The sequence below is a fragment of the Amborella trichopoda genome, chromosome 9, assembly GCF_054954075.1.
Source record: "Amborella trichopoda isolate Santa Cruz 75 chromosome 9, AtrichopodaSantaCruz75HAP2 v2.0, whole genome shotgun sequence".
Lineage (NCBI taxonomy): Eukaryota > Viridiplantae > Streptophyta > Magnoliopsida > Amborellales > Amborellaceae > Amborella > Amborella trichopoda.
This window is the reverse complement of record NC_142344.1, coordinates 989,360-1,239,733: the sequence shown is the minus strand read 5'-3', so window position 1 is coordinate 1,239,733 and position 250,374 is coordinate 989,360. Positions and strand designations below refer to the sequence as shown.

The 250,374-nt window shown below is 35.2% G+C and overlaps 21 protein-coding genes, 2 long non-coding RNA genes and 2 other non-coding genes across 69 annotated transcripts; 14 read left to right on the top strand and 11 right to left on the bottom strand.

Moving 5' to 3' along the window:
* The first annotated feature begins 12,101 nt into the window (after window positions 1–12,101).
* On the top strand, window positions 12,102–16,628 carry LOC18437545 (TCP family transcription factor). 2 transcript variants are annotated; one of them, XM_088846876.1, is made up of 3 exons: window positions 12,102–13,545; window positions 14,332–14,431; window positions 16,017–16,628. In XM_088846876.1, exon 1 carries the CDS (start codon window positions 12,602–12,604, stop codon window positions 13,325–13,327), a length of 726 nt encoding a protein of 241 aa, XP_088703002.1. In that variant the 5' UTR covers window positions 12,102–12,601; the 3' UTR covers window positions 13,328–13,545; window positions 14,332–14,431; window positions 16,017–16,628. The 2 variants fall into 2 exon arrangements, with proteins under 2 accessions (XP_088703002.1, XP_088703001.1); XM_088846875.1 differs by lacking the exon at window positions 14,332–14,431.
* LOC148780288 (uncharacterized) lies at window positions 16,419–19,368 on the bottom strand. The gene is made up of 2 exons (XR_016040914.1): window positions 17,030–19,368; window positions 16,419–16,890 (listed from the first exon to the last, which is right to left on the bottom strand). It is a non-coding gene; the product is annotated as an uncharacterized LOC148780288 (long non-coding RNA).
* Window positions 19,369–28,010: 8,642 nt separating this feature from the next.
* On the bottom strand, window positions 28,011–28,472 carry LOC18437542 (mannose-specific lectin). The gene has a single exon (XM_006847750.3). It carries the CDS (start codon window positions 28,470–28,472, stop codon window positions 28,011–28,013), a length of 462 nt encoding a protein of 153 aa, XP_006847813.1.
* Window positions 28,473–32,812: 4,340 nt separating this feature from the next.
* TRNAF-GAA (transfer RNA phenylalanine (anticodon GAA)) lies at window positions 32,813–32,885 on the top strand. Its single transcript has one exon. It is a non-coding gene; the product is annotated as a tRNA-Phe (tRNA).
* Window positions 32,886–32,944: 59 nt separating this feature from the next.
* On the top strand, window positions 32,945–34,438 carry LOC18437540 (BolA-like family protein). Its single transcript, XM_020669311.2, has 2 exons — window positions 32,945–33,062; window positions 33,773–34,438. Exon 2 carries the CDS (start codon window positions 33,773–33,775, stop codon window positions 34,076–34,078), a length of 306 nt encoding a protein of 101 aa, XP_020524970.1. The 5' UTR covers window positions 32,945–33,062; the 3' UTR covers window positions 34,079–34,438.
* A 4,192-nt stretch (window positions 34,439–38,630) lies between these two features.
* PFD5 (prefoldin 5) lies at window positions 38,631–42,524 on the top strand. Its single transcript, XM_006847748.4, has 4 exons — window positions 38,631–39,006; window positions 39,645–39,748; window positions 40,242–40,319; window positions 42,173–42,524. The coding sequence occupies exons 1-4, from the start codon at window positions 38,823–38,825 to the stop codon at window positions 42,254–42,256; spliced, it is 450 nt and encodes a 149-aa protein (XP_006847811.1). The 5' UTR covers window positions 38,631–38,822; the 3' UTR covers window positions 42,257–42,524.
* Window positions 42,525–45,565: 3,041 nt separating this feature from the next.
* LOC148780287 (uncharacterized) lies at window positions 45,566–45,969 on the top strand. The gene is made up of 2 exons (XR_016040913.1): window positions 45,566–45,740; window positions 45,843–45,969. It is a non-coding gene; the product is annotated as an uncharacterized LOC148780287 (long non-coding RNA).
* A 620-nt stretch (window positions 45,970–46,589) lies between these two features.
* LOC18437537 (putative RNA helicase SDE3) lies at window positions 46,590–51,918 on the bottom strand. Its single transcript, XM_006847747.4, has 4 exons — window positions 51,341–51,918; window positions 50,189–50,410; window positions 49,127–49,419; window positions 46,590–47,771 (listed from the first exon to the last, which is right to left on the bottom strand). Exons 1-4 carry the CDS (start codon window positions 51,863–51,865, stop codon window positions 47,117–47,119), a joined length of 1,695 nt encoding a protein of 564 aa, XP_006847810.2. The 5' UTR covers window positions 51,866–51,918; the 3' UTR covers window positions 46,590–47,116.
* A 4,916-nt stretch (window positions 51,919–56,834) lies between these two features.
* On the bottom strand, window positions 56,835–63,404 carry LOC18437536 (uncharacterized). 2 transcript variants are annotated; one of them, XR_016040909.1, is made up of 4 exons: window positions 61,346–63,398; window positions 60,434–60,663; window positions 59,137–59,423; window positions 56,835–57,608 (listed from the first exon to the last, which is right to left on the bottom strand). XR_016040909.1 is itself a non-coding variant. In XM_011626317.3 (4 exons), the coding sequence occupies exons 1-4, from the start codon at window positions 63,029–63,031 to the stop codon at window positions 56,996–56,998; spliced, it is 2,811 nt and encodes a 936-aa protein (XP_011624619.2). In that variant the 5' UTR covers window positions 63,032–63,404; the 3' UTR covers window positions 56,835–56,995. The 2 variants fall into 2 exon arrangements, 1 of the variants encoding a protein (XP_011624619.2); XM_011626317.3 differs by having other exon boundaries at window positions 60,439–60,663; window positions 61,346–63,404.
* A 4,908-nt stretch (window positions 63,405–68,312) lies between these two features.
* On the bottom strand, window positions 68,313–71,732 carry LOC18437535 (uncharacterized). Its single transcript, XM_020669310.2, has 4 exons — window positions 71,635–71,732; window positions 70,118–70,270; window positions 69,529–69,629; window positions 68,313–68,943 (listed from the first exon to the last, which is right to left on the bottom strand). The coding sequence occupies exons 2-4, from the start codon at window positions 70,201–70,203 to the stop codon at window positions 68,594–68,596; spliced, it is 537 nt and encodes a 178-aa protein (XP_020524969.2). The 5' UTR covers window positions 70,204–70,270; window positions 71,635–71,732; the 3' UTR covers window positions 68,313–68,593.
* A 2,027-nt stretch (window positions 71,733–73,759) lies between these two features.
* LOC18437534 (pyrimidine d) lies at window positions 73,760–81,615 on the top strand. Its single transcript, XM_006847744.4, has 11 exons — window positions 73,760–73,995; window positions 75,372–75,454; window positions 77,289–77,612; window positions 77,844–78,096; window positions 78,802–78,882; window positions 79,132–79,239; window positions 79,336–79,365; window positions 79,983–80,120; window positions 80,563–80,600; window positions 80,706–80,805; window positions 81,263–81,615. The coding sequence occupies exons 1-11, from the start codon at window positions 73,849–73,851 to the stop codon at window positions 81,335–81,337; spliced, it is 1,377 nt and encodes a 458-aa protein (XP_006847807.3). The 5' UTR covers window positions 73,760–73,848; the 3' UTR covers window positions 81,338–81,615.
* Window positions 81,616–82,133: 518 nt separating this feature from the next.
* On the top strand, window positions 82,134–85,974 carry LOC18437533 (pentatricopeptide repeat-containing protein At3g09040, mitochondrial). Its single transcript, XM_011626478.3, has one exon. The coding sequence runs from the start codon at window positions 82,976–82,978 to the stop codon at window positions 85,436–85,438; it is 2,463 nt and encodes an 820-aa protein (XP_011624780.3). The 5' UTR covers window positions 82,134–82,975; the 3' UTR covers window positions 85,439–85,974.
* A 47-nt stretch (window positions 85,975–86,021) lies between these two features.
* LOC18437532 (uncharacterized) lies at window positions 86,022–87,685 on the bottom strand. The gene is made up of 2 exons (XM_006847742.4): window positions 87,035–87,685; window positions 86,022–86,387 (listed from the first exon to the last, which is right to left on the bottom strand). The coding sequence occupies exons 1-2, from the start codon at window positions 87,425–87,427 to the stop codon at window positions 86,259–86,261; spliced, it is 522 nt and encodes a 173-aa protein (XP_006847805.2). The 5' UTR covers window positions 87,428–87,685; the 3' UTR covers window positions 86,022–86,258.
* Window positions 87,686–100,935: 13,250 nt separating this feature from the next.
* LOC18437528 (Pentatricopeptide repeat (PPR) superfamily protein) lies at window positions 100,936–104,390 on the top strand. The gene is made up of 2 exons (XM_011626316.3): window positions 100,936–103,842; window positions 104,135–104,390. Exon 1 carries the CDS (start codon window positions 101,366–101,368, stop codon window positions 103,775–103,777), a length of 2,412 nt encoding a protein of 803 aa, XP_011624618.2. The 5' UTR covers window positions 100,936–101,365; the 3' UTR covers window positions 103,778–103,842; window positions 104,135–104,390.
* A 6,535-nt stretch (window positions 104,391–110,925) lies between these two features.
* On the top strand, window positions 110,926–118,654 carry LOC18437527 (ADP-ribosylation factor GTPase-activating protein AGD5). Of its 7 annotated transcripts, none has more exons than XR_016040911.1 (11): window positions 110,926–111,104; window positions 112,501–112,559; window positions 113,143–113,233; window positions 114,062–114,116; window positions 114,241–114,331; window positions 114,599–114,917; window positions 115,032–115,365; window positions 115,697–115,806; window positions 116,575–116,811; window positions 117,969–118,027; window positions 118,289–118,654. XR_016040911.1 is itself a non-coding variant. In XM_011626315.3 (11 exons), exons 1-11 carry the CDS (start codon window positions 111,054–111,056, stop codon window positions 118,446–118,448), a joined length of 1,572 nt encoding a protein of 523 aa, XP_011624617.2. In that variant the 5' UTR covers window positions 110,926–111,053; the 3' UTR covers window positions 118,449–118,654. The 7 variants fall into 7 exon arrangements, 4 of the variants coding, with proteins under 4 accessions (XP_011624617.2, XP_020524965.2, XP_088703000.1 ...); XR_016040910.1 differs by having other exon boundaries at window positions 115,029–115,365; XM_011626315.3 differs by having other exon boundaries at window positions 115,691–115,806.
* A 3,728-nt stretch (window positions 118,655–122,382) lies between these two features.
* On the top strand, window positions 122,383–122,591 carry LOC148780286 (small nucleolar RNA U3). The gene has a single exon (XR_016041819.1). It is a non-coding gene; the product is annotated as a small nucleolar RNA U3 (small nucleolar RNA).
* A 3,334-nt stretch (window positions 122,592–125,925) lies between these two features.
* LOC18437526 (uncharacterized) lies at window positions 125,926–127,722 on the top strand. Its single transcript, XM_006847738.4, has one exon. It carries the CDS (start codon window positions 125,973–125,975, stop codon window positions 126,726–126,728), a length of 756 nt encoding a protein of 251 aa, XP_006847801.2. The 5' UTR covers window positions 125,926–125,972; the 3' UTR covers window positions 126,729–127,722.
* A 13,062-nt stretch (window positions 127,723–140,784) lies between these two features.
* Window positions 140,785–146,778, bottom strand: LOC18437525 (peroxidase 31). Its single transcript, XM_006847737.4, has 3 exons — window positions 146,383–146,778; window positions 144,663–144,857; window positions 140,785–141,485 (listed from the first exon to the last, which is right to left on the bottom strand). The coding sequence occupies exons 1-3, from the start codon at window positions 146,593–146,595 to the stop codon at window positions 140,907–140,909; spliced, it is 987 nt and encodes a 328-aa protein (XP_006847800.2). The 5' UTR covers window positions 146,596–146,778; the 3' UTR covers window positions 140,785–140,906.
* A 3,397-nt stretch (window positions 146,779–150,175) lies between these two features.
* On the bottom strand, window positions 150,176–160,254 carry EMB1586 (P-loop containing nucleoside triphosphate hydrolases superfamily protein). 17 transcript variants are annotated; one of them, XM_088846871.1, is made up of 4 exons: window positions 158,347–158,386; window positions 152,541–153,430; window positions 151,670–152,452; window positions 150,176–150,394 (listed from the first exon to the last, which is right to left on the bottom strand). In XM_088846871.1, the coding sequence occupies exons 3-4, from the start codon at window positions 152,104–152,106 to the stop codon at window positions 150,259–150,261; spliced, it is 573 nt and encodes a 190-aa protein (XP_088702997.1). In that variant the 5' UTR covers window positions 152,107–152,452; window positions 152,541–153,430; window positions 158,347–158,386; the 3' UTR covers window positions 150,176–150,258. The 17 variants fall into 17 exon arrangements, 15 of the variants coding, with proteins under 15 accessions (XP_088702997.1, XP_088702998.1, XP_088702988.1 ...); XM_088846872.1 differs by having other exon boundaries at window positions 152,541–153,320; XR_016040908.1 differs by lacking the exons at window positions 150,176–150,394; window positions 151,670–152,452; window positions 152,541–153,430 and adding exons at window positions 155,359–155,634; window positions 158,234–158,245; window positions 159,900–160,254 and having other exon boundaries at window positions 158,347–158,433.
* Window positions 160,255–175,295: 15,041 nt separating this feature from the next.
* On the top strand, window positions 175,296–188,164 carry ATM1 (myosin 1). Of its 5 annotated transcripts, none has more exons than XM_088846860.1 (25): window positions 175,296–176,392; window positions 176,634–176,756; window positions 176,846–177,279; window positions 177,694–177,792; window positions 177,882–178,025; window positions 178,137–178,287; window positions 178,427–178,454; window positions 179,356–179,521; window positions 179,674–179,737; window positions 179,882–179,895; window positions 179,978–180,062; window positions 180,659–180,762; window positions 180,856–180,994; window positions 181,838–181,956; window positions 182,093–182,245; window positions 182,325–182,414; window positions 183,049–183,126; window positions 184,708–184,866; window positions 184,956–185,159; window positions 185,440–185,645; window positions 185,760–185,895; window positions 186,089–186,218; window positions 186,314–186,460; window positions 186,633–186,712; window positions 187,307–188,164. In XM_088846860.1, the coding sequence occupies exons 3-25, from the start codon at window positions 176,893–176,895 to the stop codon at window positions 187,931–187,933; spliced, it is 3,510 nt and encodes a 1,169-aa protein (XP_088702986.1). In that variant the 5' UTR covers window positions 175,296–176,392; window positions 176,634–176,756; window positions 176,846–176,892; the 3' UTR covers window positions 187,934–188,164. The 5 variants fall into 5 exon arrangements, with proteins under 5 accessions (XP_088702986.1, XP_088702985.1, XP_006847798.2 ...); XM_088846859.1 differs by having other exon boundaries at window positions 176,843–177,279; XM_020669338.2 differs by lacking the exon at window positions 176,634–176,756 and having other exon boundaries at window positions 175,328–176,392.
* Window positions 188,165–189,620: 1,456 nt separating this feature from the next.
* Window positions 189,621–193,106, bottom strand: NRPB12 (DNA directed RNA polymerase, 7 kDa subunit). 9 transcript variants are annotated; one of them, XM_020669257.2, is made up of 4 exons: window positions 192,922–193,106; window positions 192,528–192,585; window positions 192,151–192,243; window positions 189,621–189,841 (listed from the first exon to the last, which is right to left on the bottom strand). In XM_020669257.2, exons 2-4 carry the CDS (start codon window positions 192,568–192,570, stop codon window positions 189,819–189,821), a joined length of 159 nt encoding a protein of 52 aa, XP_020524916.1. In that variant the 5' UTR covers window positions 192,571–192,585; window positions 192,922–193,106; the 3' UTR covers window positions 189,621–189,818. The 9 variants fall into 9 exon arrangements, with proteins under 9 accessions (XP_020524916.1, XP_020524915.1, XP_088702982.1 ...); XM_020669256.2 differs by having other exon boundaries at window positions 192,528–192,582; XM_088846856.1 differs by having other exon boundaries at window positions 192,528–192,582; window positions 192,961–193,106.
* A 1,741-nt stretch (window positions 193,107–194,847) lies between these two features.
* LOC110007583 (hypothetical protein) lies at window positions 194,848–203,452 on the bottom strand. 4 transcript variants are annotated; one of them, XM_088846854.1, is made up of 9 exons: window positions 202,982–203,452; window positions 202,256–202,355; window positions 200,451–200,702; window positions 199,481–199,905; window positions 199,107–199,196; window positions 198,795–198,895; window positions 198,368–198,414; window positions 198,156–198,232; window positions 194,848–195,391 (listed from the first exon to the last, which is right to left on the bottom strand). In XM_088846854.1, the coding sequence occupies exons 3-9, from the start codon at window positions 200,647–200,649 to the stop codon at window positions 195,110–195,112; spliced, it is 1,221 nt and encodes a 406-aa protein (XP_088702980.1). In that variant the 5' UTR covers window positions 200,650–200,702; window positions 202,256–202,355; window positions 202,982–203,452; the 3' UTR covers window positions 194,848–195,109. The 4 variants fall into 4 exon arrangements, with proteins under 4 accessions (XP_088702980.1, XP_088702981.1, XP_020524950.1 ...); XM_088846855.1 differs by having other exon boundaries at window positions 198,795–198,892; window positions 202,982–203,449; XM_020669291.2 differs by having other exon boundaries at window positions 202,256–203,417.
* Window positions 203,453–216,716: 13,264 nt separating this feature from the next.
* On the top strand, window positions 216,717–230,210 carry LOC18437519 (alpha/beta-Hydrolases superfamily protein). The gene is made up of 5 exons (XM_006847733.4): window positions 216,717–217,020; window positions 225,506–226,375; window positions 229,106–229,211; window positions 229,298–229,512; window positions 229,716–230,210. Exons 2-5 carry the CDS (start codon window positions 225,609–225,611, stop codon window positions 229,981–229,983), a joined length of 1,356 nt encoding a protein of 451 aa, XP_006847796.1. The 5' UTR covers window positions 216,717–217,020; window positions 225,506–225,608; the 3' UTR covers window positions 229,984–230,210.
* A 7,629-nt stretch (window positions 230,211–237,839) lies between these two features.
* LOC18437530 (RNI-like superfamily protein) lies at window positions 237,840–242,849 on the top strand. Its single transcript, XM_088846851.1, has 3 exons — window positions 237,840–238,407; window positions 241,600–242,459; window positions 242,624–242,849. The coding sequence occupies exons 1-3, from the start codon at window positions 238,056–238,058 to the stop codon at window positions 242,636–242,638; spliced, it is 1,227 nt and encodes a 408-aa protein (XP_088702977.1). The 5' UTR covers window positions 237,840–238,055; the 3' UTR covers window positions 242,639–242,849.
* Window positions 242,850–244,011: 1,162 nt separating this feature from the next.
* On the bottom strand, window positions 244,012–247,277 carry LOC18437529 (GEM-like protein 7). 6 transcript variants are annotated; one of them, XR_016040904.1, is made up of 5 exons: window positions 246,617–247,277; window positions 246,444–246,524; window positions 245,398–245,672; window positions 244,520–244,600; window positions 244,012–244,327 (listed from the first exon to the last, which is right to left on the bottom strand). XR_016040904.1 is itself a non-coding variant. In XM_006847731.4 (4 exons), the coding sequence occupies exons 1-4, from the start codon at window positions 246,861–246,863 to the stop codon at window positions 244,130–244,132; spliced, it is 801 nt and encodes a 266-aa protein (XP_006847794.1). In that variant the 5' UTR covers window positions 246,864–247,277; the 3' UTR covers window positions 244,012–244,129. The 6 variants fall into 6 exon arrangements, 3 of the variants coding, with proteins under 3 accessions (XP_006847794.1, XP_011624613.1, XP_088702978.1); XR_016040905.1 differs by having other exon boundaries at window positions 246,659–247,212; XR_016040903.1 differs by having other exon boundaries at window positions 244,520–245,672.
* Between the last annotated feature and the right edge of the window lie 3,097 nt (window positions 247,278–250,374).

Here is a 250,374-nt window from a genome sequence, read left to right as displayed (position 1 = left end):
TTCCATTTTTAATTTCGGATAATGTTAGCTCCGTGGACGGTCTGGATTTTTTAAGGGAGATGTAACCTAATCTTTGCCGTCCATCTGGATCAAATTGTGAAAAGCGAAACAAAAATCATCATGTTTAGCTCATTATTAGAAAGGACGTAAACAACAAACTTTACTTAAATGGTGCCAACAGGGTCTCCAAAAATTTGAATGCTTCGTGAGAAAATTAATTATCAAATGTTTTTAGCATAAGAAAAGGATAAATATATATTAATATTATTTATTTTTATACATAAAGGCTACAATCATCTCTATAAGTAACGGTAAGATGTGAACCGGTCTTTGCATCTTATAAACTTTTTCTCAAATTTTCTACGGACATATTTAATATGTCTGATTTTACATATGACAACTTGGGTATTATTGACTTGTACATACAAAAAATAATTGTCTCAATCTCAATAGAAATATTCTATGAGCTTATCGGCCTTTAAAGCAGTATAAGCTGGATAGCTCATATTGTAGGAATGGGGATGACGTGGGTAGTCCAAAATGGCGGATGCGTTTTAATTCTCAGGTATGTATTTATTTTTTTTACTTTTTCTTTTTTTTCGGTTTTAGAAAGAGAGCCTAAGGCTATGTAGTTTATCTTACATCTACTCTTTTTTATAAAAGAAATATTTACATTCAAATTTGGCTATTTGCCTACACTGTGCTATATGCTCATTTGATTATTTAAAAAAAAAAGAGTAATCAATTATTTTCATTTTCATGTTCATATGCTGCTTAGATATCTGTTCGAATTTCAGGTTACAAAATTTAAGGGAAATCAAAGGAAATCATCTTTTATCCCACCCCAATTGCATTAATTTACTCAATTTGATAGTTGAAAAGATGAAAAAGTAAAGTTGAAAACTTGGAGATATTTTAGAGAATTAGGCGAAATCAAAGGCAATCATCTTACCAACCCCAATCCCATCAACTCATGTTGAGAATTATTTTCCCAAAAAAGGTAAAATGATAAGGTATAAAATTTGGAGATGTTTTTGGGAAACTTTGGTTGTGATGGTTGAATGTAATTTTCAATCCAAGCATTTAAGTTTTCAGCGAATTCTTGGTTTTGCCAAGGCGAGAATGGACATTGAGACCAGGGTTTTGATATTTGAGCTTAGATTGGTCGTTTATAGGGGGCACAACACATGTTCCTATGCGTTGGGAGCTATGGCAATATAGCAATTGTTCATCCCTCTCTCTCTCTCTCTCTAGGAAAATAACAAATGTTCATTCCTCTCTCTCTCTCTCTCTCTAGGAAAATAACAAATGTTCATTCCTCTCTCTCTCTCTAGGAAAATAACAAATGTTCATTCCTCTCTCCCTCTCACAAAATAATAAAATTTTCTCTCTCTTCAAGTGTGAAATGTTCATTTTGGTTTCTCACTCTCAACACAGTATTACATATTCATTTTAGCTCTCTCTCTCTCCTGAAAGTATCAAATGTCATTTTGGCCTCTCTCTCAACATGTTATAAAAAAATTCATTTGGTCTCTCTCTTCTCAACATAGTATTAGATGTTCATTTTGGTCTCTCCCTCCTCCCAAAGTATCAAATGGTCATTGTGCCCCCCTCTCTCACTCTCTCTCCAAAGTATCAAATGTTTATTTTACTCTCTCTCTCTCTCCTAAGTATCAAATGCTTGTTTTAGTCTCTCTCTACGGATCAAGTGTTCATTTTGTTGCTCACCAAAGTATCAAATCTTCACTTTGGTCTCTCTCCCCACATAAGTTAGGCCGGCAATGGGCCGGGTGGCCTAGCTCTAAAAAAGTAGGGTCTCGGCAGCAATGGCTCGGCAAAGGCCTGGCCACCACGGCCCAAGGATCAGGCCGGGCCTAGGCCAGGGCTAGGGCCACAATAAGGCCGTCCTAGCCCAGCCCAGCCCCGTCGAGCCCACCCCAAAGCCTGATCCATTATCTGCATTATGAAATAACCAAATGTTTGTTTTTGTCTCTCTCCTAGGGGTGGCATCGACTCGGGGTCCAGGTTTGGCCGGACCAAACCCGATCGGACCCGAATTCACCGGACCTAGACCCACAAAAATAGTGTGGGACCTAGATCTGACTCGGATCCAACCAGACCTGACTTAAAAATTAAAATATCTATATATTTAATATAAATTATATATTGAGACCCAAAAAATATTACTAGACCCACTCTTGGACCCGAGCCCAACCCACCGAATCGAATTTTTTGGACCCATACCATGACCCAGATCACGTCTACCGCTTGGGTCCCAGGTCTCGGGTCCTGGTCCATTGCCACCCCTACTCTCTCCAAAATAATGTCTCTCTCTCTCAAATCCATTACATATGTCGGCCCAACCAAGCACATGTGTTGTTTTCAGCAGGCCAACCGAAACTTGAATGTTAGTTTCCCATTTCCCCTTGGCCAACAACTAGACCCAAAAGCACCACATTAGGATTTCGACTAATTTAACAGTATGCTAACAAATTCATACACGTTTATGTGTCTATGCATGCTCCTTTTTTTTTAGATGCAAGTGGGCAAGACCAACTTTGGAGGTTAGAATGCACCACAAATAATAGGCAACGTTACGTTGTTCGAGAGACCCACCTAACCTTCTATGGGGAAATTAATGTAAATATCAGTTTTTTGTTTGTGGTTTTTTAAGGATATTTCATGTTTTCATATTTTATGATCTGTCTTCTTCGTTAAGGATATTTCATGTTTTCATATTTTATGATATGTCTTCTTCTTTTCTTTTTTTTTTTCATAAAATATCACAAATTAGGAAGTCCAAATTTTGGATTGGTATCTTTTTGTTTTGAGATCGGAAGTGACAATTTTCATAAATTAAGTAGATGAGAACTTGAGGTTGGGAGCAACTTATTCATGCAAAAATAAATAAGTATCCCAAAGTTGGAGCATGAAGTTTTGAACTCGAGACGCTTGTCTATTTTTTAAGTGAATAAGTGGTTCGTAACTTGGAGATCTGAATTAGGAATCAGATCTAAGGTTAATTGATTAGTAGTTAATGTTTGTTGAACCGACAATTATTGGTTATGTGGCTCACCTTTTTGCAAATAAACAAGTTCAAGTTTATCTCTTTGCTCTTTTATTTCCAACATATATTCTTTTGAAATATCTCTTTTTCTCAAAAGTGTTTCTTCCCTTTCCTTTCTTAAATTGAAAAAATTGTTGAGATTTTACCATATGCACAACATCCGTTAGGGTTTGCCTTGAATTCCGCAGTTCTTCTTCAGATTTGATGGTTGTGATGGGTTCCTCCAATTTTAGTGCATTTCTTCTAGCAGAGATGGAAGATATGAAAGTCTCCAATGAATTAAGAAGAAAATTCATTAAATGAATCACTTGAATAGATTCATTGGGCTTCATGCCTGTATCTTCCAAATCTCTGACTAGCGCATGAAACATGTTCACATGATCTGCAAACTTGATACCTTCTACCATTTTTAAATCATTGTACCTTCTCATAGCCATAGTTTGTTTCATGAGAGAGGGTTCAGCATACTCTCTTTCAAGTTTATCAAAAATCTCACTTGTAGTATAGATTGACTCGTACTCAAAAGCATACGAGTCAGTCATGGCACATAAAAGAATGTGCTTGCATATCAAGTTCCTCCTCTTCCAATTGGCGTATTCATCTTTGATTATTTGAGATGAGTCGTCAGTTGGACGACGATGTCAAGAGTACCGCATGCAAGTTTTCTTCATAGAGCACAAATTTGATTTTTCTTTTCCATGAAGCAAAGTTGGTCCCATCAAACCTTTCGGTTTTCAGGATCTCAGAGATGAAGGTACGAACAGCCATATATTTCTATTCTCAAGCAAAAATAAGAAAAAACTCATAATGGGAATCAAATAAAACTAACTCTGATACCAATGAAAAAAATACCTATGTGATCTTTTGTCGGAGAAATACAATTTTTTTTTTTTAATAATAATAACCCCTTATAACTTTCGCAACAAGATCATTCACAGATGGTCTTATTACAAACAATAGAAATTCTAAAATAAATAACACATCAATAAAATAAATCTCAACTACATCCATACAAACTAATATTGTGCTTGAGAATATAAAAAAAGAATAAGGAAATAAAAAAAAAGATGTCAGAGATTACCTAAATTAGGCTTTTTATACCATACCGAGTCACCACATCCAATGGCACGGGATCTGTGGTCTAGCTTTAATCTCAAACCGGGATAGCTGATTTCAGCCAAACTAGGTAACTACATCTTAAATGTCTACTAAAATTTTAACCCTCAAAATTAACTTAGGTCTAAAGAGCAGAGAGAGTACCACCTAAAACTTGGAGAGAGAAAATTAGGGAGTGAAAAAATGGAGGAGAGAGAGTGGGGCATGCCCCTCTAGGAGAGAGAGAGATGAGAGAGGTTATAGGAGAGAGAGAGGTTGTGTAGAGATTGGAGGAGAGTACCCCTATTTATAGTGAATATTTAGGTTTAGGGTTTCTTAAGGTTTTCTCATAGTTTGCCTCTTTAATGAGATTGAATCTAGACCGTTGATCAATGTGACTTGCGGGGTGAGAGATCTGAGCCATCCATTCCATAGATGGGCTATCAACATTATGAAAGGTGGTTGAACCATTATCCCCCTTTTCTCATCAATATATTTACATAAAATAAATATCATGCATTCCATAAAATTGCATGATCCATGTCACATATTCCACAAGGATATGTCAAATATTATCAAGTAAATAAATATTACCAAATATAAATAAAATAAGATCAATATCAATTCAAATTGACCATATCTCTTTAAAACAAACTTGCTATAAAACAGATAAAACCATGGTCAATATTTCCCTTCCAAGATTTGACCACATGCCACAAATCAAACTTACCTTATATTAAAAACTTGAACACAAAGCAAATAAGAGAATCCAAAGAGGGTGGGCCGTGCCACCCTTTTGTGGCACATGTGGGCCCCCACCCGCATGCCACATGGTGGGCCCATGTGCACTATGGGCTCCCATGGAATTTTTATAAAAATTATTATTTTAAAATTGAATAAAATAATTTTAAAAATATATATTTGAATTTTTTTAACTTTGTAAGAACAATAACTGTATTTTTATTAGTCCAAAAATCACAAATAAAATATTGAGAGATAAAAATTCAAATAATAAAACTAAAATCATTTCAATAATAAAATAAACACAATTAAATTAATATGATGGGAAAATGATCCATATGGTTTTAGGAATTCAATCTGTAATGATGCGGTACTTCACCTTCAAATGTGGACTACAGACCACACTAGCTTTATTGAACCGATCCAGTGTTTCTCATGACCCACAGTACAAGCAGGGGCTCATTAGCGGGTCACCAAAGTCAGGTCGATAAATCAAGGGGTCGTAATCTCAGTCTGTGGATTACAGGTCCTCCGCTAGAGACGAGTCAAGGTCACCACGACCTGATGCGACCACAACTCTATAGCGCATAGGGGTATCTCTCGCACATGCATACGCTTCACTCAAAGATGGATATCTGGCTTTCTCAAACGATCTATCAATATGCATGCCATATGATAGAACATGGATGAGGTTTTTGGCCCCCGTCTCAGTAGGCCTACCATCACACACAAGAGCTACACAGTCCCTCGGCTCTCTTATCCAGGCATAAGCTCCGACCTCATCAAGGGCTAACCAAAACCCTCATCGGTTAATTCTTTATGCCCAGGTACTTTGGGTTTTCCAATTATCTGACCTAGATCGATAAGCACAGTCCGATATAAGCAAACATCATTTGCTTAGTATGGTCTTCGAGGGACCACATTCCCACTAAGTTTATGTTTCACTATAATGAAAGTATTTCAATGCACACTCATAAGGCCTTTAAAGGCCACATAAACCCAACATGAATTAGATCTAGGGTTAATTGATTAGTAGTTAATGTTTGCAATGCTCCCTTAAGTTCTATTCGTATCCAAAAAGACTTCAAGCTTTGAATTTGGGATACTTTTTTTATGAACGAATAAGCAGTTCAAAACTCTGAGTTTTGTATTGCATAATTTTTAAAAAAGTTTTGGCACGTTAAGGACCAAATCAATATGCCACCCAATAAAGAAGGAGAAAAAAAAAAGACAAACTGCTGTTGTTTCGATTAAAAAACACTGAAAAAGAAAGGGCCACGGCATCCGATATAAAAACTTAGAGACATTATTCAAAGAGTAATGATCCTACGAGACTCTCCCACACCCATGTGTGTAGGACCTTAAGTGATCAACATTAAATTTGACACAGATCTTTATAAAAGTTAAGTCCCACACCCATGTGATAACTTTTTTAGAGATCTGTGCTAAATTTAATAGTGATCTTTTGGAATCCTACACACATGGGTGTGGGAGGGTCTCATAGGATCATTACTCTTATTCAAATACCACAAATAGTAAGAGACATTTACATTAACTTCCCATTTTCTTAAAATGATATATTCCCCTTGCTTTAGCAAGGGAAATGAGCCATAGGTGTACATAATTACTTATATCCCTTACTCTAGATATGACTTGGCTCACTTCAAATTTTAATGATAATTATCATTAGTGAAATATTATTGTGATTATCTCTTTACTGGGATTTATTAAATGATTACTGGCACTTTCATATATTAAATTAGTACACTATTTATTTTAAATTTAGTTTAAACCTAGATTAGTAAGTATGAATTCAAGTAATACACATGTTAAGTATTTCCACATAATTAATTTTTTATAAATTATAAAGTTGACAATAATTATTAATATACAACAACCCATAAAATATCAAAAACAATTATCCATCTTACTGGCTGCTGTAAGTTCCATATCCATCACGAACTTGGGCCTTTTCTCTCTCTTTTTTTTTTATTTTTTAACTAAGGATATTTCTTTTTCATATTCAAAATGCTAATTTTAATCTCTCTCTCTCTATATATATATATTTCACTCTCTCTCTCTCTCTGTATATTTCACTATCTCTCTTTGGCTTCAAATTCTCTCCCTCTCTTTATATATATATATTTCACTCTCTCTCTCTCTCTGTATATTTCACTATCTCTCTTTGGCTTCAAATTCTCTCTCTCTCTATATATATATTTCACTCTCTCTGTATGTATGCACACATGACAACCAGAGGGTGACAATGGTGGCTTCAAATTCATTCTCTCTCTGTCTATTTCTTTATCTCTTTATGGCCTAAATTCTCTCACTGTATATTTCTCTCTCTCTCTCTATATTTCACACACTCTCTATGTGTATGCACACATGCTTTGAATCCTGAGTGGATGCGGTTCCACCAACCACCTACCTCTCCTTTTCTGCCATCTTGGTAGTCTACTACTGTTAAATAGAGAGAGAGAGAGAGAGAGAGTACCCTTGAATCCTTTATATGCATTATGGATATAGCATACATATAGTTTAGGAACAGGGGTCACATGATATGCAGTAAATCAAGAAGTCATTATTGATATATAGTAAATCAAAAAGTTTACAAAAGATTGCAACTTTAAAATGTAGAATTAAAGTTGCACTTCAAAATCTATCGGAAAAGGCTATTTTAATGTTGAAAAACCCTTTAATTGATCATCTCAACATCGAGATGTATAAATATGAGAAAAAAAAAAAAAGATTTTTTGCCTAAAAAATAGTACATCTTGCAACAATTTATCTAGACCATTAATTTTTATAATTTTCATATGTTTATAAATATACTTGATTTTAACCATTTTAGGAGTTAACAAAATTATAATCGGATATGAAAATAGATTTTCAGATTATCCTAAAAAAATTTTACACCAAAATTACATGTTATGATAAAATTTGGAGGTGTACCTTAATTAGATTGTTTAAAGTTGAAACCTTATAGAAACCACGTCCTTTAAAAATTGCTCATCATTTTGGATAAGAATTGGTGGGTATTTGGCCTACTATTGTTCGAAGTTGAGAATTTGCCAAAATCAAGTGACTTTTTTGGTTTTGTGAGAGATCAAGGCGACTCACTCCGGGATCTAGGCTATTCTGTCAAACTGGTTCTCACTTGTTCTATTTTTTATTTTTAATTAAAAATTATTATCTTATTTTTTTAGATTAATTTCAAAACAAGATAATATATATGATTCTAAAAAGGGATTGTATACAATGCGACCATTTATCTTTGATACACGGTGGTTGCAATTCTTTATAACCATTTGATGTGAAATTTGATAGTTTGGATGTGTCACAAAGTTCAATAAAATTTCTTTTAAAATTTGAGTTTGACCAATGGAATAATGACAGCCACCCGATTTCACATCTAATAGTCAGGATTAATATGATTACCTCGTATCAAAGGTAAATAGTCTCATTCCATACTTTCCCTTCCAAAAACATAAAAAAATAGACGTAAAAATGGGCTAATAAAACAAAGTGCGCACATGTTTGGATATTGGCTTTTCAAACTCATTTTTTGTGTTTTTTTGGGTACATGGGAGTTGGATTTATTCTAAACTCATTATTTTTAAAAAAAAAATTATTTATGCAAGTAGTATGAGATAACTTTGGATTTTGGGTGTTTAAATATACTCTTTTTTTATTTTATTTTTGCTAATAATCTACTAAAAACTTTTATAAGTGGGAGATGGATTCGGATATTTGATGTCCAACCCATTCTCTTAAGATATTTCACAAGGAGGAGATGGATTCAAACATTGAGTGTCCGAGCTCACTCATTTTTATTTTTATGTAAATTGAAAAATGATTAAGAGATTGGGCATTTGACTTCACTCGAATTTTAAGAGTGAGGGACCATGTTAGACATTGGGTATGTCAATTATGAGTAGTTTGAGAATAAAAAATGAAGGAAAAATAGTGGGTATGTCAATTATGAGTAGTTTGAGAATAAAAAGTGAAGGAAAAATAGACTTTTACATGAAGGATGCAGTTTCTATAGGGTCTTAGTCCTTACGAAAATAAAATAAAACGTCATCTAGAATCCTCATCCAATAAGCACTTTGGGCATTGAAAATATTTATGATAGCTTTAAAATTAAGTTCCAATAGTGATTATAAAACGTGAAGATAAAAAACAATACATATCTTGTAGATCCGTAAATACTTATTTTTAGGGTGAAATGGATGATTTAGATAATATCTTTAATATACACTATTTTCAAAGCTTGAAATCTTAAAATTTTCACAACCCTAATGGTCAAGGCTGAGTTGATCCATTTGAAGGTTTTATGATTCTAAAATTGTAATTTTGGATGAGTTTTAAAGTGAGACTTTCCTTAGCCCTATAAAAATATTTTCCTTTTATAAAATACAAAATAAAAAAATTCCATCTTTAACATAGATTTGGAGATTTATTTGATATTTTATCTGAAAATTTTCAGTACTTTGGAAAACTTATTTTTTTAGGGATGCAAACTCATGGACAACTGACCACGATGCCAGTTTTCCAAAATAAATGGTAAAGATAGAGTCTCCACCCCTGCATCCTCTCTATTTAGCATGGCCCCGGCGCCACAACTCAGATGGGTTTTCCAAATCAAGCGCAGAGAGAGTGAGAACGACATAGAGGGAAGAGAGAGAAACATGGGGTTTATAGAGAGAGAAAGAGAGCTTGAGTCCATCCCTTTCTATATATATAGTATAGTCCAAACAAAGAGCATCTTATCATTATCCAAACTTTTAATATGTTTTAAGATAGCACTAACTAAGAATATTCAATACTACATGCTCTCCCTTTTCATAGATTCACAATGCTGGATCAATGAGCCATTCATATATGTGAAATGATTTATAGCATTGCAGGAGCACTTGCTCACTTAGTATAGGGTTGGCATTGGGTCGGGCCAGCCAGCCCTGGAGACATGGGCTGCCAAACGTGGAGGCCACCACAATCTGAGGGCCGGTAGGCTGGGGCTACAGGGCTGGCCCTAGGGCCAGAACGGGCTGTCCTAGCCCAACCTTTTTTCTTGGCATGACCAAATCTAGGTCAGGACCTGGGGTTGGGCCAGGCCCCTTCGGTCCAGTTTGGCTCGGGGTCAACGCTGGCTGGCCAAGTTTCGCTCATTGTCTTCTATAAAACCAGGCTAGAATATTTTGAGGATCCTAAATTTTCAGTACGTAATTTCTAGCCACCACCCTTTCGGGTCATAACATCTAACCGTCACCCTTATGAAAAAAAAAGAAAAAATGTCACCCTTATGAAAAATAAATAAAATAAAAAGACAAACAGATTATACACTCCATGTGTCAGAACAAGTCCCAAAATTGAACGTGGATTGATGTAATCCAAATTTCTATATCTAAGCGTTTAAGAAATAAAAAACAATCTTTTTTTTTTTAAAAAAAATCTTGATCCTTTAAGTATGGAAAATTGTTTCATGCGGGTTGGACCGTATTTCTACAACATGTAGTCCAAGAGGTATAAAGCATTTATCTTAAAGATGGATGCAAATAAGTGGTCTAACTAAAAACAATTGTAATAATTGTCCAAATGTTTTTTTAATATAATTACTATTTTTAATTCTTAAATTTGTTTTAGTTTTTCATATTCATGAAGAGTAAAAACATTATATTATCTAAAAATTAGGATCAAATTATAAAATTATATTAAAAAAATGTATTTATTGCCCAGCCTGCATTTCTACTGTATGCGAGCTGGAAGTATAGAAACCGTGCCCTCTATTGTATGTGGGCTGGAAGTATAGAAACCGTGCCCTCTACTGTATGCGGGCTGGAAGTATAGAAACCGTGCCCTCTACTGTATGCGGGCTGGAAGTATAGAAACCGTGCCCTCTACTATATGCGGGTTGGAAGTATAGAAACCGTGCCTTTTAAGTATTGGACCCGGTTTCTATGTGGCGAAGCGGGCATATATACAAATCCGGGCCTCTTAATAAATCTATTTTTGGGATGGATTTTAAGACTTAATTTTTAAAAACGCATAATACCGTGGAGATCATGAATACGGAAAAAAAAATATTTAAAAACTAAAAATAATAATTTTAGTAAGAAAACATTTGGACGGGTTATCTTCCATTGTTTTTGTTTTTAAATGAAACACCCTATTTGCGTCCATCTAAAAAAAAGATGGATGCTTTACATTTTCTGGACTGCACATGTAGAAATGCGATCCAGCCCGCGTGAAACAATTTTCCTTGAGTATTAGCTTGATCTCAAAATAAAAAACATTCCCCGGAAGCTCGTTTGCCTGAAGAAGGTAATAATACACAGTATGATCTTGCGAGGGCATGCAAACTAAACGCTCATGATATTCCGAGATATCAAGACGCGCACTATTGTAATCATACGGTCCCGATATCTCAAATGACCTTCGCCTCCCCTTGATCTCAGCCGTCCAAATCATCTTACGGTTGAAGCTAGGGTTTCGCAGGAGCTGCGTCGAGCCGACACGTGCTGAATATCGACTTTTAGAGAGAGAGAGAGAGAGAGAAATGGGTTTTAGAGATGAAAAGAAGAGAGAGAAATGGATTTTTAGAGGGTGAGATTGGGATTTAAAGAGAGAGAGAGTGGCTTTATCTGGAAGCAACCCACGCAGCGTTGCCTTGGCCTGAAGCGCACGGTCCCATGAGGCCCACGTGGCCTTGCCACGGTCTCCACCCGCCAAGCGCGCTCAATGATTAGCCTCCCTTCCTTAGAGGGAGAAAGTTAGAGAGAGAAAGTAAAAAGAAAAAGATAACGAGTTAGGTCTTAGAGAGAGAGAGAGAGAAAGAGAAACCCTAACGAGAGGATGGAAACCCGGAAAAGAGCGCGAGATGTGAACTACACATTTAGAGAGAGAAATTGGAGATAGCTTAGTGGGAGTTATCCTGAGAGAGAGAGAGAGAGTGAAGACCACAAAGCTTGAAACAGAGGTTGGAGAGGATGGAGAGTGATTAATTGAAATCCAGTAGGAGAGAGAACCCACCTCAACAACTGGAACCCCACAAGAGAGAGCCCGACCCCAACAACTGGAGAGAGTAAACCCCACAGATCAGAGCAAGAGAGAGAGAAATCTCAGGCTCAATAGGAGAGAGAACCAAGACAGAATAGGAAGCACCCAACGTAGTGTGAAACCCACAGGAAAAGAGAGAAAAACAGAGACCCACATGAGCGAAACATACTGAAACCCCAGAAGTGAGATCAAACACAGGAGAGGAGAGAGGAGAGAGGAATACACTGAAACCCCAGAAGTGAGATCAAACACAGGAGAGGAGAGAGGAGAGAGGAATACACTGAAACCCCAGAAGTGAGATCAAACACAGGAGAGGAGAGAGGAGAGAGGAATACACTGAAACCCCAAGAGACAGTAAGATATCAAGCAAAGGGGTGCGGAGAAGAGAGAATAAAGAGGCGACCCCAATCCCCAACCCATCAATCCAAAGGCCACCACCACCACCACCCCACCAAAAGAGAGAAGCAGTGTAGAGTGACGATAATTGTAGCCAGAGAAAATCAGCAGCAGTGTGGAGAGACTGGAGAGAGAAACTGTAGAGAGAGAAAGCCACCAAGAACCACCAAAGGAGAGAAGCAGTCTAGATAGAGAACTTAGAGAAATATCGTAGAGGGAGGAAATCAGCTGCGGCCAGCCATGTCTGCGGACGGCGCGGGCAACGGCTCCCTCTCCTCCTCCGACCAACAACAGCAACAGAGGCAGCACCATCACCATCAAAGCCAAGGGGCGCAGCATCATCACCATCAAAACCAGGGGGGCGCATCATCAAATGTTCTCTCTGTAAAGAAGGCCCCGTCCAAGGATCGCCACTCCAAAGTGGACGGACGGGGCCGCCGCATTCGCATGCCGATAATATGCGCTGCCCGTGTGTTCCAGCTAACCCGAGAGCTCGGCCACAAATCGGACGGCCAGACGATTGAGTGGCTTCTCCGCCAAGCCGAGCCGTCCATAATCGCGGCCACCGGCTCAGGGACGACTCCTGCAAACTTCTCCTCCGCCGCCTCCGCCACTGCCCCCAAGGACATAAATGTCTCTTTCAAGGACCACAATTCCCAGGCTACCCCCGCGTTCAAGGACCAAAATACCCCTTTCTTATTGGGCAAGAGACTGAGGCTCGACGACACAAAAGACCAAAATGCCCCTGTTGCACCCTCGGCGGGTGGCGCCGCCTTCTGGGCCTTGCCCTCGCGGCCGGAATCTGGGCAAGTTTGGAGCTTTGGGCCGCCTGAAATTTCGGCCAATCGCTTGGGCAATTATTTGCCCATAGGTCAGCCTTTAGTGGGGCAGGGGCATTTAAATTTACTTGCTGCCCTGTCATCTGAGCCGTCGGCTTCTGGCCGCCGGGACGACGATCACCGTTGATTTCGTTTGGGGTTTTTCCGGCAGGTTTAGGCCGTTTTCCGGTTGTGGCGGGGTAGAGAAGGGGGTTGGGTGGTTTTAGGCTTTTGGGTGGTCGTTATTTGTTTCTCTCTGTATCTCTTAGGTTTGATTAGAGAGAAAGGAGGGTTTGGTTTGTTGTTATCACCATATTCTTGTGTCTCGCGCTCTCTCTCTCTGGGTGTATGGATCGTGCCCGCTCTGTAAGTTTAATTTTCTCTGTATTTTTTGGGTTTTTTTTTGGGATTTGTTGTTATATTGCAAAATAATGTTTGGTTTTTTTGAAATTTTTTTGGTTTTATTTTTTAGTTGAGGTTGGAATGATTGTATGTATGGATTGTTTGGGTGTTCTAAGAGTGAGAAAATAAAAGTCTAGGTGTTCAGAGGATTGCTTCTCATCATTTTTTGTCTTTCTAAAAGGCTAATTCCCTGTAATTTTCTTCTTGTTTATTTGGCTTCTTGTTTATTGGGCATTTGTTGTTATATTCTTCCTTGTTCTATTGAATTGTGGTTTTTGTTGTTATATAGCGGAAAAAATGGCTGCTTTTTTCTTTTCCTTGTTTTTCTGTGTAATTTATGTTGGCGTGAAGGACTTATTTGTGTCATAGTAGAGAGAGAAATAAAACTCTGTATGGATGAAATCTGAATTGTTGGTTGGTCTCCTAGAGTGAGAAAATAGAACTCTATGAATTGTTTTTTTCCTAGAGTGAGAAAATAGAAAAGAAAAAAGAAAAAAAAGAAAAAAGAAAAAAAAGAAGAACTTTTCCCATGCTCACTTGGCCTCAAATACCTGAAATATGCTCTCTTCCCTGGATTTGGCATGACCCACTGTACCAGAATTGATTTTCTTTTTTGTACATTCTGAATTTTAAAACATTTGCTGGATTTACATGACCCACTTTGCTGGCATTGGTTTTCTGGTATCCATATCTACATTCTTAATTTCTTACAGTTGAGGCTTTATTTAATATTGCCATGTGTTATTGCAGTTCAAATAGTCTTATTGTATTTGCACAATATTCTCTGATCCAGCTGCCATACACAGAAGAGAGATGAGTGGTTCATTCTGTTTGGACAGGCCATGCTTAGGTGGTTGAATTATTGATATTTCTTTACTCTGACACCCATTCTCATATGACATTGCCTCCATGAAGTAGAGGCTTTTAAGATTTGAATACAGAAAATCCCATAGAATTCTCCAACCCTCATATGTATTTATTGTGTGTTAAGAAAAGGGGTGGAAATATCAGTGGTGCTTTCTTCTTTATTAGCTTTTCAGTGGCTTCTTTTCTTTACTATTTTTTGCTTTCCTTTTTTTTTGGAGAAGGGTAAGCTTAAGCATGTTTTGAACTAAGTCATGAGATTTGACTTAAATGGGTTCATGCCAGTAAGCTATGGGCTAGAACCCAATTGACATGGAATCTTTTGAAAGCCTCAGCCTTAGCCTAGCCATGGCTCTCCTTGTCTAGAGCCTTGGCAAAATCTTCTTTTACACTTCATTGACAGGGAAATATAACCTTGTTTTCTTTGTTAGATTTTGCGTCCAAGAAAAAAACTAAACTTCTAATTAGAAGACTCCTGATCTATTTAATTTCGTAAAATCCAAATATTGGAAAATGCTTCTACGCTGAAGAAAATCATAGCAAACTATCAAACCATGTGCATAAACCTCAGCACTTACTTATATAAGTATACTCTGTATGGTTTTGAGTTATTTTTTTGTCGAAATTTACTGCTACCATGGCTACTGGGGAAGTTCAACTTTTTTTTTTTTTTTTTTTTGGGGTCTTTTTTCTTTATTTGCCCCTCAAAATAGTTATTTTTCTTCTTTTTTTTTTCCTTTTTGTGTGTTATTTTTTTTCTTCCCATTCATTTTTTTTTTCCTTCCCTTCCCTTCTTTTCTTGTTTGGTTGGTGATAAGTGTTTTTTTCTAGTGTTTAGCCTTGAAAAAATCTTTATTTTAAAGTATATTTTAAGGGAAATATAAACTTGTTCTTCTCGGAGAAGAAACATTTCGTTTTTTCCTTCCTTCCATTCTTTTCTTTTTTCCTTGGAACATTATCAAGCCTTGAAAAAACCTTTATTTTGAAGTATATTTTAAAGGAAATATGACCTTGTTCTTCTTGATTAGGTTTTAGGTTGCAGAAGAAACATTTTGTTTTTTCCTTTCCTTCCTTTCTTTTCCCTTTTTCCTTCCCTTCCATTATTTTCTTGCTGTAACATTATTAGTGATAAGGTTTTGAAGTATATATTAAGGGAAATATAACTTTGTTCTTCTTGATTAGGTTTTATGTTGCAGAAGAAACATCCTTCTGATGTAATGGACTCCGAGAATAAACATTCTAATAAAGAGACTCCTAGTCCATTTGATCATTCTTTTCTTGTTTGGAACATTATGAAGCCTTGGAAAAATCTTTATTTTGAAGTATATTTTAAAGGTTAAAAGTTTGGAACATCCTCAGAAAAATCCTTATTTTGAAGTATATTTTAAAGGAAATATGACCTTGTTCTTCTTGATTAGGTTTTATGTTTCAGAATAAACATTTCGTTTTTTTCTTTCCTTCCATTCTTTTCTCTTTTTCTTTCCCTTCCATTATTTTGTTGTTGGAATATTATTAGTGATAAGGTTTGAAGTATATTTTAAAGGAAATATAACTTTGTTCTTCTTGATTAGGTTTTATGTTGCAGAAGTATGTTGCAGAAGAAACATCCTTTTGATGTAATGGACTCCGAGAATAAACATTCTCCTGGTCCTAATGATAATGGACTCCGAGAAGAGAAGAAACATTCTAATCAAGGGACTCCTAATCTATTTGATTTAGTTGAATCTAAACTTCTGGTAGTGATGATGTAATAGAGACTCTTAATCCATTTGATTTAGTTGAATCTAGACTCCTGATAGTGATGATGTAATGGATCTAGACTCCTGATAGTGATGATGTAATGGATCTAGACTCCTGATAGTGATGATGTAATGGATTTCGAGAAGAAACATTCTAATCAAGAGACCTCTAGTCCATGGAAAATGCTTCCAAAGCTAAAGAATATCACATTTATCATCAAACTATGTGGTGTAGCTAGAAATCAGCAAGCCACGATGAATCACTTAACAGAATTGTTACTACATATCATTGAAATTTTATTGATGTGGATATGTGAGCATTACTGAGGCATTAGTTGGAGAAAAGGCTTTAATCGGTCTTCAACCTTCGATTACACAATTCTTTGTGTTTGAGAACTTTGTTAACTATAGAAAAAGAAGTTTATAATATATATTTTTTGGAGAGAACGAGATTACTTGGTTCCTGGATATAGCTATTCTGATATAGTTAGTTTGGTGTGTTTGATTTTCTCTTATATTTTCAGTAAGAATTGAACTTCACTTCTCTTTTACACCAAAGCCTATCAAATCTGATTCTTCAGCCTTATTAACATACCGAGAACAGGTGAGAAACAAAGAAGTTATTGTCATAGCAAGAACACCTGAGAAATGAACACCTGTTTTCTCAGAAGTTATTGTCATACCGAGAATAACTGAGAATGAACACCTGATAAACACACAAGTCATTGTTAAATTGAGTAGTTTTACCTTGTTCACCCCAAACAAAAGGGGTGAGGGATTTTTTAGTGGTTATTGTGGTTTGCTTGATCTGAATACAGAAATTATAGTCAAATTAAGTAGTTTACCTTGTCTTTGAATTCATAGTGGTTATTATGGTTTGCTTGATGGGTTTAGATTTGAGCTGATGGAATTTTTAGTGATAGTTTGCTTGATGGGTTTAGATTGGTTTCTTGGTAGCTTCAAACTTGGTCAATTAGTAGCAGTCCCCACGCATTAACTTGTTTGACATGAACTTGTTTGACATGAACTGTCTAGTAATCGGTCACTGATGAGTAATTTCGGCCACTTCTATTGGCAGTTTACGTTGGCTAGCTTTCCTTGGCTATGAAAAAAATGTTATTGTCTATGAGAAAGGGGGGAGAGTGCTGTCACTGATGTGTGTTAGATCATGAAGTAGACACCAGTATTAGAAATACCTCTCAAAATTGGCCTTTGTGACATGATATATTTGTGTGCACAATTCAAAAAAATCCTAGGAATTTCTACAGAGAGTTCAAAAACATGGGACAAGAAAAAGTCTTTAACTTTGGAAAGTTTTTTGTTTTTGGGGTATTTTAGTGGGTTCGAGAACTCTTTCTCTTGACCTTTTAACTTTCTTAAGTGTTAGACATAAATTTTTTTAAGAACGGTGAGGATCGTAAATTTTACCTTAGCTTGTCCCATACCCAGGTAAAGGCGTTTGGTAACGTAAAAATTTGTCAAAAACTTATCATGAATCCTAGACGTACAAGCCAATCCCATTTACTTGAGAAAAGAAACGACGATGATGATGAATTCACTGGGGATTGGGGCCCTTACTGTGTGTAAGAATGGAGTTTGAGATCTCTTTCTTGGGCCATCGGAAGTAATATTACTACAATTTTTTAACTTTCTAAAGTGTTAGACATAAGTTCAACATTCTAAAGTACTAGCAAAGAGTACGTGCTTTGCACGTGTTTTGAGTTATCGATTGTGCCATGTTCTTATTTTTATATATGTTCAAGAAAATTTTAGGATTTGTTTTTTTGAAATTTTTACGTAAATTTAGGATTTTTTTTATTTAGAACGTCTGCTGCTAAACTGGCCAAAAAAATGTATATTGTTTTTATCTGCTTAAAAAATAATTATCATTAGTCATGGATCACAAAAAATTTAAAGTAGAAGAAATAAAATTCATGATTGCATTTTTTCTATAAAACTATTAATCATTAATCATAAATAAATATTTTATTAAGGGTATAGTTTGTATAGAGCCAAGGCTCTAAACAATCCAATTAGAGCCCACCTTTCAAAAAATAATATAGATCGAGTAGATCTATGAACACTTGAAAATATTGAAAATTGATGGTCCAAAAAATGCATGACAAGATGCATTATTTTCAAAACTTGAAATCCATTTTTTTTCTCATGTACATGCATCTTGACGTCGAGATAATCAAGTTGATGATATTCGAGCATCAAATTTGAGGTGAGCTCAAATTTGATTGTGTAGAGCCTGGGCTCTATATAAACTCTTCTCTTTTATTAATATAATTGCTATTTTTATTTTATTAATAAATAGACGTGCAAGATGACTAAATAATGAAATTCATTTTATCAAAACAAAATATATCACTCATCCTACTCCAAACCCGTGAAGATCTATTCTTTGGCCACTTAGTTATAAAGTTATGAAAGAAAGTGAGATATACTTCTTTAGTCTCCTCCAATACCCAAACATATTATGTGGTTTAATATAATCACCAGTTTTTCTCGCTAAACAAACTTATCTTCAATTTTTAGTTTTTGAATGTTAGTCTCACAAAATAGCTTCAAGTTATATAGAGAAATGAGTAAGACTTCAACAAAAAAAAAAAGAAAAAATAAAAACTTATCACAATAAAAGCATGTTATTCCAAAACCTATCATATCAAAAGTATATGATTCCAAATTAAAAGTCAAAAGCTCACCAAAGGAATGACAAGTTTATATGCCCCATACACTAAAATTTAAACTACAACTTAGTGAGATTGCTATCTTCATCACATTTTATTAAAGTAAAAAAATGTTAAATATAGAAATAAAAATAATGATCAAAATTAGCAATCCCCAATGTTATTTTTGGTGAACGATCTGCTCTACGATTAAAGTTTTGAACCACTAACTACTACCATTCATGTCATTATGAAACTCAAGATTTATTGCCACCATAATGTAGACATCTTTTCAAATTTAATCTTATCTATGAATACACATACCCTGGATCACACTATTCAAATACAATATAGGACACACTGAACTACAGTCAACCTTACCATAGTCCAACCCTAAACATTCTCAGAATATGCAAAAGATTCAGGATATCCTATTTTAGTAAGCTAAATATCCTTACAAATCCAAAATCCTGAGCATAGGAAAATAAATCACCCACAATACGCAGGTTCGAGTGAGAATTACAAGATTTGTTAAACCGATTTTTTTTAATCAAAATTGGCCCCCAAAAAATAAAAGATATCAAATTTTAGAAAAATCTACGAAAGGGTGCCTAGGTTTCTTCTTTTTTTATTGTTTTATTTTCTATATTTTATCTTGTTTGATTGCTTTATTTAATTTTATCACCATTTAATTTTATTATTTTGGTAGTCATGTTATTATTGTTTTCTTTTACTTTTGTTTCTTCCGAATTTTACACTACCTAAGCCAACTCGGTTGCCGATCTGAAAAGAATAGCTCTTTAAGGCTTATTTATCTGTAGATCTGATTTTGACGGAAACACCTCTCTCGGCTCTTTAAATATTAATGTTAGACATGATATCAGACATATCAGATTTTGATTAGTTTGGTCAGCTTCAAAATTGCATGAAAACACATATCTATCTTATACCTGGTGTAATCTACAAGTGTATTATATAACAAAACACCAAGATACATAGTATTCAACTTTTGCACTATTTTACATCAACCATCCGTGCATAAAAGTATTGCCTAATATGTTCCGTTAAAGAACACACTTTATTATTGATTCATAATAAAGTATATTATGTATTTAGAATTTAATATCTACTTTTAAGTAAGTAGATTAAAAGGAAAGAAATTGAAATATTTTAAATTATAAGAAACATTCTGATCAGATGGCCAATTTATGATTTGAAAAAAATACTTTGGACTGAAATTATATAATAGCATGATTTACAGACTTTTGTTCATGTGATTTTTGTTCACATGAATATTTAGGCATATCTGGCTTCAAAAGTATGGCTAGTAGGAATATAATCTATTGTAAATCCCAAAAAGAGAAAAGTAAGAATCAAACTTGAGATGTAGGCTTGCTAATATTAACTCGAGCCCAAGCTCTTCATGAAATAGGAATATCCTTGTTGTGCATGATATAATTCAAAATATACAATTCATTCGTCCATCTGCATGTTATTTTGTTATCCACGTAGCGCCAGACACCCAACAGCAGCAACAAGAAGAAGAAGACGATGATGATGACTGAATCATGGGTAAATTGAGTTATTTTAAAGAGTAATGATTCTATAAGACCATCTCCAACCCATGTGTGTAGGAATCCAAAGGATCACCATTAAAGTTGGCATGGATCTCTAGAAAAGTTAGCACATGGGTGTAGGACTTGACTTTTCTATAGATCTATGCCAAATTTAATGATGATCCTTCGAGGTTTTACATACATAGATGGGAGAAAGTCCTGTAGGATTATTTTTCTATTTTAAATTGAATATTATAACACTTTACAAAAGGTCATTTCTATTTCCTTTAGAGTGTTTTTCTATACGTAAATATTTGTTGTATGTAAGTGTTCACCCATTGGGCCTATAATAGTAAACTTATCACTAATAACTCTTTAAGTCTCATAGGCTCCGCTTGAATCAAGAGTTGAGCTTACATTTAGAGCTTCATACCGAATATGATATATACTGTGCGAGCTTCATATAAATTTTATGAAATTATTGCTGACAAATGGGCCGTATCCATGTTACATAGCTCTCACTTTCATAAAAGCTTGATATGTTGTTGGGGCTGAACTTTCTGGTTATGTTAGCATTGACTGCATCAGTTATATATGCTTGCCATTGTTTAGAAGGCAAGATGTCACATAAGTCCAGATCAAAAAAAAATATTTGTATAATTGATGATCCAGAATGGTGTTTTATTTATTATTTTTATTGGATCAGGTTGGAATTTGGACTATTTAATGCGTGACCTTCCACGGAATCATAATTCAACTACATTCTAGTTTATACTAATTTTTTTCAAAAAATTATATGACCAATGTTTCTATGACCAAAAAAAAAAAGAAAAAAAGAAGAAATGTAGTTCATTATATGACCAAAACGAAGGCTTTTTTTTTTGGTGAGTCATTGGGGAGAGGGCTCTAGCCTTTGGTAAGAATTGAGCCTAGGATGTTGCGTTGCAAATCATCAAGCGCTAACCAATTAAGCCCGAACTCTTTTCTTAAAACTTTCACGTGAGAGAGAGAGGGGATTTTCTTTGTCATTGTACACTTTTCAAGGTTCGGATTATCGCATTGAGTTTTGCACAATGTTTCAAAAACATGGCTCGGGGCTTGGGACTTGGCAAGGTTCGAGTTGGAGTCATTTATACAGAGTGTGGAGATACACTCATCCTAGTCCATGCACAAAATAATATTAAAATATAAGAAACGGCCGTTTTTCATGGTCTCGGCACCCTGTAAAGTCTGAGTAACTGGGGCTGGCCCGAGTGGACTCGGCCCGTTTAAGAACACCGGTCCTCACAAATGAAAAATAGACAAGTATCATCATCATGATGGCCTTTCTAAAATATAAACAAATAAAACAATTAAATTTAGAAAAGAAAATGCATCTTGAAGGCAAGGGAGGGCACACCGTAATCCATGGTTTATGGGGAAATCATACTCATCGTCGTCGTTCAATCAATGAATGAATGGTGAGGAGGGATAGTGGATCTTGCAGGCTATTGATTTGTGGGTTGTGTTAATTGCCATTGTTTTTGATCCATTGATTGGACAGTGATGACCCAACAAACTTGGTTGTTGTTTCCATTGATTCTGGGATGATAATTTACTTTCCATCCTTCTTGATCACTTCTTCTCTCCCTCTCTGTTTTGGTGGTTCTTATCTGAAATTAGAGATTAGTTATAATCTAACAATTATTATGTGGTTACTACTAATCACCCATTTCCAATATAATACAAACATTTCCTTACTAAAGATACCAACACATATGCTCCTGCGGGAGCACGTAATGTCTACATACCCATTCGGGGGAGGAAGCAACTAGGAGGATTTTATACTTAAAAATCACCCGATGATTATTCTGGAAATTGGACTTCGAGTTTTTTGACACTTAGATTTGGTTGTCAAAAAATTGAGTACGTGTCCATTCAAATTTAGGACATTTAAAAGGACATATTATTGATATTTAGGCTCTAAAAAATGCACAAGCTTTCAATGCTTCCCCTACAACATAAAACTTATATACTTCCCCTTATCTAACCATCTATTCTAAATGGAGGGTTAAGATTGCCCAAATCACAATGTCATGTCTCTACACTATTTTACTTTTATTTTTATTTTATAAACTATTTTGACACCAAATTTTATACGTCCAATCCTCTATTAAACTCGCACTAACAAAAAATATAAAAACAAAATTTTCAATAAAATAAAATGATCAAAATATCCCTGAAAGATTCGAGGGGTATTTTGGTCATTATATTTTATCGAAAAAATATTTTTAATATTGTTTTATAGGTGTGCCCCAATGAGAAGATAGCACGTATTTTATATTCATACAATTTGTATTAAAAAAAAACTAAAAATAAAATACTTTGAGACATCGGATCTAATATCAAACGATGAGTGGCTCTTTTGATCAAAATTGGACGGCTAGATGGTAGGAGAAACATAGATCTTTTATGTTGTAGGGGAAGTATAGAAACATTTCCCCTAAAAAACACTCTTACATGAAGTATTACCTGAGTCTGTAAATGGACAATATGCTCTCCTAAGAGTAGAGAAATCGTTCATGTTACGAATATTTGCCTAAGAAACTTTCTTCAAAAAATCATCAAATTTGTGCAAGCTCCAAATTTAAAGATTTGAAGCAAAAATGGATTTATCTGATGTGTGTTTCACATGGCCGGCTGACTCAAAATTTACTTTTCCTTCAAACAAACGGAGAAAATGATGTGTTCTCTTGGAGGAGTAAAGCACATGTTTTCTAGTTAGAATAGTGTGCCCTTTTATTTCAGTTACAAACCTTAAGCATTAGAAGTTGAATATGAAATGCAAGACTTTTGAAAATCCCATCTGAAAAACAAAGGGAAGAGCCCACTTGCTTATCCTCATTTAAGATGCAAGAGTCTAGGAACTCAAAAAATAAAAATATGAGGGAATATCAAATAAGGGGTCGAAAACCCTTAGAATATGGTCAAATATTACAAATCACATATGAAATCAATACTTTTAAGGTTTTATAGATAAAAATATTAAAGTTTTCCTGCTCTTATTTGGTGTTGGGAAAACCTGAACAATTAGAGATACTTTGATAATTTACCCTCAAAGAAACCTTAGCCGAATAATAAAATAACCAAATTACCTTTAATCATTATAGCTTTCCACCATCGAATGGACACAATTTGGAAAAAATTTATATTTTTTCAAGATGTACCGGATTGATATGGAACTTATCCCTCAAGTGTGTGTGACTTGTATATTTTGACCCAAAACTAGGTTTCGACCCCCTTGGTATTTCCTTAAAAATATTGACCTGGTGATTTTTAATGGGGTTGAACCATATTTACAAAGTCTCAGTTTCTCTCTCGCAAATGTGAAAATTAAACACTTCCAAAACTCACAAAATAAATACAATTATTCATTTATTTATTTAATTCAAATTGCAGGCAATTCCATTTGAATGCCAAAAAAAAGCGCTTCAAGGAAAAAAGAAAATGCCAAAACCACTTCAGACGGGCACACACACACACATACAAATAATAAAAAAAAGAGGCACTAGTAAAATTTTATTTCCATTTTGGCCCTCAAAGAAGCCTCTTCCTTCTGCTCTGAACCGTATTTGTGGCCCAAAGGGCAGCCCCGTAAATAACCACGTTCCCATCTCCCTGCACAATAAGCCTGTATTGGTTGGGTCCACGTGCGCTATTGCTCGTCCAAATAACGTCACTTCCCGATAAAACGACCAGGTTTCCGTTATTTTGAAGGGTAGCTTTACAAGAAGTGCCCCTGCCATTTGTTCGTGATGACCAAAGTGCCCTCGACCGATTCACGTATAAGACCAGGTTGCAGTCGCCTTGCATTATGAGCCTGTAGGGCCCGTTTTCTAAGAACTCGTTAGGGTTGAGGCTCTCACCGTTAAATAGAAGGTCTTCGGCCGTTATTTCGCTGGAGAACAGGGTGAGGATTAGGAGGATGGCCGTGACTCTCGCCGGAGATGCCATGAGTTCGTTTCTCTCTCTAGATCTTTCTCCAAAGCGTTTCTCTCTCTAGAGCTCTGACCCTCTCTCTCTCTCTCTCTCTAGGCTTTCTCCAAGGGTGGGGTGGCAGCTTCAGTATATTCGGACTCTCTCTCTCTCTCTCTAAAGTGCTTGCTTTACTCTCTCTCTCTACTTACACTCCTCAGGCTCTCCCTACCTTTTACTCCTCTCTCTCTAGAATACTCTTTTGGGTTCTCTCGCTCTCTACACTCTATGGGCTATCCTCTCTCTCTCTCTCTGTATACACTCTTTGGGCTCTTTCTCTCTCTAACTTGTTGGATGGGAGGAGGAGTTTTTATAGGGGTTTAGTGGTCCCCTTTGAGAGTAAATACGTATAACTTTGTCCCATATCACATGAATGTGAGCGGTAGGAGTCAAGCTCCCTAACTCTATTGGCAAAAGAAAACAAGGGACTGAGTTTTGCAGGCTTCTCTCTCATTCTTCCATATTAAGATTCTCTCTCTCTAGATTTGTTTAGAGAGAGAGAGAGCCAAAAAGTGGAGTAGCGAGAGCCAAAAGAGAGGGGGCTCGCCTTTTTTTTAAAAAAACTCCGATTACCGGGTAGATCGTTGCATCGTTAGATTGATAATCTAAATTGATTCAAATTGGTGATCCAGAATAATATTCATAAATGAATCATACAGGTTAATGTTTTAGGGAAGGACTTAAAAAAATTTCAGATAAATTTAAAAAAAAATATAAAAAATCGGATTCAGGAGATTTTGAGAGGAGATATGTATGTATGACCTAGAAACTGGTTCGATTCTACTCGATTCTCTATCCAAATCGTCGATTTGAATTGGATATCGTTGAGTATTAAAACACAATATTTTACTGAAATTTCGAATATCACAGTCGACTTTCACAATTCTTTTAAAACTTTCCAGTTTTACTTAAAATATTTGTTATTTTTCTTGTTTTTTATCTAATGCTTCAACTCCTTTTAAACCTTACATTGACCATTTTTCTTTTGAAATAAAGCAATGGGAATGTAGTTTTATGACTTTTGGACTCACACTTGAAGTCTTTTGCGTACTTTTCCTTTACGACAAAATAATCCGTCAAATATGGCGGCTTGTTGTAACAATCTAATTGAAAATTGAATTTGAAAAAGAAGGATATGGTTGGCCAGCCGCAACGACTTATGAAAATGGACCCAATCAATAAGTGAAGGCTTTTAATAAATATATATATATATATATATAGTAATGTTTGGAGGGTTTTAATAATATATAAAATATGCATGCCCGTATATATCTTGGTCATTGGATGTGGAATTGGATGGGTGCATCTATTCCATCAACCAAACTCAAACTTCAATTTTTTTTTTTTTCGAAGTTGGTGACATATCCAAGCTATCGGGTTTTACATCGGATGGTTATATGTATTTGTGACCTATTTGTATCAAAGAAAAATAATCTCATTGTATACAATCCTTATAATTTTATATAGGGATTGTATACAATGAGACCATTTCTCTTTGATACAATAAATTCACAATTATTACAACCATTTTATGTGAAATTTGATAGCTTGAGTGTGTCACAAAATTCGAAAAAAAATCTTTTGAACTTTGAGTTTAATCAACGATATAAATGCAACTACTCAATTTTACATCTAACGGACAAGATTAATTGTGACTACTTTGTACTAAAAGAAAATGGTCTCATTATATACTTTCCCTTTTAAATGTGTCCGGTGATCTATGATAGGGATCGAATAGCTGAGAGCACGGTTTTAGTGTGAATGATCACCAATTGATGCACATTTGGATCAACGATCCAAACTCAAAATAAAAACAAAACAAAATGAAGGATATGTGATTTTTTTTATTTGTTTTTTTGGACGATAATATCGTTTTCCTTCTCCCCAAGGGGAGGGGAGGGCGTATGTTATAAATTATGAGCATGTATACTATGCTCCCTTGAGAGCATAATTTACTTATTACTCCCTCGGTCAAAGGTCCTACTTGGAAGGATGTTTTCAATTTGAAATTTTGGGAACCATTTAAGAATTACAAGATGATTATTCTAAAGGAAGATTGTTTCATGCAGGTTGGACCACATTTCTACATATGCAGTCCAGAAAGTGTAAAGCATCCATGTTGGTGTTCAATTTAAAAATAATAGAAACTAACTATCCAAATGTTTTCTTACTAGAATTATAATTTTTAGTTTTTAAAATTATTTATTTTTTCATATTCATGATTTCCATGTTAGAGATTACATGTCGTTAAATATTAAGTTTTAAAATCTATCTTAAAAATATATTTATTTAGAGGCCCGCATTTCTACATATGCGAGCTTGGCCGCATAGAAACCAGGTCCTATTTTAAAAAATAAATATGGAATTTGAGTTTTCGAACACTTAGATTTTACCATCTAAAAATTGGATACTCTATTCAATCCGAAGATTATTTTTTTGAAGTGCATGGAGGGTACACTTTGGGATTTTTTTTATTGAACCTATGGGTTGATTAGGTTACATCGTCAAGGGTCCTAAGATCAATTCTAGGTAGGGTTTTACATGAGGGAGTAAATGCACATTCTACTCCCATTGGAGTAGACCATCTTTTGGCATTATGTATATAATATTTTATACGTTATGTATATAATATATATCAAATTGCCGAGAATCGACATGGTAAGGGACTATTTTCAATCTGGATCAGCTTTTTCATTAGGACCTAGGAGGGAGTTAAAATTAAGGGTAACACCGAGTATGTTTGTCATATTATAATGTAAGGATTACATGCTACAAAACTATTCATCGTCAGCAGGTCACAATCAACTTTAGCCATCCGATGTCAAATTTAATGGGTCACAATCAACTTTTGCCATCCGATGACAAATCTAATAGATTCGTTGTATCATGGAGTTTGAGAAATTTTATATGAACTTTGAGGGCATAACCCTTACTACCTGGTTTTAAATGTAATAGCCACCAATAATTGTGACTTTCTTATATCAAAGTGAATGATGTTTTCGTATATTGTACCTATAATATATGAGTGATACTGGGTTGACTCTTAGTCACAACACCATATCTCTAGATGCATAAATAATATGAGTGTGAGAATTACATGTGTGTATGTATGGATATTCTAGAATAGATGCGGTTTTCAAAGAGTTGAGGCTCTAAACAATCAAAGTAGAGCCCACCTTTAAATAGTATCGAGAATTGTCGTTTTAATATTGAAAATCTTTGTAATAGCGTTAAAATATATTTCTTCTTTAATTATAAAATTTAAAGCTTCAAAAATCGTGTAGATAAAGCGAATTTATGAATGCTTGAAAATGAGTGGTTTTGAGAGTGAATAGACATAAATTTTTGAAAAAAACCATTCTTACACTTACCTCAAGCCATCCAATTTGACATCTAATGAGTTGAATGATTGAAACTCTTACAAACACATACGGCGGTAGCAAAAATATTGGTAGAAAATATAGAAAAGAAAAAAATTAAACACCATGGTGGGTACTTGATTTAGGAACCAAAAGGGATTCCTACACTACTAGGGCATACTGCATACGCGAGAGAGAGAGAGAGAGAGAGAGAGAGAGAGAGCACTAAGGGAAGGTCACGGTTGCGTTCTTGACAATGCTCGTGAAACTCCTCTTCTTTGAGCTCTGCACAGTGTTTGTGGCCCAAGTTGCTCCCCCATATGTAACAACGTTGCCATCGTCCTGAACCACGAGCCGGTAAGTGTTCGGTCCACGAGAAGATTTGCTCGTCCAAATAGCATCCGAGCCGTCAGATATGACTAAGTTCCCACTGTTCTGCAACAGCAAAGTGCATGAGCTGCCATGGCCGTTCGTACCCGAGGCCCACAGGGCCTTGTTATTGTTGTTGCTTTGCTTCTTATACAACACTAGATTGCAGTCTGATTGCATTATGAACTTGTAGGGGTCATTTTCTAAGAACTGGTTAGCTAGAAGCTTTTCACCATTGAACATGGTGTCCTCTCCATTTGAGAGGGTGGCCAAGCTTAAGGCCATGACCATGGCTATGACCAAAGTGAGGGCACCCATCTTTGGGGACTTACACAAGTTTCAGGCCTTAGATGGAGATGGAAGAGAGAGAGAGAGAGAGAGAGTACTTGGTGCATGTCTATTAAGCTAGATTTATAACTGAGGAAAGGCACTCTCAGTGGGCGACGCATCCTTTATCCTCTTTGGACCTTTTGCAATCCGAGCTTAGAGTGTACTCTCGCGGGACCATAGCATAAAATTACTCTCCTAGTCAAAGATTTACTATTGTTTTCGATTCAAATTCTTGGGACATATTTTAGAATTGCCAAATAACTGTTTTCTGTTTTTTCAAGAAAAATGGATTTTGAGTTCTAAAATAATTAGACGAGGGTCCCAAACATTGAATAGTTTATGTTCAATATTAAGATGCATATTTACAAGGAGTATATAGAGGAAAAGTATACAAAGAGACCATTTACTTTTAGTGGAAGGACGTCACAATTACTCATGTCCATCATATTATAAATCGGATGGTTGTAAGTATATCATTGACTAGATTCAAGTTCAAAAATAAAATTTTCGAACTAAGTGACACACCCTAAGCCATCAAATTTGACATTTAGTGGCTATGATTGATTGTGACATCTTTGTACTAATGGTAAATAGTCTCATGGTATAAAATCCCATGTAGGAAATGATATTTTTTTATTTTTTTTATTTTTTTTATTTTTTTTTATTTTTAGTGTTTACTTTTCATTTTGTGTATGGCTAGGTTGATGAAGTCACATCCCCAAAATTTAGGATCTTAAAAATGCTTATAAATGGTGTTTCACAATAGATAATTAATGTACATTATGTTCCTGCTAGAGCATCTAATTGTTTGGCTTTTGTAGTTACATTTTTTATTGGATGCGGTTTGTATAAGCCAAAGGCCCTAAACAATCAAATTAGATCCCACTTTCAAATAGTGTCGAGAAATATAGTTTCAATATTGTAATATTCTTAAATTATATTTTTTATTTGTATTTATAAATTTAAAGTTTAAAAAATAATGTAGATCGAGCATATCTATGAAAACTTGAAAATCTTGAAAATTGACGGTCCAAAAATGCATTACAAGATGCACGATTTCTAAAACTTGAAATCCTCTATTTACTCATGTCCAGGTGTCTTGATGTGGAGATGATCAATTTGATGATATTTGGGCATCTAAACAACTTCTTCTAGTGAAAGTTATGAGGTAGGCTCTAATTTTATTCTTTAGAGCCTAGGCTCTATAAAAACTTTTCCCTTTTTTGTTTGTTATGAATCGGTAGAACTGATTAGTGGATATTCACATTTCCACCATATCACGTGCTTATTGGAAGAATTTAGAAGACCTTAGGGTGGCATCTGACCAGGCCCACTTAATTTAGCAGGCCGCCCCAATTTGGATCGGCTAGTGTCTAAAAATCTTGTGATTTTGGGATCAAATTAGTTCCAAAATGATATGAGTCCCAACTTGGCTCCTACATAAAACCCCCCTACATATTTTTATCCTTTTTTTTTTTTTTTTTTTAAGCTTATCCAATAGATTTTTAAATCTCATCTAAGTCCTTGTCCCATAAACCTCTGTTTTTATTTTTATTTTATTTTGTTTATTTATTAATAATTCTAGATCATTGATTCAAGTCGATCTAGACTTGATCTGGACTACTGATCCAATAACCCAATAAATTTATGGGTGAACGACTCGCCCCAACAATTAGGGTTTTAAAAGTATACGAGATTATTTATCTTTGGTACAATGTGATCACAATTAATTTTGACCACTGGATGTAAAATTGGGTGTCTACATTTATTCTATTGACCAAGTTCAAAGTCCAAAATAAATTTTATCGAACTTTGTGACACACCTAAACTATCATATTTTCACATCGAATGGTTATAAGTAATTATGACCTCTTTGTACTAAAGACAAATGGTCTTATAGTAGACAATTCATTTTTTAAATTCATGGAAAAAAAAAGAAGAGATTGAGTGGCTAGGCTGGGCGATGGCCTAGACATCGGGCCTAGATTTCAAAGTTGGGCCTGAGCTTTGGTCCACAAATTTGGCCCAGTCATGAGCTGTTGAGGGCTAAGCCATCGAGCCCATTGCCACCTCTTTTATAAATAAACAACATGAAGTTTGGACTGTCAATATTGTTTTTTAACATGGTGTTACAAACCATTTATGGTATAATATGCAGTTTTATTATTGGATAAGAATAAGTATACACTGTTACCATAAATATGTAAACAAACAGGGTACTCACTTTTTTATTTTTAATAATTTATATTGAATCATATTTTATTTTGCTGTGCTTGAGTGGATTGAGCTGGCAAAGAGCACCATAACTTTGATTGGAGAGACCATTAACTCAGTAAACGTCACGGCAGGTCTCTACCCTCCACCCTTCCCCCTCTCTCTCTCAGTCTTTCATTCAGAGTGTAAAATATCATTGCTTAAAAAAGAAAAAAAATATATGATATATTTATTTTTAGTACAACTTTGGCTTTGAAATGAAAAATTGATTATTGCTAGTATCATGTTAATTGATTCAAAATCTAAAAAAAAAAAAATTTCGAACTTTTTGACCTATTTTAAATAGATTTTATGCTAATAGCTATTGAATGGTTATAATCTCCCTATACTAAAGGTAAATCATCTTGTGATATGCATCATCATCATCGTTTAAATCTTTTTTCAACTAATTGTGATCGGCTTATCTTATCGTATGCAATCCCCAAAATATCGTGACCATATTAATATTAATACATCAGTATCAAAGGTACACACTTATTTTATTCTTATTAATTTATGTTGAATCGTATTTTATTTTGTGAGTAGTGGATTGAGGTGGGAAAGAACACCCTAACCTTGATTTGAAAAGAGGTCAAATCAAGGAGGTTATGCACACAAAGTTGGAAAAAGCAAGATATCTTTAGGCTTAAAAAATTTTCAAAGCATATGACACTTTTATGTTTAGTACAAAGAGGTCACAATCAACTTTAGCTTTTGAACAGAAAATTGAGCTATTGCTGATATCTTGTTAATCAACTAAAAATTTAAGAAAAGAATTTTCGAACCTTTCTTTATGCTTCAAGTAGATTTCATGCTAATAGTTATTGAGTGATTCTAATTTCCTTATGCTAAAGGTAAATTATCTTATGATATACAAACTCGTAAATATCATACCCATATTGATACATCATATCGAACACACAGTCTATCATCATTTAGTGATCAAGTCTATATATGTAGTGAATCTCATTCCATATGGTTAAATATTACAATGTTTTTTTATAAAAAAAGCATAAGTTAGCACCAAAGTTTTAAAAAAACAGTCACAATATTTTTTTTAGCTGTCAGATTTAAAATTAAGTAGTTAGTGATGTGCCATTGTGCTCAAACTATGAGGACTTGAGGGGAAATGAAAAACTTTGCAACTTCCTAATTTTGTACTTAATAGTTGTTTGATTATACCCTTCTTACACCAATGTTATATGGTCTTCTTGGAAGCTTTTCTCTATTGTGGGATCTATATACAATTAATTATACACCATGTGACAACACCCCAAATCACAAAGATGTATTGAATTGTATCATTTATTACACAAAGTCCAAGCTATTCTTTCTTTGGGACTCCACTCACCTACTGATTTCAGGACTCATGATTAGGTGTTTGTGATATTTTCGAACAAAAGATAAATAGCCTTATTGCGTACTTTCCATAATGTACTTTTTGTTGCTTGATATTAGAGATATTCATAAGAGAAAGGTCACAATCTTCTTTGGCCGCTCCATATGAAATTGAGGAACTAGAGGTGTGCCTCTCACTTTGTGGCACACTCCAAAGGTGTGACTTTGGGATAAATTCCAACAAAACCTTTTTGGGACTCCAGGCTTTCGAGTCTCAAAAAAAATAAAATAATAATAATCATGATGAAATTTTATCACGCAACTCAAGCTATTAGATTTTATATAAAATCATTAATTGTGATTGCGATCTTTTTGTATCAAATGAAAATGAAATTATTAATCCCTATTTATCATATAGGGTAATGGAAATTAGCCAAAGCCCATAATTGTACTTTTGGAGTAGTATTGTACCTAGGGTGGCAATGGACCCGACAAGTAGACCCAACCTCGCCCAAAAAGTTGGTTCTAGGTCCAAAATCTAGAGTAAATACTATTTGGGTTGGTTTTTTTTTTGGATAATTCAGTAGGGAAGATCAGCCCCTACCCATTTTTCAAATAGATTAGGAGGTATATTTTTGTTTTTTAAGGAATTAATGGGGCGGGTGAGAATGAAAACCACAACTTGATCATATAGTATAAAATGATAAAATTATTAAGTTTATGACTTATATCATGAAGCGGGGATAGCTCAGTTGGGAGAGCGTCAGACTGAAGATCTGAAGGTCGCGTGTTCGATCCACGCTCACCGCAATGGCTTTTTAGGAATCGAGGCGTTTTTTTATTTTCTTCTTGAATCCGAGATGTGGACGGTCCAGATCACTCTTAGGAGACGAGGCTATGATATATGTACGAGTCTTGCTCTTTTTCTGCAAATTTAGGCAAGAGTTCAGTTCCATCGACACTCTATAACTGCTCTTGATTTCATTCGTAAGTTTTCTGGGTTTTTCCCTCTCTCTCTCTCTCTCTCTACTGATTTATTCAACTCTAAAAAAGGTTCCTGATTTCACCATGCTTATAATTGTTATTTGAGATAATTTGATATATATATTTTTGTAGTTGTGGATTGCGTATTCAACTTGTTGCCATGTGAGTTTGATGTTTGCGGGAACATAATTTTTGGGTTTAGTTCAAACTTTGAATTACAGTTTTGATATATACCATTGTTGTTTTGGGGACAATTGTTATTGTAATCTTCATCAAAAGTGCAGACCTAGATTTACTTTATTGATTTACTCATTCGAATGATATTGCTCATTCAAATTAGCTCGATCCAGTATGATACAGCACGAGGATTATTATCATTTTTATCCGACTTTTGTAGTTAGTTACTGGATTTGAACCCTAAGTGTATGATCAAATTTGGCAAAGAGCTTTATACTACTAGTGTGCTGGATCAATATGTTTTAGTGCAGAAATGATGAGTTTCTTAAACATTTTCTTGATCTGTAATTAAGAATGATAAGAATTTAAAGTTGGGTATTTTTCTTAAATAGAAAAAAATGAAAATGGGTAGCTTCAAATATGTTTAAGTGGGGGAAGATGAGCGAGTTTAGCATTTTTATCTGTGTTGAAAAAAAATTTTGAATTTGGGTTATTTAATAAAAAAAATTAAGTTGGGTAGCTTGATATTTCTCCAGATGGCTTCTCGAGCAAATGCCATGCTCTCAAGAGCCAGTAGAATGAAACAGAAGCTTCAAACTGCATTGGAAGCGAGTGTTTTAGAGATAGAAGATGTTTCTTATCAGCATGCTGGCCATGCTGGTGTTAAGGGAGATGCAACAGAGACCCATTTTAATGTGAAGATTGTTTCTCCCAAGTTTGAAGGGCAGAGTCTTGTCAAGCGTCATAGGCTTGTGTATGATTTGTTGACAGAAGAGTTGCAATCTGGTCTTCATGCTCTCTCTATTGTGGCAAAGACCCCCCAAGAAGTTGGAAGAAGTTAAGGTCTTATTCTCTTTCACAAGTTGTGTCACCAGTGATATGGATTCATTTATTTGTGGTAGCTTGTCGGCCTCTATAATCTTTTTAGTTTTTTTTTTTTTTCCTATGTTTTCTTCTTTCTTTGTTTGAATCTGGGTCTTTTTGGTCAACATTATTAAAGCCTTTTCTTCATTTTCATGGCATGAACATCAGTCAGCACTTTTTTTTTTTTTTTTTTTCTTATGTGGGTCTTCATGCTCCCTGTTTTATGCCTGTGTAGGCTTTTAATATGCTGATTATAAGAATTGCTGAAGGCCTATATAGTCCTTTTGTCATGGTTGTTGAACCTGATGAAATCTATTGATTCAGTGACCTTCGAAGGATATCGCTTCCTGCCATAGGGTCTGAACTCTTAAAAGATAAAAAGAGGATGGTTATCACAGAAAGCTCATCTAAAATATCTCAATCGTGCATGATGTGAAATGGTACTTAACTATTTTATGAGAATGTCTTTTCATTCTATCTGCGCATATATCAATCCTTTAAAGTATAAGGAACTGGAAACCACACAATAAGGCTCTTGGCTCATTGGTTGGTACTTAGGGGCTCTCCGGGTTTGATCCCAGCTTACCCATCCAAGAAAACAAGACCCTATGCTCTGAAATTCCAGCTGCAATGTGGATTTCAGTTTAGGGATATGTGAGTCCTTTAGGATAGAATTTTACTGTAGTACAACGGAGCCATTGCTTTTTTAACACCTTCCTTCTTCTTCATGGATATATGTGTCTTGTGAGGGAGGAAAGAAAGAACATGTTTTGATTTTCCTGAACCCAATCCAATTTGAAATTCCTCTGTTTTCAGTCTCAATTTACTTCCTCAACTTACTGAAAAAGTTCAACAAAATTTGCTTCATGTTGAGATCCAGTATTTATAAGGTAATATGTGTGTTTAGTTCAAATTTATCTTCGATTGGGTTGCATTACGAGCTTTAACATTAGGTTTCTGCCTAGGTGCATTGTTAGTGAACTCAATAAGGTCATTTGTTAAGTTCAAATGCCCAGCAGGTTTTGCTAGTTCATGGAACCTACATTTATGTAATTTCTTGGGAAATAGTGATACCTCGCTTATATGGGGTAATCAATGTTACACTAGAACTTGCAGAAGAGGCTAACAGAGATTACAACTTGGACTGCCATCTCCTAAGTTACAATCAGTATGAGTGTCAGTAAAATAGGAGATTGTATACTATGATACATGCACCACGCTCTACATGTATGATATGCCGTAGGTAGCATCTTCACCCTTTGTTTCCAAAATGAACTGGCTGCTTTCACTGACATGGCTGGTCGCTATTGTCTACAGCTGTTCAATTTGGAACTGGTTGGTTAAGATGTTATGTACCACACCTGCAATATGGTATGGAAGTATCCAATCTATGATGGTGGTTTCAAAGCTTCTCCACCGATGGTGGTTCTTATTTGGGCTGTGCCTATCAAAGTTATTGCAATTTCCTTCTCCTTTTGTGTGCTGTATTCTTCTTATCTATGGTTGTGTATCAGTATCTTTTGGTCATTAACATCTCTTGTATGTATACAGGTCTACTTCGCAAAACAAAAAGGGAAATTTATCAAAGTACCCATATGAGATGAACAGTTTTTCATATTACTAATAATTTTTTATTTAATTCCAAAATACCCATTAAAAAAACACATGATCTTGAGTAGGAATAGTGACGAAAGGGTAGAATGTTAAATAATTCATCTCCTATGGGTATTTTGATAAATTTCCTCGAAAAAAGGAAGAATATAATGTCCTGGTTTGCTGGTTTAGTCTAGTTCTTTGCTTAAAACCTAGATGAATGCTAGAAATTGCTCTTAGATTACATATCTCCTACCTGTGACATTATGTGACATAAATGATGTGAAATATAAAGCAGGAACTCAGGTTGGGATTTTTTTTCTTTTTTTTCTATTTTGAAGTGTGTGCTGTGGGAATGGAACCTAGGACATTATGTTGAGGCACTTGCCCTCAGGTTGGGATTGTTGATGGTGGTTGTAAGGAAGCATATGCTGCAATTTTTATTTTTTTAGTTAAAATTTCACTTCTCATTTATTAGCCATTTTAGCAGATGTTGAAATAACATTTTCCATTAATAATATCTCTCCACAATTAGTACAGCAGTTGCGTTATCCCTCAAATTTTGGAGTAACAAAGTTGAAGTAAATTTCTAAAAAATTGGGAGTTCCCATTCTGGACATCATGAACTTCACTTTGACTACGAAACAAAATAAAAATTAGGGAGCCCTTTAGAGTAATAGGGATTGTCTACATATCATTTGTACAAGTCATAATCATTATCATCCCTGAAATTTCAAATTAGGCGGTTGTAAGAGTGTTATGGATGAGTATTATTGATTAGAAACAAAGTGCAATTTTTTTGTTTTTTGGACTTCGTAATTTACCTCAAGCCATCTGATTTGACATCTAATAAGTGGAAATGATTGTAACTTTTATGTATAAAGATGAATGGTCTCTTTGTCGACAATATCAGAGTAATATGGTTAATATTGACAATATGAATTTAGGAGGGCGAAATAAACCTGACTTGTCTAGTGATAATTAAGAATTATCTTTGTTGCTTGCATCTACACTATTATGGACCAAGTTCTCTACCACCTTTTCAAATAAAACAAGATCACTATGGATTACAAAGAACTAGACACATATGCAGCCGCTCAAGGACCCTCTTCTACACTGCCGTAGTAACTACACAAATATCAACTTTATCAAACAAAAAAAAAAAAAAAAATCAACTTTATCAATAGTAATAACCAGTGTTACTCCAACGCTCTTTTGTTTTTTTTGTCTTGATGTTGTGCGTCACCTCTATGGTCCTCAATGCCAAATACGATAGTACTAAAAAGTCTAATGCAGTATTCAGCAAAAGAAACACGTCTAATGCAGTATTCAGCCAAAGAACCACGATATAATATTTGGGTGTAGTTTGTAGAAGGTTGCAACCTTAAATGATCAAATTAAAGTCCACCTCCAAACTGCAACGAGATGCAATTTTGATGTCGTAAAATCTTAGGATGTCGCAAAAATCTAATTTTGTCTCTAATTATAAAATCTTAGACTAAAAAAATGGTTCAAATCAAGCAGAACTATAAACGCGTAAAAATCTTGAAAATGCATGGTCCGTTGTAAGATATAATATTTTTAGAACTTGAAATCTCTTTCCTTCTCTATATCTATACATCTTGATGCCAAGATGATGAATTAGATGTCTTTCCAATGTCGACAATACTTTTTGATGAATTCTTGAGGTGCACCTTAATTTTACATTTTAAGCTGTCAACCTTGTGTAAACAGGTGCACCTTAATTCTAAGGTGTCAACCTTATATAAATTTTTTCCTATAAATCGATTTAGAATAAGATTAATCAATGCCAGCAAATAGAGATTACTATATATAAATAGTAATAATAATCCAGTCTGAATTTTAATAACTTCCATAAGTATGGAAGAAGAAACCAAACTGAATATTGAATTGCAACTAAAATGGCTAAGCAACATATAAATCGAATAGGTAATAATGGAAAAATAAAATATAAATTAGATTGTAATAAATTAGGAAATTCATCAAAATACACTTCATTTTTTCAACAATTTATCAACCATTTAACATTTTACCTTTTTGCTATTACACCAATCAAGATTTCGATCCGTATTCTAAAATTAAATCACAACATATAGGTAAAATGTTAAATGGCTAATATCTAAGTGGGGTTCAAAAAAAATGGTTTCACTTTTAGGCTTAGTGTAGTTTAAATGTTAGGCCCCCAAGATCTAGGTTCCTCAAAAATAAATTGGGTTTTAACTAAGGGAGTAAATGAGCTGATTGCTCCCACGAGCAAACATTGGGGTTTTGCCGATGAAATAAATGAAAAAGATAGGTTTTACCCCAGGATTAAATGGAATGGAGACTCTTGTAGGAGCATGAAATATATTGGCACGATAGGGTGAGAAAAATGAGAGCAAAAAGGATGGGTTTTAATTAGGGCGTAGGGAGAAAAGAATGAGAGCAAAAAGATGAGTTATACGATGTGAGTGAGGAATTGAAAAAGATGGGTTTCATCCCCGGTTTGCATGAACTATATGCTCCTGCAGGAGCAGGAAATCTTTTGGCAACACAGGGGAAACAAAAACAATACACCATGTGAGGAATTGAAAAAGATGGGTTTCACCCCGGGATTACATATGAACTATATTGCTCCTGCAGGAGCAGAAAATCTTTTGGCACAGGGGAAACTTAAAAAATGCCTCCATGCACTTTTGGCAACGGGGAAACTTAAAAAATGCCTCCATGCAGGTTCGAACTACAGACCTTTAGTTTAAAAGACCGAAGCTTTACCGCTGAGATATAAAGGCCGATTGCTTTATTGTGGGGAAGAGAGAATTGATTAGAGGTAAAGAGACCTTTTGTTTAGGAAAATGTTTGGGGAAACTTCTTGTGTTGATTGTTTAGGGCGTCGGCTTCATATAAGACTGGGATTTGTGATGGAGGGGAGGGGTTCTTAGCTAGATTGATAGAGTAGAGTAGAGAGAGATTGTTTGTGATGGAGGGGAGGGGTTGTTAGCTAGATTGATAGAGTAGAGTAGAGTAGAGAGAGATCGTTTGTGATGGAGGGGAGGGGTTGGGTTCCTCTTAACTAGATTGATACAGAAAGATTGTTTACAGAGAGGTTCATCTTGTCGAGACGGGAGCATGGCATTAGTAAAAGAAGGGTTGGATCTGGCGGGGATGAGCGTTGAGCAATTGAAGCTTGTGAAAGAGCAGGCGGATATGGAGGTTGGCCTTCTCCAAGACTCTCTCTCTAAGATCAGGACAGCCGCCACTCGTCTCGAGATCGCCTCCACCGCCCTCCATGACCTCTCTCTTCGTCCTCAAGGTCTCTCTCTCTCTCTCTCTCTAACACTTTCTCTCTCCTCTTCTCCTTCCCATCTCTTTGTAACCATCTGTGAATACTATTCATTCTATTTCTTACGCTTTCGTGCTCTCTATCATCTATTTTCTCTCTCCGTTTTCCATTTCTCTCTCTATTTTCTACCTATATTCTCTCTCCATGTCATCTGTCTTCATTCTCAAACCGGATTTTCTTTCTTGAGAACTTTTTGTTGGAATAGTGAAGAAAATGCCTGATTTTCGTTCTCTAAAACTTTGATTGGAACAGGGAAGAAAATGTCTCTAAATTGATTTTCTCTCTCTTAAACACTTAGTTGGAATAGGAAAGACAATGCCTTCGAACTGATTTTATTCTCTCTCTAAAACTCTTACTTGGAATAGGGAAGATAATTGCTCCAATTTGGGTTTTGATCTTTAACTTTTGATTGGTAAGAAGGAATATGGCTCTAAATTGATATTTTTGTCTTGGAATGAGAAAGAAAATAGGTCTAAATTGAATCTCTTTCAAACTCTTGGCTGGAGTAGGGAAGAAAATGTCTCTACATTGATTCTCTCTCTAAAACATTGAATAAGGGAAGAATGTCTCAAAGTCGATTCTCTCTCTAAAACTTTTGGTTGGAATAGGGAAGAAAATGTTGGTACCCCTCACTGCATCCCTCTATGTTCCTGGAACTCTCGACGATGCTGATAAAGTCCTTGTTGATGTCGGCACTGGCTACTTCATTGAGGTTACTTTCTAATCTCTGTGATTCTTCCTTTTCATCTTCATGTCATTTTTTCTCATCTTTATGATTTGATTCAAAATTCTTTATTATTCACTATTAATCTCTACATTTATTTTTATTTTTATTTTTATTTTCATGTCCTTTTTTTAACTCGACATGACACCTATGTTATGTTTGACACTTTAGAAACCTAGTCGCTTCTTAACTTTTATTGAGATTAATCCTACTATGAGGGTACTTAATGTCACCGAAATACGACCTCCTCTTCTTTTAATGATGTGTGAATGTTTCATTCTTGAAAGGCTAATTTTAATATTCATGTTTTTGACACTTGCATCCTTGTCAAGCATTGACCCATGTGACCATGTCTATGTCATAGCTTTAGAAGCATATGTGATAGCACATAATCTTCATTGTAGTTCATTTGTCATTTTACTTTGGCTTCTTTGTTGAGTTTTGTATTAACTGAGGTTTTGTCAAATTGTTTTTTAATCAGAAAACAATGACTGAAGGGAAGGATTATTGTGGTCGCAAAATCAATTTGTTGAAGTCTAATTATGACCAACTTGTTGAGGTTTGTTCTTTCATGTAAATTGATCTCTCTTATTCACCTTTTTAATCTGTAGTCTGATGTTTGTAAATTGTAAAATTCTCAGTTTGTTATGCTGAATTGCTTGGCACAGCAGCAGGTCTAAATGCAGTATTTAATTTGGGATATGATCACTATGCTCTAAAGTTTTACCTACATTTGTATTACTCGCATGGCATCCAAAAAAACAACTGTAAATTAGAAACTCATTTTGGTTTAGTTAATTTTCCTTGATCTTTCACTGAGTCCTGACACGATTTTTCATGTATAAGTATGAAAATATGTCATAATTTAGCGAATTATGGTACTCGGCTTGCCAAAGCGGCATCTATTGTCCATTCTTGATGATAGACAGTGAAAACTAATTGTACCTGGGCGAACGTTCTGGTACACAATTACCTAGTCATGATTCCCTTGTAGGTTTCTTGTAAATCATTGTTGACTTTTAATCTATTCTGAGTAGACTCTAAATTGTTGGAATGCTTTAGTGCCAAAACTGACTGAAACAAAATTGAAAATATAGTGTTATGATTAACAAAATCATAAAAGACATGAAGAGTGAGAAAAAATATCAACTATGAAAGCAAATCCTTTTGTAGATTAAACCTATGACTCTAAAAAAGTGAACCATCAAGGATATCTTATGGTTAGCCTTCTAGTCCGAGAGATTTGAGGCTCACTGAGATTTTTCAAAGGGAAAATCCAAAATTCAGTGCTACAATAATTTTTCTTTTCTTTCTTTTGTTTTCTTGGCGGGCAAAAAGAAAAGAGCACTGTTGGGACTTGATCGATTCCGACAAGAAATCTGGGCCAGGCTCTTGAGTCTGCCAATTAGGGACCCTCCAAATGGTTCCAAGTGACTCCACCAAGATCCAAGCCGAGTCACCAGTTATTTAATAACTCATTTTTTGCGAGTGGCATTGGGTGATATAACATAAAACATATGGTAATGACCTTGGTTTCCTCAAAATCAAGATAGTGCTTATTTACACACTTTTGCTATATCTCAGACATTAATCTGATGAAAGAATGTATTCCAGCTGAAAATATGTGAGATTAAAGACCTATAAAGCAAGTTATGTGTACAGTGATTTTTTGTTTTTTTGTTTTTTTTTATAAGTTAGTTATATGGTTTATCTGAGAATCTTTCTATTCATTTTACATGAGCAAGTCTTTTTATCTTTTAGCTGTATGAAGTTACATATTCATGGTTTATTGAGTTCTTGTTGCCCTGGTTAGGGTTCTGATATTTCATCTCATTCGTAAGTGTCATCTGTCCAAGATATTATTTTTGCTACTTAAATAAAAAGTATATGCTAGCTTTTTTGAATTCTCAGCTATCAAATGGCCATTAGATACTGGCAGAGCTAGGGATACTGCAAATCAAAGAACACAGGAACACAAGGGACTAAGGTACCCAACTACCCATTTATCTTAGGAAAGTCAAATAGGAGTTGTAGTTGGAGGAACCCATTGCATGACGTGCCCATGAGTTACTTTATATTTTGGGGTTGTAAACAATGACGCCATTACTTTTCATACAAAAAGGTCAGAAAATAATGGATGTCTGGGGTGTGTCATATCTCTTTACAAAGTAAGAAGACGTTTCTCAAACTTTGAGCATGATCAATGGTACATTCCCTACCTCTCAATTGCACATATGACTGTAAGAGTCATCCTGACCTTTTTGTGCCAAAGGTGAACAGTCTTATAGCATACTTTATCTTATATCTTTCCCCGCTTTGATATTCAACCTTTTTATTTTAATTTGTTAAAAAGGACTCCTTTTTTATACTTTTCCTTTTTGATGCTTAGGCCTGCAAATTCTTGCAATGCAGGTTGCTTCCAAAAAGAAGAGCATGGCAGATGAAGCCGGTGTGTTACTACAAGCTAAGTTGAGGCAGGCAGCCTCTACTTCATAAGGAGCTGGAGATTTAAGGTTCTGTTTGAAGCTTGGGTAAATCTTTTTGGGTATTTCAGTATCTTGTATGATATTTCTTTTTAGGAGTAGGCATGAAAAATTTTGATTTTGTGTTGATGGATTTTAGTGTCTGCAAAAAACTCAAGGAGCTAGAGTTGACAAATCCTTCTTGTTCATGGGTTAAGAAGTACACAACTATGATTTATGTTTATCGGACATTGCTTCTATTTACAGGTTACTCCTTAGGGAGCATGCTATACGTTCACTTCCTTCCTTGTGCCGAAGATTAGTTGGGAAGATTTTGTTGATTTGGAATTTTGAGATTCACCTTTTAATCATTGAATTTGTATCGTTTTGGAAAGATCCACTTTTTAAATCACAAGATGGATATGTTTTTGGAAACAAGAATTTTGAGTCCCTAAAGCACTTTAGATTTGAAAGGAACGCTTTTTATTCAACCTTAGGACATTAATTTTTTTAGGCACGTAGGGAGTATCATCATCATCAGAGCCTTAGGATTCATAGAAAGTTTTGGCTAAGTTTTACGTTGGCTGCGTACTTGACACAACCCACCTCTTTTACCTGGGCTTGGTTCGGATTAAGGGAGAGTTTAAGGTCCTCACCCTTCTTAGACTACACATAGGGAGTGTATGAAAGATTTTAATTTTTTAAATATATTAGTTAGCCGCTAGGTTGAGGTGTTTATATCCCCTTGAGGTGGTTACATCCACAAAATTGAGGATCTTAAAAGTACTCCTAGGCAGGTTTTTATTTGGGAATTGTAACTAATATTGGAAGCTTATGATATTCTGGCAATGGCCTTATTGCTAGAGTATAAGTGGCATAACATACAGCTAGAGGGTTTTTGTGGGCTATAATATTGGAACCCACTCTCACTATTCTCTCACTTCTTCCTTGACCACTTTCCCTCTTTTCTCTCTTCAACAGAAAATCCTCAGGAGCTTCGACACCTCCTCAAAGAGTATGGACTGGGTTAATTTTCCCTATTGCCCCTTCTCAAAGGAATGGGTTCTTGAAAATCCTCAAGACTGGTTCAGTTTTTTCTAAGACCCCTACTCGAAGGAATTGGTTTCAGATTGGTTCTCTGAAAATACAGTCCTTCAAACACCATTTCTCTCTCTTCCCCTGATGAAATACCCAGACACCTGTCTTCTTGAAAACCACTTTCTCTCTCTACCCTCAAAAAATGCACCACCTTCAAACTTTGCAAATTCATGGCTGCCTCTTCAAAAACCAACCATTTAGCTCAGGGCCACTTTTATGTCAATGAGTTGGTTTGGTCCTGCTCTTACTGCTGAAGGGTTTGATATGCTAATCTGGTTTTCAACTAGGTTTCTTACCTCAATATTTATCTATGACTTCTCCTTTGTTGAAGCTGGTGGCGAGTCTCTCTTCTGAGAAAACCTGTGTGGAGAATACTTACAATTTGATCTTTCATAGAGCAACAGGTTTTGCTCCATATGGTGATGGAGAAAATTTGAGATGGACTCTATAATTTATTAGTTCAGTCCAAATAGGATCGGGATTTCTGGTTTATACAGCAGGATTTCTGGAGAGAGAATGATTGGCGAAATTGGGGTTGTGACCAAGAGAAAGTTGCTGAGGTGAAATGATTTTGCATTAGGTTTCTCTGCATCATATGATGAAAGCTATTTTTGGAGAGATTTTGGTTTCAATGGAAAAGATGGGATTGAACTAATGGCTTGGTTTTAATGGAAGAGATGGGATTGAACTAGTGGTTGGTTCAATGGAGGAGATGGGATTGAACTAATGCGTTGTTTTTAATGGAGGAGATGGGATTGAATTAATGGGTGCAGAGAGAGGGATACAAGTTATTGGTTAGTTTCAATCGGGTGATCGTGTTCCTGTTTTAAGGTGGTTGAATTCCAATGAAGTGAGAGAGAAGAAAGAATATGGTTGGAGGAGTTAAAATTTTTGTTTGGAAGGTTTTTGCTGGTTTTCAATGTAAATGCAGAGAGGGAGAATCAGGGTTTGGTGAATTGTTTTTTCTTGGATAGTTTGTCACCGCAAGAGGAGGAAACAGGGTTTGATGGGTTTGAGTTTTGGGTTAATCTATCAGAGAGAGAGAGCGAGAGAGGTGGGTGGTGAAGGGAGCTCTTAATGGGTTATGGGGAGCAGGAGAGAGAATTTGTCCTTAGTGAGTTTTTCTGGGGAAGTATTTTCTAGGGTTGAGAGAGAAAAGCTGGTTGCTGAAGCAGTACCGACTTTTATGACGAGTTAGGGCATTTTCTGGTGAGCTTTGTGGAAAGAGACCACAATTTATTCTAAACCAAAAATTCGAATGTTTCACCCCCAATTTGGAGCATTTCATTGATGTTAAGTTTAAGGGAACGATGGGGATTCATTTCAATGCTTTGATCTAGTTCTTGAAGGATCCAAGTGCTGTAGGTTTGAGGAAACTAACCGAAAATCTAGTAAATCTTCAAGTTTTAGACTGAATTTCATGTACATTTCTACTTATTGGAAAATGACATGCTTAAAGAGAGCAATATCTTTAATTTTTGGGGTGCAATTATCATCATCATTATCATTATCATAGTCATTTCCCAACTATTTGAGGTTGGCTACACAAATCCTAGTTCGCTATTCTGTTGTATCAAGGGTCAAACGATCAATGAAGCTATAAGTCCCCATATTTTTTCTCACTACTCCCAATCATGTCCTTTTGGGCCTGCCCTTTGCTATTTTTGGACTTTCTACTTGAACCAACTTACACCTCTTAACAATGTTGTTCGAGGTCTGTGATGTACATGCCCAAGTGACCTAATTTTAGAGTGCAATGCTTGGGGAAAGATGAGAATACTTGGTTTGAGGTGGGTAATGGAAAAAGAAAGAGAAATGTTAATGCTTTGATTTTAGAAAAAACAATTTATAAATGAAAATAGAACTAGAGCACTGGGAGACCTTGGTTTATTTATTAATTTAGGTGTTTGACTTGATGGACGGTGCAGATAGTTGCAACCTTGTATCTATAAGGCTATTGCCTTATCAAAACAATATCACACATAAACACATATATAGAAAAATTTATATAAAGCTGCCACATGAAAAAAATTTAGGGCCTCGGTTCCAAAACCATATGGAAAGATAGTGTATTGTGTAATACATTTTCTGAACCATCCATTTCCAAGTATTTTTAAATTAGCTACATCTGTACCATTTTCTAGAGCTTTAAATTTCATAATTAAGAGTAGAAATTTATGAAATTACTCTTAAGATTTGAAATGTTTAACATCTTACCAATACTTTTTGATGTAAACTATCGTAGAACGGTTTATGAATGTCGCCGTGGTGGACTCTTTTACCAAGGACGACGAGAATGTGAACTCCCAACCATTCATACATTGGAGGGACCGTTTCTTATTTTGTGCCGAAGCGCAAATCACTCATCATTCTTTTGATCAAATTTTTAATAGCTCAATGGAGTGAAACATCGAAAACAGGTTTTGAAAATATATCAAATTCATGTTAAATGGTCCAACTTTTAGGTGTATTTTGTTAAATTTCCCAAATGTGCCATCACCTTCTAGTGAATTGATGGATAGGTACCGAGGAGGGAATGAGATCCAGTAAAACAGGACATGATCGAAATGGTGAGTGTCATCAGTCCATGATAGTGATAACACCCTTATCACTCGAGGTAAAATAAAAAAGTTAAAAGACTCGTGGGACTACGATTTTTCCTATGGTCATTTGGTGCTCTCTCTCTCTCTCTCATGCAGACATACACACACATATTAGGCATCCCTTAAATCTTTAAAAGCTCCACTGATAGCATTGCAGGGAAAAGGTGGCGAGGCCTGTACATTTCCATTTCTAAATGAAGGCCCCATTCGTAATGGAAACTCTATTTTAAAAATTAATTGGAATCTATTGAACTGGGTGATCCAATTGGTCTTGTTTTCCCAATTGGTCTATCTAGACCAGTTTGAGATCTGGTTTCTAACTTTTAACAACATGACACCGTACATCAAGCAATAAACATGGACTATGATACACGGATGACAAGACACTAAACATAGAAAGAAGCCGAGAGATTTTATGATGTAGTGGGAGTATATCTAGTATTCTTTCTCTTGTAATTATGATGCAGTGGGAGTGTATCTAGTATTCTTTCTCTTGTAAAATCATATCTCAGGAGTATGTTTAGGACCTCAAATTTTGGGGATGTAACATCTTTACCAGCATCAACCTTTTACTGAAGATAAAAAATAAACAAAAAATAATAATTCATATGCACTCTTTGTCCCATAAAGAAAATAATAATCTTAGGTTGAATGGAGAGCTCCAAATTTTTGCATGGTCAGAGATTTATTTAGGAATTTAAATTCCTTATCTTTTACAAAAATACTCATATGGCGATTATAAGTGGATCCCAGAGTCTATATGAGCTCTAAAATGTTGAAAATTCATATGCAAATTACATAGATGCAGTCTCAGTCTCATACCATGCATGACACCCAAAAAACACATACATATAGTCATTTTATGAGCCTATGAATATAAAATACTATACAATCAATTTACCAAAAGAAAGCCAAAGAAAGCTTCTAGAGGTTTGCAAACTCTGGGAACCATTACCCTTGAGCTAAGCTGATATATTCTTCAAAAGCCCTAACTGAGAGGTGTCACAAATATCGTCGGAGTAAGGCAACTGGCCAAGAAGCCTCTCAAAGTAAGATCTCCTCAACCCATGCTGTTGTGATATAGGCGAATGTATTTGAGACGGTTTCTCAAGAAAGACAAAGAAAGATTCTAGAGGTTTGCAAACTCTGGGAACCATTATCCTTGAGCGAACCTGATATGTTCTTCAAGAGCCCTAACTGAGATGTGTCACAAACAAAGGGTTATCTTCGGAGTAAGGCAACTGGCCAAGAAGCCTCTCAAAGTAAGATCTTCTCAACCCATGCTGTTGTGATATAGGCGAACGTATTCGAGACGGTTTCTCACTGGAGCAACCTGTGACCACGACTGTCGTGTTCTTGCAAGCCAGATTCACAAGGGCCACCATTGTTTCAGGTTCAGTTGCAGCGGAAGCATCCATTAAGAATATATGGGTAAAATGGCCTTTAGTAATACCTGCAGAGTATAGCCTGAAACAACTTATAAAAGTGGAGGTTATCACCCTATAACTCTTAAGCTTTTGCAGGGTTGGACAGTCGAAAACCTCCCCATCATAAGAGGAAGCCCCAAACACCTCGACAGGCACATCTTCGAGCTCGCGAAAGGCTGCATTTGATCGGAAGAGTTCCGTATCAGGAATGTCCCTCAATAATATTCGCAGAAGGTCATCGCAAGCTTTGTTTGTCGGGGCAGCGATGAGAATTTTAGAGTTCGGGAAGCTCTTGTATATGTATGAGGCTGCCACCCCAACTACAGCTTTGGTCTTTTGGATCGCGAGGCTTGATGCTCCGAATGGTGAATTGTCTACACGGGTTGGCCCCTCAACTAGATAAGGTGGAAAACCTTTGCACCTAAAGGAGAAAGTGGTAGTTACTGAATCAATTGAAGATATTTTCAAATGAGAAATTAAAGCATTCCGAAGACACCTATAGCACACAAAGGCTATATCCACCACCCATTACGAAAAGCAAAAGGATGGAGTTAACTAGAGTGGTGCTCCAACCATCCATTAGACAGAACAGACAATGGATGTAGCGTAATCTACCACATGCGGGATTATGGTAATATACTTTTCCATCGCTAATACATGCTATTAAAGAAGGGCAGTGATTTCAGGTAACGGTTGTATCGTAGTATAATACAACGACACTTTTAGAAAACCATGTTTGTGGTATTTGTACGATCCAAAATTTTGCACACACACTCCATTTCAATAATCAATCAAAAAAAAAAAAAAAAAGTTAAATTTGAACCCTAGATATGGTCAAAACGGGTCACCTTCAAAAACAAATCTAGACCATTCATTTGGTGATAGAATAGGTGACTTGTACTCACATCACCTTCAAGAGAAATGCAAGTATAAGACTCCGACAACTAATGCCCATACACTGTAATTAGAGATCCTGCGAAATTAATGAGATCACACCTAAAGTTGAACTATTTTACATTTCACCATGGGCATGTTTTGATAAATTTCAAAACTCGTAATAATGTGTCATTTAATCTGATTTTTTATCAAAAGAATGAAGGCCTATTCCAATTTAGATTGAAACATATGGGTGAGATGTTAAATAGTTCAACTCTTAGGTGTGATTGATATTCCCAATTTTCATAATGTTGACATATGGCATGGTACACTTTTCACGAGGGGGTTCGGATAAGTAGACATTGTTCATGCATATTAATAAAGTCCAATTATATCATATGCGTATTCTTTTGATCATATACTAAAAGGGAGAAGGGAAAGGTTTCTTTACTTCCCCTTTTGATCATATGTGAGAAGGGAGAAGGGAAAGGTTTCTATACTTCCCCTAATGTATAGAAGATATATACTTCCCCCTACTAGCCGTCTAAGTTTGATCAAGTGAACCACTGACAGTTTGATCTAGATCCAATGCTTCACAATACTTTATTTTTAATTTTTTTTTACAAATTATATGAATATGGAATTTGATACATGCCATCATCTCAATGGGGGCACATCTAAAAAAAATATTAAAAATAAAATAGTAGAAAAAACAAGAACAATAAAATAGTGTATAGGCATGACATTGTGATTGGGGCCATCACAGCAATACACTCAAAATGGACGGTTAGATAGGAGGAAGTATATAAGTGTTATATATTAGGGAAAGTATAGAAAGCTTCCCATCAGAGAATCCCATATATGAAATAAACCATAAGTATGGTATGTGAAAGTCCTCACCTGAGTATCCCAGAAACTGCAGCTTGTTGCTTCGTGTCGAGATGTAGGTTTGAAGAAGATGCACTATTTCTTGCGTCAGGAATACGGATTGGGGTATAGCTGGGAAAAAGGAGACCGTGGGATGACGGTTCTGAAGCTGCAGCCACTGCTTGGTGGCAGCGTTTTAAGCAAACCCTATTGAATGAGAAGCTCACATCATAGTTTTGATCAAACGACTTACGCCGCGGAGAATGGAAGTCATCGCCAAATTCCACCACCACCTTCTTGCTTTTCTCAACCCGACATACAGTTCCCTGATTAAAGGTTTAGAATACGTTATACCCATGGGAACAAGATTTTTTGCAATGGTATCAATGATCTTTTAAGAAGTCATCAAAACCGATCATTCGAGTACACATACAATTGATTAAAAACTTGGATGCCGGTAGGGACTCACTAGCGTCCCAATTCTGAGGCACCCAGCCGGACCCAGACGAGTCCATGACAGAGGCCATTCGAGGTTCTTTGGCTCGGTATTACATGGCCCCTGATCCGATCCTACTCGGGCGATTCCCAAGTCAGATTGGCAATATTTCAATCGTTGACTTCTATGGACTGCAAATTTAACATACATTTCTATAGCATGATCATGGGAACTGGTATTAAATTACATTATACTGCAGTCTATATTACATAGAACACCAACTTGTTTTAACAGTAGTTAGTGGTAACCCAACAGTCGAACATGGCTTAAATTATGCATAATTACATATAGTAGAGGAAATATATGCCCCTCAGGATACTTGAGCATCAGAGGTTCCCTAAACCAGCGCCCAGATGTATCAGAAGGTTAGAAATAATAAAACAAAATAGAATCAGTGGATCTACCAACACAGTTTGTGGATTTAAACAGAGAAATGAAATGTGGAACTTCTGATCTTCTCGGACCAGGTTTAAGTAGAATCATCAAGTTTGATTCATTTGAACAAAATGCAAATAAGAAAAGGGCTTGAAATTCTTCAGGCACAATTTGATTACCAACCTGTAAAACTGGTTTGAACTTAAAGAATGATAAGGACAAACCTTAAAAGGATCAACCATCTTGCCAGAAGGTTTTAAGAAGACGTAATCTCTTGATAGAAGGAAGGGTCGATCCACTCGATCGTGGGGAAACTCGAAATACACAAGGGGATTCTTCTTTGTTGAGGTCTTCTGATCATTATTCTTATACCTGGTTTTATCCCGATTAGTCGGTTCTTGATATATTTGCACAGTGATTCCTTCCAAAACAAAATCACTCCACGTCTGAAGTCAAAAACAAAAAAAATGAATTTATAGATTGAGATCAGAACAAGTAAAATATGCAAGACTATGGAAGGAGAGAGGTTTTAGAAATATTATTATTATTATCATTATTTGGGTTATGGAATGGGGATGAATGAGAAGACTAAATTAAGGAGTGAAAAATGATTGCCAAAAAGGACCTAATCTACCTGTTTTTTCCTTTTTTTGCCCGATACTTTCTGCCAATTTCAATATGAAACTTCCAAGTGTTGGAAAATTTCAGTTGATGGACATTTCAGGTAAAAGTTGGGGAATTGTGCGTACATTTCAGCTTACTAAAATGTAAAACTGTATATTTTAGGGCACCTATTTCAATTCATTTGTATGAAAATAATTTTCAAAAAAGTCAATAATTTGGTCAAATTTAGGAATGTTATTCGGAAATCTTGCTATTGAACCCAAAAAATAAAAACCAAATAATTGCAAGCTATACTTGATCATGCTATATATCAGTACAAAAGACTGTTTTAAAACATGACAATCCGTATCCCCGATCTAGATGGGAATTGGTAGGAACCAAACCCTTTCTTGGATGCTATGGGTCTAGGCCTGGTTCCCCTAAAACCCCTTTTATATAGTGTATGTTTCAGTTTATCTAATGTTTTTTTAAGTCCTCTCTAAAGCCCGTCCCATAAACCCCATCTTAGTTTTTATTTTATTTTATTTATTTCGAATATTCTTTAAATCATCAATTCAGATTTACCTCCCAAATTTATGTAGAAATCATGTATTTTATCTCTTCAGATTTACCTTCCAAATTCATTATATACAAAATCATGTATTTTATCTCTCCAGATTTACCTCCTAAAACTATTGAACATTTGAATCCTGCACATCTCAAACAAAAATTATAAAGAAAAAAGAAAAGAAAAAAATCAGAATTTGCCTTACCTCAACATAGACATCCTCAGCATAAAGCAAAGAAGCAAAATAGTTAGAATAAGTGGATGCAGATAAAGGCTTGATCAGAACATCAGGCACCTTTCCCTTCTCAATCAAGGCCCTAATTTCTTCTGGTATGCCATAGACTGGAAGCTTTTCTTTCTTGTGACTATCGCTCTTAATTCTCGACTCTTTTCCATAATTATTTTGCTTCTTATTTCCTTCATCAAATGAAAGCTTCTCTAAGGAAGGAGAATAAGCAAAACTCTGATCCTTTACATTAACATGAGGATGTTGACTTGGATTATCAGTGTGAATTGAAGGCTTGACCTGAGAAGAATAAGAAGTCGGATTTTGTTGACGAAGATTCGTCGAAGAACCAGAGTACTTATAAAGATAATCAGAAGTTTCTCTTGCAGAGATTGAAGTTGGGTTCTGGTGAGGATGATTAGTTGAAGAACCATAGTTCTTACGAGGATCATTATCTTCTCCAGTGCCAAAAAGAGATCGAAAAACTTTACCCAGCCACTCCATAGTTTTTACAAATTGTGGAGACTGAAAGTGGTAGAAGAAGAAGAAGCTTCTTCTTTTACAGACATTGCAAGCTTGATATAAGAAGAATGAGAATAAGGGTTTTGATGAGGACAATTCGTTCAAGAATCACAGTGCTTATGATTATCATTGGCTTTCATAATACCCAAAAAGAAAAAGAAAGAAAAAGAATCAAACACTTTGGTGAGACATTGTACATTTTTCTCTCCAGTACAATAACATATGTTTTTCTCCCAGGCCAATAACTAAGGACACGGTTTCTATGAGTCTTGGACTCACATGTAGAAATACGCTCCTCTTAATAATCTATTTTTTAAATGGATTTTAGCACTAAATTTTAAGAAATATATAATCTTGAGATCATTACTATGTAAAAATATAAATTAAAAATTAAAAATGATAATTTTTAATTTAAAATTGATAATTTTTATTTCCTAAAGGTTAGTAGTTAAAGTTTTAATAGTTAATATCTCTAGAAAATATAAAATTTTAACTATTTAAAAAAGGATTGTAACCAAGGTATCATTTACCGACTAAGGAAAATTGTTTCATGTGGCAGGGACTGCATTTTGACATTTGCGGTCCCCGAGGTATAAAATATACATCTTAATGATTGATACAAATAGTGGTCCATATAAAAATAATAAAAACTAACGGTCCAAAAGTTTTTTTAGTAGAATTATTATTTTTAATTTTCAAAATTTATTTATTTTTTCATATTCATGATCACCATGTTAGAGATTACATGTCCTCAAAAATTAAGTCAAAAAATCTATGTCAAAAATAGGTTTTTAAGATGTGACTCATTTCTACATGGACTCATAAAAACCATGCTGATTTATAAATACTTAAAATTTTGAAAAATAAATATTCCAAATATTATGTTACACAAATATATTATTTTTAGGACTTAAAATCTTTTTTTTTTTTTTTGTCATATTGATCCATCCATCTTAAATCTGAGATGATGAGTTGGAATCATTGCAACAAGCTTTTGTAGTAGATTATTAAGATGTTATTTACTTTTTATTTTATAGCATAAGGTGAGATCTTTATAAAAAGGGAAAAGTTTATATAGAGACGAGGCTCTAAACAATCAAATTTGAGCCTACCCTGAAAATTTCACTAGAAGAGTTTGTTTTGATGCCTAAACATCTTCAAATTGGCCATCTAGACATCAAGATGCATGGACATGAGAAAAACAATAGATTTCAAGTTTTGGAAATAGTGTATTTTATAGAACAAATTTGGACCGTCAATTTTTTAAGATTTTCAAGTTTTCATAGATTTGTCAATCTACACTATTTTTTAAGCTTTAAAGTTTATAAATAAATATAAAAATATATCTTAAGGCTATTACAAAGATTTTCAATATTAAAACCACATTTCTCGATACTATTTGAAAATAGGCTGTAATTTGATTGTTTAGAGCCTAGGCTCTATACAAACCGCACCCTTATAAAAAGGGTCCTTGTTTCGCAAAAGTGGGAACTTTCCTCGTTCAGGCCATACTTTAATTCTCAACATATTTTCATTATCTCAAAAGATATTCTACTCTTGCGGGAGTCAAATGTACATTTACTCCCTTGGTAAAACCCCACCTAGAAATAATTTTCGGACCCCAAATTTTGGCGATATAATCTCTTCAACCTATAGATTAACTTTAATAAAAAAAAATTCTCTAATTGTACCTTCTATGTACTTAAAAAAATGATGCATCAAGATTGGATAGAGATTATTTAATTTTTAAATGGTAAGATCTAAGTGTTTGAAAATTCAAATTTCATTTTCATTTTTGCAAATAATCATCCAGTAATTCTTAAGTTATTACTTAAATTTCAGACCGAAAAATTATCCAAGTAGATCTTTTAGCCGAGGAAGCAGAAGTGAACCGTGCTTCTAAAGGAGCACAATATGTGTCCTTTTGTTATCAACACTCGTAAACATGGGTGGCACCATTATCTTTTGCCCGGGCTGAATATACCACCAATGTTTTGGGTGGGTATACAACAAAATATTATTTTTATGGGTTGCTATAGAGCTGATGACAAGAGTATTGTCTCCTACTAGGAAAACACTCCTTAATAGTCATTAAGGTGGTCAAATCAATCAATTTAGTATTGGCCATCTGTAAAAAAAAAAAATTATGTAATGTGGCTAAACTACACAAAAAAAAGTTATTAAAGTGGTCAAATCAATTAATTAGCATTAAGGTTGTAATTTTATGATAACTTTTTCACTCTAGTGCCATTGTTCCATATTTGGAAAGTTGAATGAGTATTTAATCGTCCAAACTAAATAATATAGATATCTATTCTTGTTCGAGGTTAGAAACCTACAAAAAGGATTTCTATTGTGAAGCTTGCATGCCAACATTGAAGGTTAGAATAGTTTGTGATCCGTATATATTATGAAAATGAAAAGATTTACATAGAGGTGAGGTCCTAAACAATCAAATTAAGATGCACCTATAAATTTTACTAGAAGAGGTAGTTTTAATGCTAAAAAACCCTCAATTCAATCATTTCGACATCAAAATATAAAGACATGAGAAAAATTAGATTTCAAATCGTGCATCTTGTAATGTATTATCTAGACTGCCAATTTTCAAGATTTTAAAAAATTCATAGATATGCTCGATCTACACTATTTTTTAATATTTAAATTTTATAATTAGAGATAAAAATAAATTGTCATACCATAAAAACGATATCTGATACTAAAACAACATGTTTTGGCATTATTTGAAAGTGTGCCTTGTTTTGATTGGTTAGGGCCTCAGCTTCAAAAAGTCACATGTATTTGTATAGGATTTTTTTTTGATAAGTTTACTTAAAAATTAAATAACAGTATATTTGAAAATTTTCCCTTTACAAAGTCGGCAGTCACTCTGATGTTGACTTGATGCCTACCTCGATGGGACTTTTTGAAATGTTAGAAACAAAATTGAAAAAAATGTAAAATAGAGAATATGTGTGCCGTGGTTTTGTAAATTCAAATTGTTTCATGTGGCAGGGACCGCATTTCTATATTTGCAGTCCATGGGTATAAGGCATCCATTTTAAAGGCGAATACAAATAGGTGATTCATCTAAAAACAGTTGAAACTAACAATCCAAATGTTTTATTAATATAATTTTTATTTTTAAATTTTTAAAATTTATTTATTTTTTCATATTCATGAATTCCACAATAGAGATTACATGTCCTTAAAAATTAAATCTAAAAATCCATCTCAAATATAAATTTTTAAGAGGTCCCTCATTTTTACATGAACTCATAGAAACCGTGTCGTTAACTTTTTGTTGACAACACATGTTACAGACTATCATCCGAAATTCCACACTATCATCGGAAATTCCAAAAGAACATTGTCAGTGGAGAACTATCAACATCAAGAGTCCTATTTTGTCCGTGTGGTCATGGTTCTCTTAAACAAAGGGGCCAATATTTCAATGAAAAAGTTTATAGAGGGTAAGCCCTAAACAATCCAATTAAGGCACACCTGAAAATTTTACTTGGAGAGCTCTTTCGATGCTGAAACAATCCGATTATCTCAATCTCAAAATGTACGGACATGAAAAGAAAAAACGAAAAAAAAAAAGGAGATTTCAAATATTAGAAATAATGCATCTTGTAATACGTTTTTTCAGACGGTCAATTGTCATGATTTTCATGTATTCATAGATCTGTTATATCTACACTATTTTTAAATCTTTAAATTTTATAATTAGAGATGAAAAAAAAAAAATCAGATTTTCACAAAGATTTTCAGTAATCTTTCGACACAACTAGAAGGTATGCCTTACTTTGATTGTTTAGAGGTTCAGCCTTACACCCTATTTTCACTACGCTAAAAATATCAGCATTTCTGGTAAGTGAAAGCTAGATTGAGATTAGATTCTTTTGATAAATTTGTGATGTGACAATTTGAAATACTGAGGATTGGACATTATATAGGGGTACTTTAAATAGACGGTTCAACCTTAGACGTACCTCCAAACCCGTTTGGAAGATATAATTATGGTGGGATCTTTTATGATGACCCGATTTATGACTTTTGTTATGTATTTTGAAAAGATGGGCTTGGGCACAAAGATAGCCCAACCTGATCCTGCCCCAGGAAATAAAGCCGGGCCCTGGCAAATCTAGGGCCATGGCCCATTGAGTTGCGCAAGGTCAGGGCCAAGCCTCTACTACGGGGTTCAAGTCCTGGTCAGGTCCACGCACTTCGGCCAGATTCGTTGGCGCAGAAGGCACATATACAACTCGAGAGGAGCCTACCTCTGCCTCACTCAGTATACTCAAACTTACGTGTTTCCTGTCGTCTGTTTTTTAAAATAAATACCCTGGATTGGATTAGTAAGTAGAGAAAAACCACTAATAAAACTTCCACATTTTCATGCAAATTGTTAACAACCTATCGAAAAGTTAAAAGTGCTCAAGATGTAACCAATGCCCAACCACATTCATATTTTAAAAGGAAAAAGCAAACTATAATCTTAACCACCAGAGAAAATTATGGTTGCAAAGACTAATCACCATCCAATTACTCGATGGAACAGTCAGGGGGAGAGGGAGACCCGCCCTGCAGAAGTTAAAAAAACTCAAAAGGGAATTTGATTTCTGGGATCCACATATCATATCTCTTGCAAATCTACAAACAAAGAATCTGTTTTCTGTTGTTTGATAACCTATCTGGATTACCAATATCAATCACTATAGAAATTTATAGTTACAAAGATTATCCCCATCAAATCAATCGATGGAACAGTCACAAGGAGAGGTAGGGGTGGCAATGGGTCGGGTCCGGGTCCGGGTCCCGCTGGACCCAATTAGACTCGACCCAAAAAAAATTTAAAAAAATTAAATATTATGTTAAATTTATAACTAAAACATATCTGCTCAAGGTTCATGCGTAGAGATACACATACGTGCATATGCGCAAAATGTGAAAAGAAAAAATTGTATCCCATAGCACTCAGAACATCCAAAACATATATATGCAATAACACATACATTGATACATGGGGCTACCCATAGTTATATACTTGATATGATTGGATGAAGCAGTCTTAGATTTAGCCATTGAACATGCTGTTTCCTAAGAATGTCAACTAATGAGTGTAACAAATTGAGGGTTCCAATCTACATAAGGCAATTTAGTGAGAAGCCTGTCAAAATATGATCTCCTCAAGCCGAGCTTCCTTGCGATATTAGAATGTACCCGGTTTGGACACTCTGCATAGGAACCCGTGATAAAAACCGTTGTCTTCTCATCGGCAAAATTTGCAAGAGCCACCATCGTTTCAGGTTCAGTTGCAGAGGAAGCATCCACCAAGAATATATGGGTAAAATGGCCTTTATTAAGACCACCTGAGTGAAGCCTAAAGCAACTTATGAATGTGGAGGTTATCACTCTATAGCTCTCAAGTTCTTCAATGGTTGGGCATGTGAAAACCTCTCCATTGTAAGAGGAGGACACGATAACATCTGGAGGCACATCTTCGGGCTCTCGAAAGGCTGCATTGGCTCGAAAAAGCTCAGATTCAGGGATTTCTTCTGATAATTTGATCAATAGATAATCACAAGCTTTGTTTGTTGGGGCAGCGATGAGAATTCGAGAGTTTGGGAGGTTCTTGTATATATGTAGAGAAGCTGCCCAAACTGTATCTCTGGTTTTCTCAGTTGGTCCCTCGACGATATAAGGGGGAGAGCCTATGCAACTAAAGTGAGAGAGAGTTAGTACAACACAGAATTTAAAAAATCAGTGATCAGAGTCGGGACTTACCCAAGTTGGACCGGTTCGGGAGCCAAGTGATTCAGGACCCAAAAATCGTGGAACACCCGAGTCACCTGGTTTTTCATAATTATTTGATTTTACTTATCAAAACTTCTACAATTCAACTCGGGCTTAATTCTTATTATCAAAACTTTCCCGGTCTTACTCGAATCGCCCGAGTCAGACCAGGGGTCTGGGATTGGGACCTTGGCAAGTCCCTACCACGTGTTTCACTTCCTATTCATTGGCATAACATGTATCCTAAAGTGTGAACTTTGTTCACCAGCAACTAGATGCTTAGGCTTTAGGCACTCATTTTTTTTATGCAAAATATTTTCTAATAGGAGTAAGTTCCCATAATTTATCATGGCCACAATAAATCATTGGTAAAAAACACTGGCATTTGTTAATACAAGCATTGGAGCTATGCTTTATGCTAGTAAATGCAGAGAAGTGGCTACAAATGCTTACGCTTTGGTAGAGAACTTCTCATCCTACTTTTGATAAATGATAGAAAATGCCACCACCCAAACCAAAAATAGAAAATCCCACCATCTAAAATGATATGTTGCAAAGGAAGGGAGCGGATTATGTAAAATTCTTGGGATATGCAAATAAAATCACACTATAAGATATACATGTCACAGAATTCTATAAAGAAACCAGATGCTATGAGCCACAAATATATACTATCGCATAGGCCCATTGGAGCTAGGGAGTTTTGATGGAGCGCAAATGCGGCATAGTTGTAGATCTCATGTAGCTGATCAAAAAATAAAATAAAATTTCCAGAAAAAAAAGGGGGAAAAATGAGTCGGATATTTTTGGCGAACACAGGCCATCCATGTGATACTTTGTTTGGTGGATGGTGGACCTCAGCCATCGAGAACTCAAAATTGACAATTTTTTTTTCTAAATTATCTATTTTTCAAATCAAATATGTGCAAAATTTCCACCCAAGAAGGAAAAAATAAAATCCTTTGGTGTGTTTTAGCCAATGGCCTTATATTGTAGCATAGGACCATTGGCTTATAAAGTCTTTTTCCAGTAAAACAAGAATATTCATTCAAGGGAAAGTACATCACATACAGTTTGTATATGGTATATGGTGCACAGATAGGGAATCCACCATTTATTCTCAATGATGGACAGTAGAGATTAACCATACCTGTGAAGGACAATTAATCTCCTGTCCACCATTGAGTAGTGACAGTGGATGCCCTGCAATGTATGATAAACTTATTTTCCTTCATTTAAATCACAAATAAATGTTTAAAAATTTGAACTTTCCCGAGTTCGCTCAGGTTTGGGCCCCGACGAGTCCAGATGCAGAACCTCAGGACTCTCCATAGTCTCTCCCCTGTCCCTAATTTCTTTGTTTAAAGATCACCAGTCCAACTAGGAACCCACCCGAGTCAGACAGGGTAAACCCCACGAGTCCCAGCCTGAGCACTATCCTAAAGTAAACGCACCTGAGCATTCGAGAAACTGCAACCCGTTGCTCCATGTTCAGATCATGGCTTGAAGTAATTACAACTGTCTCTGTATCCATGAACTTGGCCCGAAGATTCTCAATAGGGAACAAGAGATTATGAAATGAAGGATCTGAAGTTGCAAGAACTGCTTGATGACAACGTTTTAAGCAGAGTCTGTTGAAGGAGAAACTCACATCATATTTTTGTTCCGATGAATGTTGGGAATGGAACTCATTGCCAAATTCCACTCTCACCTTCCTCTTCACGACCCGACACACGAATCCCTGATTCAGAATTATTAGTGTGAGGAACCCAATTTGAATCTACCAAATCAAAAATTGATATATCACAAATAATTAGGAAACCATGGATTCAAAACTCAGGTAGACTGCAAATTTAACCCAAATTTCCAAGAGAGTTAAGGCTGGTTTGTCTTGCTACATGTTTAATGAAAAACCTTAACTTGTTATTAATAATCAAGACAAGAAAGAAACCTCTCCATTTATACCATTGGAAATCAAATTAAACGCAACATAGTTTAATTGAAGGAAACAACAATACTCCAGCCCTCACTCTGGTCATCTCAGTGTATTGAGAAAGTTAGAGCCCAGGGAGCAAAGTGGGATCAATAGATCAACCAACCCAATTTGAAGATTGAAAAGGGGAGAGGAAATGGGGATAAGTTTCAGTGTCTTGGAGTAGTTTGAGCGCATTAATCTTTGAGTTTGAGGGATCTGAACAGAATTCAATAAAAAGAAGAAGGTTATGGATTGGGAAGTGATACAGAGACACATGCAGGTGGAGAGAATATAGCACAGGATCATGTCTATTTTATAAAAAGGTTGAGCAACCAGACCTAGCAAAGTGGGAATGATTTCTACATTTCAATTAATGGAGCTTCATATGAAGTCAGTCTTCGATCACAACCTGATAAGGCAACCATAATTTACCATATTTATCAGATGGCAACATCAGTCATAGAGATGAACAATAGCATGTCTAGAAGGCAAAAGGAACCACACCAACACAGTCCAAGCTATTGACTCAGCAATCTGATATAATGTTAAACACAATGGGTTCCTCAATGTACCAGGCGCCTACCTAAGAACCCAATAACCAAACCTCTCTCTCTCTCTCTCTCTCTCTCTCTCTCTCTCTCTCTCTCTCAAATGCACCCACACTCCATAAAGATATGATAGCTCAGAATTGAGTCGTCTGCAATTTGAAGGGCATATATATATGAACTTCCAAATCCATTAAAGTAGTTTGAAATTAGAGAACGGTTAGAACAGACCTAACCTTAAAAGGATCAACTTTCTTGCCAGAAGGTCGTAAATAGACAAAGTCCCTAGACAAAAGGAACGGCCGGTCCTTTCGATTTGGAGGAAGCTCAAAAACCACAAAGGGATTCTTCTTTTTCAATGAATTCTCCATGTATTTATTCTCATGCTTGGCTTCGGTGGGAGAGTCTGGTTCTTCATATAATTTCACAATGACTTCTTCTAAGACAAAGTCGCTCCAAGTCTGATGTCAAAACAAAATCAATTTGCATATAAATTGAGGTATCAAGAATAAAAAGACCAAAATCAATGCGAATATGCGTTGGGCTTTTGGCAAAAAAGACTAAAAAAGAAATATAGATGATAAGAAAAGAAAATCTTCCCATGCATAGATTTCATAAAATGGAAACGCAAAATAAGGTGTCAAGTGGTACTGTGATAAATAAACAGGGCTTAGGATCGAAATCAAACCTCACAAATGGAAGATTACAAAATCTAGCTCCCTTTTTGTGTACGATATGTAAGCTGATGTTAGTGACATTCATTTCATCTGAAATAGACTCCACTACTGGACCCAAATCCCTTATGTAAATTTATTGGACAGACTTCAATGCATGTCATTGAGGTTCAGTTCACTACTAGACATAAATTGCTCATTTTGAACCATCAAAATCTCAAACTACAGTTACTTCTTGACTGATAATATCACCAAAATTCAACAGTACTGTTTAAAAATCAGGCTTTCGATTGAAAATCAGATAATTGCATTCGATATTGGGTTGTGTAATTGCATTCGATATTGGGTTGTGCTTATATAAGTTCCGAACAGAAGGCCATATAAATCAGGTATATGTCATCTTAAAGCCACAGAAATCAGATATATATCTCAACTCAAAATGGGAATACAGGAAGAAAATTTCTCTTACCTCAAGATATATATCCTCTGCATACAACAAGGCAGCGAAATATTCAGAATAATTCATGGCAGATAAAGGCTTCTCTAGGACTTCAGGGACCTCTTCTTTTTCAATCAAAACCCTAACTTCCTTTGGTATGCCATAGACTAGAAGCTTTTCTTGCTTGTTTGGATATTTCTTAGAAAAGAGTCCTGATGATGATGCATCATAATCTTGCTTAGGCTCTATCCATTCATTGAGCTGCTTTTTTCTCTCAAAATCAGCCGAAGCTTTCTCAGACTCATATCTTTCTTTGGACTTCTCTAGTGTCTTAACTCGCCACTGTATCCTTTTGGTCAATGTCTTAGACTCTGTTCTTTCATTAGACTGCTGGTTTTTCTTGAAATCGCCTGAAACACTTTGTGTATTGCCGTTGATGTTCTCTGTATTTGTCTTAAAACTTGACTCTTTCCTTGCAGTTGATTGCCCAGACTCTGTTCTCTCATTAGAGAGCCTATTTTCCTCAAAATCACCCGAAGCACTCTTTGTAATGCTTTTGATATTCACTTTATTTGATGTAACTTTCCCATCTTTCCTCTCAGTTGATTTCTTCTCTGCACTTGAATTAACAGAAAGCTTCTCTAAAGATGGCATGGAACCTGAAAAGGTCTCTTTTCCAGTAACTTGAGGACGCTTACCCGGATTATTGTTAATTGAATTCAGAGTTTGATTCAGATCATTTCCTTCAAAATGATGCTCTTTACTCCCCTGGTCAGCTGAAAGCCTTTGCAAAGAGGCTCGATTCCAATCACCTCCTTGGAAATACAGTTTCTTAGCCTCTGAATCAACTGAGAACTCCTTTGAAGAAAGTATAAGAGCAAGAGAGCTCTCTTTTCCATTAATGGAAAGATTATTCTGAGAATCACTGAAACTTGAATCTTGATTCAACTCTTTTATATCATCAAATGGCTTCTCAGTCCTTGTAAAAGAATAAGTTTCTGTTACAGAACTCAAAGGCTTGCTTTGCTTAGTATAAGAAATCACTTCTCTTTGAAAGAAGTGAGTCATTGTTTCATTACAGGCTGCAATCCTTTGAGGTGAGGGTAAAGCAGGAGATTGATCAGAAAATACGCTACGAAATGGAAGTTTAACAGTCTCTTCTGTGATTCTTGCCACTGTTCCGCTAACTGAAGTCTGATTTTGAGCAGAATATCCATTAATTCGATCGCAAAGAAAAGGACTGCGATTTTCTTGGTGATCATATAAAGTGCCATGAAATTGAAGCTTATGAGGCTCAGATGCTCTGTATCTCGCCATTGACTCACGGGCCGAAATCTGATTTTGAGCAGAGTTTCCATTAATTGGATCACCGAGGAAAGTATTGCTAAGTTGAGTGTCATCTTCCTCCTGATTGCAACAGACAATGCATCGAAGCCCTTCTAGAAACCAGCTACCATGTACACTGGTAGCAACTGGAGAATCTGGACGATAATTGTATACACAAAGATCTGAGTCCTCAGTTGGATCATCCAATTCACAGCAAACTAAGAATCTGAGGAATTTCAGAAGCCACTCCAATGATACTCTCTTCTGTGCATTGGTTGCAACTGGAGAATCCGGACGTAAAGAACTGTACACACAAAAATTTGAGTCCTCAATTGGATCATCCAATTCACATAAAAGTATGCATCTGAGGAATTTCAAAAGCCACTCCATTGATATTTTCTCTCATAGAAATGGACTCAATTTCTCAACTTTCCATGATCAACAAAAAAAATGGTGATTCTTAATTAAGGGAGGAAAATGGAGATTGGGATGACTAGGTTTTGGCCAAATTTTTAGAATAAGATCATTCTCTCTTTGGATTACATGAAGAAATTTTCTTTACCTTTTCACAGTCAAAAAGTAAAAAAGAAAATAACATAGAGTTTCATAATATAGCTGGAAAAATGGAAGTTTCGACCAAAGTTAGAAAACCATTCCATGATTTTGCAGTACATAAGAAGAAAAAGGATCTAATTTCTTACACTTTTTTATTCACAAGATATTCAAAAAAAAAAATCATCGTTCAAGTTAAAAAAAAAAAAAATATATATATATATATATATATATATAAATTCTCTAAAATCTATATTTTATATATTTGCTTGGAGGAAAGGTCACCTGGTCCATAAAAATTGAAAACATATGGGTCCACTATTTAAGTTTGGTTATTTATTTACTTATTTATTATTTATGAACGTATATACTGTGCTCCTGTAGGAGCATATTGCCTATATATACTTCCTCGGAAAGAAAGCCTATGTGGGAGGATTTTTTTAATCGAAAATTTTTGGGAACTACCTGAGATTCTGAGAATCACCTAATGGATATTTTCGAAAGAGAAAATTGAATTTTAAATTTTCTAAAACTCAAATATCACTCTAAAAAATTCGACAATCTCAGTTCGATTTCCATAAAAGTTTATTTTTTAAGAGTGCATAGGGAGTGTGATTTGATGGTGTTACATCCTCGAAATATGGAATTCTAAAATTGCCTTTACATTGGGTTTTATGCCAGGGAGTAATTAGATAGTATGCTCCAGTGGGAGCATGTAATCTTTAGGTTTTATTTTGAGACCTAGATATTTTTAACTTTGTAATGCCCTTCAAAGTCAAATGAGTAAGAATTTAGTTTCAAGCAGGTCTTTTAGGGAAAAATTGCGGAAACCCCCAGATTTTCTACCGACACCCCACCAACTCCCTCAAAAAAGTTGATGTTTTCTAGCTAAGACCTTTATACAAAAAAGTTAATTTTTTTTTACAGAAATACCCTCTCCTCATTTAACAAATCATTTTCAGATCCTGAAACGCTCGACCACATTTGTACAACACCGGACTTATCATTCCGGTGTACTTCAAGATGCCGGACTATCCGGTATACTTCAAGATGCCGGACTACCCCTACAAAATGTCGGACCGTTATATCAAAAAGCTAGACTGCCCCTTCAAAATACCGGACCGCACGTTCTAGCAAAAAAATAATTGCCAGACTGCCATCATGAAACAGCTGACCGCCATCATGAAATGCTAGACCGCAACATGAAACGCTAGACCGCTCATTGCAACAAAAACAAATGACGGACCACCCTCCCCAACAAAAATAATTTGTTAGGTGTGGGAAAGATATTTTCATTCAAAAAAAATGAACTTTTTGTTTAGGTGTATTAGCGAGAAACATCATGTTTTGGGGGAGTTGCTAGGGAAAGTTGGTGGGATGTAAAGCGGGTAAAAAGACCATCTTGGGGGTTTTAACAATTTTCTCTTTTTTTATCTTAGGGTACGATTTGTATAGAGCCTAGGCTCTAAACAATCAAATTAGAACCTACCTTCAAATAGCGTCAAGAACCGTGGTTTCGATATTGGAAATCTTTGTGATAGCCTGAAAGTTTAAAGTATAAAAAATAGTGCAGATCGAACAGATCTATGAAAACTTAAAAATTTTGAAAATTGACGATTTAAAAATGCATTACAAAATACACTATTTTCAAAACTTAAAATCTATTTTTTTTTCTCATGTTCTTACATCTTGATGTCAACACGATCAATTTGAGGACATTTGGGCATCAAATCAACCTTTTCTAATAAAATTTTAGACATAAGCTTTAATTTGATTGTTTAGAGCCTTGGATCCATATAAACTTTTACGTTCAGTTTAATACGAACCGATCTTGAAAAGACATAACACTTGGAAAAAATTAAATGCCGAGAGTTCAAAATTTTTCTTCCTTTATTATTTTTGCAAGATTTTTCCTTTTAAAAAAAATTAGTGCCAAAAGGCCCCTTAATTAGACTCGGCCGAGTTACTCCGAATCAATGTTATGTACACTGCTTAAAAAATCTAATTCAATAATTTGTCTTATAAGAAATTTATTTGTTAAAATCCACAAAATATTTCTACTATCATAAGATTCAAACTTCAAATTATATTTACGGCGAAAATACCTATTTTCGAGGAAAATGGAAAATTAAATTTTATAATTTGAAAATCTATTTTACTTTGATCCTTTAGGACCTCAGCTTTACACAAACCACACCCAATATGTAATCGAGTGACTTTAATCTATTTTTATTTAAAATCTTAATCTTTCACATAAACATATGAAAAACCTTATTGTTTAAGGCAAGCTTTTTATATTTTTCCTGCAGCATAGAAGTTCTATCCTCCCCCTTATCCAACTGTCCATTTTGAACGGAGACTTAAGATTGTCTCAATCACAATGTCACATCTCTATACTATTTTATTTTTAATTTTTTTCTATAAACTATTTTGACACTAAATTTTGGACATCCATTCCTCTATTAAACTCGCACTAGCAAAAAATATAAAAATAAATATTTTCAAAAAAATAAAATAGCCAAAATACCCTTGAAAGTTTTAAGGGGTATTTTGGTCATTATATTTTATCGAAAAATTATTTTTAATATTTTTTATAATTGTGCCCCAATGACGAGATGGCACGTACCAAATTTCATATTCATACAATTTGCATAAAAAAAAACTAAAAATAAAATAATTTGAGATGTGAAATCTAAGATCGAACGATGAACGACTCTCTTGATCAAAATTAGACGGTTGGATGGTATGAGGAGGATAGAACTTCTATGCTGTAGGGGAAGCATAGAAATATTTCCCTATTATTTATACTTATTTCTTAGTTTTTTATTTTACTTTACGGTATTATTGATTTCTTGGTCCAAATCAAAATCGAATGGTGTGCGTTCACCCCACCAATCCGTATTTTAATTTAACGAAGATGTACCAAACGAAAAAGTAGAAGAAAATGCTAAAACCGAAGAGCATCTAGATTTAAAATCTTCTAAAAAGAAGCCATTTAAAAGCAAACTTTACATAAAATTTAATTTTAGCCTTGCAAAATTTGTAAGGCCTTTGCGCTAAATTTGAGACAAGTCCAAGTTCACCTCTAGTTTCACAGTCCGATTTCGAGAAAACCAACAACCGTAGGGGTGGGAATGGGTCTGTTCCGGTCCGGACCTGGGCATAGACCCAGACCTGACCGTACCCAATCAAATCTAAACCACACCTGAATAGTGTTCGGGTCCAAAATTAGACCCAGACCTAACCCACCGGGTCTCGCTTTTGGACTCATATCCGGATCCGGATTGGGTCTACCCCTCCCGTCCCGGTCCCGGTCCAGGTCCAGGTCCACTGCAACACTGGAAGTTACAAAACCAAACAAATAGAAATTCGCAAACCTTTTTCCCTAAGCTAAAATTGGGAATATCGGAGGAGAAAGAAAATGTTACAGCAGTCGAGTGTATCACTCCCTGCACTTCCACCTCTAAATTTAGAGAATGAATTGCAGCAGCTAGTGAGAGAATGACATTTTTTTAGGGATCTGCATTCATCTCTAAGGCGTAGGTTTCGCCAAAGAGCCAAACTCCAGCCCCAAGAACTGCTAAATTTATCAGGGAAACAAGATAACTAAGCATAAAACCTTAGATTCCAGGCCCAAAAACTACTAAATTTATTAGGGCCTCGGTAACCTTTATCAAAACCATGATAATAAATCCCAAACCCTAGAAGAACCAAAACCTTTGAAACCCCTAAAAAGCCACTAAACCCTAAAATCCTAAAGCTGGCATTGGTACTTAAAGTGAGAGCAGGGTAGGAGGATTAGGACCTCCACTAGTGAACCCACGAGTAGACTATATACATATTCCCTCTAGTAAAAGAGTGGGAAGATTTTGTATTTTTTTTACTATTAAATTTTGGGACCCAACTTAGAAAATTAGGTACAAATATTTTAAAAAAAAAGAAAAGAAAAAGGGACTTCGTAAACACTTAAAGCTGACTCTAAAAAAATATATTTACGCAGCCTTTTTCAATCTTAGCATATTATTTTTTTGTAGGCACATATTGAGAGTGTCGGGACTTTTTCTTTTTTTTAAGTAGTATTATTATTAGCTGGTGTCCAAGTTGAAGAAGTTAAATTCCAAAGTTTTGGATTTCACCCTGAAGGAGTGAATGGACAATTTGCTCCTTTGTTGGAGCACATAATCTTTGGCATACTTGTTCTTAGTGTTAAGTGTCAACAATTGGTAGTTCTACCCGGAACCGCCCGATTTGAACTAGAACCATAGGCATCTGGTCTGAATCTCTCCTGAAAAAAAGGGATTCGGACCTGTGTATAAACAACATTAAAAATAGTTGTATTTTATCAAAACTTATGTTTTTGGGGGGACTTGAAGCTCCCAAACTTTGTTTTAAGATTTTAAACTCTTCAAATTCTGTTTACATTTCCCTTCTGCTTTTAAAAAATAATAATAATTTGGCAAGTTCAACTTAAACTTGTAGGCGACCGATTCACCCCACTGGATTGTTTTTCTAAAGAAAAAAGGACCATACAAATTGTTGTTGGATGTTTTTTAGGTTTTATTTTGAAGTGAAAGTATTAGATGAGGCCATTAACTTTTTATGAACGAGGTCATACTCACACGTACATCAAATGTGAAATTATGTGTCATTGATTACGTATAATGCTCAATAACTTTTTCACAAACTTTGTGAATTATTAGTAGTATCCAAATTTCAAATCTAATAGCTAAAAATGATTGTGACCTTCTTGTGCCAAAAATAAATGGCCTCTTAATATACATTCAAATGACTTGTTCCAAGAAGCAATCCAAATTACACCATTTGTTGCTTATACGGCATTTGATGATTTGTATTAGCAATACTTGATCCTTAAATACCATCGATGACTTTTTTAGTGCAGGTACTAAGATTAATTGCTCCATGTTGCTTAGATGTCTTAATTATGCTAAAGGTGACCCTTCAAGAAAATGAACCAACAAAATTGTCTCATCTCATGTGCTAATATTTTTCTCGAGATGGCCTATTTAAATAACGACGAGCTTTTTATCTGCCTCCACACACATATAATTTAGATGTCTGAAGACATCTAGCAGTTTGATCTTAATCATACGACCATGAGTGAGCTGACAACAATATCAGGCATTAATATCTGACAAATATAACTTTTTCCAGCTTGCAGCATTATCCTCATCTCAATCTCAGTTGTCTAATCAAAATAAAAAACATGTGGGTCTCGAGATACTCATACATTACATATATGTGGAGATGCATACAAAGGTTTCTCTTCAAGTAAAAGAGCGCACTAGCAATTTCTTTTGTTCTTAGTCCAAACAATAACAACACAGAATCACATTAACACAACCAACATCCTCCTCATTTCCTCATCCATAAGACTTTGATCTAAGACTTAACATCCCTTGTTCTGTGCTTTCGATTACCCCGCTTTGCCTGATGCCTGGCTCGCTTAGGATGCCTCTCAGGCCCAAAAGACCTCCTCTTCTTCTTTGCCCTCTTTCCTGCGTCTAACCATGTATCTGATGAGCTCTCACACTCACTGCACTCATCATGGTCTTGAAACCGCCGCCTCCTATTTATGCGTTTCGTGTTCTTTAACTTGTACCATAGAAAACCACAAATGTCTCTGATTGCAAAGAAGTATGTCCCACAAAATGCGCGTGCCATTTTGCCCAAGCTCCTTGCAAGAAAGCCGAAGACCCCCAGTCTACAGAGCAAGATCAGGAACTGGAAAACTGAATAAAAACCAAAAAAAGGAAAAAAAAAAAAAATACAAAAAATGTCAGTAGATTGTTTAGAAAAACGATGAGGCTGAAAATGTCTGAAGACCAAAGAAGACCAAAATGTCAAGAAATATCAAACATCCAAATGGAAAAAGGATTGTCAAAATGTAATGATTGATATGCCTCAGTCCATGAATTCTAAATCCAAGTCCCTGCTTAATAACTACTAACATAGACATAAATTAGAAGATACTTGTAAGAATAAAGCACCATTAACTTAGAGATAAGGCTCCTTCAGTCCTGCTCTCAAGCTACAATTGGTGCGTGCTAGGGTCCCAAGCCCATGTGAGCTTTGACAGATGGGTGAGTTTGTCAGAGACATGGTTGAGTCCAAACAAAAACGATATTGAAACATCGGGAAACGGTCAGACTCGCTGGTTCCTAGTGGACTCGCCGGAGTTTTCCAACACTGTCTCATAGTGTAACTAAATGTTACTTATAGGGCAATGATTGCATGCAGGGCAATGATTTAAGTTATTATTATGGATGACAGAATACAAACATGCATAGACAATCATGAACCAAGAGAGTGCTTACGGAAGTAGATGAGAAGAATCACCAATGCCATCTTCACAAGACTGGAGATGCAAAAATGCCTGATGAAGCAAATAATGTCCCATGTTCCTTGACAGGTAAGTCTGCACAATCCAATGGTTCAAAGAGTCACCACCTTAATCCTTAAACCTCACCATTTATCAATCTACATGAATCAATTATGACAATGAAAACTACCGTTCATTTGAGACAACAATGAAAGGAAATCAAGAAAATTAGAGACTACACAAATGTCAATTCATGAAACTGATACTATCTTTAAAGCTGCAAATGGCTCAGGTCTAGGGCAACCCTACTTGGTAGGGTGTGGGCTTGACCTGGGCCATGCTGGGTCTAGGTCTGTTGGACCAGGACCCGAGCCACCTGCAGGTAAGGAGCTCGGACCCAACCGCGCCTAGTTGTGCTGGAACTGGATATGACCCACAAAGTCCAGGGCTATGATACCAGGGCAGGGTCGACCTGACCCATTTAGTAGCCCTAATTGTCTTGAAATGAATGGTTATTAAATGGTATCTTGATAAGTCACGAATCAGAACACCATAAGCATGTTAGGAAAACAATGGATTCTTACTCGCACGATTTGCCCAACGCGATGTCTAGAGGTTTCAAAACGGCACTTCCAACACCGACACCGATGCCATTAAGAACGTTACCCATCGGTCATGACCAGTAATACTACATGTCACATATATCCTACTTGGAGATTGCATATACATCAGTTTTGCTGCAGTAATTAATGGAAAATATAGACATCAGTCATACTCAGGAAAAAAAAAAAACAATATATATATATATATATAGCCTGGTCAATAAAGTATTTGACATGCTTTTGAAATAAAACTAATCCAATGTGACACTAGAAATTCTGTTCAAAACGGCTGGAGGATGATCTGCAACTATATGAAAAAGAAAAAACTGATGGCTAAATTTATGGCAAATAGACTTTCTTTTCTTCTTCCTTTCTTGAATATTCAGACCATTTGCTACCTCCAGTTCCGCAAGAAAACGTGATGACTTCTTGCAAAGACAGTAGCTAAAATTTCCTAGTACTTGATCGTTTCAAAACCACTAAGGTTCATATTTTTTTAATGGCTAAATTTATGGCAAATAGACTGTCTTTTCTTCTTCCTTTCTTGAATATTCAGACCATTTGCTACCTCAAATTCCTCAAGAAAACATGATGACTTCTTGCAAACACAGTAGCTAAAATTTCCTAGTACTTGATCTTTTCAAAACCACTAAGGTTCATATTCTGTTAAGATCATTAGTTAAAAAGTTGCCGGCAACTCATGAAGATCTAGGTTCCCTAGTGGCCTTTTCTAAGAAACTCAGCCTTTTCCAGCCTCCAGCTCAGTCCTTTCACTGACTCGGGCTAGGGACCCAAGTGAGTCCGAGACCGAATCAGCATTTTCAAATATTGGTTAAGATCAAATGTGAAAAATTAAACCCACAAACTTAATCAAATCGACGGACTTTCCTTCATAATCCTTTACTCTTGATTCCTAAACCCTAAGACAACATACACATGCATTTCACAGACCACCCTTCCTGCATCCAATGCATCGCCTCCAACCTTAGGGCTCTTTAATTTGCATAAGATTTTAGATGACAGGAAACTAGATATTCTAACCTTCTAAATACTATAATCTCTTGCCTCCCAATTCAGTCAAGGACTTGATGATATACATTGAAGGAAAAGAAAGAAAATTAATCTGGAAAATAAGGTATTGAGAATACCTAAATTTACATTATCATGCAATTTAACTGATTCAGATAGGTTTGTAAGTAGTGTTTTTCTGTCATACAAATATGATCCCTCTTGAGAGAGAGAGAGAGAGAGTTACCCATTTCTTTAAAGTGCAGAAATAAGGGGAAAACACCATGAAACCATAGGGAAGACACCATGAAACCATAGTAAACAAAACACAAAAAACCCTGTGATTTCTAGTGATGTATGGTACTTTAGGAAAGTCCCAAAAGGACTTCCAGAATGGTTAATTTCAGGATTTTTCAGGCAATTTTGTGAATTTTCAATCACTGGAAAGTATGTGATTCAAGCAAAAAAATCATTAAAAAAAAACAACTAACCTTAGCCTTCACTTTTCTCTCTTCTTTTAAAACTTCATAAACCCAAAAAATCTGAAATATAATGCAGGACTTTAAAAAATATCCTTGTTTTTCTTTTAAGAATAAAAAGGAGAAAAGAAAAAGGAAATTCAAGAATGGAAGTGAAAATGGTTGCTGATTTCTTTATTCACTGTCCTTGAAGACTTGAAATCTCAAGGAGACGAAGAACTGAACGGTTATATAACCAATTTTAAACGTACCTTTAAGGCTTAAGAAAACAAGAGGGAAAATGACACATCAATCATCCTGTAAAAAGGGAAAGGACACATCAGTCCTGGGATGCTTTCATAGGACAAGATAAAAAAGGCCCATTAGATGCTTAAGAAAAGTCTCTTCTATTTTTTTAGAGAAATTTACATATGTCCTTCCCAATTTTCCTTATTTACAACGGTCTTTAGGAGTTAAGCTCGGGTCAAGATAGTAGTAGTTGGGTTTTATAGCATTATTTTTCAAGTTCCATTCCTATGTAACCCTATCCAAAGCATATTTACATTTTTTTTTCTTCTAGTTTTTACTAGAAGAGGCAGTTTTGAGCCCACCTCAAAAAAATTCATCAAATTTATCATCTTCTAGTTTTTATTAGAAGACGCAGTTTTGAGCCCACCTCAAAAAAAATTCCCTAGTAGTTTTTGATGACCAATATCCTCAAATTGATCATCTTGACATTAAGATATATGGACATGAGAGAAAAATAGATTTCAAGTTTTGAAAATAATGCATCTTGTAACGCATTTTTTGATAGTGACTCGGTTTCTATGTGGCCAAGCCTGCATATGTAGAAATGTGGGCATATTAATAAATCTACTTTTAAGATGGATTTAAAAACTTAATTATTAAAGACATGTAATATCTGACATGTAGATCATGAATAAATAAATTTTACAACTATAAATAATAATTATAGTAATAAAACATTTGGACCGTTAGTTTCCATAGCTTTTAGATGGAACACCTACTTACATTGATCTTTAAAATGGATTTTTTACATTTTTTAGATCGGTAGGAATGCGGTCCAGCGGTATGAAACAAATTTTTTTTTTATAGTCAATTTTCAAGATTTTCAAGTTTTTATAGATCTGCTCGATCTACACTATTGTTTAAACTTTAAATTTTATAATTAAAAATGAAAATAAATTTTAAGGCTATCGCAAAGATTTATAGTATTGAAACCATATTTTTCGACACTATTTGACAGTGTGTTTTATTTTGATTGTTTAGAGTCTCGCCTCTATAAAAACCGCGCCCTTGTTAAAATACTCATGAGAGTTGTACTATTTATCATTTTAGCGCATTTGCAACTATTTCAACTCATAATCATGTATGTTTTTAAGAGTATTTTAAAGTTAAATCAAACATTATGTATAAAATTATCAATAGTATATATCCATTATTTTGATAAGGAAGAAGTTTATATAAGGTTGCAATCTTAAAATGTAGAAATACAGATGCACCTCAAAAATCTATTGGAAATGTTGTTTTAATGTTGAAAACCCCTCTAATTGATCATCTTAACATAGAGACGTATGGATATGAAAAACAAAAGATTTTGAGTCCCAAAAATAGTGCATCTTGCAATACATTATCTAAACGGTCCATTTTCAAGATTTCTATATGTTTATGGATCTACTTGAGTTTAACTATTTTTAAAGTTTAAAATTTTGTAATTAAATATAAAAATAGATTTTCAAGTAATCTTAAGAATTTTTTATACCAAAATTGTACATTATGATAAAATTTGAAGGCTTAATTAGAAACCGCACTCTTTTGATAAATTTCCCTCAAAATATCGAAAGGTGTTTTAGTCATCCAAAAAATAATTAGGGGGCAATATTGTAATTTCTCCTGGTTCAAAACCCGCCTCTCAAAACACTAGGACCCGCCGCGTTCTCTCTCCCACCACTTCTCCGAGAATCAATGTCAATGTACACGGCGGCACTCTCTCTCTCTCTCATACCCACTCTCTTTCTCTCTCTAAGATTAGCTTTCTCTCTCTAAATTTGGCATTCTTCATAAATTAGGGCTCCTCCATTAATTATCATCTATCCATTTTTCTCCCCCATAAAGTCTCTCGGAATTAGGGCTTAATGTTTCATTCGACTTTCTTGTTTCGCTCTCTGAATTACTGGGTTTTCTTTTTCGTGAATATCCATTTTTCCCTGTGAAATAAAGCTTGAAATGGCGGTCATGGTGGCCATGAGATCAAGCTGGAGCATTCTCAAATATGCTTTGTATAAGGAGTGGAACCAGGTTTTTCATGGCGGGTTCAGGAGGTTTAGTACGGGGACTGGTGCGACTCCAAAAATTCCGCATACTTCTAAGCGGGTAGCTTTGCGTTTTCTCTCTCTACCTTTCTTTTTCTCTTCTTGTCTTTCTCTCTCCATAGCTTTTCTCGTTCTCTCTGTCTCTCTCTTTGCCTATCTCTTTCCATAACTTTTCTCTTTCTATCTCTCTCTTTAGTTAGATAGTATTCAGACCCACTAATGGCATTGCCTCTCTCTCTCTCTCTCTCTCTCTCTCTCTCGTACATGGTTTCAATTTGTTAGCATTAGTGTACTTTCATTCTTTGAAGTCGCCAATATGTTTATCGGCATTTAGCTTTATGCTGCTAACAATTACTTCTATGAATTTATGAATAGGCAAGCTTTCTATTTGTCTTTGTACTCCTATGATTTATTTCGGAACGGACAGCCATCCGATCTTGATTGGATGACTGCAATGTGGCTTATAACAATGCCACACATCAATTGCAACATGACTAGAGACATTATTGTTGGCTCACTCTTAACCACATGACTGTTGGTTTCTAGAAACATGTAACATGTCTTTTTAGACAAAGATTTCCTTTTATGAATAACATTTGGAATTAAACAATAGTTTTCAGACTAATTCTTTAAATTTCAATCACCTGAGTAAGTTATATGCATGCGAAATGCATTGATGATGTTCATAGTAATCATACACTTATGTAATGGGGTTCGCTAAAGGGGTTGCTTTTCTATTGGACTTAATTATATAATGTTCAATCACCTTATTAAGTTATATGGATACAAAATATATTCCTGGTCATGGTAATAATAGATTCGGTAAAAAGGTTGCTTTTTATCGCAATTCCAAGCCTTTGGACCTCTTTCACTCTTGCCCATTAGTTCCAATCACTAGTGAGCAAGATAACATTGTGCGTCTTATTAGACACCAATTTAATATTCCTAAATCGGTTTTAATGTGGCGTTAAATGTGTGATTTTGTGTATCTTGGCAAACGTTCAAAAAGTATCTGTTCAAAAGTGATTTCAGTTAGTGAAGATGATTGCTTGCTGTCTAGTACTTAATGAATTTGGGGTACCTAGTAGGCATATTGAAAAACTTCAGGCCATAGAGCTTTAGGTACCTTCAATCTGACCGGGATGTATGTGTGTTTGTTTATATGTATATATGTGTGCGTGTATGCATGCGTGTTGGGGTATTGATGTATGTATTTATGTATTTATGCATGTATTCAGACCTATTAGACATTTGAACTTGTGTAACTGTTTTTTTTCAAATTGTATATGATATCTAGTTAGAATTAGCTTGTATTTGTTGTCTGGTTTAATACTCAAAAATGCTTTCTCAAATTTTTTTTTCAGTAATTTTATTTATTGATTTTTCATTTTATGGACTTTTTAATTTCCTTGCTTTTGCATTTGTTTTAAACTTTAGGGGAGAATATTCACAGGAACCATGTTGGGCCTGGTTATAGCTGGTGGGGCATATGTGAGCACAGTGGATGAGGCAACCTTCAGGTAAATTATTTTCAGTTCTCTAAAGCCTGTGATGAATTTATGTTTGGTACCTATTTAGGTAAATATTGTTACATATGTAAAACTCCGGATAAATGCTTGTTTGATTACTGGGACTTTAAGTGATTAAGTCATTAAAGATTTAAGGAAGAACAAAATTTTCTATGATGCTTTCACAATATTAGCTCTAAAAGCATTGCTCTCAGTGCTGGACGCACAATGCTTTTACGCAATTTACAGATGGTAATGCGACAAAGTGGTTAGATTTTTTTTCCACTCTTATATTCTAGTGTTGATGTAGTGGCAAGCAATGGAGGTTGGTCCCTACTCCGTACCCTTCAAAAGAAACAAGTGGTTGCTTCTAATATCCCTTACTAGTGTAGCAGGACTTGGCCGAGGCTTAGCTGTGACGATTTCTGGGGGTTACTTGCTAGGCACCAAAAGCCATGTAAAAGATATAAAAACAAATGTCAAAAAAAAGAAAAGAAAAAATCAAAGTTTTTTTTTAGATGATTTTGATGGTGTTCTTAAGACCGATTTGGGAACTTTTCTTATCGCATGATCCAATTTTTTACTCTTTCCTTTTTTTAATTTTTCTGAAATATTTGATATATAAATCAAAATTTCAAATAATCAATCTTTATAGGCTATTTTCAACTTCTATAGTCTTCTAATGGTTCATATCACTTATTTTTTGCTATTTTAAATATTTTTAACAAACTTTTTACCCTTTCTTTATTTTTTATCTTTTATTTGGGGTAAGATGGATTCAGGGTAAGCAGGACTGGAGCAAGTCCACTTGGACTAACCCAAATAACTTGCCTTGGCCCAGTGGCGAGTACCTGGCCTGAGGCTATTCAAAACACATTGTTTTTACACATTGCTATAACAATTGACTATTTAAGGGGACTCACAACAGGTACTTATTGGAAGATAAGGTAAATTGAAATGTCTAGGGTTGCTTCTATAAGCTCCTTAGTCAACATTTTTGCCCATTAACTATACAGTGGGTTCTGAATATGCCTTGTGTTTGGAATGTCAGAAGAACTGGAGACTTAATTACTGTATTTTTAATTGAATATAGTTGCCAGCTTGCAATAGCTGATATTTGATTCATCTATTTGTTTAGTTTTCCATATACTTTGTTCACTTTTGCTCTTGGCTCCTTGACCTCTTATGGACTGGTGACTAGTGATTATTGGGTTAAGCTTAAACTGACGGGTGAATCTTGCCATGCTTTGTTTCGCGTGGGTTGTAGTGAATTAGGGTGGTTTGCGAAAAGTTCTATGATATGATATAAAATCCCATCAAATGAATGTTTCATCTCTAAATAAGGCATTAGCATATGATTGCCATCATAACAGGTTTAGTACAGGTTGATAAAGATGTGCTAAATCCCAATGAAAGCCTTAACTCGATTCTGTGGATGGTGTCTCCCTTGCATCTCTTTAGACAAGAAACACACTAGCTGAGTGGTCAGAGAAGCCTTGATGTGCATGATATGGCTTCCAAAGCTGTGCAACTTCCACTGTGTTTAACACCTCTATAGAACAGGATACTTCCTAATTTCCGTTAACCTTCACCAGGGTTCATCGTAAGCTTGAAAACAATCTAGCAACATCTTAGAACAAACTGAGGGTCCATGTTGATTCTTTACTACAGTTTTGACTGCTTTCCAAATGTTCATATTAAAGACTAGATATTTGTTTCCTGATTGATCTCTTTCACTTGTTCCAAAGTTGTATGCAATGTTTTGTAATTGTTTATTTTTCTATTGGTCATCTCAATCCTTGTGATGCTTCTGTTCACTTCAAAAGTTTTGTTATCATTGGTGCAGTGGGTGGCTTTTTTCTGCTACCAAATTAGTCAACCCTTTCTTTGCCTTACTAGACCCGGAGACTGCACATCGATTAGCAATAGCAGCGGCAGCTCGTGGCCTGGTTCCTCGCGAGAAGAGGCCTGACCCACCAATTCTTGGGGTTGAAGTTTGGGGCCGTAAATTTTCAAATCCAATAGGCCTCGCTGCTGGTTTTGATAAAAATGCAGAAGCGGTTGAGGGTTTGCTTGGGTTGGGATATGGCTTTGTAGAGGTTGGCTCTGTCACCCCTGTTCCTCAGGAGGGTAATCCAAAGCCTCGTGTTTTCAGAATTCCTCAGGAGGGGTAAGCATGTACGTTTTCTTATGTCCTTTAGATTGTGAAAAAATGTTGATTCCATCAGGAATATCACGGTTCTGATACTGGTTTCTCAGCTTTTTATTAATATAGGGAGTTACGTCTTTGATGAATCAATTGTATAGAAATTCTTTCTATATATTCACGGTGCAAGGATTGATGATTAGCACACAAACTCATGCATTTCATACACTTCTGGTTGCTTGGTATGATTTACAGTGCTCTCATTAACCGATACGGCTTTAATAGTGAGGGTATAGTAGCTGTTGCAAAACGTTTGGGTGTACAGCATGGAAAAAGGAAGTTGCAGGAAACTTCAACTCCTGCCACTTCTTCGAATGGTGTTAAGCAAGGAGGGAAAGCAGGCCCTGGTATTCTTGGAGTCAATATTGGGAAGAATAAGACAAGTGAAGATGCGGCCGCTGATTATGTTTCAGGAGTTCATACTTTGTCCCAGTTTGCAGATTACTTGGTAATAATTAGCTCTTTTTTTGCAGCACTGATAAGGAAAATAGATCTCTCTGTTATGTATTATCATACCATTATTCTACTAAAATGCTTCAGAAATTATTTTGTGTATGTTGTTACCATCTTGAGATTGTAATCATAATAATAAAGTGTAGTTCACTAACAATGGAGTTCAATGAAAAAAAAATTTATGGTGGAGTTTCATAGCTCACTGGTAAATTACGAGTTTCCCTAATTTTTCCTTTCGAATTTTCTTGCGTAATTCTAGATTTTTTATTACGTTAATTTTATTAGATAGTATTATAGGATGGTATCTAACTTGGAAGGGCTTGTCATTTTTCATTATTATTTTTTGATGGAACCCTGCTTGGACAAGAGCTTCTTGTGCTTTGATCTTTGTTTTTTTCTTCTGTTTAAATATTATAAATTATGCATAAGAATCAAATTTCAAAGAACCTAAAGTTAAGCGTGCCTCGGAAAGATTAATACTAGGATGGGTGACCTCCTGGGAAATCCTTGTGCTGAACCTCTTTATGCATAGGGGCCCGTCATCCCCACTGATTCACCAAAAAAAAAAATATTTAAGCAGCAGTTCAGGCAAAACAGGCACATCAATAATTCAGTGAAGCTTTGCTAGTGTTCATAGTGGCTTAGCATTGGAAAGAATCTTATGTTTGCTTTTCCTTTGTTTTTCCTCTGGCCCATGCAGGTTATAAATGTTTCATCACCAAATACTCCAGGGTTGCGCAAACTCCAGGGAAGGAAACAACTAAAGGATCTTGTAAAGAAGGTCGAAAAATACAGCTACTGATTATAGCTCTTTCTCATGATAAATAGTATCCTTTTATTTTGACTGATGGTATACTTTTTTTTCAATAATATGAAAATATTATAATTAATTAATTATAATATTCATTTTATTTCCAATAAATGAAAGTTTGAAACTACTGTTGTAGGTTCAACTGTGAATATTTATGTGTGGCCTACATTGTTCTTAGTAGCTACTGATGCTATTTTGTGGCTGTCCTTTTGGCAAAAGGTCCAAGCTGCTCGTGATGACATGCAGTGGGGTGAAGATGGTCCTCCTCCTTTGCTAGTAAAAATTGCTCCCGACTTGACTAAAGAAGATCTTGAAGATATTGCAGCGGTATATATTTTGAAAAACATGGGCCTTGGATGACCTTTTTAATTGATCTGAAGTTACATGTGATGCTATCTAATGGTATCTTTTTAATATTTGCAGGTCGCCCTTACTCTTCGCTTGGATGGACTTGTAAGTTTGGCAACTGTTATTTGCTTGTATACTTAACAAGAGAGTCCCTTCTTTGCTTTATTAGCTATGGAATGAATTTCATGATAAGTATATATATATATATATATATATATATATATATATATATATATATATATATATATATATATATAGACAATTCGGAATTGACTATTGTGATGGTAATGGTGCATGTTTGTGGTTTGCTAAATGCTTCATATATGATATATATGAAGCAGCTGGGAATGGAACTATGCCTTCCTCTTTGCACTATCTTGTTACTCTGAGCTTGTAAATTATGCTAAAATGGTTCTTGAAAATGTTTGCCAGTTGAAGTGAAGTGGGCTATTTTCATGTATCTTGGTCTCATTGTGTTCCATATAATTCGAATGCATCTATACTATTTTATGAGATCCAAAGTAGCATTTACTTGATGAATTGGTGACATTAGTGTTTCATACCATTTCATCCAAATTACTTGGATTTTAGAGTTCCTTCTACAGTTCATTATGAAATTATATTTGTCAGAACTGTTGTTGTTGAGTAGAAAATAATAATTAATTGTAATTATACAAAAGGAACATACTAATCGTTTCTCATTGCTTGATGATTATATTCAGATTATATCAAATACAACTATTTCAAGACCAGAGCCAATAAATAGGTTGCCAGTGGCTCAAGAAGCCGGCGGTTTGAGTGGCAAGCCTCTTTTCAAATTGTCTACCGATATTCTCAAAGAGATGTATCTTTTGACACGAGTATGTTGAAGAGTTCATTTTATCATCTTTCTCGAGGATCATTTTATTAAAAATGTTCATGGTAATGAGACTATTGGAAACCACGGCTCATTGAGTCATCACCATCCATTGGATTGATGGACAGTGATGCAGGGAGAAACTGGAGCCCATCTTTTGGGGTTGTGATGTTCTGGGGATCTGCACTCTCTCCATCAACTACCATCTTTTCTATGGATGGTGATGATCCAATAAACTATGGGTTTCCCTTAGTTCTTTGGTTGCAATGTATAATGTGAGCAATGGTCACCATTTCCACATGATTGATGTAAGCAATTGTCACCATTTCCACATGATTGCTCTCGTTTCAATATTTTTTATATAATTGATTAACTGTAGTGTTATCCTGCATTTCCTTATAACCTGTTCTAAAATTCTAATGTTTCTTTTGTTAATACTTAATTAGGGAAAAATTACTCTTATTGGATGTGGAGGTGTAAGCAGGTACAAGCTGTTGAAGAAATCAGTTGCTACTTTGTCATCATTTTCTTCAATCTTTTGTATTTGATTATGCAGCTAATGACTTTCTTAAAATGCATTTTTGTGCAGTGGTGAGGATGCATATAAAAAGATACGAGCTGGAGCAACCCTCGTTGAGCTTTATACTGCCTTTGCCTATGAAGGACCCGCCATAGTTCCCCGGCTAAAGGTACACATTTTTCACAGAGAGAGAGAGAGAGAGAGAGACTATCCGCTTCTATGATGAAGAACTTAGAATGATGGGTGGTATTCCTCTGTTTATATATTGTATCTTGCAGAAATTCGTACGGCTAGAATGGCCATATTACTCAACAAAATGACCAAAATTACCTTGTAGGCTTCTGGGAATTACCCTAAATAAGCTTGATTTTTTGAGTATATCATAGTTACAGGGGCTATGACATAAGGTACTCCATGGCTAGATCTCCTATGCATTTCCACTGCAGGATGGTCTTTGATTATCTAGAGTTGCAGGCATATTTCTTTCACCTTGTTACGGTTGGACCATCCATGATTACAATGGACAGTGGATGTAGTCCTGGAGTGGCATTACCTTTTCCAATGGACTTTATGATGTCTTAACTCTGATCTGTGTGTCTCGGTCTAATGGTTTTCTTTGAATTCAGGCGGAACTAGCGAAATGCTTGGAAAGGGATGGTTTCAAATCTGTCCACGAAGCTGTTGGTGCTGATTATAGATGACCATGATCCATTTGTCCTTACAGTGGTCCTCATACTTTCTCTTGTACCACCCAAAATCAAAGGAATTTACTTGTAACTGCTTCAAATTAAAGCATATAGGATTCAAATTATCGACGGCTATTGAGAAAATATAGGAACATGATGAGCTGCTTTTTGCTTGGAGAGAATTTGTTTGTGGGAGTGGGATAGTGGTGTGCCATAGAAATTCATTGTCAATTTTCTTGCGGAACATTTTTGTAGTTATGGAATATTATGAATACATGTTTCATCTTTTAGTATTTGAAGCAAGTGATCAAAAATTCGGAATCAGGCCCTAGGGATTCAAATGGGCTTTGCCTTGTTTGATGCGAGTGTCTCTCAAGTTTAGGGATGGCAATGGCTGCCCTGTCAGCCCGGCCCCGAAAAGGAAGGGCTGGGCTAGAGCCAGTTTCAGCCCATTTCGGCCTGGCCCGGCCCCGCCCTCTTTTTTTTTTCTTTTTTGCCCTTTTATCTGTTCTTTATGTGTTTTTGGCCCAGCCCAGCCTTGTTAGGGCGCGACCAGGCTTGGGCCAGTCTATGGGGACAAGGCCTATACCAGGAGCAAAGTTGGCTGGGCCTGTTGCCACCCTTATGGTTGAGTTTTACCAGGTGACAAATTAACTAAAAATATATTAAAAACTGGGAGAATCAGGCGGATACGGTTTTGCCCACCTCCCTTTTCCAATCTGACTTTGGTCTTTCCTCCCTGGAGTGCAGAATCAGGGGTCAGAAAAAAAAAAATGTAAATTATGAAAATTGAACGACATTCTTTACCAGCAAAAAATTAAATGACATTTACATTAATTTTCTTATTTTCTAATCTTAATATTAAATGATATTTACATTAATTTTCTTATTTTCTAATCTTAAGTTAAATTTAGTTACAAGACCATATCCAGACAGTTCACCATGCCTTTTCCGGACCTGACTCTAAACATTCCGCTAAGGTTTGCTGAAATCTCAACGCCTGACCTTCAAATCTCATCTTAGCTTACCCCACCCAGATGGAACCCTAAATCTTCTTTCTCATCGTCTGCCATTTTCTCACTCTAGAAACATGCTTCAAAAAAGGTAACATGCAAAGAGAAACAAAATTGGTTCTTGCTCTCAATTCAACGTCCCTCTTAGATTTCCGAAATTCAATATTCTTCTCTTCTCAACCGTGAGAAAGAAAGAGATACTTCGTTTCGATATGCATTTTTAGAGAGATTTAGAAGAGAATAGCATTAAGCCAGCCCATGTCCACCTTTTTAGGAGAGAGAAAAGGAGCAACTTTGGAAGAAAGTGAGGTTTCTGCCCCATGAGGAGAGAAAATGAGCTTTTGGAAAGAGAGCATCTAGAGAGGAGAGGGAATCTGAATTTGGTACTATAGTGAGGCTATAATCCTGTTCTGAGAGAGAGAGAGAGAGAGAGTTTTGGGAAGCAAGGGGGTGTTCTTTTGGGATGGCTAATATAGCTTGGCACATATTGAACATGTCCTCCCCCAGGCAAAAGAGCTGTTTGGAAGGAATCCTCTTCCAAAATTGGACAATCCTTAAATTTTTGTGTTCCAGGATAATTAAGTTCAAAAGGAAAAATAGATTTTAATTGTTGGTGAAGTAAATTTGGGAGGACTTTAACATGAGAATCAAGATTCCTTTCATTTTAGTTTCTCACTCCTCTCACAAGAACTGTCAATTCCTTTCCCTTCTCTCTCTAAAATTCTGCACAGGGTTAAGAACTCTTGGCCAAGTCTATGCTTTGAGGCCTAACAACAATAAACACGTCTCTCTAGAACCCCATGATTTTGACAAAATCTGTCTCTCCTGTTCTTATTTACTCTCTCTCTCCAGCAAGAGCAAATCCCCAATGGCTGGTGCTCATGGCCATGCTCAAATAATCAAGTATGGGTTCATCAAGAACACATTTTTGCTGAACAATTTGCTCGTAATGTATTCCAAGTGCCACTGTTTGGGCGAAGCCCGCAAAGTTTTTGATCAAATTCCTGATAGAAACCTTGTATCTTGGACTTCCATGATCACTGGAACTGTTCAGAATGGAGAGCTGGTAGATGGGTTGTTTCTCTTTCTAGAGATGAAAAGGGGAGGATTCATGGCCAATGAATTTGCCTTGGGTAGTGTTTTGATGGCCTGTTCAGGCTTAGAGGCTCTGAACTTTGGGTTTTCATTGCATGGTTATGCTCTAAAGATCGGAATTGAGCTTAACTTATTTGTTGGGTGTGCTCTATTGGATTTCTATGGAAAACTAAGGCTCATTTCCATGGCAGAGCATATCTTTGAGAGCATTACAGATCCTGATGTAGCATGTTGGAATGCCTTGGTTGCATGTTATGTGAATAATAGAGTTGCAGAGAAGGCATTCATGGCTGTTTCATTTATGCATAAGCAAAATTTACAGTTAGACCAGTTCACCTTCCTAGTCATGCTTAAGGCCTGTTCCATTTCTCGCAATTTTGATAGTGGGCGCCAAGTCCATGCCTTGATTATCCAATCTAGGGTGAGAAAAGGCCTCTCAGTTTTGAATTCCCTCATTGATATGTACTTTAAGACTGGTTCAAGCTTGTGGGGCATGGCACTCTTTGAAAAAATGGAAGAGAGAGATATCATCTCATGGAACACTGTAATTGCAGGCCTTGCTCAGATTGGAAACAAGAAAGAGGCTGTTAGTGCTTTCAAGAAAATGCTATTAGAAAGAATCAGGCCAAACCACGTCACTCTTTCTCTACTTATTCGAATATGCTCTTCTAATGGAGATCTGGATCTTGGGTTTCAGATCCACGGCCATGCTTATCATCATACACTAGCCGATGATTCCCATATTGCAGTTTCTCTTATCCATATGTATGCTACATTTGGCATTATTGAATATGCAGAGTGTGTCTTCAAATGCATGAATTTTAGAAGCACAAACACATGGAATGAGATGATATCAGGATACTTAATGAACCAGAGAGGCATTCAGGCATTGAGGATTTTCTCTAAAATGTATAATTCAGGGATGAAACCAAATGAATTCACCTATTCAAGCGTTTTAGGAGCTTGTTCTAGCCATGAGTACTCTAAGATGGGAACCCAACTTCAAGCTACCATAATTAAGTCTGGTTTTGATTCATACTGCTTTGTGGGTAGTTCACTGATTTATTCTTACTCTAGATTTGGATCGATAGATGATGCTTTGAGGGTTTTCTATGACATGGAGACTTTAGATTTGGTATGTTGGGGTGCCATGGTCTCTGGTTTATCTCGCCATGGTTTCTTCCATGAAGTTCTAGAGCTTTTGAACCAGCTAAGAGAAGAAGGTGAGAAACCAGATGGTTCAATTTTGAGCAGTGCTCTCAATGCCAGCACTAATCTTGCAAGTCTAGACCAGAGCAAAGGCATCCATGCCTTGGTTCTAAAAATTGGGCTCGAGAGGGATGTATTTGTGGCAAGCGCCACAATAGATATGTATGCTAAATGTGGAGACATCTCTAGCTCACGCCTGGCGTTTTACAGTGCAGAGAAAACAATTGTGGACAATGAAAGAGATCCCGTATTATATAATGCCATGATCATGGCTTGTGCGCACCATGGACTTGCAGAGGAGGCCCTCCAACTTTTCGAGAAGATGGAGAAGGTGAGTTTGGAGCCAAACAATGCCACTTTCATGGCTGTGATTTCGGCATGTGCCCACTTAGGCCTTGTGAGAGAAGGGTGCCAATACTTTGATTCCATCAAGTCAAAATATGGATCACAACCATCGGCCAAGAATTATGGGTGCTTAGTTGATCTACTGGGCCGATTTGGGTTTCTAAAGGAGGCAAAGAGTGTTATAGAGAGCATGCCTTTTGAGCCATGGCCTGAAGTATGGAGATGTTTATTGAGTGGTTGTAGGATTCATGGGAATAAGGAGTTAGGAGAGATTGCAGCTGAGAAGATCCTTAAGATTATTCCTGATGATCGTGCGACTTTCTTATTGCTACTAAACATTTATAATAGAGAGGGAAACTGGGAAGATGCGGAGAGATTGAGAACGTTGATGGAAGAGAGAGGGCTGAAAAAGAAGCCTGGACATAGCAGGGTTGAGACCAAGGGTGTGGTCTAAGCATTTGTTGTGGAAACATGGAACTGAACATTCAAATCAGAGAGACAATTCTTTCTTCAATAAGCAAGAGCCTGATGCAAAATGTCTTTTGATTGGTAAAAGTTTAGAGAGAGATCCAAATGAGCAAGGGAAACGAAACACATAATTCTCTATTCAATAAGCAAGACCCCTGATGCAAAACTGTATTTTGATTGATGAAAAAAATCAAATGATTCAATGAAGAGACGTAATATATTGCCGGCAGCTCTGCTAGTTTTATGGAGGATGATCAGATACATGGAAATGGTAAAGAAACTTGAAGCAATATTGCAGTACAGCCACCCAACTGCTCGTCACTCTAGAATGGAATCTGGCCAGTGGCCACCAATTGCGTTTAGAATCTTTTTGTTGCATTGGAAAACATGAATAAACATGGAATTTGAAGCAATCCAGAGTTGCAACTGATCAGATTCATTGTGAATCCAAGGTTACAGTTCTGTATATTTTCCATATACATTTTATATTTGTGAATAAGGATTAAGGGAATATTCATTGTCTAATGTTAGTTTGAACTAATCGGATAGTAGAAATGATTATCTACCCATTTGACCAGAATTTGCCAAATAAGAAAAATAAGGCCAAGTTGGTACACATAACTGCAACCATCAAAAGGCAAAACAAACAACTGCAACTACCAAAACAAATAACACAAAACATTCTTTCCATGTTCTCCAAATATAAGGATTTCCCAAAATAAACATCATTTACACAGCCCAAAATTTTTGCCTCTCTGTTTTATCTCTTCTAACGTCAAGCTTTCTGTTCCATTTTTTTTGTTCTTTCACTCTACTTCCTTTAGAAAATGAGGGTTTATCAGGCCTGAAATCTCGAGAAACCCGACACGATCTCTCCCTCCAAATATGGTCTTGAGCTTCTCATCACACACAATAATCTTCTTGTTCTCTGGATCCTGTAGAAAGAGAAGATTATTGCATAAATAAATAGTTATGTCACTTTTTTTTCCTCGCTTGCAATTTTGGAGCTCATATCCATGAAGAACAGTTTAAAATTTACCAGTCATGTACAAGTAAAATGGTTTCACTGAGAACTCCCACACTCTCCAAAACCATTAAATAAAACTTCTGGATAAGGCAAATCTATTTACCATGAAATTTAATGCCATCCCAAAGCAAAAGGAACTTAAAGGTTTTTCAGTGTTCTACAAAAGGGAAAGAGAGAGTTAAAAACTGAAAATACAAATTAAATGTTTCTGGTTTTTTAACCTGTGAAGTCTCTTTAAAAAACAAAACTAATGCCATATTAGTACATATGGCTGATATTTACAGCTAAACAGTAGAAAAGAGAACCAGTGCAAAGTAATCAAAGAAAAAGAGATTACTGCATTCCCCAATCCGTAGTCACACCAGAAGAACAACTAGATAATGCAGGGAAAAAAGGCCCATTTTTCATAGCCATCAAGAAGAGACATTACATTAGCAAAAAAACAGAGAGACATAGAGAGAGAGAGGGAGTGAGAGCAGAATAAGGAAGCATTCTTCTAATGGCAATGAAAGAAAAACACAGTACGCTAAAAGTCCAAGCTTCACTGGAGCTAACCTGAAGGTTGTGCTCTTTGATATAGGCCCAAATAAGCTTCAGGGCCTGAGTTCGAGGAATCTCTGAAACCCCCAACAAGTCTCTCATGGCGGGGGACACAGGCCTCGGCTTGGTGATGCCCCGCGGCTCTCTCTTCTTCTTCACAGCGGTGGAGGGGGGCCGTGGTGCGGCGCAAGCGGCTACTTGCAGGCACGCGGGTTGCGCGAGGCGGAGAACATGTCGGGCTGCAATGGAAGGGTAAGATGCCTTGGAAGAAAAATCCATGGTTGGATTTGTAGAGAGAGAAAGAGTCATGCTTGGATGGGTAGAGAGAGGGAGGAGCACAAGTTGGGCGGCAATGGTATGGTATGGGGGTTTGAAAATGGAGTAAGAGGTAGAGAGAGAAAGAGCCATGGTTGGATGCGTGCAGAGAGATTGAGAGATGGTGTAATCGGTTGTGTTTTTAGAGAGAGGAAGGAGGGAGAGAGAGAGATGGGGGTTATGTAGAAAGTGGGAAAGGTTTTTTTTTAGAGAGAGAGAGAGAGAGAGATTGGGGTTACGTATAAGGAGGAAAAGTTTTTTTTAGAGAGAGAAAGAGTGTTTTGGAAAGATGCCAGGCGAAGCAGAGGGACTGGTCTGGGAGTTTTGGCAGAGGCCAAAAATATTGCCGGTTCCTGCGGTATTTTATAAACTTTTTCTTTATTTTAAAGGAAATTTTGAATTTTTAGTTATTGAACAACTACATTTTTTAAAAAAAAATTATATAGTTTCTATTGTGTTGGGATGTTACGTTTTAAGATTTTTTAAATGGTAGATAGTGCGACAATTTACCATTGAACAAGAAACTTGGGTGTGTCACAAAAGGTTAATAAAGTATTTTTTGAATTTTGAGTTTGGTCAATAAGATAAGGGTTGGTGCGGTTTTTTTTAAGACTGTAACTTTAAACAATCCAATTAAAGTGTATCTTAAAATTTTATCATAATATGTAATTTTGTTGTAAATTTTTTTTTGAATTATTTTAAAATCTATTTTTATATCTAATTAAAAAAATTTAAATTTAAAAAATGATTAAAATCAAGTAGATCCATAAACAAATGAAAATCTTGAAAATAATAGACGGTCAAGATAATGTATTGCAAGATGCACTATTCTTGAGACCCAAATTTTTTTTTTTCATATTCATACATCTTGACACTGAGATGATCAATTAGAGGGTTTTTCAACATTAAAACAACCTTTCCGATGGATTTTTGATGTGCATAATTCTACATTTTAAGGTTGCAACATGGTATATAAACTTTTCCCATAGAATAATGGAAAAATTATAAAAAACCCCCCAATATATACTATTTATGCAACTTATCCCCAACCAAACATTTGCTTTCGCTTTTTTCCTCACAACAACATTTTTTCGTAAAAATCCCTCAAGGTAAAAAGTTATTATTATTTTTACGAAAATATCTTTCCGATGAAAAAAAAAAAAAAAAACAATTGGTGCTTACTATCGATCCCAAGTAGCGTATTGCCAGAGCGCAGTATACAACTGCCGAAGCGAATTGTCTAGAACATACTGCCGTAGTGCATATGTATCGAGCATCGGAGCGCTTTGTAAGGATTGTCATATCGTCATACGCACTGTCGGAACGTGTTCATATAATGCCGGAGCGTTGAATACACTGTCGGAACACGCTATTACATTGCCGGAGCACTGTGGCTCCAGAGCCTCTATTGCCGGAGTGCCTTTATAGACTGTCGGAGCTAAATGTCTCCGGAAGGTGTACCGTTGGAATGCGTTCATATACTATCGGAGCATTGAACATACTGCCGGAGCGCCTTATTATACTGCCAGAGCACTGTGGCTTGCCAAAGCGTTTTTTGGGACTGCCAAAGCGCATCGTCTCCAAAAACTGTAATGTCAGAGCGCATTGGGTAAATTAAAAAATGAGAAACATGAGAGAGAATGGCATGTGAAAAAAATGGTAGTTTAGTGTTTTTTCTTATTCCTTTTGGGTTTTGGGGTTGGTGTCACACCCCAAGAATTTACAGTACTGTTATTCCTGAGATGTGACAGACAAAACATATATACATCTATTGATAGGACAAATTTACAGTGGCGAGGTCTTACATAGTAAGTAAAGAAAGCTAGCACAACAACAGTATCTTCCAAGGTTGATCTTGACTAGCACTCAAAATGAATCCGTAGTTATCCTGAAAAAATGTTTACCATAGTTTGATGAGTTTGGCTACTCAGTAAGTGATCATCATAATCCTAAAAATAATCATGATTGAAAGATATCAATATTTTTCAAAATGAGATCTATTAATAGAAATGCATCAACAATTTCACTTTCAATAATTGCATAATTAAGTATAATCCGAGTAATTGAAATGCTTATAACACTTTTAACGACAATACATAATTTAAAGGATTTCACAAAATACCCTACTGGCGTCCCAAGTAGGTCACATATATACCCCATCAGCGTCCTGATGGGTCCACTTAATCCCTATCGGCGTCCCAGATAGGTCCACTTAATCCCTGCAGGTCCACTTATACCTCACCGGCGTACCGGATGAGTCCACTTAAACCCTACCGGCGTCCCAGATAGGTCCACTTATATCTAGGTCCACTTATATCTCACCGGCGAACCGGATGAGTCCACTTGCATACTTAAATTATTTCTAAATCTCTTTAAACATTCGAAAGCAGCAATATCATGTACTCAACATATCACTGAAACCATTAATATGAATTTCACTTAAACCATTAATAACAGTCACTCTCTATAACATTTCAAAAATAACCAATCAAATATTTTGGGCTCAAATTTAGAAAGGTAGCAGTTTGTAAAGGCATTCTAGCATAATTGCCAATTTAATATGTATAGAAAAACTCTTATAAAAATTCAAGAATACGGAATTATCACAATTTATGGAATATCAATTCACAAATAAACATTTCACAATTATACTATAATCAATTGAAAAAATGTCAATTTTTAAATAATAAGGCAGTCATTTGCACATGAATTTTACAATGTCTAAATATTCAAAACAGTAGAAAGAAATATCACAATTTTACTAAAAGCAGAAATATCACATTTATTTCTAACAATAGACAAGAAAAATAAATAAATTTATTTTTCTAATTTACAGCATTCAAAATTTCTAACATAGATAAAATATCACAATTTTTATTAAAAAGATTATTTTTCAAGATAATGAGGTCACGTGCGCATAAAATTTATCGCGCCTAAAATTCATGATAATAAGCAGAAATAATTATTTCATTTTATTTTTAAAAAGAATGGATTATTTTTCGAGACAATAAGGTCACTTACACATAAAACTGATAAAATAAAGATCCTAGACGGAAATATCACTATTTATTAAAAATAGACTATTTTTCAGGAAGACGATGTCACTTACACACAAAACTTATAAAATAAATATCCTGAACGAAAATATCACTATTTATTAAAAACAGACTATTTTTCAGGAAGACGATGTCACTTACACACAAAACTTATAAAATAAATATCCTTAACGAAAATATCACTATTTATTAAAAACAGACTATTTTTCAGGAAGACGATGTCACTTACACACAAAACTTATAAAATAAATATCCTGAACGAAAATATCACTATTTATTAAAAACAGACTATTTTTCAGGAAGACGATGTCACTTACACACAAAACTTATAAAATAAATATCCTGAACGAAAATATCACTATTTATTAAAAACAGACTATTTTTCAGGAAGACGATGTCACTTACCCACAATTATTTGAGAGGGAGCTTCCGATAAAAATTTTCGGTTCGAGAGAGAAGTTCACTGTGTTTCGACCAGAGAGAGATCTCAAAGTTTTGTTTTAGGGTGGGAGTGCTCACATCCCCTATTTAAATTCTTATAACGTATTATTATATTATTTTCTTACGCTCTACCTCATACCTGAGGTGTCGCGTTAAAAGCAAACGTTTATCGTACGAAAACCACGTCCGCTAAAGGACGCTGCCAGCTGCAAGCAGCATGAGGCAAAAGCGGGGAAAGGAAAAAGTAAAGGCAAGCAAATGTTAATTCAAAGCAAAAGTTTTTTAAAACAGTGATGGTCCCCGAGGACCATCATACTCAAACAGAACATCACCTATTGATAAACATATTTTCTCCTTTTTTCTTTTTTTTCTTTTTTTTTAAAAAATTTTAGGATTGTTACGTCCACTAAAGGACGTGGCAAGCAGCAAGCAGCAGCAGGCAAAAGCAAAAGTTTAAACCAAAGTAAATACTTTTGAAAATAGTGATGGTCCCCAAGGACCATCATACTCAAACAGACCATCACTTATTTAAAAGCATTTTTTCTCCTTTTTTTTTTGAAATTTTAAGATTGTTACATTCTTCCCCCCTTAAAGAAATTTAGTCCTCTAAATTTGTGTACCTGATTACTGAAAAAGATAAGGGTATTTTTCTCTGATTTCGTTTTCTCGTTCCCAAGTCGACTCTTCTCTTGAATGGTACTGCCATAATACACGGACTAAAGGAATCTCCTTGTTACGCAACACTTGCACCCTTCTATCCAGTATCAAAATTGGCTGCTCAATGAAGGATAGGTCCTTCCTGATCGGTAAAGGTTCATATTTTAAGATATGGGACGGGTCGGGCTGATATTTTCGTAGTGAAGATACATGAAAGACATTATGGACATTTGCCAATTCGGGTGGTAATGCAAGTTTATAAGCGACACCTCCGATTCTTTCCAGGATTTCAAATGGTCCGATGTAACGTGGGCTCAACTTTCCTTTCTTGCCGAATCTCATAATGCCCTTTATTGGTGAGATTTTTAGGAAAACTCGATCACCTTCCTCAAATTCAAGATCTCTCCTTCGGTTATCGGCATAACTCTTTTGCCGACACTGAGCTGTCCTGAGCCTTTCACGAATTAATGCTATTTTATCTGTAGTTATCTGGATAATTTCTGGCCCCAAAAGCTTTCTTTCACCAACCTCGTCCCAACATATGGGTGACCTGCATTTTCTTCCATACAGGGCTTCATATGGTGCCATCTGAATACTGGCTTGGAAGCTATTATTATAAGCAAACTCAATCAGGGGTAAATGGTCATCCCAGCTTCCTGTAAAGTCAATAACACAGGCCCTCAGCATATCTTCCAAGGTTTGGATGGTCCTCTCCGATTGTCCATCAGTTTGGGGCTGAAAGGCAGTACTAAAGGTGAGTCTCGTCCCCATGGCTGACTGTAGTCTAGCCCAAAATTTAGAAGTAAACCGAGTATCTTTGTCCGATACAATACTGACAGGAACTCCATGTAACCGCACTATTTCCTTAATGTACAACTGAGCCAGTCGATCCAAAGTGTACGTCGTGCGAATCGGTAGAAAGTGGGCAGCTTTGATTAACCGGTCCACAATGACCCAAATGCTATCATGTCTTGAATTTGTTCTAGGCAAGCCAGAGACAAAATCCATAGAGATGTGCTCCCATTTCCATTCTGGCACCGGTAAAGGCTGCAACAACCCAGCGGGCCTTTGATGTTCAGCTTTTACTTGCTGGCATGTTAGGCATTTAGACACAAATAGTGCTACCTCTTTTTTCATATTATTCCACCAAAAGGTTTTCTTCAGGTCCTGATACATTTTAATACTTCCGGGATGTATCGTATAACGAGAATGATGTGCTTCTTCTAAGATAGCTTTCTTTACACTCTCATCATTCGGGACACAAACCTGGCCTTTGAATCTTAGCAAATCCTCACTACATATAGAGAATTCATCTCTCTTTCCTTGTTTCACCTCTTCTATAATTGTTATAAGCTGAGGGTCTTTCTTTTGTGCCAATCGAATCTGTTGGATTAATTGGGGTTCCGCCTTAATGTTGGCAATCATACTTACCATACCATTAATGGACGGAGTTGGATGCCAATCCACTATTTCCTCTAACAATCGCATTTCTTGGATCATTAGATGAGCTAAGACTCCCGTAGATTTTCTACTTAGAGCGTCGGCCACAACGTTAGCTTTTCCTGAATGATAATGGATTGTACAATCATAATCTTTTAAGAAATCCATCCATCTTATCTGCCGCATATTTAAATCCTTCTGAGAGAAAAGGTATTTCAAACTCTTATGATCCGTGTATATTACGAATTGCTCACCATATAGATAATGCCTCCATATTTTCAAAGCGAATACTATTGCAGCTAGCTCCAAATCATGAATTGGATATTTTTTCTCATATTCTTTCAACTGTCTGGATGCATATGCCACTACTTTCCCATATTGCATTAATAAACAGCCCAAACCTTTATGTGAAGCATCACTATAAATCACAAATCCCCCACTCCCCTCAGGAATAGTTAAAATAGGTGCTGAAGTTAATCGAACTGTTAGTTCTTGAAAACTCTCATCACATTCACTAGTCCACTCAAATTTGACATTTTTCTGTGTCAATCGAGTCAATGGGATTGCGATTCGAGAAAATCCTTCTACAAATTTTCTGTAATATCTTGCCAATCCCAAAAAGCTTCGAACTTCAGTCACATTACTTGGTTGTTTCCAATTAACAACGGCTTCAACCTTTGAAGGATCAACTGATAGACCTTCCTTTGATATGACATGTCCTAAAAATGTCACTTGTTCAAGCCAAAATTCACATTTACTAAGTTTGGCATACAATTTATTTTCTCTTAATATTTGCAATACCATTCTTACATGCTGCTCATGTTCCTTCTGATTCTTGGAATAAATTAAAATATCATCGATGAATACCACAAGAAATTTATCCAAAAAGGGCCTAAAGATTCGATTCATCAAATCCATAAATGCAGCCGGTGCATTAGTTAATCCAAAAGGCATAACCAAAAATTCATAATGGCCATACCTTGTTCTGAAAGCTGTCTTTAGTATATCTTCACCTTTAATCTTAAGCTGATGGTATCCAGATCTAAGATCAATTTTTGAAAACACTTGTGATCCTTGTAATTGATCAAATAAATCATCAATCCTAGGTAACGGATACTTATTTTTCACTGTCACTTGGTTCAACTGTCTATAATCAATACACAATCTCATAGTCCCATCTCTCTTTTTGACAAACAGTACTGGAGCACCCCAAGGTGACACACTGGGCCTGATAAAACCTTTATCTAATAATTCTTCCAATTGTTGTTTCAGTTCTTTAAGTTCTGTAGGAGCCATTCTGTAAGGTACCTTAGAAATTGGTGCTACCCCTGGCAATAATTCAATGGAGAATTCAATTTCCCTGTCAGGCGGTAATCCTGGCAATTCTTCAGGAAAAACGTCGGGAAATTCTCTGATAACCGGAGTGGTATCCAAATTTATTTCTTCATTCCTATCTTCTTTGATATAGGCAAGAAAGCCTTGACACCCTTTTCGAAGGAGGCGATTAGCTCGAATACAAGAGATTAAATATGATGGGGAGTTTTCTTTGACACCATTGAAGTAAAATACTGGTTGATTCGGAATACTAAAGGTAACAATTTTCTTATAACAATCAATACTTGCATGGTATGCAGAGAGCCAATCCATGCCTAAGATTACATCAAAATCTTGAATTTCCAGGAGTACTAAATCAACCAACAGTTCCTTTTCTTCTATCTTTATTACACATGATTTGTACATTATATTGGTGTTAATTGAATCTCCCATCGGTGTGGCTACCTCTAGAATGTATTCTAATTGTTCTGGTTCTACCTTTAAGTGACATGCAAAGTGTTGTGACACAAATGAATGAGTAGATCCAGGATCAATCAAAACATGAGCTACTTTTTGGAAGATAGTAAGAGTACCTTCGATCACTGATTTTGAGGCCTGAGCGTCTTGCTCGGTAATCGCAAATACTCTTCCATTCATCTGAGGCTTCGGAGCTATCTCTCCCTGCTTTGGAAGCTGTTGTGTCTGTAAGCAAGGACATTGTTTAATCTGGTGTCCCAATTTTCCACATTTAAAACAGGCTCCGGTATTCGAATAACAAGGGCTTGATCCATGATTTTTCCCACATTTTCTACATGGTTCTATTGGGTTTTGAAATGGCGAGGGCCTTGGCTTCTTGTTTGGCTTTTCAAACTGTTGTCGATTAGATGATGTAGGTCTAACATGACTGTTCTGATTTTTTGTCTTTTGGTAATCTTCAAAATCTTTTTCGACAATTTGGGCACGATCCACTATTTCAGCATAAGTTCTTAATTTCAAGACTAATATTCTGCTTCTAATAGCTGGCCTGAGACCCCTTTCAAATTTCTTCACCTTTCTTGCCTCATTATTAATCATATGCGGTGCAAACCTGGCCAATTCAGTAAACTTGGCCTCGTACTGTGCTACTGTCTTATTTCCTTGGATTAATTCTAGAAATTCCATTTCTTTTTGGTCTCGAATAAAATCTGGGAAATACTTTTGATTAAATGCCTCTAGAAATACTTCCCAAGTCAAGGTTTTATTTTCTTTGACCAATACTCCTTTTGCCATTCGCCACCAGTGTTGTGCCTCACCTTCTAACATAAAAACTGCCAAGGCCACCTTCCTATCATCAGGACATTCCATAACCTCGAATATTTTTTCCAATTGCATAATCCATCCCTCGGCTTCCAGTGGGTTTACAGCACCCTTAAAAGAAGGTGGGTTTAATTTCTTAAATTGTTCAATATTGCTCCCACCATTTCCTGTAACTAACTGCTTGGGTGGATTGTTGTTTTCCATCTGATGTTGCATTAAAGCAACCATATTTTCCAAGGCTTTGTGAATTCCTTCCATATTGGCTTCAGCTATTCTGGATCTTGACTCTATCCCGGTCTGTACACACAATAAATGTGATTTTTAAGTATATATATTTTTTTAAAAATTTCCTAAGGATCTTAAACCTATTGCTCTGATACCATAGTTGTCACACCCCAAGAATTTACAGTACTGTTATTCCTGAGATGTGACAGACAAAACATATATACATCTATTGATAGGACAAATTTACAGTGGCGAAGTCTTACATAGTAAGTAAAGAAAGCTAGCACAACAACAGTATCTTCCAAGGTTGATCTTGACTAGCACTCAAAATGAATCCGTAGTTATCCTGAAAAAATGTTTACCATAGTTTGATGAGTTTGGCTACTCAGTAAGTGATTATCATAATCCTAAAAATAATCATGATTGAAAGATATCAATATTTTTCAAAATGAGATCTATTAATAGAAATGCATCAACAATTTCACTTTCAATAATTGCATAATTAAGTATAATCCGAGTAATTGAAATGCTTATAACACTTTTAACGACAGTACATAATTTAAAGGATTTCACAAAATACCCTACTGTCGTCCCAAGTAGGTCACATATATACCCCATCAGCGTCCTGATGGGTCCACTTAATCCCTATCGGCGTCCCAGATAGGTCCACTTAATCCCTGCAGGTCCACTTATACCTCACCGGCGTACCGGATGAGTCCACTTAAACCCTACCGGCGTCCCAGATAGGTCCACTTATATCTCACCGGCGAACCGGATGAGTCCACTTGCATACTTAAATTATTTCTAAATCTCTTTAAACATTCTAAAGCAGCAATATCATGTACTCAACATATCACTGAAACCATTAATATGAATTTCACTTAAACCATTAATAACAGTCACTCTCTATAACATTTCAAAAATAACCAATCAAATATTTTGGGCTCAAATTTAGAAAGGTAGCAGTTTGTAAAGGCATTCTAGCATAATTGCCAATTTAATATGTATAGAAAAACTCTTATAAAAATTCAAGAATACGGAATTATCACAATTTATGGAATATCAATTCACAAATAAACATTTCACAATTATACTATAATCAATTGAAAAAATGTCAATTTTTAAATAATAAGGCAGTCATTTGCACATGAATTTTACAATGTCTAAATATTCAAAACAGTAGAAAGAAATATCACAATTTTACTAAAAGCAGAAATATCACATTTATTTCTAACAATAGACAAGAAAAATAAATAAATTTATTTTTCTAATTTACAGCATTCAAAATTTCTAACATAGATAAAATATCACAATTTTTATTAAAAAGATTATTTTTCAAGATAATGAGGTCACGTGCGCATAAAATTTATCGCGCCTAAAATTCATGATAATAAGCAGAAATAATTATTTCATTTTATTTTTAAAAAGAATGGATTATTTTTCGAGACAATAAGGTCACTTACACATAAAACTGATAAAATAAAGATCCTAGACGGAAATATCACTATTTATTAAAAATAGACTATTTTTCAGGAAGACGATGTCACTTACACACAAAACTTATAAAATAAATATCCTGAACAAAAATATCACTATTTATTAAAAACAGACTATTTTTCAGGAAGACGATGTCACTTACACACAAAACTTATAAAATAAATATCCTGAACGAAAATATCACTATTTATTAAAAACAGACTATTTTTCAGGAAGACGATGTCACTTACACACAAAACTTATAAAATAAATATCCTGAACGAAAATATCACTATTTATTAAAAACAGACTATTTTTCAGGAAGACGATGTCACTTACACACAAAACTTATAAAATAAATATCCTGAACGAAAATATCACTATTTATTAAAAACAGACTATTTTTCAGGAAGACGATGTCACTTACACACAAAACTTATAAAATAAATATCCTTAACGAAAATATCACTATTTATTAAAAACAGACTATTTTTCAGGAAGACAATGTCACTTACCCACAATTATTTGAGAGGGAGCTTCCGATAAAAATTTTCGGTTCGAGAGAGAAGTTCACTGTGTTTCGACCAGAGAGAGATCTCAAAGTTTTGTTTTAGGGTGGGAGTGCTCACATCCCCTATTTAAATTCTTATAACGTATTATTATATTATTTTCTTACGCTCTACCTCATACCTGAGGTGTCGCGTTAAAAGCAAACGTTTATCGTACGAAAACCACGTCCGCTAAAGGACGCTGCCAGCTGCAAGCAGCAGGAGGCAAAAGCGGGGAAAGGAAAAAGTAAAGGCAAGCAAATGTTAATTCAAAGCAAAAGTTTTTTAAAACAGTGATGGTCCCCGAGGACCATCATACTCAAACAGAACATCACCTATTTATAAACATATTTTCTCCTTTTTTTCTTTTTTTTCTTTTTTTTTTTGAAATTTTAGGATTGTTACAGTTGGGGTGGGGGAGATTTGCAAAAAAGGTTGTTGTGGGAAAAAAAGTGAGAGAAAAATCTTGGATGGGGTAAGTTGCATATATAGTGTATATTGGGGTTTTTTTTATAACTTTCCTAGAATAAATGCCTTCACTTAATTAACTTTGACCACATTGTACCAGAGATAAATGGTTGTGTTGTGACTCGGTTTCTACGAGTCCATGTAGAAATGAGTCACCTCTTAAAAATCTATTTTTGAGATGGAATTTTGGACTTAATTTTTATGGACATGTAATCTCTAATATGAAGATCATGAATATGAATAAATAAATAATTTTAAAATTTTTTAAATAAAAATTTTATTAAGAAAATATTTGAACAGTTAATTTAAATTGTTTTTAGATGGACCACCTATTTGCATCCGTCTTTAAGATGGATGCTTTATACCTTGGGATCACATATTGTAGAAATGCGGCTAAGCTCGCATGAAACTTTTTATTCTTTTAAATGGGGTGGTGGCAACAAGCTAGGTCAGGTCCCAGTCTAGCTGGACCCCGACCCAATCCGATCGGACCCAACTAAATATATATATATATATATATATATATATATATATATATATATATATATATATATATATATATATATATATATATATATATTGTTAAAATATATACATGTATTATTAAAGAAAAATGTTTATATAGAGCTGAGACTCCAAACAATCAAATTAGAATTCACCGAAAAAATTTCACTAGAAGATGTTTTGATACTCAAATATCCTCAAATTAATCATCTCAGCATCAAGATGCATGGAGATGAGAAAAAAATCGATTTCATGCTTTAGAAATAGTGCATCTTGTAACACATTATTTGATTGCCAATTTTCAAGATTTTCAAGTTTTTATAAATATGCTCGATCTACACTACCCATTATTAAATATTATAACTAAAATGTATAGTTATATATTTTTTAATATTAATTAAATATTATTAAAATGATATATGTTAAATATTATTTATAGAATAATACTATTAAGGTTGGATCCACATGAACCAAGACCCATGCCCAAACCTGAATAGTATTTAGTCCCAATATTTGGACCCATACCTAACCCAAGTTCCAATATTTGGACCCATACCTAACCCATTGGGTCAAATTCTCTGACCCATACCTCGACCCAAGTCAGGTCTAAATGTTAGGTCCCGGTTGGGTATGGATCCGTTGGGCCGAAGTAGAAATTAATGCCATAATAAGGATTTCCATCTTCAGTTGATTTGCGGCACCTGGAAGGCATTTTCCGTGGGAATCGACATGTAGCTTTACCTTTTTTTACGTAAACCCTTCGCCTTGCTCTAATCGTGCTCTAAAGAAAAAAGGAAAATGATTTGATAGGGTTACATTTCTATCAAAATAATTAAAACCTCATTTCAAAACTCATCAAATTTTATAATTCAAGTGTTGTAAAACCTTTAAATCGATCATCTCAACTTAAATATTATAGTTGTGGCAAAAAAAAAAAAATTTAAGTTCTAAAAATAATATATATTGCAACAAATCATGTAGACCTTCTATTCCTCCTTAAAAATAATTGTAAAGAATTTTATCGTCGGAATTTAAAATTGGTTTTAGAGCCACCATAAAGATTTTCTATGCCCAAAGTGCTTTCCCAACAAAAATTTGAGGTGAGGCTTTGTTTTGTTTCCGTAAAACCTAAGCCCTATCGAAACTTCATCCAACAAATAAATACTCTACCTTCATTTATTGGAAATTTCAAAGAAGGGAAATTTACTTATAAACTGTATTATATTAGCGTTATAACAAAATGGCCTTAAAATTGACCGTTATTAATTGAATGGACGAATCCTGATATATATATTTTTTTCAAGTTTATTTTAGTTTGATGTTTACAACATCGGACCGCTTTCTATTTCTAAAATAACCAAATTTGCCCCAATCTTGCTCTCTCAGCTTTTTTTTTTCTCTAATTTTCTTGCCCCTATCGCTCTTGCTCTCACTCTCTCTCTAAATTTTTTGTACCAGTTTTAAAGAGAGAGAAATAGAGTATGAGACTATTAATAAGCTAAAGCTCCTAAAGAGGACGTACTTTGAAGATGCAGGTTTTGGAAATCCAGCTAAGAAACTATTGAAACATAAAAATCCAAATAGTTTGAATTGAAAAACTAGGGTTTCAAGTTGAGGGTTGCAAGGCTGATCGTCGTGGTACAAAGCTATATTACGGCATGCACAAGGTTTGTGGGGGCTCATTCCAAATGGGAAAAGGTGATAACCTTTTGGGATTGGTTTTTTTCAACCGTGTAACATATTTGATTCGATTTATTCTGTGTCTTTTGGATTGGTTTTGGTTTTTGAATTTTTTGTTGCTGAGCTTTTGTCGACAGTGTAGCATATAATTATATTTCTCTCTGCTATCGTGTACCCTATTTTTTGGTTTTTTCTGTTAATAAGTTTTTGGGGTTCTCTTTTTTGCTATGAGTTTTTGGATCGGGTCTCTCTCTCTCTCTCTCCTGCATTCAGTTTTGGATCTCTCTCCTTCTCTCACTCGTATTTGTGGATTTCGTCTCTCTTTTTCTCTCTAAAGAGCGGTCCGATGGTCATTGAACCAAGGGTAAACTTGAAAAAAAATTGTAAATCCGTCTTTTCTTATGATAACGGTCTGGATAATTTCGTTATAACGGTAATAAAACGTGATCCGTACGTAAATTTACCTTGAAATCTCTTTGATATTTCATACCCCGCCACAAATATCCCAGGAAAAAAATCCATCTCTCTCTCTCTCTCAATTCCCAGAAAAACCCAACTCCAACTCTCTGTTTCTAATTCCCTGCAGAAAAGTAAAGAACTCTCCCTCTCTATATCTGAGCAGCGAACAGAGTACGAGTCTCTCTCTCACTGCAAAATCACAGTGGGAATCTCTCTCTCTCTCTCATTTCCAGCAACGAAAAACAGAACCAATATCTCCCGCTGAATTCAACCTGGTCACTCTGCGAGGAGTGCAGAATCATCTGAGAAACAACTCTCTCTCTTTACCATTCCCCGACCTGAACCATCTCTCTCAGTCTCTCTCTCTCTCTCTCTCTCTCTCTCTTCTATCTATCCTCTGAACTTAACCATCCCTCTCTCTCTGCCCCCCACCGAGAACAACGATTTCCTGCAAAGTCCAAATCACCATGTCAGAGAAGCTCACGCTCCCCCTTCTACTACCAGGCCCCCCTCCGTCAAAACCCATATTCCAAAACCCTAGACCCCAGCCTCCCTCTTCTCCATTACCCCCTGTTCTCCAAGAGCTCCTTCTTCGCCACTCCACCACGAGCCAGAGGCTCAAACCCACACCGAATTCCACTACTGAAACCCTAAATTCTCAATCTCCAGTAATGTTGAGGAAGAAGCGGCTTGGTCGATCAGTAGATGATAACAGAGGGAAGCCATGGATAGACAACATCTCTGATACAGGTAAAGAAGCCCTTATCTCTCTAACCAACCACGACTGTAACAATGCATTTGATGTTCTAGACTCATATAAAGACCAATTTGAAGATGGGGATTTGATAGGTATAATTAAGGCGTTAGGCTTTCATCGAAGAGCTGATATGGCCTTGGATGTGTTCAATTGGATGAGAAACCAGGAAAATTATCGGTTCGATGGACCAGAGATACCCATTATTATTCGGACTTTAGGTAGAGAGGGTCATGTATCAGCTGCAAATTCCTTGTTTCACAGCCTTAGAGAAGATGGGTACCCCATGGATGTGTATGCTTACACTTCTATAATCTCAGCTTGCGCAAGAAACCACAAGTACAGACAGGCTCTCTCTCTCTTTCGATCGATGGAGGATGAGGGCTGTCGACCTACACTTATAACATACAATGTTATGCTTGACGTCTATGGGAAGATGGGTATGCCATGGAATCGAATCTTCTCTCTCTTTGAATCCATGAGGAATGATGGGGTGTCTCCTGATTCTTACTCTTATAACACACTCATTAGTGCTTGTCGTCGAGGGTCATTGTACCAAGAGGCAAGGGATATTTTTAGACAGATGAAAGCCGTGGGTTGTCCTCCGGATAAGGTCACTTACAACACTCTCTTAGATGTGTATGGGAAGTCGAGGAGACATAAAGAAGCTCTTGATGTGCTTAGAGATATGGAGGTTAATGGCTTCCCACCAACCATTGTGACATATAACTCTCTTGTTTCTGCCTATTGTAGAGATGGTTTGTTTGAAGGAGCATTGAACTTAAAAGATCAAATGATGGAAAAGGGGGTTTCACCTGATGTTTTCACATACACCACTCTCCTATCTGGTTTCGAGAGGGCAGGTAAAGATGAATTAGCAGTGAACATCTTTGAAGAAATGAAAATGAAAGGGTGTAAACCCAATTTATGTACTTACAATGCTCTTATCAAGTTGCACGGAAATAGGGCTAAATTTGTCGAGATGATGGGAGTCTTCGATGAACTGAGGTCTAGTGGTTGTGAACCTGATATAGTCACATGGAACACTCTTTTAGCTGTTTTTGGGCAAAATGGTAAGCATTCTGAGGTCTCCGAAGTGTTCAAAGAGATGAAAAGAGCTGGATTTGTACCAGAGAGAGATACTTTTAATACCCTTATCAGTGCATATAGTAGATGTGGGGAATTTGATCAAGCTATGATGATCTATAGGAGAATGATAACTTCGGGTATTGGACCAGATCTCTCCACTTATAATGCGGTTTTGGCTGCTTTGGCTCGAGGGGGTCTTTGGAAACAAGCTGAGACCATTCTTGCTGAAATGAATGATGGGAGGTGCAAACCTAATGAGCTCACTTATTGCTCATTGCTTCATTCCTATGCAAACGCCAAGGAAATTGATCGTATGTGTGCTCTTGCCAATGATATATATTCAGGGGTAATTCCCCTTCACAATGTGCTTTTGAAGACATTGGTGCTAGTCAATAGCAAGAGCAACCTTTTGGTAGAGGCAGAGTATGCTTTCTTAGAGTTGAGAAAGAGGGGCTGTTCACCTGATATAATTACCTTGAATGCAATGATCTCTATCTATGGTAGGAGACAGATGGTTGCCAAAGCTCATGAGATTCTCAACTGCATGAAAGATAGAGGGTTTACTCCTAGTTTGACAACATACAATAGCTTGATGAATATGTATAGTAGGTTGGGTAACTGTACAAGATCTGAAGAAATCCTTAGAGAGATTCAAGCAAAGGGTGTGAAGCCAGATATTATTTCATATAATACAGTTATAACTGCTTATGGTAAGAAAGGTCAAATGAAAGAGGCTTCCAAAATATTTTCTGAGATGATGGCTTCGGGCCTTAGTCCCGATGTTGTCACTTATAATACATTCATTTCCAGTTATGCGTCCAATTCCATGTTTGTAGAGGCAGCTGATGTAGTACGATACATGATCAAGAGTGGATGCAGGCCAAACGAGAACACGTACAATTCTATTGTGGATGCTTATTGTAAGCTAGGTAGAAGAGAAGAAGCCAATGCATTTATTCATAACCTTAGGAAAATAGACCCGCACATTCCTAAGGATGAAGAAAGTAGACTATCAGAAAGGATATTGAGGAGCTGAAATTGATGGTCACCTTCTAGGATGAATGACAGCCAATGCGAATCTTGTCACCTTCCATTCGAAATGTACACATCTCTAGCCCTGTTCTTTATTCTTTGTGTTTCTATGAATAAAGGTGCTGTTGCACTTCATCTCGTTTAATGATATCATGCATGCTTGTTTCTCAAAGAGAGAGATGCTTTCTTTTTCACTTTTTATGCTAAGGCATGTGCTTATGATCAAAGGTGATATATTAGTTGCAAATATTTGTAGAAAATTGAGAAACTTAACTGATCATGAAAACTATTAAGGATATTTTAGATGTATATGAAAGATCATGAGTAGTTGACTGATTCGAGAACCAATTTGTGTTGCAAGGTAAATATTTTTGGGAATGGGAAGAGTTAGTGACAGGAACCAGACGTAAGACGGTATGTATGATCATGTATTTAACATTGTAACTTGGAAGATGTGTCAAGAAGTGCCATCGATGAATTTACTGGCCCTACCAAAAATTTTGTTGTTTCACTCTATGACTCCCATTGAAATGTTGAATGACCAGAGAGTAAATAAATGACAATACAATAAAATTGTTCTATGAGGGATTTGCATATCCTCATGAGCATTTTGTTCAGGCTTTTATTTCATTTCTTTAATTTTCTCTGCAATAAGGGCAGATTGGCTATGTTTGTATCATGTCTTATTAGTAATTTCTCGTTCTATTCCCCTGCTCTTTGATATTCGTGATTGGTTTTCCTCATCCCTGTCAAAACAATTAGAATCTTAGTTACAAAACCTTGTATTTGGCCTACATTCCCCGATCTAAAACTATGTTCCTTCAGTGTCTCACAGACCTTCTTAATGGAAAATTAACCCTCATTCTCTCCCATTTGTATCCATGACAACTGTGATTTGACTAATAATACCTATGCTGCAGCACTTATTACGCATGAACTAGAACCTCCTCTAGGGACCTAGGATTTGTGCCTATCTTTCAATATTCAGTAGTTTTCTCTGGACAGTGTTGGATTTGGATTCTGCACACATCATTTGCTGTATTCTCCTAATGATGCAGTCCAAGAATGGTTCATATTTTGTAACGGTATCTTAGAAGATAAAGTTGGAGGAGGGGAGGTGGAAATCATCCAAGAATAAGGCCTACCGGGACTCGGATTTCAGCAAAATTCTTGCGACTGGGTTGAACCTATTAATACATCTGCATGTTTTATTCAGAAACAAAACAACTCCTTCATTTTTGAAGGCAAACATTGAAATGGTCCTCTAAGTCTTGCGTGTCTAGCCATAATCGCTTTTTGTCTATGAGCTGAGCTTCTATGAGGTATGAAGTAAAGGTTCCTTAATATTCTTTTGGATTTCTGTTCTCTAGATTCCTTATCTGAATGATTTATCTTTTGAATACGGAATATGTTAACTTACAAAACTGAAATTAATTACAATATTATTGTTGGGTGTACTGAGAAAAGATATGGGGACTTATGACCTCACTGAGGTTATGACCTGTAGTAGAGCAGAATAGCGGACTAGGATTCTTGTAGCCGACCCCAATTAGTTGGGAAAAAGCTTTGACGATGATGATGATTGTTGGGTGTCTTAGTTCAGAGGTGCCTTTTGGTGAAAACCTGATTGTGGAATCTCTGGTAACAGGCAAAGGTGGCACTGCCAAATCCGAAAGGTACTATGCTGACTATGGTAAAGTATATCATATCTGTGAGCTATGATATGGATACACCATTGAGATATCCTCTGTGCATTATTTTTGATGAATAATGGAGATGAATGATATTATATGTGGGTATGATTAATCTCTATTTTTCATCGTAAGGATTTGATGGTGGATGTCACTTTCATGTGCCATATATCGAGCACCACTCTATATTATACGTTCCCTTTTTATTAACACATTTCGGTTTTATTTTATGGAATTATATTATGAATTTGGAATTTGCCAGGGTCCCAAGCCCGAGTGATGAGAGACTCTGCCGTGTCTATCTCTTAAAAAAAAAAAAAAAAAACGCTAGAAGGCTAAAAACTGTAAGGCTTGGGCGAGTCTCGCCGTGTTGACTTGGGGAAAATCCCCAGTCAACTTGCTTAGTTTTAAAAAGCTTATATTAACAAATATGTATATGAATGCTATCTAGGTGTTTCAGCATCGAACTTGGCAACAGTAACTAGAGGGTAACTTCACTTACAGTGAGAGACTTGTTCTATAGTTTTCTGGTACACACAATTGGTTTTCTTTTTCTTAATGAAATTCTCTTTCTTGAGATAGGAGCAAGAGAATGGTATTTAAGTGGTCTAGACTCCGAAGGACATGGTGAAGCAGATTTTTTTTATCAGAAAGATTTCCTATTTTTTTATTCAACCTTTAAAAAACTCAAAAAAAGAAAATGCTCTTTCAGTTCTTGAAAATCTAGATTTATCGTCACAGTCCAGAATCAATCTTTGAGGGGGATCTGATTTTTAGCACTTTTGTGCTCCAAATCATTTTTCTCTCTGTTTTTTCTTTTTTGAATTTGAACTTAGAGACGATCTGAAAGTTTAAATCTTCAGATAAAGAAGTCCCCCTTAACATTTATTCTCTCTCTCTTTAGAAAGTTCTCTCTGTTTAGTTGAAAGCTCTGAAATTTTTCTATCCATTTCAAGCTGGAAAAGTATACAATAGGACTATTTACGAACTCCTTCGGGTAAAACACAAGCTTTGACCTTCTTAAAACTTTTAACACTTGTGTTGCATGGAATTTGCAATGATAATGTGCCTAATTACCACGAACATAGCTGAAGGTAAATTTTACATTTGGAGAATGCTGATTTTTTTCGGTAAAATGCTATCGATCTCAACCATCTATTTTCTATTAGATTGTTGGGAGTGCGTCTATTTTAATTCTATGTTGTTTTTATAGATCGGATTGAGCTCAAGTTTTGGTCATCTATATTCTCACCTTCACGTGCTTGTAAAAATTAAATATAATTTAAAAATAAAATGATCAAATACCCTGAAACATGTCTTAGTGTTTGAGTCTGTTAAATTATTATTATTATTATTATTTGTATTTAGTAGGCATACCGATGAATAAATAAAATTCAAACAGTAACACACGCTCACAACTGTCAACGAAAATTGGACAGCTGAGAGCAATATCATTTACTTTAGAAAAACACTCGGTAGTTTTTGGTAACTTTTCCCTTTACTTTCTGTACTCCAAGAAAGTTGAGCAGCAAATGGGAAGTTTGTTGCATGGAGCTCTAATTTATGATGTTTTATGTTTTTGAACTTTCCAATTGCAAATATATACATTTTGGCTAATTTATACTCAAATATATCGACTGGATTTCTCAACTATTGTATTTTTAGAACTTTGTTATCCTTGACATCTAGTTATAAAAAATTTGTTAAATTTTTCAATCAAACATGGAGATGGAGTGATAATGTAGAAGTTAATGAAGTATTTGAAGAATTTAAATTCAATCATTGTCCCACAAAGTGATCTTATAAAAATCATAGAAAAAGAGATTCATATCACGCTTGACATTTTGTAGTGAATTATGTTTCTATTTTATTCTCACTATTAATGAAAAGGGATATAATTTTCTTTAAAAAAAAAAATCCTATCAAGCAATTTTTTTAAAGAAACACGCAGAGGTGGCTTAATTAATAAGGAAAAATCCTAACAACGAAAATTATAGGGAAAATATTAATCAATTGGTCAAATCACCTCAAAATGCACACAGGTGGCTTAATCAAGAGACATACGCATCGCATTTGAACTATTTAACAATTTATCTTAGGTATGTTTTGATAAGTTTTAAAATCTATTTTGAAATCTCATTTGATGAGAATATTGTGACTCGTGGTCTGATCAAGGATGTGTCTTTTGATTGAGTGGAATGGCGGAGCAAGATTTGTGTAGTTGATTCTAAACAGTTGGGATAAAGTTAAGATGATTATAATAATGATAATGATGTCATTTGATAAGTTATTTGAAATTGTATCACAAGAATGATGGATAATTTAAAAATAGATAAAAAGTATGGGAAGAAGATAAATAATTCAAAATAAATAGTGTATTTTGATAAATTTCCCTATATTTAAAAAAAAAAATTATTTTAAAGGAGTAATTTTATCAACCATTTTGTTAAAAATATACTGGTTTTTGGGTGGTACACTAAATAGTAGAACTTTTGTAATTTGGACAATGACAAGTGGGAGAAAATTACCAAAGTACCCTTGATTGTGTTGGATTCCAAATCCAACAAAAGCGATTTTAGTAAAGAGAATTGTATTATGGTTTAAAATCTAGAAAAGGGGGTACTTCTGTTATTTGGCTTAAGGCATTTGAGCTCAATGATATAAAGGTTTCTATACTTCTCCTACAACATAAAAATTCTATACCTTCTCTCCATCTAGCTGTCCAATTTAGATCAAGTGAGTTGTTGACTGTTTGTTCTAGATCCGATGCCTCATAGTATTTTATTTTTACTATTTTTTTTGGTTACAAATTGTTTGAAAATGAAATTTAGTAAGTGCCATCTACTCAATGAGTTAAAACATCTTTTTTGAAACTTTTAAAGGTATTTAGGTCATTTTATTTCATTTGGAATACTTTATATATATATATATATATATATATATATATATATATATATATATATATATATATATTTTACAAGTGCAAGTTTAAGAGAGGAGTATATAAGTTTTATGGTAGGGGAAGCGTAAAAAGCTTGCCTTTGAAGTATATAAGTTTGGATAAGGGAAGTATATAAGTTTTATGCGGTAGGGGTAGCATAAAAAAAAAATACTGGTGCTTGTTTTCGTTTCAAAACTCAAAACAAAACCCCAAAAAAAAAGGGTACATATGCTATTTGGCTTGGGCCATTGGGGCTAAATAACCAAAACATGACAATAACTCGTAGCAGTCATGTGTGAAATGTGGTTGTGCCCTTGATTGACCATGTTCATAGTTGCAAATGTCAAATTTCAAACTTAGGCCGAGAAAGAATACCTTTAACTACCTAATTTCACGTGTGTATTGTGACATTCTTGTGTCAAAAGTTTAAAGGTCTTGTAGATTTTTTGGGATAGTTATCCATTTTAATGATATATTTTATTCAAGAGGATTTTGGTAACCTATTCAAATGTGGTCTCATTTAAAAATCTATTTTAAAGATGGATTTTGGCCTCAAAATGTAGGTTAAAAATCTCAAGCATATTTTGAACCTTAATGTTGGTAACCCATTCAAATGTGGTCTCATTTAAAAATCTATTTCAGAGATGGGTATTTAGCCTAAAAATGTAGGTATAGAATCTCAAGCGCCATGATCATATTTTGAACCTTAAAATAAGACTATTCTATAATGTATCTAGAGCACTCATAACTGTTCATTTTGATTCTTCATAGACCAAATATCTTTTAAACTGTCAAATGATGAATGTGAAACATAAATGCATCTAGAGTAAGTTAACATACACCTGCTCCTTCAGTCAATAATATAAACCTACCTGCTCCTTCAGTAAAATATGGGAGGATTTTTTCAATCTGAAAATTTGAGAACCACTTGAATTATTCAACGATTATTTTCAAAAGAAAAAATTTTAGTTTTTAATATTTAGATCTCACCCTCTAAAAATTGGATTGTCTCTTTTCAATCTTGAGCCATTATTTTTCTTATGTTTAAGGAGTGCGATTTAGAATTAGTTTTGTAGTCCAAAAATTTGAAATTCTAAAATTATTCCTAAATTAAGTTTTGTGAAGGGTAAACAGTACACTTCTGCAGGATCATGAAATCTCTTGGCTTAAACATTTCCCTCCTTGTTTGCTTTGCCTTCTCCTGCAAGAGAGAATATCGAGCATAGACACACCTGCCAAGGACGGAACCAATTCTCTCTCTCTCTCTCCTTATAATTAAAAAAGGGTCTGGTTTGTATAAGGTTGAGGCTTTAAACTTTTAAAGTAAGGCGCACTTTCAAATAGTATCGAAATATATTATTTTAATATTAATTTTTTTTATAAAAATTTATTTTTATCTTTAATTATAAAATTAAAAGTTTTAAAAATAATGTAAATCAAGTAGATTTATGAACATTTGAAAATATAAAAAATTGACAATCTAGATAATACATTACAAGATGCACTATTTTTAAGACTTGAAGTCTATTTACCCTTGGGTGAAGTTTGTGTAGAGCTGACGTTCTAAACAATCAAATTAAAGCCTACCTTCAAATAGTATCAAGAAAAAGTATGGTTTCAATACTAAAAGGTTTTGTGATAGCCTTAATTTATATTTTTGTCTTTAGTTATATATTTTAAAGTTTAAAAAATAGTGCAGATCGACTGGATTTATGAAAACATGAAAATCGTGAAAATTGACCGTCCAAAAATCAATTACAAGATGTACTATTTTGAAAACTTTGAAATCCTTTTTTTTCTTTCATGGTAGGCTCTAATTTGGTTGTTTAGAGCTTAGACTCTATATAAACTTTTTTCTTTATTATTAGGCGGATCTAATTTTAATGGGTGTAGTTTCTATAATGTTGTAACCTTAAACAATACAATTAAGGTGCACTTCCAAATGTTATCATAATATGTAATTTTGGTGTAAAAAATTATTAGGATTATCTGAAAATCTATTCTCATATTTAATTATAAAATTTTAAACTTTAAATATAGTTAAAATCAATTAAATCTACAGACATGAAAATTTTGAAATCAAACTTTCTACTAGATAGTATGTTACAATATGCTCTATTTTTGCCACTCAAAATCTTATTTTTTTCATATTCATTAATCTCGATGTCGGGATAATGAATTATAGCGTTTTTCAACATTAAAACGAACTTTTTCGATGAATTTTTTAGGCGCTTATGTAATTCTACGTTTGCAACCTTATATAAACTTTTTTCCCTTTTTAATACTTGAAGTCCATTTATTTCGAGATGATCGGATTTGGGGTTTCAGCATCGAAACATAGTGAATTTTTCTGGTGCGCCTTTAGATTGATTGTTTCCATCCATCTCTCTCTTTCGGTTTCAATCCATTTCAAATAAACCCATTTCTCTCTCTCTCTCTCCTCAAGTCTAAGACAAAAATTCTTACACCCAATTGCGTATTGAATTTCCATTTCCATTTCAAAAGAGGCAGGAGGGTTGTGTTGTGGTGACCTTCTCCCAGTGCTCTACTTCATTTCAATTCTTCCTGTTCACAGGCAGGGTTAGAGAGTTATAGAGAGAGAAAGAGAATTTTAGAGAGAGAGAGAGTTGTTTGAAATTTAGGCAAGGATGAACGGGAAGGCGTCCGTCTCAAAGGAGCTTAATGAAAAGCACAAAAGGGTATTTCATCTTAGCCGCCTCAATCGTTTACTCATTTTGCGCTCCCAATTGTTATGATTTATGATTTCCCATTAAAACTTTCTCCCCTTGTTTTCTTTTCTTATTTTATCTTAGTTTTTTGGGTTTTGAATTAGTATATATAGTTTTTTAATTATGATTTTGTTAATTTTTTCACCTTCCCATCAATTTTTCGTTGTTGGGGTCTTCCGTTTTCAATGAGTATTATGATTTTTATGATTCATTATGTCATTTTGCCTATAAGAAGTTGATTTTATGATAATTGATTGGCATTTTAATGGATTTCTGTGGTTAATTTTTTTGTTGACTGAAATGGTTATATTCAATAAGGCTAAATAAAGGTTTTTTAATGGAGCTATGATCACGATGTCTATGAGTAAGTATTTCATTTATGAATTGGAATGGATTTTGATACTGAATCAGGCAGAATTCAGGTTTCCTCATTCGGTTTTTATGTACACCTTTGTTGTTTTGATTGATGAGATTTGGAAGTCACAACATCTGTTTGAGAGCGAGAGAGAGTTGGAAATTCAGTCATCTAGCCCAAGAAAATTCAGTTAATTTTCAGGGAGAATCAAAAGGAAAAGTATACATCGAGACCATTTACTTTTCGTACAAGGATGTCACATTCACTCTTGTCCATCAAATTTCAAATTAGGTGGTTGTAAGAGTGCCATTGACTCGACTCAAAGTTCCAAAAAAGATTTCTCGATCTTCATGACATACCCCAAACTGTCAAATTTAACATCTAATAGCTAGGAGTAATTGTGACATGCATTTAACAAAGATAAATGGTTTTATAATATATAATCGCACATCAAAATGCATGTAAGAGATGAACTATATAACATTTTACCCATATCTTTTGATTTAATTTTAAAAATCATATTGAAAGAGACATGATCATGATTTTACTTTGAACAGTTGAAAAAGAATAAAATATTAAATAGTTGATAAGTTAGGTGTATTTGAATAAATTTTTCCCAAAATCTTTAAATAGTGTATCTTCATTTGTTGTGTTTTAAAAATTTTTGTTTCAAAATTATTAGTGGGAATTCTGTTTCTATGTATTAAATGATGTCTTTTATCTTTTTGGGGCTTCTCAGAATTTTGTACTTGAGGTTTTGATGAGTCATAGTGTTATGGTTTAATGGGCTTTCTATCTGATATATCATTATACTCCAGGCTTTTTAATAATTCTTTTTTAAGCTATTTTTATTATTTTTCTTTTGAACTTTCCTTTGTTGATTGATTAGCCTAACTGAACAGAATTTGCCCCGACAAATTTGAATTTGTTTTTGCTCAGTTACTCTTTTTAGAAAATATAATCATGGCTTAAGTTGGTTGCTGTATTCTTCTTGCATGTATTGGCTTACAGATATTGGAAGGTCTTCTTAAATTGCCAGAGAACAGAGAGTGTGCTGACTGTAAAAGCAAGTGGGTACCCTAAAAACCAATGCCTTTGACTATTCTTAGGCAATCCATTGTATACTTTTATTTTTTGCTGATAGTTAATCAGTGAAAAATAATAAAAAATTTGTCTTTTGAGTTCCACTTACCTCCCTACAAAATTCTCTAAATTAAAATGAGTATTTCATGAACTTATGGTTTTTAATATTAAGCTTTAAGTAAGGTGTGCCTTGCTATTTATATCCGGCTATGGAAATGTCAAAAGAAATTCAAGAGGCATACTGTGCATTTCATGGTAATTTTAAATGTAAATGACTAAGAAAAACTTTCAAAGAAAGACCTTAGATTTCGTTGATCTAGTGCTATTTTGATGCTATACTTGTGGATTTTTATTTACTGCTACATGGGTTGTCAGTTTGAAACATTGGCAGCATATCATGCTCGTGTTTCTGTATTCTTGAGCTTATGGGTGTTGGAGTTGATTATTATGCATAGATGTTTTGAATTTTTTTTTATAATGTTTTTGAATTTTTTTATTATTATGCATAGATGTTTTGAATTTTTTTTTGAAATTACCATATTTCAACCAAACATTGTTTATACGCAACAGGGCTCCACGATGGGCAAGTGTTAACCTTGGGATCTTTATTTGCATGCAATGCTCAGGAGTTCATCGAGGTCTTGGTGTGCATATATCCAAGGTAAATTCAATTTTTCCCGTCTTTTCTTGTTTATTGAACCATAGTGAACATCTTTTAATGCATACATATGTGGGGCCAGTATATTTTTGTGCTTCGAGGTCGTTATGCTTGCCAGCCAGTTAACACATCGTTATCAGGACCTTTTTAGCTTTTGTTAGTGAAAAGTTGGTAAGATTAGAGTTCCTACTTGAAACCTAGACGTTGAGGCAAGAGCTTCATGCTACCAGGCTTCAGGGGCGAAAAGACAGTTATTGTGGGTTAGGTGTTTGATTTGTGTGGAATGTAATATCTTTTTAATTTATTGTTTTTTGGAAAACTAATGTTCAGAGGCTTTGGATAATTTTTTTTTTTATATTGATATTTTTGCCTCAAATTTTTTTTTTTATATCGATATTTTGCCTTATAAAGCCATTTATCAGTGCCATCTTACAGTTGTATACATGTCTATCTTTCGACTGTTGTTTGATGTTCTGAAGTTTTCCGTTTCATGCTTATTTTGTTCCTCAGGAAATTCTATGTAAAATATCAATGAAGTTGGATATTTTGATTTCAATGCATTTTTATTACTACCTCTCTTTTCGCTGTATTTCCATCCATTCATCCCCCATCGCTTCCAACTTAGAAGGAATTTATTGACTTCAATTCCTTATATGTAGTTTTTACCAAGGCCCAAGAATAACCAGCTACCATGTTCCCATCTCCCCATCTTCTCCTGAAAGATCCTACATTTCTCTCCTTTCATACATGCCCAAAACGCACATAATAGTTTGAGTGTTTGCTATCTCATTTGACTTTGTTAATTCGATGAATCACTCATGCATATTGCAGGTCAGGTCTGCTACACTAGATACATGGCTCCCTGAGCAGGTTGCATTCATTCAGAGTATGATATTCATCATCATTTTCTCTTGACTACTATGATTTGCTGCCAATGTGAATTGTTTAGTTTTTAAAGAGTTGCTTGTTCCTATGCATTCGATCTAATTATTTTGTAATCTTATTTACAGGCATGGGCAATGATAAGTCCAATGGATATTGGGAAGCAGAATTGCCACCAAATTATAATCAAGTCGGCATCGAAAATTTCATCCGTGCAAAGTATGCTAGCAGTTGGTGCTTTATGCACTTTGGTGGTTATCCTATTCTAGGGAAAATATACCATTGCCCAATGGATGGTGATGGAGAGAGTCAAACAATCAGACATGACCCATTTGGTGGGTGTTCTCCTTCTCCATTACCACCAATGATGGACAGTGACAGCCTCAACGGACTATGATTTTCATAGTCCATTCAATTACTCCATGCTTTACCCAAGGGAATATGCATGTTTTTTCTTGTCCATACTAAGTTGTGGGTATAATTCAGGTACGTGGATAAAAGGTGGGTGACAAGGAAAACACAAGAAGAAAGGAGTTCTCCCTTCAAGCAGAGACGTAGTGAAAGAGGCAGCAGCTATGGGAGCAATAACAGCTTAGAGAGCTTGTCGCTTGAAGGAGAAGTCCTTAACAAGATCAACCTCATGTCACAAGAAGAAAAAACTTCTCCCTTGAAGCAAAGGCGGAATGAAAGAGGCAGCAACCATGGGAGCAATAACAGCTCAGGGAACTTATCAATGAATGCAGAGGTCCTTAATAAGAAAACCCATATGGAACAAGCTTCTGGAACTCCTAAAAATCCTGAACTGGTAATGAGGTTGATGGTTGCATTGGGTTACACTTGTTTCTCTGTAAGTGGTATTCTTTTTTCCTTTGAGATTGATAAAATTCTTATTCACTATTTCACATACACATTCTAGCAGGTTTTATCAGTTCCAAAGAAAGAGGAAACAGTCCCAAATACCAACGGTCCACCACCATCAGTGGATCTCAAGTCATCAATTCCAAAGACAGAACGGACAATCTCACATTCGAATGATTCTATGCCATCAGTGGATCTCAAATCATCAATTCCAAAGACGGCAACAATCTCAAATTCCAAGGACACACCACAAGCAGTGGATAACATACCAAAAGCTCCTTCACAGAAGGTTGACTTAGCTACGGAACTTTTTAATATGCTCTGTATGCAAGGCCCAGAAGAGAAAATTGGCAGTTCAGTTCCTTCAGGGGATAATGCTCCTGCAAATATTCAGTGTAAGAATGCCTAGTTCTTTTTTTTCTTTACATTTTCCTGCTATCCTTTCTGTAATCATCTGATGTCTGAAATGTGTTAGTCTTTTTATGTTCCAAAAATTGCTTTACCCACTTTAGATATGCCCAACATCAGTTGTTTGGAGAACCAAAAAAAAAAAAGGGATTTGGGTTGAGTTCATCGATAAAGCTGAAACTTAGAAATAATGAATTTCTTCTCTCTAGTATATTTTTTTTATTGAAATTTTAATGTGATATTTGCCCAAATATTCTGAAGTATAAGCAGCTGATGTAGCGCATGTACTGCATCTGAATTCAAAATTTGCAGCTGCAGAAAGTATGGAGGCAGCCGAAAGAGAGGATCCCGCAAAACCAGTCCAAACTAGGGACACTTCCGCATCTGGACTAGGGAATCTATTCAAACAAACACCACATGTAGCAAAGGTGAAATTTGTAATCTTAGTAATATTTACTGTGATAGTATCAAATGTAATACTAACAAGGTGCCTCTACCAGGTGTTTACTGCTAAATTAGAAAATAAATAAATAAGTAAATTTTCTTTTTGTAAAATGTATTATCTAGCTTAAAAGGTAAAAGAGTTAGATGGTATAATAAAAAAAATGAATTCTTAATTGCTTAATTTTTAATCTAATACATTGTATATTTAATTTTACACAAATTTTGAGTTTGAAAAGGGCAAGGATTCCGTGCGCCACTTATGTATGTCTGGGAACTACCATGGATGCCCTGATGATGTACCATACACCATAGTACCATACCTGAGTAATATATGTTATTTTTCTCCATTTGAAATTTTAGGTTTGAAATTTAAACATTTAGTGTGGAGTACAAATGCTAATGTAAAGATCTGGCCAACTTGTTTTATATATATGGTCTACTTGCCTCTCTATAAGCTTGCAGTTGCCGTATGTTCTACGGATCCTATTATCAGGAATCTAAAGGAATGATAAACTGCTAATTTATTACACTGTTTATCATCATCATCATCATCATCATTTTAGCCTTTTCCCAATTTATTACACTGTTTATAATAAAAAAAAGAAAAAAAAAAAAGGGAAGACAAGATGAGCATATTCTAACCCATAGTAGGTCGTTCTGGTTGTTTGGAAAATTATACTTGCTTCAGTTGAAAAAGTTTGGGATCTATTAGCTCTTGCTATTTACTAACTGCTATTTGTTCTGTTCTATAGTCCAACATGGCTTCTCCATACTCCATACATCAACAACAATTAGCTTCCCTTACCCATCAACAACCCATATTTGTGGCTTCCGCCTCTACATCATCGAGTATTCAGGGTTCATCATTGCCGTTGAAAACCCACAATCTTGATTCAAATCGCTCTTCAATAAACCCTGGCAATAACTGGAGAAATACAAGTTTTCAAGCTTCTGGTGTTGGAATAGCAGCTACTCAGGGGACTGATCAGGTACTGTTCATCTTCATATTCTTTTCCTTTTATCGAATAACATTTGTTATTGTTTTAGGCTCTTGCCATAAATTCCATGTGCCTGAGAACCCACCTTTCTTTTCTCTGCACGTGCAAGCTCAGTGTTTCTCTCTCTCCCTCCCTGTATGTGTGTGTGTGTGTATGGGCGCGTGCGGGTGCATGTGTGTATGTGATTGAAAGGGGCTTTACATGGCCTTAAAACCATTAAAATCCTGAATTAACTCTAGGATAACCCCTTCAAAGTTAGCAATCCCATTATGACGAAAAATACCTCTTGCACTAGACATATTCTTTCAGCAGGGTGATCTTGGTTATTTCTTAGGAACACAATTGAACTTTTCCATGGATGAGGACAGTTATTTGATGGTATCAGTATGACACCACCTTCCAACATATTCTGGTGTGTAAATCTCTATATTGGTCATATGAAAGATCAAGTTCACTATTATGGAAAGAGTCAACCATATGGGAAGGGTAGTTTTGTGCTGTTTGGGGGTTTTGTTAGGGGATTTTGGTGACCGCCACACACATGATCTTAAGTTTGTTAGCTTTTACCAACGTTAAGGTCAGACAGGTTTTTGTGTGATTTACATGACCCATGTGGGTCATATAAAATACCAACACAGAGAAATAGGGATGGAGGAACCGCTCCATGACATTGGTGGAATGCTACCTCCAATTCCCCGTATGTTTGGTAGTGCCAAATATTCCCCCCCACCGGAGTATGCCGATTACCCCCCGAACCGTACAAGATGGTTACCACCTATCATAAGGCTTTCTAACTCCATGCCTTAATCAAACTCTCATTAATCATCCTTTTTGAGAGTTTGCTCATCGTCTCTTAAACAATTTGATTTCCTGCCTGTCTATAAATAAGCTAGAAGATTATATTTACTCCCTCGGGTAAGACACTAAGAGTTTTCATTTTGTTTTTATTTTTATTTTTATTTTTTGGAAATAAGCATCTAGTTGTTTTAAGATGGATACCAAAATTATAGATTAAGAAAATACTCCTATGCAGGTCTTTGCTTTCGGGACTAAGTGAATAGAGTGCACCTGCAGGAATATGCTATGTGGTTTCTATAGATAAAATAAACTCCTTATGGGTGTTCTACTGTGTGTTCAAACCCTGACAGGTAGCCAACATGAGGCGATCATTTCCGTTGAACAATGCGAGCCCAACAATATCCTCAAGGTATACTGATTATGTGTTTTGATTATTTTTTCAAGTTGGATATCGTAATACTTTTTGCTAAGTCTATTTAGCTGTATTACTACTTTTTTCCTGCTATTTTTTTCAATAATTCAGATGTTTTAAGAAACAGGCCTAATTGCCATTGTTATTATAGAACTATGCCGTTTTTTGCAGCTGATAATACTTCTGTAAAGAGAGCAACCTCTCTCTCTCTCTCTCTCTCTCTGCATTCTGAGGTGCACTTGTTACTTCCTTGTGCAGCACTTACACTACAGCTAAAATCTCATCTGCTAAAACGAATGGAGTGACCATTTCCGGTGCTCCTCTGCAAAGCAAAACCAGTGCTTCAGCCACTTCCTCCTGGCTCCCCTATGAGTATGATTTCTCATCACTAACGCAAGGATTCTTCTCGAAACCCTAGTCTCTCTCCCCCCTAAAGTATTCAATTGAGCATTTGTTGTTGTTGGTGGCAGTGTTGCTCTCTCTCTCTCTCTCTCTCTCTCTCTCTCAAATTATTGAATTTAGCCATTGGTGTTGCTGTTGATAGTCTTGTGATTATTTTATATTGTTTGTAAGCAGTTGGGGTTGCATATTAATCAATAATAGAGTTGGTTCTACTTGTTGACCTCTCTCTATCTCATGTTTACAATTCTAAGTTACATTTATAATATTTTGGGGTCTCCTATACTTAAATGGGAGGGTTCAGATTATCACCAATTCGATTTGGTGGACGGTCCAGATTGAGCAGGTAAGCTTGTATAGGCTTGTTTGCGTGGTTGTTCCCCAACTAACGAGGACTAAGTGGCTAAGGCATCTTCCACTGCATTAAACTGTAGTTTTCCTTGGTAATTAAGGCAACATTAATGCCACTTGGTCCAATAGTTTTGCGTTAGTTTCTATGTTCTAATTATTGCTTACTTGTCTCTGCCTCCTTTTGCTCAAGATGCCTTGAACATTAGCGCTCTCTCTCTCTCTCTCTCTGATCAAGATTTTTAAATATAATATCATGAACTAACTCTCTCTCTCTCTCTCTCACCATGGTTTCCTCCACGGATATAAAATAATCAAATTTCTTAGAAATCTTGTTTGCAATGAATTCGAGTGGCGGTCTCCATTTCTTACTCTCTATATACCTTAAATATCTTATGGCCAAGGAAACAAGAAGTGTAGTACCTGTCATAAAAACAAAAAGAATAAAGATGAGTTTCGAAGAACCAGGCTGGGGTTCTGGGCCGGGCCGGGCCTGGGTTAGGCATCCTAGAGGATGAATAGCTTTCGGGCCTGGTCCCAGCCAAAAATTGATATAATATAAATGAAGGAAAAAGTATAAATAAGGATGTTACCTTACTTAAAAGGTTGTATTAATCTATGATGTCTATTTTATTTTGAATAGTGTAGAGTTGATGTTGTCTCAAGTATAGTTTTTTTTATTTATTGTATTAAAAAGACATGTTCAATTTATATTGTCAAACTAAAATAGATAGTATAGAACCTTGCAACCTATAAGTAAGGTTGCTGCCATATATAAATCAGATCCATACATTAATATTTGTTTATATGGGATATAAATTTACATCACCAAAAATGTGCTTGAGCCTAATGCATTTTCACCATATACTTATCAAGATCGGACCATATTGGGATAGGTGCTGGGGTTGTTGTAGTAGCACCTCCTTGTAGTTATCACTTAGTGGTTTCCATTCCCAATGATATCACCCCAATAACACCTTGTAGTTATCACTTAGTGGTTTCTATTCCCAATTATATCACCTCAATAACCCATTTTGAAAAGCTAACTCTTAAACTATTTGAAAAAACGGGCGGGGGTTTGTCTTCTCCGTTGAATTATCCAAAAAAATAAAAATAAAATAAAATCATACCATACTAGCCGTCCAACTAGTTGAATGTTGATCGGTGTCTTGCCGATCTAGTCCAAACTCCATAGCAAAAAAAAGGGGTTTGGTTGAAAATATGTTAGAACCAATATTTTACCAGTTTTTGCTAGTCAAACTAGTCGGATTTGACCAATTTGATGGGTAATAAAGCTCGATAATGTTTTTGTAATATATTTTATATTATTAAATTATTTCTTTTATTTTTTTATTTATTAAATTTTGATCGAATTAAATTGTCCCACCGAATCAGTTTTGACTAGATTAAACGCCTCACCAGTTTAGTGGCCAGTCTAATTTTGATAACACTTGATAATACTGGTATCAATCCAAATTGTGACCGAGCTAGGCATGGCTCAAGTCTCAATGATAATTCGGGCTAAGCCTAGGCTGCAATTTTTTATTTGTTTAATTTTCAGGCCCAGACCAGCCATCGGTCAGACCAAAAAACAACTGGGCTATCTAAGAGATTCCTGGCCCAGCCCGGGCCTGGACAACCCAACCTTTCATTAGGTTAGGCCACTACAACAGTAAGGCTTGGTTTTTCTTGGTCTTTTGCTTGTGGATTACGCAACGTTATCTCTCTGTACAAAAATGACGGTTCATTGATATTTCGTAAGCATACATGATCTCACCCGAAATGAGGGAGAAAGGTGGTGGCCCCTTGAGATACCACCAAAAGTGTGTTCACTTTTAAAGTTTGGATTTAAACCCAACTTTACATATCAAGGAAAATAACCATAATGGCCCTAATTCAAAGACCCCCATATTGTCCCCCATTATATTAAAGGAAAAAGTTTATATAAGGGTGAAGCCTTAAACCATCAAATTAAGGCGCGCCTCATAAATTCATTGGAAGAGGTTTTTTCTTTTCTTTATGCTAAAAAACTATCATCTCGACCTCAAGATATATAGACATGAAAAAAAATAGATTTTAAGTCCAGAAAATATTGCATTTTGCAATGTATTATTTAGACCCTTAATTTTCAAGATTTTCACGTGCTCATAATCTGCTTGATCTACACTATTTTTTAATTTTTAAAATTTACAATTAAAAATGAAAATGAATTTTCAGGTCATCAAAAGGATATTTTATACTTAAATAATATATTTTGACACTATTTAAAAGTGTGCCTTACTTTGATTGTTTAGGGCCTTGGCTTTACACAAACCATACTCATTAAATAAATGATCTAAATGCCCTTAATACAAGCCCTTAGTGGAAAACATTTGACTAACAGTATTAGAGAAAGTATATATTTTGATAACGTACAATCATATTATACGTTAAAGTGTGCAACCCTGCAAATAAAAGTGAAAAAGTGTACCAGCAATAAACTACATTTGATATGGTCTAATTTTTTGAAATTCAAATGGCTGTGGCTCATGGGCAGATATATTATTCCAATTTTTTAGCATATCCAATCTGTTTTTTCTTTTTTCTCTAATACTTTTGATAAATAAAAGAGGAAAGTCTTTTTGTGTGCCCACCTACTTATGCGTCCACCTTGGTTCTTAAGAGTTTTAGAACCTGGAACACACTCCAAACCGTTGCATATTTGTTTATGCTCTTTGCATTTCATGAATTTCGAGCCCCAAAAATAGTATATATTTATTGCTCATCGAATAATTGAACTAAACAATATTTTTAAAAAAAGTACAAGATAAACTATTTTAAAACTCAAATTTTTAATTTTTTCAAATCCATGATTGTGGTGGTTAAGATGACAGACAAGGCACTTGAGACAATAGGTTTGTAAAATTTTAGCTTCAAAAATCCATCTCGGAGATAGATTTTGTAAGGCAGGACACACTACAATATGTGCACCCCCTTGGCACACCTAAATCCTGCCCAATAAATTATAACCATGACTATGTATGAATTATGACTATGTTCATTTTTAATATCCCATTCTAGAGACCCCAACGTCACTTAAAAAACTTTTTTAAGATTTCTCAAATAATATGTCTCAAATAATCGTATTTATCCCCTTCTTTCATGTGGGGTGGGGTGTTAGTGCTCATGCTAGTGGGGTTTAGCAACTTTCAAAGCAACCCCACTAAAAAGAGTTTTTTAATATGTGAAAGGCCCAACCACTCCTTTAATTTAGTCCTTGAAAGGGGGAGCAACCGATTGAAATTGGGCCCAATTGCCCAGCCCAACTAAGCAACACAAAGGTAGTAATCTCCAACACTAGCTTGAGACAGAGAAATAGAGAGAAAATGAAAGAAAGAAAAAGCCCTCATTTGATAATCTAGAATAAGAAAGAAAGAGAAATATTTTTTTGGGGTAAATCATGGGGGAAATTCCCCCTGACCATTTTTCATTAATAGAAATAAAAACATATTACACCTCATTATTTTACAGCCTTACTATAAGAAAATTATGCAATATCATGAAGTGCAAGAAGAGAAATAAAGTTTGTAGGCCTAGAGCGCCACACAGTGGCATCTCATAAAATTGTGACCTTACTTAACAAAATCTGTTCTATAGGTTGTGCATCTGTTTCCATTGACACAATGGAGACATGCACGACAATTTAGAAGATGACGCAAAGCCACGTGGCCAGAGCGTGAATACTCGCTCTGGGTCTCACAGGCTCTATCATCCCTACATGATCGCTCTTATCAAGCAACGGTTGTGAGATGGCCATGCGGTAGTATGATAGGTCAAAATTTCACTAAATTACTCAAAAAAAAAGAAAAAAAAAAATGACACTTTTTAAAAAGAAAGAGAAATATAGATTGAAAAGAAAAAGAAGAAAAAAGGGTTCTTACCTGATATAATATAGAAAGAGAGAGAAGCTAGAAAGAGAGAGAAAAGGAAAAGAAAAAAAAAGGTCATCACATCGTATAATCTAAGTATGAGTGAGAAAGAGAAAGAAAAAGAAGTATATGGGGTCTAGCTTGCTCATCAAGTGCTCATGATGGTGCTATCTCACAAGCGTGGCCCGGGTGAGAGAGATCACATTTTAATGTTTCACGCTCCTTCTTTGTCCATTGCCAAAAGGGCTTCCTTTTGTTCTTTCTTTTCCTTTTTTTTTTTTTTTTTCTTCTGGTTTATAATTGTGTTTCACTGTTCAAATGAAACTAGTGTTTTAAAAAGTAGGTCATTAACTAGATTGGGCATCACAAAATTGGTCCGTATCAGTGAATTGGCTGTCCCGATCGCCGTTTCACCGTGCGAAAAAAATAGTGAATCTGTGAAAAAACATGTGCAAAAATAATGAACTAGTGAAAAACCGATCTAGATCACTTAATCACCGTTTTTAGTATAGCAAAATGCACGCCATTTTACTGTAACAAATCGCCGGTTCTCTTCTAGACCTAAACGATTTCCTATATATTGATAGAATTAGTACGGAGTGAGTGATTCTCAAGTCGAACCGAACGATTCTATGCCAACTTGGCGTTTTTTAGATATCTTAATAAAACAATAGAAACAAAAATCTTGGCCAAATGATTTTTTGCTACCGTAGGAAGCAAAATGTTCATTTGCTCCCTCATACAAAAACAAAGCTAAAGGTATCTTTAGGACCCCAATTTTTGTGGATAATATCCTTTCCAACCTGTAAACAACAAAAAAAAGAAAAATTTCCCCCAAAAAAAAGCATGTGAGCCTAAAAAAATAATGTCCCAACGAACGTCCAAAGTCTAATTTTTGGACATCAAAATCCAAGTGTTAAAAGGTCCAAGACCTAACTTTCTTTTTGAGAATAAAAAGATGTTTTTTAAATGGACAATAAAATTCAAAAAAATTCTCAATAAATATCTTTTCCCAAGGGAGCAAATTGACATATTGCTCCGCTGGGCGCATATTATATCCACTCAAAATCTTTTAGTGCTGAGTTATGGGGGTTTGAACATGGGAACTTGACTCTTGAATTTGTGAGTGTATACCTTCTATATTAAACCAAGAAAAAAGTACACAAAGTAATGTTGCAAAGAGATATAAGTATTATCAGAATATGAAATAACAGCGTAATTCTAAACTAGAAAAGGGTCTCATCAAGTTAAAATTGGTTTTGGTTGAATTAAAATTCAATAAAATAAAAAATATAAATATTAATTTAAAAATATGAAATATCTTACAATTAACCAATTATAGCCGGTTGAAACCATCTAATTAAACATTAATTTTGACCAAAACGTATATGTGCTTTAGACCCAATCAAGGTTTAAAAACACAATTCGGGGACCTGATCGCCCCTTTATAAAACCATTCTGAATCTACAGGTTCGCGTTCCGAATGGGTGATCTGGCCCATAAAAAAAATTAAGGAATGAAAAATTGTAAAAAATATAGTGGGATTGGTTATCTGACAAACCTGGCTAGAACCAACTGTTTCATGAAGGAACCATCTATTTCCCGATATTTAATAGGATTCAGATAAGCCTAACTGATTTCTAATCCAGATCAACTAATTCTGATCTAGATCAGCTAAGCCTGATCTAGATTACGAAGTTTTAATACTTTGAACCAACCCAACCAAGCTACCGAGGAGAATGAAGAGGGATATTCAAAAGTGCAAGGGCATTATAGTAAATTTTCTCACAGTAGGGTCATTCTCGTAATTTCCTGAAAAGAAATTCTCACTACATAAGAAGACGCTCTCGAGGCTTATCTGACGCGGACCCAATTTAAACCACATTGCCCCCGGATTCCCGACTCCTTTCCGTTTGCCACGTGGCAATATAGACAAAAAAAAATACGATGAACAAAAATTGTAAAAAATATAAAAATAAGAAAAACAAAACAATATTAAAACCAAATAATAAAAAATAATATTAAAAAAGGGCAAAAAAAGCGAAGAAATCCTTTTTCCAAATAAAAAATCCGAAGGTATAAATATATGGTCGATTTATTTATACTCATGGCGCGGCGGACTCGAGAGGATCATTTAATCGGATTAATTTTTCGCGCTCCACTCGATCCAACGGCTGGGGTTTCTTCGATCAAACGCTGCCTTCATTGGTATTTGAGGGGACAAAAGCACCACTCTTTTGTACACCGCGCTGCAACTTGTTTTTTGAGATCGAAGGTCCTTTAATGGCGGTTTCCTTTTCGAGTGGCCGTACTTTGTCTTTTTCTAGGGTTTCTAAAGCCTGTATTTGTTGGCCTTTGATCGAGTCCAGCTATTTCGAAAGCGATTTGTGTCGTTTTTAGTGTTTTGTAAGGAGTCAGTGAGAGTTGCAGAGGCGTAAAGCTTTGCAAGTGTAGAGGTCTGGTATTGGCGGCTCTGTATATGATTTCTTTACTTGTTTAAAGGGGATTTTTTCTGTTTCGCAGTGGAACTTGAGGGAACAGAGAATTTAGTTGCTTTAAGGTCCGGCAATGGCGGCTTGTTGCTGTCTTATACGTCTTAAATAGGCTTTCTATTGTACCAGAAGGCTTAATCACATGCCGTTATTAAGCAAACTTTTTTCCTTCGGTGAAGTTTTGAAAGATATTACAGGGCCTTCTTTGTTCAAATTTTTGAAAAAATGTCTTGAATTTAGATCTCCTATTCCTGGTTTTTGTAAAGGAATTTGAAGAATTTGAGCTTTAGGCTGCGAATTACTCATCCTTTTTGCTTTAAAGTCAAGACTTCCTATTTTAAAGTTCTTGATTACATATTTAGGTTGCAGGTCCTTCAATTGGAGGTATCATATTCCTTTGGCTTTATAATCTGAAAAGGAGGTTCACTGTAAATTCCTTTCCTTCCCTTTTGAATATCTCTATCTTAAACTGAATCATCTTTTGATATAGCGAATCTGTTTTTGAAGACCAATATGAATATCAAATCAGTTCAAAACAAGCTAAGGACATGGATCTGGGCCTTAAAGCTCATCTTCCTCTGTATCGGGTTCATCTCAACTCTCCTTCTCTTGAAACTTTCCCTTCCTAATCTCTCTTCATTTCTCCAGACCTCCATTCCTGGTTTATGGCTCTGTTTTCGAGCGTGTCTCTCTCCACCTTACCTCTACATCATAGTAAACTGTATAATCATCACTATTGCTGCTTCTTCGAGCTTTCAAAAAAATCGGTCAGAGAGCAAAGAAGTTGCAGAAGAGATGGTTTCTGATCAACATAAGCCAAGCGATACGGAGTACAAAGAAGAGCCCGAGGTCATCAACAATGGCGATGTTCCTCTAAGCTACAAGGAAGAGCCAGAACCAGTGACTCTCGGAATTGGCTTCGATCAAAAGGTCTCTGAGAATGAAGAACCAGAGCTCATTGGCAATGGTCATTCTCTTCGAAACTTCATGGAAGAACCTGACCTCGATTTTAATGGAGAGTATCTGCTAAACTACAATGAAGAACCAGATACCACCACCCATGGTGATAATGCCCCGATACCGGAGAGCTCGATTCTGGCGGAAAATAACTGGAAACTGTCGCTCTCCGGCCGTTTCCTCTACGGGAAAACCGTTAAAATGGAGCCGCCGAGATCGTTCGGCGTTACAAAGCCGAAGCCCAAGTACGAGACCCTGGAGTCTACTTGGCGCGCGATCATGGAGCGAAAGTCCAAGCCGCTCAATCGCCACCTTAAAAAGAGTGACACGTGGGACACGGGGCCAAGGCTCCAGCGCGCTGAGCCGGGGCTAGTGCCAGAGCCGGAGCTGGAGCTGGAGCCGGAGCCGAGGCAGGCGAGTCGGCGCCAGATTAAGAAGTCGGAGACGTTTGTCAAGAGAGAGAAGTCGATGAGCCAAGAGGAGCTTAATCGCAGGGCTGAGGCCTTCATCAAGAAGGTTAATGACGATATTAGGCTGCAAAGACAGGAGTCTTATCAGCATTATGTGGAGATGGTCAATAGGGGGAGCCGTTAATTAACTAACTGATCCAGGATCGATGGCCGTGGTGGTTTTACTGGATGAAATCGACGGTCAGGATCTCTTGAGAGCGACCAGTTGATTTTGGTAGCTTCTCTGGAAAAGATGCTGCTTCTTCATGGTTTTGTGACGGAACGTCTCTCTCTCTCTCTAAGAAATATTGCTTCTTCAGGAGTTCTTTTTGTGGTCTCTCTCTCTAAGTCTCTCCCTCTCTCTACCCGAAATATTGGTTCTTCATGGGTGTGGGTTTCTCGCTCTCTCTCTCTAGTTAGAAGAAAAGTATCTCTTGATTGGTTCCATCTCACTTTCTTGATTGATTTGCTTTGTGTTCCTTTCCATTTCCCTTTCTTGATAGATTTGTCAGGTATCTTTTAGGTGATTTGTTAGGTTTGGTGTTCCTACACATCTCTCTCTCTTCGGTAATCTGTTAGGTTTGGTGTTCTTACGCATCTCTCTCTTTCTCTCGTTGGAAGAAATTTTATCTTGATTAAGAAAAAATTTCTTGATTGGTTTTCGTTTGAGGGTTTCTTTCCTTCTCACTTCCGTTTTTTTGGTATAATTTGTTAGGTTTGCTTATCATACACAGTGAAGCTGCTGTATCTGAAAAAGCCCACGAAACTACCCTCCATTTTATTTCGTGAGGGGACTGCCTTCTCTCTCTCTCTCTCTTGTAAACTTTAAGGTGCTTAAGAGTGAGAGTGCCTCTCTCTCTCTGAGTTGCTTTACACTATAGGTGCTTTACTTCTCTATCTCCTGAAGTGAATTAAGAGCGAGTGGCTTTCTCTACTCTCTCTTTCAATGAAAGAGATCCTCTCTCTGGGTCCCTCTCTCTGGTTTTAGTCATTGAAAAGTTCATGTTGTCTTCGTTGGTTTGTCTTTTGACTGCAGAAGGTTGTTTTTTTCTTCTTATTTTCTTTTTTTTTTTTTAGTGTAGAAGGTTGTGATTTTTGTTATGATATGCCATTTATGTATATATTCGTTTTGTAACTTCTCTTGGGGCTTTGGCGTGCATATAACATGCATGTAGTTTCACTGTATTGTTCCCTTATGTAAATATCTACATAACATAACAATTTGGAGAGAGAGAGAGAGAGAGCTGTAGGCTTCATAAAAAACAGTTGTGGTACAATGATGCTTTTGTATGAAAAAAGTAAAACCCAAGAAAATAAGGTCCTAGGTGCTCTAGAGTTATCGATTTCTCCATCACCGTCCAACCAACTGGAAGATGAAAAGTCCAATGATCTTGGTTGTGTTGTGACCATAGTATTATATTTTTTAAATAAAAATAGGAAAAATAAGTTTTTGTGAGTCTGAGGAGCCTTTGCTCTTTATTTTATTTTCCTTTTTGAAACTTTTTTGTCACTTTGGCTGTCCTATTTTTAGGGGTTTTATAACCTAGAATGTGATATTGGAAACCGACATTTGCCTCGGATCCATAAATTTGGACCTCTGTGAAACTTTGGTGATCTTTTAAAATTGAAATGAAGGTCCAGGAATGGCAGTAAAAAATGAACTATTTTTTAGGCTCGAAAATCATTTGATCTTCTATATTCAGAGTGGTCGAGGTTACATCTTTTAGAGTTCTGTATTTCGATCAATTTTAGGATACAAAGCTCATCTTCAAGATGGATTTTGGAAAGCTGGAGTAACAACAGATTCATGTAAACCATACTCAACGCTCATAAAAAAATGAATTGTAAGTATCGAGTGAACATTCCTGACATGATCGTTTGTACTCGAACTCACGACTAAATCTTACACCATACTTTTTATATTCTTGCACTCAAAGTAGCCGCACTCAAAGTACGGGTCCACGTAGGGCTGCATTGCGACCCCTTTGTTTTACCTTTTTGTTTAGAATAAAGTTTACTTAAGGATAAAGATATTATTAATTTAAAACGAGATTACATAATCCAAAATAACGGTTTCAGAGATGGTAGAACTTCATTTCGTCAGGGAATAAGCTAGAGACAGAAAAGGAGACGACGAGATCCAAAATTTGAAATAACAAAGATTTCAACTCCAAAAGAAGTTTTTGATCCACTTTGCACAATTTCACAACATTGAGGGAATCTCTTTCAATAATGTAAGAAATCCCCAAATTCCTCTCCACAAAGGAACGAAAGCCAAAGAGAAGGGCAAATATCTCTGCATAATTCGCAATCCGCACCCCAAGTGGCCCTGCATAGGAGAAGATCACATTACCTATCCAATCCCGAAGAACCCCTTCAAAACCAGCAATACCCGAGTTACCCAATGAGCTGTCATCAAAGTTGAGCCTATAAACCGCCAAAGGTTAGACCATTTATCTACCTTTGGGCATACCTTTGAAACCCAAATGGGAAATGTTAAAAAGATTAAATCTTACATCCACTTCAGAAATATTATGTCCACAACTCGTAATAGAGAGGTGTAACCAGATGGAATGCAAGATTTTCTCCAAAACTTTTCCAACTGGCAAAGAGATACCTTCAAACATTCTTCTATTTCTCTCTCTCCAAATCTCCCACAGAATGACACCTCTAGAGATTTGCCACACAACACTCCCAGGCTTTGGTAAAGTAACTGAAAGATTATGAAGAACCCCAATCACCGACAGTGGCATTACCAATGCACCCTAAGCTTGTCAAAAAACCACCTCCAAATGTGACTGGCAAACGGACAATAGAGAAAGAGATGATCACCAGTTGCTTCGTCTTCCTTGCACATGAGACATATATTCGGTAAAACTTTACCTCTCTTAATCAGATTATCAACCATGAGAACGCTGTTTTGAATCGCCAACCCAAAAAAACCTTGCACTTTGAGAGGTAGGGGTTATTTCCACAAGATAGCTGTTTCAGGTATAAATCATTGACACCCTATCATGGTAGAGTAAATGATATATAGATTTAACTGAATAAATCCCATTTTTGTCAATCTCCCAAACTACCTCATCAGAAGCATTATGTGGGATATAAACATCTTTCAATAGTCTATAAAGATCAGCAAACTGAGAGAAAACCAAATCAGAAACTCTATTATAAGGCAGAGTAATATTCCACTCAACATTACTATCCATGTCGGCAATAGTTTCTTCTTGATTAGTCATCAAATGATAAATCAAATGAAAACTTAATTTCAATGGGCAGTCCCCTAACCATTTATGATGCCAAAAGGAGATATTGTAGCCATTACCCACACACTACCGAATATTACGATGTATAAAGCCTTTACACGAATGAATATCGCGATGTAGAACTACCGATGTATCCCAAAAATCCATCGAAAAAGGTAGTTTTAATGTTGAAAAACCCTTTGATTGATCATCTCAACAGCGAAAGGTATGACCAGGAAAAATAAAAAGATTTTAAGTCTCAGAAATAATGCATTTTACAACATATTATCTACACCGTCAATTTTCAAGATTTTCATATGTTTATAAATTTACTTGATTTTAGCCATTTTTGAAATTTAAAATTTTATAATTAGATACAAAAATAAATTTTGAGATAATCCTAAAAACATTTTACATCAAAATTATATACCATGATAAAATTTGAAGCTGCACCTTTCCTCTACAGCTACGGATGCATCCGTATGTCAATTGCACCCTTTTCTTTATCAACATATACCCATATTATTGGCAACATTTATGGTATTGCACAACATTTATGAATACCCACTTATACCCACATTTCTTACTATTTTGCGTAATAACTAGAAATTCCTAAGAAACAAACGTATTGGCTACATTTATGAATGCTCACATACACCCATATTATTTGGATCGGGTCTGGGTCAGGTCCGGCTAGACCCGGACCTGACCTTTCGGATCCAAAATTTGGACCCATACCTAGACCTAAAGTCAGGTCTATCCATCGGGTCCCGGGTTTGGTTGGGTCCATTGCCACCCCTAACGCAAAGTTGTTTTATTGTTATTGCCCTTAGCATGATGTTAAAAAAAAAAAGGGTTTATGGACCGTATAAATTATAGTTATGAATATACTAACCACTTATTTTCGTGTGGTTTATATAAGGCGGCAAGCTTATGGTAAAAATTTGGGCTTGGCTTCCAAATACCAACGAAAATTGATATTCCGTTCTAGAAGCCCGTATCATAGCTTGAAAATCTGTTTCTAACCCTATTGTAGAATTTAAACCTCCAAATCTGGATCATATCCGGCAAATTTATAAATGGTTTAGACAATGTGTTACAGAGATACAAATCATATTTAGGATTTGAAATCTTTTTTATTTTGCTTCTTAAATCCACAAGTACTCATGCTAAGATAATCAATTTGAGGCTTTTCGACCTCAACAAATTTTTACAGTGATTTCGGAGATGCAGCTCTCCTTTTTCTTTTTATGAAGGCGGCATCCTTATATAAACTTATTCTTTCTTACAAGGATGAAGTTTCCATAATGCTTTATGAAAAAAAAATGAGCTTCAACTTAAATCCTCATTTGAAAAGCATTTTTCGCATAAAAAATATCCATGATGGTTTTAAAATCAATTTTCGATACCAATAATAAATTTTGGAACTCTAAATCTTGCACATTTGTGAACACTTATTTTTAAGACAAAATAGACAGTCTAGATGATTTGGTGCAATATATATTATTTTTAAAATTCGAAATCCTAATTTTTTCACAACCATAATGTTCAAGCGAAGATGAATCACAATTTTTATGAGTTGTGTGGTGAGGTTTACTAAAAAAAATAAAACAAAAAACAAAAAGCTTAATTTTTGTGCATCGTTTGAGCAATTTGAGTGAGGTTTCCATTGAATTTCTCAGTGTAAACATCTCAAAAATGAGTCAACGTAAGTCATTTCTATTATTACAAAAAAAAACCGCCCTTGCGTTAATGGGGAGCCACTTGTTTGGTAGGTAAACTTTCACAAGTTTGTACAGTGTAGGTGGGTTCGAACCTTGACCTCGTCTTTATCAGCAACCTGTTCGTGTTTCTTAGGTCCATGTGGAACCATTTAATTCAATGCAAACTCCGACACTTAAGGTTTATCGATACTGATTGGTGACACTTTTTTCTCTTTTTGATATTAAAAATTCCACGTGTCCGCGTAACAAAGACTAATTTCCTTCTTTTTTTTTTTAAAGATTTTTTGCTTCTCAAAGTTTAGATTATAAATATTTCACTATTTGTGAAAGTCAAGGTTTATTTCTTTCGGTAATTTCACTATTTGTAAGGTTTATCTACTTTGCAAATTCATTAGAAGTTAGCGAAAGGAAAATTATAAAAAATACATATATTTTTTAAATTATTAATAATAAATCTCAAAATTTTCAAAACTTCATCCATATTTTTTTGCACTACTTTTCGAACTAAAATACCTTTCACATAGGTATTAGGTATGTGAAGGCATCAGTATCCTTTAAATGCCGCGATGCTTCAAATGACTATCAGGGTTCTTTAAGAACCGTGGTGCTTCAAGTGAAACCCATCACACTTCTTTAAGTATTGTGATGCATTAGCTTGGAACCCACTATGGGCATCATGGTTTTCGGTCGATCATGATGCTTTCACATATCTAATACCACTGCGAAAGGTATTTTAATAATAAAAAAAGACACAAACGATAGAAAAAATGGGTATGGATGAAGTTTTAAAAAATTTTAAGCTTATTTATAATAATCTAAAAAATGTAATTTTTGATAAGTTTCTTTAAAAAAAATAAAAATAAAAAGTGAACATGTCAATACAAAATATGCTATTTTTTTTTCCCAATTTTAAAGGTTTTTGTAGAGGTATGCCACGATTCCAAATCTCTGACTTCTTGATATCTGCTTAGGTAATTAATAAAAAAAAATACAACAAAAAATGAAAATGCCATTCTAGATCATTCACTATTTCTAAGAGTTAAAGGTTTATCTACTTTGGTAATTCATTTAAATTTTAAAAACTTGAAAATGCGAAGCTTTTACTAGAGCGGATGCCACGATCGACGATTCCAAATCTTTAAGATTGAATCTTATCTACTTTGGTAGTTATTCTATGTTTTTTCTTGCTTTTTAATATGCCACGTCATCCTACGCCACTCTATTTGCTCTGCCTTTCCTGGATATTATTGGCCTTGCTTTTGTCGCCACTTGGCAATTGAAGTGAGGCCAGTCGATTTCAGGGTCGGGGCTTTAAAACTAATATTCAACGGCTGAGATGTCTTGCTTTATAAAGTCTCTCCACCGTTCATTTCCATTTGGGCTGTATTCTGTTTATTTCTATTCCCTCCCATCTCAAATTTTGTAAAAACACTTAGAACTTAATAAATTATTTCTCTAAAAAAAATGGTGTAATTTGAGTTTCCTATCCCAACGTCCAAAAATCGGAGGGCCTCTGCTCAATCTAGAGATATTATTTTCGTTCGCAAGTGTATAGAAATAATTAATTTATTTTTCATTTTATTTTATTGAGATTAATCTATGAGTTGAAGAGGTTACTGCCCAAAAATATTCCTAAAAATTAATTCTACGTGCGGTTTTGCCTGAGGGAGTAAATATGCATTCTACTCCCAAGAAGTAGAATATATTTTGGCCAAAGATTTTTAAGTGGTAGAACCGTCCTTGGTTTGGCTGTAAAATATTGGTGATATGGGCTTTGACTCATAGTCCTTGCAACGAGCAGGGCCTTGTGCTGGCCCCCGGGCTATAGGGGCCATGGCTCCGTCCTGGCCTGGCCTAATAAAAATCAAAAGATTTTGTAAAAATAAAGTAAACTACAAGGTTGGGCTGGCCATATCATAGCCCAAGCATGACCCTCGAGCCATGAGGGTCAGGCCCTAGATAGGTACTAAGGCCATATTTTGTGGCCCAGACCCTACTTTCTCATAGCCTATGGCATGGTCACCCGGCGCATTGCCAGCCCTAGTCGCTCAAGTCCACAAAACATCAGGATCGAATGACTAACCCCATACATTAAAAAGTAATGTATCTTCTATCTAAAGACTATTAAATTGGGCGGTCTGATTTTGACTCATGTTCTAGACTCTTGTGAGTCAAGAACACTCGAGTGCAGGTTTCCATCCTCTAGTAAGGATAGTTTTTGTAATGCTTTTCATACTCATTCTCGTGGTATTCATCTAAACTTCTAAAATGGATGATTCAATGGAGTGAAATACTTAGTGATCACAAATTCTAAAATCAAAGGACACATGGCTTTTCTTAAAAAAATCTTTGATATTTATCAAAGGACATGTGTTTATTGTGGAATTGCCTCCAACTCCTTGAAAAGGTCTTAGTATATCATCTAGCTAATAAAAATAAACACATTAGGCGGTACAAAATAATAATATTTGGCCAAATAATCTGCTCAAAAAAAAATAAAAATAAAAAATAGAAAATAAAAATAATATATATATATATATAATAAAAGACTTTTTTTTACAAACAGACTATTTATCTTTTATATATAAAGGTCAAAAGCATTTTTGTCTCTTAAATATCAAAATGAGTGGTTGTAAGAGTGTTATTGAATAGACACAGTTTTAAAAAAAAAAAAACAAAATTCTAAAACTTATTGATTCATCCCAAACCATTCAATTTGACATCTAATGAGTGAGAATGATTGCCACCTCTATGTACACAAAAATACTAAGGGGGTTGTGATTTTCTCGTACCAAAGGTAAGCAGCCTTGTAACATACAAAACCTTTTCAACTTCATTTGTAATCATCAAAAGGGAAAAGCTTAAGGAAATAACCTAACCTGGACAAGCAAAAGAACATAAACAAGATATAATAAGTTATTTCGCTTTCATTTTTTCAATGAAATCTTATTTAAGAATTTTAAAAGAAAAACGTTATAATATAAAGCACATTTTGAAAAATGTCAATGCAGATAAAAAATCATGGATCTATATCAGAATTGGTAAGTTGACAATTTGAGTCTCTTTCCCCAAGGGATCGCTATAAAAAAAAATTTCAAAAAATATTTTACTTAACCAATTTTCTGCCGATTCGACCGATTTGAATCGGTACATAGGGCGATCCAAACCCAATTTTGGGTTTCAAAAGGCTAGAAAATAGTAAAAAATTAGAATAAAAGGTAAAAAAATGGCAAAAAATAAAGATAGTCATACATTTATATATTTTAAAAAGAAAACCATTCAAAGCCCAAGGGGTTACTTGACTTGCTTAACTTTCTTTTGTTGACCAATATACATTGGTTTAGTTTTTAAGGTTTGGCTTTTATGAAGCAATTTCAAACCTAACATTAAAAGTGAACTGCCGAAATGGTTTTGTCCATAATGACATGCAGGGCCTTCTTTGCATGCTGTACATATTCTCCATTGTTGATTCTCCATGATGGACGGCAGAGATGAAGGTTCTCCCCCTGTTTCTCTTCTCAAGAAGAGGTCTCTAATGTCATTGCGATTGGATGGCGATAACTATATGTAGCATACAAAAATACAAAGGAGAAGTATACAATAAGAGAGTTCACTTAAGATCATATCATCCATGGATGTGAAATCAGACGGTAAGCCTCGTGCTATTGACCCATCTCAAAGTCTTGAAAGAGATTCCTTAACTTTGTGGTACACGCCCAGCAACTCATATATAATAGCCAGGAGTAATATTAATTTCTTATTCAAAAAATAATGGTCTTATATTCATCATCGTCAAAGTTTTTTCTCAACTATTTGAGAACGGTCTTATATTATACAATCCCAATTACATATAGTACATTATGCACATGCTATTTAGTCCCTTGTGAGAAATCTATGAACACAATCATTTTTATTTATATTTTTGTACTTATATATACTTATGAGTATGTTTGGGATGCATATTTGTATCAAGAGTAGGTGCTTCCTTTTTATGGGATAATATAGATTGGGACTCTCTAGAAAGAGATCATTTATTGTTTGTACATTAAGGTCACAATAATTCTTACTTATTACATGTCAAATTGGATAGATTGGGATGAGTTATATAGTCCGAGATTTTTATCTTTTTGAAAGTATTTGTCTATTCAATAACACTCTTACAACTACCCATTTTGAAATTTAAGGAACAAAAATGATTGTTGTCTCTATGTACAAGAGATAAATGATATCTTTGTAGACGATCCTATATATATTTTCTTCTCGAGAATAGATCCATACCTCCTATTTCTTGGTAGCTATAGATTTTTCATTTCAGTAAATTTTATTAAGTACACTTTATATTTATATTTTTTGGGGAAATTATCAGCAGAACGGTTAAACGACCTCAAAAAAACTATGGACAACTCGTTATTTTACTCAAGCCAATTAAATATAAGTGAAATTATGAAAATGGCCTTTCTTATTCTCGGTCATGACCCTATAACAAAAATTTTCAATAAAAAAAATGTGTTACTCGTTCCAAACCTTGAAAAAGCAGGGATAGACTCATTTGGTCAATACTCCTTGCCCTAAGCCAAATGATGAGACTACTGATCCTTTCTCAAGATTAGGAGCTAGGAACAAGATACTTTGATAAGAAAAATATGTTTTCTGTGTACCTAGCTCTGTATGAGCAAGGTGTCTAATTCTGGATCCAAGGCCCAAGCAAGAATATTTTAATTATACATACAATCGGGAGAACTTAGGTATGGCTTCACTAGGTGATACGATGAAAGAAAATAGACTTAGTTGGGCTGGCTATGTGCAATGCAGAACTAGTATGGAACATGTTAGGAGGTGCGCATTGATTCAAATGGAAGGCTAAAAAAAGATCAAGGGTAAACCCAAAAAGACATAGTTGGAAGTAGTGTAAAAAGATATGATGATTTATTACTTCATTGAAAGTATAGCCCTTGATATAGCTAAATGGTGGATCATAATTTGTACAGCCGATCCCAAATAGTCTGAAAAATGTTATGATTATAATGATAAAAATGAGTTGGGAATGTCAGATTAAAAATAATTTCAATAAAAAAAATTATATTCCAACATATGCGCATATGTTTCCTTAGCCACCCACCGTCCAACTTAGATGGACGGTGGTGATTGAAAGATTGGCTAAGCATACAAGCAAAGCCGGCATGCTAACTGTGTCCTTCAAATAAAGCGGCTACATTGATTGATTTAACCTCCTTACTAATTTTTGGCTTGACAATTACTTTTCCCTGCCCATTGGGACTTTGATATGTGGACATGCAATTGATTGGGTTCTTAACTTAACAAGTTGGCTTCTACCTAATCACAGAGTTGGATAGGATATGATGTTTGTGAACCTTTCATGAACATACACGTGTAATTTCGAGTATAATCATTCTCGAAATCTTAAGAAAACATAGAAAAGAAATTTATCAAAATACGCCAAATTAATTATTCAATATTTTATTTTTTATACAAAGTGGTCACAATTAAGTTTGATTATTGGATGTGAAATTGAGTGGCCACATTCTTTCTATTGACTAAGCTCAAAGTTCAAAACTTTATTTTAGAAGTTCTTTGACACACCCAAACTATCAGATTTCACATGGGTTGTAAGTAATTGTGGCCTCCTTTTGACTTCCATTACCAAAAGTAAATAGTCTCATTGTATACAATCCTTTTACTTAGAAATCAATTATTCGATTTTCAATTATTCGAACATGATCAAATAAAAAATTACTTGTTTTTTTAAAAATAAATACAAAAGGAGGTGACATGTTCAATAGCTCTTCTCTTATACCTATTTCAATAAATACTAGAATTGGGAGAGAAGATAATATACTTTTCTGAAAAATCCATCCTGTTAGAAAATTTAGATTTCTTTTTTAAAAACATTTCTAATAAAATAAGATAAAGAATCTTCTAGTAATACTTGTTTGGCCGCCCTCCATGTGAACCTCTAGAGGTTGTTGTCGAACACTGTGACCCATGCATTGCACTAATTTGGGTGCTACTCCTTACTATCCAATCTTCTAATTGTCCTCCTACCAACCAAACCAACCAAAAATGGAAAACAAATTGAGGAGGAATTAAAAATAATAATCAATGTGTGCCCACCAAAGTCAATAATGAGCGCAACCACTTAAAAAATAATTCAATAATAATAGAGTTCAAAAGTAAATAAAGCAAAATTTATCCACGGAGATTTGTGATCCCGCGAGAGCATTTTACTTCATGATATTACACAATTGCTTTATAGTAGAGCCGTAAAATAGAGAGTTGTAATATGTTTTTAGTTTTATTAATGAAAAACAAGTAGGGGCCTTCTCCCCCACTGATTTACTAAAAAAAAAAAAAAGAGTAAAAACCTATGCTAGTGTAATCTTAAGACCCAATTTTGTGTATGTGACATACTCCACTCACCGAGCAACAACGTCGAGAAAAGAAATAAAAAGTAATTATAGGTGCTAAAAACATTTTGGATAGTCAGATGTAAGATTTTTTTCAAAACACTCATACAGTGATTCTAAATTGGATTTTTGAACTTTTTTTGGGTAATTCAGTGGGGATGACGAACCCCTACCTTTTTTTTCTTTTTAAATCATCGGTGATTTTTTAAAATGATAGGTGAAAATGAAAGCCTAAAACTTCATCTCGATAAAATACTATTAAGCCGGTCTTTTACCTGAGAGAGCAAACTTTGAGTATGCTCCTCCTGGAGTAAACTATAAAAGCCTCAAAATTATAAACATTGGAGATCCTTCTTCCACTGAGAGGGCCCAAATAAGGTCGTTACGAGGGCAATAAAGATATAAAATAGTAAAAAATCAAATATGCATACTTTGCCCATGAGTTGGTTGCACTGTGGATGATGCTGAGCTAAGTACACAAGGACAAGACGACCCCTTTGAAGGTGACTTCAAAACACGCATGGGAAGCAAAAGATAGGGTTTGTTTGCACTTGTGTACAAAACAATTCAATAGTGTGTTTTTTATTTTTATTTGGCAATGTTTTGAAATTATTCAGCCACTTGATGCAATAGCACAAATTTTACAACTATTTGTATAAAAATATTAGAAATTTTGACAAAAACATGGATATTTTTGAAAACTTTGATTGGGGATAGTGTTCATGTTTCACGAACCCCAACCAAGATCCATCTCAATTGCTCATCTGGATGGGTCGAACTCGGACCCGACAGTTCGGACATAGAATGTCAAATTGATGAGGTTTTAGAAATAGCTATATGCGACACGTTTATTAAGAGCGGGCAGGTGATATGATTCTAAGCGAGTCCTAAATGAGATTAAGGATTTCCCTTATAAAATTCCCAAAAAAGGTTAATTAAAGCGTCGAGGTTTCTTAATTGTGATATATGTACATTTTATCGTAGACAAAACTTCACTTGTTGATTTTGAAGATTTTCTTGATATGAGAAATTTGGATACATTTTAGAATAACTAGATGAGTCTTTTCAAGAAGGAAAAATGTTGAGGTTCTAAACCTAGATTTGATAATCCAAAAATCAGACGGCCATTATTCAATTGCAGGATTTAATTTTTTTTTTTTAGGTCTATCCGTCGTGTGTATTCAGCTTCTTTTTCTTCTTCTTTTAAGTCAGTTGAGTAAACATCTCCCAATTTTGCGATATTAAAACTGCTCTTGGCTAGGGTTCACTCGAAGGAAACAAATGTACATTTTGCTCATGGAGGGAGTATAATTTTCTTTAATTTTTTTCTTTTACCTATGAAGGGCTCACATACTATGCTCCCAATGAGAGCAAAGTTCACTTGCTTGAGCTAAAAATGACAACAGATATTGTTTTACCAAAATATTAGGTGTACTTTTGAATTACTGCACGAGTTTTTGAAAAATAATAATAAATTACTAAATACTTTTTCTTTTTTTTTTGGTAATTCAGTGCGGAAGACAGACCCCTACTCGATTTTTCATATATATTAGAGAGTTTGAAGGTGTCAGTAGTAGGTGGTATCAGTATGATTGTAAACCACAACGTGTTAAAAGTTGCAACCTTATACAAACCATACCCTCTTATATTAAATGGATTTCTTTTAAAAAAATCATAATTAATTGAAAAACATTCAATGGACTATGTTCAGATTTTATTCGTAGCTCATTGAATATGTTAATGAGCATGTCTGCCGTGTTCCTGTTGCAGAATCTTGTACAGTTCCTCCGGGAAAAGAATTAGAAGATTCTTTTCATTTGAAACTTTGGGATCCGCTTTAAGAACTTTTGTTTGGGTGTATTTTGCGACACCAAAATCCCAAAATCATCAGAAGAGCCATGCAAGGTTAACATAAGGTCCATTTATGGAAATCGGGTCTCAAAACTCAAAGTTGCCTTGAACATATCAAGAAAGTATCTACGAATCGGTCTTGGGTCAAGGAGGGCAGTAGCTGGGTTTCACAGCACTATGTCTCAAATTCCATTTCTATGTAATATTGTCAAAAAAATAAAAATAAAAATAAAAAAATAATGTAAGGTGGGATGCATGAAAAGGGCTTCAGAGCTTTTCCATTCAAAACTCCCAACAAATAGATCATCAAAAGTGACTCTACCTATTTTGGGTGCCAGTTAGTCTACAAAGAGAGTTGATTCAGTATGATATGCAATTCAGTTTAAATGATCCGCAGTTGATGCACCCAGTATACAAAGAGAGTTGATTCAGTATGATATGCAATTCAATTTAAATGCTCCGCAGTTGATGTACCCTCTTTAACCTCAAATTTACTAGCTTTGGGTTCAGCAAAGTTTTGTCATTGGCTGTATTTCGTTCATAGCTTTCCAACTTCTTCTATAGAAAATGTGCCAAAGTTTCATTGACATGTGCAGAAGCACATAGTCATCCAACAATTGTCGGATGTACCAATGACTTTTCAATCTATTAAGAAATCAATGATATGTATAAAAACCACTTCGTCGATACAATTCTCACACTGGTGACCAAAAATATGAATTCCTCGGATATAAAGAACAAATTAAGCATCATGTTGTGCATCAAATATCAAAGATCTTATCAATATGAAACAATAGAGCTTGGGCTTGAGAGGTTAGCAGGTGATATTAGGAACCTTTCATTTCAATTGGATTTCTACCACTGAACTATTCAAAAAAAGAGATAAAAAGATATATATATATATATATATATATTTACCAATATGCACTAAAGTAGGCAGGAAATAATTCATCAAAGACCAAAGAACAAAACGAGGTTCCATGTTATTCATCAAATATCAAAGTTTTCATTGAGATACAAAAAAATAAGCATTCTAAGCCCAAAAAAAAACATCAAATGACCCCCAAAGAAAGGGCCATCACCCATTGAAGAAGCCACAATCTCTCCTAACCTCACCTTGGCCTCCCATCTTGACCCCAAGGCCCCCAAGCTTATGCATGGCCTTAACAAAGTAATCAAAGAAGAGTTGTTGGTCCTTTGCAAAAGCTTCAACATAGCCACGAGTCTTGGGGTTTGCATAGAGCCCTTGATCAGAGCCTAGTAAGCCAAGCCCCTTTTGCAAGTTTCTATAATAAGCATTGTCAAAGGTTGTGGGGGTAGAAATGTCATTATTAGCCACAATTGTAGGGTCTATGCCCTTTTGAGGACAAGGGCTTCTAAGGCTTAGGGCATAGGCTTGGTCCATAGCTGGGTCAATTTCAAAAGTCTTGTTGAAGTTGTAAATCCTTGGCATGAATTCATTGCAATGTGCAAAGCCTATGGTGTGAGCACCTGAGAGAGCAACCATGTCTTGGATTGAGAGGCCCTTGGAGTTGAAGAGAGAGATGAGTTGGTCTATTGTTTGGTTCACCAGGGGAAGATTGCCAGCAACTCTTGAAGCTTTGGACATTTTGCCATCTTTGCGACCTTTGTATACTTCCCAATCTGGTCCCCCAACCTTGAAATCAAATGGCCACACATAAATGAGGAAGGGAATGTATCATCTAGATTTGAAAATGATAGATTTTGTCAAATGGCCACACATAAAGTAGTAATATTTGTCAAAAAAAAAAAAAAAGATTTTGAGTCAATTGGATCATGCAACAGTATAGGCAAGAACACCCAGATTCAAGGCCAAGATCGGGTGTAGGAATTGGGATGGGTCGATCCGACTGGGTTTGGATCTTGTCCCATATTTTGGACCTAACATGTCGGGACTGGGTCCACTTGACCTTGACCCTACCATGGGTCCGGTTTGGGTCATGTTTAGATAATATCAGGTTGGATTGGTCCTTGTCAACTCGACCCAACCACCCACCCCATGTATATTAGTATAAATTACTATATTATTTTATTTTTAGACCTAAACCCGACCAATTGGCTTTGACCCAACAGTGTCCGGGTTGGGTTTGGATCCAACTTATTCCTATTCAAGTCGGGTCCGGGTTGACCCGGACACCACCCTACCCATTCCCACCCCTAATATGGACGGGGCCTAGTCGCCAAAAATGGAAGCCAACTTTTGATTGGTTCATATCGATTTTTTTCTTGTTCTTGGAGCACCTAGATTCGGTGTGTGCGCAAAATTTGAAGTCCATCAGAGGAGTCCATTAATAGGAAAATAGGGGTTTCAATGGACCCAAACCCGACCTGGGACCCAAGGGGTAGACCCAATCCGGTTTAGGGTATGGGTCCAAAAATTGGACCTAGCAAGTTGGATCCGGGTCCAGATCTTGGACCCAAATACTATCCGGGTTTGGATCCAGATCCGGTAATATTTTTCGGGTCCCAATATATGAAATATACTTCAACATTGTTAAATGCATAGATATTTTAATTTTTGGGTCGGTCCGGGTCCATGTCCCATATCATTTTTCAGCTAAAGTGCGCCTCTTGAACTTCCTATAAAATATGCAACTTCTTGGAAGATATCTGTAATTAGAGGCCAAGATAGACTCAGTTTGGGCTGGTTCCTATCCTAAAAGCTCTATTTTTTTATCTTTTTTTTTAAGCTTATCTAATATATTTTTTAGTTCTCCAAAGTCCCAATCTATAAATCCCTATCTTAATTTTTAATTAATTTTTTTAGGTTTTAATATTTTCCTAGAATACTGATTCGGATCGACCCAGACCTGTCCGAATCTTTGATCTAGTAATCCAACCTGAGTTTTAAAACACTGGCAATTAGTTCCTCATAAAGAGCCGCGGGTCTAAACTCTAAAAAGCATAAAGGGCAGCTTTCACATTTATACATTGGACCATGAGTATAGACTGTCTAGAACGCCAAACAAGTCAAGCACATCATAACAAAAGCACAGTGCACGTGACATATCATTTCTCTTCACTATAGTAACAACAATTTTGGCTTTTCTATTATGTTCTTTTCAATATGTTAAAAGTGAAACAAAGTTCTCTTCTGTGAAAAAGATTTCTCAAGGAATCTACAAAGAAAAAATAGATCAATTATTAAAAGATCATTGAGCCTACTCAGAAATGGTAAAATCATATTGAAACCCGGAGCTAATCTAGACAATTTGGAATGAAAGATCTCGGATATCGCTCTATTCTCTTGATTTTTTTTTTTTTTTTTACGTAATTGTAACTTAGACTCCAGAATCATCCGAGTCAGATAAGGAGAATTAGAATTGGAACCCTATCGAGTTAGGGCCCAATTCAGAATTTTTGAACAATGATGAGGACTCCATGGAAGGGTGAAGAGAATGAAAGAAAAATCATCGTTAGAATGTGCCTTTATTGGCTTATTGAAGTACAATGAGCCATGTAGGGTGCCTTCTAAAGATGGATGTTGGAGATGAATCACTAAACACCATCGATTAATCTCAGCTGTCCACCTTAGTTGTACAAAGTATGTATCATTGGCATGTTTTGTCCGACTTAAAAAGAAAAATAAAATTCGGTCTAAAAAAGGGCATCTTAAATAAATGAAACTAAATAAATGAAAGGAGAATTATGGGATCATTACCCAAGAGATTCAATATTTAACACTTTATGATTTTTCTTTCGCCTACTCATGAAAATAGGTGCATGAAAGAGCATATAACTTTGATATCGACAAAGGGGCAATGTCAATTTTGTACACCAATATCTCACTCTAAATAACAATTCATAATTATTGATATCACATGGTGACTTTTAGTAAATATTGATGTTGGACGACTTACATGGCAAGCCATTGGTTTTCGAAAAACATCAAAATCTCACATTGTATACTGTGAGATATTGGTGTTCGGATTTTACCAATGTCTTGTGAAAACTCAATACACATGAGATATTGTTTTAAAAAATAGGGAAATTTATCAAATTACTTATAAAAGATTAACCATTAGTACAATACCCATATTTTTTTTTTTAATTTTAAAATACCAAAAAATTAACAGGCATTGAGTTGGAATAATAGATCCAAAAGGGTAAATTGTTAAATCGCTCATCTCTTCTAGGTATTTTTCATAAATTTCCTGCTTGAGATATTGATGCGCTGAAAATGCCAATATCATGGATGCTAGTTCATGAACATACCAATAGCCAGTATAGGTGTTTGGGCTGAAAAAGTACAACCATCTCTAGGGGTGACAATGGACTCGGACCCAACCTGGGACATGAGGGGTAAACCTGATACAGGTCTGGGTATGGGTCCAAAAATTGGACCCGGCAGGTCAAGTATGGGCCCAAATCTTTGACCCATACACTATTTAGGTTTGAGACCAGTCGGGTTAGAGTCTAGGTTTGGGTCCGGTAATATTTTATGAGAACCAATTCATGAAAATATATTTAAATATAGTTAAATATATAGATATTTTAATTTTTGGGTTGGGTCCAATTGGATCAGATCTAGGTCCAGTTGGACCCGACTCGTTGCCAACCCTAATTCGTCTCGATAGAGAGGCAAAATTCTAAACTCTCTCACCCACTATTCTAACCAATTATAGCATTGTCCTCTCAAACCTGCTATGAAATTAGGATAGAGAGATAGAGATAAGAGAACCTTTTGGTGTTTAGAGAGAGAGGGGTGTTTAGTGTTAGAGAGAGAAGGGTGTTTAGTGTTAGAGAGAGAGAGAGGTGTTTAGTGGAGAGAGAGGTGTTTAGTGGAGAGAGGAGGAGGTTAGGGTTGGTTTACCAATTGAACTAGGTCTCTTGTGGCAATGGCCATAACATCAGCACATGAGACAATGCCAGGGCATTGCCATTCAAGGGCCCTCTTTGCTCTAAAGAACACATCAAACCCATCTCCAGGCAACGATAGATTTATCTCTGCATCCCTCTCTGCAACATTCTTCTCACTCGACGCAACCAACACAGATGCATCACATCCCTACACCCCAAAACAAAGAAAAAAAGAGAGAGAAAATAATAAATAGTAATAGAAAGGGATTGCACCATTTTCTATTGAGTAAATAAAGAATGACATTAATCAAAATGTACTTGAGAAATGATCCATGTCACATTTTATCGCTCATTTTGAGTTGTTCTAAAAAAATTTATCAAATTTGGAAAGATAGAAAAAAGGTAAAATATTAAAAAAATAAATAGTAATAGAAAGGGATTGCACCATTTTCTATTGAGTAAATAAAGAATGACATTAATCAAAATGTACTTGAGAAATGATCCATGTCACATTTTATCGCTCATTTTGATTTGTTCTAAAAAAATTTATCAAATTTGGAAAGATAGAAAAAAGGTAAAATATTAAAAAATTGATAATTTAAATATATTTTTGATAAATTTTTTAAAAAATAAACTCATAAAGTACGTAATTAATTAAAAAATGTGGACAGGAGACTATTTTTCTTTTTTATACAAGAAAGTCACAATCGTTATACTTTATTGGATGTAAAATCAGGTCTTTGAGGATGTGTTATTGATGAGCACAAAGTCTAAAATAAAATTTTTCAAATGTTGCAACACGTTCAATCAATTGGATTTCATTTTCACATTCAAGGGCTAATGCTCAATATTAATATCCATCCAGGATTGTATAATATGAGATTATTTATTTTTAATATAATGAGGTCACAATCATTTTAACCATTAGATATGAAATCCAATAGATAAAAATGTGTCACGTCATTCAAGATATTTTATTTTGGACTTTGCAATCCTCAGCCACCCGACCGATATTTTATTTTGGACTTTGCAATCTTGAGCCACGCGATTTCAAATCTGATGGTCTCTTTGTATCAAGAGTAAATGGTTTCATTGTATACATTTTTTATCCTAAAATGATTTTGAATTTTTTTATAAAAAAATGCAAAATACAATAATATTTCTCTTTTCAAATAAGTCAATTTTTTTTGCAAGTTATTTTGAAAATCAATTCAAATACTATTCACAAAATTAGAGTATTTTTTAAAAAAATGAAGTTTTTAACATAAACTCACCAACCATTTTTTTGGAAAAAAAAAACATAGATTTCTCTTCAAGCAACAGCGAACAGGGAAACAGTGCAAGGAGAGAGAGAGAGCATCCAGTGTGTGTGCATGTGTGAGAGAGGAGAGAGAAAGAGAGAGTGCATGCAACAGAGTAAGAGAAAGCCCACTGCGAAGACCAAGCAATAAAGTATAGGAGAGAGAGAGAGAGAGAAGAGCCTATGAAAGTAAGAGAGAGAGAGAGAGAGGAAGCTTCCTCAAGCAACTAAATGGTGGTTTTCCAATCATATTTCTCATCTTGATAGAGAGAGAAAGAAAAACATAGGGACAGAGTTTCATAAATTATGAATATACCAACACTTCCTTTCTGTGTATATAACAACATTAATAAAAAAAAAAAAAAAGAGAGAGAAAGAAAAAGAAGGAGAATTAGTAACCAAGAAGAAGAAGCAGTAAAAGAGAAGAGATGACCTCGACAAAGCAGTCATGGAAGAAGAGACGGAGGGCACCGGCTGCTGTCGTTGGGGCTTCCAGAAGCTTCTGAGTGACCACATTCTTCACTATCCTATCAACATTTGGGCAACTCTCTCTGTAATATTCAGAGCTCAGAAGCTCGCCATTAACTGACTGTAAATGCAAACAGCAGAAGAAGAAGAAAAGAAGGAAGCCACTCCTTTTAGCCATGGCCAAGAATAAGAGGGCCTTCTCCTCATGTTCATGAAGCCAGCTTAGCTGCCTTTTTAAAGGGACTTAGAAATGGCTTAGAGTCTGGGGGCCTAGAGAGAGAAACCTGAAAGAAGAGAGAGAAACAGCGTTTGGAGAAAACAAGAGGAAAAGCCAAGGCCATGGCCTGGTGGAGAAAAGATGGGTTTCAAACGGGGAAGAAAGGGAGAAAGCGGTATTTTTGGATATGACGATATTGCCCCTAAAACTTATTTATTTCATTTTTTTGAGAATTGAGATGCCTATTGCTTTTTCTTCTTTTGCTTTTCTTTTTCCTTTCGTTCTTTCCTATTTGTGTTGTTTTAAGGTGGCGTAAGAATTAGAAAATGCTCTTAATAGAAAAAGCCTATCAAAAAATAAATAAAGCCTCATCTTATAAATTGTAATTCAAGTTTTAAAAAATCTTTATATTGATTATCTTGGTTTGAATGTTGTAGTCGGAAAAAACAGAAAAAGGATTTTAAGCTATGAAAATAGTGTATATTATGACAAATGGAAAAACTTTTTGTGCTTCCCTTACAACATAAAATTTATATATTTCTCCTTATCCAACCGTCCATTCTGAATGGAAGGCTAAGATTGCCCCAATCACAATGTCACGTCTCTACACTATTTTATTTTTAAATTTTTGTTTATAAACTATTTTCATATCAAATTTTGTACATCCAATTTTCTATTAAACTTATACTTTTATAAACTATTTTCATATCAAATTTTGTACATCCAATTTTCTATTAAACTTACACTAGTGCGAAATATAAAAAACATATTTTCAATAAAATAAAATGACTAAAATAGCCCTAGAATTTTCAAGAGGTCTTTTGGTTATTATATTTTGACGAAATAATATTTTTAAATAGGTGAGCCCCAATGAGAAGATAGCACATACCGAATTTTATATTCATACAATTTGTATAAAAAACCTAAAAATAAAATACTTTGAGATGTCAGATCTAAATCAAACGGTGGGTGGGTGAGTGGGTCTCTGGATCAAAATTGAACGGCTAGATGGTAGGGGAAGCATAGAAACCTTTCCCGTAACAAATTATCTATATGGTCTTTATTGGCTCGAAAATAAGTGTTTATGAAAATGCAAGATGTGTACTTTTTTTTACTTTTGAATTTCATCGTCAATGAAGGAAAGTGATTTTAAATAATGTAGAGATGGTGTCGGTGTTAGAAATTGACTTTAAAGCGATTTCCTGATGCCGAAAGTGTTTTCCAAATATTTATTTTGTTTTCGTAAATCATAGGCCTAACCTCGTGCATTTGAGGAGAGAGAGTCGTTGGAATAAGAACTTTGAAAAAAGTGGTTGGAGGAATATGGAAAAAGAAGCGATGGGTATGAGAAAAGCGATTGGCGGAGGGAGGATTGAAGTCTTGGAGGAAAAGATGGTAAAACCAGGCCACCCACCCTAAGCATTTAGGAGGGAGAGAGAGAGAGAGAGAGGGGAAAGTATTGTCATTTTGGGGAAGTGGTATGTTGGAACCTCGTCCAGGTTGCATGTATTTTAGGCATCAGAGATGAGAGAGAGTGGGTTAGGATTTGAGAACGAGAAGGGTAGGGTGGCGATTGTAGATCACGTGTGAGAGAAAGGACGAAATGGGTTTTGTCCTTTGCCTCATCATTTCCTACAACACACTTTCACGGGTCCTCAGCTCTGTACATATATCATTTTATCTCACCAAATACCTTGGGGAACACATGATACCAACATTTCACAGCTCGGATTCGGTCGGTTCGGGTTCGGTTTCAGGTTCGGGTCCGGGTCCGGGTTCGGGTTTAGGTTCAATGCTCTAGACAGTTAATCTACATTTTCATGTTGGATCGATAGATTGGTATCATGTATAGTACAAATCGTCCTTTTTTTTTTTTTTTTTTTGACAATTAGTTTGGATCAAGGTGATAGCACTACTTGCCCCAGTTAAGGTGTAGCTTCCATTCTCCCCTAACACATTCAAAAAACACGGGTAGGTGCTCATCTTCCCCACTGAATCACTTAGAAAAAAAAAAAAAATCGGTGCTTTAGAAAAGGAAAATTGTTTCGTGCTGGCTGGACTGTATTTCTACAATATGTAGTCCAAAAGTATAAAGAGGTGGTCCATCTAATAACAATTGTGACTAATGGTTCAAATGTTTTTTTAATATAATTATTATTTCTAATTTTCAAATTATTATTATTATATCGTATTCATGATCTCCATGTTAAAGATTATATATACTCTAAAAATTAGGATCCAATTATATTTAGAAAAATATATTTATTGCCAAGCCTGCATTTCTACAATATGCGGGCTGGATGCATAGAAACCGTGTCCTTGAGAAAAATATTAAAAATAAATAAAACAAGATTTAAATTAAAAATAAGAGCTTATGGGTGGGGATTTAGAAGGAAGCTGCTCAAACATTACATGAGCATACTTTTGGTACAAGAACTCACAATTACTCTTTGTTTGTCATATTCTCAATGTCTAAACTCAAATTTCCAACAAAAAAAAAATTTCAAACTTTGTAACATACCCCAAGCCGTCCAATTTAATATTTGATGGCTATGATTAATTGTAACCTTCTTGTAATAAAGATAATGGACACAGTTAGCATTCCAGCCATAGACTCACTTGTAGAAATGCAGGCTCCTTAGTAATTTATTTTTTAAATAAATAATTTTTCTGGAGAAAATATTTGAACCATTGTTTTAAAAGTCGTAATGGCATGAAAATTTATTTTAAAAGATTAGAAGATATAATAAATGAGATATCTATACAGCCACGTAACTTTGGGTATGTTGATAAATAAAACCTAAAAAGAGAGCCTACGCACATATTTTCCCTATATGATAAAAATACCACGGTTAACTGAAGGTGATTTATGAGGCGACATGTACCGACTCTTGAGTAGTGAGTTCTTACTGCAGTGAAGACATGTAACAACTCTTTGTGCATTCAAGAGAGAACCCGGGTATGTTGAGAAATGAAACCTAAAAATGTACATTCAAGAGAGAACCCGGGTATGTTGAGAAATGAAACCTCAAAAAAAAAAAGTCTGCGCATGTATTTTTCTTTTATGATATAACATTTAATGCAAGAGCTGAAAATTGCTGTGTTAATACCGCGGTTACTGAGAGTGATTTATGAGACGACATGTACCAACTCTTGAGTAGTCATATAACATTTTACTACTCTTTGTGCATTCAAGAGAAGCACCCAGGGAGGATTTGGCGGAGTCTTCTATGTTAAGGATGTGGTTTGTATAAGGTCGAGACCCTAAATCATCAAAGTAAGGCGCCTTTGAAAAGTGTTGAAAGATGTCTTTGTGATCGCTTAAAATTTTATTTTTATTTCTAATTATAAAATTTAAAGGTTCAGAAATAGTGTAGATCGATCATATCCATGAACACTTGAAAATCTTGAAAATTAACGGTCCAAAAATGGATTACAAGAAGCACTATTTTCAAAACTTGAAATCCATTTGTTTTCCATGTCCATACATCTTGAGGTTGAGAAGATCAATTTGAGCATTTTTGGGCATTGAAACATCTTCTAGCGAATTTTGGAGGTGCACCTTATTTGATAAGTGTAAACTATTAAATTGTTGGAAAGTTAAGCATAATTTGAAAATTTTCACTAAAATTTTCTCTTACATTTGGCTTTCAATTGAGAAGCTAGGTGCTTGAACAAAATGCCTTCTTGCAACATAACTGAAACTGTTTCTGAACTCCCAAATTGCCGAAGAATGTGATCTTGAACCATTGCCTTCATCCTTTGCAAACATATAATCAATCATAACCTGTGAATTAATTGTGTTTATAGAGCACTTGGATGATTCCCAAATAATAATAATAAAAAAAAAAAGAAGGGACAAAAGAACTCGAGGATTTTCTATGTTAAGTAATATTATCAAGCACCACTTAAACGGTCCACAGTATGTGGACAATCAAATGGTGCACAAGCATCTCTTAACTCTTCGGATAAGAAGGAAAACGCACGGATGGCCAATACTTCATATAGTATCCAAATTTTAGTCTTTTTTTAGTGATTGCCTTGAAATAGTATTCAAATTTTAGTCGTTTTTTAGTGATTGCATTGAAATAGTATTCAAATTTTAGTTTTTTTTTAGTGATTGCATTGAATGAAGTTTTGAAGGTGTTTGTGTCAGCACATCTAAAAAACATAAAAGAATAATTTAAAAAATAAATTAACCAAAATACCCCTTAATGTTTCGAATGTATTTTGATCAACTTATTTTTAAAAATTATTTTTACATACTTTTTATGTACGTCTGATTGAGAATTGTGGATGCCTGAAATTTCTAATTAATTCAAATTTTAGAAAAATTTAAAAATAGAAACATACAATCGTGATAGTCCGTTTTTTCTTTTAAACATTGACAATGGCCAGCTCCTCCACTTAATGCCCACTTTGGAGGAGGATGAGTCATCCTAACCTTCCATTGTTGATAAAGGACGGTTGATGTTGCATGTGTTTTATTGTTTAAAATTGCATGAATCACTTTACTCAATCCCTTTCTCTGCCACTGGCAGAAAGAACAAGAATCGAATGGTTTTCTTCAGTGTTCTTTGTTTGATATATATGCCCACTATTTTGGCTTCAAATGGTCCAAATTCTGTTCTACATCCAATTCAACCATTAAATGGTTTCAATTTCCACATTTCATAATGCCCGAAAAATGATGAAATAGAAACTGATTCCTAGGCATCTACATAAAGGTTCATCAAAGGGTGAAACTACTTATCAGACGACTTATGCCACCAGCTGTATTTCCAGAAGAGGAAAATGAGAAAAAAGCAAATGAGTCACAGAGAAACAGGCATGCATTCAAATGTTTCTCTAATTAAGAGACTAGACGATTCAACTACTGAAGAAACAAATAATTTTTTTTTGAGTTTTTTTTTTTTTTTTTTGAGAAAAAAAAAAAACAAGGTATTTTAGAATACCTTTCACATTTGAGAGAGATAGAGAGAGAGAGTTATAACCCTACTTAACATATAAAGAAATAAAACGAGAAATATCTTACAGTGAGTTGCCAACACTCGCTTGTTCAAGTACCTTCTTCTCATTATTTTGTAGAACAAGCTGGCCTTCTGTGAATTCACAAGCGAAGATGGGAATGCCAAGCTGCCTCTCCAACTTCTTTACAACAAACTCCTCAGGTTCCTCACATATCGTAACCACAGAACCCTTCCTTCCAAGCCTGCCAGTTCGACCTGCCCTATGAGCATAGTGCACAGAATCAGTGGGTAAATCCAAATTTACCACAAGATCACACTCAGGAACATCTAAGCCCCTTGCTGATAACTCATTAGTCACCAAAACTCTCAACTCCCCACTCTTGAAATTCTTGAGAGTAGTTCCCCTCTCAAGTTTGCTGAGATCGCCATGTAAGGCAGCTGCCTTGATACCTCGAGCCTCAAGCTTGAAAACTGTATCCTTCAACTGCTTGGTATGGTTCATGAAAACAATCACACAGAGAGCATTGATAGCGTGCACACACCGCCTAAGAGTGTCAACCTTGTGTTGTAATTTGGTTATGCAATAGTAGTGCTTCAAAGAGGGAGGCAAGCTCTCTATGGCCGCTTGGGTAATAGCGGAGCTTGAAGGAGAGGGTGACAAAGATCCCAATGCCAAGGCAGAGTCAAGAGAGAGAACCGTTTTCGCTCTAACAAGAAGTGGGTCTCGGCCCCAACCTCTCGCTGCTCTCAAGACAGCAAAGGGCACAGTGGCCGAGACTAAAATGGTTTGACGCTCCACCCGCTTGGCTTGGGTGTTGGAGCGAGCTCGACCAACGTGCTCCAGGATCCTATGCATGTCCTCTCGAAAGTTAAAAGAAAGTAACTGATCCACTTCATCAAGGACTAAGAAGCGTGACCCATGTGTGTGAAGCTTACCTGAGGCACTTATCTCCGCAATCCTCCCTGGTGTTCCTACCACAATGATAGGCTTGTTTTTCCGGAGAGCTTCTTCTTGCCTCGATCGATTTGCACCCCCAACAAGTTGTTGCACCACTTTCCTGTTTTGGGGTCCCAATATTTTTTCAGCCTCTCTCACTATTTGCATTCCCAGCTCTCTAGATGGGCAGACGATCACAGCTTCTATGCATCGGGTTTCAGTAACCCCTTCTCCATTTTGGGCTTCTTTGAGAGGGCCTACTCTAGAGAGTATAGGGAGAAGGTAAGCAAACGTTTTACCTGAACCAGTATAAGATTGGATGATGACATCGTGACCCCTGAGAATTGTTGGGATTGCAGTGGACTGGACGTCGGTTGGGAGAGAGAGACCTTCTCTCTCTAACGTCTCAAGCAAATGAGGTGAGAGGCCAAGCTCTGAGAATGTCTTTGGTGCAAATGGGGCTGAGTTGGGGTCTATGGGATTCTTCTCTACTTGCTTTAACTTGGCCTTTGGTATTTTGGTTTTGATTGAAGGAACTTTCACACCCGATTCCAAATTAGCAGCAAACGCCTTTGGTTTCTTATTCTTTGTTATCTCAGTTTCGCACCCAAATCCCACTTTTGCAAGAGTCAGGGGACCATTATCACGATCTATATGTTTTTGAAACCTGATACTTGTATGGAATTTAGAGTGAGCTAGCCTACGGGTGTGGGTGTGAAGAGAGTCCCCAATGAAAAGGTATAGACGTTTACAGCAAAGCGCAAGCATTCTTCAATGAACTGAAGTATAACCCTGTTAGCAATTCCAAAGCCAGCTAGAACAAGCTCTATAAAGGATCACAGGGAACCAATACGCAATCAAGCCATACCTATTAGGTGTTACAAGAATTCTGGTAATAGAAGAATGTAATCAGAGAAACTTCCAACACACAACACAAATAAAGGCATTTGCATAAAACTTGCAGGCTATAGAGTGGATCAATGCCAAAATAACAAGGTTGAAGGCCTATTTCAATTGCTCTGGAATGGAAATTCCAGTCAAATATATCAAGAAACCACTTCAAACTAAATTGTGCAGGAAACTGGCCAGATACAACAGATTAAACCACCTGCCCAAAACTGGGCACTAGCCAGTTCACTGTACTAAAATAAAACAATACAAAAGATATGTAGAAAGAATTTTGAGCTCATGAGCACATATTCAAGTCGGTTCTTCTTGAGTGTGATGTATATATGCGTACAAGTGAACACGCAGACAAGGGCTTAGCACCTCAGGCCAGTATTCCAAAAAAGAGATATTACAAGTTCTTTACATCATATATACACCCAAAAACCAACTTGCTCAGAGGAAACATCAGTAATGCTTTCTCATGACAGACACATACCCAAGACGTTGTATATGCAAGATGAGCAGAATTTTTCTAGGGGAAATTTATCAAAAAATGGCAAAGAGATGAATGTTTTAACATCTTAGCCATTACTTATGATCTAATTTCAAAAAGCCCATAAAAGGACATATAATCATGAGTAAGAATGGTTGATATTTTAGGTGCATTTTGATAAATGAGTCAAACGTTAAAAAGTTGATATTTTATGCATGGTCTGGTAAGTTTTCCTTTTGTTACATCATATCAGGATAAGTGGACATCTATACAAGTGCAATTTATAATTTGTATGTCATAAAATAATCTAGAACAACGATCCATGCACAAAACAAGATTGAGGTCTATTCACACTAGAAGATCCTATGTGTGACCTTGACATTCATAAGATCACATCCCTTGGATGTAGCTGACAGCTCCATTTCTCAAAATGTCAGCTAACTACTCCCCATTTGGATCCTTAGAAAAAAAAATTTATCTGAAAAGAACTACTGCTTGTGAATTGCATTTCGTGAAAAATATTTCCTGTAAAATGGGTTTTTTCTGTTCAGATAGGATCAAATACAACCTGGAAGATAAATTTCTACATAGAAACAAGGGCTAAATGCAAGGAATCTCTAGAGAGAAAAACATGGTAGAGATAGAGAGAGAAGCAAATGGCTAGAGCAAGATGGACGAAGAAAGAGATTTCTATGAACATGGAGAGACGGAGAGAGGAGAAACAAAGATATGACTTTTGGGAATGAGAAGAGAGAGAGAGAGAGAGAGAGAGAGGGAGGGAGAGAGAGAGAGAGAGAGAGAGAGAAATTGCCCTTTATCCTCTTGTTCTGAGTGAGCTACACGTTTGTTTTTAATTTTTTTGTTCAGCTCCATAAGGAAATCTGACGGAGAAATTAATTTTTAGCTTGTGGAGAGAAAAATATTTTCTTGATTTTGGACTCAAAATAGATAAAACAATTTCTGGCAGAAAAAATTTCCACCCCAGTTTTTGGATCCAAACAATGAAAATGGGCAATCTCCCTAGAAAACCATTTCTTGATGACCTTTTTCCAGGGATCCAAATAGCCCCTAAGTGCTTATTTTACTTGATTGAATCCCATCTATGCATTTTCTTCCTTTACAATCCCTTCCCTTAGCAGCTCAAGACACTAGGCAACATATTTCCAACAATTTAAAGGCTGTAATTATCTTTGATTATTTTCAAATGGAATTCCTATGTCACATGACATTTAAGAAACTATGACAAGTTGAAAAGTAGCACAATATCACTTCAAGGACCAGGAATACCAAACTCACCCTTAAACAATCAGAAATAGCATAACCATTTAAGTGAAGAACAGAAAGCCATAACAACAGAATCATAACTCAGCAATGATGAGGGATCAGAAACTACACTAGTCTGCAACTCTTCATAACTGAACTAATCCCAAATACCCTGCGTCACAAGGTGAATAGCAGACTCATACTTAAACAATCAGAAATAGCATAAATGTTCATGTACGAATACATTACAGAAGGCCATAACAGCAGAATCATAACTCAGAATGATGAGGGATCAGTTACACTAGGTTACCACTCTTCATCACTGAACTTATCCCCAACACTTTACATCACAAGGATACACAAGGCCCCAAACACCTGCAGACAGGTACCAGACAACCTGGACCCAAACATGTTCATAGGTAGTGCCACCATACACTTCATTTTGCTTGCTGCAACAGTATCCAACATGTATTTTCACAATTCAACACTTTATGACCGCTGAAGACACATGTTTTTTATTTTACAAGTCATAAACCATACTTTGTGCCAAAATGGGTACTTAAACCCTTCAAATGTATATGGATTTAGGCAGTTTTTTATATTAAAATTTCATGTCATAATAATTTTATATAAATTAATGTAAGACATTGAATATCATAATAAATATTATATTCAGAAGCGTACATACAAAACCTTATATGTGTACGTGCATGCACACACATGTTTGTTATAACTTTATAACAAAAGTGAGTGAAGAAAATGCTTCTTCTATAAACTAAATATTCTATTTAGTATATTGTAAAGGCATGTCACTGTACAGATGTGTTTTTTGCTTGTCGGATTAAAAAACCCAATGCTTATACAAACTGACACCCATGTTGATTCCCAAGGAACCCTGGGAATAGATGGACATGTGTGTCTCTCCGGTGTGCCCAACACGAGTCTACATGCCTGGATGCATGCTTTTCATTGGCTGTTAAAGGTCTTACATTGGAAATCCAATTGCCTCAACAACAAAACTAATTGTCCAACATCCTCAAGATTGGACTATGATGGCAAGAAAATAAATACTCAATTACAATGGCAACAAAACTCAGTTACAATGTTACTAACTATTCCCAATTGATGTCTTGGAAAAGACATATTATCCAATCCAATAGAATTAGTTCAAATGGAAGGCTCTAAAAGGGTAAAGGGTAGGCCCAAAAGAACATGGTAGGAAGTAGTAAGAAAATTTTTTTAGGACATATGGCCTCACTGAGGGTATGGCCCTTAATACAACAAAATGGTGGACCAGGATTCGTGTAGCCAACTCAAATTTATTGGGAAAAGGCTTTGATAATGCTGATGAAGATGACCCAATCCAATAGAAGTTAATTCTAAGTTCAGCTAACACCTAAATCTAGGGATGTTGGAGACATGCTAGCTAGTTATGATCAGCTCTAAAGTAGCTCCATTGTATTAAACAATCAACTAGATTTTTGTGTTATGCTTCAACTGCCTACAGTGTCGTTGTAGCACAGTGATGTCATCAAACTAACCATTTAGAGAATGATGTAAATTGAACCATTATCGCCAATCCAATTACCATTTAGCAAAAGATACAAGGTTCAATTTCTCCTCCTCCATATATTTCACATGTACACAACAAAACCGAAAGCCAAATCATTATAGTTTATGTAAAAATTATCACAATGCCATTGACTTATTTGACCAAACTCCCCCTATATCCCTTTGACATGACAAAAACCAAAAACCAAATCGGCCATTTTGAAAATGAATAGAACACTATTGAGTTATTTGACTAAATTCTCACTATTTTTCTAGTACATCACAAATCCTAAACCAAAATCACTCCAATTTTACTGCAAAATGATCAGTATAACATTAAGTATTTGAACATAATCTACTCGATTTACAATTTTATTTGATGGCCCCTTTGTGTATTGAACCACCCCTTCATATATTGAAGCACCTGGTACATTACCTATCTTTATTGATAAAACTGTTTCTTAATTTCTGAATAGAATCAATGATCGAACCACAGAATGAATAAAAAAGTGATAGAGTGATAGATAGAAAGAGAGAAATCATTCATTTTATGTATATGTATCTAATGCACCAACACAATGCTCCCAAAGAACAAGTTCATGTTGCTCAATGGAACACCACATTCTGGTATCACTATTCATACGACATTGTTTTCAAGCCTGTTTATGCTTGAACAGCATAACCGCAACCAAAAACCATAAAACAAAGCTATCCACGGTCAAAATGTTATTGTTAGGGCCTAAAATTTGTTAAGAAACGTTTTGAAATCAACCCCAAACTCAGGAACTAGCAGAGACCTTACCATCCCATCTAGCCCATTAACTTGTGATCACAGTTATTGCAGTCCTGCTTTTCTTTAAAAAAAGTTATTGCACTCCTGCTCACATACTGAAACTCAATTTTCAGAATTTAATTCAATTAAAGTAGGTTTGAAACACTCTTAAGTTACAACACTTCCTTTCTCTAAACCCCAAGAGACAACCCTCAATTTTTCACTTTTATATGAATGTCACATTGGACTTAACAAGGTTGCTTGACTCTGAATAATTTTTGTGAATTCAAACTGAACTGGTGAATTTAAACATCAATGGTTCCTAATTCAGAATACATTTTCCCCATACATAGTTTAACCAAAAAAAAAACATTTCTCAACAATACTAGTAAATAATTAAATACATACAAAACCACTCAATTGAAGATAGCAAAAAGTGACTATCCATAAAACAATTTGAAGAATAAAAGAGGAATCTCAATGGTGAAATAAAACAAGAAAATTGACAGGCATGCCCTCATGTAACAGCCATCAATGGAAGATTTCAAAAAATTATATACCAATTCATGATTTCAAAGTCAGTGCAATCTATTATGAATCAGGGTAAACTTCAATGAAGATAGATACGTCTCATATTCCTTTCTAGTTGATTAAAGAGAACTAAATCACCATATAGAAACAAAAATAATAATGGAAAACATAACCAGAGAGTTGCAGGCATTAACCTCGAGTTGTATCTGCAATTTTTGGGTAAAGAATGCAAGTTACAATGAAAAAAATGAGGACCCATATAGAGGAAGAAACAGCAATAAAAAGGAAATATTAGTTTGATTAGTACCTGGTCTAGAGAGAGAGAGAGGCAGTTGCAGAGTTCAGATTATAAGAGCTCTTCTTCAAGTGAGAGAAAGTGAGAGAGCTTCGCGTGCTGAGAGAGAATAACGATAAAGTTAATTTCGAACAAGGGAAAATAGGTTATTACAAACTTACTAGCGGTGTAACCGACCATCTCAGCTGTCCGTTCTTGATTGACGGGTGGGATAGCTTAAGTCATAATTTGATAGTTTTATTTTAAATTTTTATAGAGAATCCTATATTTGTGGGCATGCCTAGTCCATGCAGAGAAGAATCTAACAAAAATAAAAAATTGTTTCTTGATAAATAAAAGAAGGAAAAGTTTACATAAATAGAGCTTTATCAGAGGGGAACCGAGGGAACCGAGAGCTTTGTCAGTAGAGAGAGAAAGATAAGAGAGAGCTTTATCAAAGAGGAACAGAGAGCTTTGTCAGAGGAAGCGAGGGTCATGCGGGTTTTTCACGTGAGGAACTTCCCTATCGAACTTCCCATTTTAAGTTCCGTCCAAATCGACGGAACATTGTTTTAGCCTAAAGTGGGGGCCTGTTTGATAACCGGAAACAAGTTCATAAACTGTAAATTGGAAGTTCCTCTTTGTTGGGAAGAAAGAAGTTACTGTAAGAAGTTCTGCGTTTCTGTGTTTGATAATCTGCTGGAATGGTGAAGAAGTTAAAGAAGTTATGAGATTTTGTGTTTGATAACTACTTCATGTCTTGTAAATATTTACAAATTATCTATGTTTTTATTGTTCTATTTAGTTATTACTACATTCCAAAGAATTCATATTTACTAAAATTTATCACCCATCGGATTTAGGGGCTTCCAACAATTCAAGCGAATTGAAATTACATGGCTACTCAATCATGAAATTGTTAAAATTTATCTTCAAAGTCTTATTACCATTGTAAATCCACCTTGTCGGTACCAATGAAGCACCGAATGATCATTTCGCCATATCCACAAGCACATGATAAGCATAAAGCTCACTATTGAAAATAATACATGGCAAGCCATACATTTCATTCACAAGAATCAACTACGAAAGTAATAATCACAAAACTCAGAACATAATTTCTCATATAATCCATTCCATGCATGTTATTCACAAAATCAGAGCAATACAATGCAAAAAAAAAAATTATCACACTTCAAGATTAAAATTGGAAGTAACAAAGAAAAATGAAAATTAATAAAGAGGAAGAAAACTAATAAAGATGAAGATTAATTGTAAACAATGAAGAAAAAATGAAGATAAGAAAAATGAAACAATCAAATCTGCACCGAAAACTCTCTCTCTCTCTCTCTCTCTCTCTCTCTCTCTCTCTCTCTCTCTCTCTCTCTCTCTCTCTCTCTCTCTCACAACCCAAAAAAGAAAAAATGGACACCCTCCCTTCTTCCCTTCCCTTCCAAACTATAAATCCCCCTTGTTCACTCCCATATTTTGTTCGTACTTTTTTTGTTGTAAATGTAGACGAGTAAGATCGCAAAAAGTAAATGAACGTAAAAAACAAAGATGAAAAGTAGAATCACTGGACGTACTTGAGATGTCTTCGACGGCTTAAGCAAGAGAGAGAGTACAGCATTGGGGTTGCAGAGGGGCTCGGCTTGCAGAGAGACATAAAAGACGCTTGGGTAGGAAAGAGAGAGAATAGGCTGGGGGTGTAGAGGAGAGAGAAGTTATGAGTCCTGGCACCCTAGGCATGGCTCTCTCCACCATTTTCTGCTACATATGAGAGAGCGAGAGACCGAGACAGATGCGTTGAGAGAGAGAGAGAGATAGCTGAGAAATGGGCGGCTGCAAATTGATCGTCTCAACATCACATGAGGGAAAAAATGGATTTCATAAGAAAAAAATGGATTTCGAAGTTTTGAAAATGATGCATCTCGTAACACATTTTTTTTTCTATCAATTTTCAACATTTTCAAGTTTTGAGGGATCAACATTTTCAAGTTTTGAGGGAAAAATAAATAGATTTCATGAGAAAAAATTGGATTTCAGTAAGGTACTGTATCTTATAACAAATTTTTTTACTATCAACTTTCATGTTTTCATAGATGTGCTCAATCTACACTATGTTTTAAGCTTTAAATTTTATAATTAAAAAAATTTTCAAGTTTTCATAGATGTGCTCAATCTACACTTACTTTTAAGCTTTAAATTTTATAATTAAAAATTAAAATATATTTTAAGGCTATTACAAAGATTTCCGGAATTGAAACCACATTTCTCGACACCATTTGAACGCGCGCTTTACTTTTAATTGTTTAGAGCCTCGACTCTATACAAACTGCACCCATAAAAGAAAAGTATACAATGAGATGTTTATATTTAGTCCTAAATAATCTTAAAACCTTGAATGAGAAATGGGCGGCTGCATTTGTTTCATGGACTAGGCTTAAAGTTTAAAATAATTTTTTTCGAATTTCATGACATACCAAAAATATCGGATTTCACATCAAATGGTTCCAAATAATTGTAATCTCCTTGTGGGAAACGTAAATGGTTTCATGCATGCCTAAATAAAATGAGCTAAGTACCTTCCCAAGGTAAAGGGCCATTTGGTTAATTGTCTCTGCAAAGTACCTTCCCAAGGTAAAGGGCCATTTGATTAATTGTCTGTGTCAAAATATTTTTTATTTTTATTTCTATTCATTATTCATTTTCATGTCAAAATGATTTCTAAGGGAATAAGTAAAATAAAAATTCTAAGACATCTAATCAAATATGGAAAAGTATATAATGATACCATTTACCTTTGCTATAAGGTGGTCACAATAAATCTTGACCATTGGATGTGAAATTGGGTGGTTGTATTTATTTCATTTACCAAGCTCAAAGTTGAAAATAATTTTTTTCGAACTTTGTAACACACCGAAGCTATCAAATTTCACATCAGATGATTGTAAGTAATTGTAACCTTCCTATTCCAAAAGTAAATAGTTTCATTGTATACAATCTTATCAAATATTTATAAGCTAATATCCATTCAGATTAGCTAACTGAGAATAATAATCACACATATTTGAATCTACATGTAAGTGGAGCCATGTGTAAGGGTCTCCATGTATCTAAATAACAAATACTTTAAAAGGACAAATCGAAATAGGTCCCTTCCAACAATCTATCTTGGAGCAAATTCCAATCTTCTTTTTTTTTTTTTAATCAAAAATCATTTTTTTCATGTTATTTTTCCTTAAGGTCAAGATTATTGACTTATGAAAATTTAGGTTCAAAACTATCTAAGATGGCTTTTGGAAGGAGGCCATGTTTGGATAGTTGTGCTAACTAATGCTATAAAACCCTAAAATGAAGGGTGATATTTGTATTAAGGTTGCCTCCTTATATTGTAGAAGTAAGTCGCAATTCTAATTTTTTCTTAGAAATATTTCAGTGCTGGAAACCTTATGATGGTTATCATCATCATCATTATAGCTATTTTCTAATTAGTTGGGTTCGGCTACATGAATCATAGTTCGTCATTCTATTCTATTAAAGGTCATACTCTCAGTGAGGTCATAAGTCCCTATATATTTCTAAACTACTTCTAATCACGTCGTTTTGGGTCTATCCCTTGTTCTTTTAAAGCCTTCCACTTGAACTAACTCACACATCCTAATAGGTGTTCTACTTGGTTGGTACCACACATGGCTCTGCCTACTATCTCTCATCTTATCACCTAATGGGGAAACCTTACGCTGGCTATAAAACCGTAAAATGAAAGAATGTTGTATAATGTTGTCTCCTTATACTGTAGAAGTAAGGCACACTTCTAAAATTTGCTTAGAAATGTTGTTGTAGTGTCAGAAACCTTATGATAGCTTAAAAATATATTTTCATCCCTAGTTATAAAATCTAAAATTGTAAGAATGGTATTCATCAAGTAGATCAATAAACATTTGAAAATTTTGAAAATAGACGATCCAGATAACTTGTTACAATATGTACTATTTTAAACTTGGAATTCTTTTTTTCTTGTTCTTTTTTTTGTTTTTCATGTCCATATTTCTCAAGTTCGAGATGATCAATTGGAGGGTTTTCCAGTACTGGAAATGTTGGATTTCGAAGTGCACCTTACTTCAATAGAATAAGGTTGAAACCTTTTATAAACCTTTTCCTTTGTATAATTAATATGAGTGGTTTTATAATGAAATTTGTTTACACAAGGTTGCACTTTATATTATAGAAGTAAGGTGCACCTCAAAGATCCAATAAAAAAGGTGATTCGAAGTTGAAAAACCTTGCAACTAGTTATCTCTCCTCACGTGTATGGTATTAAACAAAAAAGAATTTCAATTCTCAAAAATATTTCATCTTGTAACATGTTATCTAAACCGTTTATTTTCAAGATTTTGAAGTGTTTATAAATATGCTTAATCTGCACTGCTTTTAGAAATTTTAACTTCACAATTAAGATTGAACATGAATTTTCAAGCTATTATAAGGTTTCTGACATCAAAACTACATTTTCCAACAAAATTTAGAGGTACACCTTACTTGTATAGTATAAAGTGGGCACCTTATATTAGGGACCATGAATGTTTGGGCTAGGAATTAGTATCGACAAATATATATATATATATATATATATAGAAGATGTATATATATATATATATATATATATATATATATATATATATATATATATATATATATATATATATATATATATATATATATAGAAGATGCCAGTGTGAGCCCACTAGTTCACAGAATAGTATAAGCCCAATGGCCCAGATTGAATCTGGACCGATCTGACAGCTGAGAGTGTTTGAATTTTAATTTTTTTTTTCTACAAATTCAAATCACTTGAAATTTTAGGTGAATCTTCTTCTTATCAAGCCACACATAATAAAAATATATAAAAATAATAATTAGTAAAATTAAAAATGACCAAAATACCTCTAAAAATTTATATGGTTATTTTGGTCATTATTTTTCATGTAAAATATTTTTTTAATATTTTTCAAATATTCATCTATTTTTTATCAATACACATCTAAAATTTCAAGTGATTTGGATTTGTAGAAAAATAAAATAAAATTCAAACACTATCGGACATCCGTGATCGTTAGATAGGCCCAGAGTTAATCTAGGCCATTGGGCTCTTTTTTTCTTGCGAGCCCATAAGCTCACATAAACCATATATATATATATATATATATATATATATATATATATATATATATATATATATATATATATATATATATATATATATATATATATATATATATATATATATATATATATATATATATATATATATATATATATATATATATATTATTGCAACCTTGCAACAAAATTGGACTATGCCCCTTGCAATATACATAAAAGCTTCAAATTAATCATAGCAAATTCCTCCGGTATTTTACTTTCACATGGTAGACTAGAAAACTAGGAGCGTGTATCACTATTTGAATTTCTTTTATTTTTTATACAAAGTGGAGATGTATAACAAGAGTTTTATTGGATCATCGCATACAATTCTATAAGATGGTTGTAAAATAAACTTTGGTTTTATGTGACGGAATGCTGGATGGCCAAGAGACAACATACCTATAAGATGAGTGTTGATGAGATAAGGATGTTGAGATGGATGAGTTGCAAGATAAGAAAGGATAAATTTCAAAATGAAGACAATCGAGGGAACTTAGGTATGGCTTCAATAGGAGATAAGTTGAGAGAAAGTAAACTTAGGTCGGCTGGCCGTATGCAGTGTAGCTCAATACAACCCCGGTTAGGATGTGTGATTTGGTTCACGTGGAGGTTCTAAAAGGGCGAGGGGAATGCCCAAATGGACATGGATGGAAGTAGTGAGAAAGATATAGGGCCTTATGGCCATAATGAGAGCATGACCCTTGATCAAGCATAACGGCATAACATAATTCATGTTACCGACCCCAAATAGTTGAAATAAAGCTCTGATGATGATGAAGAGGAGAACAACGACGACATCAAATTATTATAATATTTCGAGGACATGCATGGTGCACCTAAAAGTCCACAAAAAAGTAATTAAAAAAAAAGAGACTAAAATATGATTGAAACATTATAAGTGTTTTTCTAATGTTCTTTAATAATTTTCAGGTGTGTGAGCATGAGTCAAACTAGATTTGTGCAAGGCAAGTATTAATCTTTGGGGGAACATATCACCCTTATTAAATCTTCATTATTCAATCTTCCGATTTATTTGATGCCCTTACTGATTATGCTAGGTGATATTGTCAACAAGATAGAGTAGCTCGTGAGGGATTTTCTATGGGGATCAGATGATAAGGCAAGAAAATACCATTTGGTTGATTGGAAAAGAGGTGTACTCCTAAGAAAGAAGGTAGTTTGAGGATTAGGAGACTGAAGTTAGTTAATCAAGCTTTGATTGCAAAATGGTGGCGGAGATTGATGGGAAATGAAAATATGCTATAGCAAGAGGTTCTAGTAGCCAAATATGGTCTAGTCCAACGACTGACTTCATTGCTAGGGGTAGGACTGGTTCTCTAAATCCCACCCACTGACCACAAAATCTTTTGTGAAATGGTATACCAGATGGGGTGTTTGGAATGGAGATAAATGTTATTTGGGCACCATAAATTGTTCGGTAATGTTTCTTTCAAAGTATCTTTCTCTAGGTTGTTTCAAGGGGTGGCACAACCCATGGCAAAGGTTAATGAAGTTTGTAAAGGTCAGGGAAATTCTTTTTATGGAATATTGCTTGTAATTATAATAGAATTCCCCATACGGCTGCTGGGTAGCTCACAGAGTTGCTGTCAAATTTGAATGAGATTCATGTTTCGAGTTCTTTTGAAGATGAATTATTGTGGAAAGTTGAGGCCGTTGGTTGTTAGTTAAATCAGCTTACTATCAATTATGCCATGATCGCTTTAGATGGAGCTGCCCCAAGTTGAAAGATATTTGGAAATGGAAAGTTCTGCATAAAATGTAGGTTTTTGTATGGATTATGCGACAGAATAAAGTGCTGACTTTAGATAACTTAAGAAAGAGGACCAAGGTTAATGTTTGCTTATTATGTAAGAATGATGAGGTGAATAGAGATCACTTATTTTTCCGTTGCTTTTTTTCATCAAACATTTGGAGTTGGGCAATGCACAAGATTGGTATTCCTTTAATCTGTCCTAGGTTACATATGGAGATTGTGGTTCGGCTTAAGTTGACATGGAAAATTGGTTGTGTAATTTGGACATTTTTCGAGCTGATAAAATATGGGAATTGTAGTTGGAGAGAAATCATAAAACTTTTGAAAGAAGCTCATTAAAAGCATAAGAAGTGAACGGAAGAATTCTTTCTAATGTATAGAGTTGGTTTAGTATAACCATTGAAGGTAAAAGAGTGTCTAAGGTGGATATTAAGCTAAATAATGCAAAGCTTATGACTCTTGAAGTTGTTAAGGTGAAACTGGAGAGTAGATGTCAGTCTCCTTTGCTTGGATGTTATAAAATGAATTTGATGGGTCTTCTTTGGGGAATCTAGGAATAGCCGGTCTCAGTGGAGTGTGTAGGGATAGCTTTGGAAATGTTCGTTTTAGCTTTGCAGGACACTGTTGTGTTACTTCGGAAAATCATGTTGAGCTAGCGGCTTTGTTGCAAGGGGTTAAAGTCTTGAATAAGTTGGAGGTCATTTCATCCTCAAGGCAGACTCGTTAAATGTTATAAATTCGTGTAATAAGATATCAACTCTAACTTGGCCTTTGAGGTCTTTATGACTACAGATCATGGAGTTGGCATGTTTGTGGACAGTCTTTTGTTCATGTCTATAGAGGAGCAAAGGAAGTGGCGGATGGATTGACCAAGCCGGGAGCATTGATGGAGTCATTAGTGATTTTTGATTATTTGATATTATTTCAATTATGTTTTGACTACCTATTCTATTAATAAAAGCTCGTAACATTGTTAAAAATAAAATAAAATAAAATAAAAAAAGGAAGAAGAATAAGAAAGCAAAGAAAAGAAAAAGGAAAACGAGAATTGTGCACACCCAAAATTCCAGCCCAAACAAATATATAAAAACTAAAATTTCAATGGTGATATGAGATCGCAACCATCCAATCAAGATCGACGTGAGAGTAAAACAAAATACATTAAAAATCTGTGAATTAATCGCTTCTTCACACACCGAGATAGATGCAACCATGAAAAGGATGGTTGAGATAAGTCTTTTCTTCCACATTATTGATCCGGAGAGATAGTGGATGAACATGCAAAAAGGCCCTCGATCGTCCAAAATAATGGGGTCAAGATGTGGCCCTAAAGCAATAGACTGAAAAGGTACTATTCAATAAAACCACTCCATAGATTAATACAGAAATAACTAAAACAATTTCAAGTTTTTTTACGTTTTTGCCCAAAATGGCCCTACCTCGGATCTTTAAGATCCAAAACTCCTATGATTATTTCAAATTTTGGAATTGGGAGAGTTCTTCTACCACCCAAGGTACAACAGACCCACTGCTAGTGTGCCATGGGACTAGAACAAATTTTGGATTTTAAAATTTGAAATTTTAGAAATTTTATATTTTGAAAATTCTTATGTGAAAATTTCAAATTTTTTTAAAAAAAATCTGAAACTTCAAATTTATAATTTCAAATTTTTACAAGTTTCCACCTTATTAAATTTTAGATATTGAATATCTCAAATATGGGTAATTTGGTCATTTAAAAATGACAAAAAAATAGATGCAAAAGATACACTATTTTCGATTGTTTCCTATAATTGAGTACTGATTCCAAAAGATGCACATATGAATAGTAACATATCAAGCTAACATACAGACATAAAAAAACTAAATACGCATAAGCATTGACTAGCTTACACTCAAGAACAGACGAGTCATTTCTCTGTGCAAAGCCCGAGGGAAGTTCTTTTACTTATATCCTTAGTTATCTAGTTTCAGTAGTGGTTGTGACCTTTTGTACCAAAGATAAATAGCCTTGTTGTACAATTCTTATAATCTAAAAATAATAATAATATAGAATACCCGTCTAGTGGACTAGACCTATTTGTGAAAAATGTGAATATGCAACCTATACATATGCACATGTTGATGGCATTAATAGTAAACCGTAGCCCAAACACCTTTACACTGCACATCGTGTTTTAAGCTTGCTTCACATAGGCATTCTCTCTAGCAATTTATGTGTGATGTGAGGGGGGCGTATAATTTTTTTTAGGATTGTTTGCAAAGACACATTTTATTTTTTGTACATGGAGGTCATAATCATTATTGTCTTTTAAATTTTATAATGGGTGATTATAAGAGTGTCATTGAATATATATAAAGTTTTAAAGCAAAACAAAAAAATCTCGAACTTCATGATTCACCTCAAGCCATCCAATTTAACATGTAGTGAGTGGAAATGATTGTGACCTCTATTTACAAAAGATAAATGATCTCTTTGTAGACAACTTTTTTTTTTTTTTTTTTTGTATTTTTACAATTATGTGGGATGTCTCTAAAGGGCAAAAATGGTGTTCTAATTTATCACTCCAATCTTTTTTATATGGGTGCGGTTTGTATAGAGCCGAGGCTCTAAACAATCAAAGTAAAATATACCTTCAAATAGTATCGAGAAATGTGGCTTCAATACTGGCCTTAAATATATTTTCATTTTTAATTATAAAATTTAAAATCTCAAAAATAGTGTATATTGAGCAGTTCTATGAAAACTTTAAAATCTTAAAAATTGATGGTCCAAAAATGCGTTACAAGATGCGCTATTTCTAAAACTTGAAATCCATTTATTTTTCAAGTCCATGCATCTTGATGACAAGATGATCAATTTGAAGATATTTTGGCATCAAAACAATATATTCTAATGAAATTTTTTAAGTTGGTCTCTAATTTAATTGTTTAGAGCCTCGGCTCTATATAAACATTTTCTTTTTTATATTGCTCCATTTTTTTTGTGATGTAGCAAAATAAGAAAAGACGTAATGGGTTAGTATTCGAATTTTGTTTTATTTTTTATAAATTTGACAGATTTGAAATTCTTGGATACATGCACCAGACCAAGGCACCCCAAATAACTATAACAACAACACCACCAATAATAATGCTCAATGAAGGATGGCCAAAATGTGTTCGCCATGTACAATGGGGACTTTGGCCGTCCAAGTTAAGATATAACCCTCAATCTATGCCGTCCAGCTCACAGTGTTCCATAGGCCTGGCAGCTAACAAAAATCTATATATAATAGGAAAAAATTTATGTAAGGCTGCAATCTATACCATTGAAACTAAGCTGCACGTCAAAAATCCTACACAATAGGGTGTTCTGGTGTTGTAGAACCCCCAACTGATCGTCTAGACCTCGAAATGTATGGATATGAAAAAATAAAAGATTTTCAAGTGGAAAAAATAGTGCATCCTATAACAAGTTATCTCGGCCATTTATTCAAGATTTTCAAGTATTTATTGATTTATTTGATCTGTACCATTTTTTATAATTTTAAATTTTATAACTAAAGATAAAATAATTTAAAGACGTCATAATTTCCCTAACCAGAATAACATTTCTAAGCAAGTTTTAGAGGCACACTTAACTTCTATGAGATCAAGAGGCAACCTTATACAAACTTCACCCCTTCCAATAACTTATAAGCTTGTGTTTGACATTAATGATCAATGTGTTCCCTTTTTTAGTTTTTGTTGATTGCCATGTGAATGATATCCACAGGAGGACACAAGATTGTGCTGGTAGTGGTTATGGATGGGGCCAACATATATAAATGGGACCAAAAGATTCTAACTCCCATGTGAGATTGACTAAAGTTTTGGAGCCGACAGAAATATCAATGGGAGACCTGAGAAAAAGAGAGCACATTTGATTTAAATAATAATAATAATATATATTAGGGCAAGGCCTTAAACAATCAAATTAAGACGCACTTGAAAAATACGTTAGAAGGGATTGTTTCGATGCTGAAAAACCTTCAACTCGATCATCTAGACCTCAAAATGTATGGAAATGAAAAAGAATAGATTTCAAGCTCGGGAACGATGTATCATGTAATGTATTATTTAGACTGCCGGTTTTCAAGATTTTCAAGTGTTCATATAAAGATTGCTAATACTAAAACATTTTACTTCGGTAATATTTGTAGGTGCACCTTACTTTGATTGTTTAGAACCTCGGCCTTATACAAACCACACCCTACGATTGGGTGGTGCAGGTTGTGCCTGTCGTCTATGGCATGCTTTCCCTTTGATGTATAGAAAAGTAAAATATAAAACCTTTATATGTGCGATGCATATAATTTGTGAGTATGGACTATGGATATCACAACTGTTTGATTTTGGAGTGGCCTTGGCATAATATCACAAGTCAATAGCTGCCAGAGTCATTAGGATAATATTGGACATCAAACCGGTGAAGGGTCTGATCTAATTGGGATCAATTCGACTATCGATGGAACTGGTCGGATCGAATTTCATAAAATAAAATAAAAAATATCAAAAAATAGTTTCACAATATGAAATATGCGAGGAAGTTTACCCAACTTTAATTAGCTAGTCATACCGATCAAAACTAATTAGTCCGACTGGCCAAATCAGTTAAACATTAGTCTTGACCAGTTTTTTACTACATTTGGTTCTTATTTTAGACCATACATACTAAGTCACTTTTCAGCAGTCCAATTGATGAAACTAGCAATCCGATCTGATCTTGATAACTAAAGTACTTGATATATCAACAAAATCATAATTAATATATAATGATATTGTCAACACACTCTCAACTGCCAAAATAAAAACGAACCAAATAATATATATATATATATATAGAGAGAGAAACTGACAAAAAATTTGCCTAGCAAAAATACCATTGCAAATAGCCAAATATCCAAGGGAATGGGGGATTAGGGGGGAATGCTTCAACATAACATCCAGTACTCCATTCCTACCATTAACATATAAAAAATATGTACATAAATATTATAAAAAAAAAATTGGCAAATATGTAAGGGTTGGTTGATAGTCACAATTCATGGTGTTGGATGAAAAAGCTTAAGAAAAGAGAAGGCACATTGGATAGCGTATGGGGACTTCCACAACTATGAAAGCATTATTGGGCCATGACAGCTGGGCCTCATTTTCTTGGATTGCCGGTGAAAAGTGTGTCCATAATGATAAAAGGACTTGGCCATAACATGGCCTAAGACTTTTTCCAAGTCTTTGAAGGCTGACATTTTCAGCCTATGTGTCTCATTTGATATGCCATTTAATTAGGCTCAAGTTTCTTGCCTACCTCTCTCAAATATGGGAAAAAGAGGAGGAACCATGAAATGAGAAATAAACCCTAAGAGCGCTCACGGCACAAAATATTAAGAGATTGAATAAAAATTTACCGTTGGTACAAACAGGTCATAATTATTTATACTCATTCAATGTGAAATCTGATAGCTTAAGTGTGATAAGTCCGACAAATATAAAAAACTTTAGATCACATGTGCGTGTACTGTGCACTCCTATAGGAGCACCCTATACACTTTTTTCTCGTGTAAACGGCATGTTCAGGAGAAGTAATTAGGATCCACTCCAAAATCACCATATCAGTGATTTTAAAAACAAAAAAGTTGGATTTTGAGTTTCTAAACACTTAGATTTGACAATATGAAATATACTTCCTCAATATATATATATATATATATGGACAAATCTCTATCCAATTTTAGGACATGATTATTTCCACATATAGAATATGTAAGATATATATTTTTTTATTTTTATTGAAATTCAATCTTATAGAAGGTTACAACCCCCGAATTTTGGGTTCGGAGGATGGTCCTAATAAGACTTTTACTGGAGGGAACATATACAGGTGTGAGCACAATACCTTTGATTTTCAGTCATGGAGGCATATGACCCTCAATCAACTCGAACTCGATGCTAGAAAACGTGGCATTTTATGAAAGGGTGATATAAGTGCATGTAATCCGCAAAATTGAGACCCGACCCAAGCCCGAAAGTCACCTAATATGGCCTCGGGGCATGGGGAAAGGCCTATTGAGAGTGATGGAAATTAGTTTAGAGAGAGAAATATTATTTGAGAGAATACTAATTATGGAGGTAAAGAGAGAGATTATTTGAGAGTATATTAATTATGGAGTTAATGAGCTCCACCCAAAGTTGGGTTGGAAAATTATTAGTGTTAGAGTAGCATTTAAGGCATGCAATATCAAGTCCTCAGGCCCACCATAACAAAATCTTACTTCTTTAGAAGCCTTTTGACAACCAATTTTTGATCCATTCATTCTTCTGAAAAGAAGGAAAAGGAAGGTCCTCAGATGCTACCAAGATATCAAGTGCCATACGCATCTACCTTTTGAAGACAATAATTCCACAACTATAAACTGACTTTCTAATGTATAAAATACAAGACATAATAACCAATAAATTTTATATTTAAAGTTCTAAACAATTACATCGCTGATGTTTTTATGGGAGCACATTGTACACAACTTACTCCATTAGGCAAGAGACTTAAATTAGGATTACTTTCTTGATCTAACATATTATCTATTGGGCTCCTCTATAGAATCACCAAATGAGCATTTTTAAGAAAAGTTTAATTTTTATTTTTTAAACACCTAGATCAAATCTTTCACATTCCGTTTATCTTTTTTTATATAGAGGTCACAATCATTCTTGTCCATTGCATTTCAAATAGACATCAAGTTCTGTAATGAAAAAAAAAATCTTGAATTTCGTGACCCACCACAAGCCATCCAATTTGACATTTAATGAGTAGAAATAATTGTGACCTCCATGTATAAAAGATAAATGATATTTTTGTAGATAATCCCTTTTTTTTTTCAAGGGACACATTTTTTATGAGTTCATGTAGAAATGAGTCACCTCTTAAAAATCTATTTTTGAGATGGATTTTTTGACCTAATTTTTAAGGACATATAATCTCTTTTTTTTTTTCTAACATGGTGATCATAAATATAAAAAAAATTATATTAAAAAAACATTTGAACCCTCAATTTCAATTGTTTTTAGATGGACCACCTCTTTGCATCCATCTTTAAGATGGATGTTTTATACCTAAGGGACCCCAAATGTAGAAATGTGGTCCCTGCCGCATGAAACAATTTCCCTTTTTCAAATGCACTTTCTTTCCCTCTTTTTAGGTTAGTAGATAGGCAGAGGACGTTACATTCCAAAAAAATTGGGGACCTACGGATAGGTTTTTTACAGGAGTAGGAGCATACACCTGACGGAGCATACAATCTTTTGATAGTAAAAAAAAAAAAAAGGAGTAAAGCTCATGCTATTCAATGTGTCTAGGTTTGCATGTGCCATATTAAATTAGATATCAACTTGTCTTGTGTGGCCATTTTTTTGAAAATTTATTGATCATTTGAATAACAGGTAAGCTAGGGACTAAATTAATAAGAAACCAACTAAGAAAGCTCTTGTTTCTTCTTCATAATTGTTTCTTCATGATATATTATGGGGTCCTATCTTATTTTACCTTAGAGTTTTGAAGGAGGAAGTTTCTATAAGGCCTAGGCTTTATGAAAACAAAATAAAGCCTCAACTAAAATCCTTGTATGGAAAGCAGTTTTGGCAACGAAAATCTTTATGATGGCTCTAAAATCAATTTTCAACACCGACAATAAATTTTGAAACTAAAAAACTAGTACAAATCTTGTGGATCTATGTACACTTATTTTAAGGGCGAAATAAATGGCGTAGATAATTTGTTGCAATCTACACTATTTTTAGAGCTTTAAATGTTAATTTTCTTCACAAACATGATGTTCAAGCCGAGATGATTGATGTAAAAGTTTTTCAATGTTTGAATAGTAATTTTGAATGACTTATGAAGTGAGGTTTTACTTATTTTGATAGTTTGATAGAGCTACAGCCCTATTTTTGAAGTTTGTATGGTAGTTGCATAGAATAAAATAAGAGTTTGCTCTTTATTTAAAGAAAAATAAGGGGAAATTAGCAATGAGGAAGGAAGGGTAAGTGGTAGTTAGGTAAAGTGTGGAAAGGAGTATCATCTTTTGGTTAGAGAAACCATCATGTCTGCATCTTTCAATAGAGCCACGTATCCATTTGCAACTAAAATGCCACAGGTTGTCTCCTTTATAATTTTCCTTGTGTTTTTTCTTCATGTCAAGTTTATTTTCATAATATTTTCCCTTTTCCCCCTAAAATTTATGTGTAATTGCTATTTCTTCAATTTTATCAATTTCATATAATTTTCATTTTTCTTTCATGTACATTTCTCCCTGTCAAATGAGCTCTTCAGTTTAAAAATACGTGGGTTAGCTTTTCATGCTTGTTGACGCATATAATTTATACGTACTTAGAGGTACTTAATTGTGTTATTTTATTAAAAAATTGGGAGTAAGATGACAACTATACGCTTAATTTATGCTAATTATTTTTATTAAATTATAGTTAATGGTTGATAATATTATCAACTTCCTTTTAATATCAAAGGACTGTAAACTTTTTTTTTTTATAAAGTTAGAGGGATTTTAGTGAGCTTTATTCCGAGTGTGGAGACACAAAAGAGCTTATCCTAATAATAGGTGGGCTTTTTTTTGTCTCTACATACGCCTTATTTGTATAGATCTAGAGATACACAACTATTTAATCTTAATCAGATAATTGGGAATTAAACCATAATAATGTCACAAATTAAAAAAAACCATTTCTATTTAAGCATAATATATTAGCTCCCTCCTTGAATCTCCTTATGTCTTAGGTAAAGAGAAACCTTAATTTATCATACAAATTTGTGATTGAAAAAACTCTGGGTCAGCTCGGAATCGCCTAGTCTGATCCATGAATCAGTCATTTCGTGTGGATTTTGTTAATAAATAAGAAATCGTCCAAGTGTAAAAGAGAACCGACGATTTTTTACAATAAAATAGTGTTTTGCTACAATAAAAATAATGTTTTGCTACAGTAAAAATGCCGATTCATCAATCCGCACTGGTATTTACTTAATTCACTATTTTTCGAAGGGTGTTTTGCTGGTTGACTATTATTTTTTACAGTAAAACAACGATTCAGACCGTCAATTCACTTATCTATACCAGTTTTTGTGATGCACAATCCAAGCCACAGATCTTTTTGTTAAATCACTCATACAAATAGAAGAAGTAGTTGGAATTGTTAGATAAAGAAATATAAAAAAATAAAATTCTTTAGTATGCAATAAGAAAGTCAACTTTTCATTTTCAAAATTTCAAGATTTTGTTTGTCATTTAGTGAAATAATAATAAATACCTTTCCAAAATTCCAAAAAAGTGTACCACTAGCGTTATCAACAAACAAACAAATAGAAAGAAAATAAATGCCCAATAATATATCTCTATGTTTTCCTCTTTCTCAACTCACAAACCATCAGTGAAATAAATTCGCCAAAATTTCAAATTTCGAATCTCAAATTTCTATTTCTATCCATATTTAATATGAAAAAATATACAATGAGACTATTTACCTTGGTACAAAGTGATCACAATTGATCTTGACCACTAAATGTGATGTTGGATGGCTGTAATTATTTTATTACCAAGTTCAAAATCTAAAATATTTTTTTTTAATTTCGTGACACATCTACTTTATCAAATTTTACATCGGATGGTTATAAGCAATTATGACCTCCACATAAGAAAAGTTAATGGTCTTACTATATACAATCCCATTTAATATTAGTACTATTTAGTTTTAGAAAGTTATCAAGCCGATCCGAGTCAAGCCGCCGTACGACTCCATTCGATTCCTAAAACGACAACCCCAAAAAGACGAGCTGTGGCCCCGTATGCCGGCTTTACGCCAAAGAGACTCGGTGTGCATGTCATCGGACAATCTCATTCCCTCGTTTCATGATCCAACGGTTTATATTTAAACATGGCTTAAACTAATTAACCTTCCCTCCTGACAAAAAAACGTATTTAAAATTCGAGGGTTCTCATTACAAATGACTTTATCTGAAACCCTCTGAAAACTCAAAATTTTTTTTACTAAAACTTGGCAGTTTCCGTACACGAGAGAACAACTCTTTTGACCTTCAAATGATTTCACTGTGAGGTTTGGAGAGAGATGTATTTGATTTTTTCTGTGGTTTTTGCTAGGGTTTAATGGTCATTGTTGCTTTATAATCAGTTGACGGGTGAAATCGTTTTTTTTTTTTAAGCTTTTATAGTTTATTGAGGCAAATATCGATTTTTAGGGCTTGTATTGAAGCTCGAGGAGATTTTACTGCGGTTTAATGGTGGTTACTGTGCAGTGATTGATTAGAAGCTGAAAGCCGTGTGTGCAAAGCTTGAGAAAGTATAGTATTGGAAGATCGATGCGTGGAAGGAGTCTAACTCGAGTTTTTTATATGTTTTATGAGGTTTTCGTGATTTTTTTTAGTGGAATATGTGTTTGTGAAGCTTCAAAGGTTTGTTTGGGTCAAGGATCAAGTTGCAGAAAGAGTAGGATTCTAATTTCTCAAGCTCTGATTTCTTTATGAAGAATTGAAGCCATTTTTCTGGTATTGTAAGTGAAGTTATTGCCTTTGAAGCTTCACTAATATTCGGACTCACTAATATTTGGACAAGGATCAATTCAGTGAAAGGACTTGGATTCATTTTCCATTGATTTTACTATTCTTGTCAAAATATGGTATTACTTCAGAGGTTTCTTTAATCAATTAGCAAAGAAGGAATTTGCTGATATCCTTCAATACTTCTCTGTTGAATTTCATTTTTCTTGTTATGTTCTGAATTTATTCTTAATATCAAGGATCAGTCGAAGAAGGGACATTTTGATGCAGTGAAGTGTTTCTGTGTAGTTGAAGTGTGATTTAGGGTCACCATTAGGCACCTAAGGTTTTTTAGCTGGCTTTAGGATTTCAAGGTTACCTGTGATACTTGCTCTAGGTTTATTTTGTCTGAGGAAAGCTGGATATTTGTTGAAGAGTTTCAGTAAAAGATCCACAAGCCAAAGGATACATTTCCATTTCTAGGGTTTTGTGGGCATTCAATAGTTTGATGTTATGAGGTAATCACTGGCTTCAATTTCCCTGGTGTGAATTTCAAAGTTTTCTGGGAAGAGAGACCTGTTTTATGGTGGAGGCTGCTTGGAATTTTTGAAGGTCCAAGCATCTCCACTTAAACATATCTGGACCTAGTTTAATTTTATTCTCATTTACTCAAAGCGACCAAGTTTAGTTTCCAATGGTATTGTAGTGTGATGTCTATTTTTATATCAGATTTATGATTCTTTGTCCAATTGATCACAGTTGGATTTGGATAAATCAAAGCACAACTGAACATAATTGATTCCACTGCATATGCATTGGTTGTTGGGTTATGGTCTTATGGAAAGGGAGGTTTTTCTGATAGTATGAAGATTTCCCATCATAGTATGTGAAATGGTAGAGGCTTCTTCAAAGTTTGCTTGCTCCTCTTATTAAGGTTTCTCATTGGTAATTTTGGTATTTTTTTTTAGCAGCATCAGCCATAATTCCTTTGGGAAGAGGATAAGTTACTTGTAAGGAAATGCAAGTTTCAGTCATGGAAAACGAACGGAAGCCCAAAGATTTTCAGGCCCTAAAATCTTTGCCTATTGATTTTAAGTATGCAGATTCAACTGGGTTTCATCCTATTGAACATAGTGAAGGAGGTGATCCCTATAACTCTGAGAAGGTTTCAGATCTTTATGAGAATGGTGGGTATTCAAAGGAAGATGTGTTGTCTAGTCAGGGCATGGAAACTGTGAGCGAAACAGATCAAAATGATGAGGATTCACCATATAGAACAAAAATGAGCAAGCTTGCTGAAGTTTCTTCAGAAAATGATGAGAATTCTGTTTCTGGTTCACAATTGTTCCTTCCATCGCTAGATGAATGCAGGTGGAGCGACAAAAGTGTTTATGGTGGGAAGAAGGTATGGTCTTTATTATCGATCTGGTTTAATGCTTCTTTATCTAGATTTTATTTGGGTTGGGTTCTTTTTATAAAAGACCTTCAAATTTGGGTTCTTTTTCCTCAAATGTGTAATCCTAGGTTGCATTTCAAGTTCAACTAGATTGCTGTCCCCATGTTGACATATATCTGAGTTCATCATGGACCATGGAAAAGTAGTGTGTGTATGCTCCTGAACATTTGTGCATTGAAATTGGTTGCAATATCTACTTATTTTATGATGTAATATTTTCTGGAAGACTCGGTTTGACGATTATGTATACTTCAAGTGCATATATACCGTCTATTATTTCTTTGGTGCAAATTATTGGTGTTAGTGCAACCAATAAAATGCTAATTGATCCCAAGACCTACTCGTTGAAGTTGTTTCTTTCAGAAGCTTCGGGTTTGGTGTCAACTTCGGAATGGCCAATGGGAACTAGGAACAGTGCAGTCAACTTCAGAGGAAGAGTGTACCATAATAATGAATGGAAAAGTAAGCGCAACAACTGATTAATTTGAGAAGTTACACTATCAATGTCATTGTTACACTACTTATCATTGCTTCCCATTTAATGATTGCAGGTTGTGAATGTCCATCCTGAATATCTATTACCTGCAAATCCTGATATTCTCGTGGGTGTTAATGATCTCATGCAACTTAGTTATCTAAATGAGCCATCAGTTTTGCACAATCTTCAATACAGATATTCCCAGGACATGATATATGTGAGCTTTTGTGAAGATTTTAGTTATTTGTCTATCATCGATTTCTGTTTATTTATGCATGCCTGTTTATTAACCACGTTGTCAACATCTGTGTATGTGCTTTACTGATAGACTAAGGCAGGTCCAGTCTTGGTTGCAATCAATCCTTTTAAAGCAGTCCCTTATTATGGAAATGATTATATTGAAGCGTATAGGAGGAAGAAGATGGATGATCCTCATGTCTATGCCATAGCAGATTTGGCTATACGTGAAATGATGAGAGGTGATTTTAAAACTCTTTTCCTTGGAAGATTGTAGCCTTATGAATCCTTCACATCTTGGCATGATATTTTACTTTAGATCTTTCAATGTACTTTCATGCAAGTGTAATTGATGATGCTTTGGTTCTCTGTTTTTTGCAGATGAAGTGAATCAGTCAATTATTATAAGGTTAGTTCTATCTGAATCCAATTAAAGTGCATGCTCTTGATCAGTAAATTATCTCATTTTTGTTTGTATTAATACTAGAATCAAAATGGTATACTTGCGCTGGGGTTCCTTTATAAAACTGCTAAGAAGGAATTTCTGCCTCAAATTAAACAAATAAAAGAAAGAAAAATATAAAGAAGGAATTTTTCTCAAGGATCATTGGCTTTCAGAATGGTATTGTAGTGAACTGCCAATTATGTCATGTCTCAAAATTCTTTCTAGGTTTTTTTTTTTTTGCGTAAGTAAATTCTTTCTAGGCTTTGATATGCATTGCTTGCTTTACAATCGATCCACGATAGTGGCCTTCTATTGTGTCAGTTGCATTATTTGATTTACAAGAGATCCCTTTTGCTTTAAGATAGTAAGGACATTCACCTTTATATTGGTCTTTGAGAATTATTTTTATTTTGACAACTCAAATTCTAAGATATTTGATCAAGGTTGTATTCTAGTCTGTGGAACGTCTAGTTCAATTTTGCATAATTTCAATTTGACTAGCCACTCCCATTATCTGCATGCACTTTCCTTCTGTTGCTTTTATGTAGCTGTGATCCTTGAATGATTCTCTGAAGTCTTATTGTATTGTTTCTTTCATTTGTAATTGTTTTAATCGGGAACATAAAGTATTTTCAGTTTAGCTTGATAAAGTCTGGTGCCATAACTTTTGCAAAATTTAACAACATTCATTTTGTTTATAAACATCAGGAACCTATATTTGTAATTTGCAGCAATGAATAGTTAATACTATTACGTGTTATGACAATATCATATTCAATAATTTGATAAGCATCTCTTTATGTAAAATTATACAATCCTATGGTTCTTACATATCTATGCATACTGAACTATCTGTGATGTACAGTGGTGAAAGTGGGGCAGGAAAAACTGAGACAGCAAAGATTGCAATGCAGTACTTGGCTGCACTTGGAGGTGGAAGTGGAATTGAATATGAAATTTTGCAGACTAATCCAATACTGGAGGCCTTCGGAAATGCAAAGACATTAAGAAATGATAATTCTAGTCGATTTGTGAGTGCGATTTATATCTGCAGACACAATTAAAAAGATATTCTATTACTATGCTTTTCATTTTTTGAAACACAACTTCTTCGCTGTATGGCCTATTAGAAGTTTATCTGTCAAGATTATGGTCTCATGAACATGAGCTTGTTATTTTGCAGGGCAAGCTGATTGAAATTCAATTCAGCGTGACTGGAAAAATTTCTGGTGCCAATGTTCAAACCTGTAAGATCACTTTAATCAAATTGAATATTTTAGGGATGCATGCCAAATCCTTTTGTAATGAATGGTTCACAGTTCTTAACCAGAAAACTAATTTTTACTGTATATTGTGTTTTCTTTGTGGAAAATCATCTCTGAATTCGGCAGTTCTGCTTGAGAAGGTACTTTTACTTCCTTTTCATGTTATGCAGTTTTGTCCTCCAATACTCTAGACTATTTCTGAAACATATGTCCCATGAACAGTCCAGAGTAGTTCAATGCACAGAAGGAGAACGGTCTTATCACATTTTTTATCAGCTATGTGCTGGAGCTCCTCCTGCTCTTAGAGGTATATTAAACTTCTCACCCAGTTAAAAAAATGTGCCAACTGATTTCTTTTGTTGCAAAGCAAGAAATATGTTTTTCTCCATATACACCATCGGATTAACCTTCGTGATGGTTTCTATGCAATTCTATGGTTCCTTGATTCATGGTGAAGTAATTGTACGACAATCAAACTATATATTGTACCACACTTCTTTTTTTGTTTTTTGGTTCTTGAATCCTATCCTGCTGCATGGTACTCTTCATTTCCGTAAGTAGGACCACTTTATCCATTTTGTAGATGCATCATACTGGATATGAGTCCTTTGGTCACTTAGCTTGGCTAATAAGTTCAAAGTGGCTGGTCTGGAATTGTGACCACACCATGTTCTTCTCTGCCTATTTATAATTGAAATGAATTTTTCTATTAATGTGAACCACTGCTATCTACTCTGTTTCCCTTGTGTACATTTTTTTATCTTCATGGCTAAATAACGTTCCTTGAGGTAAATGCATATTAAGATCAGCTTATTGTTATGTGATTCTTTACTATATTTCTCTCCCTTGGAAATTTGTGTAGAAAGCTCCAATTTTAACATCTTAGCTTATGTTGCTTGGCAGGGAAACTGAGGTTGAAGAGTGCTAATGAATACAATTATTTGAAGCAGAGCACATGCTTTGAAATTGATGGTGTTGATGATGCCAAAAATTTTTGCACATTGATGGTAACCTCCATTCTTGCCCTATAATTCTTTGAGATGAATTTCTGGGACTTTTCTAGTTTCTAGTTATTTATTGATATCCAACTATTTAAACAGGAAGCCTTAGACATTGTTCATGTTAGTAAAGAGGATCAGGATAATGCATTTACAATGCTTGCTGCAGTCCTCTGGCTAGGAAACATTTCATTTCAAGTGATTGATAATGAGAACCATGTTGAAGTAGTTTCAGATGAAGGTACAAGTCTCATTGTTTCTGTGTTAAAGCTTTTTGAAATTTTTATTCTCAGCTCTTTATTGATTATGTTACTTCAATTATTTTAATCACATTCTTTCATTTCTGAACTTGAACAGCCTTAAACTAGTGAAATTTCATGAGCTACTTGTCACTTTGGTTCAACATGGATTCCAATTAGGATGCCCCTACTCCTAATTAGAATTTGCTGCTTTTGATGCTCTTGATGCATCTGTACTAAATGTTTTTATGTTCTTGATGCATCTGTTGTTCCACAAAGTACTAATTTTTTTTATGCCTTGGATGATCCTCTTATTTTGTAACTGTTACATGAATCTTACAAATGTAAAAGTTATATTAACTTAGCGAACCCTTTTAGTGAATCATGCCTTGGGACAACTTAATGCTTTTCTGCATATACACAGAAGTGAACAATGCGTGCAATAATTTGCTTCTAGGTGTACATCGAGTTTACTTCTCAGAAATCTTCTTGTCTAATTTTTCCTTCTTTTTATACTGATCTTTGGTTAGTGTTTAAAACTTTTTGGGGAATACCTTTTATGACTTACCTGGCCCTTACACATGAATCTCTCCCTATCTTTTTCATAAAATCTAATTTTGTATGTGTTCCATTTATGAGTAATAAAATTTCACATTAAGATGCCATTTCTTCATGATAGTGTTGCGGTAAAAGCTATACTACAGTTTGACTCTTTTGTTCAGTTGGTATTGTGAATTTCAAGAGTTCATTAGATGCATTTGAATTCGAGTAATTAATGTTTTGATAAACTTGTTCTCCTTTATTGCTTCTTTGATCCCATATTAGATCTTATTTTTGTTTTTCAGCTTTGAAGAATGCTGCTGACTTGATTGGATGTAGTGTTGACAACCTTGTTTTAGCCTTGTCTACTCGTAAAATCCAAGCTGGCAATGACGCTATAGTTCAGAAGCTAAAATTGCCACAGGTTAGAATTTTTGCCTCATGTAACAATTCTCAAAATATCTATAGAAGTTAATTGTATATATGAAAAGAAAGCTCTGACCATTCATGTTTCTTATTATGGCCAGTATAAATTTCTCTAATTATGTTCTTCTGTATAGGCCACCGACACAAGGGATGCATTAGCGAAATCGATCTATGCCAGTTTGTTTGACTGGCTAGTGAAGCAGATAAACAAGTCACTGGAAGTTGGAAAACGGCGGACAGGCAGATCCATCAGTATCTTGGACATATATGGTTTTGAATCCTTTCATGTATGTCATTTTCTAAGCTTCAATTTTGAATTGGGCATTCATGAAACTATATTCTGAATAATAGTGTTTCACTTTGCAGACAAATAGCTTTGAACAATTTTGCATAAATTATGCTAATGAGAGACTGCAGCAACATTTCAATCGACACTTGTTCAAGCTGGAACAAGAGGTATTTAATCAGTGTATTATTTGATGCAAATATTACAAAGACCAAACCATTTCTGATACTTGTTTTGTAGTAGTGTGTGATTCTATGGCCCTGTGTCTCGTTCCAAAATTATTTTTTGGAAGGAATAGATACTTCTATAATCTAATTACAGTTACTAGGATATTCATCATGATTCTATGAATTCTTTTTTGCTTATCTTGAAACTCTAGTTAGATGTTTAATTGTTTAAATGGACTCATGGCTCTTGTACAGGTAATATTTTCTATTAATTCCAATATTTTCTATTAATCCAAAACACAGAATGACCTAGAATCCTCTAAACGACATTGTCCATTTAATCGTGAATACAACTAAATTTCTGATGCACAGGCCATAACCTGTGATGTTATATCTTGTTCTCACTCAGGAATATTAATCTTACTCAGGGCATGTTTGAATTCCTCTGACAAGGCCGTGTATGAACATTGATTAAAATGATAGTCCCTAAATCTAGATCTTTTCAAATACTGCGGAGAGGAACTTCCTGTCCTCAAACAATAGATCCTTTACTTTTTCAAATCCAATGCTGATACTAGGTAGCCAGCACAAGTTCTTATCAACTTTTCTTGATGACATGCATTTGGCTTCATTACAGGAATATATCCAAGATGGCATTGACTGGACAAAAGTTGACTTTGAAGATAATCAGCATTGCCTGAATCTCTTTGAGAAGGTATGTGTTGTCCATATCCTATGATGCCTGTTGAAGTTTGTTCATTTATTGTTTTCTAGATAACTGCTTTATATTGTATGAGAATCTAGCACCCTTTGATTATTAGCGGAAGGGGCTTCTCTCTTGCACCCAGTGTTCCGCCCAACCGCCCAGGCGAAAAATTTCAACAAACGCCTAGGCGCTGTCTAGGTGGTGGAATTATGCGGCCTGTCTCCATGTGCCCGCCTAGGCGGGCAAGTCGTCTCTCAGTGACAGTTTGCGGAAGGGCCAAAAAAAAACTCGGTGTGGGTAAAAAAAAATGTCATTTTTCCCTTTAAAAAGGGGGGAAAAGGGCTTTGGGTGTATTCTAAACCCCCCAAACAAAAACCGTGGCTTTTAGGATGAGAAAACTTCCCAAAAAACTACCCCCTCGATAAAGTTTTGAGTTTTTTCGATTTCTTCCCAAAACAAAGGGAATGGTTTGTGGGTGGATTTAGAGCTTCTAGTAGTTGATTTTGATGACTTTTGGTGAGCCAATAGACGAAGTTTGCACCGACATCGATTTGATTTTGATAATTTTAAAGTATCATCATATTTGAAAGAGTATCATCATATTTAAAGTATCATATTTTGATAATTCAAAATCATCGATTTGATTTTGATTTTGTTTTGCTACAACATATTATGTTGCGAATCATGTATTTTTTTTTACCTTTTTTTTTCTTTTACCATATATTTACATGTTTGGTTGATGACTTGATATATTTGTTTTTTGATTTTGCCTTGTTGACTTTGTGTATCGTTTCTAATCTAGACTTCTAGCTTCCTACAATGATATTTGGGATTTCAAGCATTTTAATGTTTTACAAGTTACAATCTTTTTGAGACATGTATCCGTAAATCTGTTATGTGATTGTACTATTTCATTTTCGTATATTTCACGAGGAGTTTGGGGCTCTAAAATTGCCCTAAAAACTCTCAAAGACTTAACATGCCCTAAGAACTCCCCTGTTTTTTTTGGTTTGGGGCTGAGGGGTTCAATTTTGGTGAGGGCCCAAAACGCCTAGGCGCCCGAATCCACATTTTTGAACATTGCTTGCACCTTGACATATTTACTTATGTAAATCAAATGGAAGTGGGAACCCATACCAACCCCGTGATCCCTGTTTTCTTTATCTTTTCACTTTGTATTGGAAAACATTTTCTGGTTTTTAAGTTCTTACTCTGTAATCCTGGGCTGCAGAGAGTGATTTTGGTGATTAAAAATGTGGCTCAAATAAGGTTAATGGTATTTATTTTCAATAGTTTAATGATATTTATTTTAAATAGGTTAATGATATTTATTTTAGATAAAGTACTCACAAACTATTTAAAATGGTGTCTATTATTGATAAGATAACGTCATACTTTATTATTATTATAGTGATTTGTGGCATGTTGCTTCGGATGCCCATACCCAACATTCCTTTGTCAAAAAGCAGCCTCTTGCTGTTTGTACTTTGTGCCTTCTGATGATTTGCATGGCAATTGAGTTCTTCAGAAAACGTGAATATAACTTTACTCCAGGTGCTATAGATGACCCCTTTACATATTACACTGCAGAAACCATTGGGCTTACTTTCCTTGTTGGATGAAGAGTCGACTTTTCCAAATGGCACTGACTTGACCTTTGCAAACAAGCTCAAGCAGCACCTAAGTTCTAATGCGTGCTTCAAAGGAGAAAGAGGCAAAGCATTTGGTGTTGCCCATTATGCAGGAGAGGTTGCTACATATATGTATATATATTACTTGAATAAGTATTCTGGCATTGCATGTCACAACTGTGATGGCTAAATTGTCTCTTTGATTAGGTTTTATACAACACAAGTGGATTTCTTGAGAAGAACAGGGATTTACTACACTCAGATTCAATTCAGCTTCTATCATCCTGCAGATACAAACTTCCTCAGGTATTTGCGGCCAATATGCTTAACCAATCGGAGAAGTCATCAGGTCAATTATGGAGGTCCACTGGAGTAGATCTTCAAAGACAGAGTGTTGCTACAAAGTTCAAGGTAGATTCCTTAGTTGGGTATGCTATATTGAAAATATGAAGGGTAATCAACAATTTCTTGAATGAGTATTAGTACATCAGCCAATTCTTTCTATTCAGATAGATTAAGGGAGATAAGCATTCCCAATAAAACTGCCTGTATGACTGGAAAATTTTGAAGTAAAACTTCAAAAAACCGATCATATAATGTGGACATTAGTGATACGCTTAGAGGACATTTAGCTTTCATTTACTGACATTTGCTAGGCCTTATGTGGTAACCTCTTTATGCTGGCTTTTAGGGTCAACTATTCAGATTGATGCAGCGTCTAGAAAGCACCACACCCCATTTCATACGTTGTATTAAACCAAACAACATGCAACTTCCTGGCATCTATGAACAGGGTCTTGTCTTACAGCAATTAAAATGTTGTGGAGTCCTGGAAGTTGTTCGGATATCAAGATCTGGTTATCCTACACGAATGACTCACCAAAAGTTTGCAAGAAGGTAAGTTATGGTATTGTTTTTCTCTCTGTTTACCCAAAAAAGTAAAGAATGCCCCAAAAATTTAGTTCTCAATATCAGTATTTCCAGGAAATTTATTAATCTACTTCTCTTTAGATATGGTTTTCTTCTTTTGGAGGATGTTGCATCTCGGGATCCCCTTAGTGTCTCTGTTGCAATACTTCACCAGTTCAATATTCTCCCTGATATGTATCAAGTTGGTTATACAAAATTGTTCTTCCGAACGGGACAGGTATGCTCAGTGCTATCTCTCACAGACTGTAGAGAGAGAGAGAGAGAGAGAGAGAGAGAGAGAGAGATATAATATTTTCTTGTACGCTATCTTCTTTGTCCAATATGGTTCACTTGATTCATTATATTTGCCACAAGGAACCATAATTGCAAAATAAATTAATGTTTCCCTTACATCTGATTTTGAGCTGCAGATTGGAGTTCTTGAAGACACAAGAAACCGGACACTACATGGCATCTTAGGGGTGCAGAAATGTTTTAGAGGTCACCAGGTTCGCGGCCATTTCCAAGAGCTCAAGAAAGGAGTCGCAGTACTACAATCATGTATCTCTCTTTCCATTTCATAGTTGGACATTGACTTTTTCGTTTCTGCATATGAATATCGTGTTGAAGTTTAAAAATTAAATCTGTTTCTTTAGTTGTGAGGGGTGAACGAGCAAGAAGGGAGTACGAGATTTTAATAAGGAGACATAGGGCAGCTGTCGTTATCCAGAGGGAAGTGAAGAGGAAGGTTGCTAAAAAACATTTCACTGATTACCGTGACGCAGCAGTTGTGATACAGTCTGGTACCGCACCTCTCTCTCACTCTCTCTCTCTAACTCTCTCTCTCGCTCATGCATGCACTAGTTTGTGTAGGTTTTCCTTGCAGGTATAGAGCATTACAGGTAGTTATAGAGCTTATGTAAGAGTATGCTTTTTCTATCTCTAATTATTTGTTGGTTTGTAACTTTTCTACAGTAATTCGCGGATGGTTGGTGAGAAGATGCTCTGGAAATCTTAGTTTGCTCGAGTTAACCATGAAAATGAATGGGCTAAAGGTATTTTAAATTTCCATTCTTCTTTTCACCATCCCTTTAAATTTCATTGGTTTATGAACTTTGATTGTCATGGTGATTGTAATCTGATATCGAACTATCACGAAGACAAGGAAATGCAGAAAAAGACATACAATGGATTTGTGAATTGTGCATTCGTGTATTATGCCTATGCGTATCTACATATGCATGCATTAGTCTATATGTATCCTTGAACACTATATCATGTGTGATTGTCATAACCATGTCTGCACGTAGGATGCACGTGCATATGCTAATGTATACCTCCTTTATGCATGACATGGATGTACCCGTGCATGCATGGGCATATGTGGATAAATATGTAGATAGATATTTATATGGGATTGTTTTAATAACCTCAGTCATCACACTTGAAATCGGGCTGCTGGGAGGTGGTCATTTCTCTGCACAAAGTCCAAGAAAAAGTTTCTCGGATTTTGAGAACAGTCAATGGTAGACCCCAGCTGCTCAATTTCACATGTGAGGCCTGGGAAGATGGTGACCTTTCCCTATAAATATATAGACACACGTATGCTTGTAGAATACATGTGACCGTCGTTACAAATTGTTGTCCAGGATTCAGGCACAGAACTGATTACCATGAAGGCATGGGAGTTGGCTGAGCTCCAAAGGAGAGTGGTGAGAGCTGAGGCATCTTTGAGAGAGAAAGACGAGGAGAATGAGTTATTGCATCAGAAGCTCCACCAATACGAGTCTCGATGGTCTGAATACGAGTCCAAGATGAAATCAATGGAGGAAGTTTGGCAAAACCAAATGGGCTCACTCCAAACCACATTGGCCTCAGCCAAGAGGAGCCTCGAGGGGGACGAGGGGTGGAACTTTGGCATTTCTCCAGGGCAAAAGAAGGAAGAGGCAGCTGGTTCTCGGCATCTAGAGAGAGAAATGAGTGCTGGCCTTAGCGTTATTGAGCGTTTGGCCGAAGAATTCGAGGGGAGAAGGAGAGTGTTTGGTGATGATGCTGATTTCTTAGTGGAAGTGAAATCGGGTAGAGCTGAGGCTGGTTTGGACCCTGATATTGAGTTGAGGAAGCTTAAGAGATTGTTTGATGCATGGAAAAAGGACTACAACTCACGGTTGCGAGAGACCAAGTCTGTGCTGCATAAGCTCGGGAATGAGGAAGCTCAGGCCGAGAAGGCAAGGCGAAGGTGGTGGCTTAGGAGGAGCAATTCAAGAGTGATGTGACTCTCTCTCTGGTTCATGAGCAATGCAAGGTAAAGTGATATTTCTCTCTCCTTGGGTTAGGAGAGATTTTAGAGGAGTATGATACAAAGGTAATCTTTTTGTAAGTGAGTAGCTTGGATGGACAGCTTTGCCCTAAAGGGCTCAAGTTGTTCATATTTGTGGGGTGTGATCAGTATTGTGGTGTGGGAAAATATAGTGGAAAATATTATACAAAAGTTTGTGGTTTTGTCACCTACAGTTTGTGGTTTTCTCACCCATATGGTGGTACCTTGCATAGAGAGAGAGAGAGTCACTACTTAATTGTGTATGACGTACTCCTTGGCATCAAACTGTACACTTACTCCCTCAGGTGAAAACTTAGGACCTCCTTGAGGTGATTAACTAGGATTTACAAAAAAAATGGATTACTTGTGCTTTAATTATGGTTTAGGCTTCTATTTTCACTTAATACATTAAAAAACCACTAACCATTTTCAAAATGGTTAGGCGCTCGCCATCTTCATATAATTACCCAAAAAAAAAAAAAAGTAAACAATTATTGATGTTTGTTTTGTTTTTTTTTTTTTGTTCTTTTTTGCTGTCAAGAATGGTGGCAAAGTTGACGTGAACAGTTTAGGGCCTAAAGTACTCCAACAACACTCTTAGATGGCTTTTTGTTTTTTTGGGTCGTAAGTACCCCTTCAACACTCTTAGATGGGTTTTTTACTTTGAATGGTGGCAAATTTGAGAGTTCACAACCTAAAGTTTAGGGTCTTTAAGTCAGTACTCAACCCTCTTTAATGGGGGTTTTTACCCGAGAGACAGTACAATCTAGGAGCATATAATATTTTTTTGACTCTTAAAAGTACAAAACTCTACGAGGTTTGCAAGGCTTTACCCACGAGTTAACAAATAATATTTCTTAGGATTCTTATACATTACAAAATTCTATTGGGGTTTCGCTTTAACTTTCAATTACTGGGCTCTCAAGAATCCATTAAAACGAATGCCATATATTTTTCCCTCACAGGAATGGCAATAACATTTCAAATTGACCATCCAGCATTGGGTATTCTCTTTTAGTAGCAAAAAAACGTCTTCACAATTACTAAATCGCCATGTATGAACGGTTTTTATATCTTTTTTGCTCTTGTTTATAACCATAATTTTATTTTATTTTTTGGAGTTGTGTGGTAGGAATCGAACTTGACCATAGCGTTGCAATTATAAACCACTAATCAATCAAGCACAAACCAGTTTCCCATTTACAATTAAATTATCACGAGAAGAAACCACCCATAAATATTGGATGGTGGAGATGGTCCATCGCCCCAGTGAACAGGACCGATTTTGATCCGAACCATGGACCACCGTTACTGTCCGTGAAGGTGGTCCAAAGGTGGTGGTGGTCCTACATGAATCTTGGAGAACAAGGTCTACAAGGACCAATGCATATATATGAGCCTAAATCAAAGAAAACCCAAAGGTCCTAGCCTCTCAAGAGTCCCAAGTTCTTAAAATTTCAGCCCAAGCTTTGCGCCTAAATCACAAAAACTCCGATTGACCCAGTCCCTCAAGAGTCCCAACTTTTCTTAAGAAATCAGCAAATACTTGTAACCATGGATTTTGCAAGCCACCGGATAAAAGCATTCACAAAAACAAAGAGAAGTTATTGATAGAGATAGAGGGAGAGGTCTATGCTGAGAAATTTAAGAAGTCTGTAACTCTCTACTATACAACCATCTGCTCAGTCAGCTCCATACATGAATGACAGTAAGTATTTCTAGGCTTAAGTTCTCTGTGGAAAAACAGTTCATCCATAGTTATGTATACAAACGAAAAACGGACATTATCATTGAAAGCTAGATTTGGAGATCACCGGTAGACATTCCAATCCATTACAGCTTCAACGAGCCTCATATTGAACAACTGCAAAGACAGTGAGATATAAATTAAGTAGCAGATATTGAAAAATAGAAGAAAAATGAGGATCAAGTCAAAATTCTACAAAGTCTCACAAAAATAACAAAAAACTACTTTGTTGCCCACGCATTCAGATTGAATAGAGCAACTAAAGACTAGGGTGATGAGTTTATTTAGCTTAATCATGTTCATATAAATAATGGTTGTATCAATTAGCAAGGTTCCTTTCCCCATCTTTAACAGATATACTTCTACAATTTTAAATTATTTTTTTTAAATGACTTTTATGATTTGAACTTAGCATCTCATTTATCAAAAAAAAAAGAAACTTCATAACCTAACTCTTAAGGAGATTAAATACAGAGAAGTTAAGGCCCCTGACAATAAATAATTCATAGTTGATAACACATACAACTAATCCGCAACATAGAGACCTGTAACAAAAAGTGCCTTGCTATTAAAAAGAAAAAGGCAGGGAAGCAATGATAAAATGAAATCAATAATTTATAGTAGATAACACATACAATGTTCACAACATAGAGAACTGTACCAAAAAGTAGGCAGCAACGATAGAACGAAATCCAAGATAACCTCAAGCCATTGAAGGTCAGTCATGGTGCCAAATTACAATGAGCATACAAATAAGAGAGTGCAACTGTCTCTAATTCTACCACCATGCCATATAGAATTAGTGCATTTCCTTGAAGGAAATGCAGAAAATGGGGTTAGGGATGGTGTTGCTGCCAAGTATACATCGAAGGTGTTGAATAAGTTTGGAAGCATTTGAGGGACAGCTAAAGGTTTATAGAACACATTCAAGATTTGTGAGAAATTGCAGATTCAAATAAAAAGATATCAGGAACAAAAACCAAAGGGTTTTCAAAATACATCAAGTGAATCCAAGTACTTCTTGGTATGATTTTAGTATGAATTGAAATTGAAAGTTGAAACGTAGAACATCCTATGCCTAAGTTTCGTTAAGCATATCTTAAATCCAACCAAACCAAACACCCCGCAAACCCCCCCTCCAAATCCCTCTTTTCATCCCAAGGGGGGCCCAAACCCAAAAAATTCCAAATCCTTCTTGGTGCTATAATGGTTTTAGTACGAATTGGAATAGAAAGTTGAAATGATATTACCTTTACACGTATTTTCAACTTCTTAATCCCCACCCCCAAAACAGAAAACCCAGAAAAAATTTCAAACAATATATAGTCGACCAACTCAAATCCTAGACAGCAAAAACACACGAATCAAATACCATTTGACGGTTGTCCACGAAAAGATCCTACCTTTATGATCCAAGCAGCAATTTATATCCCTTAAGAGTGTGTAAGAACTTCAGAAATTAGGAATTATAGCCATTCACTACTGCTCAAAGCTTCATCAATAGATCTATTACGAAATGATCAACCCATACTACTTTGTTCTCCCTCCACCTTTGCTCACATAAACCATTTTATTTTAAGCGAAATCCTCCCGTTAAACACTCTCCTTAAGGATGTGTCCAAACTGCAAACAAACCCCCATTTTCAAATGCTCTAATAACAATAGCATCAGCTCTTATCATGCCCCCAAAACATGTGCCCACCAACTTATAGTTCATTCTCTCTACCTAAAAAAGTAATCCGCAATGTTGTCTATCCAAGCACATCACTACCTATGGCTAAAGCACACTGGTACACAGAGGGTGATTGACTTAAGGAAATTGCCCTTCAAGCCCCTAAATTTATAAATAGAAGATCAAGTAACAAATTTCAGTAGATATTATACAATCTAAAAACAGAAAACCATTAAAAAAAAAAAGATACCGTCATATAACATTGTGAAGAATAACTATAAAGAAAACCAATATAACTCAACCAAAAAAAAGTTCATCAGTCACTTCTATTCAACTCCATAAACCAACTAGAGAGAAGGAAAGAAGACAACATAACCCAATAATTAATGCGTTCATGCAAAAAAAAAATAGAGGTTTCTCAAAGACATGAATAGAACAATTTCCACACTGCAATCACAGAAATGGTAAACCATATACTTTCATATTACTATTAAAAAATAAAAAATATCAAACCGTTCAAGGGTAACTATTAATCAAGGGTAACTCAAACTGGTGCTTTCAAATATCAGGATCAGGCTCCTAATTGCCAAAGGCCCAATCCCGATTCATCCAGTCCGACTCGGAAAGATTCTCAAGTCGGAAGTTAAATAATAAGCTAAAAACTAGAGACCCAAGGCAATTCCTGTGTTCTATGAACCACAATTGCGAAGCAAAACAAATTATTGATCGAAGGTTTTGAAAGAACTAATCATACTTCTACGGGTGCGTTTCTTATACAGAATACGGTAACCACATTCTCTGCATTGAATCACATCCCCAGGCTTCAACGTATTCTCGACTCCACAATCTAAGACAAAACAAAAAACCAAAAAACAAATACATTAAATGAATCAAACAAAATTATCTCCATAAGAAATTTAATAAGATAGTTAAATTTTCAAGGTAGCCTTAACAGAAAAATAAGCGATATTAAGACCTAGCTCATATCAATAGGACAAAAAAGAAGATCATAGTGAGTGTTTGATTTAGGATAAATCCGACCTTATAAGCCCTAAATCATATTAAGTGGGTTAAAAAGGGAGAAAAAGGAAAATCCATAACGTGCGTTTGTAATGAAGAATCAGACTTTACCTCCACAGATGTAGCTTACTGGTTCTGTTTGAGGAGGATCCATGGGAGCTTATGACTGCTGAAATCGAAGAGATAACAAATTAGGGTTTCAGTGAGAAGGAATTCCCATCAAACGAAATTGATAAATGACACGAGCAGAAGCTTGCTAATAAAAGATGAAAGTAGGTTTAGGGTTTTAACGAGTTATGGACACAACTATAATCACTTACAACTTTGCAATCAGAATTGGGATCATTTTTTTTTTACAAAGTCTTTGATAATGAACTAAGAATATTTCGCAGACGGGGTTGAAATAAAGACCCACAATTTTCTTTTATTTTTTTTGATAGTTGGAAACTTAAAATAAAAGCCCATGACTTCGATGATGAAGCCATTTCAGGAGATGGAAGAAGACCTAAAATGGATTCATCTTCTCTAAAAGACTGGACTCGACCTCTGAACCAGCCGTTCTACCTCTTATTATCTGTTTCCGAACAGCTTTTCAATCACTTGAGAGGAGAGAGAGAGAGAAAGAGAGAGAAGCTCGTTCTTCTTCTTAGAGAGAGAGAGAACCTGGGAAGTAAAAGCCCGTTCTACTTCTTGGAGAGAGAGAGAGAGAAGATATTTATAGGGCTGTGATACGGCACGACATTTTGAAATAAATAAGAGAGACAGGAGGAATCCGCCGCTATTTTTTTTCTTTTTTGAAATTTATTAAAAAAGGAAACTTTCATACATGGTGTCAATCTTATACCGAAGATGTAAGGTTGTTCCAACATTGAAAAATTGTATAATTGATCATTTTAACCTCAAGATGTAAGGGTATGAATATAGAAATTTAAAGTTCTGACAACAGTATATTTTATAATATATTATATAAACCGTCTATTTTTTAAATTCTTAAATGTTTATAGTTTTGTTTGATCTACACCACATTTAAAGTTTTAAATTTCAGAATTAGCATTAAAAATAGATGTTTAGGCGACATTGAAATGGCATCTTTTTAGCAAGATTTAACTTTGATTATTTAAAGTTGACACCATATACAAATAGGATCATTTAAAATATAAATTGTTTAGCGTCTCATCTATTTTGTAGCAATATTAAATAAAATAAATTCAAAGGATCCTATCCAAAGCTGCCTCCAAGGCCAGGGCCACTCAATTTACCCCAAAAAACTGAGGGGAGCAGTTCCGACTGAGGCATTTGATATTTCATCTATTCGATGCATTTTGATGATTTTTTAAAAATTAATTATCAGATGTCTACCCTTTAAAAAGCGCAACTCATTTTGAGTCAATGCCTCAATGTTTTAGGAACTTGGGCCAAGATCTTTCGGGCTGGGCCTATTGCTAAGGCAAGTTCCCTCAAAAGAAGCTCCCCTTCTTTCTCCAAGACTCTTCAACAACTCATACAAAATCCCTACTCTCACACTGACCTATGACCTCTATTCTAACCTTCACACTTGTTCAAATTTCAATCAGTTAGCCTCTAAAATCTTTACATTTCAAATTTCAACAAGTGGGGAAATCGATCAAGCCTCAAGCTCTTCTATGTTGTTTATCTAGAGACTTGGACCGATTTGGTGGATGTTTGGGCTCAGGCTCAAATTCTCAATTAAAATCATAAGCTAACTTAACCTCATGTACCACCACTACTATATCAGCTTACCTTCACAACAATTACCCAAGTGAAACACTCAAAATCTTCCATGAAATGCATGCTTCGGATTACAAAACCTGATATGGTAGCATTTCTTAAGGCTCTCTCAGCTTGTTAAAACCTAAGAGAGCTCAACCATGGAAGAATTATTCAAGGGTTGATCAGCAAAAGTAGAATATGAGTTATCAAGATTGAATCAGGCAACAAACCAAGGAGTCATCCAATCCAATCAAAACCAATCTAAACTACAGGTTGAATCAGTTCAATTGAATTTTAACAAAACTAAAAAAATTAAAATTAAAATTATATAATATATTTTAAAAAATTGTCCATTTGGTTTGAAAAGTCAAACTGGTCAAAACCGAATGTCAAACATGTCAAATACTTATTCTGATTGATTTTTTACCAAACCCAATTTTTACTCTGGACCAAACCGACCAAAGGACTGGTTGACAATCCCACCTGTATGGTCCGGTCTTGGCAACTATGTTAAAAAGTAAAAATACAATTGAGAGAGAGGGAGAAGCATTATTGAAAGCATTCCCACTTTTTTGGGCGAAAAATAATACACATTAAATTGAATGATAGAACAAAAGCTAACTACCTAATCCGTATGAAGCAAAGGGTAGTGGCGTATCTTCCCCATTGAATTACCCAAAAAAAAAAAAAAAACCCCATAGAAACAAACCCAACTCATATCATGCTTTCTTGCCAAAGAACATCGCCACAAAGCTCCTCAGCCAGGGCATACAAAGCTCCAACCAATTATCAGGCATCCAAGAATTTTCAGCAATGCCATGAAGTATTATTCACAAGTAAATTTACAGACTTCAAAAAAAAGACAACTCAACGGAGGAAAATTTGTTTCACACAAAAAAATCATGACTGATTTGAAACCCCACAAGAAATTTGAAACCCCACAAGAACAGAAAATCTATATTTTAAGGGTGACGGTTAAACGACATGTCTGGATTCAAGTCAAGCAAAAGTGGATCAAATGAGAGACCATTGGCTTCTCTCTCAAAATCCATAGAAAAACTTGCAGGTAAACACTCCGACTTAGGCTTCGACATCAAGTGGTAGGGGGCCATGGCTTTGGTTTGTTCACCAGAAAAACCTGTACTTATCTCTCTCTCTTTATCACTAAAGTCTTGGCTCTCACAATTCGAGAGAACAGAACCCAAAGACTCGATTTGGGCTGCCCCTTTCTTACCCCTAACCATCTGCACCAAAAAAATTGGAAGACAGTCAGATATGACGTACCACAGCTAGAAAGGGCGACCCTCTAATTGGCCTTCACTACATGTAGATTATGGTTGCTTCTCATTCATAGGCAGAGAAACCAAATAAAAGAAAATGCACTAATCAAAATACTAGCTAATGGCAGGCGCATTAAACAATGCTCATACTGAGTGATAAAAATAAATTTTACCATGATCTTTAGGAAATGCATTAGATAACAAATCAAAGAGACTTAACTAAAGAGATATTAGGGATTATAATTTAGAGATACAGAGAGAGAAGTCAAATACATAAAATTTCCGTTCAGAATATAAGAATCAAATAACAACCAAATATCAGTATGAACAAATTCAAGGCAATTATATAAAGGGTGCGGTTTGTGTAGAGCCTAAGCTCAAAACAGTCTAATTAGAGCCTACCATCAAATAGTGTCGAGAAATGTAATTTCAATACTGGAAATCTTTGTGATAGCCTCAAAATATATTTTATCTTTATTTATGAAGTTTAAAGCTTCAAAAATAGTGTACATCAAACAGATCTATGAAAACTTGAAAATCTTGAAAATTGACGGTCCACAAATGCATTACAAAATACACTATTTTCGAGACTTTAAATCCATATTTTTCTCATGTCCACGCATCTTAATGTTGAGATGATCAATTTGAGGATATTTTGGTATCAAAACAACCTCTTCTAGTGAAATTTTTGAGGTGGGCTCTAATTTGATTGTTTAGAGCCTTGGCTCTATATAAACTCTTCCCTTATATAAATGGTTATATTAAGTCTTTCAAGGGTACAGTTTGTATAGAGCTCTAAACAATCAAATTAGAGCCGTGGTTTCAATACTGAAAATCTATGTGATAGCCTTAAAATATATTAGCATCTTTAATTATAAAGTTTAAAGCTTCAAAAATAGTGTAAATCAACAGATCAATGAAAACTTGAAAATCTTGAAAATTGACGGTTCAAAAATGCATTACAAAATACACTATTTCCACAACTTGAAATCCAATTTTTTTTCATGCCCGTGCATCTTGATGTCGAGATGATCAATTTGAGAATATTTTGGCATCAAAACAACCTCTTCTAGTGCAATATTTGAGGTAGGCTCTTATTTGATTGTTTAGAGCCTCGGCTTTATATAAATTTTTCCCTTCAAAGTATGATATCATAGAACAAATTTCATTTCCTAAAAAAAATGAGTTATTTGGAAAATCAGATATCTTAAAAAATTTTGTAGAAAATTAAGATGGTCCAGTGTTTGATTACTAGGGGAGGCAGCTCGGTCTCGCCCAAGCAACTTGGACTTGCCACCCTAGTATCAAACTCGGGGATATTAAAAAAAGAAAGAAAACTATCTCCATGCCCCCCATTTTTAAGTTTTGTATCTCAATACACCCAAGGTTTCAAAAAATATCTTGAGTCATAAAAATTGTAAATTTTATATATTTTAAACCCCTAAGTCAACTTTTTCCTCTTTAAACCTATTTTTTTGCCCCAAACAAATATAAAAAAAATATATCTTTTCTAAACACCATCATTTCTTTCTTCACGTGATTTTCTCCCAAATCTCTCTCTACCTATTTCTCCACTCTCTCTCCCCCATTAGAGAGACAAAGAGGGTGAATGTTAGAGGGAGATAAATTTGGAGAGAATATATCACGTAAAGAGAGGAAGTGTTTAAAATGAGCATGTTTTTTTTATATTTGTTAGGGCTAAAAAATTGTTAAAAGTGGGTAAAGTTATTCAAGGGGTTAGGAGATATATTTTGAATCTTTGTATCTATTGATATATGAAAACCAAAAATAAAGGGTACGAGGATATTTCCCCTAAAAAAAAAGAGAATAAATTATATATATAAAAAAAAGAAACCTATTCATAGTATATGTTTTTTATGTTTTCTATCATTTGGCTAAGATTGGAAAGTGTTTTGGCCAAGAATACTTAATTTTTACATTTTCCTTCTTTTTGGATTTTTTTCTAAATACCCCAATCACAAATTCTTTTTTTTCAAAATAAGAAATTTATTTTTTCACTACTTTTTAACCTCATTTACATGTGTTTTGTTTAATTTTACTTTAAACATATTTTTCCTGATGTTTTGTTTTTTTTAAACACTTTTTGGCTTCGCCCAAACTCAGCCCAAGTACTTGGCTTGGGCCTGGGCCGAGTACTCAGCCCAAGTCAATCATTCAAACACTGATTGTCCATTAAAAAATGGGTTTAAAACAAAGTATTGTTTACTATGGTCAATCCATCAATAAGGTAAAGGGAGACCATAAAACCTAAGCCTAAAGATAAAATCTACTCCTTTCCCAAAACCCATCTGCCAAAGCACTTCCGTAAACAGCATGTGCAAACCATATGCATTATTCTGGAAATTCACCAATTTGATAGGCCAGATATTCCTTAAAATGGGCTCCGATTACGTTGAAACTGACAATTGTAGAAAACATAAGAGTCAACTTGAAACAAAGACCAGCCATTGCCCTAAATATAAACTTTGCACCCTTAATTCCGCACCCCAAAAAAATCATATCAATCAAACCACACACAGACACACACCACAACACACACAGCCCCCACAGACACACAAGCCCATGCAAAGGAATTAACAGATAAACAACTGAAACAAATCAATAAATACACGACATAGAAACAGATATAAAACCACACATATCACACTAGCATGTGCATACATAGGAATAAATTAATCGAAAATCCTAGAAGGAAAATTTAACTCACATATTTTTCTCTGGCTTCATCCTTGTATATAATAAAAAAATCACCAGTTCCAAGGCAGTGAGTTTTTACAAAATCTCCTGAGACAAAACAAGTCAGAGGATTGAAGGTGTAAAGAGATGAATGTGTAACAAACATTGTTTTATATTCGTTTTCAATCCAATGTATTACTGCACTGATGTTGCAAAGTTTACACAGGTTCTTGTTCCTCTTACCTGTATTCTCCATAACATACATTCTACTTTTATTGTTTGGCCAGTATCTGCAAAATTTAGATAAACACTCAGAAACCACCTGGGAACAGAATAGTAAAGGATCAAAACAGACACTTTTGAGATGATGCTAAAAAAGAAAAACACCTTCTGAAATCATCTATGCCCAAACTACTACTGACCGAGAATGAAATAATCAGCAGATATTATTTGAATTGGACAGCAACCATTGAGTAAAGAAAATAACTTAAATAGTTACCAATTACTGAATTATTTTACTGGTAATGAATATATATAGGTGATCAAATTTCTTAAAGACATTTTCAAAGAGGCATGTGACGTTTAAAGACTTCTGCCCATTCTTCCTATTGGGAGTACTTCTAATTGAAACCTGAAAACAAAAATTTTCCCCATGTATCACAAAATATACCTGAATTTGAACTTCCATACAGCTGAAGAATCCATATCTTCCATATGCAAAATCTGTCCTTCTCTTTCAGTTAACAGGGGAAGATTCGCCTCTGCATCCTTCTACCATTATGTAACAAAAACCATAATAGGTAAGGGGAGCTTTCTAATATAAAATTCCATATCACAGACCTCTGGTTCGTTAAGTCACAACTAAACTACTCAACAACAACAAAAAAATATCTAGCTGTACGTAGAAAAGCAGACCAAGCAAGCCAAGAAAAAAAGCATGAAAGGAAAAGATCAATAAGCAAGCATATGCAAATTCACATACTTTTGGCAGTACAATCCTCCCAAGGTTACCAACATCACTATTGCGCAACTCTTTTCGCAAAGCCAACATCAACCCCTTAACCTCAAGCTCCTGGAAAATGCGCATTGCCAAGAGTCAAACATGGTCTGGTAGATAAATATTATGCACCCGATTGTCCTATGGATTCAGAGAATCTCTCTCTCTCTCTCTCTCTCTCTCTCTCTCTCTCTCTCTGCATATATCTGCAAGTCAGTTTCCACTTCCCCAAGGTGATCAATGATCTCAACAATAAACAGACAAAGCACCGGGCATGAAAGAATGAACACAAAATATTCTCCACTTTTCAATACATCAAAAGATATAAGAATCAAAGAATCAAGCAAGCTAATTCATACCTTGTCATCCTTTGCCAAATTCTCAGCTGCAACCTTATGCCGTGATGAAGAAGGACGACCCAACTGGTGTAAACATGGATTAGTTTCGAAAGCACCTAGTTCTCCATGCTTTGGCAGCTGAAGTCCATTATGATCATGCCCAAAATAAGCATTCTTATTTCCATCAAGATTCACTCCCAACTTCATGTTTAACCTCCTCTGGGGTACCACCTTTCTTTTTCGACTTGCAAAAACGTCATTGTCAGTAGAACCATCATACTCAGGAACCTCAGAAGCCCTAGAGTAACCAGAACTGGAAAACGCATGATTCCCAAATTCTTCACCATGTTTGCAACATGCATTTGAATTGCATGAGTCCCTTGTGGATACAGGAAAAAGGTGCTGGTAGGTTATGGGTGAGTTGGGTCGGGAACTAGCCTGATACACTATAGGCACCATAAGAACATACGAGTTAGTTCCAAATGTGAGCAAGAGTGTTCAGGGTAAACAAAAAGTCCATAAAAAATTTAGTTGAAAAGATGGTTTCATTAGAAAATCATCTGAACAATTTTCAGGGTGAAGTAAACATCAATTGGTTTTTGTGTTATTACAGAAAAGAAGAATATCAGATTATTCACCAAATAAATTTTTCAAAGCTTTTAGGGTATCTAGAAATGTTCAAGTTTTCACTAAAACACACCATTATACATCAACCTCAATCCCTCCACTGCATATAATTAAAAGACTCAATTTTAGATTTCACCTCCTCCCAAGCCTCTGCCTTAACGGTAGGATTGATGGTTTAAAAGAGGTCATGGGTTTGGACCTTTGCCTTTCGAAACCAAGTTGACATACCCCAAAAAGAAAAAAAAGAAGACCCTCTCAATATATATTTCTTAAATTATCATAAGTGGGATGCAAGAAATTTTCAAAAATCCAACACCCTAAACCACCATATATAAATACTTCCAAAAATTGCATTAACTTGTACCTGGATTAGGACAGATGCTAGTTGGTAGAAGATATTGGTCTGTAGAAATATCAATCATTCTCTTTAAATTTGATGGTGCATTGCTGGAAATAAGTGCATTATCATATGAATTGCAAGGAACTGAGTATGAACTTCCAGTGGCATCTGACCTCCACAATCTCTCTCCATTGATATCAAAGCTATTTGAAGGAGCAAACATGGAATTCAGGTCAACCTTCTGACTGAAGCAAGTCTCAGACCCATGAAAGTAGCCTATATGTCAAAGCAAGATCTTAAGTGATGTTTTAATCATTCAAACTGTAACAATATAAAAAAAAAACTGTATGCCATGGTATAATAGGTAACAAGATAAAATGTTCAAAGAAAGGAATTACAATGTATCAAACAAAAAGCCATGATAGGAAGATGTTAACATGGAAAACCGAAAATGAGATCACAGTTCAAACAAAATTTGCAGGTGGATCAACTATACCAAACACCACGAATACATTGTAGTCTAAGTCCCATGTAAAGACTAATATTGAAGTAAATAGAAATTTGAATCCTTGTTCCCAAAATATTCATGTGAATGACATATAATATAATAAAATCCAATCACAAGTGCAGTACTTGCTAGTATGACCACTTCATCTATCCTACTTGCTGTCGTCTATATGAGAAGAAACTCACTGCCATCATATGCAAACTTTTTCAAGGATAAAGGCAAATTCTCATTTCGATATCATCTATCCAAAAAGATCTATATTTTTCCGTCAGACTATATTCTCCATTTTTTGGTTTTTGTTTGTCTGCCATTTTGATGTGTTACTCATAGGAAGTCAAAGACAGCGACAACACAAAAAGACATAAAAGTTTCACATGTGATTGCGTGCAAACTGTAATTCTTGTCATAATTGTCCTTATCCCTTCAATGCCAATCATAGCTATAATTCAATCAAGTAACATATATACCAGTAAAACAAAAAGGGAAGTTCTACAGGTTGGGTGCAAGACCCGTCATGCTTTATGGGACGGAATATTGGGAGGTCACGAAACAACACATCCATAGAATGGTCAAGACAAACCCTTCTCTGACAAACACCAGTCTCACCAACATTTACATAGAACCATAAAGCTAAATTTGATCACAACCAAACTACGGTACACCAAACTCAATACTAATTCAAACAAATTATAGAGAGGGAGATAGAGTGTGTTTTCTCAACCGAGTAACATCTACATAGAACACATTAAAGCTAAAATTGACCATAACTAGCTATGGTAGACCAATCTCTGTCCTAATTCAAGCAATCAAGATAGAGAGGGAGTTTTCTCTATAAATCAAAATTCCCCTTAACATTCACATAGAACCATGAAAGCCAAAATTGACCACAACCAGCCTATGGTACACCAATCTCAATTCTAAATCAAACAAACTAGAATGAGAGAGAGAGAGAGAGAGAGAGAGAGAGATAGGGTGTTTTCTCTATCAATCACCGGTAGCATATACATATAACCATAAGAGGAAAAAACAAACATAACCAGACTATGGTACAGCAATCTCAAATCCAATTTGAACAAACTAGAGAGAGTGTGTGTCTCTGTGTGTGTTCTCCAACAAATTATCAAGCGATGGTCTCGCTAAATGTGCTTGGAACCATAAAAGCTAAAATTGATTATACTTAAACTATGGTAAAGTAATATCAATTCTAATTCAAACAAAACAGAGAGATCTATAATTATCATTTAGTCATCATAAATATCCATAATATCGATACTTGTACACCAAAAGCTCAATTATCTTCATCAACCATTCGTGCTAGTACCTGGTTGAGGCTGAACAGAGGAGGCAGGAAACGTGAACCTCTGGTTAACTTGAAACACCTGCTTGAAATCAATGGTCTCTCTTCCTCCAACTCTAACACTCTGCTCAAGATTGACAAACGAATCAACAGGTAACACAGAACCAGTAGGACCAAATAACTGATGCTTAATTTGTGTATCAGACATCGAACGACTCCCTGCAATTTCTCCGCTGATCCATCCACTGAATTCATGGCCATTTTCCACTTCACTGGTGCCAATCCCTCCCGGTGAAGTAGAAGAAGAAACAGGAACACTAATTTTGGAATCAGAACGAGAAACCTGAACCGGTGAACCAGAGACAGAGCCATCGCCTTCTCGATTTCGTCCAGCTTCTTTGGTGGACTCATGGATAATTTCTGGTTTAGCAGTACGCCGCATTGGGTGGAGAAGAGAGGGTTAGAGAGAGAAGGGAGTGGTAGGGTCTTGGTTGTAGGGGTTTAGGCATGGGCTCAATCAAGGGTACTAAAAAACCGCTGAAGTTAGAGGAAATGGAAGGCGTCGCTAAATTTGGAGAAGATATCAGAGGAGAGAGAAAGGGGTTTCTATAAAATGGAGCAGAGCTTATGATCCGATCGAGAGTGGGGATTCCGATAAATTTGGGAGTGCGAAGCCGCCAAGTGTAGGAAATGGCAGTGAAATTCCAATACTTATTCAAGGATAGAGGTAGAGAGAGAAAGGAAACGCACCAGCCGTTTTGTTCGCCCGCCATTAATGCCATTTTTAGCAGGTTTTTGGGAATCTCTGTTGATAAATGGGGGAAGCTCGGGAAGAGGAGCAGCCACACTCTCTCTGTCCTTAAATTCTCTCTCTCTCTCTAACTTCCCTCTCTCTCTAAATTTGCTCTCTCTTCTTCCCTAAATTCCCACTCTCTCTCTAACGTCGCTCTCTCTGTCTCTCTAAATTTGCTCTCTCTCCCTCTGTGGAAATAGCTTCTTGTTTCGAGACTTGAGGAGATGAGCAGGCTCTTCTCTCTATCAAGATTCGATCTTTATCTCTCTAAATTTGCACTCTTTCTATAAGCAACGCTTTGAAGAGTTTAGGAGATGAGCAGGCTCTTTCTCTCTCTAAAGCTCTCTCTCTTTCTCTCTCTAAGACATTCACGCCTTCGGCTTCTCTCTCACACTGGTTGGACCTTTTTCCCGCTCTTTTTCTAGTTATGGAATGAACCGCTCCATTAATAACGTGTTTAAGAGGGGGTTAACAGATCGGAAATGACTAAAACGACCCGAAATATCTAGTTGAATTACGGCTCTTTTCCGAATATATTCAAAAAAAAAGGAAAAAGTTTATATAAGGTGCAGTAAGATGCACATTAAAAATCCAACACAAGATAATTTTTCGATGTGGGAGATCCCTTCAATCGATCTTATCTACATCGAGATTTATGGAAATAAAAAAAAAAATTAAATCTAAAGAATAGTACATCTAATAACAAATTATCTAGACCGTTTATTTTCAAATTATCTAGACCGTTTATTTTCAAATTATCTAGACCGTTTATTTTCAATATTTTCAAGTGTATCTACTTAATCTGTATTATTTTTGAAATTCTTAATTTTATAAATGTTGATGAAAATAGATTTTCAAGCCCTCATAAGATTTCCAACACCAAAACGACAACTCGATAAAATTTTAGATGTGTGCCTTACTTTTAAAGCACAAAGAAACAATCTTATACAAACCTCATCCAAATATATATATCCTTTTGTTTTTAAGTTTTGACCATTATACCCTTTCGAGGGTTTGCTCCGAATCCTTGGTACGGTTGGGCTAACCAAAGGGCGAGCCTGAATATCCCTTTTTTCGATAGAATAAGTTACTTAGATGCTCCATAATCCTCGATCATCTCAACCTCGAGATGTATGCCAAGAGAAAAAATGGTTTTCAAATATTGAAAATAGTGCATCTTGTAATGCATTTTTTAGAGAATCAATTTTCAAGATTTTTAAGTATTCATAGATCCACTCGAACTACATTATTTTTTATGCTTTGAATTAAAATAAATTTTTCGGCCATCACAAAGATTTCCGCATTGAAACAATTTCTTTTTACCCTATTTAAAGGTGCACCTTACTTTTATTGTTTAGGGCCTTGGTTTTTTACAAACTACACCTTCTTTTTTTTTTTTTCCTTTAATGCAATGGATCTGAAATAATTAAAAAAAACACACATTAAACATAGAAAATTAGGTAAACCGTAGAGGTTACGGCCCGTCCTCATTTCCCTTCCCAAACTGAATCACCTTCTAAGTATGATCTGAATCATATATTCTCAGTCAAGATAGACGATTTTTAAGATCATGAATCAAAGTATCCTTAAATTGGTTGTTTTATGTGGAGTCATGAAATCTTTGACCTTTCAAGAATGAAAATATCGTAAGAAAGGGAATATAAGGAAACATAACCTTTCCCAAAAAGATTAAAAAAAATAGTTACATTGTTTGTTGTTGTGAAAGGAATTAACTTCTAAATAAAAATAAGAAGAAGAAATAGTACTTTTTAGGGTTCCTAACGAGCCCTAAAACAAAGGAGAGCATCTTAGGAAGGGAATATAGAGAAACATATCCTTTCCAAAGAGAGAGAAACATATTTTAGTTGCATTCTTGTAATGTAACAGAGACATGCACAAAGAAGTACAAAAAAAAAAAAAAAAAACGTTCTTTTCTAAAAAATTGTTTTTGTGGCCGTTATGCCTTTTTGGGAAACCATGATAATCTGCTATTTATGGATTGATTTTGTGGCATTTATTAATTGTCTGTATCGATAATTATTATTATTATTATTTTAAGCCAATACCATATAATGATTTAGTCTTATTTTGAGCCATGAATAAGTTTAATTTATTTCCTTTAAAGTAATGGATAAATCTTTGTGTACAATTTAATTTATAAATAATTTTTATTATTTGAAAAATGATATTGACCTTATCTTGATAGGCAGTGAGCTGGTAATAATTTTAAAGTAATGGATAAATCTTTGTGTACAATTTAATTTATAAATAATTTTTATTATTTGAAAAATGATATTGACCTTATCTTGATAGGCAGTGAGCTGGTAATAATGTTATAGAACAATATGGGCTATTTTTGTCAAGTAATAATTCATTTTGTATGTTAACTACAAGTATTCCAATTTGATATTGAATAGTTATTGATCCGTATGGAAACCAGGGAAAGCTCACCGGAAAAATAATTTATACCTTGTTATCTCACCTTAACCCCATTCCCACTAACACATTTAAAAACCACTATCTCTAAAACAGGTAGGGCCTATCTTCCCCACTGATCTACCCAAAACAAAAACTTACTATTACACATTACAAGCATTTTTAGAAAATCAAATATAAACACATGATAAGCACCTCGAAAATTTCATAAAAGATCAAACACTAGCTTGTCAGCCCAAAAAGAAAGGTAATCAAAATAAATAATGACTTCATTTGGTATGTGTGAAAAAGAAAAGTATACAAATAAACAATTTAATTTTGGTACAAGAGGTTACAATCATTGATATTCATCAAATTTTAAATCAAACGGTTGTGAGTATATCATGATTAGACTCAAAATTCAAAAAAAAAAATCTTGAATTTTGTGACACACCCCAAGTCATCCAATTTGACATTTAATGGCTATGAGTAATTGTGATATCTTTGTAACAAATATACATGATCTCACAATATAAATTCCCGTATGAAAATATCAATCAATTGTATCTGTCAGATGTTAAATTCAACAATTGTACAATAATGCGCTTGAGATCCAAGAGTATTATCCTCGGACCTTTTACGGTTGTCTACATTTTAGCAGAGAAATAGCGTCCCTTCTCTCTTAAAATAATTAGTTAGGGGTGGCAATGGACTTGGACCCAACGACTGAACCCGACTCGAGTCCGAGTATGGGTCCATACAGTACCGAAAAGTGTTAATATTTAATATGTAATATTTTAATAAATATAACTATATAACTTTAGTTATAATATTTAAGTAATATATATAGGTCGGTTGCCGTTTGAGTATGGGGCCAGTCGAGTCCTAGTCTGATAACTTTGGGTTTGGTTAGGTCTAGGTCCGAGTCCTATAATACAAGACTGGACCCGCTGCCACCCAGATAACCAGTATGTACCCCATTTCAAAGGTACAACCAAACATGGCATCCTTCCACTATTCTTATTTTGGCCATTCATTTCATAGAAATAACCCCAATCATCAATATGGGATTTCAGCATTTAGATGCCCAAATGGTCACAAATTTACCCATCCTTCGTAATACAACTTGAAATGTGATTTCGATGATTAAAAAAAATATTTTTACAATAAATGGACACTGGAGATCTTCCCACTTTATTTTGTTTCTTATTATGCATGGGAGTGATTATGGGACGAGCTCTGCTACCCATGTAAATGATTTATTGTGCGCATAAGTACGCGTAATCCGGTCGTGGATAGCTAAAAATATCACAAATTAATTGCAGCCTGATATTAACGGCCGACAATAGACTTTAGTATGATACTATTTTTTAGCTCACTAACAACTGTCCAAGTAAGATTGGGTGTTGTTAATTCGATGCATATCCCTGAGTGAAATGGGATCATACAAGAGTTTACTAGTATTGTAATTCAAACACAAAGGGAGAATGACAAGTGCCAACTTCTAAGCATATAATCGACTGCAAATTTTAAAAAAAAAAAATGTGATTTGTCATACAACCAATTATATTTGGTACAATAAAATCACGATCACATATATTCGTAAAATTTGAAGGCCTCTGGGTTCAACATTTGTCATTTTCGCATTGATCTATATTGATTACACATGTCACCATATGATCTCTCCTGCAATAACCCATGCCTTCTTATACGTTCTCGATATGACTTGTGCCAAATCGAAGTTAGTACTTCAAATGAAAGGGATATCATTATATGCTTTCAAGACTAACTTGTGAGTTGTGATTTGTTCTTCAATTCGACTCTCTTTTTTTTTGGTATATGGTGTATCAAACTTCAGTTTTGATCTAGATTGCAAAGAGTCGCATTTGTCTCCTTCTGTGGGCTATCTGAATTTTGAACCAAAAGTATCTGTTTTGGAGACTTACATGCTTAAATTTGGATATCGGTGCAACAGAGACCGGTGTTTGAAAAATCAAATTGGCCAACTACTGAATCCGATTAACAGGTAAATTGACTAGTTCAACCAGCCTAACTGAACAGGTTCCGGCTAGTCTAAGTGTTAAAAGAAGAATACAAAAAAAATGTTTAAAACTTGACTAAACGCAACACTTGAAAAGCAGTGGAAAAAAATGATTTTAAAAAAAATCGATTTGTGCTACTTTTTTTTTTTAAAAAAATAGATGGGAAAATGGAAAAATAAGTATTCATGACCAAAACACTTGTCAATGTTTGACAAAATGATAAAAAATATTAAAAAAACATATTACAAACAAATACATTGTCTTTCGAGATTTTATATATTTTTAGAAAAATTTAAATGCCCAACAAGACCACCAAAACCGGGCACAATTAGATCGGCCAGTGCCAAATTCCGATTTGACCAGCCGGTTTTGAGTTGGACCGGCCGAGTTTTGCAAATACTTACATAGACTCCATCGGGTTGGTTTTACCAGTATTCAAAAAACCAAGCATATTTTTACTGGAGTCCGTCTGTTTTGAATGGCTATGATATAATAATCATTGATTTTCTGTCATTTGTGGTCTACCAGACGCTGTGGACTCAATTTTCCAATTTTTCTCCTTCAGCTTTTGCAGGTCCCAAATGTGACAACAGACCAAGTTGGATGAATAAATGTGTATTTACATTTGTTTGTCACTTGATTCTGTATGGACCATTTTGTTTTCTTATATGCAGTCTGTCCATGCAATTATTCACACTGCAACAATATAATTATCACTATCTGCAATATGTGATATCAAGTGACAAAGGGGTGTCATTTTTATGCATAAAGTTCTAATTAATCTTTTATAGACTTCTATTTCGCCCAATTTCACATTTAACGATTATGAGTTATATGGCTTAATGTGACATACTTGTACTAAAAGCAAATATTTTTTTTGTGCACTTTATTATTGTTTTTTGAACATTACCAAATAATTTCTATTAAAAGAAAACCAAGTTACAAGATATTGACAAATTAACTGGAAGGAAGTAATCACCAGTAAAGATTGATGTACTCCTTCTTTTGCAAGATAATCAGCCTCGGCATTAGACTCCTTATAGCAATGGCGGATTTCAACAATTATAATTTTGAGAATATCCCATATTTCATGAAATTATATAGTCAACCTATATGGTACATTAGCTTCTCTTTTACTCTAAGATATAATGTTTGTTGAATCTCCTTCTATGATCTTCACTCCCTCAATTACTGACAAAAGTTTAATGCCTTCCAAAAGGTCTCTAACTTTAGCTTCGTTAACTGTAGTGACACCGCAAGGTTCAAAATATGAACAAATAATATACCCCATATGGTCTCTTATCATTCCACCAAAACCTACTACACCTGGGTTTCCAAAAAAGCTTCCATCAAAAATTAGTTTGTATGCAATAGCAGGTGGTGGTGTCCAAACAATACCCATTCAACTTGATATAGGAGAAGATAAACTAGCCACTACATTTAGATTACCAATGATCTAGCTTTTTGGGATGAATTTAGTATTTTTATGTGTAGAAAACCAATATTCTGCCAATGCCAAAATCTTGGATTTCAGCGTCGATGTATCAGTGCTCAGCCCTTCAAATACTTTTTTTATTTCTTTCCTTCCATAAACCAAAATAATACTTACCCAATTTGATCTCCACAATATTATACCCATCTTTGAGATACCAGGAGTAAGCCATTGGTGAAGAAGCCGACTTATATTTTTAAGAGTATGTGTTGAAATGTTTAGACCCTGACGAGCCCAATCCCATAGATTCATCACAAAAGGACAATCAAGATAAAGATGTTGGGTTGTCTCATTATCAACTTTGCAAAAAATACAGACACTGATTAAAATGAAACCCTTTTTTCTCAAATTATCCACACTCCATAAGAATAATTATTTTTTTATGTAGTCCACAAACACTTTGCAGTAATCATGCTGGCCATGAATGGTTAGTTTTAGCTTATGAATTGGATGGAAATTTTTTTTTTAGAGAAAATATGTAACGAGATCATTTACTTTTAATACAAAGAGGTCACAATCATTTTTATCCATTAGATCTCAAAATGGGTGGTTGTAAAAATGTTATTGAAAGACTTTGAGTTTTTAAAATTTACGATCTAAACCAACAATTAATTGATTCAGATTGATTTTTGGGGTGTCCGATCTGGGTCACCAATTTGTTTTTTATATCACTATTCTAAACTGCGAGTTAGAAAAAAAAAGAAAAAAAAGCAGAAAAAAATTGCAACATAAAATATAAATAAAATACAGTGAGATCATTTATCTTTGGTGTAAGGTGGTTATAATTAATCTTGACTGGTGGATGTAAAAGTGGGTGGTTATGTTTATTGTATTGACCAAACTTAAAATTCAAAATAAAAATTCTTCAACTTTATGATACATCCAAGCTATAAGATTTTATATCTTGTGGCCTCAATGTATATAAAAGGTAGATGGTCTCATTGTACACAATCGCAAATATAAAAGGTTGGGACATTTTTTAGTTCCTCTAATTAATCACCAACTTTTGTAAAATAAATTGAATTTTTTCGTTTCAAAAGTTGTGGCCAAATTTTCACTGGCAGGCGATAATTTTCACGAATATGCGGTTCAATATGACCACAAATATCTTCAGGTTTTGAAAGCTTCTTTTGTCACGACCAATGGTTTAAAAAATAGATCGGTGACCCGAAACGGGCACCTCAAAAACCTATTCGGATTGGTGAATCGGCAATCTAAATCGGTAATCAGCCGAATCAGTCGGATTAAACATTAAAAAAAATCCAAAAAAATTATTAAAATTCATTACAAATGTTGGTTTTTAGGAATCCAATAAGAAATAGGAGTATTCCATTAAGAATTTTCATTTTTTTGTATGAATATGCGAATATTGATATGTTCTTTCGTTGTATGAACTACTATTTATCATTTAATTTACATCACACAAAAGAATTATCATGAATTAAGTATATCATCGTACATGGACTACAATAAAACATACAATTCGTAACATACGACCTAAAACTAAAATGACAGACGACGTCGTTCTTCATCTTGGTCACGCTGGTGCCATTGATTGAATTTGCGTGATAATTAATTGACTCGTTCTAAGAAAGAATAAGAAACTTTTACAATACGTATTGAATAATTGTTTTTTTTTTTTTTTTTTTAAGAACCTAATATTTTTTTTACAATAATATTTTATTTTTTGACAAAAAAAAGAAATTTTGTTGTATTACCTTTTTTTTTTTTTTTTTTTTTTTTTTTTACTATAACCTTATATTTTTTTTACAATAAGCTTTTATTTTTTGCTAAGAAACTTTTTTTTTGTTGTATTACCTTTTTTTTTTTTTTACAAGAACCTTATATATATATATATATTACAATAAATATATTTTTTTTATAAAAAACTTTTATTTTTTTGTAAAAAGGAAAAAAATTTAGGGAAAATTGCTAAAAACCCTCAAAAATATAATTTTTAGACACTCTAGCCCCACCCTAAATTTTCCTCACTTATTTTTCTCAAAAACCATCTTTTATGACTAATACCTCCAACTCAAAACATTACATCTTTTTTGACGAAAATACCATCCCTTCACATGACAAATCATTTTCGGATCCCAATAAAAGGAAACGCCGGACTGCTTAGTCTGGCGTACTTCAAAACACCAAACTGTCCCTACAAAATTCTGGACTGCCATATCAAAATATCGGACTGTCCCTTCAAAATGCCGAATGACAACTTCAAAATGCTAGACCATAACTTCTAAATGCCAGACCACCCATTCTAGCAAAAAAATAATCGTCGGACCACCACCATGAAATGCCAGACCGCCCATTTCAACAAAAAAATAATTGCCGGACAGCCAGCATGAAACGCCAGACCGTCCATTCCAGCAAAAAAAATAATCGCTGGACCGCCACCATGAAACGCCAGACCACTTATTCCAGCAAAAATAAATCGTCGGACCAGTTGTTCAAAATGCCGAACCTCCCCCTCTAACGAAAATAATTTATAATTTATTATGTGAGTGAAGGGTATTTTAGTCCAAAATAAGTGAACTTTTTGTGTAGGGGGTATTATTTGTTTGTGAATGAACTATGGCACCTAGGCAAGAATTGATCCCGCGACGTCCATTGCACTAAAACAACATGTTAACCACCACATCAAATGTTAAGTTGTGATACAAAGAGGCCACTTAATAATTATATCATATTTCTTTCAGAGCTATTACCTTAGTGCAATTATCCTACATCGAACCTACATAATAAATTTGGCAAAGATAAATAGTCTTCTGCTACCAAAACTAGTTGCACGTGAAACACATATAGCAATGTGGATTTGTGATGGAGGAGCACGTAATTGCCCGGTTATATATTACGTCATTTGGCGATTCACTGTACAGAATCGCCGATTCTTCTCTAGAACCAGGTGTACACAGAACCGGTGATTATGTCATCTAGCGATGCACTGTACACAGAACCGGGCGATTATGTCATCTGGCGATTCACTGCACAAAATCACTCAGTTCTAGATTACGAGATGATTCATTGTACACATAACGCGATTCACTGTACAAAATCGCTCAGTTATAGATTATGAGATGATTCATTGTACACATAACCGGGAGAGATGATTCACTGTACACAGAACCGAGCGATTACGTCATCTGGCGATTCACTGTACAGAATTGTCGGTTCTTCTCTAAAAGCAGGTGTACATAGAACCAGGCGATTACGTCATCTGAAGATTCCCTGTATACAGAACCGAGAGATTATGTCATCTAGCGATTCATTGTATAAAATCGCCCGGTTCTAGGGTTATAGGTTACATCATCTGGCGATTCACTGCACAGACCGGGTTATTACGTCATTTGGGGATGGTGATTCACTGTACAAAATCGCCCCGTTCTAGGGTAGGGTTCTAGATTACATCATCTGGCGATTCACTGTACAGATCAGGCGATTATGTCATTTGGGGATGGTGATTCACTGTACAAAATCGCCCCGTTTTAGGGTTTTAGATTACATCATTTGGCGATTCACTGTACAGACCGGGTGATTATGTCATTTGGGGATGGCAATTCACTGTACAAAATCGCCAAGTTCTAGATTACGAGATGATTCACTGTACACATAACTGGGTGATTACATTATCTAGCGATTCACTGTACATAATCGCTCAGTTCTAGATTACGTCATCGAGCGATTCACTATATAGAATTGTCGGTTCTTCTTTAGAGCCAGGTGTACACAGAACCAGGCGATTACATCATCTGGCGATTCACTGTGCACAGTTACGTCATCTGGCGATTCATTGTACACAGTTACGTCATCTGGCAATTAATTGTACAGAATCGCTCGGTTTTAGATTACGCCATTTGGTGATTCACTGTACAGACCGGGTGATTGCGTCATTTAGGGATTCACTATACACAGAACCGGGCAAGTTTGTCATCTGGCGATTCACTGTACAGAATCGCCGGTTCTTCTCTAGAACTGGGAGATTCATTGTACCAGTGGTTTAAAAATCGGATCGGTGCCCCGAATCGGGCACCCCAAAAACCCACCCGGATCGGTGAATCGACGATCCGGATCAGGAATAGGCAGAATCGGTCGGATTAAGCCCTAAAAAAATCCAAAAAAATGATTAAAATTCATTATAAAAAGAAAAAGAAAAAGAAGAGGGAACTAATATTCACCCAACGCGATATCACCGATCCGATCGGTGATTTTTCAAACACTACACTGTATAGAATCGTTCATGGTCAAGGAGACATGATGCGGTACTCGATCCGGATCGGATCGATGATTCTTCAAATACTATATTGGATTTTAATGAATAAAAAAAATATTAATAACAAATAAATAAAAATAAGAGGCAACTGATATTCAAAGATCTGGCCCAATCCGAAAAAGAAAAAGAAGAGGTAAGAGGGAACTGATATTCAAAGATCTGGCCCAATCCGGAAAAGAAAAAGAAGAGGGAACTGCGCCTGATATTCATCAATACCAGATCTTGCGTGCGATATCACTGATACTCGATCCGAATTGGTGCACTACACTGTTCTTGGTGATTTTTCAAACACTACACTGTACAAAATCGCTGAGCGATTCCAGTGATTCCCGGTTGCATTGTGTCATGTTGACGTCATAAAGATCTAGCGCAGTATCACCGATACCCGATCCAGATCGGATCGGTGATTGTTCAAACACTACATTGTACAGAATCATTGACCATGATCATAGAGAGCTGGCGCGGTATCACTGATACTCGAACTGGATCGGATCGGTGATTTTTCAAACACTACACTCTCGGTTTGTTTTATAAAAGAATCGACACGGGATGGCCGATTCCTTGCCGACTCGGCTATTTTTAAAACGACAAAAGAATCGACACAAGATGGCCGATTCGAATGGGGAACCACGCCCGATAACACCGATACCAGATTTTGCGTGGTATCACTGATATCCAATCCGGATCAGATCGACGATATTCACTGATACCTGATATTCACCGATATCAGATATGGCATGCGATATCCACCGATACCCGATCTGGATCGGTGCACTACATTGTTCATGGTGATTTTTCAAACACTACACTATACATAATTGCTGGGCGATTCCAGGGCGGTATCACCGATCTGATTGGTGATTTTTCATACACTACACTGTACAGAATCGTTCATGGTCATAGAGATCTGGCGCGGTACTCGATTCGAATCGGATCGATGATTTTTGAAATACTACACTGGATTTTAATGAATAAAAAAAATATTAATAAAAGAAGAAAAGAAAAAAGAAGAGGGAACTGCGTCTGATATTCACCGATACCAGATCTGGCGTGCAGTATCATCAATACCCGATTCGGATCGGTGCACTACACTGTTCATGGTGATTTTTCAATCACTACATTGTACAAAATCGTTGGGTGATTCTAGTGATTCCCGGTTGCGTCGTGCCATGCTGACATCATAGAGATCTAGCGCGGTATCACAGATACCTGATCTAGATCGAATCGATGATTTTTCAAACACTACACTGTACATAATCGTTGACCATGGTCATAGAGATTTGGCGCGGTATCACCGATACTCGATCCGGATCGGATCGGTAATTTTTCGAACACTACACTCTTGGTTTGTTTTATAAAAAAATCAATACGGAATGGCCGATTCCGTGCCAAGTCGGCTATTTTTAAAACGACAAAAGAATCGACACAAGATGGCCGATTCTAATGGGGAACCGCGCCCCATATCACCGATACCAGATCTGGTGCGGTATCACTGATATCCAATTCGGATCGTCCAATTTCGGATCAGATCAGCGATTTTTCAAACATTACACTGTACAAAATCGCTAGGCGATTCCCGGTTTTACAAAAGAATCGATACAGGATGGCCGATTCTGTGTCGACTCGGAGATTTTTAAAACGACAAACGATTCAACACGGGATGGCCGATTCCCAGTTCAAATTGGTTGATACATGATTCCTGTTTCGAATCGGTCGATTCCGTTCTGACTCGGTGAGGCGATTCCCGATTTTACAAAAGAATCGACACAGGATGACCGATTTTCGTGTCGACTTGGCAATTTTTAAAATGACAAAAGAATTGACACGGGATGGCCGATTCCCAATTCGAATCGGCCAATACATGATTCCCAGTTCGAATCGATTGATTCTCGATTCGAATCATTTTTTTTGAACCAACAAGTTTAGATTTTGATATTTCGAACTCTTTTGTTTGAGTATTGGGAAAACCGACCAAGGCAAGCAAGTTAAGTAGAAGGAGATAGTGTTTGGATTGTGAAATTCCCAATCTAAGACTCAAATAAGCTGGTTTGGAATTTGAGGTCTGACTAATGGAATATTGAAAAAGAGTAATGATCTTATGAGGCCCTCCCACATCCGTGTAGAACCCCAAATGATCATCATTAAATTTGACACAAATCTCTAGAAAAATCCCACACCCATGTGATAACTTTTTAGATATTTGTGCTAAATTTAATGGCAATCCTTTGGGGTCCTGCACACATGAGTATGGGAGGGTCTCATAGGATCATTACTCATTGAAAAATAAAAATATGAGCTTAAATTGCAATATATTGATGAATATATTTAATTCAAAAAAAATAAGATGGATATGAAAATAGATGTCTCTAGATTTTATATTAAAAAAACTTGCCAAACCACTTTGTCAATATACTAGCAATTTTTACCATTTTATAATATTTTATAAAAAAACATATATCAATTTTGAAAAAGAAAATGGTTTGATAAGCTTGCAACTCTATCGAAATAAGTAATTCCTCACTTCATAACTGATTGAAAATTACAAGTAAAGCATTGGAAAACCTTTACATCGATTATCTCCTCTTGAACATTATGGTTGTGTGAAAAAATTAGGATTTCAAGCTCTAAAAATAGCGTATGTTATAACACATTATCTAGACCGTCCATTTTGCTTTAAAAATAAGTGTTTACGGATCCACAAGATCTATACTATTTTTTGAGTTTCAAATGTCGGTATTAGAATTTGATTTTAGAGCTATCATAGAGATTTTGGTAGCCGAAAGTACTTATTGGACGAGGATTTGATGTGAGACTTTATTTTATTTTTGATTTTTTATAAAGCCTAAGCCTTATAGAAAGTTCACACCTTTGGACGGTTAAAAAAAGTTATTTATTTGGTAAGTAAAAAACTGTATTTTTTTATAGGGTAAGCTTTCTATGTTTCCATTGCAGCATAGAAGTTCTATCATCTCCTTTATCGAACCATCCATTCTGAATGGAGGGTTAAGATTGCCCCAATCACAATGTATTGTCTCTACACTATTTTTTTTTAAATTTTTTTTTATATAAACTATTTTGACACCAAATTTTGGACGTCAATTCCTCTATTAGACTCGCACTAGCGTAAAATATAAAAAAATTGTTTTCAATAAAATAAAATGGTCAAAATACCCTTGAAAGTTTCAAAGGGTATTTTGGTTATTATATTTTATCGAATAATTATTTTTAATATTTTTTTATAGATGTCCCCTAATGAGAAGATCATACATACTAAATTTCATATTCATACAATCTGTATAAAAAAAACTAAAAATAAATTCTTTTGAGACATTGGATCTAAGATTAAATGATGAATGGCTCTCTACATCAAAATTGAACGGTTGGATGGTAAGGGGAGGATAGAACAAGCATAGAAACCTTTCCCTTTTTTATATACATATTAAAAAAGTTTATCGAAAAGGCAAATTGGTGAGCTGCAAAGCATATTCTCTACGCCTGCAGGAGCCTTTCTCTCTCCTCATTGTGGAGAGAGAGGAATCTCTCCTGCAACCTATAAAGAAAGAGAAGCGCTCGCCAGTTTAGAATAAATCAATGAATTTAATTATATCGCTGAGAATTTTCAGTTGATCAATAAATTCCATGTCTATTCAGAAAATACATACCCTAAATTCGGGCAACAAGAGGAAGGCTTTCGATTATGTGTTGGAGTTTGAAAGATGAATTGGAGGGGTTTGGTTCTCTGATCTGTAATGTTTTGGGTATTGTTTCAAGGTACGATTTCTCCCGAGCAGATTTTTTTTTTTTTTTTTTATCATTCTTTTTCTTTAATTTTTTATGGATTTTCTCATTTCTCTGATCTTTGTGTATATATCTTCTCAATTGTGAGCATGATATAATTTTTGTTAATGGCTTTTTGCTCTATTTTTGCAAGAACATAAGATTTCGAGTAGTAAAATCGAGGCATTTTATTGATAAAAAATGAAATCCTAATAAAACAGACTTTCATTTTTTTTATCGATAAAATGTCATGATTTTACGATTTGTCTTGAATCATCAAAGGAAAAATCTATCTATTGTCCATTAAATTTGAGTTTTTGCACCCATTACAAGTATTTTTTTTGTTTTCTTTAATTCATTTTATTTGGCTGTTAAAAATAATCAATAGTAAATCCAACAATAAAAAATGCCATTTTCTTGGTGTTAAACATATTGATTGACATTTCGATAGAATTTCAGGGCTATCTGGTTTTTATTTTGCTGAAATAGAGTTTTTTTTCTTATGGGTGCGGTTTGTATAGAGTTTAGGCTCTAAACAATCAAATTAGAGCCTACCATCAAATAGTATGAGGGAAATGCGGTTTCAATATTGAAAATATTTTTGATGGGTGCGGTTTGTATAGAGCCTAGGCTCTAAACCATCAAATTAGAGCCTACCTTCAAATAGTGTCAATAAATATGGTTTCACTGCTGAAAATATTTGTGATAGCATTAAAATATATTCTATTTTTATTTATAAAGTTTAAAGCTTAAAAAATAGTGTATATGAAAACTTGAAAATCTTGAATATTGACGGTCCAAAAATGCATTACAAAATACCCTATTTTCAAAACTTGAAATCTATTTTTTTCATGTCTATGCATTTTGATGCAGAGATGATCAATTTCAGGATATATGGGCACGAAAACAACCTATTGTCTTGAAAGTTTTGAGGTAGGCTCATATTTGATTGTTTGAGCCTCGGCTCTATATAAACTTTTTCCATTTGTGATAGCTGTAAAATATATTTTCATCTTTATTTATAAAGTTTAAAGCTTCAAAAAATAGTGTAGATTGAGCAAATCTATGAAATCTTGAAAATCTTGAAAATTGACGGTCGCTTAACAACATACGCTATTTCCAAACCTTTAAATGCATTTTTTTTTCTCATGTTTATGCATTGTGATGTCGAGATGATCAATTTGAGGATATTTAGACATCAAAACAACCTTTTCTAATGAAATTTTTGAGGTATAATCTAATTTGATCGTTTGGAGCCTCGACTCTATTTAAACTTTCCCCTTTTCTTATTTAAGGTATAAAGGCCATTTTATGAGCAATTCTTCCACTTTCTTAATTTTTTTTATTAATATTGAGTATGTATCAGTTATTTTCTCAAATAAATGTGCATTTTTATGTATTTTGATATTAAAACAATAACTTTTTTGTGTTGCCCTTTGATTTTCCCCTTTATATATTTTCACTGATTTTTTATTTTGTTTTTTCTAGAATTTCTCCTATTTCATAATTCATTTTTTTAGAATTCCTCTCATGTACTTGAAATTCATGTGTAAAGAAATAAATGAGTGTTAGTCTTTGATATCGTAACTGATTTCCAGTTTTCTTCTTCGAAACACAAAAAAAGAAAAGAAAAAAAGAATTGTTTTCTTTGAAGGTTTAAAAATACCATTAACACCTAGATGAAAATTTAACTTCACATTATGGATAGTTGGGTAAAACAACAGTTCATGTATTAGATAAATATGAACGAGTTGATATCTATATAATAATGTCACATATTAATTATGATCATATGTAATATATGAAATTATTAACAACATTTTATCTCTTATTTTAGTTGGATTGTATACTCTGAGACTATTTACTATTGTTATAAGGAGGTTATAATCACTCATAACCATTTAAATGTCAAATTTGATAGTTTGAGTATGTTATGATAACCATTTAAATGTCAAATTTGATAGTTTGAGTGTGCTATGATATTCAATTTTTTTTTTCAAATTCCAGTGAATGACACACTTATAACAACTCAATTTTCTGAAAAATAATGGCATAACGGGCTGTTAGAAACCCATATCTTTTAGAGCATGTTTTATTGGTAAAAGCCGCTACTTCCACCAACTTTGGAAGGCTACTTTCATTAAAAAGCTGCAATTGCCCCTTCAAGCACATTGTGACACTTTTTAAAAGGCCATGAAAGCCAAAATTTCAGAAGCGTTATAACACTTCCATTAAAAACACAAAACGTGCTATTGTAATATCTCATGGGATTTTATACAATGAAATTATTTATCTTCGCTATAAAAAGGTCACAATTACTTATGGGAAAGCTTTCTATGATCTTCCTACAACATAGAAGTTCTATCCTCCCTTTTATCCAACCCTCCATTTTTTAATGGAGGGCTAAGATTGCCCCAATCACAATGTCTTGTCTCTACACTATTTTGTTTTTATTTATTTTTCTATAAACTAATTTGACACCAAATTTTGAACGTCAATTCATCTATTAAACTTGCACTAATGAAAAATATAAAAAAAATATTTCCAATAAAATAAAATGACCAAAAATACCCTTAAAAGTTTCAAAGGCATTTTGGTCATTTTTTTCTCGAAAAATTATTGTTAATATTTTTTATAGGTGCACCCCAATGAGAAGATGTCACGTACCAAATTTCATATTCTGAAAATTTATATTAAAAAAACTAAAAATAAAATACTTTGAGATGTCAGATCTAAGATCAAACGATGAGTGACTCTCTTGATAAAAAATAAACGGCTGGATGGTAGGGAGAGGATAAAACTTCTATGTTGTAGGGGGAACATTGAAAGCTTTCCCATTACTTATATCCATTTGATATGAAATTTGATAGCTTTGATGTGTCATAAAGTTTGAGAAAATTATTTTTGAACTTTGAACTTGGTCATTGCAATAAATACAGCCACCCAATTTCAAATCCAAGGGTCAAGTTTAATTACGATCTCTTTGTACCAAAAGTAAATAATCGCATTGTATACTTTTCTGCATTTAATAGTTGTTTCTAATTATTAAATAGGCCCTTATTATTTATTTATCCTGCAAAGCAATGTTTTTTTTTAGTTTTTTTTTTCATTGCTTTTCTACTATTTGATTGTCTTTAAGGGTGACAATGGGCCAGGCCACCTTTGGCCTAGTTCCCATAAGTCGGCACAGGCCCGGCCCCGTCCTAACCGGGCCACAAGGGTCATGGCCCAAGCCCTATTAGGGCTGGGCCAAAAACAAAAGAAAACAAAGTAAGAACACAACATAAAGAAGGCTAGGCTGGACCGGTCTTGGTCCCCGACTAGCCATACCCTTGAGTTGTGGTGTCCAGCCCTTTGGCCATATTTCGTAGCCTAGGCCGTAGTTTTTTAGGGCTCGGCTGGCTGGGCCGAGTCACCCGGCCCATTGCCACACCTCACTATGTTTGGTTCTCAAATTGGGAAAACTCCTCTCTCTCTCTCTCCCTTAATTTTTAATTTCTAACAACCATTCCCATTTTTCTAGCCAGTATCCACAATCTACAAGAATAAATAATTTAAATTTTCAAAATATTAATAAAATGACAAGGTCTATAGAACCTGCCCACTGCTCAGAAAAACTCCGTGACATTCTCAACTGAATTTCTCCAATATAATAAGGGTGCAGTTTGTATAAAGTCGGGCTCTAAACAATCAAAGCTCACCTTCAAATAGTATTAAAAATGTGATTTCAATACTGAAAATCTTTGTGATAACTTTAAAATATATTTCATATTTAATTATAAAATTTAAAGCTTCAAAAGTAATGTAGATTGAGCGGACCTGTGAAACTTGAAAATCTTAAAAATTGACGGTCCAAAAATATGTTAGAAGATGCACTATTTCTAAAATTTGAAATCTATTTTTTTTTTCCTCGTATCCATGCATCTTGATATCGAGATGATCAGTTTGAGGATATTTGGGCATCAAAAACGCCTTTTCTAGTGAAGTTTTTGAGGTGGAATCTAATTTGATTGTTTAGAGCCTCGACTCTATATAAACTTTGACCTTTCCAATTTTTTTTCCTTGTACAGTTCTTAAAAAAAAAGAAAAAAAAAAAAAAAAAGAAAAAGAAAAAAAAAGAAAAAAAGAAAAAAAAAGGTTGATTTGGACTTGGTGACATGTGGGTATCTAAATTACAAGAGGAAGATTTTTTAATTGAGAAGACCATCTGTGACCACCGTGATGAAAAGCTCAAACTTGTTTGTCCCTCTCTCTCGCTCATTTTCGTTGACTCATAGGATATGACATTCTCCAATTTATGTGGAATTCTCTCTCTAAATCCTGCTGTTTACTATAATTAAGATATATTATCGGATTCAAGTACCTTACCTTGACTATGGGTAGCGGGCCGGGTCGGGTTGGGTCGGGCGGCTGGACCATAATTCATTGGAATTGGACTTGGACCCAATAGTATATAATCGGACTTGAATCAAATAATGTTGGGGTCTGTAGACCCAAGTTAACCGATTGGATCCAATTTTTTAACCCATACCTGAACCCAAAACTGGTATTCCCCTTGGGTCCCATATCAGGTCAGGTCTAGTTCCATTGCAATCTCTAACCTTGACGCGTCTAAAAAAGTGACATCCATCTTGCTTGGGGGAAAATATGGTTTAAAATGTTAAAGCCACTTAAATAAATAGTAATTTTGGTGGTTAAATCAATCAGTTTCAAAGTATTATTAACGTTCTTTAATCACTCACGTGGTCAAATCAATCAAATAGAAATGAAATGTTTATTAGCTAGTGTAGCAAATCAATCTTGTACCCCATCAACTATTTTATTATCAATCAGTTTCAAAGTGTTATTAACGTTCTTTTAATCACTCACGTGGCAAATCAATGAAATGGAAATGAAATGCTTATTTGCTAGTGTGTCAAATCAATCTTGTACCCCATCAACTATTTTATTCTAAAAATCTAAAATAAAATAATTTTGGATTTAAAGTGATTAAAAACACTGTCAAAGGGAGGGTTTATGTAAGGTGCTCATGCTAAACAATCAAAGTGAGTTGCGTCTCCTTAGAAGATGAGTTTTTGGTGTAAAAAACGGTTATAATATTTGTCAAAAAAAATAAAAAATTATAGGGGGCCTGAAAATTTGTTTTTACTGTTCACTATGAAATTTAAAGTTTTCCCTTTACGTATAATGTGTTATAAGCACTATTGCAAATAGTTTAGATGATGTGTTAATGAGCACTATTCGCAACGCTTGAAAGCTTTCCTTCTGAGAAATTTAGGTATGCGCAATGTTAACTGCCGTCCCTATGAATTTGGCCATTGTTGTGCTTCTCTTTCTACCTCCTTTTTTCTCTCTAACTACCGGCCTTAAGAACTAGGCCATTGTTGCCTCTCTCTACCTATTTTTTTCTCTCGAAGTGCCCTTCTCAAGAACCAGGAAAGAATAGCCCATATCCGGTATTTGTATTGTCGGATAGGGGGCAATTTAAAGAGCTATCAGGTAATTTAAACATTAGATAACTGCTTTTCGTTTTAACGCAAAAAAACTCACACGTCTGGTGTTGGGTTTACCGGATAGGGGGTAAATTGGGAAAAAAAAAGAAACACCTGACATCCGCTTTTCGTTTAAATGCAAACAACCAACTTGTCCAGTGTTGAGTTTACCGGACAAGAGGGAACTTGGAAAAAAAAAAAAAAAAAAAACTTGGAAGGGGGATGTGCCACCTGTAAATTGAAAACAATGTGTTCTCATTTTATAATTGACTCTAGTCTGTACGTAATTTTCTCTTTCTTTTTCATAATTATATATCTCGATGTTGATACTATCTGAGGGTTTTTAAGTGCTGCAACAACCTAGTTTAATGGATTTTTAAGATATTCTTCACTTATGATTAACACTTGATATAAACTTTTCCCTGTCAGTAATTTCACATTTTTTGAGTTGCTCAAGCAAATTGATGCGAGTAATCTCCCATAAATATTCATACTTTAAGTAACAAAAATTTTGTTTAGGGTTTAGAACCCAGATATGCCGAAGTGCAACATGTAGAACATCGTGTGGCATTGTCGAGCCAAACGAGAAACCTACATCTGCTAATAGTTTGAAACCCACGGCAAGAAGGGATATTTTGTGGTCATTCAAGCCAATTGTCCTAACCGAGGTTTAAAACCCTTGTTCGACAATGGTCCTAACCGAGGTTTAAAAATCGTCAAATCGGACCAAAACTAACCTGTTTGGATTAGGAATCATTGGGGCCTGTTTGATTTTGCCTAAATATCGAGAGACTGGACAATTTCCCTTGGAATCCGTCCCATTATATTTTTAATATTTTTTTTTTTTGTTTTTTTTTTAGCCGGTTCACTAGGTCGGAATTGTAGATTCGAACCAATTTTTTTGAATGGTGATCACTGAACTATATTTTTAAACCTTGGTCCTTATAATTGACATTTTGGGTATTTTCCAACAAAATAATCGAAGTGCTTGAGTTACTTGAATTAAATAATAAAGTTATGCTAAGGTACTCATACATATGAGTATTTACTTAATGTACTCAATATTTTTTGATATTTAATGTATTTATCTTATAATATAGTAATTTTTTTATCTAAGGGTATTTTAGATAATTGATAAGAGGCAAAGTAGAATTTCATGATAGAGAAGAGCATTTATTAATTATAGTGAAGAATGACATGACAACACTCATATGGGTATCAAATATTGAGTAATTATCCTATGAGACTCTCTCACGCCTATGTGTGTAAGATCTCAAAGGAGCACCATTAAATTTGACATAAATCTTTAAAAAAGTTATAACAAACTTGATTTTTTTAGAGATATGTGTCAAATTTAATGATAACCATTTGGGATCTTACACACATAATTGTAAGAGGGTTTCATAGGATCATAACTCTTAAATATTATTAAATTATTACATAAATATCTATCATAGGCCCCCTAATAACAAAAATACCCTACTTACAAAAAAAAAGTGTACATCTAATAAATACTTACATGTATATCTACTCTAACTTAATCTTTTAAATTATAATTCTTATTTTCCTTATGTATTATCTTTTAAAATCTTATCCAATTTATTCGATTAGTGATTGAACATTATCAACAATAAACAAATAATAACAAGAAATAAATACTGACATGGCGTGAGCGTTGTCCTGACTTTAAAGGGATGATGCATATAAGCCCTTTTAGCTTTATTTAAACAATATAGTTTCTGGTGTGCGGCGGTCAAGTGGGGTCAAGCGGGCACGTTGCCAGCCTTTGTTGAACGCGTGAGTGAGAAACGCTTTTGGGTCCCAAATCCGCGTCACCCCCAACGCGTCCAAACTCCGAACCTCTCCATTTTTTCTGGATTTTGGTGACGTCTCCCTCTCTCTTCTACTTTTGCACAAACAATCTTCATTCTCTCACCCTTACAAAGATTACTGGTTCTTCTTCTTCATTTGGTGGGGAAGTCTCTCTCTCTCTTACCAAGGTAAATGTTGAATGTTGATTCTCTCTCCCATTAAAAATTCCTCTTCTTTTTTATCAAATCTCTCTCTCTCATTTTAGGAAGGTAAATGTTGATTATCTTTCACCCATAAATATATAGTACGATTGAATGAAATTTAAGTATTATTCAATTTGAATACTGAAATTCAATCCTATCTATCTTTGTTCAAAGGATCGGTTGAGTTCCCTATGGAAAAAGAAAAAAAGAAAAAGAAAACTTTGGTTTTGTAAATTTGTCCGATTCCCTATGGAAAAAGAAAAAGGGAAAAAGAAAACTTTGGTTTTTGTAAATTTGATGATGGGTGTGTTTCGGCATTTCTCAATTAACTTGGCGACCCATTAGAAACATTTGATTTTCAGTTTCAATTTTCAATCTTTCAAGTTTCACCTACCCAAAAGGAGGAACAAGTCGAAACCCAACTCCCCAACTTTTGTTTTTCTTAAATGAATTTAATATTTATTTTTTACTTTCAATTTTTTAAGACCGACGAATACCCCACCGTCCAAGGTTCTGGCTTCCCCGTTCATTCCCTTTCTGTACCCCTATAAACACAGATTGACAGGCCTTTTTCCTTCTCTATTATTGGAAAGGTTGCCTTTTTTTCTCCTGATTTTACTTCACAAAACTTGGGGTTTCTCTTTTTACCTGATGATTATTGAAGTAAGTGGTTTTTTTTTTTTAATCATTTAATTGTAAATCTTTCATTCTTTTAACAGTTTCATCTGTTCTTACAAAAGATTGCATCTTTGCGGCGGGTTCTGCTTCAGAAATGTTGGGGTCTTCTCTTTTTGCCATATGTCTATTTTAAGTGATCTTTTTATTGACCATTTAATTGTTTTCTTATTTTTGTACGGGATTGGAGTTCAATCTTATCTCCTCTCTCTGGGTTTTCTCTTTCTGCCAAATGTCTATTGAAGTAGATGGTACTTTTCTTGATACTGAACCGTATTTCTCGTATATTTGTAACAGGTTTGAGGTCAATCCCCTCTTCTGTTTGTGATATGGGGGTGCATAAAACACCCCAAAACAACTAAAACAATCGCTGGTATGAGAAATTTGACATCTGTGTGTAATGGGGTCCTTCACTGGGCTCCTTCAAAGGCCTTCAACCGCAGTTGCTGTAGCATCAATCGCAGCTTTATCTGCAGAGTTCCCTGATCGTTTGCCCTCAACAAATTCCCATATTTCCCAAGGATTGGCCCCAAGTTCCTCTTTATCAAGCCATTCTCCTAGTCCCAATTATGGATTGAAGTCATGGGCATCCCAGGTCTTGGCTTCGAGCTCCTTGGATTCATCTTTTTGGTCCAGGGTTCGAATCATGGCCCCAAAAGCTGACTCACCGATTGTTTATTCTTTGATTGTTTCAAAGTTCTTGTTTGGGTCCAAGGATTACTGGCTCTCCTCAACCTCCTCTCACGTTCTTCGTGTGGTATATAGGTCAGCGAACCTTAGCCTTGGTCAGTTGCCGAAATCGATTAATTCAGAGGAAATTATAAATGACTATTCAGGGGAACTATTTAGATGGCACTCCCCAAAGATGGGTTTGGGTCATGGTGGGGATTTGGACTGTTTGCCTGCAAAATCCGGCACTGTGGTGGTTTTGCTTGGGTGGTTGGGTGCAAAACAAAAGCATCTCAAGAGGTATGCGGATTGGTACACGGCTAGAGGTTTTCATGCTGTTACATTTACCTTCCCAATGAGCGATATCGTCAGTTATAAGGTGGGTGGGAAGGCTGAGCAGCAGTTGGAGTTGTTTGCTAACCATCTGGGTGCATGGGTTGGAGGCGACTGCGAGAGGAAGCTGGTATTTCATACATTCAGCAACACGGGATGGTTGACGTGAGTGTCTCTCTCTTTTTCTATTCCGCACGGGTGCATACTTGTTAACACACAGAGTGGTGATCGTCATGTTCTCTTTTTCTTTGCATGTAAATGCTGTCTTCATTGTGAGATTAAACCTTGTTATTGTTTGTTTGAGTAGTTATATGGTTTTGATCTTGTCATGAGAATTTAGTGTGTGTTCCAATCATCAACCAAATATGTCAACAGTTGTGAACTGTTTCTTCTCAATTCTCCTTGGATTTTGTTTCTTCCTGTAATGTATTTGCCTTAACTGTGTCTTGAGTGGTTATGGGTAATTTCTCTAGTCAGTTTGTTCTGTATTACATTTTGGGATATAATTATGGAATTTATGGGTCTTGGAATTTGGGGTTTAGTATAATGCAATGCAATGCTACTGTAGCAGTCAAACATTATAAATCTTTGCTTCAAACCCCTGGTTATTAGCTTCAACTTCTTGACAACTCCAATGGGATGTGATGTTTCTGACACCATTACTACCATTACTTATAGAACAAACTTGGCCTCCAAATGAACTGGTAAATAAGGCTCATGCACGATGCTAGCTTATCATAAGTTGTAGCTGTTCAAGTAAAAAAACCCAGTTTGGGCCACTTCTAGGTAGGGTCACACAAAGGAAGAAATTACTAACAGGTAATTTCTTGAGCACTTCTCTTACATTTTCCTCAATGTATTCCCCCTGTTGGACTTCCATTTTTTCGTCACCATTTATTCCAGAAATCACTCCTTCAGGCTAAATGACCTCTTCTTCTGAACAATTGGACATTTGGAGAAGGCTCATCCACATCAATTTTATCCATGCATGTTGAAGAGCCTGAAGGACTTATCATAGACCGTTGTACTGCAATGTGAGCCTTATGGTTAGACTAGGTTGAAGTGCCCCTCCATGCGCTGCTTGCCAGGCTTTCATTAGCTCCTGTCTCTTGGGAGATGACATTATACGCATGATATGAAGGCACGCATATCCTCAAGGGAGCTGTTACCCCCAAGAACTATTAATGCTCCTGTACGGCTCCTTGAACTGCTGTACTAGAGGACACAAATTGCTTGACTTTGGCATTCCATGGATCTTGCATTGCCACTGCTATTGGGGCCGTCAAAGCCATCCATTTGAATTGAACTTGTCAGGACCGACTAGAAATGTTTACCAAGGATGTACTTCGGCTATTGACTGTTCTTGCACTGTGGAACCTGGTTTCTCTTGACTTTCAACAACTTATGATCTTTAATGATTGTTCGGAGTTGCAGTAAATTTGTGTATTTGCTTTGCATTGATTATCTATCTCAGCACCATTGTTCAAATCCACAAAGCCTGAAAATTTCAGAACTTGGCCCTGGTCCATTGTAAAGGGAATGCTTATGGGCACTTTCTGTTTTGGGTGCTTTAAATTGTTTTATCTTTAGTTTCATCTTAATCCATGCTTGTTTCCTTTCTTGGAAGTCAGCTAAATTTTGTGCCTTTGTGGCTATTTTCTTTCCAGTGTTAGAACAACTTGCACAACCTGCTCAATGCAACAATGTCCTATCTCTGACTAACAGATTGCAATTAAGGGTAACCAAGATTCACAACTACAAATATTGATATCTAGAGCAATGGAAAATTTTAACCACGTAATCAAAAAAAAAAACAAAAACCATTTTATACTACGCTTTGATTGCCATAGTGCACCCAAAATTCCCCTGTTAGTGGGTACCCCACCTGTTGTATTAATGGGGTAAACAAGTACAAGGGGTAATTACAAAGAAGGAAATGCAAAGAGCTCTCAAGAACTTTCTACGTACAAAATTACAAATATGTGGTAGACTACTGCCTTCTCTTGTGCATAATATTTTCACTTTTGTTCTGGTATGAATGGATCTGGGATGCGATTTCTAATTTTCCAAGTTGTCTCCTATATCATGGCTTAATGTATTGATTGCAGCTTTTTTAAATGTTTTTTAGGCCTTCTATTTCCCTCATATTAGTCTGTTTCTCCTCATTATGCGCAAGGTGATTACTTTGATCATTGAATCTTCACTACAACAAAATCATGCATTGTCAATCTGCTTAAGACCTCATGTTGGGTGGAGAATTTGCCCCTCTTGCATGAGGAATGTGTTTAATCCAGTTACCTCATTCTGATATAATAAATATTTGTTAGCTCTAGTTGTTCTCTAGCATACCATGTGCATGTTTCATCATATTTTCATAAGAAAGTATGTATGTCTCATCATTGGATATTCCTTTGGATAGTTTTATGGCCCATATGTTCTGGCAAGAAATGTGGGGCGTGGAAATACATGCTTGGGAATGTGGCTGTCAGTAAATTTCTTACAGCCATGTAGTTAGGTTATGTACTCTTTTTATCATGGGAATTAGTCTTTTGGTCCCTCTGGTTATAGTTTCAATATCCAACTTGTGATTTCATCTTAATTAGTTTGATGGTTGATGCCCTCTCTTAATTATGGTCATGAAATAATGCAAATACCATACTGGCTTAGTCTCAACTTTTGGCAGACTTGATACCTCTTTTTTTCTTCTGTCTCTTAGTCTCAACTCCTTCGAATAATGTAAATACCATACTGGCTTGTTTTGCTTGCATTTTTTTACCGGTGTCTCTTTATATTAATTTATCTTTGTAACGTGTTTTCCTTATGCATGTCTTTGTTGTCATTATAACTTGTCATAAAATTTGTCTGATTCTTGCCCTTGATATTTTCTTCGTTCAGGTATGGAGTTATTCTTGAGAAGTTTCATAACGAGGACTCATCCATGATTTCGAGGATTAAAGGTTGCATAGTGGATTCAGCACCTGTTGCTGCACCTGATCCGCAGGTATGATTACTCTCTCTCAGTTTCATGTCATATTAGCGAAACAGGAAGTAAATTATGGTTACTGAGAAAATCTTCTCTTTTGGAAGGTGTGGGCCTCTGGTTTCTCTGCTGCTTTTCTGAAGAAGCAGAGCATTGCAACAAAGGGATCCTTGGTCAAGAAGGAGCCAGGCATGGAGATGGCACTCGATGCCAAATTTAGCGGCAACTCCGAAGAGCCCAAAGCTGCTGTTGCAGAAGCCATTCTGCTTGCAGTTTTGGAGAAATTTTTCGAGGTCGTTCTGAATATTCCTACAGTGAACAGGTTTGAAATCTTTCTATCCAAGTGTTTCATAGTTAATTATAGCGAGTTTAGCACTTTCCGTTGGTGGTAAAGACATGCCAAACTTTAAGTTCTCTTCTGCACGTTCATACCTGCTCTCCTCTTCTCTCTCTCTCTATATATATATGTACATGACACAAATTACTCCAATATGATGTTACTCATTTACTTCTTGCCTTGAACAGGAGGCTCCTGGATGTGGTGGGTTTGCTGTCATCAAAGCAGCCAAAATGCCCGCAGTTGTATATTTACAGTTCGGCTGATAGGGTAATTCCTGCCAAATCAGTGGAGTCCTTTATAGAGGAACAGAGGAGGGCAGGTCATGAAGTGAGGGCCTGTGATTTCATGTTTACTCCTCATGTCGACCATTTTCGCAATGACCCCAAGCTCTATACTTCTCAGCTTACCAGTTTTCTTGAGGAATGTGTTCTGGACTGCAAACGGGATTCATGAGTTTGGGCCTTCAATGGTTTCTAATGAATTGTTGGTCCTTTTCTTTCATGGGTTTATTTTCTGCAACTGGGAGGAAAATCCGATTTCTCGAATTTTACTGTGATTGTTTCATGGTCCATGCCATTGCTTGGTATCCACTAAATTGTCTTAATAGTTTTCGCCTTTGTTTACATGTAAGTCAAACAATATGCATTTATAAATTGATGAATTATCATTCTTTGGGGGAACTGGTGAGGTTTCATTGAGCTGATTGAGATTCTCTCCTCCCCCTCTCTCTCTCTCTCTCTCTCTCTCTCTCTCTCTCTCTCTCTCTCTCTCTCCATAGACAATAACTAAGAGACCATTTATCTATGTTATAAGGAGGTCACAATTGCTACCAGCCATTCGATGCCAAATTGGCTTTACGTTTACAAAGTTTGAGAAATTTGTTTTTAAAGCGTCCACCTTGAAGATTGATGCAAATAGGTGGTCGGTCTAAGTGTAACTAATGGTTTAAATGTTTTCTTAATGTTATTTTTTATTTAGTTTTCAATTTATTTTTTACTTAGTTTTCATATTCATGATCTCCATGTTAAAGTTATATATTCTCTAAAAATTAGAATCAAATTATATGTAAAAAATATATTTATTGCCAAACCTACAATTCCACAATATGCAGGTTGGCCCCATATAAACCGTTCTCTCTCCTTATCTCGATATATGTAACTTCAAACAAATATTTTTACAAAGACCTAATGAATGCAAAATCGAAACAGTATGCTGCATCAACCCTAACCTGCTGACAACATCTGGTAAGATGGGGCCTCTACAACCCTCTTTTGTTAGACAACTTGTGCTAAAGATGCGATCCAACATTGAATAAGCACCTCATCATACATTCAAGCTTTTCTTGGTTGTTGAAAAGGATCGCATATATAACATGTACATGACAAGTAAGGAAATGTTTTTTTTTGTGAGCCTGCTGGCTCATGTGTTTCCAGTGGTCTTTATGGATCTTACGATCTCAGACACATCCCAAGGATTTTAGGACCCGATATAAAAATCGGGTCACCACATAGCCCTCGGAAACTTTTGCAATCATATGAGCAATCATATGAGCCAGGCGGCAGGCTCATAAGTTTGCAGTGGTTTCTAAGGATTTAAGGGTTCCAGACAGAATCCAAGGATTTTAGGACCAGATGTAAAAATCTGCTCACCACATAGCCCTTTCCGCCAACCTTCTAAGAAAAAGTATGAGATGAACTCACAATTCAATTTTTTTCTAGATCCATGATTATGGTGGTCAAGGTGTGGAACTTGAAGAGAAAGGATGTTTATTGCCCGGAAGTTTAAGGTGTGGGACTTGAAGATAAAGGATGTTTATTGCCCGGAAGTTTTGCTTGAGAAACCAAACTTCCAAACTTGCAAGTTTCCATAAGGAGCATAAAAGTAGGGAGTTTCTTTTTTCACCCGTTATGAAAATCAATGATTAAAAAAATGGGTGAAATGGAGGAACTCATGATTTACATGCCACCATGTAAAGCCATGAGTTTGGCTTTGGAGTTGATACTTCCAGAAAACAAACATGCCGAAGAATTTGAGTCCAAAACCATCTCTTGCCGACTCCGGAAGGATGGTCTCACTTCTATAAGTGTATCCCAAGCAGTACCAAAACCCCACTCAGCAAAATAATTTGATAAATTATAAAGGGGAAAGGTTTCTATACATCCCCTACAGCATAGAATATCTATGCTTCCCCTACCATCCAGCCGTCCAATTTTGATCAAGAGAGCCACTCACCGTTTGATATTAGATCCGACATCTCAAAGTATTTTATTTTTAGTTTTTTTATACAAATTTTATGATTATGAAATTTAGTACGTCCCATCTTCTTATTGGGGTGCACCTATAAAAAATATTAAAAATAATCTTTCGATAAAATATAATGATCAAAATACCCTTTAAAACTTTCAAAGGTATTTTGGGTCATTTTATTTTATTTGAACTATTTTTTTATATATATTTTTCTCTAGTTCAAGTTTAATAAAGGATTGGACGTCCAAAATTTAGTATCACAATAGTTTATAACAAAAAATTAAAAATAAAATAGTATAGAGATGTGACATTGTGATTGAAGCATTCTTAGCCCTCCATTTAAAATGGACAGTTGGATAAAAAGAAGTATATAAGTTTTATGCTGTAGAAGAAATATAGAAAGTTTGCCCAATTATGGCAATTGTTTCACGTCGGTTGGACCACATTTCTATGTATGCGGTCAAGAAAGTGTAAAGCATCCATTTTAAAGATGGATACAAGTAGGTGTTCCATCTAAAAACAATGGAAACTAATGGTCCAAATGTTTTCTTACTAGAATAATTATTTTTAATCTTTTAAATTCATTTATTTTTCATATTCATGACGTTCATATTACATGTTTTTAAAAAAGCAAAGGTTTAAAATCAACCTCAAAAATAGATTTATTAGAAGCCCGCATTTGTACAGGCTTGGCCTACGTCCCAGACATAAAGCATCCTGGTGCTCGTGATGATTGATTTTGGATCCGGCGTCTTTTCAATTTGATTATTGTTTCCATCCTTTCCCTTTGAAGATAAGATAGTGGCGGTCTTTGATTCTCCACGCCAGAGAGATAAGAAAAAGAGGTTCATGGTGGGTTAGAGAAAGAGAGAAAAAACAGTGGTTCATAGGTGGGTTAGAGAGAGAAAAAAATAGAGGTTCATGGGTAGGTTAGAGAGAGAGTCATGGTAGAGTTAACCACATGGATTGAGAATGAGGGATAGAAATCATGATTCATGGGTAGGTTAGAAAGAGGGGCCTGAAATGGTGTTGAAAGATGATATTCCGGTAATAAAAATATTTGTAATGGCTTAAAAATTATTTACATCTCTAATTATAAAGTTGAAAGAGTAAAAAATAATGTAGATCGAGCGTGTCTATGAACATTTCATAATCTAAAAAAAAGATGCTCCAAAAAATGCATTACAAAATGCACTATTTTCAACACTTGAAATGTATATTTTCTTACGTTCGTACATCTAGAGGTTAGGATGATTGATTTGATGATTTTTTGGGCATCAAAATAACATTTTCTAGTGAATTTTTGAGGTGCCCCTTAATTTTAATTTGATTGTCTAGGGCCTGACCCTTATATAAAAAAACTTTTCCTGAAGGGAGAGAGTCATGATTGGGATGTATTCTGTGAGGGATATGAAAGAAAGATCTATGTGATCTTTTATCGGATAATATATTTTTTCCTTTTCTTCACCCTTTTGGTAAAAGATAACTTACAAGTAGTTTTTATTACAATAATATAAATTTCAAAATAAAATCAACTTAACAATAAAACTAATATCTTAACAACTTGATGTCATTGAAACAACTATTGACTATGCTTGAGAATAAAAGATAAAATTGCAATAAACAAAATGAAGAGTGCCGGAGATTACCTCAACCGGGTTTATTACACCTCACACCGAGTTACCACCATCCGATGGCGTGGGATCATTGATCAACATTCAATCTCAACCGGGAAAGCAGGTCAAGCCACACCAATAGAACATGAACCCATTTGATCATAAAATCAAACCCTAGGTGAATTCTCTTAGCAACCTAGTTTGACAGAGATGAAATATCTTTTTGCTAAACCCTAAAACCCATAATCATAAATATATAGTTGAAAGATAAGAGAGAGAATAACTCCATAACCTAAACCCTTAGGTTCTTTCACAATGTGGGAGAGAGAGATCAAAGATAAAAAAGTGGTGTGTGTCCCCTTTGGCTTTCATGAGAGAGAAACGCTTTTCTTAAAAGAGAGAGAATTTCTAAGTGGGGTGTGCCCCTTTTTTAGGATATGAGAGAGAAATATAAGAATTGGGTATAAGATATAAGGTGTAGAGATTTTTGAGTTGAAAAAATCTCTTTTTATAGATTTTGAATAAGATTAGGCTTTGTTAGGATTTTCTTTGGCTTGCATCTTCTTGTGATATTGAATATGAACCATTGATCTTAGGTGACGTGTGGGGTGAGAAATTTGAGCTATCAATTCCATAGATTGGCGATAACATTATAGACGGTGCATAAACCTTTATCCTCATTTCTTAGATCATTTTCCCATCAATATAAATTAAATAAATTAAATCTAATCAAAATATTGTGCATACCATAAAATAACACAAGTATACTCAATCTTTCCACAAAATCTTTTAAAGACACATCAAGTCAATATTTATTTAATATCTTTCAACCATATTGCTATATGCCATATCACCAAAAAATAAGAAAGATAATAAGGGTGGGGCGTGCCACCTAAGGGAGGCACTCATGGGCCCCACCTTCTAGAAATATGGTGGGCTTATGTGTACAATGGGCCCCCATAATATTTTTATGTATTTAACATTAATAAAATGATTTTATAATATTATTTGAATATTTAATCCATTGTAAAATCAATATCTTTAATTTTATAAATCTAAAAAATATAAATAAAATATCCAAGGGTTCAAAAAAATTCAAATAATAATCCTAAAATAATTTTTATCGTAAAACAAACACAATTAAATGAATTTAATGGGAAAATGATCCATATAGTTTAGGAATCAACAATCATATGGCACTCTACTTTCAACTGTGGACTACAGATCACACTTGCTTTATTAGACCGACCTAGTGTTTCCCATGACCCACAGTTCAAGCAGGGGCTCATTAACAGATTACTAAAGTCTGGCCAATGAGCCAAAGGGTCGCAATCCCAGTCTGTGGATTTTAGGTCCTCCCCTAGAGACTAGTCAAGGTCATTAAGACCTGATGTGACCACAACTCATATGGTGCATAATGGTATCTCTCTCACATGCATACGCTTCACTCTAAAAGGCAGATTTATGGCTTTCCCAAACAATCTATCGATATGAATGCCATGTGATGACACATGAACGAGGCCTTGGCCCCTGTCTCTGTAGGCCACCATCACATACAAGGGCTGTGGATTTCAAGTCCTCTCCTAGAGACTAGTCAAGGTCATTAAGACCTGATGCGACCACAACTCATATGGTGCATAATGGTATTTCTCTCACATGCATACGCTTTACTCTAAAAGGTAGATTTATGGCTTTCCCAAACGATCTATTGATATGTATGCCGTGTGATGACACATGAATGAGGCCTTGGCCCCTGTCTCTGTAGGCCACCATCACACACAAGGGTCATACAGTCCCTCGACTCACTCATCCGGGCATATTCTTTGACTTCATCAAGGGCTAACATATTTAGAACACTTCTCGGTTTGTTCTTTATGCTCAGGTAACATGTGTTTTTTTTTACCGACTGGCCTAGATCATCAATCACAGTCCGGTATCAGCAAACATCGTTTGTTTAATATGGTCCATGAGAGACCACACTCCTACTTAAGTTTATGTTCCACTATATCATTTCATTTTTATTAACAATCATAAAGCATTTAAAGGCCATATAAAGCTAATAAGATATTCATGGTAGGGCAAAGGAGAGGAGAGAGAGAGAGTTTCAAGGGTAGGTTGGTTGAGATTTGAAATGGGGCACTCAACATTTAAGTACTCGAATGTGATTTTTAGTTAGTATGACATCAATTGTATGAAGGCAAAACGTCCTTATTTTAAAGAGAAGGAAATGAAACAGAGACCTGGGTCCTCTTTATTGGTGCAAAAGAGAGGAGAGAGATGCTTGTTTCTGGGGGAAGGTCGTTTGGCCAATCTCTAGGTACGTTAGATACTGCATTTGCTTCAATTAGACTGCGAAAAAGGTATAAAAAAAAGTTTATATAAGGTTACAACCTTAATATGTATTTTAAAAATCTATTAGAAATGTTGTTTTGATGTTGAAAAACCCTTTAATCAATCATCTCGATATCAAAATGTATGAATATGAAAAAAAAAAAGTTTTTGAGTCTCAAAAATAGTGTATCTTGCAACACAAATTATCTAGACCGTCTATTTTCAAGATTTTCATATATTTATAAATCTACTTAGATTTTAATCATTTTTAGAATTTAAAATTTTATAATTAGATATAACAATAGATTTTAAGATAATCCTAATAATGTTTTACAACAAAATTACATGTTATGATCAAACTTTTAGGTGCGTCTTAATTGAAGTGTTTAAGGTTGCAACTTTACAGAAACCGCACCCATCTAATTTTTTTGTTATGGTAAGATCCAAGCAGAGTATTTAGGAGCTAAATTCCTTTTGACAAAAAATAGTTTATGTCGTCCTGGGGGAGTACACTGTGAACTCTTTTCTTTTAACCTCTACCATGGACCTTTCTTTGAAAATTGCATCTCCCTCAAGAAAGGATCATAATAATAATAAAGGGGTGCGGTTTCTATAAGGATCATAGTTCCTAAATACTCTGGATCTTACCATCAAAACAATTAAATAGTATTTGTTTAATCCAAAAATTTATTTTGTAAAAATATTAATTTTATTTTATCTTTATGATCTTAGGGGCTCTAAACAATCAAAGTAAAGCGCACCTTAAAATAGTGTCTAGAAATATGGTTTCAATACTTGGAAATCTTTGTGATAGCCTTAAAATATATTTTTATTTTTCATAATAAAAAATTAAAGCTTAAAAAATAGTGTAGATTGAGCCAATCTATGAAAACTTGAAAATTTTGAAAATTGACCGTTCAAAATTGTGTTACAAGATGCACTACTTCCAAAACTGGAAATCTATTTTTTTCTCATGTCCATACATCTTGAAATGGAGATGATCAATTTGAGAATATTTGGGTATCAAAACATCTTCTAACAAAATTTTTGAGGTGGGCTCCAATTGATTGTTTAAAGCCTTAACTTTATATAAACTTTTTTCGATTATAATATTCTATATATTTTTGTACCATCAAATTATAATATTCTATGAATTTTTTCTATATTAGAATTTCAGGATAATCATGGAATTCTCTCCATTACGTCCTTTTTATTTTCCAAATATCTCCATGTAAAGTCTAAAACGATAAATATGACAAAAAATAATAAAGATTTCAGGTCCAAAAATAGTACATCTTGCTACACATTATTTAGATTGACTATTTTCAGGATTGTAATGCGGTTATAGATTTGATTGATTTGAAATATTTTTGGAGCTTAATTTTTTTTAAGGAAAATTGTTTCATGCAGGCTAGATCGCATGACTACATATTCGGTCCAAAAAGAATAAAGCATCTATCTTGAAGATGGATGCAAGTAGGTGTTCCATCTAAAAACAATGGAAACTAATGAATTACGATTTTTCATTTTTAACATTTATTTATTTTTTCATATTCATGATCTCCATGTTAGATATTACGTGTCTTTCAAAATTAAGTTAAAAAATCTATCTCAAAAACATATTTATTAAGAGGCCCATATTTTGACATATGCGGGCTTGGCCTGGTCCTTTTTTTAATTAGAGATGAAAGTAGATTTTTTGAGTAGATTCTTTGACCATCTTAAAAATATTCGACACCAAAATTACATCTCACGATAAAGTTTGGAGGTTTGCATTACTTCGATTAAATTTTGGTGTGGAATATTTTCTTAGGCATATTTATTGGAAAAAGAACCTTCAACACTTTATAATAATAATATGAACTATCTATTTTCAAATTATTCAGTGCACATAGATTGGTTTGATCTGTACAATTTTTGAAATGGGAAAGCTTTCTATAGTCCCTTTCAACATAGTTTTTATGTTCCATCTTATCCAACCGTCCGTATAATTTTCGAAATAAACTTTTTTTTTATATTTCCTTACATCATAAAAGTTCTATTTTCACTTTTATCGTATTATCTTTATAATTTTTAAAACCGAAAAACTTTCTATTTTTCCCAACAACATAGAAGTTCTACGTTCCCTCGTATCGTAACGTGATCTGTACCGTCCATTCTAAACCCCTCTCTCTCTCTACAGAACTCTCTCTCTAAAATTTCTCCCTCTTCTCTCTCTATAACCCATTGACACCTGCTGTACTGGTAACTCCAACTCACCAAACCCCACCAGAAACCAGACTGTTTCTCTCTCTATACAGCGAGCCCAGGCTTCTCCCTGTACTCGTGACGATGGGAACCTCGATCGCGGAGAGAGAAACTAGGGTTTGCATAAACGATGCCCTTACCGATGATGAGCTCAGGGCTATACTATCAAAGTTGCAGAGCGAAAGGGATAGGGATAGCTTTGGCCTCGTGTGCAAAAAATGGTTGATGCTGCAGAGCAGTGAGAGAAAGAAGCTTTGTGTTAGAGCTGGGCCAGTGATGCTCGAAAGAATAGCTCGGAGGTTTAGAGGAGCGAGAGAATTGGATATTTCTCAGTCTGTATCGAGATCATTTTATCCGGGAACTCTTGATGCTGATCTCTCTGTGATAGCTGAGGGGTTTAAGAGCTTGCAGTTCCTTAATCTGCAAAATTGTAAAGGTACGATCATATTAGTTATCCTTTTTATTTTTTATTTTTATTTTTTTGTATTGGGTTTTTTTGATATTAGCGATTTTAACTTTTTACCTATCTGTTTTTTGAGGAACCGGTTATTGGTTTCGTAAAAAATTGATATTTTTATGTGCATGTACATGGATATTTAATGATGATTTCTCTGTGTTTTTGTATAGGAAGTGGGGTCTGGGTTAATTGTGTTAAGATTTTGTATGTTTTTTTGGATTTGTTAGGAATTTGGGTTTGGACTGCTGAAATCGTCTGATTTTGTGAGGAAGTAGGGTTGAGATTGGTAAATTTCCACCTTCTTGGTTGATGATTATTGGTTCAGATTACTAAAATTAGAAAAAAAAATTCTTTGGCAATTGTTTTTGTTTGGCAACAGGTTTTATATTGGTGCCTTTAAACCCTTTTTTTAACTGGATTATTATATGTGCTAAGCCTGGTTTTATAGGAGGAAGGTCTAGAATCATTCTTGGTCTTCTGCATAATTGATTTTTTAGTAGGTCTGGTCTCATTTGTAAATGTCGGCTTTTTTTTATCGGCTTTTGCATTGAGGGTTTTGATAGGTTGGTTTAAACCCTTCTTTGTGGTGTTGGTTTTCTTTAGGAATTAGAAATATGGGCCTTTGGTTGGTAAATTTAAGCTATGTGGAAAAACCCTTGTGTTAGAATTTTTAAGTAGGAAAAAAAGGCGTTTAATTGTTGCCAGTCTTTGTGAATGTCTAGGATTTATCCTTGAAATTTTGCCTTCTCATTTATTTGCTTGTGTTGATGTTTAACTCGGTATGGTTAACTTTTTTCTGTTTTTTGTGAAGAAATAAGGATCAAAACTGCAGTTTCCTTGCGAAAAGCATGTTTTAATTTCTCAACCAGGCTTTGTATTTGTTTTTTGCTGTGAATCTGTTTGGATTTGTATCATTTTTATGGGACTCGCCTCAGGCCGGGTACTCGGCCCTGGCCTGAGTTACTCAGCGGTGGACTCACCTGAGTCCCGTACAGGGCCAAAAGCCCTGGAAAAAATTAAAAAAAAAAAGTACGAAAAATACAATAAAGGTAGGAAAAGTGAAATAAAATCAAAAGCAAGTTTAAAAAGTACCAATAATCTTTAAATTTATGCTACATTCCCATTATCCCACAATTTTCCATTTTTTTTTGGATTTTTGAAATTTTTTCATGTACCCCGAGTGGTACATACAACTCAGGGCAACTCAATTCCCTTTATACTGATTTGTATATGGCTGAGCTAGTGAAAATATCATGAGAATTAGAATTTCATGGCTTCCTGTATACGAGGTTGTGTGTATGTGTCTATCTGAAAGATGGGATTCTTATTCTCTTCCTTGTTATAATGTGCTGATGAAAATTTTTGTGATTCTTTGGACTTTGAGGCTGCTTGTATCTCCTTAATGATCTTTATTTTTCCTTTAATTTTATTTTTACTCATAAAAGGAGCCCATTTTTCTATCCTGAAAATTGTGTTACTCAATGAAGGTATTTATTGATTGTCATTATGCAAAGCAAATGCTTGATGTTTCAGAATTCATCAAAGAAAGAAAAGAAATGCTTGATGCATCATAATGGACTATTGACTTAAAAAGGTGCCTGAGTCTAATGAGGGTAAATATCTTGGGGTTGGAAGAGAAGTCATGAAATTATGTCGATGTGGCGATTCAAATCATGATATTGAATGGTGGGTGAATATCTTTGTATTTACATGGGTGCTACTTATTAGGGGATTTTCTTTTTTGTGAAGTTAGAGAGTAAGAGTCATTGGTTTGTATTGTTTGGAACCTGTAACGTGTGATAGGAGAGTGGAAAGCAATGAGGCCTCAGAAATATAGCTTTAGTGGGTATACATTGTTGTAGGAAATTTGCACATTGTGCAAGGTGTTAAAGGAATCCACCATTTAAATAGTTATCTTACGGGATACAGGGGTAGGTCTTTTCTGAACCAGCCTACCTAACCTCAGCCCGCTACACACACCCCCATCCCACATAAAAAGAAAAAAGCGCAAATAAACTTATCTTGCTTGAGGGACTAGGAATCAGTAATCATAAGTTCGTGAGAGTTTCTTCAAAATTTGAGAGTTTGAGAGAATGTTGAATCTGATGAACTAACCAAAAAAAAAAAAGAAAAGAAAGAAAAAAGAGAGAGCTGAGTGTGTTGACCAATAATTTCAGGGCAATGAGCTCTTGTGAACTTCTTGGTAGAAAATTTTGGAGTTCCGAGAAACTGTGACACTTTATGAAGTCTCTCAGTTCCTCTAATTGGAGTAATAATTATAGTTATTAGTTCTCAATTTCTTGTACAAGCTTTTTCATTTTTTATAAAATTGAAAGGCCCCGTAAGCTGATTAATTTCTGAGGAAATTTGATTCGATTGTGCTATGCATTCATGGCACACCTTTAATGACAATGTTCATTGTATCCTTCTCTGTATTGCCTTGTTTATTATTACACACATTGACATATGAACATAGCACCTTATATGTGAATAAGGTGATAATTTTTGTACCTTAGAAAAATTTAATGATCTATGTGCTTTTAAAGTTACTCGTTACAAGGAAACTAAATGCCATAAATGTGGATTGTGCTCACCGCTTTTAAATTCATCTTTCTGTACTACAGCTTACATTGGTTGTTTCCCTTTTCCTTTTCCGTCCCCTCCTGGAATATGTTCCCATTCTCTCATATCATTGCCTCTTGGTAGTTGATACCAGACAATACGGTATTACGGTTTCTTTGCTCCGAAGGCCACGTAGCCAACAAGGCAAGCCAGTGATAGCTGCCCAAAATTGAACAAGTACTTCTATATATCCTGTTGTAAATCCAGTACTTGCTGTTCCCAATATGTTGCATCTCTTACGCTTGATTTTCTATTCTCAAATATCATACTATATAAGACGCCTTAAAGTTTTGAAGGGATATCTTCATTTGAAGATGATGTCTATGATTGTGTAGGGGTTATGAAGGGATATCTTCATTTGAAGATGATGTCTATGATTGTGTAGGGGTTATGACAGCAGATCTAGTCCATCACCCATATTAGGCTTGTACTGCATTTCATTTCATGTTAGAATATGAAGTCTGTTTATGCTTACTTTCATTTATGTCCCAAAGCCCTACAAACCTGATTCTTCTAACTTCTTTCTACAACTTTTCGGAGAATTTACAGGAGTTACAGACACTGGATTGAAGGCGCTTGCTCGAGGTCTTTCGCATTTGCAAAGTTTAGATGCTTCCCATTGTCGTAAATTGACAGACAAAGGCTTCATTGCCATTTCTGAAGGGTGTCATAAATTAAGAAGCTTACACCTATCTGGTTGCAAATCAGTTTCTGACTCATTATTACATGCCTTGTCCAAGAACTCTCGGTTTCTGGAAGAACTAGGTTTACAGGGTTGCATCAATGTTACTGACTCTGGTGTCTCTGCTTTAGCAGATGGGTGCCATTTAATCATGTTCCTTGACCTTAGCAAATGCTCCAAAATTGGAGATATTGGGCTTTCAAAGCTCTCAAAGGCGTGCCCTTCTCTTATCACCCTTAAGCTTCAGGACTGTTCTAATATTGGTGATGAAACCCTGTTTTCCTTGGCGGAGTCTTGCCCAGATCTCGAAACTCTAAATGTTGGGGGTTGTAGAAACATCACAGATGAGTCTATAAAACGATTGGCTTCTTCATGCAACAAGAACCTCAAGAATTTGCAGTTGGAGTGGTGTTTGAATATCTCAGACTCTGCTGTAAGCTTTGTGCTCTCAAAGTGTGATAATCTTGAGGTTTTAGATATTGGGTGTTGTAATGAGGTGACTGATATGGCTTTTGGAGGCTTGAAGGGGTTGTCTTTGAGGGTTTTGAAGGCAAGTAGTTGCCCTGGAATTACGGTTCTGGGGATCAGTGTTTTGGTTGAAGTGTGTCAAAATTTGGAGTATTTGGACATCAGATCGTGCCCTCATCTTACACCGGAGGCTTGCGAGCAAGCCGGTCTGCACTTTCCGAAATCATGTAAAGTGAATTTCATTGGCAGCCTTTCTGAGGTAATATTTTGAGATATATGTGTATATCTCATCGAATTTTAGTTTGCATACATCTTCATGCATGCTCTCTCTCTCTCTCTCTCTCTCTCTCTCTCTCTCTTTCACAGTTAGATTTGTAGGTTCTCTTGTAACTGACATTAGTTTGGACTTGGGCTTTGATATAGCTAAATTACCAGTGATGGATATAAAGAGCATTTAATGAACACATGGAAATGGGGTGATGGGATTTTCTCATGGGATATATGTGTTGCTTTCTGTGGAGCACTATTTAGGGGAGGTTGTATTTGTGTAATGTATTCTTGTGCTGGTGCTTTCACGGAGCACCTTGGACTTTTTTATGGAATGTACAAAGCAAAATACCCAGAGAATACCAATGGGATATTTTAACAATTGCTTTGGAGCATGCTATGTATTTACTTCTTGGACAAACGGGCTTTATATAGGAGGAATGTTTTTTATTCAATTTTTTTATCCATTTTAGAACCACAAAATCAGTATTTTGGAAGAAAGAATTAGATTTTGAATTAGTAAATATTTAGAACTATCTGTCGTAAAATTGGATGATCTCTTTTCTATCTTAGGGATGTTATTTTTTTAAGCATGTAAAGGGTATGTTTGGTTATTCTTTTAAGCTGATCTAGATGTTGAGTTTAGTGACCAATAGGTTTTTTATTTTAGTAACCAATAGGGTCTTATGCTAGGGATTGACTCACTTCTAGTGCATGTGTTGGGAGCAAATGATGGCCTTTAACATTTTTATAAGAGGAAAAAGTTTGTATAGAGCCGAGGCTCTAAACAATCAAATTAGAGCTCACCTCAAAAATTACATTAGAAGTTGTTTTGATACTCAAATATTCTCAAATTGATCATCTCGACATCAAGATGCATGGACATAAGAAATAAATGGATTTCAAGTTTGGAAATAGTGCATCTTGTAATGCATTTTTGGACGGTCAATTTTTAAGATTTTTAAGTTCTTGTTCCATTTACATTTTTTTTTTTAAAATTTTAATTTTATAATTGAAGATGAAAATGTATTTTAAGGCTATCCCAAGGATTTTACGCAATGAAACCACATACTATTTGAAGTTTGAAGGTGGGCTTTATTTTGTTTGTTTAGAGCTTTGGCTCTATACCAACCATACTTTTTATAAAATCAACCCGTGTATAAATTGTCAATTTTTTTTATTTTTTATTTTTAATTTCTTTTCGGGGTTCCTACTCGTCATGGTTGACATTTTTATCCTTCGAAATTTTAAAACAAATTTAGGAGAGAAGACTCATTTAAATAGATGAGTCCTCGACTTATTGAAAAATTGTCGTTACTTAAATAACTTTGAGAAGTGCACGTTAGCCTTGTTGAGAGGCTTACACTCCCTCTTATCATCCATTCATCATCCACAGAATGAATCTTCACTCGATATTTCAGCAATTAGCATACTTCCATACACGATTAACATAAATTCAACTATTCAATGATATAACAAACATAGGTTATTTTTGGCAAGTAAATTTTTTTTTGGGTGAGTCAGTGAGGAGAAGGCGTCTACCCTGGTAGGAATTGAGCCTTATATAACAAACATAGGTTCACATATAAATAATATTAACCATTATGGACAGGGAAAAAAAAAAAAGTTTTACATCATCCATATTTTTTAGGATCCTTACTTTCAAAAATTTGCATGAGGCCTTTTAGAGTACTTGGAAATGACTTGGCTCAGATATTCAAAGGCTTTGGCATAATTAACAAAACCCATGAACCAAAACTCGTGATTATCAACTGTAACAATCTCTATGTATTTCTCTTTTGGCCTCTTCACATTCTCCCCTTGGTTTGCACCCATAATCCTTCCCAATGGTATCACAACCTGTAAACAGAAAGCACACAAATCGAACTTTTAGCATCTTAGGAGGCAATTCTCAATTAGGGCCGACAACGGGTGGAGCCCTAGCCGGGTCTTATTCCCCTTAGGGCTGGCCGTGCCCTGATCAGCGTCGGGTAAAATTAAAAAAAAACAATTCAAAAAAGATGAAAAAACAGTGGTCGAATTGGACCGGACCTGCTGAGCTAGACCGTGCCACCTGGCCCATTCCCACTCCTATTCTCAGACCCATCCACATCTGCTTTTCTTTCAAAGTAACTTCGGCAGTTGGCACTAAACATGGTTAAAAATAGGGCTTTTTTTTTCCTTTTGGCGGACAATGAAAAGGAAAGGCTAAAATTATCAGAAAATTGCAGTTATTTTAATGAATTAGGCCTTGCTCTCTCTCATACGTGCTCAATATGTAGAACTGTACCATAATTTGATGAAATATTGGTATTTTGAAATTTTGTATGTTTATAATTATCTACCACTCTAATTTTGAGGTTTATAGTAGACATTATTTATTGGCAAGATGTCAATTAATTTCCTTTATTTAGTTTCGAGAAAAAATAAGAACGAGGTGGGAAGAAAACATAATCATCCTTTTCCATCAGATGTAAAATCAAGTGGCTGAAGGTAGGTGTGCTATTGAATGGGACAGAGTTTGGGTAAAACTGTTCTAGTTTTCCTTCAATTGTAGGCGAAGGAATGACAACCGAGCCATCCAATTTTACATCACTCAACTTGGGTCTTTGTGACTTCTATGTATGAAAATAAATGATTTCATTGCATATAATTGCAGAAAAAATGGTATTGCCGCTGTATCTGTTATAAAGTCGTTATATTTTGATTATCATTTGTTACAAACTATTTAGCTTTTACTTTTTTTTCAACTACTCTTAACACATGATCATGTATCTTTCAATGGGCCTTGAAATTAATTAAATGAAATAAAATGCTAAAGAGTTCATGTGTTAGATGTATTTCTGACAAATTTTTGTATTTTAAATGCTCAAGAACCAGTTTTGAAGGTAGAGAGGGAGGGAGAGCAATAAATGATAAATGAATACAACCTTATAGTGAGAAGAAAGCAATCCTCCAGCAGGGACAGTGAAAGTGAGAGGCCTATCACTGCAAAAATAGACCTTCTCATTAGAAATAAACAACAACCCTGAGACAGGGCCAGTCGTTGTGGAGAGATAACAAGGACTTGTCTTTATCAGCTTCTCTTCATCACCAACTTTGAAACTTGACCTAAAAACTCTCTCTACCCCTCCTTCTGCTATAATTGCAGCACCCAAGCTCAGCTTATCCTTCACAATATCAGAGATATTTTCCCCCATCTTAACTGACAGAATAAAAAAATAACATAAATAGATGAAAATTGAAATTAAATTGTTTTGAACATTGTAAATGCTTAAACAAAAAAAAAAAAAACGCATAGCATGAGTAAAATCCGTGGTAATTCAGAATTTTGTGTAAAAATAGTAAAGAACAAGATGATTCCCTGGAGGAAATAAAAAAAGAGTGTGGTTTGTATACGGCCTAGGCATTAAGCAATCAAAGTAAAGCCCACCTTCCTACAGTGTATTGGAAAACTTTGTGATGGCCTAAAACTTGATTTTTATTTCTAATTGTAAATTTTAAAAGTTCAAAAAAAGTGTATATCGAGTAGAACTATGAAGACCTAAAAATCTTCAAAATTGATGGTTTAGAAAATGCATTACAATTATTTTTAAGATATATCTATACATCTTGAAGTCGAGATAATCGATTTGAAGATTTTGGGAATCAAAACAACCTCTTATAGTGAATTTTTGAAGTGTGCATTTAAGGCCCTTGTATCAACTTTTTCCATAAGGAAAAGATAAATACAAATTATGTTTAAAAGTGTATTGCTTCCCCACAAAATTTAAGTTTTTATCGATATAAAAAAACTAGGCTGAGTCCCGAGTCCGAGGGGTCCATACAAACTCCGCCGAGTCCACAAGGTAAAACTAGGAACCGGCCACGGTGTTCCTACTCGGAGTTGGCACATTTATGTGTCCGAAAAGCTCAAGCGAGTCTGGGTGGACTCACCCAAGTTTCGGAACCACCCGAGTTTTAGTACAGTACTTACCATGCTCAGAAATACCATGGACAAGGGAGTCTGTGCTTCGATAGCATTGGTTAAAACCTTCAATGGTGCGTTCAATTTTAGCTGCGAATTTCAACCACAAAAGAAATGGCTCAGAAAAGACCTAATAATCCTAATTTCTTCATTAGCACAAGGGAAATTGAGCCGAATAATACCCGATAGAAAGGAGAGAATTTGTAGAAGATTTGAGAGTTTACTCTGTCTAGATTGAGGAAACCCATTTGCCAAAGGATGGTGAAGATAAGGATTGGTATTTAGAATTGCAGAATTAGGCGTTTCAGGTACACCAGGGTCTAGCATGGTCCTGTTTCTCTTTCTATCACTAGAATGGGTTACAGGTTCCACAGGGATTCCTAAAACATGATCATGGAACTCTGGTGGAGATGGCTTTTGGTCCTCCATTATTCACTGTGACTTCAATTGAAGATGGCTTGTGATGAGAGAGAAATGGAGGAGGGGGACTCCCTCTCTCTCTCTCTAGTTTTGTAGTGAGAGAAAGGTAGGAGATGGATTGAGTTGGGAACCTTTTAGAGAGAGAGAATAAAGGAGAAGTGTAGGTCGGTAGAATCATGCTTAGATGATAAGGAATAAACCCAACCTTTTTGGTGTAAAGCATCGATGCTGAAACAGCATTGATTGATTGTGCATGAATTGTGAGGGAATGAGGGAAATGAGAGAGAGAGAGAGAGAGAGAGAGGCAAATTTCTTCAACGTGTATTTCCTATGGCATGATAGTAAGGATCTTTGGCCAAGGCCATGACTGGCACCTTTAAAAGCTTTTAAAAACAAAAAGTATACAAGATACTGTCCTTTCTTAATGCTTTAAGTGAGGTGATCCTAATAAAAGCTAAGCAACACCGTTTAAAACCCAATCCAATGATATCCGATGCGGATCACCGATTTGAAGGTAGTACTTACAGGTATCTAATCAGTTCTAAAACGATATGAATCCAATCCTAAATCCGTTTTGATATGATACGAATCCAAATCATCTACAGCAACCATAACTCAGTTGAAGGGAGGGTGTGATAAGATTCTCTTCACGCCTTTTGTGTTGGTCAAAAAAAGGAATTTGGAATCTAAGGATTGCTTCAAAAGCAAAAAAAAGAATGGTGATAAGGGCCCATTTGGCTCCCACATTACGTGTAAATGCTACGATCCATGTAGATAGTATATCAAGCAAGCATTGCCAGCTCATTGCCATGTGAGATAGTGGGTTATGGGATTACACTGTAGATAAGTCTATCCTTGAAAAGATCAGAATCGGGGCCCGACTCAGGCAATTTCGAATAGAATCGGTTCCAGTTTAATTGGATGTTTCTCCAAAGATAACTTAATGGTCGAATCGGTATTTTCTGAATCATTCGTATTGGAAGATATGAATCCATTAAACGGGTAGATCTCATCCAAGTGATCAAAAGAAAGAAAATAACTTGGAAAATAGATTTGCACAATAAATGTTTCTTATTTTCTGAATCATTCGTATTGGAAAATATGAGTCCATTAGACCGGTAGATCTCATCCAAGTGATCAAAAGAAAGAAAATAAATGGAAAATAGATTTGCAGAAGAAATGTTTGTTACCATATCAAAAACGAGAAAGAAAGATTGGCTCAAAAGAATGTGGAAAATCAGTATGCCATTTAAGTTGAATAAAGAACCTCGTTTTGGCGGATGATAAATCTAGGCCTTTGAGAACTCAAAATTATATATTTTTTAATTTATTTATATTTCATTGAAAAATATTATACAAAATTTCATCCAAAGATAATTTACGTGTTTTGTAGCCAGTAAAAAAAAACTGGAGGAGTCGTAAAATCTTCTCCCTCTATCTCGTTTTTTTTTTTTCACCTCTTCTGTGACTCAACCCTCTTCTCTTTTTCTAAGAAAATGAATTTATAACAAGCACACTCCATGGCACTCTCTCCCGTCCTCTTTTTCCCTTTCACCCTTTTACTCTCCAGATAGAGTTGCAGAGCTGCAAGAAACAAAACGTACTCGGATTATGTCATGGCTTTGTAGTGAATAAAAACTACGTCCAGTAGCATTAGCTCATGGGATTATTATTAGGCTACCAGTTCATTGGGGTTAAAAAGATAAAAAACAATAGTATTAGCTCATAGGATATTAAAAAGAAAAAAAATACTAAACCAAGTTTATTGAACATTAAAAACATACTAGTTTATGGGATATTTTAAGAGAAAAATAACATTACCTCATACCACTTTAGAATCTCTTTTCAAATTGCTTTATCAATTATTCTACATTGCAAGTATGAATTTATTTATTTTAATTTTATTTAAACATAATTACAAATTTATGTTTCTAATTTTTTTGTCCACACTAATTGTTGAATGTTAGATTTATTTATTTGTGAGGATCATACCCTTATTTTTTTCTCTATTAAATCAATATGTCCAAAACTATTATATATTTCTTCTTCTTCTTTTTTCACTATAAATTTGAGTTAAAAGAGATCCATTCTATTGCAATGAGTTACATTTTAAATTTCATTTGACTACAAAATAAATATAATGGATAATAGACACTCAAATATGAGACAAGTTTTCAGTACTTTTGCATTTTCAACAAAATTAAAAAGACTATACTGTACTACTGTTTTTTTAATAATAATAAAAATAGCTTTTCAAAGAATTTTTTAAAATTTTTAATGCCGAATCTTTGCGATCTAAATCAGCCAATCCAACCTGGTTTTTGGGATGAACGATCCTGGTCAGGTCCTAACCATCAAATGTGAAGTCAAATACTTAGAAGTGTGCTATTAATTACTCTGAAAGTCCAAAAGAAATGTAGTTTATGGGGAGAAACTACACACAGCCTTCCACTTTTTTTTTTTGTGTAGTTGCCCTACTTCCAAGTATTTGACTTCAATTTTGGTAGGGGTGATCTATGCAAATGAAATTTCCTCTCGCTTGCCTTTTTTAGATTGTCCTCTTTACATCTCTCTTATCTCAAAGAACATACGTGCATCTCTCTCTAGTTTTCTTTCAGGTCAAAGATCATACGTGCATCTCTCTTTATATATATATATATATATTGATTGCACAAACTATTATGAAGTGGTTTTCAAGGCTTTGGTTTCATATTCCAACTCTACTTTGTCCCAGTTGCCTGATAATTCAATGCAAATAAATATGGTGACATTTGACGTGAAAAAAAAAAAAGCTTTACCTTGTTGAAATATATGCCTATGAACTACTTTTGCTGTTCTCATGGGCCAAGAGATTATTTGCACCCACGGAAGCATAATATACATCCCCCTAGTTATTTTTAGGACCCCCAAATTCGAGAATGTAACCCCTAGAACAACTTTATTATTGTTGTTGTTTATTACTATTATTGTTGTTGCTGCTGTTAGTAGTACGAGTGGTGGTTGCCGTTGTTAGAAGTAGCAGTAGTAGAGTAGCAGTAGTAGTAACAGTAATGGTTTTTATTATTTTATTTTTTGAAAAAAAAAAATTTATTATTATTATTAATAGCAGCAGCAACACTAACAGCATTATAAGTAGGAGTGCGCACTATTAGTAGTAGTATGGAGAAGTAGTGGTAATAGTAATGAGCAATTAGACGGATCCAAATTTATAACAAACCAAAATTCTAAGACCAATAAAATTCTTAGCAAGTCCTTTTTCCAAAGAAGTAAGCGCATAGCACATGCTCCCGCAGGAGCACAAAGAAGCCAATACAGGAACACATGCTCCCACAGGAGTTAAGTCTTTTGCACAAAGGAGCCAAAACAGGAAAATAGCCAGGAGCAGGAGCACATTTACGTGGTTCTGCCCTTATCTAACATAACAATTAATGAAAATCATTAACTCATTATTACTGTTACTAATAGGAATAAGGCTTGGGTTTAGGTAGTTAGAAATTAACATTCGCAACACTACATCTCA

What these genes read in the sequence shown, in the direction of transcription:
- LOC18437545 (XM_088846875.1), top strand. Translation starts at nt 12,602, where the DNA reads ATGTCTGCGGACGGCGCGGGCAACGGCTCCCTCTCCTCCTCCGACCAA.
- LOC18437542 (XM_006847750.3), bottom strand. Translation starts at nt 28,472, where the DNA reads ATGGGTGCCCTCACTTTGGTCATAGCCATGGTCATGGCCTTAAGCTTG.
- LOC18437540 (XM_020669311.2), top strand. Translation starts at nt 33,773, where the DNA reads ATGGCTTCTCGAGCAAATGCCATGCTCTCAAGAGCCAGTAGAATGAAA.
- PFD5 (XM_006847748.4), top strand. Translation starts at nt 38,823, where the DNA reads ATGGCATTAGTAAAAGAAGGGTTGGATCTGGCGGGGATGAGCGTTGAG. An exon ending in GCACTGGCTACTTCATTGAG is followed by an intron (nt 39,749 to 40,241) that starts GTTACTTTCTAA and finishes TTTTTTAATCAG; the next exon opens with AAAACAATGACTGAAGGGAA. An exon ending in ATTATGACCAACTTGTTGAG is followed by an intron (nt 40,320 to 42,172) that starts GTTTGTTCTTTC and finishes CTTGCAATGCAG; the next exon opens with GTTGCTTCCAAAAAGAAGAG.
- LOC18437537 (XM_006847747.4), bottom strand. Translation starts at nt 51,865, where the DNA reads ATGGAGTGGCTGGGTAAAGTTTTTCGATCTCTTTTTGGCACTGGAGAA. An exon ending in CTGAGGATGTCTATGTTGAG is followed by an intron (nt 50,411 to 51,340) that starts GTAAGGCAAATT and finishes TTTTGACTTCAG; the next exon opens with ACGTGGAGTGATTTTGTTTT. An exon ending in GCAGTTTCTGGGATACTCAG is followed by an intron (nt 47,772 to 49,126) that starts GTGAGGACTTTC and finishes TTTCTCCTTTAG; the next exon opens with GTGCAAAGGTTTTCCACCTT.
- LOC18437536 (XM_011626317.3), bottom strand. Translation starts at nt 63,031, where the DNA reads ATGGAGTGGCTTTTGAAATTCCTCAGATGCATACTTTTATGTGAATTG. An exon ending in AGAAAGTTGATCCTTTTAAG is followed by an intron (nt 59,424 to 60,438) that starts GTTAGGTCTGTT and finishes ATTCTGAATCAG; the next exon opens with GGATTCGTGTGTCGGGTCGT. An exon ending in GCAGTTTCTCGAATGCTCAG is followed by an intron (nt 57,609 to 59,136) that starts GTGCGTTTACTT and finishes CTCTCACTTTAG; the next exon opens with TTGCATAGGCTCTCCCCCTT.
- LOC18437535 (XM_020669310.2), bottom strand. Translation starts at nt 70,203, where the DNA reads ATGGGTAACGTTCTTAATGGCATCGGTGTCGGTGTTGGAAGTGCCGTT. An exon ending in GCGTTGGGCAAATCGTGCGA is followed by an intron (nt 69,630 to 70,117) that starts GTAAGAATCCAT and finishes TGGATTGTGCAG; the next exon opens with ACTTACCTGTCAAGGAACAT. An exon ending in GATTCTTCTCATCTACTTCC is followed by an intron (nt 68,944 to 69,528) that starts GTAAGCACTCTC and finishes GTTTTTATTCAG; the next exon opens with TTTTCCAGTTCCTGATCTTG.
- LOC18437534 (XM_006847744.4), top strand. Translation starts at nt 73,849, where the DNA reads ATGGCGGTCATGGTGGCCATGAGATCAAGCTGGAGCATTCTCAAATAT. An exon ending in TTCAGAATTCCTCAGGAGGG is followed by an intron (nt 77,613 to 77,843) that starts GTAAGCATGTAC and finishes TATGATTTACAG; the next exon opens with TGCTCTCATTAACCGATACG. An exon ending in TAAAGGATCTTGTAAAGAAG is followed by an intron (nt 78,883 to 79,131) that starts GTCGAAAAATAC and finishes TTTTGGCAAAAG; the next exon opens with GTCCAAGCTGCTCGTGATGA.
- LOC18437533 (XM_011626478.3), top strand. Translation starts at nt 82,976, where the DNA reads ATGAGAATCAAGATTCCTTTCATTTTAGTTTCTCACTCCTCTCACAAG.
- LOC18437532 (XM_006847742.4), bottom strand. Translation starts at nt 87,427, where the DNA reads ATGGCTCTTTCTCTCTCTACCTCTTACTCCATTTTCAAACCCCCATAC. An exon ending in TCAAAGAGCACAACCTTCAG is followed by an intron (nt 86,388 to 87,034) that starts GTTAGCTCCAGT and finishes CTCTTTCTACAG; the next exon opens with GATCCAGAGAACAAGAAGAT.
- LOC18437528 (XM_011626316.3), top strand. Translation starts at nt 101,366, where the DNA reads ATGTCAGAGAAGCTCACGCTCCCCCTTCTACTACCAGGCCCCCCTCCG.
- LOC18437527 (XM_020669306.2), top strand. Translation starts at nt 111,054, where the DNA reads ATGAACGGGAAGGCGTCCGTCTCAAAGGAGCTTAATGAAAAGCACAAA. An exon ending in TTAATGAAAAGCACAAAAGG is followed by an intron (nt 111,105 to 112,500) that starts GTATTTCATCTT and finishes ATTGGCTTACAG; the next exon opens with ATATTGGAAGGTCTTCTTAA. An exon ending in AGCCCAACAATATCCTCAAG is followed by an intron (nt 118,028 to 118,288) that starts GTATACTGATTA and finishes TTCCTTGTGCAG; the next exon opens with CACTTACACTACAGCTAAAA.
- LOC18437526 (XM_006847738.4), top strand. Translation starts at nt 125,973, where the DNA reads ATGGTTTCTGATCAACATAAGCCAAGCGATACGGAGTACAAAGAAGAG.
- LOC18437525 (XM_006847737.4), bottom strand. Translation starts at nt 146,595, where the DNA reads ATGGCTAAAAGGAGTGGCTTCCTTCTTTTCTTCTTCTTCTGCTGTTTG. An exon ending in TCCATGACTGCTTTGTCGAG is followed by an intron (nt 144,858 to 146,382) that starts GTCATCTCTTCT and finishes TTTGGGGTGTAG; the next exon opens with GGATGTGATGCATCTGTGTT. An exon ending in CAAGAGACCTAGTTCAATTG is followed by an intron (nt 141,486 to 144,662) that starts GTAAACCAACCC and finishes TTTGATTTCAAG; the next exon opens with GTTGGGGGACCAGATTGGGA.
- EMB1586 (XM_088846862.1), bottom strand. Translation starts at nt 153,309, where the DNA reads ATGCTTGCGCTTTGCTGTAAACGTCTATACCTTTTCATTGGGGACTCT. An exon ending in GCGAGTGTTGGCAACTCACT is followed by an intron (nt 150,395 to 151,669) that starts GTAAGATATTTC and finishes ATGTTTGCAAAG; the next exon opens with GATGAAGGCAATGGTTCAAG.
- ATM1 (XM_088846860.1), top strand. Translation starts at nt 176,893, where the DNA reads ATGCAAGTTTCAGTCATGGAAAACGAACGGAAGCCCAAAGATTTTCAG. An exon ending in AGCTCCTCCTGCTCTTAGAG is followed by an intron (nt 180,063 to 180,658) that starts GTATATTAAACT and finishes GTTGCTTGGCAG; the next exon opens with GGAAACTGAGGTTGAAGAGT. An exon ending in AGTCGCAGTACTACAATCAT is followed by an intron (nt 186,219 to 186,313) that starts GTATCTCTCTTT and finishes CTGTTTCTTTAG; the next exon opens with TTGTGAGGGGTGAACGAGCA.
- NRPB12 (XM_020669257.2), bottom strand. Translation starts at nt 192,570, where the DNA reads ATGGATCCTCCTCAAACAGAACCAGTAAGCTACATCTGTGGAG. An exon ending in AGTAAGCTACATCTGTGGAG is followed by an intron (nt 192,244 to 192,527) that starts GTAAAGTCTGAT and finishes GTTTTGTCTTAG; the next exon opens with ATTGTGGAGTCGAGAATACG. An exon ending in TAAGAAACGCACCCGTAGAA is followed by an intron (nt 189,842 to 192,150) that starts GTATGATTAGTT and finishes CTGTCTTTGCAG; the next exon opens with TTGTTCAATATGAGGCTCGT.
- LOC110007583 (XM_020669291.2), bottom strand. Translation starts at nt 202,673, where the DNA reads ATGCGGCGTACTGCTAAACCAGAAATTATCCATGAGTCCACCAAAGAA. An exon ending in ATTTGGCAAAGGATGACAAG is followed by an intron (nt 199,197 to 199,480) that starts GTATGAATTAGC and finishes CGCATTTTCCAG; the next exon opens with GAGCTTGAGGTTAAGGGGTT. An exon ending in ATGAAGCCAGAGAAAAATAT is followed by an intron (nt 195,392 to 198,155) that starts GTGAGTTAAATT and finishes TTTTTGGTGCAG; the next exon opens with ATGGTTAGGGGTAAGAAAGG.
- LOC18437519 (XM_006847733.4), top strand. Translation starts at nt 225,609, where the DNA reads ATGGGGTCCTTCACTGGGCTCCTTCAAAGGCCTTCAACCGCAGTTGCT. An exon ending in TTGCTGCACCTGATCCGCAG is followed by an intron (nt 229,212 to 229,297) that starts GTATGATTACTC and finishes CTCTTTTGGAAG; the next exon opens with GTGTGGGCCTCTGGTTTCTC. An exon ending in AATATTCCTACAGTGAACAG is followed by an intron (nt 229,513 to 229,715) that starts GTTTGAAATCTT and finishes TGCCTTGAACAG; the next exon opens with GAGGCTCCTGGATGTGGTGG.
- LOC18437530 (XM_088846851.1), top strand. Translation starts at nt 238,056, where the DNA reads ATGGGAACCTCGATCGCGGAGAGAGAAACTAGGGTTTGCATAAACGAT. An exon ending in TAATCTGCAAAATTGTAAAG is followed by an intron (nt 238,408 to 241,599) that starts GTACGATCATAT and finishes GAGAATTTACAG; the next exon opens with GAGTTACAGACACTGGATTG.
- LOC18437529 (XM_006847731.4), bottom strand. Translation starts at nt 246,863, where the DNA reads ATGGAGGACCAAAAGCCATCTCCACCAGAGTTCCATGATCATGTTTTA. An exon ending in CCATGGTATTTCTGAGCATG is followed by an intron (nt 245,673 to 246,443) that starts GTAAGTACTGTA and finishes TTATTCTGTCAG; the next exon opens with TTAAGATGGGGGAAAATATC. An exon ending in TGCTTTCTTCTCACTATAAG is followed by an intron (nt 244,328 to 245,397) that starts GTTGTATTCATT and finishes TTCTGTTTACAG; the next exon opens with GTTGTGATACCATTGGGAAG.